Genomic DNA, 243,793 nt, shown 5'->3' on the forward strand with positions numbered 1-243,793 from the left:
CTGACCTTACCTCCTGCAGCAGGCTCCCCAAAGACAACCAATCAACCACTAAAAATCACAAGATTTGTCTTTTTAGAATGTGAATTGAAAAGCAAATTATTTTAAAGAGAAAATTCAAAGCAACAGCGTCAGAACAGAAAAACAAAGTGTACATGGACAATTCTTCCACCCACAGAGCTCCTGCTTGCAGGTATCTCACTGACCTACAGCCCCAGCCCACCAGGCTTCTTTCTTGTGAGTGCTCCTTCTGCCCACCCACTTTCCAAGGGACATGGCTGACCCAGTTTTCCTACAGCCACAATTAAGACCCAAAAGAGTAAAAACACACACTCTTTTGTCTCTGTAGGAAACACAGGAAAAAAGCAAAGACAGAACATATACATTACTCCATTTTGAGACTTGTTCACTTGAGGTTCATCTCGGAGATGCGTTGCTTCTAAGAGAAATTTAACAGTGCTGAAACTAAATCCATCAATTCCTTTGTTGAGCCAAAATTTTATAATATCCTAGACAAAGGTAAAAATTGAGAAGTTCAAGTGAGTCCACCCCATTTGAAACAGTATTAGTCTTAAAAAGAAAGCTAAACCTTCTAGGAAATATTAATATGTAACAATTTATTTTTAAATTGGTACTTCAAATTTTTCAAGAAGTCAAAATGAATTTTGTTGATCTAAGGTCAAATAAGATCTAAATAAAGTAGGTCTTATTATTTCATCCAGTATAAAAAAGAAAACAACTGGTCTGTAACTTCTCCCATAATTCAGGAGACCTAAACCAGGGCATGACTCGCTAAAAGATGCTTCTAATCTCATCCATCAAAACAATTGGGCTCATGCTAAGCGCTGTTGTTGGTGAATACTCCTTCATGGCTGCACACAATTAGAACACATTGATTCAAATATGCAAGAATATGTTGTTCTGCACAGACCTCGTGCCACCAATTTTCTTTCACACAATAGAGCTCTTAAAACATTTGTTCTCTCTTATTTGACTGATGAGGATTTTTTTTCTATTTTATTTTCAGGGTTATTTATTTGCAGGAACACAAAAAATTATTATCCAACAATTACAAATGCTATTGATTTATAATTTCACTATCAAATCGAGAGGTTAGTCACTGTTAGTAAAATTATATCCTCCTTCAATAGCCATTATATTACTACAGTTTCAATTGCTCTAGTTTTAACAAAAGAAGTCTAAAGTTCAGTCCCTCGAGTGGTTTCTGCAAATGTTCTTTTAGATGCAATACTTGTCTTCATCTGAGGAAAAAAATCTTTTTTTATATATATTTTTTAAAGACAGCTATTGAATTGCCTTTTTTAAAATGTATGAAGTACACTTGCCTGAATAGGCTGGACTGGAACTAGTCCACACTCAAGCTTTACAGATTTTTGTTTGGCAAATAAAGACTCTGCCTCACTGAGCTGCACTTTCTGGAGGCACCATTCTGAAAGCAGCAGCTCCAGTATGGTGGCTGTCCAATACTGAATCTACCCAAAAACATCCACACTTATGCCTGTGCTCAGCACAAAAGCAGCACCAGGTATCAGCACTGCAAACATCAAGCACTGACATGGTTCTCACCACAATCAATCTACATCTTTTACATAAGAAAGCTACAACGTGCTGGCTGCTAAGTTTCCCTGTTCTTGCATGCCCTTGCATGGCTAAACCAAAGACAAGCTTCTCTACAAAAGACCATTTGCTTCCTGCTCAGTCCTCCTAACCTTCTGGAACAGGATTTTGAATTAAAATACAAGACAAAGACTCTTCTTCAATGTGACATTCATAAGCATTTACCAAAGGCTGGTGTTACCAGGCCAAACTTACTAGTTTTCATGTCATCTTTTTGCTACTGGAGCCTCAGTAATGTGTCGGGTACCATGAAAAAAAATAGTTAGCCAAGACAATTAAAAAGTGTGATGCTATGGAAAAAAGGTGCAAATGGCAAGACATGGCATTGAGGGAAGTATCAAGGCACAGAGAGGTTACTAGCAGAGTTCCTCAAAGACCCAGTCTCAAAAGCAGTCTTGTTTCATTATTTAGTTAAAAAGTATAACCAGTAGTGATTTGTTTCTTCAAGTGCATGCAGTACTCATGTGGTGAGGGGAGAGGCTTCACAGAGCTTGTGAGACCACCCCAGTAGGGCTGGGCAGCTGTGGAGACTACTGCCCAAGAAATGCACCAAAATTCAACAGTTCAAAGTAGCAAACATTCAAGGATTAAATCGAAACACTTGAAGTAGCTGTACTACCTGATGAGCTACAACTTTAAGGAAGGGGGGAAAAGAAACAGCAATTGTCAGACTCCCCATGTTCAGGCCCACTTCCCCATATTTTAATCAATTCTACATTGTCTTCTGGGAGACATGATGCAGACAGACAGACAGACATGAGATTCCATCTGAGCACCACCACCTTCCCATAGTAAAAGCACTCTCACTGTGAAAACACTCGCATCACTCTTTTTCCTCTGTAAAGTCATCAGACATGTTGACAGATGGAAACTCTCTCCCTTATCCACAAGCCCAGGCACTCCTTGTAATTCAACTCAGCATTGCCTCAGCTTTCTTGAAAATACAAACATTTCTCTGCTAGAACAAGGTGCCATTCCCACATTTGACTGGCTAATTAACAGTCCTTGTATCAAGAGAGATAAAAACTTCTCTCCACTTGAGCACATCAGCTCTGCACAGGCTTCAGTGCAGAAGCAGTTTTTCCTTCCATATCAATCCTTCCATTAATTGTTGCCCTGGATACAACATGAAGTGCCTTCGTCCTCGGCTTTTGATGTAGAGGGGCACACAGTTAACAGCCTCCAGACAGCAGTCATATTGCATTATTTGAGTACTAGCACCAACTTCAAAGCAAGTAAGAGAAATCCTGGGGCCTAGAGGGAGAAGCACCTACTCCAATGTACAGGATTCTGCCCAGACATCTCTTCAGGTCAATTTGTTAAAACTCTGGCCATCTGCATTTGAGAAAAACCTCAGGATGGAAGTGATGCAAGGACTAAGCAGTGGCTAAACAAAGAGATGGAGAGTCCCTCTCCAGGGAAGACTGGAAAATCCCTCCCCATTTAATCTACCTTGACAAGACCTGAAAACCAAATAAGCATAAACAAGCGTGGGAAAAACCCCTTTCAGCTGAAGGACAGGTATGATTCACAAGGAGCCAAGTATGAACAGTTTGCACATAAGTTTAGTCTGAAAAGTAGAGGGGTCCTGAAGCATCAAAGCAAAGATAGACTTTAGTGGGAAGGGACAGGGAAAGGGAACTCCTTTTGAAGTACAATAGCCTGTTCCAAAGAAAAACATCAAGATCTTGCCAGGCTCTTGTGAGAGCAAGGGAGTTAAGTCAGCAAAAAGACGCAGTAGCTGTCTTGTCTTAAAATCCAGAGGACTGCAACATCACTTGTACTACCACTCAAGGATGATTTGATTCAGATTTTTTTGCCGGTTCCTTGTTTGCTTTTAAATTAAAAAGACTGGAGTAAAATAGATACTGGAAGCATTACAGTACAAAGCCTAAATTTTGCTTATAAACTTAATGTTTTTCTAGACAGTTTTTTGTTTCAATTGTTTACATATGCTACAATCCTTGAATTACTTCCACCTAGGCTGCAAATTGGGCATCACAAATAATCAGAGGAATCAAGTGTACAAACAGCTGCTTTGCTGTTGGGTCAGCAGCAGTGGGTTATATACTTACCTGGATTTCTTGTTGGACATCAAGGTTGCGAAAATTCAAGTCTGGCTGTTCTTTCCCAAACTGATGAAAATAACATTGCTTTCTCACATCATCAAACTGCCAGCTGGAATTCCCAAAGACACTCACCTGTTCATGTAAGAGAAGGAGAGAATAAGAACTCCTCATTTACTTCTATGCATACTTTAAAATGTGCAGCATTACAAGCATATAATATAAAGCACAAAATGCCTAATCAATGGACTACCTTGTGAGTAGATTTTGGTATTTACGTTTTTAATTTCTTTTTCCTATTAGGTGCTCTCCCTTTAGTTGTGCTTTGCCACATGTGTTTCTTGTTCTATGTTATGGGGATTTTTTTTTATTAAGTAGACTTTCATTGGGAATTATTTGGAATAGAGGGGGAAAACATGTCTGGGAGCATTTATTTTGGAATTGCTTTCCCTAAAACTTAGTAAAAAAGGCTTTAGTTAACTTAGAGTTTTCTGCAATCTAGTATTATCCCTTTGAAGCGCCAACAACAGTCAGCATGTTAAAAATGTTAACTTTATCATCATCTCTGTAATAGAAGATCCCAAAAGCTAAGGTAGCTCTTAAGACTCTAAGTTTAGAGAGAAATTATATTAACTGGTACAAAGTATTAATTCTACCTTGAGTTTTTAGAATATACAAGTTCTTACACATGCACCTATCAGTTCAAATTTCAAATAAATCTGTTTGAAACAGACAACACACTTTCTGGCCTGATCACCTTCCAGAAAAAAAAAAAAAAAAGAAGCCAAGAACACATTGTTTTGTTTCCTTCCTCACCAACTACGATTTCAGAGGAGCTGACATGAAGTTTCTAGAGCAGAGTACCCAGACACAGAAGGGGGCACATGTGAACAACTCTTGCACAACTACTCTTTTCTGTGTTTGTTTAATGAATGAAGATTAACACTGAGGTAAAGAAACACAAATAATTTTAAAAATTCTGTTTAAATTAGGAACTTCCCCCCCATCTGGTTTACATGTTAATCTGCACTAGCTCATGTAGAAACATCAGTTTGTACCTCTCAGCTGTCACTTATAACCCAGCATACACTGGGACAAGCATGCTACAGCTGCTTTTGCTCTGTGGCAGCCTGCATCCAGCCTGGGATTTGCATGTGTCCCATCCCATATTTACCCAGTTGTTAGGAGGAATGACTGAACCAGCAGCCTCCATGCAGTCCTGCCAGATGTAGTAATCTGTGTACTTCCCAGTCCGGTTGCGACTCAGCTGAAACCATCGGTGTTTGTCACTTGTGTGGTTTGGTATTAAATCCATTATCACCTTCAGCCCTTAAAAATCAAAACAGTTAGACTCCTTAAAGTTTGCTAGTAGCTGGAAGACATCTTGCTGGTACTGTTCCCCCCAGCATGTTGCCTGGGAGGGAAGGAAGGGTGAAGAAAAAAAATCAGAACAGATTTCTGCTGTTATGAACCACTTCCACTAACTCTGACTTCAACATCTGTCTCACACCTCCCAGGTGGGAAAGGCACTTCACCAGTCTAGCAACAGGGAATACATATTCTTCATCACCCTTCCTAAAGGCTAGACATTTTACTGAAATCTCAAATGTTTTTGGACTGGCAAACCATTTTCCCTTCAGCTCAACAGCTGTAAGAAGAAACACCTGAGCAAACATTTTGTCTAAGGCATAAACGCAGCAAACCAAGGATGCAATTACAGGAAGGAAGTGCATGTTCCTGCATGTTCAGTTAGAAACAACTGCACCTCAGCCTTGATCCCCACACTAGATGCCCATAACATATGCACAAGGGAGCAGGGATGGTGTGCCAGCCCACCACCCACGCACACCCTCGGAGGGGACCTTGCCTTGCAGAGGACACTCAGCCACCCAATGCTGCTGCTGCAGCTCCCTGTGCCTTCAGTCCTGCTCCCAGCACCCCCCTGGCACCAAAGGGCAGGACACTGCAATCCCAGAGCTGATGCTGCTGTGGAGTTCACTTGTACCCTTTGCTGGCACCTCCATCTGCTTCTGCTCAATGCCACCAAGGGGGGAACTGCCAGGTGCACAAACTGAAATCTCAGGTTATAACCTTGCACTGTAAGGTACATCTTTTTAATAGAGTTACTTTGCTCAGAGGTGCAGCTTACCTCTGTCATGTATGGCTGCAATCAGATTGTCAAAATCACTCATTGATCCAAAAATGGGATCAACATCATAGAAGTCTTCAGCTCCATATCCAAGGTCTTTTAAAGGGGACTTAAAGAAAGAGGTGATCCAGATGGTTTTTATATTCAAATATGTAATATGGTCCAGTTTTTCTTGGATGCCTATTTAAAAACAAAAAGGCATAATCTGTTTAGAAAAGACAAAAGATTTGTGTTTAAGTTTGGCATGGGCTCTCAGAGATGGTACACAGGTCTCCTCAATACATAACTATCCCTTGTTTTTACTGATCTCAGGTAGCAGGACAGTCTTGACCTTTCTTCAGGGATAGCATGATATCACAGAATAGAAACCATTCAAAGCCCATTTTACATGGAAAATAAAGCAGGAATCAAAAAGGTTAGATCAAAACAAATTTACATTCTATATTATAAAGTATTTACTATTTCATTTAATAAATTTAACACCCGCTTCTGAAAACAAGCTCCTATATTTTGTTAAAAAGCAGTAACAGTATTGCTTTTCCATTTCAAAGAACATCAGTTAATCCTCAGACCACCCAAAGGGAAGCACAATGTTAAGATCCCAGTTTTTTCCTGACTTAGGAAAAGTCTCTTATGGGGTTTTTCTGTTGTGTTTTGTAAGGACACCTCACTGCAACCTCCCCTAGTATTTTTAAACCCAAATATTTTCATCTTCCTAACATGTACTACTGGCGTGCAGCCACAGAAACAGTTTTTGCTCTTCACTTGCCAGTAGAGCATAGTGTGGCTAGTGCTTCTGGTTTAGAAATGTATTGTCCATTTTGGTGTTAAGCCTCTTTCTACAAGGCAGTCTCAGCTAAGCTACCAGTAAGTGGCATTGTCCATGCTTTTTTAAGAGCTAAGAAACAGCTAGACCACGAGCAAAACAAGAAGTAACACATCTTTCTCTCCTCTTTGTCAGTTTTAGTCTTCTGTAGGAAAAGCAGCCAAACAACAAAGTGCTCAGCACCACCCATCCTCCTGACTGACCTCAGTTTTGTGGAGGTATTTTACTCTGATGGCAGCTGTGTTGCTGCTTGCTCTCAGCCCCATCTCTCCATTATAACATCCATTCTAACTCCAGGCTTAGGGTTAACAACTTGAGCAAGCAACCCCTGGATTTATTCATGACAATGTGAGTTACCATTAATGTTGTCAGACTACTTTTCTTTCCCCTCTCCATTAGGGTGGCTATGTCTGTTGGACTGTATTTTTCTATTGGTTATGCTCCTCATACACACACACACAGCTTTGTACATACCAAGAATGAAAACTGACCCACCTTTCAGATCCCCATTCCCATCCATGTTGCTGTCCTTGAAGGAACGAGGATAGATCTGATAAATAGGACCAGCTTGCCACCAGTCAAGGCACTTTGGAGAGAGAGCAATAATTGCAATCGTAGCACACACAAGTGCAGCAGCACCAGCAATTATGAGCCAGAAGAGAATCTCCCTGGTGATTCTGTACCGGGCTTGGCTGGAGAACTTCAGCAAGACCTCCTTTGGCATCCCAGCATAAGGCTTCAGCACTGTGTCTTCCTCAGCCACTGGGTTCACATCAACAGCGCATGGTTTTGGCATTTCTTCTTGGCTACTAGTATCTGTTTCCTTGTCATCAAAAGCCTCATTTTGAACAAATCCATTGTTCTCCACGCCTCCCTTCTCACTCAGCTCCATAGGTAAGCTCTTAGCTTCCTCCTCAACTATTTTATTTCACGGGTCGTGTCCTGGAGACTTGGCCAGAGCAAGAAACCGTTGTCTAACACACCTTTGTTTAGTGAAATGAGAAGCAGTGCAATTAGCATCTGGTTGATAATCAATCCTGACCAACTGGTCAAAGTTCAAAAAGGGACAAAAAGGGCAAAGTGCTCCCAATTTTTCACAGAATCAGCACCTTCAGCAAGATAACAGAATGCTATTGTTCACACCAGCTGAGCACAGTTATGTTTACTGTTGCTCTCTCCAGTACAGCAAACTTCTTTTCCCTTTGACAGCGCGGGGGGGGGGGAGGGGGGGGGGGAGGGGGGGGGGGGAGGGAAGAAAGTTGGATTTTACCAGTAAAAGATCTAGTAAATATGCAGCTTTCCGGACAGGCCACAGTCTCCCCCACCTAAAGCAGTCTGAATGGGTAATTCAAACACAGACAGCAAGAGAATGAGGTGTTGACAACTACTGGCCCAAAAGTAACAATACAAACTAAGAAGAAAAGATACAAGGGCTGGTTGTGCTTCTTTTTCTCAGCTTAGAAAAAGAAAATAACCCAACCCAGCCCACCCAACAACTCTTAAGCACTAACAACTGCTAAGGCACATACCGATCCTGGGATTCGCAGCATGAGACATGAGAGGGATTGCTAAACCCAGAGCTAGCCCCGGGTCAAGACAGGACAGCTCTGCACGGGCACAAGCAAAACCTAAAAGAAAACTGCACAGCCCTCTATTGAAATGCATCCCCCCCCCCCGAATTAAAAAAAAAAAAAAAAAGAAAGAAAAAGTTAAAAGGAACCTTCCCCTTCTCCCTCCTTCTCCCCTTTTTACTACCCTAGGCAGGAAAAAGCATTGCCCAAAGTCTACACAACATGCACATGTGTACATATCTGTATGCCCCAAGCCCCAGCTGCCCTGAAGCCAGCGAGCCCGCTTTTGTCAGGACATTGCGTCCAGCCAGTGCCCCCTGCCCGGCATACCGAAGGACACACAAAGCAATAGGTATTTGCCAAGGATCTGCCTTATCACCTGTAAAAGTAAACACCTGCCCACAACCAAAGGGTCAGGGTCCCAGGGAAACTCTCATGGGCAACTGCAGTGGAGAAAAGGTTGGGTTTTGATTAAAGCAGTGTTTATTTGGTTTGCCTCAGACCATGAAAGTAGTTTATAAACTAAGGACCATAAAAATTCCAGCACCCAATATCTGAATGACTCCAATGTGTTATCTCTTCAGTAGCTGAGCTAAGAAGAGGTGTTTTATGCTGACAGATTTAATCCTTTTCTTTCCCTTCCTCACAGCAGTGCCTGGCAGCAACCTCAGCCTGTGCAGCGTCAGGCAGGTGCCAAAGCACCTGAGATAACGGCAGTAGCTTCAGTGCCTGTAATTCTGTATTGCCAGGAAATTCAGAACTGGGAAATTATTTGAAACAGTCTCACTTCCATCTAATGACTCTACAGACTCAGTTTCATCACACGAGTAAGTTGTTAAAGTTTCCAGGCAGACACGGTACACTCGGGGCATAAACTTGTATTCAGTACAATGCCAACCACTCCACACCCCATTTCAATTGTTTCATTCCAATGACTTAACTTCCAATTAAAATAGGAAATGTGTAAATGCAGAATTTTTTTTAGCTTGCATCACATACACCTCAAGACATAGTACTCCCCATCTTGCTTTCCCCCCCCCTCAAACTCAGAAGTTTAAACATGCCCATAGCTTCCTGCACTACCTAAAAACTCCTTCGAGCACCTAAGCATGTCAGAGGCAAGAGCAAAGGGTGACCAAAATGCAGCTGCCTGCCACAGATGGATTGGTCAGCCAAGCCAATGAGACTCAGGATGGTCAGGTGCAGAGAGGGCTTGGTGCCAGGGCCAGGAATGGCTGAGAACACATTCACAGCACCCCATCATGCTCAGTTTTGACTGCACCAAACAAAACCTGCCACAAGCCATGGTGAGCATCTCTTCTGAGGAATACAGGCCAAATGAGGACCCTGACATTTTACCATTTTGCAGCATGGGCATACAATGACAGAAGGTGGGTGTCAGAGCATTTACATACTTTAGACACAGTTCAGCACTTCTGGAAGTCCCAGAAAGCATCTCTGGTACATCAGTGGGACACAGACATGTAACTCAGTATGACGAATAGCTGCTCAATAGGCAATGCTACATGACTGTGACCAAAGCTACAGTTTTGTGTCTAATTCACCAGCATTTAGTGCTAATTTAAACAACTCTTGACCACTTGGTCTGGCCTTGCATTGCCTCTTGCCTCATGCCAGGTGAAGTATTTCGGCAGATGCAAAGTGAGCCAGACTGGAAAACAGATTTGGCTAAAAAAAAAATTTTATTCTTCAGAAAGTTCTACCCCCAGAAGACCACACCAATGCTTCAGCCAGACATGCACACAGAAGAGGAGGAGGGCAGCAGGCAGGGAGAGGGGCCAGGACACAAAGCCCAACGGCTCAACTGAACAACACTCCAGTCAAATCACAGCCTTCAGGTCCCAACATTTCCTTTAGTACATTCTCATCTGTCCCTCAGAGAAAGTCAAGTAATCACACAGTCCTATCATTTCACTTCTGGGAGTAGAAGGCAGTTAAGTTTCACACCCACCAACACTGCTGGAATCAGAGATAGGGAGAGGGTTTAAATTCCATGAACAGCTTATCCCAAGTCATGCATGAAATCTACAGAGGATCAGGAACCTAACCCCAGTTCACCAAAGTACTACATCACCATTACACAAAACACTATTGAAAGTCTGGTTGCAAGTGAGTATTCCAACTCCCCCCTCACCTCTTTTCTTTAAGCCACTAAACTCTGTGATGATAATTGCCTGCACAGACCCTGTTCGCTTGATCTAAAGATAGAGGGAGATTACCCTTCCCCTGCATGTGTTTTACAACTGATAGAGGCCAATTTAGTATATCAGTAGTCAGAAGCTGCCACTGCTCTCCGTATGCACAGTTTGGAAACCATTACTTTCCCCTTATTTGAACATCTTGCAGGAGCATAAGGGCCAATGCCTGCTCTGAGAATCCCGCTGTGCGAAAGCCATGCCTTCAAAAGAGCCCCTCTTGTCCTAATGTAATCCTCAAGTAATATTAAAGGCTTATTTATACCTTAAGTAGGAGAGATCGTGTCTTAATTGTCAAGCGCCTGGCTGAAAAGAGGAGGATTATACCGCTGTGGTAGATAAACGCAGCAAGCAGGAGGCGGAGGCCATGGATAAGATACACTGACACAATCACTGCAAGGTTAAAACAGAACATAAACCATCCTGGAAACGACCAAGTGGCAGTCTTGGTGAACATGAGAGTTTTTAAGAGTTGGACTGACCGGGCTTACAGTCAGACTTCAGTCGTATTTCAGATCAACTCCACGTTGCTACATAAGAAGAGCAGAAGCACAAGCAGGTACCAGCGGAGCACAGGTACACCTAGGATAGAAATCTGGACCTTGAATACTAAAAATTCTTCTAGAAAACCTGCAGTAAATATATAGCCAAGGAGCTTAAAATAGGAGAACAAACCCAATAATCTGGTATTGTCCTCTATATGTTTCTCCTCATAGACTAAAAATAAAACCACACAGGTATTTTGTTGTTATTACAGACCTTTCTTTTTCTTCTTCTAAACCTGAGGAGTTGCTTGCCTTAAAATTATTTGATAAAGGAAAACTGTAAACTTCATCTTAAGAGAGGTAGATCACCAACAATTCCCACTGAGCCTTAACTTTTTCCTTTTAAAATATATTTTATGTATGCAGGCATTATGTTTCTGGCTTGCTCTCAAGCAATTCTCAAATGGTTCCCCTCCTGAGCGATTTTATAGTTTAGCAGGAGCAACTAGCCAATGCAACTGCGTTAGCAGAATCCACTGAAAAGCATTAAGGAGTAAAGAAAACACTTCATATTCTCTGCCAGTTACTCTGTTTACCTCAGGGTTAGGTAGGGAAACAAAACCAATCGGTATGTGGGCAGTAATAGCTGCTATCTCCACACAGATTGCCATGGTTATTTCTATAAGATGGAGGGGTTAATTTCCACAAGTATTTCTTATATATAATTATTTAGATGCACTGACTGACTTAGCATCTACTGTTTGATGTTCTACAAATGCCAAGTAGCTTGCCAGTTACTCAATACCACACATATTATGCCAAAGACCATGCAGAGGGGTGATTATGCACCCTAATGTGCTAAGTGTAGGAAGACGTTTATTGTTAAAAAGTTCTCTCGCTTAATGCTTTTTCATTAAAAGGTCTGTTGCCACTGGAACTGGTCTGACATAATGCACTTTAGTGCTAAATATAACCTCATTATTTCCAGAATCAGGGCCAGCTTTACACCTATGGAAAAAGGCAGACAGGACGCTTGTCGGTTTTTCCTCAGCGGCCCCCACAAGACTAGAGGATAATCTGACCTTTAAAGTTGCCTTTCACTCAGCACTAAGAAAGTCCTCTCTTGACCCAGAGGGCAGCTGTCAAGAGAGAAATGGTCTCCAGGAACAAGTTTCTGACACAGTATCTTTTACCCTGGGAATCCATGAGCATGTCTGAAGTTTCTGCCACCAGCCTGAAGTCCTGGGGTGGCAAAATGCAATTGCATAGGACACTGTTACATGGTTTGATGGGGGGGTTGTTACTTTTTTTAGTGATCTTAGTCCACTAGTGGACTATGCGATTAAAGGTTAATGTCATTATAAATGCTGTAATTAGCTACTGCTTGGCCCCTGCCCCCCACGGCTGATCACCATGGCTGGCTTCTCCCACTATTTTTAATGAAAACAATTTTCATTAATTAATTAATTCCTGCTGTTATCGTAGCTGCAAGAACAACAGCACGCAGTGTTGACTCCTTCCAGATGCCCTCCCCTGCAGAGGGTCAAACACTGTCACACACCCGTAGGAAATCTTACCTAAACTCCAGGTTTGTTACTTTTCCAGAAGGAAGCTCACTCGCATAACTGCAGCCTTCTCAGCTTACCCTCTTCCCTTTACAGCACTCATCCATTACATTTCTGTCCTAGGAGATGACAACTTCAAAGGATTTTCTTTTCCAGCCTACTCCTTGAAACTTTTCCCAGCAAGAGACACAGACCTCGATTTTACCCTTGTGCGAACTGGGAATGTTCAGCATAGTACTGAACCCTGTCAGACTGTTGCTGAACTTTTGATGGCTATAAACTCAAGAGTGACTTTGTGTTACTGAAACATCCCTGAAATGGGAAATTCTCAATACAGACAGCAGAGCCAGGCAGCCCAACAGGAAGCCAAGCTGAAGCTCAAGAACATAAAATGGCATCACACTGCATCACCGCCTCATCCATCCTTTGGGTTATCAAAAGGCAGCACCCCACAAACTACATCTATCCTTGATGGGGCTTATTTCTGACAAAAATTTACATTCACTCAGTAGTAATCAAGGAGCAAGTTTTGGTCTGTTGAGCACAAAGCATTTCATCACATGGAAGGATGAAAGGACTTATAGGAAAGGGCAGTCAGGCAGGGAATACTGTGTTCTGCACAGCTGTCACTGCATGAGCACTGCTATTGCCATACTATACAAGCTGTGCTGCTTTTCACAGTGCCTGCTTCCCCACCTGCAGGAATTACACACATAGTATCACAGCTATATATGGTGCTCCATATGAATTTACTCCTTTCCATGTCTCTCTAGGTGCATCCAGATAGGCTTTCCTGCAAATAATTTGCTTTTTCACATATATCAAACTGGTGACAAGCATCTCATGATCAAGCCTACTCAGGTTGTGCTCCTGTGAAATAATTTCCTGCCAAAAGAGCTCAGTTCATATAAAAATCTCTAGTCTTTGCACAGAAAGCTTCACTTGCTAGCATTGAATTGCATCCCAAGGTGTTTGCAATGGCTGCTTGGGACCAACAGTTCATGGATTCCACATCAGACCATAACAGTCCAGTAACAGTAATGCAAGTGAGTGTGCAAAAATATCAGTGTGAACACTGGGAGTAAAAACAAAGAACTGGAAGTATATATTTTATTAAAAAGCCCCCAAACCAACAAAAACCCAGTTCTCCAACTCGAGTGGACGGATGTAGCTGTGAAACAACAGCTGGCACATGCAAGGTGATGCATTCAAGGAAGAGGTGCTGTGGTCAGCACAGACTAGACCAGTGCATCAGGTAAACACTCCACAGCTATAAGAAATAATTTCCAAAGATACACATACCATTCACTGCAGACATAAGTAGCAGAACTTAAATTTCACATTCACATGAACATAAAAAGACTGAAATTGAAGACAATCCAAAAGCTTTTATCTAATTCACTTCAAAGCATAAGGGCTACTAGGATCATATGAGAAGTTACATCTACAAGATATAACTTTTTGTTGGTTTTTTTTTTTAAGTTCAGAGAAACAGCGCTTGAAATATAGAAACCACACGTAAAAAATTGCTGCAATCAGTCACACACTTGGATCTCTCTGTTTTCCTCTTTAAAAAATTGAGTGGGAAGTGAAATGCAATAAGTAATCTCTGAAACAGTAGCATGGAACTTGCTACATGTTTTTAAAGTAAGGACAAGTAGGACTGAAGGGATGAATGTAAAATATATTTCACCATTTGAAAATTTCACAGCCAGCATAACACAAAAAACACTACCTAAAAGCAGAGACTAAGAAGTTCTTGTAAAGCACCACACTTCCAAACACGTCACACATTGTTTGTGTTAGCAGAGTATTTCCTACAACAACATCCTTCCAAATTAATGCAGATTTATTGGAGCCACAAAAAGTATTTTGGTTTGATTTCATACATTCTTTGCTCCCAAAGGTGAAATATTATTATTTTAAATATACTAGAAAAACACATCTGCTTTACATATCCAGGCCAAAATCCTTAATGCACAATTAAACTTAGATATGTTTATAAAGATGGATAAAAGATTTTAAAAAAATAAATCTCAGAGTGCATTACCCAGTTTCTCCTAAGAACAACAAATTAAGTACTGTAAATTATTTGTCCAAGATTAAGCAGACATCCACCATTTTGCATGTGGGTAATCTGCCAAACAAACCAAAGAATGAATTTGACAGGGATGGCATTAAGAAGTTTCCTTGTAAAAATAATGGGAAATATATTTTCATTAATGCAACCAGACTTTAACAGGTATCTTACTTCACAGTTAAAAATGCATTTACTTCAGTGTTTCCAACTAACTTCTGAATGTAGAGTATTTGGTAAACTATGTTTAATGTTCACCTCCCAAAGAAGTAGGTAAATACATCAATGTAGAGAGGTGCATTTTCACCACAGCTCTTTTAGCACATTTTTTAAAAAGAAAATTCAGATTTTTCAAGGAAAAAAGTAATACTCTTGCAAACAATATAACATACACAAACGTTTTCGGGTACCCTTTCTAAGTTCTGGATACTTAACTCCTGAAAGTAGTGTTTTATCTCACAAGACAGAATTTTCATTCATAAGACAGAAATTTCATTACGAATTTCTGTCCAATTTCTTTCACTTAAGCTTTGCAGCTATTTCAAAGTGATAAAAGCAGTACTTCTGTGTTTACAGATCTGACAAACTTTCAAGATTTTCATCAGAGGACTCATGAATTTCATTCTTTCCAGCTTTTAAAGGTCAATGGCAGTGTCCTTACCACAAAACGCTATTATACCATAGACTCAACTTTCCCACAACTCACCTTAAATTCTAAAAAGTCCGAGAAAGCAGAAAACCAGGGTAAAAGTAATTTCTTAAACAGACTTGACACAACAGGAAAAATTATGTCGAACAAGACTGTTTCAATTAATTGCCATAAGTCTTCAGAATGTATCTTCCTACTACACAGTGTTTTTCTTCCTTTACTAGGAAGGATAACTGCTTTCAGACAAAGATTACCAAGCTGATGGCGAATGTCCATTTTTTTCTCTCCTATCAGCCCATCCCCTGAACCCTTATCAGTCTTTGTTAAGTTTTAAAAGCCGGTGCTGATGCAATCATTAGTTGACGTTAATTTACAGTCACTAATCGCAGTATCAGCACAACAAAGAGTTTTTCTGTTGGAAATTCCCTCAAGCTGCACATAAATAAATAAGGACAGCCAAGGGCAGAAGCAGGAAGTTACTCATCAATGGAGAAGGAAGATCTCAATACTTCCCGGCAGCCTTTAAATCCAGGCATCACAGCAAAGGTGAGCTTTACAATTTCTGAAGAAATTAAAATAAGGTCTTCGGAAGAACAGGACCTTTCAGATGTACAAAGAGCCAAGCACAGCGGCACTGATTAAGTGTGTAACAGAGTGAATGATGGAACAACAGGTGACCACAAGCAGTGAGCTGAACACAAACAGGAGGCCCAGTCTTGCTAACATGCAAAGGCTGCTCATCGTTTGATCACCAGAGAAAGAGAAAGAGCCAGGTAAGAATATGAGAGGTATGAGCCACGCATAGCTAAGTCAGGTCTGTACAGTAACAGTCCAAATAAACACGAGCAGGACAAGTTCAGATTGGCACACAGAGAAACAGGTTACAAAGACACGAGAACACAGGTGGAGCTTCAACTGCATGAGCTGCATACTTACCTGGATTATTCTGTGTAAATTCAGTGACTTTGGGTACTTTCCTGTGGTTTTGTCAAATTGCCGTCATCTCTGGGAGCATCCTATGCAGTTGCTTACCTGCACGGGTGCAGCTACCTTCCTCTGACTTCATTTTCATTTTAGAGCTAAAAAAGAACTATAAAGAATCAAAAGCAACATGCCTTCAGGAGACAATCCTTAAATCTAAAATTTGTTTTTTAGCCCAACAAAACCCAAATTAGTCAATAGATTAAAATCTGCTTAGCACTGTGGGTTGTTTTTTCTTTTTGCCAGTATAGACCTGATACCTAATCTTCGGTAGCACTGCTTTTTGCTTCATTTTCCAGAGGTAAAAATTGCCCACTACAGTTCAGTTCAATGCTGTAACTAATCTCAAGTTCCTATTGACTCTGATTTTCACTATGAACCTATAAATGCTAAAGAAAAATGACTGGCTTTCTGGGGCTAACTTTACTTTTCAAGATTTAAGCCAGTGATTATGGCTGACAGTGTGCAAAAGCTCAGAGGCTAACTGAACTCCACTTTACACATATTAAGAACCTACCTAGCCACTAATAGCTCACCTGTGATGCGTTAAAAGAACTGACAACAATTTCAAGTGTACAGTTTGTTTGGTTTTGTGATTTTGTTCTTGCTTTTGTATTTTGGTTTGTGGGGTTTTTTTTGTTTTTTTGTTTTTTTTTTTACTCCCCCCACATCAGCATCAGAGTCACATAAGGCCCATGAAAAGTATCTATATTTTGGCCAAGTCTTGCAAAGGTTTGTATGCAGGCTCAAATGACCACATGAAGATCCAGCCTAGTAAGAGGAGACCTTCAGAGTAGTTAACTACCTCTCATAGGAGATTCCTGAGACGGTCAGTGACCCCGCTTACATTTGCATCTGTTTTGTTATTCCCTATTCCATTTAACATGTTAATGAGGGCAATTAAAACAGATCTTTATTTTACTCAAGATTATCAGAGAGCAGTTTTAAGAACTGACATGGATTACTTTGTCTCTGTTACAGCAGAAGTCATAAAAATGAAGTCAAGCTGAATTTTACACATCAGAAAGACCCGAGGTGGAAAAGGTACTAACCACTCTCAGCTTTCTACAGAAGTATCTTTACATTAGTTATCAGGTGGCAACATAATTAACACAACATAATTTTAAACAAATGTTAAAATTGACAAGTTATGGCAAATACACGAACAAATTTTATCAAACATTTAGACTTCTCATACTAAGAATAGAAAGTCAAAAAGGACAGTTTTCTTTTTTCCAGGTTGCTGAAATCTGCACACTGTTTTGATTAAACTACAAACATGGTTAGAAATCGTAACCAAGTGGATGCATGAATGGCAAGTAGTGTTATTTTAGAGGAAAAGAAGCTGTCTGGATTTACATTTTGATGTAGCTGTGCAAGCTACGGTCCTTCACTTTGAAAAACTTGTACTTCTATACACTTCTATACAATGAAAGCATAAACCCTTTTACAGGGAGACTACCCACATAATGCAAAAAATCTAAACAAATGAAAGTTCATAGGATTGGAGGCTATGGAGCACAAGAACTCTCTTCAGTGGAATAAGGCATTAAACTTTCAGCTCATGAGGAAAGCATGCAGGGATTATGCTGTACAAGCAGATCCAACAAAAAAGCTTCAAGAAATTACAGATTTATAGACTCAAAAATCTACAGGTAGTTCAAAAAGACATCAAATCTACAGTAACACTGTTCAAGCACGTTGTTGCAAGTATCAACATCATAGATGATTTCATTCTCCTTTTCCACTCAGCTCAATTACTTCAGTAATAAGTGGGAAAAAAAAAAATCAGTAAAAGTTCTAAAACGAGAGCATTAACGTCAGAAAAATTTCTATCCAAAACACTGCACGATAGTGTAACTTTATAGATCTAACCCTAGATTTTTAAGAAACTTCAAGAAATGAATCAACTAAAAAGTCATGTGTAATCTGAATTTTTAGACTTTAAATGAATGCTCTCCTGTAGCCAGACCAAGACTCATTCCAGTTGAACTTGGGACAGACTTGCCCTAGGAACACCAAATGTTGTTTGCACTCTTCTGTCTCCCACAGAGAAGCCTACTTTGAGACTTCTACAAGGGATCACGTTTGCTACAGAACTAACACAAATCCGTCAACTAAGAGACACCCCATAAATCCTACTGGGTTATCTTTTTGTACAGAACACTTGCATCTTCTTAACAAGTCGTTGTCAAGAAAATGGAAAACATGTCACACTGTTTTAGCAATCCTTTATTGAAGATAACAAGTTGGTTATGTTCACTGTATTGTATGAAACATCACAATATCATACTGGGAAGGTACTATCAGTACAGGGTTGGACCAGAGCGGACAGTCTGAACAATAAACCATTTTGCATTCTTCATTCCCTATCTTTTAACAACCCCAAAAAAACCAGTAAAGGGACAAATACCTGTTAACATCATCATTTAAAACACTTTAACTTACAAGGCTAAAATCTAATGAATAAATAAAATATATTGTGGCAATAATCCTCTCTAGACCAAAAAAAAAAAAAAAAATAAATCAGATACACAGTGAATCAAAATGACTGGGAAAGCTGGCCTTCGGCACCAGTATGAAAGAGCGTGTGGTTTTTACAGACTCACCATGGGGATAAAGTTACAGAAAAATACCATGAATTTCATTTCACACAAAACCAGTTGATGACTGTCATTAGCTTAAAACTACACACAAGGGCAATTACATCCTCGCTGAAACACAGTTTAAACAAATAGGAAAATGTTTACAAGGCATCCACAGCATGTAAATCATGTACAGATGGATACATTCATTGTTTCCCCTCCCCAATAGCTTTTATTTTAGATAAATACTTTACTCTTCCCCATTTTCAGCATTTACTGGACTCATTACATGCACAACTCAAAGAAGTCAGAAAAAAAGTCAAGGTTATTGCAAAAATAGAATTAAACTAAGAATCTTCAAGTACCTTACATGACAGCCACTCTGTACCATGCCCATTGCTTATAAAATGAAAGGTCATCGAACCCATGAAAATATCTCTAATATTTTCTTAATTTAAAATAGATAATTTTAAGTGTATTTATAGTAATCTCAAAGTGATAATTTGAACTTTGAAAATAATGCAAACAATTAAAAATTATACCCATATTACACAAGACTTCTGTATCTTAAGCTGAAAAAAATCAAAAAAACTATAGAAAACCACATACAGAACAAAAAAATAATCACAATTTACATTATAATAAAGGCAAATTTTCAGCATTTTTAAAAAAACCTGCAGCTGTGAGAGATGTCAAAGCAAGTCACTACTAACTATAAATTCACCAGTTTGGTTTTTTTAAAAGATTTTCTCTAGCAAGAGTTTAAGGGTGTGTTGTACACATGCGTAAAATTCTTACTGGTTTTAGATGCCTAGAATCTTCATATATTATTGCCAAATACACTTATCTTCAAGCAAGCAGTAGGCAATGTATCACAATTTGGACACCGCAGGGAAACCCAACGGTCTGGTAATACAGGTAAAATTGGAAAATTAAAAAAAAAAAAAAAAAAAAAAAAAAATACACATCTGATAGCGTATTGCCCAATTAAAATTACTTCCAAGCCACAGAGCTGCAAAGCCTTCCAACTCGGTAAAGTGAAATAAGTAATGTCTCAATTACTTGTACTCTCTCATGCTTGTGTGTTGCACGTTTCATTTGGCCAAAGTGTATCTTCAGAGTACACCTACAATCCCATGCACCTCAGGTACATACACCGGTCTGCTGAGAGACTCCTTCCTTCCTTCCTTCCTTTTTAGGGCCAAAGTTCATTACAGATGTAATCAGTATGCCTGAGGCTGGTAAAAATACTGTAGTACAGGCAATGCTAAGAGTGGCAATATCAGAAAACACAAAAATGAACAAATGATGGAAAATTCTAATATCTTTCTGCCCATTTCACAAAATGTTGGAAATCCACCAGAATTTTTCCCTTGTATTGAAGAAATCAGATTTAAAAGTTTTTTTTCCCCCTTTCAGAATCAAAAGCATTTTAGTAGATTTGTAAGGCTACCACGGATCTTCTAGATCTCCAGCACCCTACAGGAAAAGAAGAGGAGAAATATTACTACTCACCAATACAAACGAAAACATTTTGTTGCACTTTGGATTTCAGTGGCATAATTAAGAACACTAGTGTAAGACAGACAATATTTTCCTTGTTTTCCATACCTGTCCGCTTCCACGCACAAATATTTGCTGTTTGTCAACATCATGAGGGAACTTAATTTTATAAAACATGAATCCACTGAAGCTATTATAGCAAAAAAGACTTAAACCCCAAGATTTATCTAAAATTGTACTAAATCACAACTCTCAATACATACTACCTCTGTGAACTACAAAACAAAAAAAAAAATTCTAGAAAATACTAAGGAGCTCAGCTCTTCAGGTATTCCTGGTCCGCAAGAAATTCCCACAGGCTCATTTTCATTAAGGCGGTGAAATCTGTACCTATTTTGAACAACTATATTTTTTGATAATGTTATATATTATGAACTGACCATTGACACAAGAATTCCAGATTTCACTTATTAGCAAATGAGTTACCACCACTGCAAATTCCCAGTGTTATCACTGGTCTACCAAAATGCATGTACGTATATGTGTTGCACCCCAAAAAACAAGAAACAGATTTGGTAGAAGGCAAGCTTTAGTAGAATAGTGTATTCGTTTACATGGCTGATATGTAACTCGAACATGAGAAACGTTGCCCAAATAGAGGATTATGATGAATGATCCAAACCAAAAACTACTCAAAGATTTGTAGAAACTAATGAATGTCATGAGTTAATGTGAGAAGCTAGGAAAAGTTTCAGAGTCATGTCAGAGCAATAACACTTCAAAGAAAGTTTATTACTTGCTTAAAAGAGTCAATATGCATACAAATATTATTCCACAGCATATGCTTTATTTTCGCTTGAACACAAATTATTATAACTCGACACTAGGTGCTAAATCTAAGTACATTTTCATTTCTGGATATATGTTGTGCTACAACCTGGGATTTAATAACACAATTGTCTAGAAAAATTGGTATTTACGATGAACAGTGGATACAATCTATATTGGGGGGGAAAAAAAAAATCAAACACATAAGTGACAACCTAAAATGTAATCGCTTTTGTAACTTAAGTCGTAAGAGAAACTATACACAATTCAAACACAAACATGCAGTATATGATGCTGGGGGAAAAAAAGACTAAAGAATTTGTATAATTCAATTAAATTGCACGAAAGATACAACTAAGATGTGAATTGCTTTACAACGAACGAACATATACCATCAAAAATATTTAAAAATGTATTTAAAAGAAAAAAATTTAAAATTTATTTTTGCATTGTCATGTTAGATTCCTGTTGTTGGTGTCACAGGATTAAAAAAAAACAAAACCAAAACCAAAATCTCAAATAGCAAGTTAACTGCTTGCTACACAACATAAGATGCAATTACTATATATACCACAGCCGTTGAACTTCTAAGGAAATAAGTGCTCTGTATAAACAATCTGTACAAATAACTAGAGTAAAACCGAGCGGTCTTCTAGGATAGACGTGACAAATGTCGAGATACAAACAAAGGAAAACACGCCAAGTGAAGCGAAGCGTTAAATCCTCTACGTAACAGCTTATGTCTGTTTGTCGCTCATCTCATCGCTCCCCGCATCTTCCTCCGGGCGCTGCGCTGCCGGCGGGCGGTGCCGGTCCCGGTCCCGGTCCCCGGGGGCGGTGCGGGTGTCCGGCCGGGGCGGGGCGGGCTCTGCCGAGCGCTCCGGCCCGAGCCCCTGCGCCAGCCTGAAACTACTGAGCATCTCCTCCAGCAGGTGGCGGTAGTTCCCCCTATGATTAATTCTCATCTGCCTCAGCGCCTCCACCAACTTGCCCTGCGTTCCGCCTTCCTCGGCCGCGCCGGGGTCCTTGTGTTAAGATTCAAGACCCCAAAAAAATCATGTAGTTAAACTGGAATGTTTTCTAACGACATGAAAAAAAAAACAAACAAAAAAAACCCAAACCAAAACAAAACCAAAAACCCACACAACCAAACCCATTTTTTTCCTCATTGAGAAAACATCGGCTTTGCTCTATTTTAATATAAAACCCCTCATTAGGAATATTCATCTTAGAATGATATATTTCATGTTCATCTTTTGATACAACACAGCTTAAGAAACTATAACTATTAAACCAGCATTTTTAATAATTTCACTTCATTGTGAGCCAGTCATGGTATCTCCTCACAATTAACTCAATATTTATTCAAAATGTCTTTTGATGAATGTAGCTGATACTCCCCAAAACTTTATTCATTTGTCAGTGGAAAATTTTGAAAATTTAAGCTTCTTTAGCCACCAGGTCAATATATTTAACTATGAATTTCTGCACAACCAATAGCAACGCAGTTCTGTGAATAACTGAGAGAATAGTTAACCCTACTGATAGCAGTTTAGTTCAAAATAAACGCTCAGTGTTTTAGTAAACAACCTCTGCTTTTCACATGCATGATGCTGCCGGAAAAAAAGCAAGCAGCTACCCATTAGCACCAGGAGTGATGGTATTTGAACAACATAAGACACACCTTTGGCAGATTGTGTATTGCCTAGAAAAATTAGCATGTAGAACAGTTATTTAAAGTCAAACCTAAGAACCTACAGCACAAAATCTGAGAAGCGAGCCCTGGTTAAGGAATGGAAGTCTCCTCAGCACAGGACGTATTTGGTTACAAGCCTTCCATTGAAAAAAATGTTGGTTTTTTGGGTTTTTTTTTGGTTTCTTTGTGATAGACTTGCGCATCTGTTACAGTGCTCTGACACTGACACTAGGTATTTTCACTTTCAAGTGCTAAAGCAGTACTTTTGCTTTAAGGGAATAGTACATTTTAAATTATTAATATCTAGCAACTTATCAAGCTAGACAAATGGAACTGCACCTCTGAAAGCTGGTAGATTTTCCAAGACATTACAGGCACAATTCAAACTGCCCTGTTCTCATGCTGACCTCATTTTACTGTCATGTAGTCCAAAAGCTTCCTAACTACAAGTATTGCTGTCACTCATTTACAAGCCTAATAGCAGTATTAAGAAAATATTTTGGGGTCAGTAAGACTTTGCATGCTGTATGTAATGTTGCTGGAACAGAAGCCCCAAGACTGATTAGCACAGTCCAAGTTAAAAAAGGGACAATTTTAGCACAAAAATTAATATCATTGCATATAATGCTGTCCCTCTAAGTTTAATTTGTTGCATAAATAAGAGACATACTTTCAAGGTGGTTTACTGGTCTTAGTCTGAGATGTTTTGACTCCCATGTACTAGCATTTTCATATTCAAATATGAAAATATTCAAGAGAATATTCAAGAATTCAATATTTTCTTAAAGAGTCCAATGAGGAGGAGCAAGATAGAGGAGGCAGTTTTAATGTATGAAGTGGGACTGGTTTAATGCCTTATCAGCACAAAGTCAGTGAAAACTCATGGCATCAATATCATGAGGATATAGATGCATCCTGTTTCTTAGGTTTTGACAAAGAAAAAAAACTCGAGTTACATATTTATCTAACACTAAACAAGGCAGCACAGCTGAAGACTTCTCATTTTTAAAAATTCAAACCATATCGAAATTCTATATTTCATCTATTCCATCAGTTTTGCTCTGAGGTTGACATTAACAAACACACACACTGAATTTCCACATTTCACAATACCAAGATCTTTAAAAACTCCTTTGGCAGATTGAAGTGAATAATTTTGCTCCCATGCAACACTGAAGAGTAAAAGCAATAAGTAACATAATAGCAGGCCTGAGACTCCTAAACAATTCAAATGCTAGTAGGAGATGAATTAACAGTACTGTTAGTGTTTGATATTCAAGCTCACATCCTGCTTTGCGTTGCACCCTATTCTATGGCAGGCTGTTTTGTTCTTCACTTGTGTCCCCCACTGCTAAGAGACAAGAAACCCCACAGACAACAGTAGGACACAAACTGCCTCCTCTACATATTACACACTATATAGATAGAGATTTCTCTCTAATGATGTGTGGCTAGAACAGGTCCCTGAAAACTCTGGTTATTGTGCAAGGTAGAATTTGTCTTCATTCATGTTTCAATTCAACTTAAGTGTTAATGACCATAAAAACAAGAATAAATTTGTGCTAGCTGTATTCAGCATGAGCATTCACAATTTTTACACAAGTTCTGTTCTATTAAAATATGTGTATAAAAAGGGCTAGCATGTATTAAGGACTGGATTTACAATGTTGTAAGAAAAGTGTAACAATTGTGTCCATTTACATTTTTTAATGTGTAGCAGCTCTTAATGACACATGATTTGGTTCAGCAAAGTGCCAGAGTATATTATTAGTAAAAACAAGAGAGAAACATGATTGATTTCAAACAAGATGCTCAAAGGCAGCTTTAAACAAATACCACTTGGAACTATTAACACAGCCACTCTAATTTTAACATTGTTCCTTGTGTTTAACGATATATATATATATATATACAGTAAAGTAGTCTAATTGGTTAGTATTCTCCTAGTCTTAGGGGCACATCAAAAAATAAAAATGGTCAAAGAAGTGGCCATAGAGAAAAAGTAGTGCTTTTACACATTAGAACAGCTCAGTGGTATTGTAACATTACAGTGGTAACAATTATTTGGCTATGAATAAGTCCTTTTAAATCCCCTTTAAAGAACTGAAAGCACCAGTCCCCAATACATAACAGATTTCTGTACTTTCACTCATATTTGTAAAGACACAAGCCACAACACTTACAGCAGAAGTCCCTCTGCTCAAACACTGGTAAAGCTGTTCTTTGTGACCCCAGTGCAGGGCTCTCTCTCCAGCCCTTGATTTACAAAATACTTGTACTCTGAGATGCCTAGCAGGAAAAGTTTAGGACTGCTATACTCTAAAGCCACACACCAGTGATCTCTGAATACTGCTGTAGTAAGGACCCTTTCACTTTTCAGTATCTTGCTCTATTCAACATCTCTGTATTTAGGCTCTATGTTAAGGATTCTCATAAAAGGCACATGTGAAGAACGGAAAGAAGTTACTCTACAGTCCCTAGCTTGGATGAAAAAAAAAGTTTCTAAGTGCAAAACTACCTGAAATATTTAGTGCTGAGTAAAACAAAGCCAATCTAGAAAGAGATACAAGCTTGGTTTTAATTTATACACTTTCTAAGAATTTACTTGCAAAGCTATTATGATCCAGTTCATCATAGGAACTCAGGTAACTATTTTAAATTGTAAAATGTTAAAAAGTGTACTTTTTAGAAGGAAGTCATATTCTCAACTGCAAAAGTTAATTAATTGTTTGAGGGGGTTGGTTTTGTGTTTGTTTGGGATTTTTAATTGTTACACATGTGCATTAATATTTTAGCAACTAATTACATTATCTTGTCAAGTAATAAAAATAGTTCTAGCCTTATTTACAACCGTAAGATGAAGATGGCTGCTACAGGCAGACTTTCCCTTCCAGTTAGTAACAGCAGTATTCTGCACAACACCCACACTTGACATGTGTGCACTGTTAACTACACATGGGGAAAGATACTCAAGTGCAAGTCAGTGCCCCTCTGTGCTCTGCAGACTCAGCATCCTTGTCTCTAGCTCCTAATTTTTCATAGGAAGATCTGCTCTTGCTTCCTCCTGGTTTAAACAGGGGCATTATTAGCTACATTTCAATCTCACTTGGCAGTGTCATCATTGAGATGTACTATATGTTTCCTTCTTATCTTTGCTTCTTGTTAAATTGTGAGACCTGTAGCAACATTACCATGCGTGGAGACATTCTGAAGAGTTTGATGCTGAGTAACTGAACAACTTCCTCACCTTTTATCCTCCCCAGGCACTAGAGCATTCAGTTCAGAAGGCTACAAGATCACCACCTGAAACTGAGTAAGACCAGCAAGGAAATCATGCTTCCATCACCTCAGAAATGAGGCCCGCTAAATTCATCCACTTCAAGGATGGCAAGATAACTTGTTGGGAAAGTGCAAACAGGACTTGCATCCTTCACCAAGCAGGAGATCATCCTCTCAAACTGCTCTGGGTCAATATCACTTGGGATGGAAAGAAGAAAAGGTGCTGACTGGCAAATGACATCACAAGATCACACTAAAATTTAATCCAGTCTATATAAAACATCATTGTTCAGATTTGCACTTATATATCAACATAAGAAAAATTTACAAAGCAGATTGGAGTGTAGTGTTCACATCTCCTATTAAAGAAGCCAAATTAAATGCCAATCCAACTACCAGGGATCTTAATGGCAAAAAAAGTCAAAGCTGTTAATGGTATATTCTTTTATGAGTAAAATGCATATTTAGGTCAGCTAACTCATTTTACTAAATTAAAATGGATGATGCACAAACATTTTGTGAAAGGAACCAATAGACAAAAGGCTGCTGTACTGCATGTTAGGACTTTCAGCAAGCTTGCATGGCTATTGAAAAGTAAATTTGGACTTGGATGCATCATAAATGTAACCATGGTACATGACATTTCTAAAAAGTAATCACTGAACAAACTTTTAGGTTTTTTTCTTAAAATACCAATCAATTTGTAAAACCTAGACTGTTCTTTTTAAATAAACCACTTAAACCAGTAACTTTTCCCCAAAAAGCAAGAAAAGTTCTGGCTAAATATAAAAAAAAGTAGCAGGCAGATAGAGGTGCAGAGTTTCCTGAAGGACTAAAGAAGGTGAAAAGAGGAAAATTTTGTCTAGCTTGTTTTGGGGTACTGTTGCACAGTTTCTTGAAAGCAAAATGAAAAATGTATACTCTGTCACTTTCAAACTACAAAAAGGAACAAATTCTAGTAAAATTAAGAAGCTAGAGATTTCTTCTCCATTTGTACTCTAACAGAATAGTGGTCCCTTCCACCCACCTGAGCTTTCTAACTGAAGAGAATAATTCAAATATAGGTAGTTAAGAGAAGATGACAATGGGAAAGACACAATAATAATTGTGGTGAGACTGTATTTACAATCTCAAGGTGCACAACTGATAATTCTGAGGTATTTCAAGTAGCAGTTGACATCTCCTCAACACCATTCACTGTAATGACTACCTGACTGAGGGCCTTGTAGCCATCTCAGAAGAAAAAAATATTACAAAGGATTTACTGGAAAATGAATGGTACTTTCACAGATCACTTTGCATAAACTGTACAGGAAATAAAGTGTACAAGCATTGATGGTTTTTATCGGTTCTTCAGTTTTCCACAGTTTTTAAACAAATTTAAACATAATTGATAGGAACACCAGTTATTACTCATTTATACTAAGAGCCACCTAATAACCAGGCTTAAAGGTACAGTAAACCATATTTCAACACACTATTTAAAATTCAACTCAGTAGGAAATCTAAGCCATTTCAGAAATCAGAACTGACGTAAACTAAAATCACTTTACATTTTCCTTGGATCAGTGCATATGGGATATGAAAAGACAGTTAAATGTTAAAAAAAAAAATTGTCAATATTAGTCTCATTATCTATTATATTCAGTGTACCAAGGTCTTCCACACATAGAGAAGACAACAGGAAGTGTGTTTGCTCCCTCTTGTACTAGATTTCTGGACAGTAGATATAGTTAATTAAGTAATGAATTTGCTGACCATAATTTCTTACAATAATGAACTATAATTTAGAAAAACCCTGCACTTTTGTCTCAGAGGTTTGACTGAGAAAACAGTAGTCAATTAGATGTTTAAAAAGCCTTCAGAATAGGGTGTCATTTTTCTGTCTTTTTGAGGATGAACTTCGATATCAAATCCATCCAAAGCAAGGTAAATATTATCAGTATGCTACCATACATATCCTGTGTTTATAACACTTTATTGACAGTGATGTACACTTCTGCTTAAAGTATGACACTACTTTGATGTTCACATTAACAAAGAGATATAGCAATCAAAATGAGAACTTACCCCCTCATTCTCCCTGTGTGGATTCAGCCTACTATACACAGCTTCAATAATATTACGCCTAAAAAAAGAAGTTTAAAAAAAGTTAAGCACAACAAAGGATTTCAAAACAATGAGAAAAGTTTGAGCATGGCAGACGTTTTAAAGTGTTGAAGATATCTTTCTTTTAACCTGCCTTTTAAAAAGATGAAGCCCACTCTCAGTGTCTTTACTCACTTTCAATATGATATTTTAGGATCTAGCAATTGGTCAGGATTTGCAAAGACTAAGCAAAGTAAAACATTTGCTTGCCTTACCCTCCCCATGGTCTATCTCTTCATGTCTTTAGAGCTGCATACTCAGATTTTGCCAAGAGTAACATTTAAGTCTATATTTTGCTAATTTTAACAAAATTCTTCAAGATTGCTGGGTTTCATGCCTTATTTCTGATGTGGAACTTGAAGACAGTTCTGTTTTTCCACATTTTTATTACATATTTTGAAGTGTGGTACCCAGAATATACAGCCTTTGAGATGTGTTGTCTAGTGTCTATTCACACTGTAGAAATTAGAACCCAAAAGCCACTAACTAGACTAATTCTGGCAGTGCCATTTATGGCCAGACCTTCACAGGCAGGCAAAATAAGCACAAAAAGCTTCACAGAAAATAAAACCCAAGGTAAAAACAGACTTCTGAGAAAAAGGTTATGTACCTACATCTTCAAATCAAAGTTAAATCTGGGATACATTCAAACAACTATAATAAATAAGATCAAAGTTACTGACAGTTTCAACAAAAAAGAACGGCTACATGAACTAAGACTCCTAAGTCTGGAAGTGGTCAAGATCTAGAAAAACTGTCGTACAGAATGCAAGTAAGCACCAACTGTTGAACCCTCCAAACAAAGAGCACAAGGGTATCAGATGAAGACAGCAGCAAATGTCTCAACTACATAGTGATGGCTCTTGATGCGACAGAACTTTCTAGCCTAGAATAATGAGGATGCTACAAATCTGATGAGGCTCCTTCTGAACATATTTAACATATTTAAGAAATCTAGATAGGTTGCTTGGCTGAGTTAGTATGGGATCCATCAGCCTTGATGGAAGATCTTCCTAGAGAAAAGAAACTGAATCTTTTCACAGGTGATACAGGAAATGGTTCTCTCCACTTAGTTCCCCATTTAGTGGTGGAGGAATGGCACAATTCTGACCAAATGTCTGTACTACAGATATTTAGCACCTCACACCAATGTAACTGAAAACACCCGGACAGTCCAAGCAAGGCTGCCACAGAAGCAGCAGATAGCCAGAGGGTTTAAATCAGACTTGAAACTCAGCTCCTTGGGACTTATTCAGTCTTTTTAAATAACTTTTCTTTCCTTGAACAGTGTATTTCTCCATGATTTCCTTTGATGGTAAAACTCAGGAGGCAAGATGTTGAGTGGTACTAACACCCAGGTTGCTCAGGACTTTTGTTTACTTCAGCAACAAATGATCATTCTTGAGGCGGCACTTGAAGTTATAAGAAGATCAGAGCCAAGTCAGAAGCCAGTCTTTGGAGAGTAAGATTTTAAAGGATAAAACAGCACCATTGGGTGACCACAGCAGAGCTGACACTTGCAGACCTCTTGTCTCAAAGAATGAGCCAGTAGGGGCTTCTATACAAGTGAGAAGCTTTCAAGAAGCATGTAACACCAACAGAAGTGGGGCTACTTTAGAGGTTCCTAAGGTTTGCAAATATATTCCTGGTCACAGTAACATTGCACTGCATTTCTTCAGCTCCGACATACATCGGGAGCAACTATAACTGGTGCTAAAACCACGGCTGTCAGCCACAGACAAGCTCTTTCTGCAACCTGTTTGAGCCAGGTCTTAGAGTTCAAATGGAAGGACAAAGTGTGAGTTCTTCATGACCTGGTAACATCATAGGATAAAAACCTCAAGACAAAAAACATTCTCTCGTTAGGATAAAAATTTTAAGTTACACAGTATGTAAGTTGGTGTTGTGTAACAGTGTTTTTTTTCAAGACTTCCATTTAGGAGTTCAATCTTGCAAGTAAAGTCAACTTAAATATGTCACTGGCTGTCTTTGTCCTAAGTTTGGAGGCCAAGAACAAGTTACTTAATACTGTATGATATTCTCTTGCAAGAAACTGCAAATACACTCCCTGAAGGCAAGGGACTTTAAATATAAAATGGAGAGAAAGGCATCAAAAGGCAAATTCTCAATCAAGCTCATGAAAAAATGTAATCTGGATGATAACAAATTAAAATAGACTTTATATGCAAAGGTTCTGGAATAATGAAGCAGTACATGATGCAGTTATTAACGAGCAAAACAACAAAACACAGTAGTTGGGAGGCACCAATAAGGAGAGGCACACACATCTTCTCTGAATGCCTGGAATGCACACAAGTGGAGAAAGAGGCCCACAACATATAGATACTTTCAAGGCCAGAAAGATATAGTCATGGCAAACAGTGCTTATTAATAAGTGCATGCAATGAAAACAGATGTATACACAAATGCTCAAAAGATAGGACTTCATGTTTTATAAAATCCAAATATTCCAGAAACAACATGATCTACACCAGGGAACAATAATGAGTCCTACTCTCTGGGGAATTCTAGATTAACAATTGTATATGCAATTCTAAATTATTTTCATTAAAATCCTTACAATATAAATTTCTAGAACAACACCATTAGCCTCTCCAGAAAACCAATGTAATTTCTGAATATTTATTTCAATTAACTTGTAAAATGCATATCCTAGTTCAATATTCTTGGTTATATAACATTCAGTTTCAGACTAAACAAAGAAAAACAATTTTCTTATGAGCATGTTTGTTGAGCAAGTAAGTACTGTCCCAAACTTATAATGGACACTAGATGGCTGGGAGAACATGACATCAGGAAAACTCATCTGGTATTTTGATTTTCCCATTAAGTTATTAATAGCTTTTAACAAATGTAAAGAAGTAAAAAGCCAAGAATACATTTATTTTTATTTTTTAAAATGGAGATACGGAAATAGTTAACTAGTAGGTTATGTACCAGAATATGAACAATGTGTTTCCTCTTATCATTCTGGAATGGGAATAGCGATACAAATGTTTATATACTGCAAAAGGTAAACTAGCTTCAAATATAAAAAAACTTGATTTGAGTGTAGCTATTAGAATAAGAAAGCTTTCAAATATTTAAACAAAAGAGTTTCAGTGAATTCAACAGTTCAAGAACTTCTAGTACTGTACTCACTTGCCAGCTAAACCACCTCCTGGTGGTAAATTAGGGATATTCTCCGCAGTTAAAATACGAATAACATGAGCAAGATCAGGCATTCCTTCTTCACCCGATTTTTCCATAATTTCTAGTTTAAAAACAGAAGAAGTCCTGAATTAATACCACCCATTGGTTAAGACATTGAAACGTAAGATATTACCACTTTTTAATAGAGACATTATGAAAAAGTTACATGTAAACAGGAAAACATTCTTCACATTTTAGGTTAACAGTCTTTGCACGGTGTAACAGGGCAATTCAAATCCATAGTCTGTCTTTCCGGTATGCTTCAAGCCTTCCTCTCTCAGAGAAGCTCAGAAGCAGACTGTGAACTGAATAAAATACCCTGAAGATAGACAGCCTGTTCTCTTTGGAAAAGACAGCAGTTGGGAGTCTGTTTCAGTTACCTACCCATTGCAGTGCAACACATAATCAGAAGTTACGTGCCATAACGCCAATGCTTCCAAGGGATTCTGTCATGCTTTGGTGTGAGTAACACCTTGTATTCTCAAAGGCCTGAATCTCCAGTGCATAAACACTATGCCCATCATGCAAGCAAGGGGATATATAAGGGATATAAAATGTTATCACTTAAGTGGCCAAAACAGAACACAGAAGGGATGAGGAATTATTAAAAATATGGTATTCATTTTCAAAGCAGAAGTATGACACAAGTCAAGTCCAGCGCTAGTAAGTCCTTCTACCTTGGAAAAGAACTGCCTAAGCCAAAGCAAATCTTCCCACGTTCTTTTTCACCAAAAAAGGTTCACCAAGTTATCTGCAAATTGTAGTTGTATGCATGAATCATGTATTTTTAAGAGAGGATTTTTTTTTCTGAAAATCAACTAAGTTAAGGAACAGAGTGCCATTTCCTGTAGACACTGTCCTAGATAAAAACTCTTTCTTTGAGCCAAAACCCAAAAAGACTAAGAATGAATCCTCTCAAACATCATCCTAAAAATAATTTAGTCAGTCTGTATCTTGGCTACTATACAAAGATAAACAAATCCCTTAAATTTCTTACAGTTGATTATATTTTGGGTAACTGATCTGGAGCCTGCAACTTAAGCCAGAAGCAGCTACAATTTGAGTTTCTTAAGTTAGTAGAAAAGCACATCACCTACCTACATTATAGCCTTCATCCCAAGTTTCCTGGTATTTAAACCTCTCTTATGTCTATCACTTATCTAGAAAGCAAGTTATATACAGGCTTCTCTTAGGACTACTAAAATCAACAAAGTGCTTGGCAAGGTACTCACTCTGTATCAGGGAAACCTGTAGGAAAGCCCCCAATAGCAATCACTTGTAGAATGGTTATAATACCCTGTAACAAATAAGGCACTGTGCTTCTAAGTCCCAATTTTAAGCCAGCACCATACAATCTTTGCAATGAATAAGACAGGTACACTACTACTAGAAGTGATTAAGCACTGTTTTGTGAAACTTGATGTATATTATCATCCATCCATAAAGGATGAATCATGGCTACCAAAGGAAATGACAGCTGAATAACTATGCCCGAATCTTAGGATTTTGATGACTTCTTCCAGTCACATTCACACAAATTAGCCACAACTCCTCTTATAAACTGCATCCTTTTGTACAGTTCTACCTAGTTAGAAATAATTGTACTGCTATAACATAATTTTGCTGAGACCCATTTGACAGGAAATATACCTTTTGCATACACTACTTTTTATACACTACTTTTTACATCAAGAGAACAAGAGGAAAAGCAGACAAATAGCAAGAATTAATAAGAAAGGCTACAGAAGTAAGCAATTACTAAATATTAATGGAAGCATAAGTTTTTATATCTTCTTAAAAAGGAAGGAAAGCAATCATAGCTAAGGACTGCTGTTTCTTGGTACTGGAAATTTGTACTTTATATTGTATAACAACTTCTCAGGGAGTGCTGAACTGGACCATGAGCATCTTCTCTCCATTTCTAGAAGGTGGGTGCCAAATCAAAAATTCTGACTGAACTGAACATCATCTTTTTCTTTTCCTGATATTAGAGTAAATAATTTCATCCAGAATCTGTCCCCTCTCTTAAAAAAAAAGAAAAAAAGCAAAAAGCTTCCTAATAGAAAATCGAGAACAAAGCAAATGACCAAGCATAACCTTTATTTCATTACACATCAGTTAGCAGATAGGCACTGTGGATTTGCTTGACAAAGGCCACTAGAGAAAGAAACCACATGTTTTCAGAAACAGATTTATGGGCATTTGCAAGGTTTTCACCTTCATCTCTATGATGTTAAGAATAATCCTGCAATTAACTTTGCATTGCTAATATAATTCCAACACTCAAAGAATAATTTCCTGATATTATTATATATGTAAATCCATGAAAGTCCAGTACTTTAGTCCTAAAATACTTCTCACTGAAAGCCTTAAACACTTAACTCACAGATGGGCATTTTGAAAATTCAGCTAACATTGTATTTCCATTTTATATAACGCAAGTCCCCAACCAGACAGCATAACAAGTTCTCTATGTTGCAGCACCTCCTATCACACCCAGCTATTATGACAAATCAGTTTTATATACAGTATATATTCCACACATGTAAAATGCGTCATCCAACTCACTCTATTAACTGAGTATTTACTAATAAGACTGTTTAAGCCTACATTGATCACATGTCCCTATTTATGATTTGTGGGGTTAGTGTTTATTGGGTTTTGTGGGGTTCTGTTTGTTTGTTATTAACTGCAACTCTGATATACTCTTTCAAATAAACTGAAATATAACAGAGAACTGAACTGACTTTTGTGCCTAGTTTTCTCTTTATGTGACCAAACTTTGGATGTCTGAAAAACAGAGAAAAACAGAGAATGTAGCATTTGCAATTGGCAGTAAGAAAAGACTGACCCAGCATAACTTCACTACTGTTCAACACACCTGTATTACTAGTGGAAGGTGCCCTACCCATGGCAGAGAGGTTGGAACTACATGATCTTTAAGGTTCCTTCCAACCCAAACTATTCTATGGCTCTATGATTCTACTTTGGAGTTTGACCAATTAAATGACTCAAACCAGAAGCAGGGCTGTGCTCACAGTCATAAATGACTCAAGCACAAGCTACTGACTACAACCTCATTAAGTATTTCAGTATACTCTAGAACTGGCAGCTTTGGAATGTAGTTATCCACCTCCTGTCAACCTCAAGACCCAAACTAGCAAAAGAGCATTGGTATATAGTTCTTCCAATAGAAATCTCTTCCACTAGTAAACTCTGACTTGCTGAATATGCTTTTTAATAAATCTGTTACAGTAAAAGATCTCTTCTAGTATTGAAACAATAATTCTCTTTTAATAATTCCAGAAAGATCTCATGGAACTACTAACTCAACTCATTATACAAATATACAGAACCTCAGTATGCTACTTAGGAATGGACAAATACAAAGTAAAAATGCTACATGTGCAAGTATTAAATTGCTTTTCAACTGATATTTTTTTTCCACTTCTTTAAATCAAACAAAAGTATGTCTCAAACACAGCTTTCTTCTCCGAGCCAGAGCTTAAAATGCCCAAGTACAGTAGTGAAAAAAAAACAGTTGCCTAAAAGGTTTGATGGGTTAGTCCAGTCAACTTAAAATTTAAGGTCCACAAAAGAACAGAAACAATAGTCCATGCTGAATAGTGTACCTTCATTAAGGACAAACACCAGTGATCAAACTAAAATTGCTTCAGGAAGTCTCAAAGGATTTTATATTAAGTTCTAATATTGCCCTGATTTATATTAGTCACTTAATGAAAGACAAGAGTATCCAAGAGAACTCATAGCTTCTATTTTTGACATCTATCTTTGCAGCTGAGTAGTTCTAAGACAAGCTTATTTATTCAGAATATTTTTACTACAGGTATAAATAAAATTGTTATTGGCAATCAACCAAGTGGATATAACGTGTGGGCTGTTAACTTTTTAACAGATTAAAGAAAAATGTCTTTCTTGTTAACTTACTGTGTTCAAAGGGCATTATTTCCTTTTTGAAAGGAACAGTCATCGTCTAGAAAGGCATTTTAAACAAATCCATATTATCAACATCATAACATATCTACCAAGCTTTACATTTTTAGAATTAAGTTAGTTTAAACCCTTGAGGCACAGTTCTTTCATGCACTGTTTTCTAGACCATAATTAGTCTAAAGATGAATGCAAAACTGAGTAAGGTAGAAGTCCTCTCCTGATCAAAACAAGTTCCCATCTTCCAAAACTTTTCTTTACTACTCCAACACTTAAAATGACACTCTTCTCCCATTTTTTATTTTGGTTTTTAAATTAAAAAAATCCAACATATTTCTAAACAATTTTCCTCATGCTGCTTAGTGGTTTGAAACATTTTGCTAAAACTTCTCTCTATAATTTCTGAACTACTAATACTCAAGGCACAAGTGTGTAAGGTAAAAACTTCAGTCCAACAACCTTTTTCTTTTTAAATAAGAAGACTGTATCAAAATTACAATTTCATAGAATTTATTAATAATAGAATTTGTTAATAATCCGATAAATATTTCAAGTTCTTCTGAAGTCTGCTTCCTTTACTTTCTCTGGTTGTTGACAGAATTTCCTCAAATATGCTAACTATCATTCCTTGCTAAATACTTGACATTTAAAGGTCTTGCACTCTGTCCAATTAGTAGAACACTGAATGACACAGAGAACTCGTGCAGGAGAAAAAAAATTAAAAAAAAAAAAAAATCAAGAAGAGCTGAAGCAAACAGAAGTTCAAGCTTTGAAGCAATTTATTTCTCTGAAGCACTTAAGCTAAACAATCATTTTGAGTTATATTTGGAATGACTACATATCAGTTTAGACTACACACTCTCCACTGTTGTGGGGTTTTTATTGGAGCACGTAGTATTTAGTTAAATATGACAATGGAGCTAAAATTTTCAGTTAATCCACTCACTGATCACAAGTTATTTGACAGCTTTCCATTAATCTTAACATTCACTTATGAAAGCAATAAAACATACTGCAATTCCATTTATTTTTCACCTATTTGCCAACAGAGACGAGCCACCAAGAAGCTGGGAATAGTAACCTGTAACCACTGTGCACACCTGACTGCTGTCAGAGAAGGTAACTGCTCCTGGCTCTCTCCCAGAGCCCATTAACAGCTCCTGTACTCTACTCTGACACAGAAGGTAACAAGTATTTATCTTAACTAGTGTCATCTAGGAAGCCTGGGATGTAAGCCAAGTTCCAAGAAACATGCCTAGAGTTAGCATTTGAAGTGACCATTAGTGCTCTCTAATCTCAACAGAAATTACAAATAAGCAAACCATTTCAATTTACATCCCATTTAAACAAGAGGAAAAGACACCACACACAACAGCTGTGAGCTTGGAGATTAACTTGTATCTGAAGGCCTTCTTACATATATATCTAAATTTAGGTTTGCTACATCAACTATCTAGATTACTGGGACATTGACACAAAAACCCAGTACAGACTTTTCATTTTGTCAAAAACTTTCACAGGAAAGGGAAGAAATAGTACAAGTACTCCTTTAATATTTTATAAGGAGGACATTAGCAAGATCACCGTTTACTGAGCTGATATAACACTTTGCAAGTTTGGTAGTTGCGTTTTGACCTGTAAAGACAGCAGTAAAAAACCTGAAACTCACATTAAGAAAATGCTTGCAGAATACCAGGATAAACTAAGCACAAGGCCTAAAACACTTTTCCTGACAGACAAAAATTCAGAGTTGTAACCAGGTCTGAATTTGACTCAACGTAAGGCAGGAAAATGGCTTTCAAAGTTTTTGTTTTCATGCTGAAGATAGTTATGACACTATTGTGCTCACTATCACAATCAAATTGTTATTTGTTCACTATCTAGTGAACAAAATGGATTTCTTACCTTCAACCCGTGATTCCAAGTACTTATCCAACTCGGCATCTTTTTTCACTGCCTCATCTGAGACCTTAGGAGCATTTGAAAAACAAACTAATACGATACTCATGTTATCACGACTCCCCTACACGACAAAGAAAAAAAAAGAGAAGTTAGTACCTTTAATCTTATTTTTCATTTTTCTACTCTAATCACATTTTTACTTGTTCCAAATATAGCACTACATATAAACAGGGGAAAAAAAGAAGCCCTGCAAAAAAATTGTATTTTGATTAATAAGAATCTTTAAGTGTCCCAACGACGCTGCTCACTAAAATCCATTTTACTGATATTGATTGTATATTCTTAGTCTTAAAGTTAAGAATAATTAATGGACTTATTTACATGTCAGCCATTTAAAAATTCTATCAGTAAAGCAGGTCAGAAATTAGACAGCTGTGGAATGTTACCCTAAGCCTAATAGAAAAACAGCTCCTGTTGCAAAATGAAATGCAGAACACTCTCCTAGACTATTAGAACAGCTTAGCTCAAGCTACTGGTTTGTTTCAGTTGGAGGGCATTCATGTAAGCCATTACATTCATCACAAGTCCGTTTATCAGAATGCACCTGTCACAGCACCTTGAACCAAGTACAAAATATGAATTCGTTTAGTACAGCCGAGTTGACCCTACAGACTATGATGTGCTCAGAAACATCTGTCAATGGCTCTTTTAGGTACTAATTTTAATGCCAGTTCTTCACTAGTAAACTCTGATACCACTTTCCTGATCATACTTCATTTTCAATATTATAATTCACAGCCAAATTTAAAAACACAGTTCTAATTCTCTTACAAGGAGATCAAGCAGACCTATAAACTACTAGTTTATAGTTATATGCTAGTTTATAGCTTAACTTTTTTTTCTGTGTCACTGCATATTGTTTCTGTGTAAACCAAATCTACCAGATAGTTCTTATCATCTGTGACAACAAATCCTTCTCCTGAGGCAATTAAGTAGGAATGTGACATTAATTCCTTCAGAAATACTCAGGAGTTAGTCTGCATTCCCCTTTGTACGAAGCATATGGGGACACCTATCAGTTACTATTATGTGGTACAATTCACATCCTGAAGACAGAAGACAACATTCTAATATCGTTACAAACTGCAGAGATCTTGGATAGGACTTTGGAAAATAAACATGCAGTCACTGCTCAGTTTTACTGGAGTGACCATCCTTTAGAGTGACCATACTTTAACAAGGTTGGTTGAGTACTTGGTCAGACAAGCCACAGCATTTAAACCAATCATACAGGTATGGTATATGCTGGAAACCAGTAATATTTCTGAAAAAAAACCCAAACCACCTACTTACCCTTTATAGTTACCATTCTGAATTTTAGTATTTTCCTCAAAATTGCATGTTTGGTCTGTGGCCCAACAAAGGAACTCTATTTGCACTAGTAGGAGCTGCACTCTTCAGGAAATGCTGGAAACAGTATACCTGTTTAACATGTGTAGACCAACCCAGACTCGCCCCAAAAAAACTCTAAATTTGAGGAGTTCAAGCAAGCTCGGATGCAAAATAGTGCTTCTCCAACTCAGTTACAACGAGCTAAGGACATCACTTCAGATGACAGACAAACCCTACCTTGAGGAGGAGATGGTGCCAACACTGGTTTTAGGTAAAAGATACAAACACAACCCAACTTTAAAGAAGAAAAATTTCCACAAAATACTTTCCTCAGACTTGATTACTTTTATAAATACTGTATTTAGAATCAAAGTTTAGAGCTGGAACCATATGCAAACCTTTATTTTTGCAAATGCTATCACCTCTCCAAGCATAAAGGATGAGGTTGTATATTCTTCAGCAAGGATATATAGTCAAACTGGTACAGAACTTTGAGGAAAGGAAGATGGAGAAGTGGAACAGTAGGCCAGGAACTGCTGTTAACATCTGTACCCATCTAACCAGAAGATAATTTTAGAACAGCTGCTAGGAGAAAAGTTACATACCTTATGTAAACAAGTGTCCACTACCCAATTGCACACTTTTTCCAGGTCATCTGATACTTCAAGTCTAGACTTTACAAATTCACAGAGCTCTTCATTGCTCATTACATCCCAGATTCCATCACAAGCCAAGATGATAAACTCGTCTTCTTCTGCCCTTAAAATTTCACACACCTCAGGCTCTGGAGAAACAAGTTGTTCTGTAGGGCCTTTACCATCAACACATTTGTAGTCATAGTCCCCCAGAGCTCGAGAAACTGCCAATGAACCATTAACACGCTGAATCATTACACTGCCTCCTGCATTCTGGATTCGCTCTTTCTCCCTCGGGTTGCAAGGTTTGTGATCCTGTGTTGAAAAACAGACTTGTCCATTCCTATAGAGAACAGCACGTGAATCACCACAATTGATAAAGTATACATGCTCAGGTGAAATCATAACTCCCACTGCTGTTGAGCCACTTCTGTCCATCCCATTTCTGAGGTCTGAGAAATTGCGCATATACTCATCAATTTTCAAAAAGCCAGTTCTGATTCCACTCTTGACATTTTCCACTGAAGGTTCAAGAGCAGATCCAGGTTTTTCTGTCGCCCTAAAGTCTTCATTGTTAGTGATGTGTTCTAATAAGTGCGTGGAGCAATAATTTGCAACACGAGATCCTGCGTGACCATCATAGACAGCAAAAAAGGACCAGTCCTCTAAGCCATGGGGAATACCTACAACAGCTGTGTGAGCATCTTCCATTTCCACTCTCCATCCCTGCATACTGCTGAGGCCGTAACGCAAGCCATTCCCTGCACCATGAGCATTATGTTTCTCAGTTTTTGGTTTATCCAAAAATGCACCCATGTTTATGCAATATTGAATCTGGAAAACAGAGAAGAAAAGTCTTATTTATAAAACCACCACTCCATATAAGCTTTGTTCTCCCTTTCCTGTGTTTCTTCTTTATAAAACAAGTGATAAAGCATGTACATGTGCAAAAGTCAACAACTATGTTGGAGGAAAAATGAATTAATACATGACACAAATGAACTGTGAACTTACAACCCCCGTTTGCATTTTTAGTGTGAGTTTTTTGTGTGAGGTGCTGTCTTTTTCAAAGAACCACTTCATAAAATTTAAAGTATCTCCATATGAAGGCAGAATAGTTCACGTACCTTTGCAGCCCTGCCAATTTTGTCATCCTCTGCAGAAACTAATTTATGATGGAAAAATAACAATCATATCACTCCTACTCTTTTTCCAGTTTTATTATCACATGAAGAAAATAAAATTCATGTTCATGAATAAGAACTGACTACTTTGCATGTATTGTGCTACTTCTGTATCCTTGTAAGGAATGCCAAAAGTGACAATAGGGGGAACATAGACCATTTGCTAAAGGAAACAAGGCAGCAATTCCCACTTCAGTACGAGAAAAATTCCCACAGGATTTTCTTAACAAATTATATTTAGTCCTTTGTATAACACCATTTCAATTTTTACTAGAGAATCACAGAATGGTTTGGACTGGAAAAAACCTTACAGATCATCTAGTTCCAACCCCTCTGCCATGGACAGGAAAACCTTCCACAAGACCACATTGTACAAATCCCCATCCAACCTGGTCTTGAACAATTCCAGGGAAGAGGCATCCCCAACTTCCCTGGGCAACCTGTTCCAGTGTATCATCACCCACACAGTAAAGAATTTCTTTCTCATCTCTTATCCAAACCTACCCTCTTTCAGTTTAAAGCCATTACCCCTTGTCCTATCACTATACCTGGTCAATAATCCCTCACCAGTCTTCTTGTATGCCACCTTGAGGTACTGAAAGGCCCCTATAAGGTCTCCCCAAGCTTCTCCAGGCTGAACAACCCCAACCCTGAGCCATCCCTAAAAGACTGTCACATGCGATTTTAAGTTCAAAGATGCAGTGGTCTTGATGTTAAAATTTATTCAATTACAAGAGTTACAAGCTCTCTAAGGGAAGAAAATCATCCACAGAAAGTTATAAGTTTTTCAGAGTTTGAAGACCTATTTCAAAAATGTATGAGAAGAACCATCTCCAGTGAGCAAGTTTGCAGGTAAAATGTGAATAATCTACATTGAAGACTTAGAGAACTTCTTATTTCCTTTTCTGTATTAGACTCAGTTGTCCTATATAGACCTGGAAAACGATCTTGCACTTTACAAAGTTAACAGAGAATACATTCTTTAAGACACAGATCCAGAAACTCAGACACCACAACTTCTGATCATGCTAAAAATGACCACCCCTTTGACGTGAAAATCACAGCAACCTTCATCCAAAAAGAATTGGTGAGAATTCTGCCATGACTGACCCTGTTCTGTCAGTCATTAGGTCTCCGACACAGCAGTACCCACCAAGTCTGCAGAGCCGTGATAATTTAGTTCTAGTTTAAGAGTTTGTTACTAGGCCAGAAAGAGGTTCTGCCATTCCCCTCATCTAAACACCTTTTAAGTATACACAGGACTACACACAGATAATTCAAACTTCACACTACCACTCTACCTCAATGATCTCTGTGAAGTGCTGAGGACCCCCAATATTAGAGGCCTCAACAGCTTATGCCTCTTTAAACTGTCTCCCACTCTTAGTTTAATACAAATTTTGACGAACTTCCCCAAATACTGCAGCAACTCTGTACCTGGTTTACTTTTTAGTCTAGTTTTACTGTCTTAGTCCAGGTTTAATGGCCTTTGATTCAAGTGCTACTAACATTATGCAAAAGGAGCAATGTGGTTCTGTGAGAGACTGAACATCATGTAACTTGATTTACTTTTATTTTGGGAGGAAAAAAAAAAAAGGTAGGGGAAGCACCTGGCTAAGCTAAATCAGCTGTGAAGTGCCAGAATCTAAACAGCTCATGTTTGAGTACTATGCTATGTTCTACTTACTGATCTTCAAGTTATCTATTTTGACATGGAATAAAACACTGATGGGACTCCAGGTTTAGAAAGATTTGCTGGAGAAGATGATTTCTGAAATAGCCACTATGAACTGAGGTTTTACATGGACAGTACAAATGCTAATTAACACTGTGCAACTGCCCTGTCCAGCTGAGTCATGAGTACTACCAAGAGTTCTAGTAGTACCATTTATTAGGGAACTCTACACTTGTGTAATTGTAACTGTCTATGTATTAATCTTCTGCTATCAAGTCTGATGTTACCATACACAAGTCTTGTACTTAGGAAACTGTCTTATGTAGCTATTAAAGGAATTTTGTGACACCCAAGATACTATTCTGAGATTTTTTTGCTCTTGAAATGGGGCATTTTATGTACAAACCCAAATCTAACCTTCCCAAAATACTTTTTGTACTTTTAACAACTTTAAAAGTCATTAAGCCCTGTCAAACACATGCAAGCCATTCTAAACTTCCCTTACCTTCCTCACCATTTCAATTTTATTACATTATCTAAAGAATTCCACACATAAGAAACCACAAATATTTTCTTTATTCCTTATCTCTGTATTTACCATCCACTGGCCTCTAATTATATTACCTAGGAGAGCAAAGATGATGAAATGGCTACACAGTGTATGTTGTTGTAAGCTTCACACTGTATGCAGTTTGCAAGTGAAATTAGTAAGGTACATTCTATTCACAATTATTTTGTATCATTATTTTTCCTTCTTTATTCAAAAAGAGCATTTGCAACACTGTGAATCAGTGGAAGCGACACACAAAGGGTATTTCATCACGGAGATACACAGCCAAAACTATTCACAATCCTTCCTCTAGAAACATCTGATTTTGCTTTGGAAAAGAACCCCAAACAAAAAATAATCTGTGTCAAATGGTGTCATAAAAGCAAAGTAAGGCAGTTCAACATACCAGTACAAGTGTTTTCAGTAAACAAGTGAAAATACAAGTGAATACAAGTGAAAACACTTGTATTGGTATGTTGAGCTGCCTTACTTTGTTCTCAGTTAAGAGCTGAACAAGTTCCACATAGTTTAATAGTTCAAATAACATCAGTAAAGGAGACTCATGCAAGGATTCTAATAGCTCATGATCACCTATTCACAAATTACACACAATATAAAGCTATTTTATAAGCACATAAAAACATTTTTACTAATAAATCTGTAATAAAGGACTGAAATTCTAGACCTCCTCCAATAAATGGTAGACATCCTCCAATACTTCAGACCTTCTATGAAACTCCTCTAATTGAGTAAAGTACATCCTTTTGATCTTGAGTTCTTAAGATCAAAAATGTGGAAGAAATCATATGACTGAGTAAGGAAAAAGATCAAAACCTATCTAGTTGCAGAAGCCTGTGAGTTCACTATTGACTGTTGTGTTTTATATATGTAAAATAAAAAATACTATTTAAAAAAAACACACCAAATGCATTTTTCATACCTTAGAGCTTTACCTATTTCATAAGTAGCTTTGCTTTTTTACAGCTCAGGAGGGAGGAAAAAAAAAATATCATACTATTCAAGATTATGTTCTTAATGTTTGAAATATCCCATTTCCTACTGCAGATCTTTAATAAAGGATGCAGAGATTGACTTGCAATCAGTAAGAAATCCTTGCAATCAGGAATCAACTTGTGTCCTTTGCCTCTTAGGCTTTTATCACACATCTCTGAGAAGAGCATAGCCCTACCTTCTCTGTACCTCCCATTACAGTGTTGGAAGACAGCTTGGCCTTTTCTTCTCCACACTCTAGAAACTCAGCTCTCACCTCTCCTCATACATCACATGTTCCAGCCCCTAAGTAAGAGAGTTGTGCTCTGCTCCACTATGTCTGTGCCTTTCCTGTAATGGCAGGCCAACACTCCACACTGTATTCCAGATGCAGCCTCATGAGTTCCAAAGAGAGGAAAAATAATCACTCCTCCCAAAATGCCGGATACAGCTTTTCTAATATGGCCCAAACTTCCACCACTACAGACACACTGCTCTCTAATGTTCAACTCACCTGCCCTTGTTCTCCACCAGGACACCACGGTTCTTTTCTGCAAAGCTCATTCCTAGATAGTTATCACACAGCCTGTAGAGAGGCACAAGGTTTCTTTATTCCAGCTACATGATTTGATTACCATTCCTGAGGTTACCATCAAACTATTTATCCAGCCTACCAACACCTATCCACTGTTAAGGCCCACCATTGGGTCTATGGACCACTCCCCCAACATGGTATCAAACATTTTAAGAATTAATACCCTCCCGGTATCCAAGTTCTTAATGAAGACTTCATCATGCTTCCACTCAGTCAAAATATCTCAACACTTCGTGAGGAACTCAAGGCATTAAGCCCCAAACATCTTTGTAGAGCAAGATTCAATCTTGAGAGAAAACATAGTCAACAGAAGAACAGATGAAGCGTCCACCTTCAAGCCAGTAATTCAGTTGGTTTAACCAATACATGTAAACTTAAAAATTCAGTACCCTTCAGCTTTGAGATTTAATCTCTAAAGATCTCATTTTTAAACAAAATTTAATTGTATAACACATCAGTTTGAGAAAACAACTTAATTTCCTTGTGGTGAAAATGTTTACCTCACACAAAATCACTAGTTCAGATTTTGAAAATTTGGATGACCCTATCTACTGCAGTTCCCAAACTTTCTCGGAAATGCAGAAGGACTTAGTTCTCATCCATGCTCCACACACTAGTCTTGAAAACTGTATATATTATTCAGATCAAGAATAAAAACCTAGGATTCTCTTCTCCCAACAGTCTTCCCAACTCCAGGAAAAAGGCAAAAGACAAATAATTAAAATTTAAAAAAATCTATTGCCTGGCAAAGACCAATAATCACCAAGGCTCAAAGGATTTTGGAAGGCCTTTATAAAGGAAGAAAATATTGGCCTTTGCCCCTCTCTGGCAATGAATAAACTAAATCTGATCAATACACTGCTAAAGCAGAGGCTCTAACTACTGCTCTAGCTTTACATCAATAGCTAAGCCATTTCCAAGAGAGTTCAGGGCAGCAAGTCCCTAACAAAAGCTGACATCCATTTCCCAGGGCAAAAACCTAACCCTAGGCTTACTTCTCTACAATCCCAATATACATTCTTTGATGTTTCCTACCTGATACAAATCCTACCTGAGGTCCTTATCTCATATACAAGCAACAGAAGCAATAATTCAGGCTCAGGAAACCAAAGATATCTAGCATTTTGAGGTACGGAAGTACAAATACAGAAGTCATGTCCTCTGACATGCAAGAAGAATTCATGACCAATATCCTTTTTGCTCCAGCTACAGTCAAGATTTTCTTTGGTATTAGATCAGCCATATAGTAGAGGGTCTTAAAGTCACATCTGTGTATACACTTGCATTTATGTTTAAGAGACAAACAACTATACCTGCTACTTATAAATTGGCAAATGGTTCTTGCTCAGTTACAGATATTCACGATTTTCTACTATATCATAAGGGGAAATAGGCAGCTATTTTAAATGAAAAGCTTGTTCCTTTCCATTTTGATTTATATTTGACAGGCAGAAATACTTCCTTGATGGCTGTAATGAAGGCAGCTGTCCTGATTCAAGCTAGGATAGAGTTAATTTTCTTTCTAGTAGCTGGTATAAAGTTGTGGTTTGGATACAGTATGAGAATAATGTTGATAACACACTGATGTTTTTAGTTGTTGCTAAGTACTGTTAGCTATACTAAGTCAAGGACTTGTCAGCTTCTCATACCCTGCCAGCAAGAAGGCTAGAGGGGCACAAGAACTCAGGAAGGAACACAGACAGGACAGCTGGTCCAAACTGGTCAAAGGGATATTCCATATCACATGACATCATAGTCAATATATAAACTGGGAGGAAAGTTGGCCAGGGGCTACTGCTCAGAAACTGGCTGGGCCTTGGTCAGCAAGTGGTGAGCAATTGCATTGTGCATCACTTGTTTTGCATATTTTAATTCTTTTATTATTAAAATTTTCTTCCTTTTCTGTCCCATTAAACGGTCTTTAACTCAACCCACAAGTTTTCTCACTTTTATTCTTCTGATTCTCTCTCCCATCTGACTGGAGCTGGGGTAGTGAGTGAGCAGCTGTGTGGTGAGTAGTTGCCAGATGGGGTTAAACCACAACAATCATTTTTGGTGCCCAACACAGGGCACAGCAGGTTGAAATAATAATAAATCTGACTAGAACGCATCAGAAGAAATTTGTTATAAGCATTCATTATATTAGTTTAGTCACTGGTCACAATGGTGATGTATTTGCTCTCAAAGTTGGTGTGCTTGTTTGTAAAGTTGCAGTACATAATACTTTACTTTACTTGTATATATTGCCCCATGTGCTGTTTATCACCCATGGGAACTGGCCTCAGGTTATCATGTTGTTGTATTCCATAACACTGTCTAATAATACGACAAAATTGTTGGTCATGAAACTAATCTGGTATTTGTACTCAGCACTGCCGACATCTCCAGACTTCGGGAGCCATCTATAGGAAACTATTACTAATTACAACTTTTACCTTTTCTCCTCAGAAACCCAATCCATGGGGGAGACTGGTACCATCTTCCCCTTCTCCTCCAGGCTAATTAAAACAGTACTTGAGAATTTTTAATATCCTTGGGATGTTGAAGCTAGCATTCCTATTGCTATGTCTTCTGGACATGTTCAAGACGTTGTTTAGGGGTAAATGACTATTTCAGAGCCATACAGAGATCCGCCCTGAGGCTGGACAGTAATAAGTGGGAGGGTGTATGGGCAAATGCCTAGGACAGGGGGCACCTTCAGTGCTTTGGAACTTCAGCACTAAACAAGCACAAAATCTGGAAAAACTATGCTGTCACCCAGATAATACCAGAGACAATAAAAGTCAGGCAATGTGCTAGGGCTTGGCCCAGGCCTCCTGAGCCCTGTTCAACACTACACAGTACCTCTGAGGGCAAAAAAAGCCTCTGGATCTGATGGCAAAATGACTGGCACAGCAGCTACTCCAACGCCAGTGACAGACATTGTGGCTAAACCAAAGCACCAACTTCTGTCTGTACCATACTACTATAGACAAGGAAAGCGAGCTCATTTAGAAGGGATGAAGAAGCAGGGTCATCACAAGAAGAGGCAGTGGAAGAGGTAGAACTCATAAAAGAGACAGTAGCCATCTCATGTTTTGGTTAACAGCACACCCCTGAGTGAGTTGTTAAAGATTTCAGCCATCAGCCAGGTAAGGACATGATCACCTGGCTGCTCCAATGCTGGAATAACAGGGCCAGTAGCCTGGAATTAGAGGGTAGGGAGGCTAAGCATCTGTGATCCTGTTCTACAGAAGAGGGCACTAACGGAACAATTGGAAAAGGGGTACCAGCCCTCAGCCCCAGGAAGCAACTCCTGCCAGGTATGAAGGAAAGGTATCCCTTCACTGAAGATGTTATGCTACCCAGGCAAGTGGACTCACTTCAGCAGAGCTCACTGCCATATGGTCAGTGCAGACTAACAGTAGACTATCCCAGCCTGAATGAAGTCATGCCCCCTCCGAGCCCAGCCGTGCCAGACACGCTGGAACTTCAATATCAAGAGGAGTCAGAGGCAGCCAAGTGGCATGTCAACTGATAGCACTAATGCAGTTCTCAACCCCTTTGGCAGCAGAGTGCAGGCCATCCAGTATACCTGGAATTGACAGGTGGAAACACAGACCTACCATTTGCCATGGACTGATCCAGACTGTACTCAAACAAGGCAAAGCTCTAGAACACCTAATACATTGATGACAACATTGTGTGGGGTGATACAGCAACAGAAGTTTCTGAGATAGTGAAAAAATAGTTTGAATCCTTCTGAAAGCTGGTTTTGCCATAAAACAAAGAAAGGTCAAGAGACCTGCACAGGAGATCCAGTAATCACCCACAGAATTGCACTTGCTCAAGGATCTGGGTGCACATGGTGGGTAATGCAGAAGGACAAGGAAGTCCAATGTGTACCTCAAGGGGATTTGATTCTGGGTAAGGACAGGCAATGATGTGAATCATAGTATGTTATTTGCTATATAATATTGTAAGTCATCGCTATTACAGCGATAATAATCAAACATAATAATATTAAATAATGTTAAATAATAATCAAGCATATTATAGCAGAATTACTCAGATTAATGAAGAACAAATTTTGATGACAGAACTAGACAAGTGCAGCAGTGATGGTTTTAGCATGAAACAATCCAACACTACACATAATCTCTCCTACCATGACAGATGAAGCCCAAAGTCATGGACTAAATAAACTCAACAGACATTGTGGAGGGATGGCCCACAGACTGATAGAAAAGAGTATCATGGAATGATATCTGTGTGAATTTATCAAAAGAAAGGAAAGGTGACAGTGATTACTTGGGATGTACTGGAAAGTGTGGGACCTGGGTATGATGCAAATGGTATAGAATCCAACCTGTTTTCAGATCGGATAGAGTCAATTAATTTTCTACTAGTTGGTACAGAATTGTGTTTGGATACAGTATGAGAATAATGTAGATAAACACACTGATGTTTTTAGTTGTTGCTATGTAGTGTTTATACTAATTCAAGGACTTTTCTGCTTCTCATACCCTGCCAGCAAGAAGGCTGAAGGGGCACAAGAAGTTGGGAGGATACACAGGCAGGACATTATTTTTTTCCTTCCTTTTCTTCCCCATTAAAAAGTCAGTATCTCAACCCATGAATTTTCTGACTTTTATGATTTGTTTTCCCATCCCCCCTTGGAGAGTGAGGAGGGGGAGCAAGCAAGCAGCTGTGTGGTGCTTGGTTGCTGGCTAGGGTTAAACCATAACAGCAACCAACACATAATTAGATTACAAAGGTCTAAAAGCCATAATCAAAGTTCTTATAGATACTATAAAGTAATTTTCAGATCACATGTCAGCTTCAAAGAGAACATCAGAACTAAACTAATACCTTGATGGTCAACAGTCCCAAAGGCAATAATGTATCTTTTCATAATATGAGAATGGTCCAACATCAATCTTTTGGGCTTAGGTCATAAAAGTGTACTGTAAAATGTCTTTTCCTCAGAAGGATTCACTCAACAGGCTAGTCATTTTTAATAAGTCAGTGCTGTGGAAAACAAACAGCGTCAGAGTTTCCTGTTACAAAACACATGTGCTCCTGCTATAAAAAAAGAATGACGTTTCAACAAAAAAAATGCTGCACTAGATATTAAAGATGTAAATGACAAATAAATAATCAAAGCATCTATGACAAACATTTTCAAAACCCATTGAAAGTGCAGGAAGAAATAACTTCTCTGGCTTAAGTTAAAAAAACAAATTTAGTCTTGGTAGAAAGCTCATCTGCCTCCATCTTCAGTCCCTCACTAGTGTGTATTACGTGCACATGCAGACTTCTATGCCGTACATGTGTCTACACACTGTAGACAGTTTTGAAATTCATAAAGATCCTCTTGTCCTGGTTTGTGCCTCTTCAATTTACAGAAGAAATACTGATATTTTACTCATCTTGTGTTCACTTACAATATACTATTACTATACTATTACTATACTCATAGTATAAATAGATAGCATAATGTATGTATACTATATGCAAATTCATTTGATGAGTGAAATCAGCTTTAAGGATCTTGATTTTTGATCCCAGAAAACTTGGTCTCACTTCTTATTTACTGGCATTAAAAATGCTGGCATTATACAAATTTACATTAGGCAAACTGTTACTGAAGCTCTGAGCAAGAGCTCTACTTGAAGCTTGGCTGTAACAACTACTCTACGTAGCCACAAATACTGGCAAAGTCAAACAGAAATGATTGTAATCTAACAATAAGATGTGAATATTTTGCTTCCAAGTAAAAATGAACTACATAAAAGAACAGTGATTACCCCATTCATATGAGGTTTATTTTTTTGGGGGGGTGGGTGGGTGGATTGTTTTTAAATAATCTGTGGCCATAGGAGTTGTGTTTAGGAAGGATCTCAGCTGACCAAAGATATTGACAGAAAGAAATTAAGCACCACTATAAAACTTAAATATAGAGCCTATTACCAAAAAACTTTTCCTGCCAGGGTATCATGAAAGAAGCCCAAAAGGCTTTTAAACCAGGAATTTCAAAAAATTTTTCAAGTTATCCCCATCATCAGGTAGCATACATGCTTAGGAGCTACAGTTGTAGTTTTGAAATGAATTTCAGCATCTCCATTGTTACAACAGTTGAGGAAAAAGAAACAGTAACAAAGACAAACAAAACACAACTTTCCCTACCACTACTTTTCAACCAGCAAGTTACAAAGAATGTACATTACTTTGAGAATGTACTTGAGCTACTTTAAAAACTGGCCTGGAGCTACAAAACCACCACAGGCACAATTTAGCACTGTAGATTCACATCTGTAATCAATGTCAGTAGCACCACCTGAAAACATTATCACTTCTGCTCTGCCTCAGCTACTCACCACCACATTGTGCCAGCAATTTCTTTTCTTTCAGAACTGCTGGCTGAGATGTTTTTGCCCTTACTCTTTGAACTGTTTCACTGAAGAAGTGCAAAGTTAGCTTTAGTATTTTGAAACTTTGTGACTTTGACTGCAGTGGGTTTGGAAGCCAGAGCTTAGACAGCAGATCCAAGGGGGCTGTAACCTTCAACAGAAAAGATTGAAAATATAGAAAGGAGCACCAGGAGTGCACCTTTTGAGCTATGCTGTTAACACCAGAAAAACACATATGCTTGTGGCCTTTTCAGAGGTTTATTTTATATTCTGTTTTCTTGCATCTTACTAGAACATGGGTGAAGCTACCTAACTGCAGATCTTCAAGCTCAGCTTATGCAGCAACTATGTGTCTCTCATGGATGAATTGCACACTTCTATGCTGAAGCTTCTTATTTTTCTGGAATGCAGCTTGGTACATACAAAGTTAGAGATCATACCTCAGATACTCAAGATGAACTTCACAAAAAACCTGGAAGGGGACTCTGAATCTGCCTTTCTAATCACAGCATATAGTACAAAGTCACCAGTGTCCAGGTTGATGTCTTTTTAGTCAGGAAACCTTTATCAGGCAGGTTCCCTTTTATTCACATTGCAGAAGTCAAATTCACATAGTTTTGGGGTCAAATAAAAACTTTAAAAAACATGCAGTGCTTTTCCTAGTTAACTACCCAGAATTTTGTGCTTGCTAGTGTGACTTCTGATAACAGCCCTTAGTTCACATTGTACCACTGCCAGAGACTTAACCAAAGAAATCTGCAGTGTCATTCTCAGTAAGAAAGACTCTACTGTAGTCAGTGTCTTAATTAGTGTCACTCATCTTGGGTCTTCAGGTAACAACTTCAGTTTCTTTACCAAGACTTCCTCCAAACACTACAAAGTCTGGGAAATTCAATCCCCTTTGTAATCTGCAAACAGTTTATCTGAGTTACAGAGTTACAAAAAGTGATACATAAGATACGTAAACACCCAGGTTGTTTCACCAAATACAACAAGGCTGGGCCTAGACAATGCAAAGCAGACTACTGCTGCCAGCACCTGCATGGGACCAGAATGAAGGCTAAAGTCTTTAAGAGTCAAGGTAGCTCTGCATAAGCCACCATTCATGCTCTTCTACCATTTTCTTGGAGTAGAAATTTGGTGCATTGCCATTTCAGTGAAATGGGCCTACCTGGTTAATTCAGATATTACCTGTCCAGGCTTATTAATCCTGGAGTCACATTTTGTCCTTAACTCAAACCCTGCAGCTCAGTATGGCTTTATTATACCACCCAAAGACTACACGGTACTGTTGCTTATCTCTCCTGACTATATTGTCACAAGATTTACATCCTATGATATTAACTGAAATTCTTTCTGTTTGCCCATATCTGCTCATATTTCCTTAGCCAATAAGAATGTTCTCACTTCTTTACTGGGCTGTTCAGAACAGATGCACATGTGGCCCTTGGATACTACAAAGCACTGACCAAGTATAAAAGTGATCCTACACTACCAAAGTTTATAATTATTTCTATGCAGAATCACTGTTTTGGTTCTCTAAATTCAGTAAGAGACCAATTATTTTGAGTGTAAATTTAGCTTGGTCCTTCTTAATCATCAATACAACAAACAGCAGCCAGGTTTTTGTTAAAGAAATAGCACCTCAGATTTTAAGAAAGAGAACCAAAGTTTATCCGATACACTACTGATATTAAAACTGAAGAATTTTACTCATTAACATGAAGAGCATGTCACTAGGCATGAGTTCTCTCTTATTCTAAATTTAGGCTTTTCAGATAATTTTTCTTACCTCCTTCAATTTGTTTACAGAAAGTTTCAGACAACCTTTGGTGATAATAAGGCAGCAATGAATCATCAATTCATATAATCAATAAATTGTTCCCAAACAGGTCTGAAAGACCAGAATAAGGATTCTGCAACAGGTCTGCAAAACCACAGTAAAGCAATACACCTTTATTAACATAATTGAGGGATGACTTCTTGATTCACACAGAAATCTGAGGAAGCTGGACACAAGGGTTGGGCTACATGAATACTAGAGGTCCACTCAAATTAAGTCTGACTGGCACAGTATAAGAAGAGTTGTGCCTTTTTTCAACATGTTACATCACTGCAAAATAAGTATGAGCATTCGATCAACACGACACTAACAAAGAAACCCTCAAAACAAACCACGTTTGAACCCTTCTTTCATTGTAGCAGAACAATCAATGCCACCTCCTTGGCACAAACCTGTCACTGACTTATGACCCTATGCATTATTGAACTTCAGAGTAGGACACATTAGACTGCTTCATAACAACAGTCCAGACTCTTGCCTGCCACTATTGACAAGTGGCAAGCCACTCTATCAAAGACACCCAAATGCAAAATCAAGATTGAAAGACCTTCACTTGATCATGATTCTGCAGATTGGGCACATGCAATAAAGCCATTTCACAGACAGTCTTCAAAACACATAGTCCCTGTTTAAAAACCGAAATAAATCTTTCAGAAACATAAAAACCAAAATATGCAATCTCTATCACAGGTATTTGTGGAGGATGTGGGGTTTCTTTCCATTACTATAGTTTTATACCACTGAATTTATAATTTTTTTTAAAGTAGTCAGAGTAAAAGAACATTGACTTTTAGTTCCCTACACACAGGTTCAGAAGAAGGTGACAGAGTACGACCAGTTATCTCCACCATTGTCAGACAAAGTTAATGATAGAAAACCAGCAGTCAAAACATTTTCACTGACCTGGAAAAAAGACATCAACCTTTACCCTTGAAAAGGTGATTCAAGAGCTGAAGCTACAGGGGACCTTGTCAAGAAATTTAGAGATTTTCTGTAACTGATTAAAACAGGTAATTTAAGCAGTACTGCTGCTATCAGTGCTCTTACAGAAATGCAGACCTTGTGGGGAAAAAAGCCACACGCAGACAGTAAGCTGATCCCAACACAGCGGCAAAACATAACTTTTTTACTGACACTGTACAGTCTTCTGTGTGAGAACATACCTTCCCCAAAATCTGGGTCAGCACACATTTTAGGTGGTGAAAAATTACATTTCTTCCCTCAATTAATTAACAGTGCTTTGTATAACAGAAAGAAGTTATACCTGAAATTATATTTCCTCCTATTAAAAAATAGCATTAAACAAAATTCAAATACATCTAGAGAAGAAAAAACACATAATTTTATCCAATATGCTCTGAAATTTCTGTTAATCCACGGTCAATTACAAATTGCAAATTAAAACACAGTCAAAGTAAAAGCAACTATATGTTCTCACAAATTTCAAAGTGGCATAATTTGTTCTTACCTGTAATTGTAACCTTGTCAAGGTTCTAGTTCAGTGCTGTAAGAATTAGTTTACATTCCTGCTGCCAAGAAGCACATAACAGAATGACTTGCAAAACCTTGAGATAACAGTACAGGACACAACATCTGCTTTATTTTGATATTTCCTAGAAAGAAACAAAGGAAGCAGTTAGCTACTCCAGATGGTGCACAACAGATTTATACATTAATTTTTTCGTGAATATAACTTTTTCCTAAATAGAAGTGCTTGAACTAAAGCTACACCTGGATGTCAGAAGACCTTTCAACACACTCTCTAAATGTCACATTCAAGATTCATGCTAACAAAGTATCAGATTAAATTCTTCCCTATTTCCTTCACCAACACTGACAAGCACTTAAAAAGTCTTCAGCCAACTACCTGCCATTCAAATCCCTAAATTCAGTAACAGAAGGAATAGCTTTTGCATGCCTCCTAACATCACTCTGCTATTTCTTAATTTTATTCACCTACTCAAATGACAGAGTACACTCCTTGAGTGCTTGATAAGACTTAAACCCACCATGTAATTTCTAAGCTTTTTATTCTGCATGGTTAGATGTAAAAATGCACAAAAGTTTAAAACAAAAATAATAAGCTTCAATTGCAAATGTATTTCAGGTCCTCTGAAATAAGAATCATTATATTTCTTTAAAAATAGTTTCTATAAAATTAACCATAAATTCAGCTTGAAATGTAAAAGTAGCAAATAACTAAGAATTCAGATGTGTGGATGTACAAAAGCATCTATCCATTGTTTTGAACAGGATGCAAATGCCCAAACTCCTTCATGGATCAGGGACTACATATTTAATCTTATAAACCACTGCATTTTACAAAAGTTACCATGACAGTACACTACCAGTAAAAGGAATTATTGCAGGAAGAATTCTGCATAACAGCCAGCTCTGTCTGGGGCACGAGGGAAATACAAGCCTTATTGTGACACTGAAGATTTTAAACTGATTACAGCACTCTGATGAGCTGAATGAGTGATAAAGAGGATCTACTGCAGGTCTTGACTTTAAGCCCACTGATCGAAGAATGGAGCTGTGACATTTCATTATGGCTTGTCTCTTTCAAACACTAAATAGTGCTTTTCAACTACCAAAAAGTGTCATAAGCACAAAATTGCTAAAAAGGACTGCTTTGCTACGTTTGAAGAACTGTAAGGGTTCAGTAAGTTTTATGCTCATAACTTTTACACTGCTGTAAGCCCTGTATTTTCACCAACATTCTCTCAGGCACTACAACAGGATGGATGGTTCGAGGAACCAAACTAATTCAGAAAAATTCAATTATTTTCTGCCACTTGAGGTCTCCGAACCAGCTTAGGAAATGCAGGATCAGACAAATGCCAATGACAGAAATGCAGAACCAGGAGATGCTGCCAATTCAGATTTGTTCAGAGTACTGTGAAACTAGACCTTAAGAAGCATCCACTAAATCATTAATGAACACTAAAAAAGTTCTAAAAAAAAAAAAAAAATCTACTAAATCACTATATTGGACTACACGGCAAAAACCCTCCCCAAGAAGTTAAAAAGTTTCAGTAAAAATGTTGTTTCCAGATCCAAGAACTCTGGAGAAAAAAACAAAACATAGAAAGTACGGACTCACAAAGTTGCACAAAATAGTTGAACTCCCTCCTCCTAAATACAGGTTGTTCTAGGGCACAGACACAAAACATGTGACAAGAACGCAGCTCCCTCCATGCACTGTCTCCCACCTTCAGAAGATCCCCCCAACTAGGAGAGTACAGGGTGTTTGCACAATGAAGTGTTCAGGAGCCTCAGTGCTTCTGATGTTACTCCAGTGGCCTTCAGAAGAGAAGAACTCACAAAAGCAGCCCAGAAGATAAGCATTGTGCTTTTCAGAAGCAAGAGACTTGACCCCTCCCAAATGCTACTCTACAGAGGATGTGAGAGAGAGCATTCCTTAGACAGGGATGACTTTTAGCCAGGAGACAGGTTGCTTACAGTAGGGCAGATTCAAAACAGGTATTTTGGGCTAAGAGCATTTTTCTCCAGGATATGCTTCTATTTATACAAATTCTATCTATACATATAGCTATAAACAAGTGAGAAATACAGTATTCAGTGTCCCAAAAGACAAAAGCAGTTTAAGATACATACTCCACTCCACCCCTGAACATAGCACAAAGAGGGGACATTACTTCTACTTAATTCTGCACAGTGGTGACTCTTATCTCTCCAAATAAGCTCCACACTTTTTTCCTTCATATGACATTTAAACTCATGATATAGCTTTGGGATAACAAGCTATCCAGCCCCTAATAATTTTTGTGCAAAAAACAGTCACATGCACAAATGCAAATGTTTTGTCGAGATTGCTCATCATAAACTATATCACAAGAATAAAGTCGAATGTTTCTTATTAAAGGCTTAACAAAATTACAAGATGTATTAAGCATTTTATTTGAGCTACTTAAATCTTTGGAGTATGTAAACATAAATACAATAAAAATAATTGAGTAGGACTAGGTCAGTTCAGTAAACTTTTTTGCTACTAAGACACCAGCACCCTATAGTAGAATAGTTTTTAATTAAGCAAAACTTAAATATTCCTTGGCTAATAAAGAATTTGAATTTCACCACATTTACAGTATTTGCTTCAGAAGGTAAAGACCATACAGCTAAAGTCAACATAAGTAATTCATTGCTAAAGAACTAAACCAAATATTCCAAAATAAGCACATGAAAAAAAAAATCCAGAGAGATTTGAAAAACCCTACCATATTATTTTACAGAAGGGTAGGCATCAAATGCTGCTATTCCTGATGATTAAATATGCACTTAATAATCCTGATAGCAAACCACTAATGATCCTCAAGCTGAATCCTAATGTTTAAACAAACAAAACCCACTACAACATCCAGTCCTTTGCAAGTTTCCAGACTCTGGTCAGAGGAGCACCAGATAAACACTGGATTTATTCTGCCTCACAACCAGCTATGACTCTGACCTTTCATGGACAACCAAATCACTGCTGCTCTAAAACAAGTAAACAAACAAAGTACCTCACTGACTGAACATGAACAGAAAGAGCTATGATCTAATGGCCATGATTGACCTTATGACAGCACAATACCACCACCACCTATATCATCCTCCAGAACTATGAACTCTGTGTATCTGTGTGGGTCACACAGATACTAAAAGATTTTGCAGAAGACAGCAGGAGGGAGAAGGAAAAGAGCACCAGTGTGTGCCACAGGTTAGCTAATAAACTGCAACCTCCCAGCTGCATGTTCCCAGCATATGGTAAAGGTAAGATAACATCCCTCTCCTAAGAGAGGCACTCATTAGGCTACCTGATTTTTCTGGGAAGGCAGGAGCACAGACCAAGGGAACGCACTAGTGCTCCAAGTTCATGCAGGAGTTCTTCCTACCTATATGACAAATCCCAAACCAAACCAGGAGTTAATATCTACCTAATTACTTGAGAAAAGGTACAACTTTTACCCTAAAGAGAGAGTTGTTCATCCTCTGTAATAGAAGGGTAATTAATTCTCTCTATATATGCTAAGTGATCCTTGGTTCTACATAAAAACATTGTGAATCAACCAAGACTGGACAAGGTCTTGATTTGTGTTTCTGTGGGTGTGGGGTTTTTTGTTGTTCCCCCCCCCCCCTTCAACATGGAAGTTGCACTAAAATATTCATATTAAACAGTTAAAGGAAGCAGAAAGAACTCAAGTTCAAAATTAAAAACTCTATGAAGCAAGTTTAATCCTATTTGAAGCAGGTAATACAATAATATGGTTTTGTAAAAAGTGCAACAGTATCTTTCTATGCTATTTTAGAATTAACACCCAGGACTTCTTAAAAAAATCTAAATGTCTTGAAACATTTACTTGGGGTTCCAGTGAAAGTTTAGTTTAGCAGGTTGAAGTTTGCAGCTCAAACTTCTATTGCCAGTTAGTTGTTTGAACTATTAAATGCTGAATTTCCAACAGGAAGCCACTATTATACCAATATTGATAATATCATGGGCTTAGCATTCTAATTAGGTCCATACTTTAAAATATCACCTCAGTAATGGTGGACTTTTTGATACATATCACAAAAGCTATTCTGAACTTTCTTCCTGCAGACCTGTCTTTAAAATGCATTTGTAAGGCACCTTCTTAACTCCTAAACTCTCTGTGACTCACTTTTAGGTAAGCTTTAGATGAGTAAATTCGCACTACAGCTGTGTGGATGTCATGGCAGCAGTGGCAGCTTAAGTGGTATTTGCTCCCAGCAGCTCATTCCCGTTTCCATGCGTGTGGCTGAGCAGACGTACAGACAGTTACGCTGGTACAAGTGAATGCCTGAAGCACAGACTGCTCATCCAGCTCACGAGTAAATCAAACTTTGTTGAATTACACAAGCATAAGATGAAGGAATACCAAAAGCCAGCCTTACTGGAATTCAGAATGCACGTACGCAATCTGTATTTGCCTACTGGGAGATTACTGGCAAGCACTTACTCCTCTGTTCCTCTGTCACAGATCAGAGCTATGCTTAGCATAACTTGAGCAGAGAAATGTGGAATCATCTCTCCATCAGTTATGCTGGACAGCTTTTCAAACAGCCAGCTTTAGGAAGAGATGAGGCTGAAGAGAGAGGCCATCTAACATGCTTCAGTAAAAACATCCAAGTACAAAATGCTTTCATTTTAAGTGATCTGATCTTTAGCTGAACTAAAGAGAAGGAATTATCTTCAAGAGTTAAAATGTATTCCATTTATATGTCAGTTTTCTTTAAAAAAAACCCCTCAATTAAAACAACAAAGGATTGTAAGCAGAGGACTTTGAACAAACATGTTTATTGGGGCTGCTAGGACTTTCTAGCAGCTAGGACTTTCTAGGGAAAAGCTGGCAAAAGTTTCTAGCTAGTTTTTATCTTACTGTACATAATCACTGCAATGTAAGTAAAGTTCTAGATACACATTTTGTTTCCACAGCAATCCAGGAGTTGCAGATTGAAGAAGATGCATCTGTATTATTCTGTATGAGTTTGTGTTTTTTCTTAAAGCAAAGGGCAGAGTTGCAAACCTTCATCTTCCTGATAGGCATTCAAAATTCCAGCTCAGACACAGAGTGATATGCACGGGCAACCTAAGATGTTCACTGTTACTGCAGTGCCTATCATTTCAGCACATTTCTATAGTGTTTCCCCATGAGGTAAATTCATTATCACATTACTAGCTAGAATACCTGGGTAGCAATAGCTACTTAATCAGTTTGAAACCATCTGTCCATTTGCTGTCTTTGTTAACACCTGGCCTTCAAATCGATGTTTTTAAAAAATCCAGTCACTACAGGTGGATTACTTAGACTTTGTAAATGTCCACATGCATAAAACCAGCAGAAATCTCAGCCTGAGCACCAATTAAATGTTCTGAGAAAGAAACCACCACACCTGTCAGCTGATAACATTACAAGGCACATCTCTTCTGAAGTCCTCTGGGCCAAAACAGCATGTCCCTAAATCACATTTCACTTCAGTCTCACTCACTCTACCTCCTATAGCAGTACTAAAGGGCATCCAGAGTCTGTCACTCCTTTCCCCCAAAGAGTGAAATGTTAGCAAAATATGGTATTAATCAAATTCAGAAGTAATCTTGCAAATAAAAACTTTCTCTGTTGATCATGCAGTAGAAAAGGCTTAGCCCTTTCTAGTTAAGCCTTTCAAAGAAAGGCTTTAGCATAAAATCATAAAAAAAACTCCTACTGAATCAGTTGTCAGAAAAAAAATTAAAAAATCCTACAGGATCGGTTGTCAGGAAAATCAGAGGAAGTACCATATTTCAGATCAGCTAATTCAGTAGCAAGTATGTGCATTTGAACAATAAAGAAACTTCACTGTCACAAACTTCATTACACTGTAGGTAAGAAACCTGACATAACTGAACACTTTGATTGCTAAGATAGCAAAGGGGACAGCTACAAAAATTTAAGATGCTTTAGTTGTAGGATACAGTTAAAGTCTGACAGTTTTCAAAAGATTAATATTGTTTTAATATTGTCTCATATGAAATGGTCACAAAGGGGAGGAACAGATTATCTGCAGATGGTTATCTTGACTAATTCTTCTCTGAACAGTATTCAGTGATTTTTAAGCCAGCTAAGAGCCGGAGCCCAAAATTATTCTTTATCTGGGTAGAGAACTTCATCCTAGTTCCTAGTGGCCAGCAATGCATTTAGAACAAGTCAGCTTTTGAATTAAGTCTCGCTACTATCACTGAAGCCAATAAGGAATTCTTTATCCTTAATATCCCAATCATATTTCTGCTGTTTCTGAAAGAAAAAAAACCTTAAACCTGGTTTATATGTGTCTTTTTGTAAAGATTTTGTATTTAAAACAAATATCCCACACAGGATTCTCAAAGGCACAATAGCATCCCATTTTGTCTATTAGAGGAATTAAACCATTACAATATATGCATGCCAACTCATCACACCTTTCCATATCTTACACATATAACACATACATCCCTAAGTGAGACCCCAAGTACATACAAAATTTAGAAGGCACTTAAACACCACCAACTGGGGTGAAAAATAAGCAAAACCATCAAAATTACAGTATTTCACTTAGCACCGAGTACAGAAAATTCAGCAGCAATTCCCTAATATTAATATGTTTGACAATGACAGAAATCAAGCTATATCAAATTTATAAGGGATAGCAAGAGTGGTTTTTTATTTCTTTATATATGATACTAGTGATTAGAGGAAGGACTTTGCCTCTCTCCAAGAAGGTTCTTCCCTCATCTTGTAAGAGTAAGTCTTCAGGTATAAAGGCACTAAAACTGAGCCATCACAGTACTAAAAAAAAAAAAATCTTGGCCACTGCTGATGTGCAGACAGTTACAGAAGGCATAAATTCTCTGCCACACTAGTTAGCCACTTGGATCTATTTGCGGCTTTTTTTAGCCATGTTACCACTTGCTAAATTTATACACAACAGGAGTTAAATTAAATGTAAAAGAGGTCGTTCAACACCACAATAAAATCACCATCACGTTCAAATTGGTAACATAAGAACACCAGTAGTACCAGCAGCCAATTATTAACACTTATGATGCTACAGGCATTTTAATGTTTACTGCAAAGCACATGACTTGGAAAGAGAGAATTCAAGCATCTGTTATGTCAACTCACAGCCTACACACACACAGTCTTCCAAAAGAACTAACTTTCTGTAAAATACAGGAACTGAAGGCTCCAAATAGGAATTGTTAAAATACAGTTATTTTTATACCTCAACTACAGTTTTAGAACATTTTTTTCCTTTGTCTCCTCCATGTTAAGACAATTTTTCTAATTACTAGTAAAGTTACTTCAGTAACAGCACGGTATTAGTACTAAGAGAATTAGCGCTTATAAACATAAAGGCAATTAAAAATTTTTAAGAGGATTCATCTGTTTATAAAGTCACTCCCTTATTACTAAAACAGATTTATCATCTTCCTAAATCAACCTGGTTGAACTGATTTGATTCATGTCAAATAAGGCATATCGCAAAGCATTTTTAAGGCAGTTATAAACAAATGCTGAAGAGAAGCAGCTGATCCTACGTGATATGTAATTATATACTCCCATACCATAACAGAATCAATACACCTGTAATCACATGATATTCAATCCACAGTACCGTCTAGAAAGTTAGGTTTTGGATCACAGATGACTTCTCAGACTACATCAGAAAACACCCTACTCCCCCCCTGCTCTTTTATAGCATGCTCTACTTTTCCATCAGGCTAGAGAAACTTTTCAAGAAAAACCCTGAAGTCTAATCAAAAAAATTACTATGTCTAGGAACTGCAGAGTGAAGCAAATTTCCATTACCTTTTTTTCTGGCAGCAGGCTCCAGTATCGTTGCCTGGACACATGGTATCTTTTTCAGGTGTCTGCATTGAGGCTATCTGAACTGCTTCACTTGTCATCTAAACAGAGGAGTACTTGGCACAGAGTAGCCATTTGGCAACTTTCAAGCCTAAATACTCAAAAGTTTTGTCCAATTCATACTGCACCTTCAGTTCCACAACAAATTACTTGGATTCACTTTTGATCAATACAGTTTAAACTCTCAGTTTGCAACATATATTTCAACGCTGAACTTTCGGATATTTCTATTGAGTAAAAACTGTATTAGTTTTGCCACTATGCAAGTATCACAATACGTGTCGAACTACACCTGTAAAAATTCAAAGGGCAATTTTGTCAATAAGAATGTTAAAAGTAACATGCAAGAAGACCATGCCGATTTTCAAGAAATCACTATTAGAGAGGGTGCTTAAGGACATGACAGGCAGTCAATGCAGTAACGATACATCTACACAGACTTGACAGCAAAAAGGATTCCGGGAAAGCAAGCATGTTAATAATTCAACATTCACTTTATACGACTCATCATTTCAGACATCAGCTGCAGGCAAATTTGGATAACACAGATTAAGACACCATCACCAGCTCCACCAAAGGTTACTACTGCTCCTGGACACGGCTGGCTGCAAGACATGCCCTTGCTGGACTGAATGGTGATGGGAACATCTTAGCACAAAGATGTATTAAAAAACTACATTAACTGTAGCAAGGGGGCAAACACCCTACTCTGTCATCCCATTTATAGACAACATGTCGAGACATTTTAAAATGATTTCTATATTCCAAAACTCACATCTCAGTCTTACCACTTAACTACATATAAAGCTTATCCTGCATGTATTCTATACTAGTTTAACAAACTATCTGGATTAAACTATGTATCCATAAAATAATCATGGCACACAAAGGAATACTCTTAAGTATTCATGCTTTTGCAGAACAACAACTGAAAGAATCAGATGAATTTAGCAGTTTAAAAAGAAAAAGTAAGACATTTAGCTTGGGGATTACACAAATAGTTCAGTAAAACCTGCTACATAAAAAACAAAACCACAGTCACAAAAAAAATCAGAAATAGGTACATGAATAGAAGACTGCTGATCCAAGCCTTCAAATAGGTGCTGAATGTAGTATAATGAGTGCCAATTTCAGTAGGTTTCCACCTCCCCAAAACTGCTAGCATTAGGCAACCAGCTGCCTATATTAAGTGCTACTTCTATATTAGTCCCCAAAATAACTCTTAGGTCCTTCTGAGTGACTACATGTGAATGTCTCCAACATCCCTTCTACAACCAGATACCACAGCCTTGTATTCCCCCTCTTACACAAGTACTATCTCTGCAATGGACAGCTCTGTGCCTCTCCATTCTTCATAGAATGGTGTGGGTTGGAAAGAACCTTAAAGATCACCTAGTTCCAACCCACCTGCCATTGGCAGTGACACCTTTCACTAGACCAGGTTGCTCAAAGCCCCATCCAACCTGGCCTGGAACACTGACAGGGAGAGGGCAGCCACAATTTCTCTTCCTACTATCTTATCTAAACCCAGCCTCTTGCAGTTTAAAGCAATTACCCTTTGTCCTGTCACAACACACCCTGGTCAAAAGTCCCTCTCCAGCTTTCTTGTAAGCCCCCTTTAGGTAATGGAAGGCTGCTACAAGGTCTCCCCAGAGCCTTCTCTTCCACAGGCTGAACGACTCCAACTCTATCAGCCCATCATCACACGAGAGGTGCTCCAGCCCTCTGATCATCTTCATGGTCTCATATATATATATATCCTCCACTCTTCCCTGGGAGTGGTGTGAGAATGACACAACAAACATTAATAACATTTTGTCAAACTGTGCATGTAAGCTGAAGTCAATGGCATCACTGCTGAATGATGTTAATGGCTCCTACCACTTGACCAGTGTTTTAACTTGCAGACAGGTGCTGCCTGTGCATGTGCTTGAAGCTATGGTTTTATTGAAAGAAATGCATCTACCATTTCCTCCAAAACGCAGCAAACTTGCCCTCTGACTCCCAATTATTTCCCAATGTTTTGAAAGTGACCAAATTATCACTCGAATGCATCCACTGCATTCAGTCTCTGCATTCACAGAGAATTACAATAAGCTCAGCACAGGAATAAAAAGTAAACAAAAAAGTTACTAAGACACTGCCAATTTAGTAAGACATTCCATATTGTATCATGCAACTTAGTATATCAGTTTTAGAATTAGAAACACCTATGCTACCCAAAAGACAGCTCTGCATAGTAAACACTAGCTACAAGTAGCAACTCACTTGACCATTTTAGTTAAGGAACACAGCCACTGCCAGCTTATATGCCTCTGACCATTAGTGCATTTCAACAAAGTATTTAGTACTTAGTAAACAGTCATTAATAGTCTGCAGGAATAGTATAATGTGCAAGAAGCCAAGAACTCAGAAACAGTCCCATTTTGCAAGTCTCACTGTTCATGCTTTTTGTCATCTGATCACGGACAATTTTGAAAGTCTTACCTTGAATGTAGCACAAAAGCAAAACTTCTTTCAGATCTTTGTCTTTCCAATAGAGATTCACTTTAGAGACTCTTCCATGTATATTAAGGGTGAATAAAGCAGAAGAGCCTTTGAGTCTGAAAGCAGTAAGATGGAAGAATTGACCAATTTCTCTCCTAGTTCAACACAATTTTCAATACAATCTGTAACTCAATAGCTACTACTAAACTGAAACTGATAAACTCCATGAGCCACTGGAAGAGGTCAAGTTAGTCAAGAAGTTCCTATTTGTCTACGTAGTGCAGCAAAACATCACATGAATGCTTTTAACTCGTTAGAGATGTAAGTATGAAGCGATTTAAGATATCAACAATTCAGTGGCCACTACTTGCCAAAAAACTCCCACTGTCAATCCATACCACCTTCACAGATATTGTGTAACCAAATCCATTTCCAAACCAGTAATACGTAAAGCACGTGACAGAGAGCGCCTGAATACAATTATGTGTATGCATGCATGTCTGAGTGCAGAGATAATGGAAAAATCTGATACACTAATGCAATAGTTTACAACAATGTATCCAGACCCTGCATGCCAAGGAAAAGAAAGACTAAAAGCTGAGACAGCAACTTATTCAAAAGCAGAGAAACCATGACAAAGAAGCCTGTTACTGGCCACTACAGATTTCTTTAAAAGCACAAGCAGAAACACACAAGTATTCACTACACTCTCTTGGTTACAAAAAAAACTAATGAAGTTACACTTTCCACAAACCCATGAGAAGGGCTATCACACTTAAACCCACCCAGTATGTAATTTCTGCAGTAAGAATCTAACCAAAGCCTTGTCCATTTTGGAGATGTTTATATGTAGCATCTAAGATAATAGTTTTTTTCACAGGCCTGGGCAAAGAGGGAAGGGAACCAATACCAGAAAAACGGAGATTTAGTTCCACTATCCAGCATCTTGCTTCCTCCTCCCTCCCCAATAAATTCAAATGCTCTACAAATTGCTTTGTTTTACCACAAGGTTCAGAATAACAAAGGCAAGACATATGGTTAACTATAATATAGTTATATTATAACCAAAATATATTTTTGACATTGAAAAAGAGTACTTTTCCTTTCTTTCTTAAATTAAATGAGTTTATTCAATGAATGTAACTTGCTTATTCCATGCTTACTCAGTAGATGGATTCCAAGTAACTAATGTTTAATATCAAAAATAGTCAACACAAGTAAGTGATTATGGTAAGGCTATTTTACTTAGGAGCACTAGAAATAAACACCATTCACACAAGGAATGAAGTTTCCAAATAAACAGTATTGGTTAGTTTTGCTACTAAGTCCCACCCATGGGTGATTCTTCACAGAACGATTCAGAGCGGAGCGGACCCAGCAAGTCATCCATTTCCTCCTCAAAGCTCAGTCAACACTGACTGCAGTCCCAGGTGCTTAGGGCTTTATCTACTCAAGTCTTGAAAACTTCTACAGAGGCTTACAGGTTATCACTTAAAATCTCTTAATCCTCTTTACAGTAAAAACTTTTCAACATATATCCCCGAATTTCAATTTATGGCTACTGTCTCTTGTTTTCCCACTGTGTACTTCAGTAAAGAGACTGGTTTCATCTTCCTGGTATCCATCCCTGCCTATACCAGGATGGTTGCTACTACATCCTTCCTAAGCATCTCTTCTTCAGGGTAAACAGTCACAAAAGGCTCTCAGCATCCCCTCACAGGTCACATACAACAGCTCCCTGATCATATTGAACTTGCTTGAAGTTTATCAGTGTTGCTCTTCTTGAGGGTAGGGAGCACAGGAGCAAAACTGCAGACAGTACTGCAGATGCACTCTGGGACCATGTGAAACAAATGCCAACTAAAAGGCAATAAAGCTGTTTTCATGACTAGCAGGGTGAACTGCTGACTTGTATTTAACCTGTTGTTCACCAGAACCAAAGTCCTTCTCAGTAAAGCTACAACACAACCATTCTGCAGCACCGTTACCAGTCCTGGAAGAAGGCCTTGGTATGAGTCCTTGATGAACATTTTAAGACTCTGACAGGTCCCTTCCTCCAGCCTGAGTACTTCAGGATGGCCACCCTGCCCTTGAGCCACCCACTTCTGTGTCTACCACAAACTGATGAAGGTGCACTCCATCTCCCTCTCTGGGCCACCAATAAAGACATTAAATAAAAAAAAGTAAGTAAGAGTAGGTCACAGTAGACCCTTGAGAAGCTCTAGTTTAACTGCTGTCCAGGCAGAGTATGAACCATGGGCCACCCTCTAAAACCAGTTTTCACTTGTCTAGTCATCCTCCCATTCAGACTGTAAATAGGAGTATGTTGTGGGACACTAAAAAGTCTTGTTAAGGTCAAAGTAAAAAAAACAAAACATCCAAACTGCTCTACCCTCAGTGGAAGACCTAGTCATCTGACAGAAGGCAGTCAGGTTGGTCAAGCATGACCGACCCTTAGTAAAGCCAGGCAGACTGTTCCAGCCGCCTTTTTCAGGGGCTCAAAAATGTTGTGCTACAGGTTGATATAAACTACTTACCGATAGGGCTATCCAAATAGAGCAGTATTTAATGCCTTTATCAAGTGAAACAGAAGGTTTTCTTTATTATATAATATAGCAAGGATGCCTTAAACAGTGAACAGGAACCAGCTCTATGCTTCAACAATTTGCAGAATTCAAATGTTCTGAAGCCTAAATACAAGAACTTTGTGCATTAAAAAAAAAGCAGGTCTCAACACGTGAAACGCAGCAATAAAGCAATTGAGTTTCTGGATAATTTTCAAGGTATCTGGCAACTACACAGTAATAGCAGAGGTTATAAAAGGGAAAACTTGGTCTTTGTAACTCTACCTAAAACTTATTACAGAAACAAGTGGCTAAGAAAGGGAAAAGAAAGAAGTGAAAAATAACAGCAGATGACCAAGAAAACTCAAACATGTTTCATTATGGACATTATAAAGAATTTCTGGAATTCATATTGCTTCCACCTTTTCCACTAGTCTGAATTTCTCCCCAGCTGTATTGCAAGAAAATGCATTTTACTGAGACCTCTGAAACTGAAAAAATACAGGAACTCCTGGACACAGAATCAGTCAGTGCCTGACAAACAACTGCAAACTCTATTCTTTGCTAGTGATGACATTACTCATGTTTCACCCAAAATAGTTCAGTCCCTTTGCAGTTCATCAAAACTTATGCTTGAAACAGGCAGTGGATAAGATACTGTAGCTGCACATTAAGCAGTGAACACCACCACAGTGGATGAGCTTAGGCAGTCCTCTTATCCCTTAACCAAATTTGCAAATGTGACAAAAAGCACAGAAAAACAGCTTGACTTGCTCAGGAGCTTTCTGGCAAACTCCTTACCATGACCTTCACTATGCAAAGTTTTGGTTTCTGTTGTATTCTCGTGCCTACAGATATTCTTGTCAGCAACCGCTGGTGTTTAATTAAACCGGAATGACTACTGTGAAGGGAGTCATATAAACATCTGTAGCAGGCTATGCATTTGGGGAAAATCCAAATGAGGGGATGGACCTTTTCAATTTAGTTATAATAGATGTTTTAATGTCAACATTTAGTTGCACGCCCTTTTTTCTTTAGGATTGCTTTAGGATTTTCTTTAGGATCATTGTCACAGTTATATGACTTCTCTATGGTCTTCTCTTCAGTAACATTTCAAGTAAATATAGTACTTCCATTTACAAGACAGGTCACCAGGTACCCCAGAACCCACGTTAACAACTGCACAAGAACATCCTTTGAAACATCTCAAGGTGCAATCTTAGAATAAGTTATGATAAGCTAAACTGGTAACTGCTGTAAGCCCACCTCCTGCCCCATGTATTTTCACTCCAACTTTTGCATCATCTCATATCCTCATATAGCAAGGTGATTCAAGAAGCTAAACTAAAAGAAAATTAATCTCAGCAATATATACCCAACATATGCACATGACTTAACTTTCACCACAAAATGAGACACAGCTGAGTAGCAGCATGACAAGGAAGAGGATCCTGCACATGGTTAGAAGCAGAAAATTGCAGAAATACAGCAGCACTAACATACTCAGGTAATCATATGAAAACCTCTTCCTCAATGAAAAATCAGGATTATGAGTGAGTTCCAGAAGCAAATGCCTGAGTGCATGCAGAGGCCTAACAAAAACTCTCTTTTCTGTACTGTATCAACATTGAAAAGTGGTAAGAAACCAAACTATTCTAAGGACCTTTAACTAAACAGAGGGATACCAGATGCTCACCAACTAGGCAGCATGTAGCAGAAATCTGTTTGCGTAGAGAGAACAAACTTCTCATAATGAGAGACAAAACCAAAGCCATATTATGTGCAATGAGTCAGCTTCCAAGAAGATGCTATATCCATTCTTTTTAAACAGCTGCAAAGAACTAGTATCAGATATGCCTAGTCCCCAGCACTCTCACCAAGATAACATAAGAGTTAATGACTAGAAACCAACACAGAAGAAATTCGGAATTAAAAACTCATCTTCAACTGAATTACTTGAACTGTCCTTTCTCCAAGATTTTGAAGGCACTACCTTTGCTGGTTGAACCAATTAAGTCTTATTGCTTTTCCCCCTTTTAATTTAAAAATCATTCTGAATCACATCAGCTCTAACTTTGCTTTCTAAATGGAAGTTTAGTCCCAGTACATACTTTCAGTCATCCAAAGACCTTAGAAAAATCTTTGCTTTCTCAGCAACAGTCACGGAAGTCTACTAATTCCATAACACCTTACATCCAAAATACGAACAGATGCATTAAGTTTTCCACTATCTGCAGGACTTTCTTACACAATTTGGGACAAAAAAACCCAGCAACATGCACAGTTCAGGAAAAAGCACTATAGACTAAATCTTCTCTCATTCCACCCAGCCCTTATCAAGATACAACATGAGAAAGAGCTCAAAGAAACCACGCATAAACAAAAAGGACAGAAAATGAAGACTAATACCAAGAAGCTCCTCCCCATCTCACCCAGCAATGTCAGTGGTCAACTCACACTTGTTGTGTTTTACCCATGCTAGTATCAAAGAGTCAAGATACCTCTGAAAGGCAAACAGTTCCAGGAGGCAGTGGCAGGCAGCAGCACTTGGTAATAAAAGGCTGCATATCTGCTGATAAAAATCTTTCACATGACGAACAGACAAATGAACAGAAAACAGAACCCCATGAGGAGAATAAGAAAGAATATCCCTTGATGAATAGTGTGCTCTACCTACTCAAGTATTAGCTGAAGTTAATGAATTTATCACATAAGTTCTTTAGAAAGCATTGTAGTTTTCTTCCTTACTAAGAACACTACCTTTCATGTCCTCTCCTGCCTTATTTTAGTTTCTCTCTTGGAGTAAAAGTAGCAGACTTTGACCCAAGGAAAGGACAGGATAAACACTAACTGGGAAGTGTTCTGAAATCAGAACAAAATGAACTGTACAGAAGCAAGTTTGCTCACAGAAGTTCACCACTTCTTTTTGCCCTAATGGTAGCTTAAGATGACTACTAAAAAGAAGAGAAACAGCAGAAAAGGATGATGAACATTGCAGTCCAGTGTTCTAGGACCATTACTTTACTTCAGAAAGGTTTCAAGCACAAATCTGACAATTCACAACAGATCTAAGCTGTCATGCCTACTTTGTATGCACCAGCTTCTGTTTTAATCAGTGCTTCAATAAACAAACAAACAAGATCTATGAAGGAAGAGACAAAATGGAGTTTTCCACATTAGCTTCATATTCCTTGTGCAACCAACAACATAACCAGGTTTCAAGTCTGGATGAACCTGGAGAAACCTTTCCAAAAAATTAGTTACTTCAGTTACTTCAGTTATAGCATTGCTACTCCAAGTTTTTATTTATACAAAACACATCTGAATCTGCTAAGCCTGAACAAAACAAATCACTTCCAGTAGTAGCTGACTAGTACTTTTCCTAGATGAGAGCCCTATATTTGTTCTGTACAGATTAAGAAATACGTAAAATTTCAGACTGAAAATAGTATGGTCATTAAATACAACTGAGAATATATGGTATTTTTCAAGGAAATTTTTTTCCAAATATGAATTAATAAAATACAGTTGCAGAGTACCTTCCACAGTGACATTTTTCTGACCATGTTAAATTCTGTTTCCTGACACTGGCAACAGCAGTACACAAGCTAATTTCAAGAATCCTGAACTATGTTGGAATTTTATTTCTTCACCTCCAACTCCAGAAGTAAGGTACCATTTTCACTTCATGTTAAAAAAATCAGAAATTGTTTTGACTGTTTGTAACCTTATCCTCTTCCCTCCAGAAGTCAGATATGCTAAGTCAACAGCATTCCTTTTTTTCTTTAGATTAAAATAAAACTGCAACAATAGTCAAAACCACAAAATAAGCTGTTTTGGTTAACAACAGCTGCTATTTTGAGTTCATTAAACATTTTAGAGAATTTCTTCTCTGGTACAGAATTTTTTTTGGTGCATTTTAGTTAAGAAAGTGAGAAGTCATCCTACTGTATGTAATATTACAAGCCAGATACTAATCTTCAACAGCTCTTAACCTCCATCACTTTCATGCTCAAATACCATAAGAAAACACAGAAGCATAGACATGGTTCAGCATAAGACAAACCAAACGGAAACCAGAAGTAAAATAAATTTATTGTTTACTGTGATATAAAAGCAGGATACAAAACATCAGCATCATTATGGCAGAGTCCTAACAATCCTTTCCTTCCACATCACATACAAACTTAATTATTATTTCCATTTTAAAACACAGGAAAAAGTTAAACTATAGTTTTTACCACTTATGAAAACACAAATGAGCTCTCAAGGCCTGCCTGCAGAGGACACTGAATAGCTACTGACTCCAGCAAACACTAAGAAACATCTCTTTCTAATGTAACCATCCACAAAGTGGTATGCTTGTCTTTTCCTTGATCCCACAAATTACTTGTAAGAGACAGACACATTAAACTGCTTCCAATTTCTTTACATTGCAAGAGATGCACAGAATCTAAAAGAGGCCTGGTTGGAAACCCTCAGAGAAAACAAACAATTGCTATTATCAATGCATTTTTTAAACGACTGAATGCTTATGAACTTGAGGTTATCTTTTGAACAGCAGTTTGAATTGTGGTGCACTTATGGAGCATTTATAGAACAGGTTTCACACTCCCCTCTTCCCCCAGTTCTAACTATTGTTTTCACAACAGTGTTCTCATCTTGTTTATGTATAAAACCTCTATTATTTGAAGTCTTACGCACAACCTTCTACTAGCTTAGATAAAGTACTCCTCAGAGTAACACAATCAGATACAACCCAGACTTTGCATGATTCCATCCACCAATCTAAGCAATCAGCAATGAAAAGAGCAGGAAAGACATCATCTCAGAGAAAAGGAAAAGTGAAACAAAAAAATCTCTTGCTGTAATATGTCTCCTGGAAAAGTAATAAAGGCACAGAAAACATGACAAGCTAGTAAATGGATAAACACCCCATCTGAGGAGTCGATTTGATACATCTATAGGCAGTAGTCCTACAATTACTGAATAACACTGACTGGGTATAAATCCTACCTGTAATTAGACACTGTTAATAACCTCCTTAGGGGCATCACTTCAGTTCCTGATGACAACACCCAAAGTGAGACATCCATGAGTCTTAACAGACTGTCCTGTGCACTGGGACTCTATGGAGCTAGATGGAGCTGCTTTACCTTTTAAGATGAGGGACTGAACACTACCTGGGGGAGTCAGTGGACTACCTCTGTCAGGTCTGGATTCAAGTTTTACAACAGCTGAAGTAAGAAAAGAACTTCATGTTTCTTCTGACGATGCACACTAAAAATAAGTAGCCTTTTCCTGAAAAGTCAACTATAAACAATTTTTATCAAATGTCCCACAGAGAACCAAACTTAACCTCAAACACTAGAAACAAGTGGCTGCAACTAGTACCACATCTGAAGTGAGGTCTTATGCACAAGCTGGTATTTAGAGTACTTTTTGACCAGGATAAGATTTTCCTGTCAGGAACTAGAACAAACAGTACAGACACATATTTTATTACTATACTAGGGAAACAGAGAGCAGGAGCAGACAGGACACAGAAAAAAAACCTGATAATATCTGTGCTAGATTCACCTTTCATACCTTTAGAGAAGCTCTCTGAAGTCAATGCTTTGAGTATAGGCACACTTCAAACAGAAGCAAAAGGAACAATTTCTTTAGCTTTATACACTGAAGACAGAACGCTCAAAACAGCCTGCAGTACCACACAGTTTCAGTACAGTACTTCTCATCTGAAAAGTTTCAAAGCACATTACAGTTTCAGCAGTTTTTCAAGGTCACAAGGGTAATCACAAACACAAGTCCCCGCCCCCTCCAGTTGCTAATCCACCACCCTCAAAATCCAGCCTAGCAGTACTCCAGAGACTTGAGCACATACATTTTCAAAACCCTCATTCACTTCTCTCCTAGAATCATGGTCCCAAACTACTATATGTGGTACTTTCCATACATCTGCAATATACAAAGGTAACTTCACACCTGTCTATATTTATTTGGACATGGTTTAATAAGCGTGCTGGATACTCTCAAGAATTTTATCTATCCTGCGAAGAAGAGATTTTTAGCATCCCTTAAGAAGTTGCTGTAAGGAACATCATTTCCTATTTCTAGATATGTTACCTGAAACGTTGGGGGGGATACACTTTTAACTGTTCTGAAAGATATTTTGAATAGTGTTAATTATAAAAAAAAAACCAAACAAACATAACAACAAAAACCACAACAGTGAAACAAGAGATAGTGGAAAATAAAACAGCAGCAAGCCAAGCTATATGTGTTGTGTTTCCCCACAGTTTCACTGAAACTGGCCAGAACTCAGAAGTTAACACAAGAGTAAATATTTTGCAAATAATCAGGTCCTGTGAGTTTTGTGGAAATAAACAGTCAGGTCAAGGAGAGACATCCAAACTAGTGCCCCTTGAGGACAAGTGCAGTAGAAGCTCAAGCTGTTACTAAAACCAACTTCCCATACAGGACAGCAGGACAGATAATGCCCCACACACATGAAAATACTTTCAGAGCTCACGATACAGCATACCCAGAAAAATCCAACCACAAGACAAAAAGTCACAGGAAGTCAGGCCTTGTAACCTGCTGCTCACACAGCTAGTTATGTTCTTGATTAACTAAAGTAAAACCATGAAAAAACTACTTTCCACAATTTACAGTAGTTTTAACACCAGTCATTTTCACACAAAATTTCAAAACTAGGGACAATAATTTGGGAACAGACATTCAGTTACCAGTCAAGATAAACAAGCAATCCTTAGTCAGAGAGCAGCAAGACAATTTCTGCAGTCCTGACAACAGCACTTAGGAGGCAGCAGAAGGCAGAACCCACTCCCCTGCACAGCTCAACACCCTCTGCAATGTTCTAAGATCTAGAGACCCAGTTGGGACATCTATGCTGCCACTTCAGTTTGAATCAGTATCGTGCTTTTGAAGCAAATCTGTCACCCCACTTTCTGTACTTTGGTTCACATCTCATAGAAGTTCCTGAACACAGTATCTGGACATCTCCAAGATTAACCTAAACCAAAAATCCGGGAAAGCACCTAATACCCACCAATGTTTGGAGCATACACAGTCCACAGAACCAGACTACAATAAAGAGCAACGAAGTACACACACTATGGACACTGATTCTGCCTAAGTTCGAGCTTCACTCTACAACTTTCTTCAACTGCAGCATACTGCTTGCTAATGTAAATATAATCAGTGCAGCAGATACTGTCCATTCATTTATGACAGCTTCAAGCTGCAGTGACTAAACCCACAGACTTAAACTGCCAACACACATCTAAAAAGCCCTAAAAAGGAGGGCTGCACTGCAAATTTGAGCATTCCTCTCCCTAAAATAACAATAGCAGCAATGTATCACCACTCACCCACTTTTGCTTCCACCCCTTTACAGGTTAGGAGTTTCAAAAGCTAATGGTATACTTCTAGAAAACTTCTCTGAATACAGTTTAAAAAAAACCCAAATCCCAAGATCTACACACTTCATGCATCACCTATATTTACTGGTTTATAAAACTTTTTAAATAACACTGAAAATGCAACCCAATAATTCACATCAATGGCTTCACTGCAGGTGGGGATAGGAAAGGAAGAGCAGCATGTGCTCAATAATGTTTTTTTTACTTACACATCAGCTTAACCAACAAAGCTGCCAGAAAAGAGCTTTTTTTCCTTTTTGAATAAGCTGACCAACATCATAGTCATTGTTTCACTTGAATCAAAACATCAGTTCTTTACCAACAGTTTCATCATTGAGATTTTCTCTCCCATCACCAATTTTTCTTTTTGTATACCAAATTTTAAATACAAGATCATGAGTTTTGAACACATAATACCTGACTTTATCAGGACAAACAAGCTGGTGAGAATAAACCAAAGCAGTATTGTATTAACAAATTACAAAAAGGTGTTACCTTCTCTGCTCAAAAAGTCATCATCTTACTTCATTACCTCCTCGATAAAAACAATTAATTCACATGCTAACAATGCAGAGCCATGTTTGCTCTACATTCAGTAAAGGTCAACTTCCTACACTGGGGTGCAGACGCAAAAGTAGGATTATTGACGACGACATTTTCTGTTAACACACTAATCCCATGAAAACTGCCAAGAACAAATGATGCTTTCCTTTGTGATTTAACTGGAAGTTTGTGGTTATTGACTTGTCATTACCATACACACTGAAGAGCCATCTTAAGCTTTCCAGTAGCCTAGTCTGAAACGTGATGTTTTTCTGACCTGTTTCCTGTTAACTCTTGTGAAAATAGACTTAAGCACCTACTTGTGCTATTTATTTGAAAGATAACTCAATGAAAAAGTTATTTCCCACCAGAGACGAAGAGAACTTATGGCATGGGATAGTAGTGGCATAATAGTAACATTAATGAGGAAATAATGGTTCATGAGAAAAGGAGTTGTAGATGACATTTTTCCTAGCAGAACAATAATCCCTGAGCCTGAGTAATTTCCTTCAAAACTGTAAGAAGGTCTGTTTTCTGCTGAGATATGTAGTTTTCTCTTCTATCATTTTCTACATTAAAACATCTTTGTGCCTTCTCTCCCAAAATAGGATTTTCTAAGAAACAGAAGACTAATTTAACCGACACTCATTGGCAACCCTTATGTTTCAAGATGCCAATAATGTCTCAAGAAACTGAGATGCACTGAACTGCTCATCTCAGGAAACTGGAGATGAGCTACGCCAGCTCACTGAATTTCCTACCATCTCATGTGAAGATTTTCAGACCAGTTTTTTTTTGGAGTGACATTCATTGATACTTCAGATTTTTATTTGACTTTAGCCCATAATACAAACATGAATCTGCACAGGATTGGCAAATTTTAAGGAGTTTGACCAAAGTTTCCCATATTAGATATCTGCCCAAGGCTCAAAGACATCATCCAAATAGCTAGTGAGTTTGCAAAGTTGTCTGTTAAAGAAAAACAGTTTTGATTATCTTTTTGGAAATTCAGCATCCTTATTCTTACTTCAGGGACACATCTTTCAATTTCTCTTTTCTGGGCTTCTATAGTCAGATATCATTTTATTTGGGTGGCTTTTTTATTTTTTTTTTCTTATTAATAAGCTGCAATACCTGGTGCAGATTTTGACATTAAATTCCCTGATTATATGCCTCCCAGATATGTTGGAGACCAGGGCTAAACCAGACCCCTCTTGAAGTTTCATAAAACATTCATCCTGCATTCATACTGCTAACAGCCAGTGAGAAGGAAGAAGTGACCATTCACACCCTGTACAGCTATAAGCCAGATCTTGCAGACCATCAAGCACAGATCTTGAAGACCACAACTGAAGCAAGAATGAAAAAAGTAATAAATAGGGAAGGACCCAAGACAGAAAAAATTTTTACTTCAACAGTTTTCTAAAGAAATCAACATTGCTCTCCTTCAATTTACTGATAAAAACAATATTCAGATCAAACCACTTGGATTTCTAAAAGGTCCAAGATCTGAAGGATGTGTCTTCATTTTCACAGAGAAGTGAAGCGAAACACTAGTGCAGCACTGAATTCAGAGAGATCAGAAAACTTTTTGGACAAGGTGTCAAGAACCTAAAAAAACAAAAGCCAAACAAACTAGAGCATATTTGATTCAATTAAGTGGTGGGTAGAATGAACCAATACTAGAGAAAAAAACAACTATGGGCACAAAGATAGGCATGGCCTATTACAATCATCACTCTCCACAATCCACACATGGAGTCTAAAGATTGGATTCTTTCACCAAGGCTTTCCCATTCACTTGGAGGAGACTGGCAAAACCCAACAGTTAGCTAGTTATCTTCCAGTGCTGACTGGAAAAGAAGCCATTTACCACTTCCTGAGCTATAGCAGTAGGCCTTCGTGGCAGATTTAAGCATTCCTACTGGAGTGATGATCCAAGACACTACCAAATGATCAATTTTCATTTTTAGTGATTTTTGTCAAGTAAAAACCAAACAAAACAATAGAAACCACACTGACAAGAAAACCCCATCCCTGCCCCCTTGAACGCTGTTCAAGGTATGAACATACATTCATCCAGGTATGCTGCAGTTTGCTCCATTCCAAATGGACAGTACTGGCTGAACACCATTCTACCTCATCCCTTGCTGCAGTCTAAATAAACCCTGCTCCACAGAGTAATACAAATACTTCACAAACATAAGTTTTTAAATCCACTACTAAGAGTGGTGCTAAAAATCCAGTGGTACTAGGATTTTTAGTGCCTTTCCCTTTTGTAATATGAAGGCAACACATTCATGTAAGAAATACTCCCTACTCTCCATCAGCCCCCCCGAGAGCAGTAGTTCTTGACACTGAGCACCTCAAACACACAGATTTCACAAGCCGTAATTTCAGTTGTGATAAGTTTATATTTCTTGGGACAGAGTCTCAAGTTTAGTAAGTCAGAAGCACACATTAGTTGATCATCATTGGAAAAGTATAAGTGAGCAATGACAAACGCACAGCAGAGACAAGAAGAGAACTGGATTGTCCAGGATAATTACAAGACTACTCTTCTCTTTCTCTAGGTCCCTGCCTCACTAACTGATCACCTCATGGCTATCACAGTAAAAGAAAAATGGGTTCTCTGCACCCTCTATATAGCCCTCTCCATACTACATTAATTACACTTCCCTCATCTGATGTTATGTGCCGTAATTAGATCACTCTTCTGTGTAACAGCCTCCTCTAAATATCTGTGCAGAACAAGAGATGAGTGGCTACGTAAACAAATAATACGTACTGTCTCCAACTTGCAGAACGTGGGATACACACATGCAATTATTCCTCATTTGCACCTGTGCCAAGCAGCTTTCTATTCTAAATGGATTGTCTCTTCACAAATCTCCAACTCCCAAATGTTTATGCACTAACCCTCTCTCAAACACAAGCACGTGTCCAGCACAAAAGACTCCACACCTTCTACAGACACGCACTCAGTTGAGTGTTAAGGTCTAGAAAACGCATGTAATAAATACATATAACAGACACATTGGAGCCCCTGAGCCCACACATACGTGGGGGCTTGTCTGCACCATATTAAGTGCTTTTAGTTAGCTGCTGACCTGTCAACACCATTATGAGTGCTAGTTTCAGCAAAAGCTTACCCTTAAAGTTAATGGAAAATTTACCCAGTGAAACAAACAGAACAAAATAAACAAACAAAAAAAAAAAGGTACACTTTACCAGAAACCCCTTGACTGTTCTGTAGCCTCCTTTAATTTGATAATATTCATAATGGTGACAAATTGCCTTATATTTATTCATTTTTTTTACTTTCACTAGATGTCACAACTGTAAAATACTTCTCTCCATAGCATGAGCAGCAAAGAATCCCCATAGCCTCCAACCTGCTCAGGACCCACCTGAGACCCTGGACCCAGTCCATCATCCCTCCCCCACACCATTTCAACTTTTCATAGCCTCAGCCAAAAACGCCTGCACCCTCTCTCTATACACAGACTAACTAACTCAGCAATACGAAAACTCCAGTTTCCCTTTTGCACAAATACCATTCCCCTGATACACATATGTATACATAGCCTAACATAATTTTCACCTTATATATGCATAATGCACACAAATTCATCCTTCCCCCCTTTTTCAAATGTACCCAAATACCAAATCAAGCCCCCTCACTTTCTTATAATTCACAATAATCCTTGGAACCCACAAGAAGACTGCATTGATGCCCTCACAGACAGAATTTTAGACTGCCTGGCATCTGTCACAAATATATATACACCTACAGTTCTACAGCTCACCAGGACATGCACAAACTTTTCACTGAACAACACTATCATGACCTCAACACGTGGCATTTGCTACACATCTTCCCATTTGTATTCCATGGACCAAACCACAAATACCCAGCCTTTCCATTTCATCACAGGTGAGACACCAACTCACAGCCCCTCTTACGTTCCCAGGACACAGACCACGCTGGTTGCTGCCCTATCCCATCTCCACACACAGGACACAAAGCTCACTGTGCTGGTGACAGCCAGGCATCTCCCTCAGCTCCCAATGTGAGCAGCAGACAAACCAATGCACAGCAGTAGGAACACGCATGCCCTGCTGTCCACATACCAGCTCATATTACACACGAAGGTCTCGCACATTAAGTCTAACCACACCGGCCACCAAACAAAACAAGTCCAGAACCTTGTAGCAACCTGTTACCACTGTGCCTGTAAGCTGTACACAGCCTTACCTACCACCCAAAGACTCCCTCCTCCACAGCCTTTAGAAGCCAGCCAACTTACCACCTTACTTCTCACAACACACATAAGCCTGTTTACCTATCGCTCCTAAATTTATAGGCCTTCATGTACCACTACTCCCAAATACATGTCGTTCCACCCATCACATGTACCCCCACGGTATAAACACATCCCTCAACCTACCGCAGCACATAAAACAAGACGGGTACCGATTTTTCCAGCTGCCTCCAGCCCACCAAAACGACTCCCTCCTTTCGAAGAAAGCACTGTTGTAGATTACAGCACAAGTATATCCACAGGGTTCGCAGAGCCAGCAAGCTCCAAACTACGAGAAAGAACTGCCTTCAACTCCTTTTCCCCAAAGGCTCCCAGCCACTGTCCATCTGCCCATGACTTCATGCCGTCAGAAGCACCCAGGCCTCACGGTAGGTTCTCCCCTCGACACCGGGGCCATGCCCGCCGCCCGCACCCTCCCACCCCCCGCACCCCCAGTCGGTCACACCGGCACGTGCGCGGGCCGGGCCCCCGGCCCAGCTCCCCCGGCAGCCGCCGGCACACGCCGGACACCCCCGGCGCCCTGCCCGACGCCACCCCCGCGGGGCCCGGCCTGCCGGCTCCTCCGCCGCGCGGGGCCTGGCCCGTGTCAGCGCGGCCCTCTCCGCTCCCCCGCCGGGAGGGCCCGCCGGTGCCCGCTCGCTGCCTGGAGCGCACCCGCCGACCCGCCGCGGGCCTCGCTCGCTGCTGCTCGCGGGCGCCGCAGCCCCGGCCCCGGTCCGCCCGCTCAGCCCCTTCCCCCTCTCCGCCCCGGCCCCTCTCTGTGTACCTGCGGGCCCGGCGTCCCCCGGCGCCCCCCGGCGCCCCCCGGCGCTGCGGGGCCCGGCGCGGGTGCGGGGGGTGCTGGCTGGGGCTCAGGCGCGCGCCGCCCCGCGCTGGCCGCCGCCGGCCGCCGCCGCCGCCCGGTCGCGCACTCGGAGCGCCGCCAGCAGCGCGGACATGTTGGAGCCGCCGTGCCCCCGCCCGCGTCACCGCGCTCCGCACGGGCGGCACCGCCGAGTCCGCCCCGGCCCGCCCCCCGCCGCTGCCCATTGGCCGTCCGCCCCGCCGGCACCTCCCCTCCTCGCTGCCATTGGTGATCCGTGAGCCGCTCACCCGACGGCCCCGCCCAAACGCCTTTCCCTGATTGGGTCTCCCCGCTTTGTTTTGGTAACTATTGGCTGCGACCCTTGTCAATCAAGACGCCAGCGAACGGACTCGGTCTTTCTTCGCACTTTTTTTTTCATAACCGGCCTCGCAGCCTCGGGGTAGAGCTGACGGAACCGTCTGTCAGCGAGCGTCCTCGCCCCTCCCTGCCTCCCTCCCGCCGCCACATCCCCTTCCTCCCGGCGGCGCGGTTTGCCTGCAGGCCATTGGCTCCCACCGCCGCCACTCCTGGACCCTCTCTCGCCCCCGCCGCCGCTCGCCAAGTGGGCGGGAACCGGCCCGCGGGTACCTTCTTCTGATTGGCCGCCGCCCCTGCCAGTCAGGCGGAGCCGGCGGAGCCGCAGAGCGCAGCCCGGCCCGCGCGCGGCGCCGCTCCGCACTCCGATTGGTCGCGGGGCGGGCGAGAGGCGCGCGACCTCCCCCGTGCCCCACGGAGGGCGGTGGCGAGTACCCGTATGTGCGCGCGATGACATCACCGCCAGCCAATCAGCGCGCGCGGGGGTCGGGCTCCCGCCCGCGCTCGCGGGAGCCGCTGCGCCTCGCGCGCCCCGGGGGATTGGAAGCTGGAAGCGGGATCGCCGCCGGCCCCGGGACGGTGTGCGGGGCTGCCGGTGCTACCGCAGCAAAGAGCAAGGCTGGAGGTGTCTCGGCCCTTCGTGTTCCCGTCCGCCGGCGGGGCTCGAGCGACGGCCCCGCGCGAGTGCCCATCGGAGGCGTCTCGTGGCCGCCCCGGGTGCCCCACCGAGCCCCACCTGAAGAGTAGAATCACGGAATCACTTGGCTTGGAAAAGACCTTTGAGATCAAGTGCAACGTATGTCCGAACACCGCCCTGTCAACTAGACCATGGCACTGAGTGTCGCGTTCAGTCCTTCCTTAAACACCTCCAGGGACGGTGACTCCACCACCTCCCTGGGCAGCCCATTCCAATGCCTAAACCCGCCTCTACGAAGAAATTTTTCCTGACGTCCAACCTAAATCTCCCCTGCCGCAGCTTGAGACTATGTCGCTGGTTGCCTGGGAGAAGAGACCGACCCCCACCTGACTACACCCTCCTTTCAGGCAGTTGTAGAGGGTGATGAGGTCAACCCTGAGCTTCCTCTCACCCCTGATCCCGGCAGGTGGGGGAGCGCAGGAAAAGAAGCTGTAGAAATGGCATACCAATTCCCACACCATCGTCTACTGATGCCCTTGTCCCCTTCCTGAGCAGTTTCCTCTCCACGCGCTGGGGATCAGCGTGGATGAACACTGGACTTGAGATCACAGGCCAAAACACAGTTTGTATAGCATTTTTATTTACTCATCTGTCTTTTCTGAAGTGTTTACAAAGGAACTGACCCTGACAAAGATTGGAGCTTTCACTTCTGGAGTTGGCATTCTCTCCCAGTCTTCCACATAGGCACACAATGGGTTTATTTTCCCAAGGTCTCCAGAGTTATGTCCGCAGTGCAGAAAATACTACACAGCTTTTACCTTTAAGGTCGTCAGCACCACCACTCACATTAGAAAATCCTTGCACACAGAGCTCTGGAGGCACATTTTCACTCAGGTAACTGATGCAACTGCACTTCAAAGAGCTGAAACTTTGCTTTCTCTGGGATCAAACGGATCGACTCCATACCAAGAAGATAGGAAAGTTCGCTCCAGTGTGACAGTGCTGCTTCCCACAACTCCCTACCAGTTGATAGAGTTGAATGAGAACGAAACCTTGATTGCCTCAGCACGGGCACTCGTGAGCCAGTTCAGAAACAGCCAGAATGCTGAGACTGCGGTTACCCTTCTGTCATAGAAAACTTGCTCATAGACAAGCTAATTTGAGTGCCCAGACCCAGCTGCCAATCAACCTAGTTAACTTTGCAGTGTCCACATGATCTGGGACTCAAGATACTTTTATATATCTAGCTAGGGATCTTTTTTTTTTTTTGCCTATCCTCAAACTTATATCTCATAGTAATTTGAATATAATTCATGTATTATTAAAGCAATGACAAATCTGGCTAGAAATTACTATATCTTGGGGTTCATGGATGTAAAATTCATTTAGCCTAGATATTTTTTTGACTTTTGAAACAGTTTTTATTTCAAGAGATTCACCAAGAATTTTTTGAGAGCCTGTCACTCTTTAAAGTAATGGTATATCCTGCACAGATTTCAGCAGGTTTGGAACTGGGCTGTAATTTTATCAGGTACCTGTTTACACCCTCTACTTTGCTTCTTGGCTATCTGCCAGAGAGATACCCTAGGTAGCATTAGATAATTTTGCTCAGTATGAACATTGTATACTCAGCTGCTACTGATTCTTCCATCTAATTTACTGTAGCAGCCACTCTTCCCATAGAGACAGCTAAAACAAAACTGTATAGAAATACTGAAAGAAATCACAAGTTAGTCTTTCTACTGTCATTCAAACCTCCTGACCCTGCCTTTCTCCTTGCTTCTAGATTTTACAGCGGTGTTCTGATCCCTTTCATTTAACCTTCTAACTGTATATATAATTTTATAACAAATTTAGAAAAAATAAAATACTTCCTTATCATTTCACCTCACTACCAGTACAACATTTACAGAATTGACTTCCCAAAATAATAAATATTAACCTGTGCTATCTCTAAAGTAATTAATTATATCCCCTATTGCTTCTCAAACATGACCTGCTTAAATGTTAGAGATTAACTAAAAACCTACACCGTGCACACGAATCCTTAACTGAGTGTAAACAGCATATTCCTAATCACTAGAAAATGTGCATATCTGGCTGGTTTCTGTGGACGAAAACTAAACGCTGGCATTGCTCAAGAGGTGTGTGTGGCAAGAGGCAAGTGGCACAGTGACAGGCAGCAGGGGCGGTGGGTGAAGTAATAAGTAGGTGAAATAATGGTTGTATGTGGCAATGTGGAGTTAATAGCTAATCTAGAGATTTTGTGCCTTTTCATGGCTGGCCCCAGTTAAGCTTCGTTTAAAATTACCAAGGCAAGATACTTGTGAGAATACGTGTGTGTTGGATAAACCGGGACGTGTGCATGCCTTATTTATTTAATACGTGCAATGTCCATCTGATTCTAAGTGATGATGAAAATAACTATGAATTATGGAAATGTTAATAAATAGCAAATAGATAGTATGGGTTAAAATTACTTTGCAAACAACTTTATTTGATACTGCACTAAAGAGGAATGAAGGTGAGTTCTTATAATACAGAGCTTTTAAAATTCCCATTTTTTAATGTTCTATTGTTATTGGTGAGGAGATTTGTCTTTTTAGAAATAGCTGTTGATGAATCTCAATAATTAAATTTGTTTGATGTTCAAATGAATGAGCTGTAAAACAGGACTTGACAAAATAACCGTACCTTTGGGAAGCTACTTGATCTGACAGCGTTTTCATGTCGTTTTCTCAAGTTTTAGCTCTGTTTTCAAAAAAGTTAGCTTTTCATCCAAAGCATCTAGTGTTTTAACTGGCTGGCCTTCATACTGGTTTGACAAGTGGCGACTGATCTAGTTTCACAAGAAGGCATTCTCAAACACTGAGAATGTTCATGGTAAATGGATATTTTTTTTATCTGTAAAGCAAACAAGCTCTTTCATTTTCAGCTGAGTAACTTCCCATGGAAGTTAATTCACTAAACAACAGCAGTTAGTTCTTTACCACTTCCCTGCATACCCCTTCTAGATTACACCATCTATGAAGAAAGGAAGGAAATCACCACAGATAATAAGGTCATCTTCAGATTAAGAAATGAACAGAAAAAATTTTGAAAGATTCACGTAATAGTTTGCCTTGGTTTTGCCTAGCAAGAGGAAGATTAAGTGCTAACACAGCAATGGAGACTAGGAAGAACATAGGATGGGTAGCAAAAAAAAAAAGGATAGATATAGACAAAGGCAAAACAGTAATGTTACTGTGTCAAAATGAAATAACTGAAACATGGATATACTATTTCTAGCACTTTGGGGAAAAAAAAGAGGGAATTTCATAAAACAGTTAGTGCACCCTCCTTGTGATGAAAGAAAACTCAGTGTTCCTAATGAGAACATGTGGATTAGAGGGAATTTACAGTTGAGGAAAAAGAGAAATAAAAATAAAGATATGTAATAATATTCTGTGTTAAGGAAGCGATGTTCTGCAAATAAAACATAAGTAATAAAACAACTCATAATTTAGTCCTAATTTATTTTTGGAAAAGCTGGCTACAGATTGTACTGGGAGGAGAGTGCTCAGAGATCATTACAGACCCTGGATGGAAGTTTTGGAGGTAGCTAGAAAACTCCATGTTATTGAAGAGATGGTGCTGCTTGGTTACAAAGAAAGTCAGTGAGATTTCAAATTCTCAGTTATTAGTTTGGGGAATACATGCTTCTCCTAGTTGGGGCTAGACATTCTGGGCTGTGTTAGCCAGTTAAATCCTCCTCCAAATTGTCACTGAGCCTGTAAAAAGTAAAGCTTTTGGATGGTTCAGGAATATGCCCTCAAAGGCCTGACAGTAAATAATAGCCCTGGATTAGGCGATCACAATTTGTGTGATGAAAGGTAGGGGTGAGAGAAAATAGAACATTCTCCACTTCAGAAAGGGAAACTGTGATAAATGAAGGAAACTGGCAATAAAGTCAGCTTGTATAATGAAAACAGAAATTTGAATGTGGAAGAAGCCTTAGGTATCTTAAAACCAAAAGACTGGGAACCTGTATCTCACAGAAGGCAGAACAGTTTACAGATAGAGGCTTCAAGGCATAAGAGGAAGAGAAGTGGCATTAAGAGGTGAGAATTATAAGCACAGAGCATATAACAATATAGAAAAAAAGGTCTGGTTTGGGAAGGATCTCAAATGTCAATAAATCTAAGAATGAAGGGAGAATTTATCTGGAAAATCAGGTTGCATTATGGTATCTGAAAAAACAGCCAGATGTTATCCAGCTGTGGCATAATATTGTAAGAAGGAAGAGATGTTGCTTTCCAGTGAAGAAGAAGTGGGGGTTAGAGATAGTCTACATCTGATTCTAAAACTAAATACATATTTTTGCCACAATTTTCAGTAAAGATGGTGATCTTGAACATGGGGTTAGAAGGCAGAATGGCTAATAGCTAAGAGGGAAAGGAAATTGCTAGTATTACATATAAGATGAAAATAAAACACAGGCTACAACCTCTGGGCAGAAAGAACAGATAATGCCCATTCCAGAAGTCAGAAAATCACATCAAATGAAATCACTTGTCTGGCAGTAAGCTTTTTAAAGTAAGTATATCAGGAAATGAGAAAGTGTAATGTTTGTTTACATAAGATGGACCTTACCAGATTAACCTAATGTCTTTCTTTGATAATATCATTCAACTTCTAGATAAAGGAGGAGATGACAGGAATTAGCACAGCAATATCAGAGACTAATGGAGGTGATGGATTATCCATACAGGATAAAGCAAAATCTGATGATCAGTGGTGAGGTAGTGGTGAGGTATCTGAGTAAAGGTTGTTCTCTTCTCTTCCCACTATCACAACCTCTCCTCCCCCAGCCTCCCTGCCCAAGATAAGTTTTGGGCTTAAACCTATTAGATATTTTCCTTAATGATACTGACACAAGAAAGTGGTAGAAAATACATTTGTAAATGACCCAGTGCTCAGGGGTACTGACAGTAAGGAAAGCTAGAAAACCATACACATTTAAACTGATGAAGAAATAGAAAGGCAGTTAAGTTCAAGAGTATAAAAGCAAGACCTTTGGGGATTAGCATCAGGAATTTCCTCTAGCTGCTGGGAGCTCTTCACTTCAAAAAGATGACAAAGAAGGACAGAATATTCTAGTTTATCACAGCATGATATAAAATGCCATTCAGCTTCAGCACTAGAATGACAGATACAATCTTAAATGTGGCTGGGCAACAGGTTAAGTGCCTTCACACAGGCACTTAATTGGCAGTGTGGAAGTACTTATTCAGAGTTGCACACAGGCAGCCATGAGCTGGCTTTTAGATGTAACCAACTGGAGGGATTGATGTGCCATGATTATTTCTGTTGTCTGCATTTGAGCTTTGTTCATGTTGTTAAATTGGGTAGGGACAGACAGCCACAAGCTGTCAAGCTAGTTTGTAATTAAGCCATGACTTAGCATAGCTTAATAAGTTACTGCTCCACAGACAATGTAATAACTGCCTGTGTGCATGCTCCCAGCCCATCCAGCTGCTGAAGTAAAATGTGTTCGTTTAAGCTACTGTATGCTGCCATAGCATCCTAGCTGATAAGCAAAAATTCGCCTTGGTAACCCAATACCTTGTGAGCATGTGTTCACACTTTTCCTCTCTGCCACTCAGAATTGTACATAGCATGGGAGACAGATCAGAAGTGCTAGTTTTGTTAACTTCTTGTTGAGATGTCTCCTAGTCTAAAATCTTGCTGAACATTTTACTTTCATGTTAGAATACCACTTTTTGTTTAGACTACTCTCATTCACCATCCCCAGTGTATCTTCATCATTATTACTACCCTGGTTTGTTCTTCACTAGCTATCTGGACTTCAGATTGTCTTTTCTACCCTTTGACTGAAGTATTTTAAGAGAGTTCAAAAGCTTAAGCATATTGACTGTAAAATACTTATGTCCTTATCATCTTTTAAGCTTACGTTATTGAAGAAGTCAATCAAGTTTGCCTAACAAGTTTGCTTTTAGATTCCATAAAATAAATTACTTTGGTAACAATATTCTCTCACTTTTCAAACATCTTTCAAATGCTATATAGGCACAATGTTATATAGCAGAGACCATTCTAATGAAAATTTAAAAGTAAGCATGAGAGTAAGAAAAAAAAAGTCTGAAGAGATTATCATTTAAATACACAGCTATTAACTGAGATCTATTACTGTCAATGCAATTCCATTGCTACCTTTTGCTGCCCACTTACACTTCTTTCCTAAGCATGTCTCTAATAGTAATCTAATGACAAGTTAACAGCTTCCTACTTAATCTTTGTGATATTTTCATAATTCATTGGGAATTATCATTACTGTTAATTCACTATTTTACTCTTCCTTACTGTAACTATGAGAAGTAATTACCTGGGATAGTGGCAAAGGTTGCTTCATAAAATCAGTGACACTTTAAAAATACCTTCCCACATAAAACCAGTAGCACTTCAAAAATACCTTCCCATGTTTCCATTCACCACCACCTCTCTTTCTCCCCACTGCTGAGGAAGCACAACAGCTTGAAAACCCAAGTGAGAGCGGGGGCTTGTAGCACACACTGTTCTCATCTACCCATGGATAAGTGAAGGTAACCTAGAATGGGGCAACAAAGCAGGCAGAAGCAATCTGATCTGTGTGAGTGGTCTGCATTTATACAAGGATGTTTCTGGTGAGGGCATTCTGTTAAGATCAGACGAGCTGTTAAACTGGAATAGATGTGACTCATCATTCTTCTGAGGGGAAAAACACCAGCAACCAAACTGCACAGTGTGAAGGGTTGCCCTAACACACATTTTAAACATTAACAATGAGCAAAGCAGGTCTTGAGAAGACTTTTTTTTTTCAAGACTGAGGGGGAAAAATGTCTTCTGACAGAAACTTCATGCATATCCAGTAGGTCACTGAACCTTTTCCTAAAGAGCTGAACTGCAGCAGAGGCTGTTGAGTAATTTATACATGCATGTAACTTAATGAATACCAGTTTAAGTAGAAAGGAAAGGTGGTAAGAAATCAATCAAACTAAGATGTGTAAGCTCACGGCAAGGAAAGGGCCTCTGTTTCTCTAAAATCTTGTAATGTCTAAGCAGTGCAGCCTGGTATCTATCCCAGTGGTGCACAACCCCAGAAGTGGCCCAGAAGGCCAGAGCTGCAGATGTGACTGGTTGTGAACTTGCTAATGGAAAATCTTGGTGGTGACTCAGTTAAAGACCGTCACCAATAGCCAATCCATCCAGTAGGATCAACATGCTGCACAGCAGCTTGCTGGGAGGTAAAGATAATAAGCATGATTGACAGGAGTGATAACACTGATACCAAATGAAGCCCCTCACAAAAAAACCCCCAACACTTAATTATTCCTTTTCTGTATTTTTGTAGGATGGTTTGATAGGTGCTATCCCTGACCATCAAATGTCAGACACTTTGTCACATTACAGCCATTTCAATTTTGAGCTCTGAGCAAAGAGCTCAGTCTTCTGTATGCAAAATCCAGATAGGTCCCCTGCGTTTTCTTGCAGTATCTGCAGTTCAAAAATTAACATTTTTAGTATTAAAACATATAAGCATATAATGACTCTTCACAAAGCAAAGCAAAGCAGAATGTAGGCCACGTTCCATATTGTTGTTGATTAACAATTTTTTCAATTAACTGTGGGGGGCTTTTCCCAACTACATACTAACAGATGAAACAACAGTTTTAAGTTTTTGCAAGTATTGCTAAATCCTTTGTCTAGTTATTAAATCCCTCCAAAAAAAGAAAATGTGTGTATTTCTTACTAGCATATCTACATGAAGACTATTTATGACAAGGATATTAATTTATAAAAGCTATTCTTCTGGATTCTAGAAATTATATTAGTGTCTGGACAGGAAAAAAACCCCAACAATCAGATACATTCTCACCATGGTGACCTAGGAGAGAACTGTCACAACAGAAGCTGCTGTTGCCACTACAATTTCCAGAGCTCCTGCTGTTCGTGTTGCCGCTGAAGAGAAAATCCACTGCCCTTCACTGCACTTAAAGCTCAGTAAGATCAGATTGCAGCTTAAAGATAATGTTCACATATTACTCTACATCAGTATCAAAGAGAAAAAGACATGATCAAAATATGCCAACCATAATAACAGTGACAACATTAGGTATGCTGTGTACTTCCTTTGAGGTACCGAGCTCTCTGACTCCCTCCTGTTATAGCAAAGGAAAACTAGCATCATGATCACAGCCTTTGGATTCAGCTCTGCTCAAGCCAGAGGGCCACTAGTCTTGGTGGGAATACAAGCCAGGTAAGGAGTAGAGGATTGATTCCCCTTAAAGGAAAAATAAAATCTTGTGTAGTTTTTGAAAAACAAATATAAATTAGTAGTTACAGTCATCAGAAAGATAATATAAAATAAAAATTGTCGTGTTGTCTCTCCACACGATGAATGTTATGAACTCTGTTCCCATATTCCAACAACAAATAAGTTAAAATAACCATATTGGAAAGGTTCTTTTTGCCTTTCCAAAAGGCAAACTACTACTTTCCAAAACGAGAACTACTAAGTCAGTTGCACAACGCATATCTTTTTAACAGGCTACCTGCTATCCAACTAAATAAGTGTATTTCAAATTATTAGAAAATATTTTCTAATTTTGAAGATAATCTAAAGTTAATGACAAGAGGACATTGCATTTTAAATGTGTCCCACTTTGCAGAAATGAGCAGTTTCATGAATTTTACACTGAGCAGTACAAAAATGAAACAAAACCAACAAAGTCTGGATGATAGGACTTGACACTTTAAAAGCAGTATTTCTGAAAATGAAAGGACCCCCAGAAGACCTCTGATTAGCCTGCTCATGATCAAGAAACTCTGGAATAAATAACTCTGAAGCTGTTGGAATATCTATAATTAACTATGGCTAAGGGAATTAGAATTGGAAGTTAAAATAATACTTATAAAGCCTCTGATATGATAAAGTGAGGAAGTAAGAGGAATGAAAATTATTTGAGAAAATGCTCCAAACCCCAAACTGATCATCATTATTAATGGCATCTCATGTCTGAACGCTAAGAATAAAGTAATCCATTATTCAGAAGCTGCAAGGTTAGGGTCTGATGTACAGTTGATAGTTTTATTATATATATTATATATATATGATATATGTAATTTATGAGTTCTTAAAAAGGCATGAAAAAAAGATTCATAAGGGAAGTTACACTGTCTTGGAAATGGAGACTCAAATCAAGTTACAATTCAACCAAGGCATTTCATAACAAATAGCTGGAGTCCACATTGCACTATAGGAGAAGTCCTTCCAGTGGGGTGTTTATTGAACACATGGGATTGCACAATCGAAGGTGCTCAACCGAGATTAAATCTTTTGGAGGTTACACAGTACTCCAGCTCTACCGTGGATGCAACAAATCCCAGGGAAGGAGGGGCAAGGCAGAAGAACAGGTGGAACTCTAAGACAGTCAAGTGAGAGTGCCACAAGGTATACGACTGCCAGGATAAGCCAAGTGAGTATCTTATATCTATAAAAAGATTGAAGAAATGTAAATATTACATTCCCTTTCAAAAGGGTGTAAGAACAATAAAATTCTGAAAGCTGAAAAAGAAAGAATAACAACATAATAACTGGAGAGCACTACTGCACAAAGCTCTTAGATGGCAATAAACTCAGCTTTTTCATAAAATGTTCAAAATAAAAATAATCAAGAAAGGCTCCACAGCTGAACTGTAATAAGCACAGAGGTAAGTACATGGTGAACACTGCCAAACACACTGTTGGCACTGCCATATCACAGAATGGTACTTAAAACTTGATGTCAGAAGTGTATAAGCTACAGAGATGCAGAAAACTTCAGTGCCAGTTTATTCAGCTAGAGATAGACCTTTGAATATAGGCTTTGCAATCACGTATGTTTGTCTGATATAGGCCAATATTAGCTTAAACACTATAAACTGCTTATTTGCATTGGTAGATGGGGCTTGGGAATTTTCACTCCTTGAAAAAAATGTTGCTTTTTCAACTACTAGCACATCACTTTTACATTGTCATTATATTTTTTTGCAAATCAGGAGTAAAAGAAAGGAAGATACAGTATTTGCAGAGACATCGAATAGAGCTGGGGCATTCAGTCTCCATTGGCTCTGACCTCTAGGTTTATTTATGCAGTCTGTAGCCCTCTGGAATAGGCTGTAGGCAAGATGACTTGCTCAGGTAGTGGCAGTAGCCTATTTCTTACAACCGTTTTTTCCAGAGGCCCTTTCCTTGCCCAGCAATAAAACATAGGAAGGACCAGAGTCCCTTGAGAAAGAGGGCTTTTAGAAATGAATTACTGTCAGAACAATTAATCCAGTAATCACTCTTTTCTCCTCACAGGTCTGTAGCACTGCTTGGAAAGAGGGAGACCAGCAGTGAGCTGTCTGAATTACTTGGCAATACTAATCTACTCTTAGCTGTATTTCTTGAGCACTCATCCTCTTAGCATGAGAAACTTGCTGCAAGCAACCTGTTGTGTATATTCAGTAATCATGGCACTTCCAGGAAATTGCCATGTCCTGCAGCAAAGGATGGACTGCAGTATATGGTCCTCTCTTGTCTTTAGAGAAAGGCACAGCATGTCAAAAGTGCATATCTCTACTACAGAGCATCCATCTCCCAGGAGTTCAGCAGAGCAGAGTCCTTCACATGTGCTTGTTTGATAGAAATCGTGGATGGTCTCAGATCAAAGGTAGACTGTGATTGGCAGTGCAACAGCAAGAGGAGGAACATTAATCGGCAGAACATGTGGGAACTGAGGTAGAAACACCTATTTCAGTTTCTATTCAAACCTTGTCATACAGCTGTGTGGTTCTCCTTGTACCATGCTCCATTACATACAGAGTCTTAATGACCACTGAGGGTTGAAATAACAAAAGAAGTTATATTCTATTTTCAAGCACATTTAACTCAATCATTAAACCCAACAACTCCTGAATTCTAGTGACAGAATTACAAGAAAGCCCTGTGTGAACAATCATACGGGCAGGAAGATGTGACTAAAGACTTAAAGTCTGGGATTTCTGTTTTCCAAAAGCAAAACAAAGGACTGTATACTCAAAGTACAAGGAAATCAGGGAAGCAGAAACCACAGGGGATGAAGTGTCCACTCATCCAGCACTTTCAGATTTAGAGGACAGCACAATTTAGTGAATCCCAGAGATGAGAAGACAGAATCCTAGACAAGTTCTTACAGATTAGGAATCATGCCTGACTGAGTGCAGGAGCAAGAGAAGTAAAACACACAGCCCCAAAACACGGACAAAGGTGACATACTTTTGAGAAATGACATAAAAACCCAGAGAAAGAGGGAAATCTATGTGGCTTGGGGGCATCAACTGTTCTTTCAGAATATTGGAAAGGTGGAGAAAAGTCTAGAGAGCTCGATCAATTTACTGAAGCATTTGATCATTTTTATTTTGGGGTAAGATATATGCATCTCATTTTCTGTTGTGGGAACATTCATTAGTCATTTGTCAGAAGAGTTTAAAGAGCAAATCATGCAGAAGTAGTCCAAACAAATATTTTTTTCTGTCCCTTAGTCTGTGTGGTGGGTAAAGAATCCTGGAGTGAGGAATGGACTATCATAAATCCTGATGTAACAAATATATGAGTCTATATCAAAAAGTACAAGATTGAAGAGAAGCTTTTATTTGGTTCCAAGAGAGAATCTCACTGGTATTCATCTCTTCAGTCACTGCAGCTTGTACTGTAACAACAGAAATTACTTTTCAGGCTGCTGTATCATATCAGATTTTGACCGGAACTTGGAGAGAGATGAATAGTTGGACTGATCATATTCCCATTAAAGTCTGCCATATAATTCCTGTTTATTTCAGAAAAAGCAAAATCACTCTGAAGACATTTGTAGTATCATTTAAAGAATTGCTTTCACACCTAGTTTTATACAATTCAATTCTGTTGACTCCCTTTGGGTAATATACGATTTCCAGTCTTAAAAATAAAAACAGAATCAGGTCAATTCGTCTTTTTATTAATTATTCATTGCCTAAGCCTGGGGACTTATCATAGTTGAGGCCCACAAGCACTGCTGCTAAAGCCAGAGCAGAGAGGCAGTGATTATGTATTAGGCCTTTAGGTCCATTGCATCAGTAGATTATCACTGCTTCTATATACCTGCAGTGTTTTCAGACAGACCTTCATATTTGAAAAGTACAGTTGCACTTATCCACATTATTTTCAAAATTGATTTCAAAGGATTCTGCAAAATATAATCTGAACACACATTCAGTGAGACATAAGAACAAATTAAGGCAACCGTTAAAGAAGCATATCTGTCTCTGTAGTTAAAGCCTACTAAATTAAATTTTAAAGAATTCACTCAGACTGGAAATCATATCACTGTGTGTGGGCATAGAAGTCTTAGTAAATTCTGGCTCGGTGGGTGAGTCAGCATGAGTCATCAGCAGACATACCATCCTATGGTTATGTGAATCCGCAAGGTACATTTAGAAACATGTCAGAGTAACAGAATAATGCCATCCTCCTGCTTTTTGTCTAGATGACATTAATGACAGCCCAAACTTTCCTAAAATATTGTAGGAGTTCTCAGCTCAACATGTGAGGTCAGAAAAAAAAAAATCCCTCTATTTTGATATTTTCACTAAGCAAAACTAACACAAATATGAAAAGCTGTTAGGAAAGCCGTAGGTTATAAATAAAATCATTTACTTAGTTGCATTACACTGACAGGCAACTGAGCAACATCTGCTTATCAGGTGGATTTCTGATTACTTGATTGAAACGGGAGGAGCTTCTTTTTTTTCTCTTCCAATTTTACTAGTTTCCATCACTCAAAATTTCAAGTGGGTAATAAGATGCTATGACAAATGAAGTTATGTAGCTGACATCACCAACTGTGTAATAAGCAAAATAGTGTCAATTTTGTTCTGAAGGAGTTTTTAATTGTGGCATCTTACTGAAAGACTTTGAATGCAAAGTAAATGAGCATTTGTAAGGCTGAAACTATTCCTGTTTTCTTCCCTTCCACTTTTCTTAATTTCCATGGAAAAGTTAAATTTCATTTTCCTCTGAAACAGATTTCATTTTCTTCCAGCCTGTCATTCCATATAGGATATCTAATTACTCAACATACCCCATTTTGTACAGCAATGCAGGAAAAGCATTTTTCACTCCTTCTCATGTTAAATTTGGGAGCTCTAATATTTACTTTTTCTTTAGTTTTGCTAAAGATTAGGGAAGTTTCACAAGTAGTGTATCTGCTCTTACAATGCAGTGAATGGACTGGGATTGCTCATGGGCATATACTTCCACAGTTATTTGGCTGACTGACCACCTCACAGCCCAGCCTGAAAACCAAATCCACTGCCACGATTAGTCATCCACTTGGATCCCACTTATTACAGTGATGCCATACAGATGCAGCCAGATTCACATCAGCTAATCTAGTTACAAAACAGAGGCCCTGGTTCTATCAGATGTTAAAATCTGTGTAAATAGAAATGGTTTAACCTCTTAGTTTAGGCTGCAGACTCTTGTTTTCCACTCTCCTAAAAGCTTGACAAATGCATTCTGAATTTGTTCTTTCATTATTCTTAAGGGGAGGATGTTTCCTGGATTTACTCATAACTATTATGTTTTGGTTTACTAATGAACTCCTTTCTCGGGTTACAGTTGTCTCTCTATCATATACCTAGTATTCCAGACAATTAATACTGCTCTTCATCTGCTATTGCTATGTGCTAGTAGGCTTAGTAAAAAACTTGGGTTTTGTTTGTTTGGTTGTTTTTTTTTTAATTCTGTGAATTATATATTAACTCCTATACACTACGTAAAGGAGGGTACCCTTGGCAGTGCTGCCTCTGCCTATTTTTGTAAGGCTTTCACCATAGTTGGAACTTGTTTATTGGCTTGGGCCCTGTTGAATGGAGGAGAGAACTAGAGTAATTAGGATAGGCAACCTTATGCACACCTTGCAGAATAATGTAAGCCCTTCGAAGGTTTTGCAAGAAGCTCTGAGGGCAAAGTGTTTTGTGAGTGTCAGAGGCACCTTAATGCTGGACTTGAGCTTCCAGGCTTCAAGTACAACCACAAGGACAAACTCAAAGCCACGTTTAACAAATATCAGTGCTGTTTACTCACTGGGCAATTAGGGTTGCCAACTCCCCCTCCCAGCTCAAAGATTTCAGCATATAACTAAGTTGTAAATAAGATCTGTTAGCAACATATCTGTTAATAATGGCTAGCATGTTGTAAAAAAAGCACACGAAGAAAATCAGAAATAGTTTTCTTCAAACATGGTCACTCAATAATACTACTCAGTAATAGCTTTACCACAAACATTTTACTCAAAATCAAATATTGTGGGACATTGCTCTTTTCTGACTGCAAACAGGGGAGAGTGGAAAATATTTTCTGCAGAAAAACTCATCATTGTAGATAGATAGATATATACATGCAATATACACTTACGTGCATACAATAAATACAATTTTGGAATATATTCTCAACATGTAGTCTTTCCACAGAAAGTCAAGATTCAATATGCTTTGCATATTTTAAGCTGTATGTTATACAGAAATGTAAAGTTGTGTCTATGTTAGTAAACTCGTTATCAAATGTTGCTGGAAGCAACACTCAGTCTTCTGATAGATTGCTCTTTCTTCACTTTTACTTATGGTTGAAATGGGTTGATGAACACTAGTTTAAATTATTAAAAATGAGGCAGATTCCTCATTTCCTTATGCTTTCTATGAGATATGAACATTTTCTGTAATTTTGGAGGAGCATATTTCCAAATTTGCTATGAATAGGAGAAATCCACTCTGGCAACCATACAACAGGTTCAGAACAAAGGATTTTTCAAAGACAATTTAATACTTGGCTGCAGCAGATGATATAAGAATAATTCTTGAGTTACCTTTGAGGAAGGATCTCTCTGCCCGCACAGGCCATCAGACCCTGGAGAAGGTGCATGGAATTTCCTTTTCTTTCACCACAAGCTTTCCCAGGAGAAACCTCAAAACTGAGGTTCACAGACTCACACCTAAACACTTCCCATCATACCTACAGAGAAGAGAGCTTGTGAGTGAGTAATCCAGTGAATAGGCCTACAAGAGGGAAAATCACGGGTGTATTTACCTCCTTTCTGCCCTAAAATGCTTTCTGGTGTATTTAAGAGCAAATCCCTGGGCCACATGGAAGGCCACTGTCCCTGCTCAGCATGTCGCTTGCTTCCACTTGGGCAGTGGAAGCCCCCAAGTGCTCTGGCAACCTCTGTTCACTCCCATTCAGGCTTCCTGGAAAGGTGGGATGGGTGCACGTCCAGATCTTTGTTATATCTTGGGGTAAGAGTTGCTTCTGACTTCAGCTACGCGTCCATCTGAAAAAGTGTTTTGGTACCTCAGTCCCTTTGAGACCTCATATAGGTCTCTGAGCAGGGAAATTCCAGCTGCTGTCACTGACTGAGCAACAGGATGATACTGGAAGTGTTCAGCATGCCTTACTCCAAGGGTTTGGCATGCTTTTTCTGAAAATTCTGTATAGCCCTTCTACTGTTTTTCTGATAAGGTAACTCCTGAATGCACTTATGATATCAACCTCTGTCTAAATAGACAGTGGATGAATTCAGCTAAGGAAATATATGGTCATTCTGCATTTCTATTTTAGTAAGAGGTGGACTTGCTAAAATGAAATTGCTGAATAATCTTTGTCATTTTCCAGTATATGCTGCTTCATTTAATGTAATTTAGGGCATCTTTTTCCATGGCTGTAGCATTTAGGTAACCATTAGCTAAGAGTTGCTGATAGCATCAAACATTGAGCGGTGCCATGCAGACCTACTGCTACATTTTCCAGCTTTGATAAACTGGATGTCAAGATCAGGCACAAGTGCTGACATTTAAATAAAAAAGAAAGAGAGAATGAATAGAAAAAGGAAAGGAAAGAATGAAGCAAGCAAGCTCCAGAGAAAATTATTGGGGTAAAATTTTTCATTAATTAATTTGTTATGTATAATAACTTAAAGAGTACACAATTATGTTAAATTATTTTCCAGCATTCTTTAGTTTTCCTCCTTCATTGAGAAAAGTCAAATAAAATTTCTAAAAATAAAACTCAAGCATGACAGACTCAAACTAAGCTTGTGACACATGCTTCAGCAATGTTCAATACTACTTCAAGGTTTTTGCACAAATATAATGAGAATGTGACTATTTTATAGGTGTATATGTGATTTGTTGACTATATGAATATACATATATTTATGAAATTCTGATAAAAAATAAATATAATAAATTTGACTTAAACCCAGTCAATGCAACCTGAGTTAATTTGTATGTATAAATTTCCCCCTTAAACCTATGAAAGTAGCCACTGCTTAGCTCAGGCCACTGCAGCTACAGGTAGAGAGAGTGGAGGGCTGGAGTTGTCAGGGCAGCAGAGATTCAGACATGAGAGACAGAAAGGCTAGAGACATGTGGGTGATGACAAGATCCATAGACCAGAGCTGTAAATCAAAAATAACTAAATAAATGCCAGTTGTTTAATTTTCTTTTTCTGCACAGCAATATATAGACTAACTGTGGGCAGTGCTAGTATCTGAAAAAAACCCTATGCAAGTGGCTGAGCTAGCTTTTATTTGGTGGGAAAGTGGGAGGCAGTGAAGAGGCAGCGGCAGAAATTGTGGATTTTACATGCTTCGGAAAAAATCACATCAAATGTGCATGTAAAAGCTGCTGGGTGTCACAGTGCATAGTGCTAACATTGTTCTGCTCTCTGAACTGACTGATGAGCAGATTTGACATCTAGCAATGACAGCCATGGAACATGGTGAGCAATTTTGGAGCAAAAATAAATCCAGCAGGGGCAGGGAAAGGGGGAATACTGGCTACTCAGCATGGTCAGGATAAGGCTAGCTGTGGCTTAGTCAAAGCCACATCTCTGTTCTTTTGTGAGAGTCTGACAGGGAATTACTCTGTGGTATAAGCACCATCCTTCCTCAGATGTTACTAATGACTCAAACTAGGTAATGAAAGGCTAGAGTGTGCTGCAATTTTTGCTTGGAAAGTGCAAGGGCACAGGAAAACAGAGTGAGAAGATGTCCGTGCTGCTTTTGGGCAATGGTCAAATTGGGACAATGAGGTGTGTAGGATGGCAGAACTGCTTACAGGATTGTCCTGCACCACCCTACTGGAGCTGAGCAACCCTGAGGCTCCCACTGAGTGTGCAGATGCAAAGGCTCTCCTGCCGACAGCTGCTTTGCTTGGAGGCCAGGACAGGGTGGGCAACCATGGAGCAGACCTGGGGATAAGGACTCTTAAAGAAGTGCTGCCAAAAGACAGTGCAGTGGAAATCAGTGCATGTAAAACTGCTTAATTATACAGTGCTTAATTATATATATTATATCTAAATGTAGAGAACAATGAGTAGGAGTAGCCCATATAAGTTGGTTGCTTGCAAAGTAAAAAATTCCCTAGGTACTGCAGTTGGGTAAGAGAATTTCATCTTACATGTTTGTTTTTTCTTTTTCTTTTTTTGGAAACCTGAAAAGCTTCTCTTGTGAATTTGCATAGCCGTCAACTTGCTGAGGGTAATGCTACTAACTATGTTGCCGAGAGAAGTCCTCCCAAAAGACTAAAACCTGTGGGCTTTATTTCTTTTCACATTACTGATTCATCGCTTGCTCTCCTCCCTGAAGACTTACAGTACGTCATAACCTGACTGGAGGAGCTGCCTGTCATACTTCCAGTTAATCAATGACCTACTTTATTATTACAGTTAAAGCATGGGCTCAAAGAGAGGCTTTTTGCATCGAGTGAAGATCTGATCAATAACTGACATGAAGGACAGGGCGGGGAACAGGGCTGTGGAAGAGTGCATAGCTTTTGCTAAATGTCATTTCATGGCACCTCCCCTTGGTAGTCCTGTCTATTTTAGGTACTATTTTAGGATGTCATCATTCCAGTTACTCTTTCAAATACAGATGTGCAGATTGTGGAAATATACTGATCACTGAACTGGAAGCCTTTCATACAAATATTAGCATGTCAGGAGGAAACACAAAAGTTTTGTTTTCGTTCCATGACATTTAATTTTATGCATCTTCTTTGATATATTGGCAAGGACAATCCAACTCAGCTGGCCTCAGAAACTTGAGTGGAATAGTGTGTTGAAAAAAAAATATATTCTACTGGGCAACTCTGTTATAAAACTTATTTTGTAGGACTGCTATTGTATTTGGGGACAGACCTGTTCATTCATGTCTTCTGTATCAGAAACACTTCATTTCATTACAAAAATAACCTGTTACCTTTTTAAGCACCTCTGCAAAATTGCCAACCATAGGAGGGAAATGAATTGGGTTCTTCTTTGTCTAATGTATCGCCAAGAGGATTACTATTATGTTTCTATTACTTATAGTATATATACACAGTCATGCTTCTGACACCTCATTTAGCCAGTGGAGTCAGTGGATTTATATTGGTCTCACTGAAGACCGAAACCACCCATGCACAGGCACAGATGAAGAATGATTTGACATTTGTGTTGTCACTGCCAGGACAAGAGCTGAAAAGGTCTTGAGTTTGAAATCTGGACTGAGTTTGCATGTTTCATAACTGAATAATGTCTTAGGTCTCGATTCATCTCACCTGGATGTAGGCAAGTGTTTGAGTGATCAGAAGAGTAAGTACTAACGTTCAAGTCTGCATAGGGTTAGTCACGACTGACGGACTAAGTCAGGGCACCTAAAACGAAGTCTTGAAGTCTTTCTCCTCGTATCATCTGTCTTTCTCCTAATATCAATATTTAGGCAGGGTAACATGCAGTCCTATCACAGGTGACAGAAAAAAACAAGTAATACCTTTAAAACAGAGCTCTAATAAGATAAAGGTCACGACTGCTTTCTCTGGTCTTTGGATTTGTTATATGGAGAGAAGAATTGCTGTCATGATGTCAAAAGCTTTGTATATTAAGACAAATGCCAATACCTTAGGTCAGATCCTAAACAAGCATCTCAATTTCAAATTCTTGCCAGTGATGGGGCATTTTGCAAAATAATATTTCAGAAGAAGTGTATTGGTGTATAAGCAAACTATGGTTTAAAAATGCACATTAAGCTAAGTGATAACAGGAAAACATAGGACTACAATGTTGGAGTGGTTAAAATGGGTTGCTAGGATGTTATAAGGGTGACTGAGATTGTTCAAAAGTGTCTCCTTCCAAAACTGTCAACATGCAGTTGGGCTGAAGAGTCAAAAGCAGATAGATGTTAGCTACATGGCTCTCTGGCGTGGCAGAAGTTGGTATATCTTAACTGTTATAGCTCAAAGGGCTCCAAAGATCAGACAGGCCAAGAATGCTATTACAATTAAATTTATAGGATAAGATTATGCAGAAAGAAAGACTATTTATTTAGTTGCACACTGAATAATTAGATATGGAAATTAGTAGCCATGGGTCACATACTACCATCATTTTGAGAATAAACTCATTGTAAGAGCTGATCTAAACTGAAAAACACAAGGAACTGCGGAACGGAGCATAACATATTTCACAAAGAAATAAAATTATATTGAAATGATCACATTCCAGGGAAATGAAAATCTGCTCCTAAAATCTTTTTGTTCAGACTCTCATATGATAAATCTCCCTGAAGGGTGATTTTTTCCTGGATGTTTAAGATAGATGAACTTCCATATTGCAAGCTCCTCTCCTATCACTGCTGCACAGAATAGAGCTCCTGACAGCCTGCTTCACCCTAAGTGAGGAGAGACTTGCTAGAAATACAGAGTTGCTTCCAAAGAAAGCAAACTTACTAGTTGGTTCCTTAATTAAGTGTAACCTAATGGGTCTTTTGGCCCTCTTGTTGTTATTTCTTAAAAAAACTGTCCTGTTCTGTGAATGAGATGTTTTGCACTGAAGCCATGCAAGCAGTAAAGAGTGATGTGTTGTTTCCTGTTCCTATTCCCTGTCTCAGTGTGACACAGGCCCTGCAACCCCAAGCACTTCTGAAGCCTTTCAGTCTGATGTTGGTAGAGCATGGCCTCCAGCAGGCTGTCCCTGAATCTCAGCCTCCTCCTTCTTCCACTTCTTACTCTTTAAATGATTCTCATTTCTGCAAGCAAATGAAGAGAATGTGCCTGAAATGTCTTGTATTAGCAACCAAACATTAAGTTTTTAACAGCACCTAAAGCTGAGCACTCACTGGAAATTGAAGCCCCTCTGCATTTCCCCAGCCAGCACCTGCTGTGGGCACCGTAGGGAACTGAGATCTACAACTCACCTTCCATGTGGAAGAGGGAAGAATGGAACTGCCTTCTGCACTGATGGTGGCTGAGGACAGGATTTTTTAGCTTTCTCAGACCCAAGCTGCCTTCCGTATACAAAAATCCTCCATGACCAGTTCAGAACATGGATTGTGCGGCCGGTGGATAATTCACTTGTGCACAAAGAACAGCAAGAACTGTAAGAGTGAGGAGTATGAAGCGCTTCTGGCACTGCCGTTCACATGCTTGGGATATCTCATGGCACTTGCCAGTGCTTTTCCGGACCATGGCATCCAGAATCCCACACCAGGGATGTGTCCACAACTGCCCTAGTCCAAGCTGAAACCCTGTCAAAAATTTAGAAAAGACAATACCTTATCCTGGTGCTTGTGTCAGATTCCGCATGAGCCAAGGGCTGAATCTCCACCCTGAGGATTTGCCTCCATTTTCTGTGCCAGTGGTGTTAAAACAAATGGTTACTTTGGTTCACACAAAGCTGCAGAGTTACTCTGTCGTAATGAAGCAAAAAGATCCACTGGAAACGCACCAATGAAAATTACAACAAAGGCCAATTAGGTTCTTTTTTTCTCTTATTCACACAAAGAACATTTTAAAAGGTGAATCGCTAACTGAGGCGCCACTCCAGCTGGGATGAGGGTAATTTGGGATTGGTAGCTATAATAGCTTCCAAGTGAAATTCATTTGCTGCCAGTAGTGCAGCTCTAACTGATTTTCATCTGCACTTTTAATAAGGCAATTACAAAACAGCATTGTCTCTGGCATGTGAAAGTGTCCAAAGCTGGGACAGGAATTAATAATGTAATAGGGTAAGGTACCTAGGGTCTGGATAAAGTGTCCCGGAATTAGAAGTGCTAATGGATTGTCTCACAGATAACCGGGTTGGTATAACAGTGGCCTGCCACAAAGTCCATTCTTCACTTTAGGTCACTCCAGAGCCTGAGAGCCAGCCCTACCACATGTCCAGGTCTTCCCAGCATCATCCACACTGTTACAGAAATGCCAGAAGTAGGACTGCTGCAGCCAGTTCCCAGTGCCATCACTGCTGATGTATCTCACCAAAAGGACCAGGGTTGTGATAAGGAAAATCTTTCTGTCCGCTTTTGACGGGATTTGGTGACCTACCATTTGAGCTGAGACTTCCAGTGTCTCAGAAAGGCTGAAAAATCTGATTACAGCTGAGGTGAATGCAGAAAGATGTCCAAAAGCTTTGCAAATTTCAGGAGTGTTTTGTTGATCAGAAAGAGCTATTTCAGCCATCCACAATTCCATACAAGATAGTAACTTATAAGGAGGAAGAATAGGTCAGAAGGAAGGCATAAATGAATTGTCACTTAGGAAGTTTTTGCTGTGACTAAACATTTCTGGAGAGACCTTTAATTTTACTTCTAGTAAACTTAAGGTCTTGGAATACCCTTGCACTGTCATAATATACATTCACTTATGCACAGCATTATAGAATGGTTTGGGTTGGAAGGGACCTTAAAGATCACCTTTTTCCAGCACCCCTTCCACTAGACCAGGCTGCCCAAAGCCCCATCCAACCTGGCCGTGAACATTCTCTTGTAGCCCCCTTTCAGTACTGGAAGGCTACTATAAGGTCTCCCTGGAGCCTTCTCTTCTGCAGGCTGAACAACACCAACTCTCTCAGCCTGTCTTCATTAGAGATGTTCTCCAGTATTGAGAAACTTTGCTGTGCTATAGAGTACTTATTTGTACAAGCATCCTACTTGTGTTACATGAAGTTTGCAAGTAAAAGCACCAATAGTTGCAGAGCATTTAAAATACTTGGATGCCAGTGAATCAGAAAGACCATCGGTGTTAGTTACATCTTATGTTCTTTCTCTACATATTTTAGTCGTATAATATACATGTAAGTAAAAGAAAAAAGTAACTAGCATTGCTTTCCTTAAGACAAGTAAGTCTTCTTTCCAGCAGCTCACAATCTAGCCCTGCAGCTTTGGCTGTCTGCCAGACAAGTTAGTGCTGGTATCATGTAGGCTAATGTAACTCTTGAATCACTTGACTATATTTAGATGCTTCTCTCAGAATTGCCTCCGAACATTTAAATAGACCTCACAAAGATGCTTTTCAGGTTTTGTGGCATTTTGTTCTTTAAATCAGACATACACTTTTAATTAGGCTTTTCAAATTTCTTCAGTAAAAATAAATTAGTATTCATGGTTACTTATTCAAAAATATTAATTCTAAATAGTGTAGAGGTGCCTTCCTAGCATGGTGTGCATTCAGCAACATGGATGCTTGAGTGGCTAGGTGCAGGACCAACATGCAGAGCAACTGGTTTGTTTTCTCCTCTGGCAGCCCCTGGGAGAAACACACACAGCAAAAACTGTGCAACTCAGCATTATATAACCCCTAACACAATGGCTGCGGCGGTATTGTCTCTGCAGGGCACGTGAAAGGGACTTCAGACCCTAAGGGAAATGAAAGGGACCCATCTCTGTTATCTTCTCTCTATCTTTCCCTCCCTGAAGGTGCAGGAGGTGTGGGAAGGGGGAAGAGTCCAGCAAAGCAGATTTGGAGTCACATCTCACCATCCTCTTTGAGTGACCCCACACTTGGCCTTTGATTTGCCTTTCTGAGTAGTTGATGGTATGGTTGTGTTATTGTGAACTATAACCATGGGCAAGTAATCTATTATGAGTGGATCTCTGGCAGAAATGTGCCAATTCACTTTCAGGTGGCAGTCAGGTCCAGTGGCACATCTGACGAGCAGAGATTGAAGCTTGGTTGGCAAGACCCACTTGCTGTTGCGAAACTGTAAGCTCACAGAAAGTCCAATAGTCTCACATGAACCACCGGGGAAAGGACACAACCGAGGCATTTCTGAGCCTCTGGGAAGGAAATCCCATTTTCTGAGCTGAGCCCCATACAAGTAATTTATCTTTAAGGGATATCAAAACAAAGCTGTCCAACAGAGGGTAAGCTCATGGATGTTTTGGAGTCCATTATACACTGTACATATTGGTATCTGGTTGTCAGTGTATAGAAACTTTCCTGCTGCAGAGCTTCAGCAACTGAAAGCAAAGGCTATAACTGGTGTGTTTGAGAAACACCACAGAGAAGAATTGTGTAAGCAACCCGTCGAACAAGATATATGGGAATATATATGAATACTTCAGTTGTAAACAGCCGAGACAAACAACTCTGCAGTTTAATTAGTGACAGGGATGTGCAGTTTCTGCTGCCGTATTGAGGCAAACGAGATGTTTCTGTGAGAAGCAGAAGCAGAAAATTTGGAGTGAGCTGGAGGCTGTGTTGACCTCCTCACACTCCATACATCACTCAGGGTAGTAACAGCTGACTCCACTCATGTTTTGTCTTCTTACAATGGATGGTTAATATTTACTCACTAAGTGTGGCAGCTACATTGGTTTATTCTATATAATTAACGAGTTTATTCCAGAAATACATACTTTAGCATCCCTTAAATTTTTCTCTGAAGCATCTGATATTGCCCAGGGTCAGATCCTAGATTTTTTTGGACCAGCTTGGAAATTCCTCCTTGTTTTATTAAACAAAGTCATAACATTTTCCTTGCATATGGCAAATAGCCACACTTGAAGCTTAGAAAATAGTATGTTAGCAGAATTTACCCCAAAAGATTCTGAACGAGCTGGAACATATATTTCTACATATACATACAGATGCATATGTACATAAGTATATATATATATATGTATGTACATAAATATATATATCTATGTCTGAAATACTGCGTGAGATCGCTAAGGAAAAGCATAGCAATCAGCTGGTGCTGAACTCATCCCATGGCAGCAGAAGGAAGGGGAATTTTGATGAACTCCTATATAAACAGGGTTTACATCAGTAGCTTCCACACACAGCATCTCCACTGCGTCAGGCCTCACCTTAGAGTGTGTGGCATTCTGTACAGCAGCACTCCTAAGTGAGTGCCTTGGAGTTGAGAAGGACTGAATTTGCACCAGAAGACCGAAGTGTTCATTCATAGGCAGAAGCCACAGAAAGCTTGCAATTAAAGGCATGCAGTGGAAGGTGCAACTAGAGAAGCAAGGAATTAGTGACTCCGAAAGGACAAGACTAAGCCCAGAGCTGTCTGAGAAACTGATCTCTCAAATCTGCCGAGTTCCATCAGTGTAGCACCTGGGCTTTCTGGGTAGTGACGAAGTCTCAGCGACATAGTGTGTTTGGGAAAAGAGAGGTGAAATGGATTACCTAGGATAAAGCACTGGGTTTGTCAGTGACCAAAGCATCTCCTGTGAAAACAGCCAGAACCCCAAAGACAGTCATTGGCTGTCTCTGTTTTATTAATTCTTTAATTTTGTGATTCACTATCTTCCTCCTTTCAAGAAGAGAAGGTTCATTATTTAGCTAGAGATGAATGTGAACTTGGACATCCTTTTGAACACACATGTTTTACTGAAAAATGTTAATTTCAATTTGGATCTGAATTTTACTTCTGATCACTTTAGCATGTAAAAATACTGAGCTGGATGAAAGACCTTTGCAACTGGCAATGTTTATCTGTGCATCTGAATTTAAAACTATAGTTGACATGAATCCATAGTCTATGTACACACCGTGCAATTACACTTTTAGAGATGTAGACCTCCATTTCCCCCTGTGGCCTGTGGCCCAGACTACAACATAATGTTTTCCACATGCCAGAACTGAATTGTCAGCTTTAATAGTAATTTCAGCATCAAAACCATCAAAATGGCCAATGTCATTCATGGTTACTTTTTACCATGACATTTTGTCTCAGATTGAATTTGATTACTTTAAGCTTTATTGACAAAGCAAAAAAACCTCACTCTTAATTAATACTTCAAGCTGAAGCATGGTCATTTTTTGTTCTGTCTGTAAAGGCCATTTCTTTCAGTACCATAATATCCTTATAGCATGGTTTGAGATTATTTGTATCTGTCACTATAGAAATTATCCTTTATTCAGTCAGTTTCAGGGGGCATTCAATTCTGATTTTAATACCCTTCATCTTTATGCCACAGAGACAGACAAAAGAGTCCGAAGGGACACCTAAAAATCCTTATTCCAGAGGTGAGAAGGATTCCTGCTGAGCAAGAAGTGGAGAGACAACTGTAGGGTGTTATTTGATGACTTTTGACAAAGTTAGCTATAGAGGGCATAGAAAGGCATTGCTGATGATTGCAGACAGGTATATTGGGCTAATTAAGCACTGCTAGCAGCAGCACAAAGTTAAGAGGGCATAAAGTTGGAATTCCTGCAAGAAAAGGTAGAAATGAGGCAAAAAATCCTTTATGATGTATCTACCCTTTAAGAACAATTGCAATTAACTAAAGATGAGAGCAAAGGACTAAATATAATCTTTAAATTTGAGTTAATTTTCTCACAGTATTTTTTCTATTGAACTTCATTCTCCGTTATTCGTAAGTCGGGAGGCACCATTCTCCTTACAGTTCTTTCTTAGTATCGGTTTCCAGGTAGTGGCTCAGCATATGAGCTATTATTCACCTCTGCACTGCCATTTGCTGCCCTTTCCTTGAAGATTAGTCAAAACATCTGCCCTAGCAGCTTGAATTACCTGACTGTGGAAGACACTGCTGTGTATACAGAATCAAGTATGCCCATACCCTTTACAGAGCACATCGAGAATGAACAACTCACTATCTCGCTTGCAGAATATGATGCACAAGCCAGTTATTGTTGGTGAAGAGATCTCACAATTTTTCTTTTCAATGGCAGAGTGTTTTAAGGGAAGATTGAAAGAAATGAATGGTCCTTATAATCTGCAAAGTAGTGGCCTGTTCTCAGAAGAAGTGTGATATGAAAAGAAGTGCAAGTCACAAGTGGGAGAGGATGACAAAAGAAGTAGAAAATGCATGGAACAGATCAGGATTGACTCATACAGCTTTCAAGTCTGTGTATTTATTTGGAGGACTACTAGAAATCTATTTGCCTCATGGACAATTGACTGCTGCACATAGCCTTGCTTTCTGTTTTTCTGCCATTCTCTAGGCATAGACCTCCTTTCTCCTACACAGACCCTATAAACAATCTGGGAATGTGCAAAGAAGGAGGAGGGTATTTTGTTACTTTCCTGATCTGGAGGAAATTGGAACTAACCACTCCATCCTTGTGTTTCTCTATCCTTTAACCATATTGATGATCTCCTTGCCTTTACAATATTTCTTTGCTACTGAGAATGAAATCCCTAGAGCACCCAGTGCTGGCCAGATCCATGTACAAGAAGCAGGGAAATGATAATCCTCTGCATTTCATAGCCTTTCAGGGACAATTCCTCATCAACCACATACTGGGAAACCAGACAATTCAGATGCCTTTAAGATATCACATGGAGAGAGCGTGGGTAGAGTTCAGGACTTAGGTAGCCAAAAACAAAAAGAGCTTTCAGGAGAGCACTCAGACTAAACTTTTTACAGCCTGGAAACTTTGACATCTGCAGAATGCAATGCTTAGTTATTCAGCCTCTGTTTACATCTCCTTCAGATCTAGCCATCTGCTACACTTCAGCTGTTGTGTTTTGATGCCAACCTTCCTGTAAGTAGGCTTGCATTGATTAGATTCCATCTAGCAGTGTAGCTGCTTCTCTGAGAGAGCCAGGCTTAGTAGTTCCTTTCTTACTTCTGCTTGGACATGAGAATATTGCTTTCTCATCAGAATCAAACTGACATATCATACATCTACTAGTTGCCCACATCCATTCTTGTAAGTCCGTTCATTCACTAGAAATTCCTACTGTGTTACTTCACGTTGCACTGATGCAGAGTATGAAAGTAGAAGCATTCCATACATGACTGGATATGACAGATTTAGCAATCAAAAGTACACTTTCTTGCACCTTTCGCTGGCATCTATTATATTCTAAGCAAAAGGAACTGTTTAATATATTAAGAGTGGGTCATTTTTAGAGGCTGTCCCCATGGGCCTGTGTTGGCTGAGATGCAAAGATTTAGTTAGACTTTATTTTTTTCTCTGCTTTTTTACTTCTTGTTACCCTTAAATCTGGGAATAATTTTAAGTAATATTTACCAAGTGCATGGATAGTTCAGGAACCATTCAGGAAGCTACTAAATCGTAGCCGTGCAATGAAGGTTGAGGAGTGGGAAGAGGAAGGGTAGAAAACCTGAAAAAAATGCAGATAAGTATAATAGATACAAATCAGTGGGAGTAAAAATTTTGTCATTCTAAGATAGTAATAATGTCTTCAGAAAGTAATTTTTTAAGCTAAGGTTTTGAGTTTCTTATTGCATACCTTGAAATTGTAATTTGTTCATACAGTCAGAAACGTTCTGCAATAGATTCCCTGTTTGCCCGAGCAAAAGGAACAGCAGGTATTGAAAGACTGGAATTGTGTCTAGCTTTATTTTCACATTTTATCTGCCTCCCTCCCTTACCCTTCGTCCCTTATTTCATACTTTTTCCAACCATTATACTTTGTAGGAGTGGCTATGCCTTCTAAGGACAACACTTAGTGCATTGTGAGCACATCAATAACATAAGCAATCAATAATAATTCTACCATTGAGCAGTTAATCAGCAAAGTATGTCCTGCAGCTCATCCACAGTAGATGTAGGATCTTAATTCTGAAAACATTTCCACAAAGGTGTTTTACATAAATCAGTAAGAAGGACCACGTTGTGAAGTGTAGCACATGCAAATGTGCTTTTGGGACTAAGGCCCAGTAAGCAACAGTTTATTTTAAGCCTGCTCATTGCATTCAGCAAGTAGCAAGACACCATGATTTTGCTTTGCTTTGCTTTTATCATTGCAGCAGCTTTCAAGAGTTCTGGAGCAAACTGCTGGTGCTTTAAATAAACTGCAAGCTTTTATTGACTTCAGTTAGACCTTTTAATCGTAGTGTTTCTTACCATTATTGTTCAGAAATACTGAAATTTTCAACAGAAGGAAGAAGACAAAAGGGTTTATTTAGGTAAATTCCTTTACCAAAAAAATGCTCAGGTATCACAATGTGTATTTTTAACACTGTGATTGGAGTCTAGGCTTTTGTTATAAAGCAAATGCACTTCAGTATGCACTTCTTCCTCTATCCTCCAAAAGCTGGTTAGATGTACTGATCAACCTTTCTGTTGAACATACAATGGATAATACTCACTTGTTCACAAATAACCTCATCAGATTCTGAAAATACCATTTTTTTTTACATGGAGAGTGAAAACCATAATATTAATTTGGTGATTGGTAGTATATAGTCAGTGATTCTTGGTGATTACAGAACTTTACCCACCAGCATCCTGGGGAGCAGTCCCTTGTCATGGATTCCCTCAGGTATCATTGTTCAAGGCACAGGTCCCACATGCTATCTTTGTATTGCCTCCTTCAACTGTTCTGTCACAGCTCATGCTAAATTATTATTTTCCAGCATGACATCATTTGCAAATATACCCAGGGTTGTTGAAGGAACTTTTATTTACCTTGGCCATTCCAGCTGAGGGTATGCTAGGCAAAATTGGCCCCTATTTAACTGCACTGAAGAGTTTTGGCCATCTCTAGTTGCAACATTGCATGCAGACATGAAGCTCCTTTCACAGTAATTTGAGATCTCTGCAATTGCACCTATGGGAAGGCAATATTTTTGAGGGGGAGGTGATATACCTTATCAAATCAGACAAGGTTTTGGTTCCACAGAGTCCGATCCCAGAAGTCTCATACAGATAGAATAAACGTTGTGCTAAGCATAGACTGACCTGTGTCAGTGCCACATAAAGGGAGGGCTCACACAAGTCTGTACATTTCTTGCAGATTGCTACAGCTTAAAAAAAAGTAAAAACCTAATAATCTTTCTTAAGCATAAAAATCTAGATTTCAGCTGTCCTTAAAGCATAGAGGAGACATTTAACAGTTACAAAACATTAGATATTTTGAACAGAATATGTGCTTATGATGCTACACATCTTTCACAGTGTAAAACCTTTCTCCCAGTCCTGTGTTATTCAGGTTGTTTCACATTATTCATAGGTACACAGATGAGTTTTTGCTGTGATGAATCAGTTACCCAAGGCATAGCATAGTTTTGGCATAGCACAGCAAGGTTCTTTAGTCCTGTGATGAGGATAATTTCATTTAATCACTTGAATGAAGTATAACCAGATTCTTTCCAGTGGTTTATAAAATGATTGCTAATGCAAATGATATTATCTCAGTTTCTTCCTACAGTTCATTGATATTCTCAGTTTCTTTCTACAGTTCATTGATATAGATCAGCAAGGTGTTCCTTGATGTCTTATCCCAAACTATGAAGAAATTCCTTAGAGAACTCCCTGCAGAAACATATTGCTTTACAACATTATCAAGAATAGCTGCCTCTCAGAGAGAAGGATTTTGAGGATGAATGTGGAAAGTCAGAAGAGGAAACACCAAAAAAGACATTTGTTTTCTAAGGACTGCCTCTGCTGATCATAGTCCAGATTTTCTCTACAATGAAGCTTCCAGTCTGGAAGTCTGTGTGCAAGTGCAAAGGTCAGGACAGCATGAGGAAGGTTTGGAGTGCATTTCTTGCAGAGCTTATGATGAGAGAAGAAGTAATGACGTTGCTCCACACCTTTCACCTCTAGCTGCTGTATGACTTCTGATTTCTATACTTTCAGGAGACTGTAGGAGTGTGGTAGAAAGGCAAGCTTTCTACCTTAAAAGTGGAGCTAGACAGCTGCATGCAGGGACTCCCTCTATTTGCAGCTTCTGGAAAAAGAAATCCTTCCATTCTCACCCTTACTTTTTACCATCCTCCTCAATTCACACGTTAAGGCAAAGATCCAGAGCCTCAAACAGGAAAAGAGGCCTGTAAATCTCATATAGACAAATCTGTGTAGCAGATTCCAGAGGGGTTCATGGTTTCTAAGGCAAATCGGAAAGTATAAACCTGGCTATTTTTTACCAAGTGTTCCCTGACTACAAGTCTATTGACAGAGCCTGCACAAAAATACTGCCTTTAAATGTCTGTGCCTAGACATAAAGAAGGCATTTTGTCAAAATGAAAATGAAAATCATTGGCCAAATTAGCATCGTGTGATCTTAGCTTTAAAATGCCCCTGATGCTGTATAAACAAGATTACATAAGGGTTCAGAGGTACGTGAAGCAGTTCAGTAGTGCCATCTTGAGGGAAGCTCCTAGATGTTATGTACAGTTCCAGATTTCAGATCACCAGCATTTGCCTGTTTTATTAGTTGGAAATAAGCCAATGAACTACTCCAGAAGAACGAGGTACAGTAGATTTAGAAATGCATTTAAACATGCCCTTATTAGCAAAAGAGAAGTCAAAGCCAGGATTAATGCATTTCTATTGCTGCAGAAAATTATAGTCTGGGAAATAAAGTTGCAATGTTTTCCACTTTTAGCTGTTTATTGCAAAGCCACTTAGTAACACAAATTAAGCTGTGCAAAACATTAACACTAATTTAGATGACAAATACCTTTGTGTCAGAAGGGAACCAGTGGAAGCAAAGTGATGCCTGAGTCTCACAGAACTCTGTTTGTTTTTTGTATTCTTTATTTTCACCTGGGATGCAGACCAGAATCTGTTTATCCTAGTCTGACTTTCAGTAGAATTATAACCATACATCGGAAATCAAATTGATTAATTTATGAAGTGGCAAATGGTCAGAATTATAAAACAGGATGCTTACAATTACGATCTGCTTTGTTTTCCATCCATTCCTATCTTCCCCATCATGTTGGTCTGGAAGTGCCATGCACCATCTGGTAGACTAAAATCAGTAAATGTCAAAAGTGGTTTTCATTTTTCAGATCTGTCATCTGGTGACAAGTAGGGCAGTTTAGAGATCATGCAGATCTTTCTTTTTTGTTTACTTGGGAGGGCTCTGCCCTTATCCATGAATATTTTTTCGTTTCCTGACCAGAGTCAGAAATGGCAGCAAATGATGGCTCACGGAATTTCTTTTTTTCCCCCTTCTGTTTCCTTCTTTTAGCGAGAACAGGTTTACACCACAAAAATAGCACACCATCTTTAATAGCTTAGATGCTGATGACTTGTCACTTGACATGCACCATCACCAGAGCTGACGTATGATTTATTGATTATCTATGAAAGGACAGACAGCTGTGAACTTTGATGCTTCTGTAAATATCACCATCACCCTTGTGTGAATGCATGTGGTGTGTGATCTTACAGCCACACACAATTCCTCTGGGCCCTCCGGGTGGAACTACACACATAAATTCAAGTCTCCTCTTCACAAGATCCAAGCACGTTCATTTATTGCTGAGTTTACCAGGATCAAGGGTATTTCGTGCCTTTAGGAAGCTCTGATGAGTCCAAGACTGTCACTGGAAGAAGCAGGAATGGAGAGGGAAAGAAAACACCTTTCCTTTCAAGGAAAAGTTAAAGGGAGAAGTGAACATCCCCTTGAATGTAAGTGTAGATGACTTCAGAGCAACTGCAGACTGAGATCCTGGTATACTACTGTGATATTCATTTCACAAAAAAGGCTGTTTGAATAAAGAATAAAAGTTGTGGTAAATACCATCATACTGTACTGATAAGATGCCATGCTGTGACTTTTTGGTATCTCTTCATTCTTCAGGGCTGGCAGAGTGCTCAGTCCCTGTATGATACCATATGCAATGATAACCCACGTTATGATGTTAAGTATGTAAAATACTGATGTTGAGCAGTGTGGTCAGTGGGACCAGGGAAGTGATTGTCCCTCTGTACTCAACACTGATGAGGCTGCACCTTGAATCCGGTGTTCAGTTTGGGCCCCTCACTACAGAAAAGTTGCTGAGGTGCTGGAGCGTGTCCAGAAAAGGGCAACAAAGCTGAGGAATGGTCTAGAGAGTAGTTTATATGACAAGTGGCTGAGGAAACTGGGGTTGTTTGGCCTGGAGAAAAGGAAGCTCAGGTGAGACCTTATTGCTCCCTACAACTACCTGAAAGGAGATTGTACTAAGGTGGGGGTCTGCCTCTTCTCCCAAGCAACTTGTGACAGGACAAAGTGACACAGCCTCCAGCTGTGCCAGGGGAGGTTCAGGTTGGACATCAGGAGGAATTTCTTCACAGAAATGGTCATTAAGCATTGGAATGGGCTGCCCAGGGAGCTGATGGAATCACCATACCTGGAGGTGTTCGAGAAATGACTGGACATGGTACTTAGGCCATGGTCTAGTTGAAATAGTAGTGATTGGTCAAAGGCTGTACTTGATGATCTTAGAGGTATTTTCCAACCTAAACAATTTTGTTATTCTGTGAGCAAATTGTTAATCAGCTTAAAAAATAGCTGTTTGTAAGTCTCCTTGAATCAATTCCTGAAAAAGTGCTGAAGAATACTTGTGCTTGTATCCTTTTGGAGTGTAATTTGCTTGAAAGATATGCAGAAAATGCATACTTTTTATTAAATGCAAACTAAATATTGACTGTGCCCAGGGTATCAGTACATGGCTTCCTTTTTTTTTTTTCCCCTCTTTCTCCTGTCTTACATCCTTTTCACTCTTCACCCTGAGTCAGATTCCTAGAAATAAAATTAAATTGGTAGCCTCTGAACTACAGCCATTTATGAAGGTGAGTGCCTGTCTTCTGTCTTCATTGTCTTTTATACCTTATTGTTAATCATTCTAGTGTTTGAGGTTAAATTTTCAAATCAATATTAATACAAGTGTGAAACTGAAACTTCAGTGAAAGAAATAAAAGTGCTAGTGCTTCTTAGAAGTAGATAAATTTTTCATTGAGAAATATTTTTCCCATTTTCTGAATTAATTAATAAATCTCATTTTCTTTACTCCCTGTTTCTCTGGGAAACTGTCAGAAAATGTGAAAGGACTCTGACTGTGAAAAATATCTAGGATTATGTTTCTAAGCACGTGGTATGTGACGATTGCATAGATGTATCAAATCATTATGAACTAAATAGGTAATAACATTTTTGCTAGGTTTGAAATAATACTTGACTATTTTTCTCCTTGGAATTAAAAATTATTTCTCTTCTCCATCAGTACAGGATGCAGATAAACAATTACCAAAATTATGATGTAATGTTGCTCTTTCACATGGTCCTCACTATAATTAAAAGCTCTACTTAATTCTGCTCTAGGAGGAAGGCTTAAGAACATATATCCACACACATACGAAAGGAGGAAACTTATGAGAAGGCTGCCTTGAAAATATGTGAAAATTTCTATTTTTGATTTATCCTTTCCACAGAAATTACCATCAAAAAGCGAAGCTTGGACAGTGGAAATGGCACTAAATGCAACAAAAACACTTTTAAGAAAAATACACAGAAAAAAGAAGGAGATTTTCTTCAGTTAAGTGTTTTTATGGGTATCCCTCGCTGCACTTCCTATTATATGCTATCCAAATAGACTGTTACAAAATGGATATCGACAAAATATTTGTATCATCTGAGTTTCCTTTAGAGTATTCTTTCTCTTCTGTTTCCAAATAATTGATTTGCAGTTTGGCAGTTTCATTTAACTATAGTTCTTAATCTCGTCAGCCAAGTTAGTATGGGAAATGATTTTTCTAAAGCATAAAACACAAAGTCCCAGTTGCTGGGAGTTCCCTTGATGCTTCTCTTGCCATTATTTTTAATCCTAAATGTCCACCCTCAAAGGAATTGCATGAAGGATGAATGTGCCAATGTGTTGCCCTGACCCACAGTCCACTGCCTGAAAACTGAGAATCACCTGTTTTACAATGTTAGTTGCTCCTACCAGAGCACTGTTTCCCAAAAGCAAATTCTGTTCACAGGTTTACTGTTGCAGGCACAGTAGGTGTGGTATTGCATGAGTAAAATGTCTGAACAAAAATTAAGCCTGCACTGATTCCCGAGAAAATCGTTCTGCAATAGTGCATAAACGGAGAAAAAACTTTTCTTGATTAATCTGTCCTACTAAATGTGAAAGTTTGCACTCTCCTTCTACAGGGTTCCTGTAAAACTCAAGGCATGGTCCATGAGAAAAAAAATCCTTGAAACCTTCTTTCAATTTTTACTTTAACTTCCAGGACTTACTCTCCCCCCGAAAGAAAAAAAAAACCACAAGAGGTTGCCATTTTATCTTACTCATATTTTTATGCTATAATCAGAAATTCATATAATTGGTGGTGATATCTATTTTGTTGGTATCTAGGTATGACTTTCCCTTGCAGTGAAGAAGCTATTTCCCCTAGAAAGGAACCTATTCCCTATTCCAGCAAATTTACTATACCAGTATGGAGCTTTGCAGCCATTCAGAAAAGCTGCTGAACAATGGAAGAAGGGAGAGAGAAAACTCATGGACAAGAAAATACTGAGACCACATTTTAAAAGTACAAAATGATAAACACTCAGTTTTTCTCAGTGAGATACACAGATTTTGAATAATTCAGAAAACTTAGAACTTTGTTTATATTTGACTATATCTGCAAAACATAAAATTCAAGATTTCCTTTACCAAATGGCAAGATACAAGCAGGCACCATGATTCACTGCAGGGAACAGTCTACAAAGCTGTACATAATTCTGAACAACAAAATTACACACATGTTTAAATGAAGACTTAATTAGACATAATGTTTTAACTGTCTCCACGAAATACTGTATTTGATTTGCAATTGCATTTTAACATCAGCTATTTCTGACTCTACGTATATTAAAGCCTTATTCATTCATGACTGGTTGCAAATAATAATCTGATAAATATCGGCTTTAACCCCTTGCATGACAGCCTAAGAAAATAAGACCCCAATCTTGACTAAGGTCTTAGTAGGCTATAATAAGACAAAATGATACAAGTTTCTCCTATAATTTCTGTCAGAGGTCATCAATCTGTATTCAACAAAACCATTATTGATATTTGATGCCTATGAGTTCCTAGTTCACTGTCTGAAAAAAGTCATATGACACATTAGGCCTATTCTTTTTCTTACATGAGACCCATAATTAATAGGGCCAAATCATTCTCCACAGATAATTAATTCTCATATAATTCCACGGGGTGACTGACATTTCATGTAAATACTTCTTTGGATAGGAAGATGCAAAGAAAAAGGGCTTAACCACCGAACACAGTATATTTTGAATCCAGCTGAAGCTCTACATCAGTGTGCTGGTGCAGAGCTGCATCAACACAGGTTTCCCTACTGCATCCTCCTCCTGTCCCTTTGAAAATGGTTGGAGAAACAGTCTGTAATTTGAAAGGGGAAAAGGATTAACAATGCTGAAATAATCAGAATGACCAAAAGCTACGATTATTGCAGTTTTGAAACCATGTCACAAAGTGTAATGTCTGTGTAACCCTCCTGCTGTGATAACATCTCAGTGCAGTCTGTTGGTGTTTTTAAGCAAGATGGCTGAGCCAGCCTTATACGCCAGAGCTACCAAAATGTGCAATCCCATTCCCTCTTCCTCTTCTCTGGAGAGCAGCTCTTCACTGAGCTTCCTTCATCCACCAAAACTGTAAAAATATCAAAACCCGCACAAAATGCATGATAATCCATTAGAACAGTGCACTGCAGGGGGAGCACCAGAGTTTGCCACAGCCATGGTAAGTGTGAGGAGGGGATGAGGGCTTCCCCTACTGCCAGCTGTGACATGGCTGCAGAGACTGCCTCCTCCAAACCTGTCCATTGGAGTCTAATACCTGCAAAACACCCTGACAACATTGTTTCCCAGCCAAGGACTGAAAAAAGAAGGGCACAGAGAAAAAAAAGCACTCACATGCTTTCTTGTCCCATCTATCTTCAGAAGCAGATGGCAGCACTTTGCAAGCCCTTGCAGAGCAGGCAGCTGTGCAATTAGGCATCTGCTTTTTCCTCACAGCAGCTTCAAGATGAAGCCCTAAAAAACTTCAGGAACATCCCCTGTGAGGCAGTTTGTATTGGCTACTCTTGCAGGGAGAGAAAGATACCTTGCCTTATTTCCTAGTCATGTGGGACAGACACCTTGCAGGTGAAAATTGCTTTTACTACAGGACCAGAAATGAAACCAGCACATAAAAGCTAAGAATCCAAACCCATTTTGCCCTGTTCTCCTGAAGAAACAATGCTGGTGACATCACACTGTATATGTACCTGCACACCTACCTGTATTTTTAATTACTTTTTTAACCACTTCCAACCACGTTTAGACAAGGGACGGAGGTCTCAAGGATGTTAAGTTCCCATGACCTCTGGCTAGCAAGAAGAGACTGTTGCTATAGTCCAAAGGAAGGGCTGGAGTGAACTAACTGTTTGGCTGAGGCTGAGTGAAAGCTCAATCTCAACATAGACATGTAAAATCAAGGTTTTTTCAGTTCTACTGACCCCCCAGAACCGTCATCAGTATGTTTTGATAGAGGCTGGTTATATAAGGCTGAGTGCAATATAAGTCAGCTTTTCAGCTCTATAGACCAAGAACATTACTTCCCTGCTTACAGAAAGACAGGAAAACAAAGAAATAAATTATAATATTTTGCAACTTTGCAGACAGGCTCTTTCTTGTCCCATAAGATATATGAATAAAATATCTCACAGACAGAATAAAAAAGCTTTATCTCAATTGTATTTTTATAGAGAACCCAGGATTCATGCAAGATTATAGCAAAACTGAAGCATAAATCACACTTTTTGTGACAATGTTACCTGATACTTAACATGAGGATTTTTGGGAACAAAGAATGCTGGATTTAGCATCATGCTATTCAATATAGAGCTCTGCAGTTTTACAGTAAGTTTTACTCGATGCCTTTTGGAAACCATTTAAAAATTGATGTGAAGTCATGGGAATAAAAACGTGAAAATACAACAGATCTGTTAGGTCACCAAATCCATCTACATGCCAGACCAGAACAGTTCTCTGTGACAAATTCACCCAGCTGAATTTAGCAGTCTTAGGCAACTGGACAACTAGCACTTTCTCTTACATTATAATTTTTTCAGACCGTATGTTGTGTGCTCCATTTCATTAATTCAACCATATTTTTTCCTCTTCCTTTTAAATAAAGATTGCAGCACTCACATGTCAAGCTGAAGAAGACATTATTCTAACAGTAACATCTAACATCTGTTTTTGGCAGGCACTATGGGCAGTTGGCAGCAGCTCTGCAGTTCCCTCCTTATGTAAATGATCATGTGCTTGTGGCTGTCTAAGCTAACATCGCTGGAAGACAAAGGAAGAAAAAGTCCTTTTCCTTTTACTTGATGCTTACTGTTAGCTAGAACATAAGGAGTTTTGCATGTTGAGCAGACAGCCTCATTTTCACTGTATGTGGGCCAGATCTGGCTTCAGGGGAACCAAAGAGAGCCCTGTACAAGCAGGAATATTCACTAAAATATTTATCAAAGAGAAATGATTTTTAGGGTCTTATTTATGCACAGAGTTATTTACTGTAAAAAAAAAAGGAATGCTAGGGAATGCTGCCTGACACAGAGGCAGCAAAGAAACCATGATTTGCACCCTCCAGTCCACACAGGAAAGGTATAAACCTTTCCAAGACTGGAATACATTTGTAAAAGTCAGATTCATTGAATGTAAGTGATTTTTCAGACCTTTTCAATGTGCTTGTAAAAGACAGCAAATACAGAGTCTCACTGAGGAAATCTGGGCATCACACAGGAAGTACGTTATGTAAAATTCTCCCTCTCATTTTGTGGGTTGGCTGTTCGATGTATGGAATAAAACTAGGATCACTGGAGAAATTCTGCTCTGTGTTTTAAAAGAAGACAAACCAGAGGGTCCTTTAGCTTGCCTGTATAGATCGCTGATGCACAGCTTGTGAGATCTCAGCATTTTTAGCTCCTGCAGAGACAGTTTCTAAAGATATCACTGCTCTGAGGTGTTTTGGAGATTCTCACAATACCTCTACTCCCAGACTTTGGGCCAGTACTGCCCAGCCTTAATTCAACTGAAATACTATTGGTGGCTCCAGTGAGAGCATGAGCAGACCTAAGGGACTATCTATCAGGACTGCATAATGAAGCTGTAAATGAGGTCTTCAGCTCCAAGGAGCAGGTATTGGCCTGAGAAAAGTTTCATATTAATTAGCCCAAGGTGTTCTGAGATGATATTTCCATCATCCTGACTTCCCCTCTGTCTGGTTGCATCCTACCACCTTGTATTTTTGTACCTGCACTGGCACTTCAGGTGCTTTTTAAACTGGGGCAGGTAGCTCAGATGGCCAAACATTGATTCTACAAGAAACATGGGCTCTTAAGTCAGGGCAAAGCTCTGTGCTAATGTACTGCTGGTCCTTAAGCCATTTTAGCAGCTCACACTTCTTGCCTCAGAACTGCCATGCTGATACTCCTCACATGTACTGAGGAATACACTTTGCAGCTTCAGACTCTGGCTGAATACCTCTAATCAAGACTGCACTGCCAGCTACGAATGTTTTTCCCCAGCTCTCAGCATACAGCCTTGCTGTCACGAAAAGACCTCAAAACTGTTAGAATCGTGGCTATGGGTAGCTACATTTAAGTGCTGCCATGCAACTCAGACAGTGGTTTTAAACAAGATCAAATAATCCTAGTGTTTGACATATGAGTGACGTAAATGTCAGTATGAGAGTCCCAAAAGAAAGAGGAAATCATGGAGCTTGAAGTAGTGGAAGAAGATCAGTTTAGACTTGAGCCTTCCTATGACGCTGCTCTTGGTAAAAAACTAATCAAATTATTTTACAATCTGCAAAATGCAAAGTTCATGCTTCACCATGCTCATATGTGGAAATTTAATCATTGAAAAGATAAATTTGATGTAGATTTGGAGTTGAGGTCTGGGTTTTGTTTTGGCCCAATTCTAATCTTCAAGTTAATTTTCAACCCCAATATTCTACATAGCAGGAAACAGCTTCTTTGGTTAAATAGTCAAATTTAAGACATAGAGCTGCTGAGTATACTCTGTTCCCTCAAACTTCACTGGTACAGTAAGAATGCCCAGCCTCTTGCAGGACTGGCCTTCAACCTGCTTGCAGCAACTAGTTCGCCTCTTCAGTAAAATGCTGATAATTTCTCCATTTTCTTCAGGGACATTGGGAAGCTGTTGCTGTGTGTGCACTGGAGAAGCCTAGAAATTTCACTGGGAGCTTTTTCCACATGTTTACATCAATCTTTCTATCTTAATGCCATCTTAAACTATGCTGAACAATGGTGGGGACCTGCTGAGCATAATGCTGCGAGAAGAGAGAAAAGAATGAGCAGAAGGACAGTAGGAAGCTGAACGGTGTGTGAAAACGAGAATATGACTAAGTGACTTACCATTCAAATTGCCTTTCACCAAATGTGTGTAATCAATTCCAGCGCAGTAGGGATGGTTAACATTACAAAGGCTCTAATCATGGATTTGTCCAATATCATCTTTTCCAAGAAGCAGCCTCAGATGCCTGAAAAGCATATTCATGAGGTCAGTAACAAAGACTTGAAGTTGGACCACTTCACTTTTACAAAATTATTTGTATTGCGGATTTTAAATGTCCCTGCTGCAGTGATTTTATTCTCCGCAAGCAACTTCTTAGTACTTGCAAAACTACTCCTACAAATTTGACTGATTTGACTGTACTTTGCAATAACTGAAATAACAGTACTAAAAGGATTTTATGGATTTTATTGCATTTGAGTTTTATGCAGAATGTAAAGCAATAACACTCACAAGTATGCCTCACAAGGAAATAAAACTGTACTTGGAAAAATCACCAAGAAAATTATCTATTGCTTTCCAAATTAATTAATATCCTCTGAAAGAACAGAAAACAATAACTTTAGATATTTTAGTAAAGAAGTAAATCTCTATATTCCAGGTTGCACTAAAACAATTGTGGCTTTTATGTTCAATTTAACAGGTCCAGAAGAACTGTGAGATTCTCATCAGAAGTACTCTAAAATACATTAAATTTGTAACTTTTATTCATTTATAATTTTACAACTATGCATTCTCCCTTCTATGGAGTTTTGTACTCCTTCAGAAATCTAATTCTCCATTATTTGTTTCAGAAGAAAAATTCCCACCAGCTCTAATTCACATCCAGGAATTGCAAACCAGTTATGAATCTCTAAAATAGGAAGCCTTCTCATTAAATGGATTTGCATTTCTATCTTGAACTGAAATACCAGAGAAAAAAGCCTCAGGGACATTTGATCTGTCCTAGCTTGTTCCAAGCAAGTGGAAGATCTATATAAGCCTTTGGCTTGCATATAAAATAGTCTGTAAAAATGAAAGATGCTTAGAAAATATGCTAGTTTTCTGAGAACCTGAAATACAGAGGCTCTCAACATTGACCAGCAATAGGTATTTTATAACAATATAGAACAATTCCTTTGATATTAATTGAGTTTCTGTTTATTACACTACAAAGTAACAGCACAACTTGGCCTAATTTCTGAAGTTACTTCCAGTACTCATTGCAGAGGGAAAAATCTGTCATTAGAATTCCGGTAAATGAGTTCAATACAATTACATCACAACCTTAACAGCATGTGTCTCAATAATTTTCAAGATTAATGAAAAACACGAGATACAAAAAAAACAAACCTGAGCTTCCTTACATAACTTTTCTATTGCCATTTTTTCTATTGTCATAGGGAGCTGCTTTTCCTTGGTGCACTACAAAAGAAACCTCTTCAGATAGTTTTCTGCTGACTACTTCTTTTATCTGTAAATGCTTTCAGTGACGAGTTCAGATATCTATTTTTTTTCTCCAAGCAAAATAATCTTCTATAGCCTCAATGAACTTGACAGTGAAAAGCACTAAAGTTGGACTACACGGGGTCATATCCCAGCTTACTGAGACACATGGGGCCACCGAAAGGAGATAACAGTAGACAGCACAAGGGTCCAGAATGGCTCCTTCTTCAATCCTGCCTCAGTCCTGCCTCAAGGTAGCATCTCATGAGTACCCACTTTCCATTTCAGTAATCCATCTTTGTATAATATACTTATTGTTTATGGCCATCAAGTAAGGCAGGCAGCCCTCATCCCATTACTATTTTAGCTCCAGGGTAAGGCTTATTTTTCTTATCTACAAAGGGGATATTAAGGAGTGGAATACATACACATAGTTCTCCATAGGCTTATTGTGTTCAGCCTACTACCCTGTCAATCATGCCATTTTTGCTTTGTTATCACTTTTCTTAGTTTAGTGCCATAACCTCAGGCTCTGATCTCATCAGATCTCACAAGCTAAATAGGGTCAGGCCAGGTCAGTATTCAGGCAGAGAACTTCCAAGAAAACTCAGAGGTTTGCAGGAAGGAGTACTTTTCCACCCATGATGTATTTTTCAGTCTCAGTCAGTACCCAGCAGTACTGAATCAACACCAGTGAACGAAGTCAGAAAGTTACAATAAAAGAATTCAAGACATTTTCAACGTTGGCAGGTTTCATGCCTGGAATGAAACCCAGCTTGAGTACATTCTGTCTAAAACAACAACCATTATTTTGGTGAGATCATTCATTTTTCACCTGCCCTACAAGTCTATGGTTGCCCTTAATACTTGTCTGAAGATCTTTCTGCCAGTACTGTATTTTTCCCTTAATTGACAAATGGTCAGAGAGCTCCTAGTTCGGACCTAGTATTGTCCCTTTTTCTTCTGTAGGCCTACCACAACTCATAGTGCCACAGGATCAGGTTTCAACTGCCCTATCAATGACTGCCTGCCTCACAACACTGGCATTTCACTGTATTTATTATTCACACTCTTATTAAAATAGCATATTTTAGTTCTCATTTTATGTCATTAACCAGTGTGGTGTTACTCTGAACAGCTAGAAGCTTTCTGTCCCATTTCGGAGTCAAGTAGATTTACGTGGCAAATAAAATAATTTCCACATAAGTAATTGTTAAACTAAATTGAGACCATTCTGAATGGAAGTAAACTACTTTAGTTATTAGTTTAACTGCAGATCTTCTTATTGTTAATAGTTGTTTAACCAGCTTCATGTTTTATTAGATTAGGCCATCATCCCATAACAATCTATGGTCAGTAAAATCACTACAAGATAGAATATATGAAGTGATGTCATCTGTCTTTGTGTCACTCATTGTCTTTCATTGCCATTCTGTATATTAATCCCTACATTTTGTGATCCTGGTTATAATCTTTCCAGCTCATCAGCACTAATGTTTATCTTATTATCACATAAGATTTTAAATTTTTTCCCCACTAAATGAGAACTGTAAGTCAGGAACAAGAAGTCAAACTCCTTATGACTTGTTGAGGAAACTTGTACATCTTAGTGTGTTTCTCCCACCTTTATTCACAAGAGGTAGCACTTGTCTTCCACATGGGAGTTGTGGGAATATTCAGTACAATACATTTAACCAAGTAAGAGTAGTAGAACCTGTGCTTCTGATACCATGTCATTACACTAGTTACAAACATTATTCTTGGCTTGTATTTTCAAAGGAAAAATAGATGCATGAGAACTTTATTTTTATTGTTAAAATGTTGTTTTCACTATAGTTAAAAGGCAGGAGGCAACATGATCTCAATAATCAGAACAGGAAACAGAGAATCAGGATATTTGGGTAATCTTATCTTGATTTTGCCACAGCTGTCATTGTTATCTTGAACAAATCACTGTTTCAGGCTGTGACTTCCAGCTTCCAGAGCTTCAATTACTCACAAATAGATAGTCATAGAGTTGGGGAAACAAACAGGTTCACAGGCACATCAGCCTCAGCCAACATCTTCACAACCTTCCTTTGATTACATTTAGACCACCACAAGAGAAGAAGTTACGTAGTGACATTGCCTGCCCCCATTTTTTATGTCACTCAGCGCCCCATCTATTGAATGAGGTTAAATATACTAGACATATACACTTTTGAAAATTCTTTTCATACCTTAAATCAACAATTCTGTGTAATGCCATTCGCAAGCACACAACGTGACATGTACTTATTAGCATCTTCCTCTTTGGAAAACATTGCTGACCAAAAATAGGAGAGTAGAGATGCATACAGAGAAAAGCCCTTCTTAAATAGCTCTGAATTTGGATCATAGAGGTTAAACAACATTCCAAGAACTGAAATAATTTTTAGAAAGGAAACAGGACTGTGTTAACTTCTTTTAAAGTTCATTCTTCGCTTGATTCAGATTCTTTCTCTTAGGTACACAGTAAAACCACAATATCGAAATGTTACACAAATTTAGAATTTTCTGGAATTATAAACAATGAATTGTGAGCTTATTATTTGAAAACAAAGAGGAAAAATGAACAAAGTACGAAAGGCTTTGTAAAATTTTTGCAGAGACACTATGCAACATGTGCCTAAAAGAAGCTGTGTGTGATTTGTTTTCTTAATTCAAGTTGTCTCAGTATATAAATCCTGCTAGAGAGCTTATTGCTTGTTTACATCAAACTTTTGACCCACTAATGGAACTTTACAAAATGCCACAAACAGAAATAGTACTGAAAGGCATGAAAAGAATGAGTCCATTGGGATTTCTATTTATTCTAAAGAGTTTTATATGTCAACATCAGTCTAAAGTTACCAGTTTTTATCCATTAATAACCACTGACTGTTCAAATGTGTTACAGATTCTGTTAGCTTCCACACTACAAACATGCTGCCTTCTTTGTCAAGAACCACTTTTAGATAAGGGCATGTGGCAGATTACTGTTTCTACTGTTCCTTCCTTGCCATTATGAATCTCAGCATGTTGTCCTCATGCTTTACAGAATTTCACAAGACCCTCTATGTGATGCAAAATTTTCACTTTACATGGACTAAAGTACCCCACAACAATTCCCAAGGGACAAACCCTCATCAACTGACAACACTTAAATGTGAGATACAGAATGGAGAAAACTAATACAGCTCCCATCTTATTTTCACAGCTGGACTCGTATGAATTTTTGACCCCAGCATGTTAGACATTAACAGGACTGATTTTTGATTCAGCGTTTAAGCTTCTCTTTGACTTTTTATTCCCACTGCCAGATGATTACTATCTCTGATCCCACTATGAAAGTTTACCAGGCACAAATCCCTATAATGTATAACCTTTATAGTGCCTTGATTTACGTTAATCTGATCTACCAACAAATGGACTCATCTGTTTCATTCTGACAAAGTTGATTTATGTTGACATGTTGACTTTTGTACTTTCCAGTGCTGCATTCCCTTTATTAGGTTTGTGAGTTTGTGTCAGTTAGACAGGGCTGTCTTTCCTGCATTTTTTTATCCAGCTGGCAGTTATTTCAGTGCTTCTAAAAATTAGGATGCTGAACTACGAAAATCAATGCATTTGTTACTAGTGTGGACAGTAAAATAAGGTTCTTTTTCACTTCTTAAGGTTTCCATGGTTTGATTTCCTTCTCACTTTGGTTGATATAAGTAATTAACAATGCAGGTAAAATTTAAATTATAGTGGTGGAACAGTTTAGAAGTAATTGATGCCTAATTATTTTTAAACATTTAGGGCAAATGCTGGTACCAAGAGGTACCAGAGTGCAAAAACTACCTCCACACTCTGTTCAATGCCTGCATTTGCCAGGCCAGTGCTCCCAGCTTCTGACAGAAAGCCATGCTTTGTGTCTTGTTTCCACTCTTTCAGCAAGAAAGGGCAGTATGTGTTTTTCAGGCATAACCAAAACATGGTTTGAAGGAGATTTTGTAATACCATGGAAAGCTCTCTCTCAAGAGATCATAGAAGCATAGAATTGTTTGGGTTGAAAAAGACCTTTAAGATCATCGAGTCCAACCATTAATCCAACACTGCCAAGTCCACCACTGAACCACGTCCCTGAGTGCCACATCTACATGGCTTTTAAATACCTCCAGGGATGGGTACTCCACTGCTGCCCAGGGTAGTCTGTTCTAGTCCTTGATAACCTATTCCATGAAGAAATTTTTCCTAATATCCAATCTAAAACTTCTCTGGCAGAACTTGAGACCGTTTTTTCTCATCCTATTGTTTGCTACCTGGGAGAAGAGGAAGACCCACACCTGGATACAACCTCCTTTTGAGTAGTTTTATAGAGCAATAAAGTCCTCCCTGACCCTCCTTTTCTCCAGATTGAACAATTCCAGCTCCCTCAGTTGCTCCTTATAAGACTTATGCTCCAGACCCTTCACCAGCTCCACTGCCCTTCTCTGAACGTGTTCCAGCATCCCAATGTCTTTCTTGTGGTGAGGGGCCCAGAACTGGACACAGGATTCGAGGTGTGGCCTCACCAGTGCTGAGTACAGGGGGACAATCACTGCCCTGGTCCTACTGGCCACACTATTTCTGATACAAGCCAGGATGCCACTGGCCTTCTTGGCCACCTGGGCACACTGCTGGCTCATGTTCAGTCAGCTGTCAATCAGCATCCCCAGGCCCTTTTCCACTGGGCCGCTTTCCAGCTAGACTGTCCCTAGCCTGTGTGGTGTTGTTGTGACCCAAGGGCAGGACCCAGCACTTGGCCTTGTTGAACCATTGATCTAGCCTGTCCAGATCCCTCTGCAGAGCCTTCCTACTCTCCAGTAGATCAACACTCACACCCAGCTTGGTGTCAGCTGCAAACTGACTGAGGGGGCACTTGATCATCTTGCCCAGGTCATCAGTGAAGATATTAAACAGGACCTATGCCAATTCTGAGCCTAGGGGAACCCTACTTGTGACCAGCTGCCAACTGGATGTAAACACATTGACCACCACTCCCTGGGCCTGGCTATCCAGCCAGTTTTTAATACAGCAAACAGTGCACCTGTCCAAACCATAAGCAGCCAGTTTCTCCATGAGAATGCTGTGAGGAATGGTGTCAAAGACTTTACTGATGACAACATCCACAACCTTTTCCTCATCTGCTACATGGGTTACCTTGTCATAGAAGGAGATCAAGTTACTCAGGGAGGACCTGCCTTTCACAAACCCGTGCTGGCAGTGTTTCGCCCCACATCTAATAAAGGATGGAGATTCTCCTTATCCCTCCTTTTGGGGATAATGTATTTATAGAAACATTTTGTATTGTCCTTTACAACAGCAGCAAGATTAAATTCTAGCTGGGCTTTGGCCATCATCAAGGCCAGTGCAATTAAACCAGAAACTGAGCTCCAAGACCTCACTTGATGTATGGGCATTCAGCTCACAGGACCAGATTAGAGCTAGAGTAATATTTCTGAATGTCATTTTGTGTGCGCATTAGATTGTCAGCTCCATTCACTTCGCTATTTAATCCCAATCCCATTATTTCCTACTATTTCCTGACATAGGCAGAGGCAGTTCTTGACACATTTGAAAATGTCCCTAAAGCAAAGTGATACACTTAGCCTCTGCCTAGAGGCAAAGTGTATCACTTTGCTTTAGGGATCTTGAAAATGTGGATTTTTGGTTCAATGATCAAATCAAGAACTGTAATAAAATAAAGTAAAATTTTGACTTGGATCAAACTGAAATGAAGCAATTTATTTTTAGTTTATGTAATCATTTTTAATCTGCAAGTATAAGAATAATAGATGATGGAGATGGAACAGAGGAGGAGGAAAATGTTGAAAATAGTTTTGTAACCCCCTTCTTATTTTCGTATGAATTGCTGTTTGCTTAAAAAACTAACATTTGCACTCCAATTTCTCCTATTTCCTTTCTATTCAGTGATTTTTAAATGTTTGTTTCAAAATCTGCAGAAAGAAGCAGCTTAGGGAAGATCACAGAAGTTTCAAAATTAGTATACTAGGTAAGGCGCTTGGGCAACGGAAGGGCAAGCACAAGTGGTTGTGATCCCGAGGCCAAGTGTGCCATCTAGTGTTGGATATAGTTTGTCAAAGGGAAAGTATCAGTTAATCTCTGCAATGTTTATAATACCCGTAATATATCCTTCAATCACTTTTTGGACAGGCTATTGATACCACGCTTGGGTATTAAATGTAAGGCTTAACAATAGGAATAACTTTTCACATCCATGACATTTGGGTGGTACGTGTGAATAATTTGTGAATGTGTTTTATTTGAAAGCTGCTGATCAACATCCAACAAGCACATTCAAAAAGTAATGAGTCTTCTGCAGAAGAGCTGCACAACATTATGATAAAATACCTTGAATATATTGTGGCCATTTCAATGGTCACTTACTTCAGTAAACTGTTAGAACCGATAGACCAGTGTGATGTGCAACAGATTGTAACAACATACTTTTCCTGAATCTCCAGTAAGGAGGACAATATAACCCAATTACCACCCTCATATGACAGAAAAACAAGTAATGAAAGTTGAAGACATGCAGACTGGAATGTTTTGTTCTTTTGGTTCTTTTCAGCTACTCCATATTCAGATATCAACCGTCAAATCCACAGCACCACTGTCATTCCAGCAGTTCTCTAAGCAGAAATACTCTGTTATCACTGAGGAGCATAGACTTCTAAAATACACTACCATAGAGTCCAAAACAATTGCTAAAACCTCTCATGGCACAATAAAGACAAGTATGAACACCTGAAATTTGCTGCATTCTCACAAATATCAAAGTGTAAATTCCTTGGGGCATCGTTGTTTCTTCAGTTGTTCCATTTCAGGCCTCTCAAATACAGATGCCAGAAAGCATTGTGTGTGAGCAGAGTTCTTGACAAGAAGTTGTATTTCAGTCAGAGAGATGTGGAAAAGACTGTGACAATCTATGAAAACACTTAAGCAACTCTTGTCTTCTTGATGTACTTCTAAAATAAAGGCTGATGTGAATGCAGGTGGTCAGAGTAAGGGGAGAAAAAGCAGGGTCATTGAGAGGTATTGAGTCACAATTTCCCTGTTTGTTTAGTGTAATAAAACAGCACTGTTATCAACTCCAAAGTGACTTTATGATATTTCTTATTCTGTGTAACTAAGACTGATGCAAAAATGTCACTCAGATTGTCCTTCTGTAGTGTTGTGCTCCTACCACTTGCCTCATGTCAGGTCTAGCGATCCCATAGCATCAGGTTTTGCCAGATCAGTGAGTTGATCCAACTGAAAACCAACTGGGAGTGGAAAAAGTTTTCTATCAGATAGCCACCAAAAATTATGCTGAAGTTAAAATGTGTGTTTCTTCTCAACACACAGTTTTTAACATCATTATATGCCTAAAGGTTTCCTTGATTGCAAAAATGCATAGAATATTGAAAAGATGGACAATCAGAGATTTCTTCAGTGAGAGTGATTACATTTATCTTCAGTTCAATGTTGTTCATAAATAATCATTCAAGACTCTGAGTCTGAAGCTGAAAGCAAGCAGAAACACTGGGAGACACTGAATTAGTAGCAAACTTCCCTGATTAAAAAAACCATTCCTCCATATAGCTAGGAAAGCACCCACACTAACAACAGCCTTATTCTCCTTCAGGAGTAGGCTGCAAGTCCAAATTCCTCCCTGAGTAGGTTGGAAGTTTCTGTGTACCTTTGTCCAGCAGCAAACCAGTTTGGAGTTACTACTTGCAGGGAGCCTGCATGCCAAGATCAAGTAGGTAATGCACAGCAATTTGTAATGTTCCCCCTAGCAACTATTTTTGAAGCATGTTACAGCAGGATAACTCTTTAGAGCAGCACATCTCCTGCAGGATGTACTATTTCAGACTTCGATGTGCAGCAAAGATATAGCAGAAATATTATATCCTTTCTCAATTTCAGCACCGATGATCACAGTAGTAATTCAAAGACCAAACCGAGGACTCATTTGCACTGAATATTAATGCAGGTGTAACAGATAAAAAAACTGGCAGGAGTAGTTTTCAGAACAATGCATCTGTCAGCCACAATCTTTGAAACAAATCCAAGTCTAACAGAGCAGATTCTTTCCCTTTCTTGAAAAAGGGACTTAACATGATCAGCTACATCTTCTCAAAAGAAAACATTTGGACTCTTTTCTTTTATAGACTTTGATCCAACATCAGAATGGCAGTGAATTCAGTGGAGGTAAGATCTTAAATAAGGTTTGGGCATTTAGCTGTCTTTGAAGCTAGGTGTTCGCTTTTGTCAAGGGACTTACTTGACAGCCTGAAGACGAAAGCCTCTTTTCATGCCAAAAATAGAATAATCACGCCATTTTGGAAAACTGCTCTGCTGGCTTGCCTTGACATTTTGTTGCAGGAATCACCATGAGTGTCACAAAAAAGCTATTTCCCATGTTGTTTGTCTCCTCATCTCTGCTCAAAAGGCTAGTGCAGATGCTTAACTTATAGTGGGGGTGGGGGCTGCTTCAGATCTAAGTGTTTGCTGCACAGAAAACAGATGAACCATTTGTTAAATACCACTGGTCCCTATTGGTTTATAACCAGATCCTGCACAGCAGTAACTCAACTGAAGTAAAGAGAGTTCTGCAAGAAGAACACCTCACCTGAGGACTGATTTCATCAACAATTATAAAGTAGTCTAGTACTAGTCTTGTTAGTTATTCAATCCACCTGCAAAAAACTGCTTTTAACTGAACAAAACTGTGGAACTAAAGCTGCTTACAACTTCAATTTTCATGTGAACATATATTTCAAAAGCTACAAGGTTAAAATGTGAGATTTCAATTGTAAAATAGTGAGAATTAAATGGCCGCTTTTATGCATGGATACTTTAAGATGATCATTTTAGCAAAACAAGACACCTTTCCTGTCAATATCCTGAAGCACCCTTTCTCTCTCCTGCTATACTTTGGTGAAAGAATACTTCATGTCATCTCCATTACTTTCATGTTTAATGGCATTGCAATGAAAGAAATGACACCTTACAGAATTAAGACCCAGACTAGCATCCCTTGGAGGCTGAGTTTCAGATCATTATTTCTGCTGACACTGTGCAGCTGTTGCAGAGGGTTTTTTTTCTAGGAGCAACTTCAAGTGTTTTTTCATCTTTTTTTCTTTCTTTCTTTCTTTTTTTTTTCTTTTTGCCACAGAAATCTTTAGCGGGAAGAGGAAGGCACGGCTTGTTGGATCAGTGATGTAACACCAGCTGACAGGTGGGTTTCAGGGAACTCTCTGGGGCCATGGCCTCTTTAGTGGTTTTACCACTCTAAACTCAATTACAGTGGAGTTTCACGCTCCACAGCAAACTCCAGTCCTTTTTTGATAAAAACTCTACAAAGTAAATAAGTCATGATGATGATATGGGTCTACCATTTAATATTCATTGAAGTACATATGTTTGAAAATTGGAAGCAGAGTTTAATCCATTTTCATATTTATATCAACATGAAGCTTTAAAAAGGATATCTTTCCTTTTCTCAGAGATTCTTGACAATTTGTGGTACGACAAGAAAAATAAAGATGTAAAAAAAGCACTTTGAATATAAGAAGACCCAAGGAGATTTAAAATGCAAATCTTAAAATATATATCCTGAATCTACTCACTTTCAAGGGGGAGCATGTCTTCCTCCTGTGTGATTTTCAGTTTGATTGAAATAATATAAAATACTTTAAAGGATCCATAATTCCTGATGATATATGCATAATTTGATCACAGTCTATTTATACCTTATTGTAAAGTGCACTGATAGTATAACAGGTAATATATTTTATAAAGGGACTTTTATATTTATGAGCAATTTCTTCCCTTATTTAGCTCCATTAGCTTGATTAACTTTTCTGTCTTTGATATATTTAAAGCCACAGCAAACATCAGAATTTGGTTGCACATAGGTATGACCATTAAATCTAAACATACAGAGTAGTCTCTATGAGAACTACACATAAAACTAGAAAATAAACAATACATTGGTCTCAAATAACTTAAAAATTGTAATTTGCAAAATCCTATCTCATATAGCATTGTTTAATCATTATTTTGTAACATCAGAGGTTTTACTGCCCACATTTACACACTTTCAAGAGAAATTAAAAGAAAGATGTAGCAAACTTTTCTTTGTCTTAGTGTTTCCTTTTAGATCACTGAAAGATCTGGTGAAAAAAGAGTTAACCTAATGATGTCGTCTTTTATTTGACTGAATGTTTAAGCATGGTGCTACGGCTGATGGCACCTTGTTTAATAATGCAGTATGTAGCTTCCTAAGGGGACAGGGCTTGATCTGAAAACTGAATATGGTGCACTCTAAATTCTCTTCCCTGAGGAAGGCTGACTAACTGATAAGTGCCATGAGCTAGCGCAGGGACTGATTCTGTCAAATCAAGCTCAAATGGAAGGCACAATGTAGACTCTTCTCAAGTCTTAGTGAAGTAATTTGAGCAGACATTTGTGACATTAGACAGTGCATCAACTATGGAATGCTGTAAAAGTTCACTGTCTTACTACAAGGTGGTCTTTAGATGACAGGATAAAGAAATCAGTGCAAATTTGTTAATGTAACAACTTGGAAAAGCATGCTAAAAATGTCACTCTATTGGGATATGTGATAAAATGTATAGGGAAGTGACTGCCAGTTGGGTTTCCTCGTGAATCCTCCATTAGAACTCGTGTAGAAGGCATAAAAATAGGGAAAGGCAATAAATACAAAATTTGTATTAGGTACTATCAGCTAAACTTCTGTTTTTCCTGAGCTAAAAAATTCCAATTAACAGCTGAAGCAAGAAAATCCATTGTTCAGCTGTTTGTTTCTCACTTTGGGATTAGTCATTCAATTCAAACTTCCCATACTGAAGTCCTTGAACATCTTTTCTAAATGGGGACTGAAGAACAATAGTCTTTAAAGTCAGGAAGAAAATTGTACAGGTTGAGAAGGAGATAAAACCTGTTAATCACACATAAATAATATACTTGTATAAAAGGAATAACTTTGAGAGAATCAGCAAGAAAGACTGGAAACTAGAGGAAATTCCTCAATAAATAGAATGGAAAATAGCAGAAAAAAAGGATTTTTCCACTAGTAATTCATGTTTGTCTAACCTCATTTTTTTCTTCAATAGTTTGTGATTATAAGAAATGAGGAAAATCTCTGCCAGGTTTCCAACGAAAAATTTGACAAATTGTTACCTGTGAAAATCAGAGATGAAATTAATAAAGGAAAACATGGTACATAAGGAACTGATCTAAGAGCATAGAATAATAAGTAATGTTGAAAATAAGCATTTCAAGTCTGAGACAGTTATTAGTGGAAATATTCCAGGATAATTTTAAAAACAAACTGTCAAAAGTTCTGTGTCCTTTACAGAAAAATGATGAGATGGGTCGACAGTGCTCAGCATATCTCAGAGAAAGACCTGATGACTGGAATAATAAAACTACGAAGGAATGGTTTATCATACAACACAAGATTGTGCATTTGGAGACTAATAACAAAATCTATGTTGCAAGCTGGGAATCCAACAGCTGGATAAGGAGTGAGATTCTGGTGTAATGAGTGATGACAGAAGGGGTTGCAGATGACAATCTGATGACAGTGTGAGAAAGGCAAATGATACCAAACTGGTACCAGATGAGACTTTTATGTTGAGGATCTACTGATATGAATGTACAACACAGCTGGGAAGACCCTTTAGGTGACACCTTACGATGAAGCTTTCAGGTCACCTAGTTCAGGAAAGAATTCCTCAAACTGGAATGATCCTGCAAGAAGATGCTATCTGATGGCATAATATGAGAAGAGAGCGATCTGTTGAGGCTGATGATTTCTTTTAAGAAATATAAGAAATAAGAATTTCCATTTAGCCATCATGACAGGCAGATGAATGACTGTCTGTATGTGGGCCAAAAGGCTGCTAAAGGAAGCTCCCGTGGAGCTTCTGGAAAGCAGCTTCTCATCTGAGTGACGAAAGCAAAAAGGCTGCTCCCCAGCACAATGATTTTTGATAAAGTTAGGGAGTTATGAGATGTGCTATGTGTGGTCATATTTGGTGTGAAGACCTAGGAGGTCCTCTGCTTACATTATCTTGAGCTGTATGAAGTTCTCTGACTCCATTTTTATCAGTGGTATGCTCAAAGGTACAATTTAGGTCAGTGTCTGAGAAGTGTCCTCAGTCCAAAGTACTATACAAGTAAAAACATTAATAATCTCGTTTTAATGGACCACGGGGAGAATTTTCAAAGGCATTTAGAGCCTGCAGAACTTTACAACCAGTGATGTTAATGACATTAAATAGAAAAAAATTGGAAGAGGGATCCTCAGCCACCTTGTTCTGCAGAGATGAAGTAAAGATCCAAGCACATTTCCAGTTCAGGTGACACTGAGAACTGAGTAGCAAACTCATATTCAAACTTCAAATCTTGTAATTCTACATCTCTGGTGTGCAAAAATGTCTGGCTTTCACAGGATTTCCATAGATTCACCAGGTAGTACAACCAGATTAGTCTGACTAATCTTTTGAAGGGTGTCGTCTTACAAAAACTTTAAATCATTATTTTCAGAATAAGCATTTATATTAAAATTGATCAAGTTTCCAATTGCACTCAAAGCGTTCCCATCACTGAGTCTTAAGAACAAATATTGAAACAAAATAGCCTTTTAAAAAACCCACCAAAACTCTTTTATCAAGTATTTCTGTGAACAGGTGAAAAACAATTTGATTAAATAACTTTACTATAGGGCTCAACTCTGCTGCTCAGCTTTTACTTTAATGCCTTCCCCTTCTTATACTGTCAGCCCAGAGGAACTGAGTCCCATCCAGCTAAAATGGAGGATATTCAGCAATAGCTTACTTAGGAAACTAAGGGAGAAAAACCCACAAGGATATTTCCAGTTTAGTAGGAAAAAACGAGAATATCACAATACTCTCTAATCAGAGGAACAAGGGTGGAAAAAGACATTCTGATTTTTCAGAGACTGAGGTGGTCTGTCTGTGAAGCATGATGAACCAGCTGTTATTCTACATCTTGAGGTTCTAAAGCAGGATTCACTGATTTCAATGTTTCATGAGTAACATCTATCCTGCAAGCCCCACATTACAGGACTTTCTCAATATGGAAAGAAAAAATAGTCCTTAGAGACCCAATATTTAAGTTAGCAAGATTTCCTTCCCTGAAAAGCTGCCAGAGCAACTAATTACGTTGACACAGAGCTACTTTTAAGAACACTGATAGAGACGAGATTCAAATAAATCAGAATTGGTTGTACACAGACTCCTGCTTTCTATTCTCTTTAACTCATTTACTTACTTAATTGTGTTAATTCCTTGAGACGCAGCATATCAGTGCTAATGCTCAACTCAAAAGTAAATGCTCAGTTTCAGGTAGAGCATTCTGACATACCTGCAGGAAGGAGCTCTAGAGTCCTGCAAAATTAGATGTAAGTTACCCTGCTTCCTGTGTCAGGATTTCCAAGGTAATTACATTTGGAAGCAGCTACATAGCAATTGGTATTAGATAGAGTCCCATTTTGGAATTTGATGTGTGATCATTCTAATGCCAATTAATTTATTTGACTAACTTAGAAATAAATTGTGAAGTAACTGAAATAAGGAGCATATTATAAATAATGAAACAACACAAATTACTAGATGCTAAAATAAGTACATGAGGACAAGAGTGATACATTTATAAATAACGGTTTCTCAAGTTTGAAATAATTTATGAATAACTTATACATGTAATTTTCCTTTGTTATTTTGCTGCAAAGGAGGTTGTGAATCACAGGCAAAATTCTAAAGATGCAAGTCTATAAATGCTAAGTGATGCTATATATGAGAAACTTGAAGTTTTCTACAGTAAGGACATAAGGCAGAGTACTTTTTACAAATAGTGTAAATTTTACACTGATGTGTAACTATGCCACAGATACTTTCACTAAGGGTTGCCTTCAGCCCTGACTGATTTTGATATCCATTCTGACACTTTCTATAGCTTGTCCTCAGATCTCTCAGTACAAAGATTTGCAGAGGCTTTGTAGTATTGTCAATAAACTCCATCAAAAATTTCTTCCATAGCTAATTGAAGCAGAAGACAAAAAACTCAAGACAGCTAGTATAATCAATTTATAAATATAACAACTGTGTTTAAAGCCAAAGGAACTTTACATTATTGTAAAGATCCATCAGTTTTGATTACCTTTCTCATATCCATGGAGCAGAGTGTAGATTAAATACTGGATGCACCTATGGGCTACAGTCATAATGGTGTCTACTGTGTGAATAGTAAGCTTATTGCGTACTATAAATCTGCAAAATCTTTTAACACGTTATGCAATATCTCTCCCTTGGCTTTTTAAGACTTCCTGTTGCACTAGCAAGACTGAATATCTGCAAAAATGAAGAGAATTTTTCTATATCTTTCTGTTTGTAATACTATGTTGGAATACTACAGTATAATACTATAAGAATATTGACAATTTAAAATATTTCTCTGCCCATTTAAGAGAAATGTTTTTAAATGCACGTCTAGAAAATCTGGAATGGGTTTATTATCAAAACATAAAATGTTCACAATTTATTTTAGAAAGTCATTTAAAAGTCACGTTCACATACAATTGTACATTATTACAAATTATAAGAGTCACAATATTTAATGCACTGCCTTATGCAAAAGGTCTGATGACATTCACAACAGACCTTTCCAGCTAATCTGAAGTGATTCTCTTTAAAATCATGAACATCCTCCTAGATTATCACTCATTTTCCTGGGACAAACAGTGCAGAAGGGATGACAGCATCATAAAACTTTTTCCTTACACTTTCATCAATTTGATAATGTATTGTTTGATAATGTAGTGTCATTTTCTTTCACTGACAGAAAATGGAAGCATCCCAAAGTAATGCCAGTGGCTACCTTGGAGGCATTTTGCTTTAATATCTCTATGCCTCAGTTTTCCTATTTTAAAAAAATGTTCACAATATTCATTCACACCAGCAGGGTGTTGTAAAGTTAAATTTATTATTGCTTGTAAGATGCTTTTAGAGCATCCAACTGGAAGAATGATAGATATGCAAAACAGAACCTCTTGTAGCTATTATTCTCAGACAATTTCTGTTGAATTTATATAAAAGGAATACTGACTATTCTCAGACAATTATTCTCAAACAATTTGTGTTGAATTTATATAAAATGGAATGCTATTTTTTTGAACAATATAAAGAAAACTTGGCCATTATTCATAAGAATATGTTTTTGCAAATAAACAATAATAAATTAAATTGAAAATACATCAGATCACTCAGCCTGATAAGATAACCTGTTAGGATGCAGATGCACTGGACATCTACATCCTACAGACGTGTTACATGAACACAGGGCCACATTCATCCTTGTCTCTTCTTGTCAGCAGAACATGTACAAAACTTTCTAAGTGTATGTTTGCTTTTGATGTGCAACTTTCAGGTAAGGAGAAATACAAGACATGGCTTACTAGTTTTTGCTTCTGGTACTTGTTTGTGAACCCTGCCAAATTCGCACTTTTAAAGAAGCACCTTAACATAGTTTTCAGAGCATGAGAAGAGGGTAACTTGCTCATTCCAGTCAGGTCCAAATCAAATAAAAGCAGGCAAGATGTGCTCTGGTATACAGGGCTGGAAGTCAAACCAGCACAAGTCTGTGCTTAGCACTGCCACCTCCTTTGCAGTTTTAGTCTGAATTTTCATTCCCATGACCATAAATTGACTGCTGTAGTTCCCATAAGACAGCTTGATCTTCTTCCACACGAAAAAGAATCCATCCCTCTCCTCAGATGTTGCCATTGAAGTTACTGTGAATTAGCCAACACCTGAGTTCTGCTTTTAATCTCTTTCACTGTCTATCCTTACCACTTCCAGTTCTGCACAGGCCCAGAATGGCTACAATTTAATCAAAATTGAAATTTATATTGAAGATTTAGTTCCTTGTAGGCCAATGTGTAAGCAGGTCAGACCAGCATACAACAAAAAATATTGTCAACATTCAGAGTAACACATGAGTTTCTGTAAGGTTTTACCTGGACCAGACCTACTTGCTACTAGAACACATCAACCCAAGGAAGTGGCCAGAATGAATATACACACTTCCAATAGTATGAATAAAAGTTAGTGAGACAAAGGAAGATGTATTACTCAGGACCAGAAAAAGGCGTTGTGCCATTTTCAAGAAATCTGATTTTAGAAACATCTGAAAAGCCTTATATTTATCCACAAATGTAATAATTAATGTAAAACTAAATAGGAGAACCGAACAGGGATTTTTTTTTTTTACTGATACACCACCATCTCACTACCTGCATCTCTGAAGATCTGCATTGTCTTTGTCCAAACCACAACCCTTTTGGGACTCTTTGTGTATTTCATGAGCCAGGAATTCAGTTCTGTAAAGCACCAAATCCACTGAGAAGCAGTAATTATAACGTGATCCAGGATTATCCCTTCCATTCAAGCTCTCACACTAAGCCCTCACCCTGCTGGGTACAAGGTGGCAGAGACATGTGGGTGGGCACACGTGCGCAGGTGACCCTTCCCACTCTTCCCTAACAGACCTGTGCCTGGTGCAGGTGGCAGGAATGGGCAGGAGCCCACCTATGCCAGAGAGACCCACTCTGCTTGCAGCTAAGAGAATAATCCCCTGCAGAGTTCTTCCCAAATTTAAAGATGTTAAAGGGGAAACAAATAATGAATCAGAAGAAAACTAAGAGAGAAACTGTATTTCTTCATCCCCAGTCCTTTTATATATTTACATGGTGGGGACAGGCAATGCAGGCTGTGAAACCTTGTGATCTGACCCCAGGCAGTTTGGCTTGGCACCATGGCACTTCATTTTCCCCAGGACCAAATGCAAAATGCCTAAAACTGGCAAGGCTTGCCAAAACATTTATGTTTTTAGCTTCACACGGTTGTCTTCACATTCAGACCTCTTTTATTCTTCTGCCCTATCCCTCTGATTAGATTACATTCCTCTTAGTTGTGGGAGCTGGGATTACGCCTGAGCTGGGAACTGGAGGGAATACAGTAAAGCAATCTAAAAGGGAAGGGGGAATATTTCTGACATTCCTCCCAGTGAAAGCAAGCAGCAATTGACCAAACACGCTGTACATCTACACTCGGCACTTACACACTGGGTGAAAGGGTCAGCCCTTGATCTCCGTGTTGCCTTACTGCATTTCCCGCAAGGCATTACCTTTGTTGACAGGTTCCATCCTTCTCATCAATGAGGACTGTCATCTGGTCCCTCAGGCTATGCTCTTGACTGCTTCAATTGATCCTTTAGTTTGCCTTTACTTCTGGATGCCATTGTTATCACTGTTGCTGGGAATTTTTTATGGGCAACTGAGTATTATTGTAAGCCTAAATCATAGCTCCTCAATTTTAAAAATATAAATAATTAAAAAAAATAAGGTTGTCCCAAATCCTCTAGCTTTTCTTTTGATTGTTTTTAAGGTCTCTAAACATTACATCCTCCTTTCTCTTCATTCCCCCCACGTTAAGGGGGGAATGCAAGACTTTCAACCTCACTGCCAACTACTGCAAAAAAGAATAAATCAGGTAGCAACTGGTTTCAGACAAAGTCTACAGTGATTCTTACTGGCATTGCAAAGCTTACTTGAATTCACAAGGGGCTTAAAAAGCACTGAGATGGCAGAGATTGTTGTGGCAGAAGCAACTGGAAAATGTCCTGAGATTGAAACACAGACATATTAACATCACCCTTGTGGACGCTAATGACTTGCGCTTTGAAATGCCAGCGGCTCATACTGCCAGCTAAAACAAAGGAAAAACCACATTTTTAGTCTCCAAAGACTTTAGATCTTTCCAAACTCTGAGGGCAAATTCAGCCATAATGTATTTTTGCAGTAGAGCAGGGCAGCTCATGCATGCCACTGGGGGAATCATTGCCTGGAGTTGCTGTAGGCAGTGTAGTCGGTATAGCTAAATAAAACAGCAGCTGAAAACCTCTGAGAGGTTAAACTAGTAATGAAGCATTCTATAATGCAATGCAATCAAACCTAAACAGTCTGAAGGCATATCTTGCTGATGCTCACAACCTTTGCCTTTCCCACAGAAATGTATTTAAGGAAACAACCACCAAACACAAGAATTTCTACAAAAGTGTTACAATTTAAATTGGCGCATAGATAGAAAAAATATTTTAATCTTTTGATTAAGTAACAATGTCCTACTTAGACATTTCTAGATGAGGAGTTCTTTTAAAAGCTTACTAGTAATGGCAGATTGGAAACTTTCTGAAACTGTAAATGTTTAAAGAGCTCTACTTGAAGAAATGGAAAGGTACGAGGAAAGGAAGAAAAATGGATGGTGACAATCACGAGAAGGCTAGGAAAAGGCTTAGAAGGAAATATTTGGAACAAAAGTAAAAAAAAAAAAGAACTGGTTTGAGTGGGAAAATATCTGTAGGATAGGAAAAATATAGAGGCCAAATTCATCCCCAGTATAAATCTAATGATGAGCCAAGCCCAAGAAACTTTAAATGGACTGGGAAAAAAAATATTTTGTTCTTTTTGATACTTTTCAATACGGAAAAGTAAAGAATTCCAAGTTTTACTTGCTTACATTAGAAATGTGAGCCACATGTACTTTTTCTTCATAGATTCCATGGAAGGCTAAACAATGGGCAGGATAAGATTTTTGTGCTATATGAATTGCATTAAACCTGAGTAACTGAGAAAGTAATTTATACTTTGCCCCATTGAAAACGTATCTTCTTCTAAAGGATAAAAAATACTAACTAATGTTACAGTGTTTTCTCTTCTGCTACCACAAAAATTTAACACAACATCTTCCTTTAAAAATTTTATAATAAATCAAAAGAAATAAAGTAAAAGGGCTTTCTTTTTCTATTTTCAAATTACATTTAAGGTAATTCTTAGAACAAATCTGAAAAAAAAGAATGTTTTGTTAAAGTCAAGGGAGAAATTATTGTAAAAGAGGTGGAAATACAAAAAGATATAGAAGAAAAACTTTGTGTGTTCACCCATGTATCAAATATTCATGGCAGAGTTTGGTGTTCTCAAAGAAAACATATTTGCTCAAGGAACTTTTGGGTCTTCACCCCACAATTGTTTAGGCACATCTGTATCCTCACATACATCTTAGTAAAGATATGCCTTAGGTACACTTAAGCCAGTGGCTGGAGTTATCAAGCGAGTAGATAAAAAGATGACAGTAAATGTGAAATTGTGAAGTTTATAGGCAGAAATTAAAACTAAATCAAAACACAGACAAAAGTGAATAAATTCCTCCCAAAAATGAGGAAATAAAGGTAACACATAAGCACAACTGGAAAACAGAAGAAAACAGTTAAATTCTGAAGGCTAATATTGGGAAAAAATGTAAGATACTAACTTCCCATGATCCTCAATGTAAGAGATGCACTCCATTCTTCTTTTGACCTATCCTGCTCTTGCAAAAATCTTTTCTAAAAGTTTGAGCTTGAATTTTGTCATGTACAAATAACTTTTACTAAAACTCTGGGAAGATGGAGAGTCTTGACCAGATAGTGAGAGTTAAACGTAGATGAACCTACATGAAAGCGGGTACTTTTAAGCTAGGAATGAGCAAAGTATCAGAGATTCAAACATAACCTGGCCAGAAAAAGTGTGCAGTAGTACTGAATTGCAGCAAGTGAAGCAATTTAAACTAATATAATTGTTATTAAGCTTATACATAAGTCCTTGCACACCCTAAAACACTATTGATGAAATCCTTACATTGAAGTTCTACACAACATTGGGATGTGACTGTACAGATTTCTCTGGACATTCAACTTTTTGGGGGGGAATGCAGAATGTAAATTTAAAGCATCACTGATTAAATCTTTGTGGTGCCTATCTTATTCTGTATCAGGCATGTTTTCACTCTTAGTTTTTCTATATATACTTCAAGAAATTCTTATGTTACGATAAAAGTTCAAACTTGTTGATAAATTATATCAAGCTTACCTCCAGAAGTGCATTCAATGCTGAAAGAAGCTAAGTAATACCATTAATGAAGATCATACCTAGTATATGAATAGCTAACAATTGTCACCAGCATCCTTCTGTTTGCTTCCACTTCTACTCCCTAGCTAAGACACAGGAAAATATGCTACTTGGCCTGACTTCAGTTAGAGCATTATAAACCATAAGAACCTGTCAGCAGTATTAGAATCAATTTAGTAGTATTCTACTAAAATCTTCACTTAAATGAGGACTAAAAACTCACTAGATCACATTTTAAAAACTGAAAAGATACTGACAGGTTACAATAGCATCAATGCTAAAACAACAGAGGCACCATCAGTCTCTTAGCTTTCCATTCCTTCACAATCCCCCTCCTTGTAATCACCTTGTGTTGGCACACACAGAGGAGGGACATAAAGATGATCAGAAGAGTGGAGCACCTCTCTCAGCAGACAGGCTGAGAGAGTTGGGGTCATTCACCTGTGGAAGAGAAGACTCCAGGGAGACCCTATAGAAGCATTCCAGTACCTAAAAGTGGCCTATAAGAAAGCTGGAGAGGGACTTTTAAGTGACAGGACAAGAGGTAATGGCTTTAAATGGAAAGAGAGTAGGTTAGATTAGACATTAGGAAGAAAGTCTTCACTGTGAGAGTGGTGAGGCACTGGAACGGGTTGCCCAGTGAACATGCGGCTGCCCTATCCCTGGAAGTGTTCAAGGACAGGCTGGATGTGGCTTTGAGCAGCCTAGTCTAGTGGAAAGTATCCCTGCCCATGGCAGATGGGTTGAATCTAGATGATTTTCCCTTCCAACACAAACTATTCTGATTTGTGTGGTTCTGCAGTGTATAGGGCTGGGAAGATGATCTGTCTTAAAACTAATCCAGACTAATCGCAGTCTACAACTTCCTCATGAGAAGAAGAGGAGGGACAAGCACTGATTTCTTCTCTGTGGTCACCAGTGACAGAACCCAAGGGGATGTCCTGAAGTTGTGTCAGGGGAGGTTTAGGTTGGATTTTAGAAAGAGGTTCTTCACCCAGAGAGTGGTTGAGCACTGGAACAGGCTCCCCAGGGAAGCGCTCACAGCACCAAGTCTGACAGAGTTCAAGAAACCACTCTCAGGTACGTGGTGTGACTCCTGGGGATAAGTAAGCACTAGGAGTTGAACTCAATGATTCTTGTGAGTTCCTTCCAACTTGGCATATTCTGTGATTCTGTGATCCATCTGGTTCATCAAACGACTATATAAACACTTGTGCCAACACAAAAGCATGGCACAAGTGAGGACTCAGAAGCAAAATACAGTTTGAGGGAAATATTTTTAATATATCCTCCTTGCTACCTATCTCAGAGTGTTTCTCAGCTCCTGGTGGCAGATTGATTCCCCCATAGACATCAAATTGTGTTCACACAACAGCCTCACACTTTGATACATAGTCCATTGCTTCCAACAGAACAACAAGGTTAAGCTTATTTACTTGATAAATCAAATTTTTTTAAACTTTTATATATAAAATCCCTTGACTCATGTTCTGCCCTTTTCTTTCCTCTGTGAATTTTTCAGGATACACAGTAAAACTGGATGATAATGTTCATTAATTAGAAGCATGTGGAAGGATTTAAACAGAGAAGTGGGGATGGGTACAGCATAGCATTGGTCTAACACACTAAAGAAAGATACAGGACCTCATAGAAGCACACATCAAGCTGATCACAGCACTTGATGGTGTTCTCATTACCAGCAACATCTCCCTCCCATCACCTAGTGCTGCCCTGACCCACACAAAGGACATTCACGGGCAGGCCCCACGGAGGTAATATTACATCTCCATGGAGGTTTCCTTTCTAATAAAGTCCTCTTGAGCAGTGACCACTCACTCCAACACACCTGAATTTACATGTGGTGAAACAACTTGGTTATTGTTCATTCTGTACCAGCTGACAACATTATCCAAACAATTGGGTGCAAGTGAACCATTTCCATCACTTTCTGCTCCATGACTATTCTCACTAATTCCAACAGTGACTTTTCCTTTAGGTTTAAAGTAAAGTACTAAGCTAAGAACTCTCTCTATATAACCTTACTAGACTATAATTTATTTTGCTAACTATTCCTAGCAAATACAGTTTGTTTTTTAGTAGTTAACCCATTCTGAATTTACTGTTGTTGAAGAGCAATCATTTTTAATTGGTGTCATTAAGTCAAATGCTTAATAAAAGTGTACCAATACAGTTGTTACCTGTATCAAGACCAGTAGTCCTTCAGAACAATAACATTTTCATTTGACAAGACCTTATTTCTATGAAATCATGCTAGCTAACATTAACTGTATTCTCAGCATTTAATTCTCTGTTGAAGTCCATTATCAGTTGGCCTGTTACTTTCTTGAGGTTCTGTGCCTAAATAGCTGTCTTATATTACATTGCCCAAATCACATCTTATTTGCTACAACAGTAGCAGATCATACTCCAGATTCTCTGGAACTTCTCCGATTTTCATTTAAAATCAACATCTTGGTCCAGACAGATTTGTTAAGAATCTCTTGTGATGACTCATCTCAACTTCCTTACATTAAAATCATAGAATCATTGGGTTGGAAGGGACCATAAAGATAACCTAGCTCCAATCCCCCTGCCATGGACAGGGTCACATTCCACTAGACCAGGCTGCTTAGGGCCCAATCCAACCCAGCCTCAAGCACTTTCAGGGATGGGGCATCCACCACATCTGGGCAACCTGTTCCAGTGCCTTACTACTCTCACAGTAAAGAATTTCTTCCTACTATCTCTTTCTTCCTTGCTTTTTCTTTGCAATATTGACTACCGAGTACCTGCATAACAATGAGTCATTATATCAGGTATTGGGGCACCAAGAAATTCTGAATAACTGAAGATTATTGATTGCCTAAACTTCAAACAGGATTCAAGCCAACACAGCATGATTTTCACCAAACCTAGTACAGTGCATGCTGGAGAGACACCTGGTCTCTTGGATGAAAGTGAAATTTTCCAGGAATCAGATGCAGCCAGAAGCTCCTTTACATAAAGCAGAAGAGAAGGAAGAATCCCTCAATCTCAGTTTGTCCTGCAAGTTTCTAAATCTACCCATACTATTTAAGAATTGGTTATTTCATTTTTTTCCTTGCTGACATTTATTCAGCTCAAATATTACAAATATGTGGGAAGAAATTCTCACTAGGAAAGATGCAATATGCTCTTCCTTCTGAAATTAAGCAGCTCTTACTGGTACTTTCCAAAGAACAGTAGCATCCAAGAAACAAAATGAATGGGGACAAAGATGTTCTTTAAATTTCATTTTAAGTCAATATTCAAAATCAGACTTAGTGGAGCACGAAATTCTTGTCTGAGTCACTGATTTAGTAAAATAATCAAAAAGTGTTCCATGGCTTCATCAGAACATATATTTTCCAATAATAAGCAGAGGATTTTGCAGAGTGAATCCATGTTTGAAATATTTCTTCCCACACTGCTAAAAATACCACCTTTTTTGCATGTTTTTGATTAATGCCTTTAAAACGTGAGTTTACAGAAAAACACAATTACTTTTATGCCACAAACTCACATATTTAAAGTAATTTATTAGGCAAACTACGGAAAAGTAAAGCTGTTTTTTTCATAGGCGATATGTTTAAAATGCTAATAATTTTTTCTTCCTTTGCAGAGATCATTTGTGCTGCACCTTGGATAGCTCAATATATTTGACTGTTATTTAATCTTAATTTATCCAGACAGTATGTGCCCCAAGGGAAATATTCGAACTTTCCAGCCTTCACACATTGCAGCAATGGGAAAATATCAGCAATAGAACCCATGTTGCTGAAACAGGTTACTCTCTCCCGTTACATGATACCCTTTCCAGTAATCCTAACTGAAGTTTATGAAAACAAATGTTTGATAGAGTTTGCAGTATTTAATGACAAATGTTTATTTTTACTAGTATAAAAGCTAAGTAGTGAGGAAAATATAAAGTACTCTCAAACCACAAAGGAATTGAAGCTGTTTGTTAAGCAAATTTGGAATTCACCCTTGGACCTGACTTTCATTAACTGAAAATTTTATTTCAGTTGAGCTGATATTTTGTCCTCAGCTCAGTGTGTGCATGCACAGGTCTAGCTAGAAAAATGTTTCACCATAAATGTGCACTTCTTCAGGGGAAAAAAAACCCTCAAATTTTTTTTATATGATGCAACATGAAAAAACCATAAAACCCATTCAAGGGCCTAAAGCAACATGGAAAAGGCCACCACTGAACACTACTTATGGTAAGTATATCTGTTTGGATTTAAAACTTTTTAAACTCTAGAGTTCAGAAGGAAACACTTTCAGAAAAAAAATTAAAGCCAGGGAAAAAATATAAATTTTCTACATGAAATTGTAATTGACACTTGAATTCAAAGTTTTGTTTTGTAACAGAATCAGTATTGGCACTTTAAAAAAAGATAAAAAATAATTGTTTCTGCCCTGCCTTCACAATTGGAAATACTATTCCTCAGTTAGAGCACAGCCATACAAACATTTGATTTGGCATTTGACTTAATCAGTGGGGCAGGGATGATGGAAAAATTAGCAAGATAATAAAAACTCTCAAAACAGATCAGCTGCCAAAAAAATTTAAAAATTTAAAAAAACTTTTTCTAGCAGGGATGGATATGTTTTAAGAGATTCTTGGTCTTTGCCCTTCAAAATGCTATTTTACACTTCCCCAGATATTTCTGTCTTAGTCAGTCAGGCTTGTGGACATACTCTGAGGAAAGAGAAATAAACAGATAAATGAAAGTTCTTAATACAATAAAAGCTATTTTGATTATTGTTCATAAAGATAACAATCCAACTACCATTTTAGACAGCCGTATCGTATTTGAAGGATCTGAATGAAACTAACTTGTTATTCAGGCAAATGAGCCATACAAATGTATAGCAGTGTGCTGTATCTGTCCCTGGCATGTAAACCAGAGAGGCAGACGTGTGTGAGGTATACAGATACTGTATGTATACACCAAGAGATTTAACATTTGTTTTAATGTTAGTCTAACTGGCCTTTGGATTAACCCTTCTAGATCCCATATGACTAAAAAAATATTCGGTAACTATAAAGATAAATGAGAATCCGTGTAAGAAAACCTCAAATATTTTGAACTAAAGCAGGTATCTAGAGTTTAGATGCTCTTTACTTCATCTGTTTTATATCCAGAATGATTAATATTTTTCATTGTTTGGGATAGGAGATTTACAGAGACTCAGCCAGTGTGCCCATTGATATAATGTCCTAGTTAGGACAGCTGAGATCAATTCATCATGGTGGGTGTAACCCAAAACTGTATTCTATAGCCTTCCATGTCATTTCCCAGAAACTAGACTATTGTTGTCAATAGACTATTCGCACCCTCTGCCCATAGAGCCTGACTCCTCAGGCTATAAACTAGGTGTTAAGAGGCCTGTGAGATAGGAAGATGTTTCTGTCCTCACACCCTTTGTGGAACTCCCCGCCCTGAGGGGAGCACTGAACATTCCTGCCTGAACTGGAGGATATATAATCTTGGAGTTTTGGAACATTTTTCAACCCACTCGTGGGATCCAGAGGACGGCTGCATCTCATCGCTCTCAACCAGACTTAGACCACCACTGGACTGCGATCACCAGTTCTGGCCAGACTGCAGCAGCTCTCCCACCAGCAGGTTCTTCCCCTCTCCCTTTACTTTGGACTCAAACAGGGCCCAAGGAACACCACTTTGTTCAGGCCCCAGGGTACTGGGTTATACATTTGGGTTTTTGTGGGTTGAGACCAATTGTTTGTTTGTATTATTGTACTTACTGTATTATTTTAATAAATTGTTATTCTGACTTATAATCTCTCCTTTGAGTTGAGTTCATTCCCCCTGCTGGTTAACTTTTAAACCAGCACATATAGAAACAGCATCAGGATTCTTATATGAAGTAAAATCTGTAATCTTATTAATCGTGTTTTATTATAATTTCCCAGTCCAGCCACCAATCTGTATGATTTTCTAATCATTTCACATCTGCTTTCTACCAAAAGTTAAAGTATGCATAAAAATCTGAAAAAGGTGTATTACATACTGGAGCTACAGGCAGCTGAAATACAGTTTTACCATTCCTGAAACTTTTTTACTATTTTCTCCAACTATTTCCTCTCCAATACTCATAGTAGCCAAACCTCAGGACATGGTATTCTTTGTAGTACAGCATGCCCGCAACCAAACATGTAAAACAAAGGCAGTGACAGGAAACATACGGTGTGTGAAGCTTATATATCTATATATCTATATATATCTATATCTTAATTCTTACTTTGCTATCATTTAAATGCAATAGATTGAAGATACTGAAGGACTACTAATTGGTTACAGATTCATGACTGGTTTGCAGTTTTCAGTAACAGTAGAATATGCAAATCTCTGAGCTGTATGATTCACTGCAGCTCGAAGAATATACCTTCTGACAAAAGCAGCTACCTCAACTTCTCATTTTATGCAGCTTATAGAAAAATTTCAGATGTGACCCAGTTATGTCACAACCATTTTCAAACTGTGATCTTCTGAAAAGTAACTATATAAAAAAAGCACCTTCTTACTCATCAGATCTACTCCCCGTAGATAGCCAGGATAAGATCTGCTGACTTGGTTACAAAAATAAAGGCACTACTACTTATTAAAATTTCTACTAACCTTGCAAAACTAACATAGCTGAGGAGCACAGGGAGATAAATTCTTTTGCGTTTTCAGTGGAAATAACTATTTTACAGTGCAATACAGCTCTAAAAGAGCTCGTCAAAGATTTTGAGTTAGATCAAACAAGAGCAAAGGCATAGTTTTGCCTGCAGAAACATTTTATCTAACAGATACATACAATAAGGAAAAAAATGCAGCATTTTATTAGGGATTAAGTCACCATTGGCCATTGGAAAGGAATTGTTTTACATGAAAACTGAGCATTCTTTATATGCAAATCAATAGGACTCTGAAGCAGCAATTTTCCATTCAAATTTCCTATTATCCATCTTCCTCCAGTTCTTGGGTTTGCCTTCTTGCTTGTAATTTCAACAAAACACTTAGATATTATTCTACAGATCCTAAGACCTGGCTCTTTGATTTTTTACTTGCTACTGCTAGTTCCTGTTCCAGTTTCTCAGTTGGATTTTATCACACTCAGGGCACAGCAAACCGATATGCCAAACCAATATGCCAGACCATCAAAGCTGTCCAGCCAGGTTTCCATAAAATCTGAGATTGGCTTAAACTTAAACAAACTTACAGTATGGATAGCGGAACTTTTTTTGCTAGGGGGAAGAGGGGAAGCAATTGACCCTTGAGAGATAAACAGCCCCCTGTGGTGGGTTGACCTTGGCTGGACACCAAGTGCCCACCCAGCCGCTCTATCACTCCCCTTCCCAGCTGGACAGGGGAGAGAGTAAAGTGGAAAATAACTCATGGGTTGGAATGAGGTAGTTTATTAAAGCAGAAGCCAGACAAAAGCTTGCACATGCAAAAGTGAAGTGAAGTGGAAGATAGTGGAGTTTGTTCTCCACTTCCCATGCGCAGCAATGGTCGGCCTGCATTCCTGAGAAGCATGAGACAGTCCCTCAGCAGGCAGCCACTGGAGACAATGAATGCCTGCCTTCCTGCTCCTTGCCTTAGCTTTTATATCTGAGTTGATGTCATATGGTCTGGAATATCCCTTTGGTTAGTTTGGGTCAGCTGGCTGTGTCCCCACCCAGGATCTTGCCCTCGATTGAGGAAGGAATGTTACAATGCTGATGCTGTGCTCAGCAGTAGCCAAAATACCAGTGTGCTATCAACACCCTTCCAGCTACCAACCCAAAGCACAGCACTGTGAGGGCTACTATGGGGAAATGAGCTCAACTAGACCCAATACACCTCCAAAGGCATCTGAGTAACAAAGTGTAATCTTAAAACTCCAGGAAAAAGAAAAAAATCTAAAAAAAAAGAATCTTCTCACTACCTTCCTGAAAATGAGCTGTGCTTACTTTGATCTTGTTTCTGAATGTGAACAGCAATCCCTTTTTATCATGGTGTAATCTCAGCCAGCAATTAAGCATCATACAGTTGCAAGCTTCCCTTGCCCTCAGCACGGTATGGGAAATAGATTTGGAAGAGTAAATGTGAGAAAACTCATGAATTGAGAAAAATAACAGAGAGAAATAAAGCCCACAAAAGACAAGCGATGTAAATTAAAACAATTGTTCAACACCAACCGACCAGACAGTCCCCGAGCAGTGGCCCTTCAGCCAACCTTCTCCCTAGTTTTATTGCTGAGCATGACACCATATGGTATGGTGTGTCCCTTTGGTAAGTTGGGGTCAGCTGTCCTGGCTGTGTCCCCTCCCAGCTCCTTGGGCAACCCCAACCTCCTGGTTGGTGTGGCAGTGTGAGGAGCAGAAAAGACCTTGACTGTGTGTCAGTGCTGCTCATCAGTAGTGAATACATCCCTGTATTATCAATAGTGTTTCCTGCACAAATCCAAAACAGGAACCTTGTGAGTTACTCAGTTACTTCCATCTCGGACTTCTCCTTCCTTTCTCTCAAACTATTCTGTGTCACGTTTCTCCACTTTCCTTCTGAACAACATTTATGTTTGTACCATCTCCCCCCTCACTTATGTAGCTCTTAATATCTTACTTCATTTTCATCCTCCCAAAATAAAACCTGACTAGTTCAAAAAACTTGTTGACTTCAAACTTATTTGCAACTAGAGATTTTTTATGGAGCACCTGCTTTGCTATATGTAACACTGGCCAAACTACAAGACCCGAAAGACACTGATGTAGTAATAGCTGGAGGCAACTTGGGAATCTGGAAAATGTCCCAAACAAGGAAATCACATCATTGCTAGCATTAAGCAACGCAGGCTCTAAAAATCACACTTTGGTTTTAAAAAAAACCCACTCTTTTAACTTATTTTTTCTCTAAATTCAGCAGACATTCTCAGGTCATGTTTTTAATTTTTTTTCTTTTCAAATGAACCTGAAATATGTGTTTTCACAAGATCTGAGGAATATTTAGAGATTCAACAGAAAAATGTGAGAGTTCGCAATAACAAGAGTGCGAGTAGTTTAAGCTGATCCAACTTTCTCCTAGAACAAAACGAAAATGAGATATTAAAAGTGTACAAAAACCTTCGCAAGCATGAATTTAGAATTAGATTTTCTTTGCTGTCATGAGAGTATCTGTATACAGATTTATCCATATCTATATATAAACATACAGAGTACCACAGAGAGCCACGTTCCTCTTCATCCTTCAGTCTTTTACTACCTTGAGAGTCACCTCTTTCAGGAGTGAACTGCATGCCTGAGAATAGGCAAGAGGCCTCACCCAAAACTTCCAGTCAGGTTTAGGTCACTTTTTAGTTCCTTTGTCACATTCCCTCAAGACATATTAAGGATGGATATTCTCCACACTGGCACCTCTTCTGTACCACATTGTCTGAAATCTAAGGTTATCCTTAATCAGTCATCAGAAATAAAAACAATATAGATATTAACAATACATATATGTAAGTACCTTGCCATCTTCTCAATTCCATGGCCTACCTTCCCCCAGAGTCTCAAGTAAATGCCCCAAATTATTCTCTCCATGGCAAACCTTCCTGATAGTCCATTTCTCAAGACAAATTAAGCCAATAAATGAATGCTGGGAACTATATTCTCTCACCCCATTGTGTAACATAGATCATACACTACCTTGACAGTGGAAAGATGGATGTCCTACTGCACTGGTGTCATCTGCACAGAGTTGCCTCTAGATGAGGCCATCTTAATCTAGGGAATGGGAAGAACAGGCAAAGCTATCAGGAGGTTAGAGGCAAGACTAACCTACACACTACAGCATGCTTTGTGCTCACCTTAAAACATCCTGCCTTGAAATCTCTAGAGAGGAACCCCACCTTTCCAATAGGGACTTGATGGCTCCATTAGTCAGCAGAAGTGCCAGCAGAGGACACCTCTGAGACCCCCAGAGGACCCCTAGAATTCACCCAGGCCCCACTACAAGCACAGACCACAACTTCTTCAAAGGTTAACATCTCATAAACCTCCTATATGACATAAATAGCTGTGATTCCTGCTACCATTTTGCCCCCTGACATGTAGCAGCCACATCCAAACTGCCTAAATGCAATAGTCCTAGGCCAATGCTGATTCTCTTCTGCATGTTCTCTTATGTTTCCTTCACTGTTGCCAAGGCTTTTTGACACAACTTGGATCATTTACTCCAAAAGTTTTTACACTGAGATCCTGGGGATGCACTTATAGCATAATTTAAACTTTGGATTCTCTGATTTTCCAGAGCCAACTGTAGCATAAGCTACTTTAGCTGTTTTATACATATGGGGGTTTATTTGAAAGAAGGAGAGTGAGTGAAGAAAGCTCTAATTACCACGTTATTTTAACTCTTGCTTTGGAAATTCCCATTACACATTTCAATTAAATTTTAGAAGTTAATATTAAGAATTTATGATAAACTCTCAATGCAACTAAGCAGACACGCTATCAGAACTTAAAAGTTCCAGGAGAGGCAGTATGCAGGTAGGCAGTGCCCATCTATTACCTTAAATAACCAGAGCCATCCTGTGGCCTGTGAGCCAATTGGAAGAGTTTGGCCGGAGTTCTGGTTTATAAATCCTCCCCCTCTCCAGTACAGTGTGGCCATCACCAAACTGCCTACTGGAAACAGTTCCAAGCTGATTGATGCTAATTCCTCAACCTATGTCAGGCAATTGTCTGGCGTAGGCTGAAACTATTGTAGAGAAAGGAATCAATACCAGAGACCAGTTCCAGATCTCAGAAACAGAACCTGGTCCTATTAATTGTTATCTCCAGGGATAACAAGGGATTCTGGGGATTCTTAATGGAATTCCCTGTGCAGAGTGAATCAGGCCAAGACTTTTGGAGTATGTGGTCTGCCTAGAGAGGGGAAAAAACTCCATAAACATTATATGTCAATTCACTGATTAAAGTTCTCCTCTTTTTGAAATCTTGATAAACGTGATCTAGATTCTCTCATCCATTCAGAGAACTCCAGCAAATATAATTTCCTAATTCTACTGCTTCATCTATACGACATTTTGAATTAATTCCCCAGGACTTTGCTTCCTTTTCACATCAAGGAAATAGCTGTCTTTACCTCTAAACCAGAATCATGTCTATGACTTCTCAACTGGGCAGTGAAAAGGTAGCTCCTCTCTGAGCAGCCTTCATTTCACATCGAGTTATCCACCAGCTGGATTGTCAAACAAGCACCTTTGTGTTTTCTATGTCCTTTGGAGGAATTCTTGGTCAGCATCTGTCCCACTGTTTTCTTTCTAAACACTTCTTGATGTGTTCTTTATTGATTCAGCAGCAGTGAAGTCTTAGCAATGAGAACTTATTATTTATTATGCTGACCAGTGTAATTTAACTATTTTCCCTTTATCTTCCAGTCCTTCACTTTACCATTTCTCATCCTTATTGTAAGCAATGTAGACATTTTTTTTATTGTGTCACTAGAGCAAGCTCCCAGGGGCTTTAGTCCATAATCAAGTTTGGAGATCACATATCTAATCCAGCGTAATAACCAGCATTAGGTTTGTACTTGGGTTAAAAAGTTTTGCTCTTCCTCATTACGACTGAAGCCTGTATTCCATGAAATATTGACATTGTGATACAGCAGAAGCCATAAGCAGTAACATCACAAATATTGTCTTACTAGCTGTAACTCATGACTTAGGGCTTGATAGTAAAAACTGTTGAGTATCCAGAATTTTCTAAATAACAAAAACCGGTATCCATATGTATATATAGATAACTTTTAAACTGGGCTCTTCGCATCTTGATGATGAGGCTTTACAAATCTTTTCAAGTAAAGCGCAGTTGAAAGTGGCTGGTTGTAGTTGATTTAATAAAAATCAACCTGCCCCTTGGAGTAATTATTTGCCAGTTACCGCAAAAACAGTGACATGGGTTTTGCATGAAAACATGCACTTAATTTGTAAGTACCTTGCTTAATGTTTTACGTTACAGCAACCAGCTCTGACCTGGATGCTAAAACGAAGCTCAGATGCGGGCGGCAGCTCAGTAAACATAAGCAAGCTCAGGAAGAGATTTACTGTTTACATTTGGTTTCATTAAGGTTCTTCCCTCTGCCAGTCGCTCCCAGGGGATGACAAGCGCTGCTTCCCAAGCACTGCTTCCCTGGAGCGCGGCGCACACGCCGGCCAACACGGAGTGGAGGACCTGCTTCTTCCCACTAACAGGCTGGAACCGGCCGAGGGATTTTCCTTGGCGCGCCTGCGCGCCAGCGGCCACGCTTTGGCGGGGCCTGGAACGCGGGACGGGCAGTGCGGGAGCGGCGGCTCTGTCGCGCCCCGAGCCACCGCCGGACTCCCGGGGGAGCAGAACTTGGGCAGCTGGGCCGGGAAAGCCAGGCGGGCAGGGACGGCGCGTCCCGCGGAACGCCACGGAAGAGCTCCTGGGAGCGCCCGCAGGGAAAGGCGGCACTCCACAGCGCTGCTTCCCCCTCCCTCCCCCAGGATCCCGCGCTCCCGGCGCGCGCCCGCCCGCCTCCCGCCGGAGCCGCTCCGGGTTGGCTGCCGGGCCGCCCAACCCGGGCTCTCTTGGGACGGCCCATCAGCCGCGCGGGGGGGGAATTGGCGGCGCGCCGGTGCCCGAACGAGCTCACTCCGGGGCCGGAGCTGGCGGCTCCCCCTGCAGGGAATGGTTGGCCCCCATCACGTGGGGGCGGTGGCGGTGCGGCGCCGGCGCGCGGCTCACGTGCTGCGGGCGGTCATGGCCGCGCTGCTGAGCTCCGCCGGCTGCCTCCGGGCGCTGCGCCCGCGACTCCCAGCGCTGCTCCCGGCCCCGCTCCTACCGCTCCGCCGCCCGCCCGCCACCCGCCCGCCGGGCCCCGACAGGTGAGACCCCGCGCCGCCCGGCGGGGCCGGCGGAGGCAGCGCCCCGCACGACAAGGACACTGCCGGCCGTGCCGCCGGGCCCTGCGGCGCCGCTCGCAGGGACTGCCCCGGGGGCTCCGCGGCACCACCCGGCCCGGCGGCCTCGCCGGCGTGTGCCCGGCCTCGGGCTGAGCGCGGGGCAAAGGCCACGCCGTGGCCCCGCTTCCCACCGGCTGGGTCACCAGGCCGGACCGCGCCTCCCGCCACCGCATCCTGCTGGGCTCGGAGCGAAGCAGAGCCCCGAGCGCCCGGGGATGCGGCTGTGGTGGGACACACAGTCCGGAGGGGGAGTGGAGGAGGAGGGGGAGACCAGAGGGTGGAGTGGAGTCACTATCCCTGGAGGTGTTCAGGGAACGACTGGACGTGGCACTTTGTGCTCTGGTCTAGTTGACATGGTGACGATCGGTCGCAGGTTGGACTCGGTGATCTTGGAGGTCTTTTCCAGTCTAAATGACTGTGATTGACTGTGGGTAACTGCCGAGTTGGAATCTGGGCTTCCTCCCCGTGCCCTCTGACTCTCTTATCAGGAGGAACGTTCTAATTCGTTTGCCGCGGTTCCCTCTCCCATCGCGAAGGTAGGGTGGGAAAACTCAGCCTGCCCCACCTGTGTACATCCAGACTGCGGTTTTGACCATATTAATATGTGGTTGGTGCCCTACAGGAAGCCTGGAGAGACAACTATTCATTAACACAACTACAGACACGCAGTGCTTTGTGAGCTGATAAAATAACTTAGTGCTGCCAAAGGGAGAAAGTTGCTCTGTCCTGACTTTCTTGTGCTGTGTTACAGTTCTGCTGCTCCCTCTAAGTCGATGTAACTTAACTGTTCTGGTTTTCTGCCAAGACTTTTCTGCTATTCTAGATAGATAGATGCATTCAGCAGATGACTTGGTGAGTTCTAGCGCTGGTTCAGAAGGAGGCTTGGGAACAGACAAGAGTGAGCATTGGGAACTCCTAAGGGAAGTCTCAACACCAAAATAAAGTTGTTGTTGCTACCTGCACTAGGTTTAGTACTTATCAGGTTTACTCTGGGGCTGTTTTTATTTGGTAACCTGATGAAAATCTTACGTAAAAAAGAATAGTTTTCTGCTGGCTTTAGTCACTGAAGTGTATCACATGCTATCAAATGTTATAGTTGGTGTGAAGGATGGAGTAGAGTGGTTCAGGAAGGACCAGGGAACTGGGAGGATGTCTGCTCAACAGTTGGCAACAGAACCACACATTTAGTTGTCTGCAAATCATGAATAAACCTTTCTACTTTCTAGTAATTAAATTAAGTTTGCCTCAGTGTGAAGCTTAATTCCCTAAACTAATTTGTTGCAAGAAGTGCTTTTCACTGAAATTCACATATGACTGATGAAGGACTAAGTGCTGTTTTTCTCTAGTTTTTTTCCATTTTTTCCGTTTCTGAAACAGCTTCAAAATGCTTTCTGCAATGATATTTTGGCTCAAACAGCTGGGTTTTGGTTTTCTGGCTGTTTCCCCCCCCCAATGCTTTTTTCTTGCAGCAAGAAACTTTTTGTGCATTCCTTCTGTTGAGTAATTTCATTCCTAAAATAAGATTTCACCTAAAATGTTTGTCTCATTGTCACGTTATGGGATGGGCTAGAGCACAAGTGATGCTCTAGACCACAAACTGTAAAGCAAAGGTAACACTTATGAACTGAAATTGCAGGTATTAAGTATATGATCTCATTTCGCTTTTTTTACCTTAAGTAACTATTCATTGTTGTTTCTTTTTCTACTCAAGCCTTAATTTCTGCAAATGGACTTCCTTTGAAGAATTAGAATGACACATGGACTACACTTAAGCTTACTGTACCTGCTGTTTAGGTCTCAAGATTTTGAGAGTGAAATGCAGTCCACTGCAGTAAATTCCAGAGACTTCATAAAGTTCTAATTGGAATAGTAAGGGTACACACACCTGTTTTAAGATTAAATAAATAAAAAGGAATGATTAGCATTTTGCAGGAGGACTGTATATATATGCTTGCATATGCTTGATATAGTTGCTTTAGCACTGAACATAATGAAGTCAGTTCAGAGGTGAGTCTGTGACTCTGATAACAATAAAAGTTGCAGAAAAATTGCAGATCCGTTGACTGGGCTAAAGATGTGAAGGAGCAACCATCACATTCAAGCTGAGGTTTTATCAAAGCATTGTTACTGCTCTGGTTTTTAATCTAAACTTCTTCTGCAAATGGGTTAGGATAGCAGGTGGATAACCAGTTGCATTGGGTGCTTGAGAAGTGTTTCATAGCAATTCAGATCTAAGGCAGATTTTTCACTTGACCACCTCTAGTACGGAATGTGAAATATACTGAGCTATATGTTGTAACTCTCATGCCATGCAATTTTATTAAGATAAACTGTGACAGACCAATGCAACAAACTTCAGAGTTACAGCAGCAAACTTCAGCACTGTGCTGATTTATGTGATACAAACTATTTACTGGAACTTTGTTCACAGAAGGTTCACTTAAGTGAATAGTGCCTAAATTTGTTGCTGGGTCTGACTGTCAAGAATGTGACAAACCTGCTCCATTGGCGAGTGTTTAGAGTAGATTGTGCATTAACATCAGAATGTCTTGGGGGACTTTCTTCTAAATAATGTAGGTGATTATGTTATGGTTTGATGTTACAGCTTGCTGCTGTGGAGAAGTTAGTGCTTGGAGAAGGGGTATTGGCTTCATTCTTTCCACACTGACCACCCTCCTGTTGCTGGCCAGCTTGTCTGGCTCTAAATCAGGGAAGGAGAACAGTTAGGCTCCTAAAGCATAGATCATGAAAGTATAGCTTTCATGATAGGAGGAAAATCAAGGAGAATCAATACAATAACAAAAAGAAATCAAACCACCAAACCTGCTCCAGCATGGGCCCCTCTCTGGAGCCCACAGGTCCTGCCAGAATGCTGCTGCTCCTGCACAAGCTTTTCTCTGTGTTATCTGTTTTCAGCACAAGTGCAAAACTCAGCCCCATACTTGGTACTTTAAAGAAAATTAGCTCCAACCCAGCCAAAACCAGCGCAGAAGGCACATGTGCGATGCTGTTCAAGTTGTCCTTGTAAAGACTCTTGCCTTTTGATATGTTGTGGTGTGTTTGAAGCATGTTGGTGAGCTGGGAGAGAAAATATCCTTTTAAAAAAGGTCTTGTTTCAGATCAAGGAGTGGAGGGGGATTCGATTTGAGCTTAGAGTAACCATAAGTTAAAATCCCAAATGATTCATGGTTGAATGCATGGTACATTTAATTTTTTTTTTTTTAATTAGCTGCAAACAAGTTGCTTTTGACTGTTTACTATCATACTCAGCAATCCATCACCACTGAACAAAAACGTAGAACTGAATGCTTAATTACATTAGCAAAATGGTAGAATTAATGGTCTTTAAAAACAGGAGACATACAGTAGACTCACTTTTGGTAATACTCTGTTGTAATGAAGTTTCACAGAGTTTTTGTGTTTTACTGATGGATATAAAATGCATAGATACTTCCCAAGAAATCACAGAAATGTAAAGTTGGAAAAGACTTCCAAGATCAAGTCCAGCTGTTAACCTAATGCTGCTATCTTTGCCACTAAACCATGTCCCCAAGTGCCACATGTTTTTTGAACACTTCCAGGGATGGTGACCACCACTTCCTCAGGCAGCCTGTACCAATGCCTGACCACCTTTTCAGTGAAGGAATTTTTCCTAATATCCTCAGTGCAGTACACAGCAAAGTTTTTCTGTTCTACTTGTGATGAACCACTTAGGCAAAATTTTTAGATATTCTCTAAGAAACTTGAGATTTCTCAGCCTATGTAAAGGAACTTTAATTTTTCTCTATTACAAGATTCCACTCTATCTCAGTGAAACAGGTATACAGCAGCCTGAATATTGTGGCCTTTTTTTATAGGTGATCATAGCTAAGTCAGGGGAAATACTGTTTAAAAGTCTTGTTAATTACGCTGGGATCTCAGGTGGTATATTTAGCCTTATGTTTAGGAAGTTCAACTAAGTCTGTAGTGCTTTTATGTACACTAATGAATTTTAACTCTCTTAAGTTTACCATTATTCTACTTGGAGCATGCCTTTATTTTGAGAACTATTTCATACACCTTTTGCCTTGCATATTCAATACTTTTCTTAGAAAAAGCATAGCAACTACCTTATTGTGGCTCTGATAAACAGGGAGGCAAATATCCATCTGGTGACTTTGTAATTCTTTTTCAAATATTTGGAATTGGTCAAGTTTTACAGAAAGTAAACTTTCTGCTGCAAGGGAGAACACTGGCATCACCTACTTTTTGAGTTTTGAGAAAGATCGGATGTTTTTATTTGGGCTACTGTGGAAGATATGTTCCTTTAGGAAATTCAAGGCACTGCCTTTAGTCTGCTTTAAAAATGTGGAAAATATGTTAAGTATGTGAGTAGGCACTGGGATTCTCACTAAACACTTGGAAACAGAAAAATTTTACGAGCTGACTTCGTATAAATTTCTCTATGCACACTTCATCTGTGCATAAGTTTTTCTGTGAGTTTATCTTCAACTATTTTCCCAATGTTATAAGCTAAATTGGAGGTGAAGAATTGCCACTTGTGTTGGGATTACAAATGCATGATTGGTTAACCTTTCCTGTGAAGGTGAGGTCTACAGTTGCAGAGGCAAAGCTGAAGATAGTGTAAAGACTCCGGTATCAGAAGGATACTTCTAATCCTGTGATTGTGGCAATAGGAGAGAGATCACTCTATAGAGCTTAGGATGTCCTTTTGAGCTTCTCTTAGTTCTGAAGGATAGTAAAGAGAAATTACACATTTTGGGGAAAAATCAGATTGCTCATTGAAACTCCAGATCTGAAGTATATTGTGCAGCTTCATGCGCTTGCGAATATCATGTTTCACATAGAGAAAATCTTAAAATGCCATTTAAAGGTAATTGATGAAAGTAAATGCTAGCACTTGTTGCAGCCTTTGCAGAAGTATCATGCGTTCTGCTGTGTAGCACAGCATTTAATTCTGAACACAGTTCATTAAAATAATTGAAAAACGGGGTTACATCATAAGACCATATAATCTAACATCTAGTACTGAGGCAGGATCAGAAATGTCAAGGTGATGTGTGATAGGTTTTTTCCACCCTCCTAATCTCACTTTAATACTCCTACTTACAAAGTTTGACTGAAGTATCCTGTTCAAATATTTCATTAAAATTAATATTACAGCCATTAATATTAACCATGTGGTGCTTAATGGATTAGGTCCAGTTGTTTCTCTTCTGGAGAGTGGGATGGGATAGATGAGTCCTTTGAGTCTTTTAAACTTGGGGATTTTTTTATGGAGTAAACACATCATGACAAGCTGATCATTATCTGCATTTAATCTATGTTTGTTTTTTAAGATTTGAGAAACTGAAGTTGTCTTTTTTTGCTGCGTAACATTTCATGTTTAGCGGTGGATCATTTTCAGTATTTTTTGGCTGTACTGTTGCAAACTCCATCTTAAGTTTCTGCATTTGTATTTTGTCCAAAACATACAACTTTTTGTGGTCTGTATTGAGTTTCCTTTTCGTTGATTTCAGACCATTACATCAAGTAATCAAGATTACTGAAGTCTGAGACTCTCCTTGTTGGAGTTTGCCACCATTACAGTGTCATCCACAAGTTTGATAAGTTTGTTAACTTTTCTATCATCCAAATTGTTACTGAAGCGATTGAATGGACATAGGTTGTACCAGTCTTTTCCTAGCTGAGTCAGGAGATAGCTTCATTTAGACTCCCACACAATATTTCTAATTTTGCAACAAACCACATTTTAATTTTATATATATATTTAAATTTTTTGTTTAGATGGCTACTGTACCCATATTTTCTAACTAGAAGTACATTGTATCTCCTTGGTTTGCTTATGAGGTTGTCAGGTGAGGTGTTACCAAAAGCCTGTACCTCAGTGTGTATTTTTTATTATGCTTCTGTTTTTCCCACAACTTCCATAAATTTTTCAAGGTAATTCCAAAGGACTGGAGTTTGAGTAAGTTCTATTAATGTGTCTTTAGTGTAATTTATCTTAAATGTTTTCAGAAATTACTTAAGTCATTCTTCCTTATTCTCACCTACACCCCATCTCCTTGTTAAATTAGTAATGATATGATAGTTAAAATTTACATTAAATGGTTGCAATTAACATTTCTTGAAAGCTGAACAGTGTATGATCTGGAATTTTTTTCCCTTTGAAGAAGTATGTATAATTTCTAAAATTATCTTTCTTGCATTTAGAAACCTTTCTTACTGCACTTTTAGGTGACTTCCTGACTGGAAAGGTTAACATGACCTTGATTTTTATCCTTACTTTTTTTCTATTCCCCTTAATCATGTGCTGTTTTTCAACTTCTAAAAATTAGAGATTCCTGATGCATGGATAACTGCCTTGTTTTGTTAACTTCTTCTGTTTCATGGGGAAGTTGTGCCATTAGTATAAATTTTCAGTATGTCATCTACTGCGTTCTTCTGTGCTTCACTCGGTTGCCTGAAATCAAACTGATATTACGTCCCTTAATTTGTTAAGTTTGCATCTTTTTTGGAAGCTGACTTTCTGGTCTACTCAATCTTTCATCTTATTCAATAGTGACCTCTTAGGGTTTTTTTTTCATCTTAAGTTTTGTGTTCTTAGTTGATTTGTAGTGCTAAGTACCAGACTGAATACAGTAGATCCCTGCAGCTTCATCCAGCTTTTGAAGCCACAGTTATTTTTAACAAAGTCTTACTATGGGATTGGCTTAACATTACACAGTGCCTTAAATAGTGCTAAAAGTGTAATTTATTCAGATGCTGAAGGCCTCCATATGAGGAGGTATACCTGAGTGTTACACTAAACTATCAATATTTCAGATTGATAATTATAATTTAGTTGAATGCTAGTGAAAGTTCCTGAGGTTTATACTCTCATACTGTTTTCATCTGTCTGTCTCAGACTGAAACTTGGACTCCTATGTTGCCATTCCTTAAAATGTCTTCAATCAGTATAAATTAAGAGAAGCACCAGTAGCATATTTGATAATATTGGGGTGCGTGTTTGTGTGTAAATACAAATGCCCAATTCTGCTCATCTTTCAGAAGGTCGAGTGTACAAAAATAACACTTCATATAAGTAATATTTTACAGTGTGCAACTGTAGTCATAGATATACTATAATATTCTAAACTTTGGTTATAAATAGCATCATACTAAATGTTAAGCAGGAGAGTTTAGTTACAAATGAAACTTTAGAGTCCTCTCATGCTGCTAACCAGCATATGTTGAGCATGCACATATTGTATTTATTGTTATACTTAATCTGATGGAGCTGTGCAAGTGCTTTAAGATATTTGTGACTTGACCATGGAGAATCTTACAAAGCACAGGACTTAAAAGCCATACATAACAATTTGTTTATGGTTACAAGTGTGCTACATGTCATAAGATATAGTTTAATAATTTGAAAGATACTATAAAACAATAGTAGGTTTTTATAGAAAAAGACATTGCAATTTTAATCTGAAGCTCAAGCATTTTGTCCACTTGTGCTTAGATTGTTCATGGAAATCAAAGTATAAATTTCTGTATTACAAAGACAGTAAGCCCTCTGTTGATGCTGGCTTCCTAAGCATTTTTTCCAACCTTTCCGGAGTATTCTGAAAAGCTTTCAAGTAGCTTTTTAATGGGTACATAAGAGTAGATGATACCATTTTCTTTTTTATCTATATCTTTAAGAAAAAACAAAGAACTTGCAATCATTGCAGTTTCATTCTTACAGCGATCTACTGGCTAGCTAAAAGTTGAGTATTGCTGTTTATGTGTTATTAAAGAGTTATTTAAGTTATAGACATCTCATTTGGTTGTTAAACCCAAGAGGAGTTAAAATTTACTATCTTACTGTTATTTTTACCTTGTACTACTGAATTTTATTCTATTTAGTGTAATGATTTCTGTTTTACGGCAAGTACCCTGTGTCTCCTTACTTGATGCAGTAGAAGGAGAAGAGGAGAAGGAAGGAAAGAAAATTACTCCCTTGGGAATACTATTAGGGAGAGATGGCATTAACTAGTAACAATAAAAAAAAGTTTGATGGTGTTAATCTGTCAAACTGCTTACCACCAGAAGTGGTGTTTCAGTTTTGGTGTCACTCCCCCCTTTTTTTTTTTTATTCTTTCGATTTTCTCTGATTTTAAGCACCTATTCCTTCTCAATTTCTTTTTTTTTCTGGATAATTCTAGTGGGGTTTGGACATCATGAGCTGTTCTTGCTCTAACCTGATGGAACAGTAATTTAATTTTTTGTAAAAGTGGATGAATTGCTGTTGTACCAAATTAGTGAGTTAAATAAGCTTGCAGAGGGATCTGACTAAAATGAGAGCTAGCCCAAAGGAATCAGTAGGAACTTATATCAGAAGGAGCTAAAACGAACTGAAGGAGGGGATCTGTCCTTTTTCAGCAGTCTTTTTTCCCTTCTTCCATTCTTTCTTCCTTATCCTTTCCCTAGTGAAATACTATGCAGATAATTTGCTGATCTCTGGAATATTCTTCAGGAGGAAACTTGAGGAGATTGAGCAATGTAAAAAAATGGCATGCTTGAAAAAGGTAATGCCAAATAATAGTGATGTTCCTCATTATTAAAGGATATTTTGAAATACCTTCAGGAATCAAATATCATCTAATAAACTTTTCATGGCTCCATTAGGAAAGAGATTCTGCTTCAGGCTACTTATAGAACTTAGGGCCTGCTCAGTTATCAAGTCAAGACTTCAAAGAGCGAAGAAAAAATTGTGTTTGGGCTACTTCCTGCTCACAAGAGGCAACCACGTGGTAAAACCAGTCTGTTTTTTCTACCCCAGTGATGATTTTTCTGCCATTTAGCAGTTTGCTGCCAATGCTTCTGAAACGCTGACTTGCCACCAGCAAGCTTTTTCCCCTCCACTGGACTTCCTCTCCTCTGGTCCTAAATGAGCACTGGTTGATGAGAAACAACCAGCAGATACACCTGTGAAAAAGCTTTAGGTCTGGAAGATTGTTTTGTAGAGAATGCCAGCACTCCTGACTTTTAGGCTACCATTTCAACAAAATGTGCACCTGTTACTGCATAGCACTCCTGGAGCATCTGCAACAGCAGGGAGTACAACTATTTTTTTTTTTTAAATTAGTCTAGAGAGCTTAGAGAAATTTAGCTGAAAAGCTATCTAGAGAGCCAGAGATGAGAGAGGGCAATTTCAGAAGCTGCTGAATCTTCTTTTTGCCACCCAGCAAGTATTACTTTCTTTGTATAGGATTCTGGAGGAGGATAGTCTGGTTTATTTTATGCAGTTGTAAAGACAACTGAGAACAGACTTCCAAAATGCTTGTGAGAAATGATAATTTCACCTGCACAAGCTGTTCACAATCTTGCTGTGGCACAAATACCATTTTTGTATTCTGATGTACATCAACTTATTCTCAAAAAAAAAGGCAAGCTTGCTTTGCTTTGCTAGAAATAATAACGCTTTCTCATTATGCTTATTGTTGTCTTAATTTATTTTGAGAAAATAAATATTTGAACAAATCCAGTGTTGATGTTTGGTTTACATGGCAGAATGAAAGGATGCTTCATGCAGGCTATTGTAAATTCGGCAGGATGGAGAATGATCCTATTATTCTTTAAGCTATTGTTGTCTAAAATACTGACCTCTGCATTAGTTTTTGTGTATTTGAATTGAAAAGAAAGATGCGATTTGCTGCTTTGATTTGCTGTGTTCTGGAAGATCTGTCTGTGACTGTTCTTGAAGTGATTTTCAAAAGTGTGAGAGCTTTTGTGAGAAGCTGTAACAGGACAATAAGATTTTTATAGCACTTGGATGACTTAAAAATTTTAATTTTTGTAGGAATAGTATTTGAACCATTTAATTAACGAGGTGAATCTAACTGCAAATCTCAGAGAAACAGTTGTCACTGTGAGAAAATGTACATGACTATATCTTAAGTAGAAAGACACTGAAACGAATCACCTATATTTCTTTGTTTGTATCAGTATGGAATGTTTTTGAGACACTGTTCAGTAGCAAGAAGTGCGTTATCTTCTTGACACTGTGTGACTGGCGTGGTTGCAAAATGACTCACAGAAGTGTAATCTCTGTTTTTGTGTTTGTTTTTATTTAAGCAGAAATATTATGAACCAAATAAGGTTCTTTACACTTGCACATCAAGAGGAAGGAAGTGTTAAAGAAGAACCAGTTTCAGAAATTCGAACCAGACCAACCTATCAGTTTGACTGGGCATTAAATAGAGTGGATAACTCTGTCAGAAAAACTGGCCGCATTCCTAAATCTCTTCTACTAAAAATCTTCCAGGAAATAAGCAAAGCAGGTAAGTTTAAAGCTGCTGTATAATGACTCAACAAACCAAGGAAATGAACTGAAGGAGTTCTAATTTATTTTTTGTCTTCAAGCGTTGTTTAATCTGCTGCATTTGTTGATGGACAGTCTTTAAATACTTAAGAGATGTATTTGGCTTTGAATGCATGTTTGCTTTTCCAAGATTTTTTTTTTCTTTTGTAAAAATGCAGTGTACTTTTAATAAATGTTAACATATTGCCTTGCTTATTGTGGATTTTTTTATCTGGTAATGTTGCATCTTCCTCATATAACTGTATTGTGCTCTCTGAACAGGGATCATATCTATCTGGTTTACACAGTATATTTTTTAAGTGACTGTAGTGAACCATGCTGTCCTTAACACATTATGTGTTTTAAAACAGAACTACGGCAGGGAAATATGTAGGTGATCCCCAAGTTTCCACACTACCAGGTAACTGTGGTTATTCATGACAAGAAAGCTCTTTTTTTTTTAATTAAACAAAAACAGGTAGCTGAGGCATTGTTCATTCTGACAGATTCCAAACCTCTTTGGCTAAAGTAGCCAGACCACATTAGTATTTTGCAAACCAGCTGCCACAATTGATGAGGTTTGGTACCAGTTAGGATGAGTCAATGGAGATACTTGCTGAAGATACTCACTAAGTACTACTGTCAATATTTATCAATGACAGCATGTATTTTTTTTAAGTTTAAACTTTGCTGTGTATTGCTCTGGACTGTAATGGCTTGTATAGCCGGGATTGTGCTTTTAAAAGCTTTGCATTTCACTGTTTAAAAAGCAGAGTCTTTAATTCACACTCTTTCTGTTGAACTTTTTAGTTTTTCTTTTTGCGTGTGATATCCTTTCTGATCTTGACTGCTTTGGTTTTTTAGATATAAACTTTTAAGTTTTGCTTCTGGGTTTGCAAGAATTTTATGTCTCTAAACTTCTCTGCAAATAGTTCTTCATGAACCTTGACTCGTTACACAGTTTTTAGGAAGTCATATCAACAGAAACATTAATTGTTCATAGTGATTTCCTTTGGCTTTTTAACAGTATTTAAAAATAGAAGCATAGAACCTCACAAGAGATTTAACTAGGATGCTGTTAGAATAAATGGCAAATATTTCCATATGAGAATTTAGTCCTTTTTTATGAACAATAATGAAACTAATTTAGCAGAAGTGTGGGAGGTTAGTGTTGATTTCTGCCTGTGTTTGTATTGTTCTTCCATTTCTAATTACAACTCAAAAAATGCCTGAAGAAGGTGCTTGCAGTGAATCTCTTGTCCTGCATCTTTCCATACGCATACTGCCAAACCTTTTCTGTCTTCTTTTGTCTTCAAGGTACTCAGTCACTAGTTGTAACACTGGCATTATGAAACTGGAGATGTGTTGGCATTTTCGTTGCAGGAAGTAATTGTATGCAGGGATTTAAAAGTTAGTCAAGTATGACTTGGTGATCATACTTTACAGTATGCTGCTTTCTAAAGAAACTCTCATTTTTATTAGAAATTGCTGAGTTTAGATGTAAAGATGTGATTAGAATAAAAATGTGTCTCCAGCTTATTGAGTAAACTGTGATAGATTCTGAGGTTCTGCCTAATTTGCCTCAGGAGCAGTAGTGAAGTCCAAGAAAGAGATGAGGTTATAGTTACTTTTTCAACATCTGGTACTAGTGCAGGAATCAGAAAAGGTGCATAATCTTGCATTTTCCTTCACTATTCTCTAGATGTAAATGATCTCATTTATTTTATATTGAGCATGGACAGAAGTGGAAATGGAGGTTTATATTTACTCCGACTACCAGTTTTGGAATAGTATTGAATTGGTCTGAAGTATTTTGACAGTTCAGAAATTTATGAGAAAGTTACACCCCTGTTAGGATGAAACGATCTAAGGATCTTGAGTTGGGAAATTGAAAGTACTAGGTAATCTGAGTTTAGGGCTTTGTGTTGTACTTTTTAAAATTTCTGCTCAGCTGAACTCATTATTGTACTAAATGACATGTTTTATCACAAATCTTTTTCTTGATAGTGCACAGTAGTGTCATTGTTTAATCATTTGGGTATCCTGTTCAGTAAAAACCTTCAGTCTGGAGAAAATTGCGTTCTGTAGAAAATGCTTAAATATTTCAGTAGGTCGGTCTCAAATCTTCTTTCTGATATTGAATGTATAGTTATTCATGAAGAAATTCGTGGTTTTGTTCCACTTGCAGGATCTCCAGGAAGTAACCAGACCCTGCTTTTGTTGCGAAGTTGTGGTGCTCTCTTACCAGAGGTGTCGTCACCTGAAAGAACAGAACTAGCCCATATGATATGGGACAAGATGAAAGAACTGGGTATGTTGGGTTTGTTAGTCCTGCTTGCAAGAACAGCAAGGACTTTTTCTGTAATAAAGACAATGTATTTTAATAGTGTTTAAATGTTAGGTTTTAACAAGTTAGGTTCTACTTATTACGGAATAAGCAGTAGATTTTATTATTCAGGTGAGTTTCTAATTCTGGGGGTTATACTGACATCTAGGGGTGTTAATAAAAAAATCTAAAGTTTTGGGTTTTTTTTTTGCAAGATGCTTAAATTGGACTTTTGCTTGATTTGCATTATTGTATTTTACTTTTCTGTTAGATGTTACCTTGATGATGGGCTGAGTATTCTTAGTGTTCCCACGTATTTTGTCAGATGATGTTTTTATTATAAACAAGTCATTTATCTATAGATAATGCATAGATGAACTGCTTTGTGATAGTTATGCTGAATCTGTGAAATAAATACAGATGTAGAGACTATGGGATGGCATGCACATGAGCATGGGCAGTGCTCTTGTTATGGTTTGTCCTTTTATAAACACGTGTGCTGTTAAATAGATGTCTGATATTTGAAAGGTGAATAAAAGGAAGCAGTCTGATAAGTTCATACAGAGTAAAATTGGCATGAAATTAATTACCTGAGAAAGCTAAAAAAACATGTTGAATTTAGAGAACCTACATTCACTGACTGTGGTTGAAACATTTCCTTAGGTGCTGTGTATGATACAAGCCATTACAATGCCTTACTTAAGGTCTACCTTCAGAATGAGCACAAATTTTCTCCGACAGAATTCTTGGCCAGAATGGAGGAAGCAAATGTGCAGCCCAATCGAGTAGGTACCCTTTTGTAATATCTTCATTCTTAATAGTAGTATCCACTTCTTTGTTGGAAATCATTAACTTCACCTTTTTGTTTTCTGTAGGTTACATACCAAAGGTTGATTGCTGCTTATTGCAATGAGGGTGACATTGAAGGAGCAAGGTATTCTTTTAGATTTATGTTTAAAGGGATTTCCACAAAATCTGTTTCTCATATTCCCTGCCAATAATGTTAAAACTAATTTCTGTGTAATTCATAGAAATTGAGCCAAGTGAAGAAGAGGTTTAAGTATATTTTAACCAAGTAATGAGGAGCAATTTCCTGTAGTCTGCTGAAATCTACGCAGAGCAAAATAAAAATGAGTGGTAGACCAGTGTGTTCAAGTTGTATTCACCTCGCTCAGAACTTGTTTTGTCATTTCTAAAGCCACCATGAAAAAGTATGAGGCTATGAAGGGTTACTCCCTTTGTAAGAAAATGGCTACTGGGAAAGGCATTTGAGAACAAAGTGGACTGAGGAGCAAACAGTAGTAATTCTGTCTATTGTTGTTACACAGGGGTTGCTGGACGTCTGTCTAACATTTTAATTTTAGCAAGGTTAAGTTGCAACAGTGTAATTCTGGGGTGTGAGAAATGAGTAAAAGGAAGATAAAAATACAGGCAAGATAAAAAAAGATACCCTTCTGTCTGCATATTTAAAAGTGGCAAATACAAATACATATTAAAAAAATTAAAATTACCTAATTATAAGCATATTGTGCAGCATCCCAAAATTTAATTGCTCACTAACATCAGGATTTGGGGTTTTTTAATGAGTTTTTTTTTAGTGGGTTTTTTTGTCCAGCAGAGCAGCAGTGTTTATCTTTTCAAAACAAAAATACCCATTGATTGTCTTATATTTTGCAGTAAGATTCTTGGATTTATGAAGAACAAAGATCTTCCAATCACTGAGGCAGTATTCAGTAGCCTTGTGAAAGGTCATGCAAGAGCAGGGTAATGTTTAATACCTTTTTTTCTTTCGATTACTTTAGCTTTACTAAAATATAGAGTGATACTGTACAGAAAAATTACATGCTGCAGAATAGGGTGATGGTTTTGAATAATAATATATAGAAGACTGTCTCTTTATACATTTTTGAAGCAAAACAGAGCTATTTAACAAAGTAGTTTTTTTTCTTGTGTCTGAAAATCTTGAATTTCAAGATAAATTACTGTACTTTTGTAGTGTTTGAAAAAAAATTGCTGCACTTAGTTCTGAACTTTATCATCTATTAAAGTTAAAAGAGTATTTTAAGTAATACAATAATTAAAAGACTTTCACTTTCACCTTTTGGGATTTGCTTAGTTAAAATAAGTTTCTCTAAGCTTGTTGCAGTCTTTGTTTCCAGTTCTAATTAATTAAATGGGTAAATGTGGAAGTTGCAATAAATATTTTGATTAAATATACTGAGGGTCTTTCTTTGAATTCTTCTAGAGATATGAAGAGTGCAGAAAACATCCTTTCAGTGATGAGGATGGCTGGTGTTGAACCAGGTGCAGATACCTATTTATCACTGCTGAATGTGTATGCTGAAAAGGGTGATGCTGATAGCATCAAAAAGGTATGGCAAGTTCAAGTTTAAATACAACTTGTTTGATCTTTTGTTCAGTATAGCTTTGGAATGCTTTCTATTCATGCAGGAGGAATAATAAAAAATTATTGCAGTAATTAACTATTTTTTTAATTGCATCTGAATAGCTGGTTAACTGAAAGCAAACTCATGATTTGTTTAAAATACTTGTCTTTTGATAGTGGTGCTTCATTCTGAGAAGATAGATTTGTCAGTGAATGATTTAAAATTTAGGGATTTTTTTAAAGGCAAATAGTGCATGTGAGGTATTTATGTGTTTATTTATGAAAATAAAAACTAAACCTCCGTTATTTTGTTTCCATTGAGCCATTCTTTGGCTGCCATTGAAGCCACAGGATCTTTCTGGTAAAAAATAATTTTTTTTGAGAGTTCATACCAACAACTTAGATATTAATAACATGAGGCCGCTTTGCAGTCCTTTATGTAACTGCAAGCTGATTTTTTCAAGTATTCTCTCTTACATTTTTTAAATCAAAGAAATATTGGGAAAAAATGAGAAAAGAAAATTGGTTTGATCTTAATTAGTAGTATCACGAGTTTAATAAGTAGTATCAGATGTAGAGGACCAAATCAAGGAAGAGGATGTGGGAAACATAATTTTGTTCTGTGAGTTAAAAATTAAACAAATCTTTATCAACCATCATTCTTTCAAAAAAGATTTGACTAGTTATTCTTCCCTTTACAAAGTAATTTCTTTTGAAAATCATCTCACAATGGGAATACCTATGCTGTTTTCATATATTATTAGATATTAGAGAGAAACTATCTATTATATCCCTTTTAGCTGTCCCTCTTTCTTTTTACAGTCTAAAGGTGTTTGGGACTCTCTCAGTACTTCTTGGGTGTTCTTTCTTTCTCTCTTTATGCCATGTTCTGCTTATCTAAACCTGTATTTTTAAAAAAAAAAGAAAAAACACAGCTTTTTGTTTGGTTGGTTTTTTTATTTAATTTTATTTTTGTTCTTAAATGTGTTCTGTTTGGAGTCACTTTGGAGTTGATTGAAGTTAAGTTTACTTTGGTTTACAGACTCTGGAAGAGGTTGAGAAGACTGAAGGGTACCTTATGGATAGAATTTTGATGCAGGTGATTTTTAGCCTTGCCAAAGCTGGATATCCACAGTACATCGAGGAGATTAAACAACGCATAAAATTTGAAAGGGAATTAATTCCAGGTATGTCCTTGGTTCCTGTAGCAGGCTGGAGGGGGAAAGCTGTTTTTGGGTTTTTTTTGTTCAAAAATAGGTAATTTTGCACTTTTCTCTTGAATACTGAGGCAAAAAAATATTTTTTCTGTTAGTTTGTGGATTCATTTGTGCTGTTTAAGATTACGTTTTATAAAATTTAAATATAAACCAGCATTAATCATTTAATTAATCATAAAAATTAATCTATGGATTTTTTTAAATTTCTAAAATTCATTAGGATTTTATAGGAAAGCAGCAAGTGTGGAGTCCTTTCTTCAACCACCACTGTTAAAATTCCTGTTGTGAGAGCCCTTTGTGACTGACACAAAAAAGGGATACTAAATACTGAATATAGTTTTTTATTACCTACATTGGAAATCACTTTTCTATCACAGTATGTGTGATCTGATTGATAACTGTTAATTATAGTTCATCCATTTTTTCTTTTTTTTTGACGTGTCTAGAAATGTGTTTCTCTTACTTAGTTTCTTTCTGTCATGCTGCAGTGGTGATACTTCTGTACTTTTCCTTATAGTCTTCTAATGAGAAAGGTGAATTTAATTAACAAATCCGAAGAATTCTGGAAAAGGTAGTCTCAAATTTGATTGTTTAATCATGTTTAAAAGTATGTTAATGGTACTTGCCAAACATTTGCTTTACTAGCTTTCACTAATTTTAGTAGTTTGATGAGAAATTGTTATGTGCGCTTTTTAAATTTTGTTGTTCTGTTTTTCAATTGCTAGATGCAATGAACCTGTGTTTGACTCTGATAACTCATGGCTTTGAAGATATAAGCTTCAGTATTTTGAAGTCTTTTAGTCATTTATCACGTGATAATATGGACCAGGGTAGCTTCTTCTTGCAACATTGTGTAAATAGAGATATGGTAAGCAGAATAGTAATACTTTTTTTTAATCTACTAATAACAGTGTATTTATTTAATTTAATGCAACTGCAAAGATTTTTTGCACAGTTCTTCAAGAGCAAAAGAATAATTTTATTATTTCATATCAACTTGCATAGTAAATTGATTTTTACGAAGGAATTACATTTGGCGTGTGCAATATCCATTTTCTAAACATTAGAAGAATCTGATGTTCTTAGCAATTTGAGAAATTGAAAAATATATGAAATAAATTTTTGAAATTCTTTGCAGCCTGTGAAAAAGCTGAAGCAATTCTGTAGTGAGTTAAAAGAAGCGAAAATGCACTCGGCACCATTACCATTTATTTTGCGTTGTGCTTTGGAGGCCAACAAATCAGGTACTCTGCTTATTTAGTTTATTTTACATATGCTTATGTAGACTACTTGGACACTGTTTAATTATTTTGTGAATGTTTTCAGCCTTGGCCATTGATGTGATGAAGATGATGAAAGCGGAAGGCTTGCCACTCAGACCTCACTATTCCTGGCCACTGCTAGTTCGGCATCAGAAAGAGAAGAATCTTAAAGGTGAGTTGTCTGATAAATGCTCCTGTAGCATTATTGCAAACCTAGTGCACAAATCTTTATTACAACACTTGCATGAGATTCATCAGACTCTTGAAATTAAACGAAGACTTTGCTGCACCTATCCTTGTTACAAACATTTTGTCCTTCAGAAAGACCTATTTTAAAACCTCTTTCTTAATCTTGATACAGTTCTACAAATTTCAAGTCTACCTTTGCACAGAAAGATGTGAGAGAGTGTTTAGTTATCTTTTTAACTCTTCACATTCTTTCTGCTTCCCACCAGTTCTTTTTGCTGCTTGTTACCTTTTAGAGTTTACTCTTGAAGAAACTGAAATCCAAGTGAAGAATTTAAAAGAAAGGTTAGTTTATAGTAGCTCTCTTGGACTGCAAACCCAGTCCATTTTTCAAGCCAGCTTCTTATTATCTGCCTGCTAAACCAAACATGAGCTTCGTTACAATCATAAAAACTGCAGGAGAAAACTTCCATCGCTGAATGTGTGAGCCTGACCTGACAGCATACTGATTGAAGGACAAAAATGCTCAATCTTTGGGATTCTTAAGTAGGTTTAAGCATTTAGCATACTTTCCCCTGTTACACATGGGGATGTCTACAGGATATGAATAAGAATTGAACAAATATTAAATTTTAGAGTACAGTATCTAATTCTTTGGTTTGCGTTATTGGTAATTCAGAAAGAATGGTATTGTAAAAAGATGCTTTTAACAGAAGTACTTCCCCCTTGGGGAAACAAAAAACTGTCTTTTTCATCTTATCTCACAGTATAATGTGCTTTAGAATGAGATGCAGAGTTGTTAGTGTGACACTGGGTGACAAACAAAATGCACAAACAAAAAAAAAGTGCTTTTAGCAGACTCTTCATATCGCAATTTTATCTTAAATATACAGTCACATTCCAGTTTGGAAGAAATGCTGAAACAAGTATTCCCTAATTGTTTCTGGCTATAAAAATGTCTCAAGTCTTTTTCAAAAAGCCTTTGTGAAAACAATATTCAGTTTTTATTAACTCCTTAGGCTCTGTTCCTGCTAGACTACTTCCCAGGTTTATATTCTCCCAGGTTTTCAAATCCTTGAAAGTTCTGTGATATTTTAAAAGTGTGGCAATGTCGTTTTAGTTGAGTCTTTTGTGACTTACTTGAAGTACAACGTTGCCAAAAATAAGTAAATTGAAATTGGTGTTATACTTCTCTGTGTGGATGCTGCCTACTGAAAAAATGTACTTTCTGTTACTCCATGGTAAATTTCAACTCACTAACACAATTCTAAAAGACATTGGAAGTGTTTTTAGATTTAAACTTAGCTCCCAAAATTGAAGCAATATGTGAGTGTCAAGAGAAACTTAGGTTTTCTATTTCTTTTAGTCTTTGTCAAGATCAGAAGTTGCCTTAATTTGGACTCCTAGTGTAGATATCAACTATGCTTTGGGTAGTAGTTCCTGCTGGAAGTCATGTAAGCAAATTGAGAAGAAAACTGATGAAGGAACCCTCAATTCTAGCATTTTTAGCCATTTTCTCTAGAGCCTTTTTTTTCTGTCTGCAAAGGCATTGCATACATATACTTCTGTTTAGCTGTAGGATAATACTGTGGATTTGCAAACTCATTTTTGTATCCTGGTGCTTAGTGTCCAAGTTTATAATGTCAAGTGGAAGCATTACTGCTTTGTGCATACCTACACAAGTGATTTTTCGATTTTTAAAATACATTAGGTAAGAACATATCGAGTCAATTGCTTCTGTAATGAAAGATCAGCATAACTCTTCTTGCTCAACAGTGAAACAAGTTGTCTTCTTTCCCATGTGGAAGCTTGCATTCAGTTTTTTAAAGTTAATAATAAAAAAAAGAATGAGATCCAATATCTAAAAATAGAAGCAATACACTTGAAGAAAAGTAAATAGGGAAAAAAGAAGGTATCCATCCTGAAATTGTGTCATAGAAATAATAGACCAAGCAATAATACTGCAGTGAGAACCTAAAGGTGACAGTACATAGTAAATTACAGAATGGTGCTTTCTAGCAGCAGTAATAGAGCTGAGTGAACAGAAGTATGGACACTGTATCACATCTCATACCACAAGTGAGGTAATAATTAATTTCTCAACAAAGTAGTAATGCCCAGCCTATTGTGTTTGATTTTGTGTCTTGCTATAGGTAAGGCTGGAAATGGAAAATAACTTTGAGGAAAAACTGTTAAAAATCTGATAGGATGTAGACAGTGGACTAAATAATCATTAAAGAACACAGAATATAAACAAAAACCTATTTAGAACTGCAGTGTACGAATGTCTGAATTGGTCACACATATAGTGTGACCCAAACAACTGTACAATCAGTAGCAATGTTTAATTACACGCTTCTCTAACGTTTGTTATAGAAAAACCTGACACTCAATATCAAGTGAAATTCTGCAATTTCTTTATTCTGGAATCATGTTTGAATGAAAGTTAGCAATGAAGCGGTGGTTAAGAGGAATGAAACTAAACAGGGCCATTTTTACATGAACCTTAGAGAACCTAACTACCCTAAACAGCAAACAGTTCTTTTCAGTCATTTTGCCAGGCAAATAATTTCAGGTGGGGCATTTCCTTTATTGTGCATCCATTATATAAGTTAAAAAATACTTATTTCCTTAGTATTTATTAGACATTTAGGAGTGGAAAGAGCTTGCAGGGTTTCAAACAACATGTGGTGAATGTGAAACTGTTACTGGCACTGAAGGTGATCTCGTATCAAGTTATGCACTAAGGAGGGCCTAGTGTAAATAAGCAGAAATATTTGACTTATGCTTGTTACTGAATATTTTATACCTCTCCTTCATCTTTGAATGATCATGTTATGTGTAAAGACAGTTTTTAAAAGTCAGTTGTGTATTTTACTTTTGGGTTCTACTAAACTATTGTTATATACAAACAGCACGGTTAGTGAATGGTAATTTACTTTGGAAAATAAGACTCTGCGTCCAGAGGGGAATAAGGATAGCAGTTGCTCAAAGTAACTGCTTGAAATACTGTTTTATAGACAGATTTTTCTGGCAAAGAACATTCTGAGTGCATCTGAAATTACCAGCACAGCAAAAGTGTATGAAATACTATGTTTTCCTGAATGTGACATAACTTTTCGAACTGGAGTTTTGTTTTTTTGTTTCTTTAGAAAAATGCTTAAAGCCAAATTTTACTACCCTTGCACATGTAGGACTGTACATAACTGCCTTAGAAATTCCTCCTGTTCTTATGGGACTGCTTTAGGGAGAAGGCATGACTTAACTGTGAAAAATTTAGGAAATGAAAGTTGGACTAAAATGCAAGCCTCACTTTTCAGTTTTGGAAACATTGTGACAATCTCATAACTTGTCTCCTATATTTGTTCTCCATTATACTGATTTGAGGTTGGAATCTGTTCTGTTGGGGTGTTTGAGTGCTTTAATTATTGACAAAAAGAAGAACAGAAGTTTGGCTGTGTTTGGTTCCCTATTTCTGTCTTTCTACCTATTCATTTATTTGATTCTGTATACTCAGCTCCTGTGTCCTTTCATGCATCAGCTCAAGATCTCAAAAAACCTGTTCTTGATCAAGCAGGAGAGTTGACTGTGGGTTTTAGTCATGTCCAGTCTTCTGGATCAGTAGTCTCTGAAGTGGGGTGTGCACGATAATCCATTGGGCTGTTAGCAGGCTGTTAATAAATAAATATTTTATCCTTTTTTTTATGTTCTAGTTTTGTGTATGTTTTATAATGCCCATAATATAGCAGTACAGTGGTACATGTGTATAATTTCTAAATCAATATGCACGTTTTTGGTGATGCTCTCAAAAACATTTGTGAGACCAGTGTTCTAGATGAACATGACTACACTTCTGTGTCTGTCTTTTCTAGTCTGTTCTTTGGCTTAAAGAGAGAGAAGAGGTTAGTGTATTTTCCAGCATGAGAAGCAAAGAATTTCTAAAAGTCCACACACAATGCTCAAATCCTTCTTCATGCATGCATTTGAGAATTTTATAGAATTTTAATTGAAATGAGAGTGCTTCGTTGCTTTGTATTGTGGAAGGTATTTATTTGAATTTAAAGTAGTTCTGCTCTCAGTGAGGTAGAAAATGCATGCAAAATTGTGTTGGTTTTCATTAATCTTCTGTCCCCTCAAAATCGTACATCAGCCATCTTAAAAAAAAAAAAGGCTGTCACACATACCTTCATTTTAAGTTTGCAATTAGTTTGGTTATGTGCATTATTGTTATGGTATTCCTCCTTAATCTGCTGCTCGCTGTTGTGCTGGTGTTCCATTCCTCATACATGCTCTTTCCTGTTCAGGAGCTGTGCTTTACTCTATCTACTAGGGAATGAGGATGCTTAACAAGTCTGTTTTCTATTCTTGGTCTGGATACATGTTTGAACTCAAACCTTCCTAGTTTACCACACCTTATTCTCTATGGGGTGTAGTTCTTGGTCTCCAAACTACTCTTTAGTGATACAGATACAGTTATTTTTGCAAAGGTTTGAGCATAAGAGGACTTGATGTATTTTTTGGGAAGTTGAAAACATGAAATAGAAACCAGCTGTCAACATTAGAAAGGTACCAAGAAGTACTGAGTGTAATTATTTCTTTATTCATATTTTTGCAGATTCTGGTCCAAAATCAGAGTTTTGTTTAAGGCAAACTTGAACAGATGATGCGACTTTAATCTAGTGTGACTTGCCTGCATGTATTTTCAAGTGCTCAAAGGGAATTCACATTTGATTATTTGCACCATAGTGCACTCCATAAAATATTCATGGAAGTGTCACTTTTCCATAGGTGGCACTCCAGGGCAAAGACAGGGACTTTGGACCTCTTTAAAGTAATAAGTATGAAATGCAAGTTGAAAAAAACATATGCTGTTTGGTACTGGTGTCCTGCAGCAACTGACAAATCATTTTTAGACCAGCAAAAAATGATTATACCTGTATTGGTTTTGACAGGGGTGCAGAGTTTGCTAACTAAGGTTACTGTAAGAAGTTTCTGCAAATCAGAAGAGTGTGAGCATTTAAAAAGAATGACACATACTCTAAAACCACACTCTAGTTGCTGGACTATTACTATTTGGTATCTGTTCTCTTCAAATACATATCTAGAGAAGTGATATACAGTCCAGTTGTGCAAAATGACCTGAACCCTGTAAAAGTTACGATGTAACTTCACCTGGGAGACTCCAGCCTTTTTCTGAATTTCCAGTTTGAAGTTGATGTGTTGATAGAGTAATCAACCTATTTGATTACAAACATGTTATTAATTTTAAACAAATCCAGAGACAAATCTTAAATGCTTGCCTTGCTAATCAGGGTTGGATATTGGGAACAAAGCTAAGAATATATGATGTATTGAAGAATGTGTTTGTATCTTGAATTTGATTGTGTACTTTACATCGTATTTCAGATTTGTTTTTTATGCACAGTATTATGGACATTTTGATATATAGCTCTAAAAGGTGTTTTGTGAACATGAATAACTCATATATTCACTGTGTTAGAAAACAACTTTGTATACTAGCAATTTCCAAACTGAACTTTCATGTTTTTTATAGTACAGCACTAAACAGGAAGTTTAGTAAATCTATTTTAAATTTCACAATTAAGAATTCTGTTAACATCTAAAATAAAAATGTAGGATTTTTCATGGCAATTTCAAGGAGGAAAATTGAGGAGACAGTTCCTTTTTTTTGTAAAGCAGCATTTATTTTTAAATGTTGATTCTTAAGTTTTCATTTTTCTGAAGTGCTTAACCTTACCAATTTTGCCTTCATAGGTGTCTTTGAGGTCCTCAAACTGATGCACGAGTTGGGTGTGGAACTTGATGCAGAAACATACACAGACTATGTTTTTAAAAATTTTGCTGATAGTGAAACTGCTCGTGCCCAACTGAAGGTGAGTTTACATTTAAAAATTGTAAAAGTGACTATTGCATGGCTTATTATTCTGTGTTCTCTGTGGAGGCTTTAGGTCACAGTAGCACTCTAAACATGAACCTGGTATGATGAAGCCTGGTCAGAATATTTACTTTTCAAACAGTTGTTGCACTGATTCGGTTTGTTTACCATGTCTTTCTCCTACTGCTTTTCTTTTTTTTCTTTAGAGCTAACCAAAATATTTTGCTCCAGACCTAGTAGCTTTCTGTTTCCTGAAGTGGAAAGCTAAATAAATGATAATGCCCTTTTTTTTAAACTGGGGATTGGAAGTATTACAATTGTTTCTGGTGGATGTTTTTTTTTTATTTGCTGAAGAATTGAGAATTGCAGACATAGTTTAAGTGTCCCAGTCTTTCTGCCTTTGATAACTTTGTCTCTTGCAGTTGATTTTAATACAAAATATTGATCAGTAGCAACTTATTTGGCCAGCCATGTAGACTTCTGTAGAGCACCTTCTCAACAGCTATCAGTACAAGAATGCCAATGTCCTTCGGGAAGAAAGCATTTAAAATGCAAAGTATGAAAACGTCTTATCTGTGTGAAGTTCCAATGATTGATTACTTTTTCTCTAGAAAAATGGCTGCCTATTTGAAGGTGTTGGACTCCATGTAGCAGAAATAAGATGTGAAGCAGCAAATGGAAGATTGGACAATGTTCTTTCTATATGTAAGTATTTCTCATGTTGCATGTTACTTTGTACTCAGCAGCAGTGTTGATTGGTTGTAGGCTAAGAGATTTACTTGCATTAGTATATGAGGTTTAAAGATACGTGGGAAATGAGCAAAGTTTCCCTCTATGATGACATGTCAGACCGTTTAAAACTACCACTTCTGAACAATGTATCGTGGTTAAAATCTTCTGTGGTATTGAACCTGACCACAAGACTTACCTGTAGGTTATTTGCAAATATCTTTGCTGTGCTTGTGATAGGAGCATCACACTCTTGTACTTGGAGAGGTTAAGGAAATGGTTTGTTTTGCACAATGACTGTCAAGTGGTCAGTGCTGGGATTGCATTTGTTTGCTGCATCAATTACAACAGAATGCTGGTCTAACGATATGGCTCTGAAGTACTACAGAATTATAATGAAAGAACCAGCTTTAAAGAACGGATTGGCACTGACACTAACCCAGGGGTGTTCTGCTGATCTGCTGGTCATGGAAGTTATTGTGTGTAAATGTGATTGGTTAATTAGGCGTTGAAGTTGTAGCAGCATGTTTAAGACTGTTGCGATTCTCAGTGCTTGCAAAAGTTAATTTATGTCATCAACTGAATGTGTGGCATGGGATAATTTACTTGGTTAAGTAGGAATATATGATTCACTTCAAAATTTAAATAATACAGTTTTTATTTGCCTTGTGTACTGAGATGTTAATAAAACATCTAAATTTGGGCTAAATTCTGATACAGAAGGATCTCTTTGTAAACAACAGTTTTATGTGTCAAGGATCAGGAAAAAGCTTAAGCAGTCTTTTGCTGCAGTTGACATGAACTGTTATATTTAACAAATATAGAAATAAGTAGTCTATACACCATGATTCTGCGAAGTCGTGTTGCAAATGAAAAAGTTGAGTAGTTACTAATGAGTGATTTAATTTTGATATTGGAGATTTATTGATTAGTGAATCTTTAACATTCACCTTACATTTTGCCACTATTTTTTTTAATTACAAACCAAAAAGCATAAACCCAACCGTTGACCATAAAAAAATTGAGCACCTAAAAATAACTTGGAATTTTATTTTAAAGGACAACTTTATTAAGAGCAATGAAATTTCTTCCGGAAGCTGAAATAGTTTGAGATTTGTTTTTTTTTTTTCCTGAAAAAGTAGACCCACCACTGCACACTCATTTTGGTTTACTGAAATAGTCAGGTTTTGATGTGTTCTAAGACAAATACCTGGTATAGGGTAAATATATATGATATCAAAAGTACAATACAGGCTACTGTGCTACTACTACATATAGTAGTGTGCATTCTGCCTTACTGTCATGAAGTTTGTATCACATAATATGTTGTTTAGCTATTGTCTGTGAGTTGAATTTAAATCTTGTAGTGGTATTTCTGTTTACAAAGACTAGGGTTAATAATTCATGAAGACGTATCAAATTTCTTTGAACTTGAGCTTTAAAGGAAGGTACTCCGTAAATAGTTTACCAAGCTGAAATGAATGCTAGTAAATCTAATTAGCACCTATGTGATGATAAGGCACAGATATTAAACAGCTGATTTTTTTGTTTTGTGTGGTTTGTTGTTTTTTGTTTTTTTTTTACTTCTCTCCTTTTGCAGTATTACAAAGAGGGAAAAATAGATGCAGCATGGAAAATAGTTTGAGATGGTCTCACCAGTGTAGTCAGAAGACGAAGGCTGGTTATTAATGCTGGCTGCTATCTAGGTGTATTGATTCAGCTTCTCATGCCCTATAATGTATAGATTTCTGCTACTGACAAGATGAAAACTGTGAAGCATCAGCTGAGGAATCTGGACGCATAAGGCAGCGTACATGAGAGCCGCTTTTTCCCTTTATCATGCCATTCCATTCCACTTCATTGTCAGCCCCTTGATTTTCTCAGACTTGTTTGTTGCTAAGGAAACCAGGTTGCCGATTGTCAGCAGCAGCTGAGCATACTAAGATGCTTTTCTGCTTGTCTTTTTAGAGCAAAAAGTTTAATATACTAGATGGGAATTTCTGCTGAAGGTGTCTTGAAACCAACTTTACCTGAGATTTTCAAACAAAAGAAATGTTCCAATGTTTAAAACTTTTGATTTTCTACATGTCTGGAGTTAGACTGAGGAAGTGGTTTTAGCATGTCGTTCCTGCCTTTTACTTTCCGTGTTTCTTTAGAGCTGGTGCTTTTATTTTGGTTCTCTCCTACCGTGGACGATATTGCAGCCCTTGCTGAAATGGCCCTGTGCATTCAGGTTTTTACAGCAGTTAATTCCATTGTGATGCTGAAGTGAGATGATAATAACTTCATAGAGGACATAAATGCACCTACTACTGTATTTTTTTTCTTAGCTTGTCTAAAGTGCTGGAAAGAGAGACAGCAATTCTAGAGGAAGAAGATAGAATGATTTGGAATATTTAGCCAAGAAGTGATGTAAAGATGAGGACATAAGGCATAACTGTAAATGACCTCTCAGGGACATCTAATTTTAGTTGATTTTGCAGTTTCCTATGTGTTCAAATATTACTGTAAATATTAACATTTAGAACTGTGTATTTTTCTCTTTTTATCCCCTTAGGTGTAATTTATTTCAGTGGATAGCACTATAAATGGAATTACTTTTTCTTTCTTGTCAGGCCATTTACACTAGCAGAAGCAAACATCTAAGAAAGTGTTGTGCCATTGTTTTTGGTTTGGTGGTTTGGTTTTTTTGTTATTGTTTTTTTGGTGGTATTTTATTATTTAAAAAAAATAGAAGGCAAAATTGTGAAACCTATGTTAAGGCAGGTATTCAGTCTGAAACAATTAACAAACCATTTACCTCCAATGGATCTTTTTTTGTTCCAGCACTAATATCCCAAGTTTTCTTTGTTAGGATTTTTTGAGGTTTGTTTTGCTTTTTGGAATTGGTCTTCTCGTTTTTTGCAGATAAAGACGCTTAGCTCAGTAAATAATTCATATAAAACATAATGTATTAACTATGGACATTAAAGGCAATGAAGAGGGAAAAAAATCTCTCTCTGAATATTTGATCCCTTTTGAAATGGAGCAGATTTAGAGCTGATAAAACCAGGACAGTTTCAAATACCTTGGTATTTTAAATTTTGGTTTATAAATGTTTGTCAGCATTTACTAAACTAACAAAAATAGTTTTTCTAATGACAGACTGTTTACATGACCTACTGAGTTGTTGCAGTTCAGGGATTTTTTTTACGATGACTGTTAAGAAACATTTCTTTCATTTGCAGTGTCTTCAGCAAGCACACCTCCTGTTGATTGTCGTCTGTTTAGAAACAGTCTCATCTTGGGTTTCAAAAGGTAAGGTTGCTATGTGAATACCTTTTTTTTTGTTGTTGTTGTTGTCTCCCTGTAACAAAATTCCCTCTCTTTTTTGTCTAGTTGAGCACAAGTCTGTTCGGTCTTTTGGCCCCCACTCCATGTTTGAAAATTTATAAGTGGCATTCCAGAAGTAGCTGGGGATATTGTTGTTTCTCCCTGCTTTCCTCATTTTCCTCGCCTCTGCTATATATGAGCATACATTTAAAGCATTATCTATAGTAGATTGAAAAGAACTTCACTTTTCTTGTTTGTTCTGTGATATTTGCCAGTATATAAACATTTGGGAGTTTATTCACTTTTTTGTTTATAAACAGCTATGCTAATCTGAGATTTCCCTAAAGATTATCACTATTAAGCAGTAAAGTAATGGGTCGCTTAATGAAGGCTAAATACCAGTAGAAGCCTAGCATATTCTGCTACATCAGCTATCTTTCTGTGCCCTCTGGGTTAATATGACTCATGAATGCTCACATGTAACACCTGGTCTTGTGCTACATTGCCAGGACTTCATATTCACAGCCATATGGTCCCATTTTGCAAGGAGGGTTCCTTGCTAACTTGCAAGGTTGTCTTAAGCTTATGCAAGTACCTGTGAATTAGCAGGCATTTCTATCATGCACTGGGGCATTTGCCCCAGTCAGACATTTAGGACTGTGAATAAGAGTTTTTTTCAGCATACCTACACCATGGGGAACCAGGGAGGTAACTTATTAATACTCAGGACCAGGGTTTGAAGGCTGATTTTGTTCACTAAGTTATTTTCTAAAAGTTTGCGATCAGTATGAGTTAGAACTATGTTTAGGTTGGATAATAGTGAAACATAATAGGTGAACATGATCAAAATAATTTCCTAGTAAATTGTGTCTTCTATCTAGCTGATCCTGCTCTACTGTGGGAAAAGGAGAGGAAAAAGCAAACCAGTGTTGAAATTTGGTTTGTTAACTAGGCTCTAGCTGACTTTGACATCTGAGGGATAAGTAAAAAAATGTGTTAGGTGCAACAGGGGTATTTTGCTATTCCTTCTAGCAGTCAGTCCCAGAATCATCCGTTTCAGATGTATTAATTAAAGTAACAGATATTTGTAACACGTTTTCTTTCTGTAAGAGTAGGTATACAGTTGAAGCAGTTTTTGCACTGGAAAGGAAACCGTGGCAATATTTACCACACACAGCCAACCCTAGCGTGAAATACCCCTTCCACTGGGGAACTGTACAGGTGTTCAGAATCTTGGAAATGTTACCATCTTGCTAGGAAAATAGTTGCTAAAAGTCACAGTCTTCTCAAGTGAAACATTTATTCCCCTCATCATGGACACAGTTCCTACTAGTGTGATTTCAATAGTTATTTGGCATCTGGGCTAAAATCTCAGAATTCTGACAGAAATAGAGGTTGAGGGTGTTTTGGTGGGATTTTTTTTTTTTGGGGGGTAGTTTTTTCCTTTTTACTCAAGCTTTCCTTGCCACTTGTAAGTGTGGCATAAGTTTTGGTTTATTTCTGTAATATTCCTCTTTTGTGAGCCTTTATTGCTGCCTAGCTTCAGAAGCTATGTACAAAGTTGACTCTCCCCAAATTTCACCCATACACTCTTTCTGAAAGCATGGCAACTCATGTTTCATTTCATGTTTTAAACCTAATGCTGCTTTTAAACTAGAACAACCTGAACATGAAACCTGAGGGTATGATAGGATAGAAGAGAAGTGTATTTGTACCTTTTGTAAAAGCCACAGCAAAATGTTATGGCTAAACACAGGTTTTGAGTGTTCAAATGAGCAGAGTTTAGGACTGGCGTACCAAAGTACAGGGTAGCGACACCAAGGACACATGAACAATGTCTGTGGCAGACTAGTTTATGGATTTCTGTTGAAACTGTTCTTCTCTAGTAACTGCTTCAAAGTATTCCCATTCTATTTGCCTGATGTACCATTACTATTTCAGAGTCAAGTACTTTAGGAAATTGATGCATTTGATATCTGCAGTTCATTGTCATGCTGTCAGTGGTGGAGTGAGTTCATCCAACAAAGCTTAACTAACCTCACAGATGACATTTTCTTCTCTCTGTCTCTGTTGGACCTACATTTGACTCATTTTCAAATACAAGTAGCAGTTGCACAAAAGGAATATACGTTTCAAAGGCTTGAACCTCCTAACTAAAATCCTAAACTTCTATGAATACTTTCAAATTTCTGTGCCTCTGTTCAGACTGACATCTTATTTTCCTCTTATGAGAATTATAGGAAGATAAAATCAGGTCATAAGGTTTTGTTCTCTTGTCTGTGTTAATGCTGTTTTATAGTTGCCAAAAAGTTATAGTTCTTGAAAAGTTACAGCTTCTAGTGAGAATTTTGATGTTCTACAAATTATAGGAATATGTCAGGATTTTTATACTTCAGAGAATTGGTTTTACATTAAGATGTCAGGGTTCTATACTTTCGTGAACTGGTTGATGTATGATTTTTGGTTGTAAGTTCATGATGTACAGAGAAGTGTTCTTCACCAAGTTCTTTTCTATGAAGGGAAAATTTTGTTTGGTTTTCTACTTTTAAAAATATTATCTGTTTATCTCAACTATAATGAATATTATATATTCAGAGATTTTATTATTTTCTTTTTTTTGCGTAGTATAAATGCATTAATAGCTGCTTGGAGTTATTTTTGTTTATTAAAAAAATCTAATGCATGGGAGCCTAGATTTTTGCTCTAGCAAGTTCCACATATTGAGCGTTTGCTATGTAAAGTGCAATTTGTTTGAGTAAAGTTTATTTTCTTGAAATGCTGCATAGAATGAAGTATAAAATAAAAAAAGTATAAGTAGGATATGTTAAGAAATGGACTAAAAATAAAACTAAACCATATTCTTTCTAGTCTTAAGTGGTCTGTTCAGAATGTTGCATTATTTTAAGTTTTTTAGCAGAAATTATGACCATATGCAATATAGTAAAAAGTCCAATACTCTGTACAAAATTAGTTTAAATGGAATGTGGCCACTACTGTATTTCAATTTTATCTAAATAATAAAATCCTCAGTGTTAATGTTCTATGTTGTTTTAAAGAAAGATACAAGCATAAAATCATTTTGATGCTTTTAATTTGTTATCCTTTGCTGCCCTCTTCAGCTCAGATGATGTACATCTTTGGAGTAAGGTAAGTGGAGATAAAACTGTAAATAAAATCCAGATTCTTTAGGCACTGCATGTTTATGGTGCATTACTGTAAATCTGAATTCTGAGCCTGATAATTGTAGACCTGATTAATTTGAGCAAGACTTCTGTTAGTGGCAGATTGTACAAGTGTATGAAATTGAGGTTTCAACTTGGACAGTTAAGTATAATTGTGAAAAATCAAATGTGGTGTTACCATGTCAAGTAGCTTATGCTACTGCAATTTTTAGATCAATGTTGTTACAGCTGAAGATAGTTGTAGCTTCTGGAACAAGGTCTGCCATGGTTGTGCTGTCTGACATTAATTCACTTTCCTGCCCTCCCTAAACTTACTTCCTATTCCCCCCCCAGTACTAATAAAATAGGAAGGCACAATTAGCTTTTAAAGTTTCGGTCATATAACCTAAAACACTGAAATCAACTGAATGAAATCAAGGGGAAATTACTAATCATCTTGCCATCCCTGGTATGGGCTACATTAGAAAAATGCTGCAACATAACTTGGTCAATAAATTTTGCAGAACGTTAGAATAGATGTTGGCACATACTGACTGGAATGTGGTTACAGAGGTTGGGAAGGGACGCATTGTGCTTTTTGTTTTTATTCTTCAGTACTGTTACTGCTGACTAATGAAAGTATATTTTAGATTTTACAAAGAAATCTTGGAGTAAAATGGAACTTGGCATTTGGAATGTCACTGATTACTGATTTATATAAAATCAGTGCAGGGTTTTTTACATTTTTCTGCCGTTTACTGTTGTGTGATGATTCTGGTGAGAGGGTGTTTTTGTCCTCTGCCTCTCTCCTTTTGTTTTTTGCATAAAAAAACCCCCAAAGAAACAGAGGGCAGGGAAAATAAAAAAGGGGATCTCTCTTGCTCCCATTACGAAAATAATTTTGAAGGACAGTCAGAGAACTGAATAATGTTGGTCTGCATATGAAATAATAACTAGAGTTACTTCCTCTTCTTCTCAATGGAAGAAAGATAAATTTTGTTGTCTTCACTAAATTTAAGAGTTAAAATGTGCATTGAACTTCTAAAATAAGAAATGCTAACTTGGGAAATAATAGATACTTAGCATTAGAAATAATATCACGCATTAATTTTTTTCTATATTCCATCCCTTTTAGTATTCTGAGATTTGATTCAAAAGAACTGTGTTATGACTTCCTTGGATTTTATTGTAGTGTGTGTTCATTTGTCATAGGAAGATGAGGGCAAAAGGGCAGATGAAAGCTGTAGTTTAACAGTGCACTGTGTCCATGTTGTTGATAGAATGAAAAGTAATAGATAAGTTATTCAGTAGCATGTTTGGTACTTTATGGCTTTATTTATCCGTTTTCATCAACAATTGAAGTTGAGAATTCCTTTTCTTTTGTAATTACTTAAAACACAGCACTTTGGCAGTGAGAGTACATCTCCCTCTAACTTCTTTGAGATTGCATTCTAGAATTATGGCAGATAAAACGAATATTCTTGAAACACAATTTCACTTTCTAACTGAAGATTTAAATAATTAAAATGATTTAATTTCCTTAAGAACAGTCAAATGGATTTTTAAAGGGATGTTGTTTAGGTTAAAGTATTTGGAGGTAGGATGTGGGGGCTTTTAAGTAAATGCTTCTTTTTCTTCAGAGGAAGTAAAATCTGTGTATTTCTTTAGTTTGTATGAAGGATAAAATGTGCGCTAAATGTAACTGAATGCAATTAATTTTTATAGCTGCATATTTTGTCATGCAAAATTGCACTTATTTACAACAGCTGTACTAGTTACCTTAATTCTAGCAGAGCATGATAAATGGTGTTCCTTTGTTTTTTATGTATTTGCTTCTTTCAAATTTTAAAAAAGCTTTATGGGCCAGTTTCAGCCTTTCAATAAATTGAAACATAATTGTAGCATCTCCAGGAGTGACACTGGTTAATATTTTCTTTAAGCAGTGTCTTATGATAGGTAACTTTCTGTAGAATGATATATAAACAGAATACTAGAGTGTCTCTGTCTTAATGCCATACCACAGAAAGCATTTCTCTTTGCAATATTTTTTCAAGAAAAACCTATTATTTACAAAAAAACCCTTTGTATTTCTTAGGGAATGACTATGATGTGGTAAAGAATAATACTTTAACAGAGAAATGCTTTATTATTTTGAGAATTCAATTTCAGATACTATTTGTCCTTGCTTGCTTCTTTTGGCTGCAATGTACGATTATTCTGTCTCACCAGATAACAGAACTGTTGTACAAGGATGAACGTTATTGCCTGACGCCTCCAGGACCTACTGGTAGAGTTTCAATTTCTATGATTGTAACTTATCCACAAATCCGTTCTTCTGTGTAATGATGGGTTTGAGGGATTACAACAGTAAACACTGATTGCTTCTTTTTGAAAGTGAAATTTGAAAACATGTTGGGTAAAATCCTGATTCAAATAATCAGAGCATATTTTGTGAGATCCGTGAGATATATATATTTTTTTTTTTAGAATTATAAACAAATCTTGCTGATAACAATTTATTTTTCTAAATGTATAGTCCAAAATGGAGATTTAGAATGAATACAGTATCAATGCTTAAATACTTTTAAAAAAAGATTAGAAAATGCAGTCTTTCAATCTGGTTTTACTTTTAGTAGCTCTTTTGATTTTGTGAAACAAAATGTTACTTAATATCCCAGTTCTTCTACTTTGAAATAAGTATACCTTTTTTGGTATGATGTGGGGTTTTTTTTTCAGAAAAACTAGGGTTTTCCACCCCCCCCTTTCAGAGCCAGAGGGGCACGGGGGTGTGGGGACAGCTAACCTTTGAGAAGGCAATACTTGATGTTCTTCCTGTTCTTGGCTACAGGACCCCATATATTTTTTCACTTGCTAGACAAGTAACTTACCACTATTTGCTGAAATCTGTTCGTCTAGATTTTCGTTGGCCAATAGGCCATTTCTTCAGTATTAGTTTATCTAATGTTAAAGTGTTTTTGTATGTTATTATATTAATATTACGATATTTAATGTATCTTGGTAATGGAATATAATGGATAAAATGTACAGAATAAATATGCAAAGTATTAGAAATCTGTTTTTTCTTTTGAGCGATGACAAAATATTTGTGGCAACTATTTGGGGTAGCAGGCAGGAAAGGGGGGGAAGGCCTTGGGCAGTACCACTTCTGTCACACAGTAGTGGAAAAAAATAGATTGAAGTAAGATTCTGTACTGAAAAGCTGTCACTAGGTCTGAAAATAATTAATATTCCTTTCACTCACCAGTTAGATATGTGCTCCCAAACCACATAATCTCTATGCCTCAGTGATCATTGTTGCCATTTCAGAGCCTCTCATCAGGGTGACATCTCACACCAAAATGATTTCTTATAAATTAATCTTGATAACATGACAGTCTCGGTAATTTTAGTGGAATGCTTTCTCTTGTTTTTTTCCACAGAAGCTGTTGGCTATTTTCTTTATCACTTGATTGACAGCATGAGTGACTCAGAGGTACAGGCCAAGGAGGAGCGTTTGAGACAATACTTCCATCAGCTGAAGGAGATGGTACCATTTCATTTTTTGCTACATAATGCCTGTCCTGCCTGACATGTATCTATTAGGTTTGAAATTGCTGCTTTTAAGTACAACCAGACCACTTCTCAATGACATGCAAGAGCTGGAGACTTGAATTACGTCTGAGATAATTTCTGTTAGACAAATTTCAGTTTGGTTGTGTTTCAAAACTCATATAATTTTTTTCCCCACCTCTTGGTACAGAATATAGTTATCCCTACAAGCCACTACAGCGGCATTTGCAGACTGCTGGACTCCTCTCAAGTTCCTGAATTAATTAAGGTCTGTGGTTCTATAGCAATTGCTTTGAATCTAAAAAATCTGTGAATATATTCTCCTTTGCAAAATAAATAGCTTCATGCAGTGATTATATGTAAGCCTCTTTACCTTTCCGTGATTTTTTTCACTGTTGAAGCTGATTTCATTTCATATGTGAAAGGGATACATTTAATAAGTGCTTTTTCAAGTCAGTGTAATAATGCTGCAGAATACAGCTTTTTTAACATTGCTATTATATAATGATCTTGAATGTTTTTAGTACTATATACTTACTTAGAGATTGAACTTTTGGGGGAGATTAGTGATATTTTTGTTTTACTGCATTTTAGGATGCAAGGTTACTGTGTCATAAAAAATCCCTGTCTACCGATGACATTCCAGAAGTAAGTAAATTCGCAGATAGCTATACTTGTTCTTACTGTAATAATACTGTTTGGATATGGGGTTTAGATGAAGTGTAATCGCTAGCTTTCAGATCATGGAAGTATATTAACGTTATTTAAATCTACCATTTGAAGTTCAGAGGTTACTTTCCAGAGTAGGAGTAAAGGCTGTCCAGATTTTCACATAGACCCAATACTTGACCTTGGAGTTGGCTGAGGTTTCGTGCCTCAGTTTCCCTGTCTGGTAAATATTTTTTGAAAGTTCTAGTTAGTTAAGGGTAGTGGTGTGAGGCTTAATTCATGCTTGTAAATTACAGTGATCCGCTTGAGTGGCAGGAACCATATAAATCCATACTGCTTCTAATGGTGGAGTGCCAGGTCTTTACATCCCTGATCTGAGCAAAGTGGAGACGGAAAAAGAAACAGGCTTCTATTCCCTACTTCCCTGAACACAAAGAACTGAGTACGAGAGAAAGAGTAGTGTTGACCTTTGTAGATATGCGACTTAATGCTTTTTTTTTTTTTAGTGTATTCTGACTCAAATCTTCAATTAGTATGTACTATTTAAACAGATAAAAGCACCTTAAATGATTAAAAAATTTCTTCGAGTATGAAAGAAGAGGATTATTTTGTCTGTCTTTTATTAAAGTGATCCGACAAGTTGTTCAGGGAGGGTGTTTTTGCAACTGACATTCTTTCTGTTACCTCCATTTAGAGTGCTAAATCTGACGTGTCTGCTTTGGAGAAGAAACTAGAAAAGCGAAAAGCTGAAAACCAGCCTATTACAGATGTCTTGAAACAACTCATACATGCTCTTTGTGAAGAAGAGGTATCTTAAGCAATGCAGAGATAATTGGAAACACATAGCTATATTTTTAAAGGGACATAAATGACTGTATTATGGAAAGACATAGTTAAGCAAAGACAAGTGCAGTGCTTGAGGTTTCATGGTTTGATGCTTATAAATCAAACATAAGTGCAAAAAGCAATTAAATCAAAAGGTTAACTAATTTCAGCAACACCTTGAATGGCATGTTTTGGGGTTGCTGAAGTTTGTTTACAATAATCTGCAAAGTGAATGATAGTAACAGCTGTGATAGGTTTATCATACATGCCAAATGTCCTTTCAAGCCATGGCTCCGGTCTCTTATATCTAGATTGTCAAGCAACTGATACATGCACTAGTCATTTGCAATTCAAATATTACTAGGTTGTTAATGCAGGGATTGAAATTCCATTTTCCTGCAGGAGGAAAGCTCTTCTGAGATAAAGGGTCCCTTGCCTTCATTCGGCAGGCGTCCAGCTGTAGTTTACATTCATTTAGTGTGTGTCTGTAATTTGTGGGGTATCACCGCACTTTTGTTCAGTTTCTTGTTCAGTATGATCCTGCCTATAAAGCTGTGGATATAGGAACAGTAACAGTCATGCAGATGATAGCACAATATTCTGTGTTGCTAAGAATGCAATTTAGAAAGAGTGATTCTCAGCTGTGTGTCTCTACCATTTTGCATATGAAATAAGTCTAGATGCAAACACCATTGGAAGTTCAAAGTGGTCAAATGTATGAATAGGAATTTATAGAAAAATAAGCTTTCAATGGGATTATTAAGTAGTTTCTTATTCTTTAGAAAGTAGTTCTGTTATGTGTTTGACAGTGTACCAGGTGAAAGTTGTTATGAATTTCAAGTAAATAAGAACTATTTTAGAATTTGGGTTGATAATTTTTATGGTCTCTGGATTAAAAAAAGTCTTACATTAAAACATACCAGAAATATAAATGTAAAGCAAGAAAAATTGTAATCTCAAGCTTGTGTAAGAGGTGTCCTACAAAAATATTAATTTCTGCAAAATAACTTTCAATCTCAAAATTTGCTAAAGCATTACAGCACTGTGTTTTCATATGTGATCTTATACTACTAAAAGCACTAAAGCAGTCATGTAACTGTACACTGAATATATAAGAATCTTAATGTCAGATTGACTTTTCCTCTAGTTCACATCTTTGCTTTGTTCCTTTTTTAGAATATGCAAAAAGCCCTTGAAGTGAAAGCCAAATACGAACCGGACATGGTTGTCGGTGGCTATGCAGCCTTAATAAATTTGTGCTGTCGACATGATAATGTAGAAGAGGCAATGAACCTGAAAGAAAAAGTGTAAGTACACCGGCACTGAAACATGTCACAGAGATTTATGCTGATACACAGACCTTGTTGAATTAAGTAGGTTGAGTATTAACCCCCTCATCCATTTTTAATTAGTTTTCCCCACCAATGTATGTGCATTTAAAACAGTCATGGGTGTGGTTTTTTGAAACAAAAAATTTGCTTTGTATAATTGAACATTAGAAGCAGCTACTTTGTGTGGTCAGTAATTTTTTTTTAATTTATTTTGAAAAAGGAAGATCGCTACGTAGGATGTGTTTTGTTTTTATTGTAAACATACATCATGTCTGAATTGAAGTTTGGCTTCATTTAAGGGGGAAAAAGGTACCTGTATTGTGTGTTTGAAAGCACCAGGAATGTGTTTAGAATGCGCTACACCTATGTTGTTTTTAGAATAGCAGAGTTTGGGTAATGCCATTTTAAGACTGTCAGCAAGCATTCTGCTTTAAATTTTTATATTCTGAGCTTTGTATCTTGGCTGTAAAAGTTAGCTCCCAGCTAAAACATGCTATGCATGACTTTTCCTGGAGCAAATTTTTACAGATGATCCTTCTATTTGCTTCTATCCTTTTTCCCGTGAAAGGCTCCTTTTGGTCTGATGCTACAGCGAATATAAAAAAAGTTACGTGCTACTTTCAGGTTCTCTCATCTGTGCCCACAAAATACTTGCTTTGGTTTTACGGTAGGTTAGCAGGCAGGTGCTATTACACCTTGCTAGTGTTTGAAATTATGTGAAATGATTGAGCTGTGAATGTCAAGAAATTTGCCACTCTGCAAATAACAGTAGTTTATTGATTTTGCCTGCACTACTGCTCTCACACAGTCACCGTAGTGAAACAACAGTGGAGGAATTAACTTTTAATACTTACAGAGAAAAGAAAACAAACACGTAGCAGAAACTTCAAAATAGTGACCTTTAACTTGTTACCATAGGTGAATAGTTTCGTTTTCTTTATAAATATTTCTTTATATAGAATGTAGCCTTGTTGCAGCCACATGGACTATGTTTTCTTCCCAGGCTTCTGAGAAATACCCTACTTTATGCAATAACTTCCAATTAATTAATTAAACAGTCTCTCTCCCTCTCAGAAACATAACCTTTGGCTTTTGAGCATGGGAAGGTGTGTAGATAATTTTTGAGTCATGTTTTAATTGTGCATTTTTTAAATTCAATCAGATTTTTCCATTAAGTTTTATTATAATTTTAGCTCTCGGTGCTGTTGTCATGTTATATAGTTTTAAAAATAAATCATTAAGCTGAATCCATAAAATGTGAACCTCTTTTGATCCGATTCTTAATGTTTTAATTTCTAGCTTCCCTAAGAATTCACCTGTTGCTCTTGACACTGGAAAGTACATAGCACTGGTAGAAGTCTTAGAAAAACATGGTAGAGTGGAAGGTAATCCATTTGCTTTCATTGTGTGTTTCTGCTATATAATAAAGGTATCTTGGCTCAAGAATAAAAATATGAGTTGATATTAATGGTATATCATGTCCTGAAAAGTGCTTGAACATTTTGCATACAAATTTGCATGTGAATTCAACCAGAGATGCTTGGACAGTGCAGGCCATTAGTTTTAATGGATTGGCAAGCTTGTCATTTACATTTGCACAGCTCAGTGCTTTTTGCATTTCTGCAGCTAGTTTTTATTAGCATTGCTGTTTGGATTGAGTTTGAAGATCATGACTTATGGCACAAATTGCGTATGTGCCTAGACTAATGGCTTTGTTTTTGCTTAAGAAGGTCTGAAGGCTGAACATAAAACCTATAAACATAACCTTCTCATAAGAGCCAAGTACTGCAACAAATCATTTAACTTTTTATAAAGTATATATTTTTCTGTTACTATTCTTTTATGTGTTTGTTATTGAATTTTAGATTTAATCTACAAACTGCCTGGAAATTTTGGCTTTTAATGAGTCTTTTGCAAACTGCCTATTTTGTATTTCTAGATGTTTGCATTAAGCTGTTAGCTCTTTAATTTCTGTCATGTAGTCTAATATAATTCTGTAGTTTACATGATTTGGTTGATCTTGAAAAGAACTGTAGACTGTCATCAACTTTAAAAGGTAATTCTGAATATTGAGTTCTATGATTTTGTAGAGGGCTTAACACCATAAAAGTGTGGTCCAAGCCTAGATACAAAATGTTATGGTTTTATGTAAAACACTATACAATAAAATAAACAAGCTAATGTAATTTTTTTCATGTAAGATCTTCCTTTGAAATTTGTCTTGGCCTCTTATTAAGCTTATTGTTAAAAAAAAAATAAATGAAACTGATGTTTTCCATATCATAATAAATCAGATCATGACCACCTCTACATTAAGCAGTTTGAAAAGATGAGCTTGCTTTTAGGAGCATAAATGTCCCTCAGAAAATAAAATAATTCATAAGTGTAGCCAAATGTAAAGTGGTCAAAACATTCTGTCTATTCGATAATTAAGAACATTATAAAACATGATAAAAATGCATTATTCCGTATACCAAAATGTTTGTTTCTGCCTTACTAATGAAGCTTAATGAACCTAATGTTTTAACATGCAGTCTGTTAGAAAGCTTTCATTGGCTCTCCTTGGCTAATTAGTATCGACACAGCAAACAGGCCCTATCGGTATCAGACCATTAGTCTGGCTGTATATACAGTGTAAACATATCTTTATTATCTGGCCTCGTGACAAGCCATCTGCTGAAGAAACAATGGAGTGATTTAGCAGATGTTAGCATTGAACGATAAAAGCATCCATTTAGTAGAATCTTGCAGCTATAGGGCAGACTGTACGGGGTTATGTGGTGCAGAGTGGGCACACAGTTCCTATCTATAATTTGTAGTCAAAGTTGCAGCAAAATGATAAAACCATGCTATTGTGGATTTATAATTGTAGTCTCGTTTAGAAATGCAAGTAGTAATTAACTTGAAATCGGCATTATACACCAGAATTTACATTCCTGCTGGGTTTGAAATGCTGTTTTAATAGCAGTTTGTTTTCCCTACATGAAATTACCTAAGGGTCTTTTGTGTTGTTTCATTGTAGATGCTATTAACATTCTCAGGGAGATGAAAGAGAAGGATGTTCCTATCTCAGGCAGAACAGTTGCATCTTTTTCCCGCATTCTTAATGCCGCTGCCATGCGAGGTGAAGTTGAAACAGTGAATCGGTTACACGAGACCATTGTGAACCTGGGCTTGGCAGAAAGTCCTGTCCTTCATTCCCCCCTGATTACCGTTCACCTCGAAAAGTAAGCTATGTTTGGGCTTCAGATGAAACGAGTGATGATATTTATTTGTGTTATATGACCTGTGTGTGCTGCTCACATGCCTGTTTGGAAGTGCTCACGTGCGTAAACGTGTACACGTGCACACACAACGCTAAGAACAGTAGTGAATGAACATGTTTTCCTAATTTAGCTACGTCTGTTTTCATCAGGCAGACATCATGTGTGGGAACAACAGCTGTATTTTATGGTCATATCAGAGATCAAGTGGCTATATGTTGGAATATGCTTATGAATTAGTTTGTTCTAAAATCTGTTTGACAAGATAGCTATTCAGAGCATGATAGGTGTAGTCTCAGCTCTCGTGGTTAAGTGGTGTGTGTTTTCCCATCAAAACAGCATTATTTTGCTGTGCCTTCCAATATATCTCAGGTGGGTTGAAGGGTAGTTGTTGAACACTGAAATATTTTTAATTCACATAATTCAAATAATTTGATATTATTGCCAATAGACTGCTATGTTGATGAATTTAAAATTCAAAGAACAAGCTGTCTGGCTTGTCTGTTATGCTTGGGAGGGTCTTGCCTATATATACTCTTAATACTATTTCTTAGAGAAAAGGAATTTTATACAGTCATTCTGTCAGGAAGTATCTGTAATTCCATGTGTTATGTTCCTTCACATAAATTTTCAGTATGAGGTGTAGAATATTTGAATTAATGTACATATAAACTATATAACAATTTCTTATTAAAATTAAGCAAAGGGTCTCTTTTCACTTCCTTTACTGTATGTACAATCCTTTTATTATTCTTTTCTGTGTCACTTATGTAGTTCCTGGATTTTAAACTCTAGCAGCTGGAGTTGATTAATCAGTTTCTTGAGATTTGGTTCATGTAAATGAAATGTTATTTTTTTAAATATAATGCCTATGAAATGAGTGATTTTTTCATAATATCATGTAAGTCAGCCATGTAGAGGTTTCTTAGTTCTTGTAAGTACTCTGGGTATGCAAGGTCTGTGTAACATTTTCTATATTGAAAATTCTTGTCAAGAAGATGTAACTCTTGGTAGATGTATGTGCATTCTCTTCTAAAATTTGTATTTTAGTATAGTGGTCAACAATTAAGAATATAGTGTACATCTTTTCAGCCAGCAACTCTACCTTGGTTACATCACAAGAAAAGGCAGATGTTTATGAAAATAATTTAACTGCAATCATATGTAACTAATGTGTCACAGAAATATCTGATATGCTTTGCAGTGTGCAGTAAGAGCAGCTGCATTTTCCATAATTGCTTTATGTGCGTTGACATGCAAGCTGTACCTGGTGCTGCTTAGGTTCTTTGCACTTGAGGGGTAGTGTAGGATGATGTAGATAAAGATGTGATCATCTGTGGATGAAAAGCAGGACGACAATAAGTGTTATTTTAATTTAATTCTATGTTCTTTTGGATTATAAATGTTTGGTAAAACATTCTGAAAAGTTTCTTTTTTAACAAAGGAAGAGACTTTTGATGAGACTAGATTAATAAAGGAGGAAGTAGTTCCAGACTGTGGAATTCTGTGACTGCAAGTCATTGGCACTCGCCTGTATAACTCTTACTAAATTTCATATATACAAATCCAGTGCAAAATAAGCTCATTTCCTGTGGGGTTTTTACTACCTTTTGGGTGGAGAGACTGATTCCTCTTCAATGGTAGACAAAAATGGGAAGTTTTTTTCTGCATAATTTGCTTGGAAGGAATAACTGCATTTCACTGGGATTTTGTTCCTGTGTTTTTTTGTTTTGTTTTGTTTTGAAAGTTATGAGTGACTGAAATACGTGTAATACGTGTTAGTCGTTTCTTTCAGCAGTAGTGCTTACTGTTTACCATCCTACAGCTCAAGTATCATGCTGAAATGCTGTCATTTAGCTGCAGGTCATCAGCATACCTCTGAAATTAGCTCTGGGATATTTTTTAATGTTCCACAGCAGTGGTTTTGCTAGTGTTTTGTGTTCTTAATTTATTTCAAACTTTTTAGTTGCTTGTAAAGTAATCTATGATTTGCTTTTGAAGATTACAACAATCGTAGGTGTAAAATGTTTTCATCTACTCCTTTTCTCCAGTCCTGAATATTCTGAAATTTTTAAGTCCTAGTCCATGTTAAACATGACAATTTGCAGCAGAACACGGAAAAGAAAATAATGTTGATGATGGACACGTAACTTGACAAAAGCTAACAAAATCTAGTATTGTACATTTTGCCTTTAATATTTTGAGAAATATTTAACTGAAGTAACTAGAGAGAGAACTCAGACTTACCTTGGGGTTTTTTTGACCCTGAGAAAGGGAAACTACCCCCTGCTTTAAATTGTGTTGATTTTTATTTATGACCTTGACCAGTTTCTCAAGACGGGACAAAGCACAATCTTGGTCTGTCATTCAAGGTGATAAACCTCCCCTGGACCATATGACAAAAATCCTATTTTCTAAAATCTGCAAGGATGTAAAGAGCTTGTTCTTTTTCTTAAAATACATCTTACTTTTGAACTGGTTCTTCCAGCTGCTAATAATTAGAAAAGCTTGTGTTACCTTCACCATGTAAAAGTTCTTAAGATTTTAAGGTTTGTACTTTTGGCTTACATCCTCTAACAGCTCTCAGGGAAAACCTACTTGAACATGAACAGTTTTGCTGAAGAGGTTTTTGCAGCTGTTCCTGTCCTATACAATATGGGATAATACCTATTTACAGGATGATAAATTGACAGATGAACTACTGTTGCTTTTTTTTCTTTCCTCCAAGAAAAATGCACGAGCCAACTTTTTGTACAACTAAAACCAGGAATACATAACTTAAAACCTTGATATGGTTCCTGTTTTTTCATTAACATAGGTTTGTTTCTGTTCTCCTTGAATAATATCACCTTTGAGAAAAGAAACAAAACATTTTCAAATTTAAAATTTACTAATTCCCTATATCAGAAATGTTCTTAACCAGAGGGAAGAAAATTTGCAGGTAAACTGTGAAAACATTGTTCCAGACCATATGAACAAAGTATTTTGTAGTTTTAAGTCAGGAAACACAAACAGTTAATATCTGTATATTAAATGATCAAAATGCTATAGTTGGATTGTTTTTCTTTAAAATAGGTTAGTGTATTTTAATACAGTGTTGTCTGGTAAAGCATTGTTGGCTTGTTTGTCATTAATCTTATATAAATCCATTTTGATTAGTTTCTTATGTAGTAGATAGAGCATGAATGCAGTGCCTTGACAATTTTTCTTCTGCTGTTTTCATGGAGTTAAATTCAGTTACGGTTTTGGTTGAGATCATTCAGTGGCACAAGTTATTTGACTTTTAAATGCACTTTTTAAAATAGGCATATTTTTAAACTAAGTGGTATTTTTAGTGGGGGAAAAATATCTCTAGTGGGGAGAGGTTTTTTTTCTAATTTTTAGCGGCTTTATTTCAAATATTTGTATTAAAACCCTTTACGTGTTGCAACGAAATTAGGGATGTTTGGCTCTCTTACTCCATTATTGCAATTAGGAATTTAGCATCATCAGTGCCAAAGGACAAAAGTGTCTCATTTGCCCTATGGGGACAGGACAGTGATAAGATGATTTTTCGTCAAGGATCATTGGGTCGTAATTAAGTTACATTCATGGCTATTGCTTTTTGAAGGATGATTGGTAAATGACAGGCTTCATGTGCTTGCTATGGACAGTGTTCACTAGGGTTTTTTCTCCTTCTGTCAGAAAATCCTGTTGAGTCTGATAATGTAAATGTGGCATTTTATTCTGAACAAAAGAGCAGGGAAATGAGCTATCTTGTCTAATCATTCAGTTGTTTAACACCGACTTCCAGTTTAGACTCAATTGGCTGGAAAGCACTTGACATGTGAAGTTAGTGCTGTTCCGAACGCATGTTTGAGTAAATTTTAAAGTAAGTGACAGCTAAATTGTACCTAGGGAAATTACAAAGCCTTCAACACAGTTAATTTTTTGGGGAGGATTAGTTGTAATTGCAACACCAGTCTCCTTGAAGATTCCTTAGTATAGCAGATGAACAGAAACACATTTAGCTCTATCAAGAGCCTGTTCTCTTTTAACAGAATAATTTTTGTAAAGCTGATTGCACCTTGCTGAATTGACTTCCCTCTACACTAACATCTGCTTCAGATTTGTAGAGAGGGATTTGTTTTACCAGGCTACCCTCCACCCCCACCCCAGAGAGTCCCTTTTTTCTTTCTACCTCTCTAGTGATTTCAGGTTTGAGAGCTTTTCAATCAGTAAACCCCTTAGGTAAATTGCCACTTCACTAAAGCTTTATGCATAATGTTGCAGCACTTCATTCCAATTAAAATCAATATTTGGAGTCTTATTTTTATCAGGCAGACTCTCTGGTTGGGAAAGTTGTTTATTACAAGTAAAAGGGTTAGTATTAGTGCTACATTCTTGAAGCAAGAGGAGAGTGTGGCTTGTGGAAATTAAAGGGGACTGACATATCCATGCACATTATAGCCAGTCCTGCTACAGTGCGTTCTACAGAAACTCTTGACATCTGAGTAACTTTGGCTCTTCAGATAGTTTTGTGTGATTAAAATTGCCCCCACAAATATTTTGTAAAATTGGACCCATGATATCTTGGGACTTTATAAACCTCCTGAACAGAAACCAAAAGAATCAAATAACTTGATATCTTAACCTGAACATCAATTTAGCTGACAAATAGCCAAAGTAGGACTCTTCTGGGACTGCATAAGGGCCAAGCATAATGTAGTGATGGCTGAGGCTCCTTCTGTCATTCAAAAATAACAGTATATGGTCTTTTTTAAAAGAACGAGTTTCAATGTGCCGGAAAAAATACACCTAATCTTTAAGTGGAACAGGTATTAGTCCTGAACAGATAGTATTTGTGAGTGACTTAAAGCTGTAGTAATCTGGCCAACTCAAAATGAAGTGTGGATCATCTATGTTCACATTTTAAATACTGTTTATTCCAAACCGACACCAGAAATCAGATTTTTCCAACATGTCTATGAGTGTATGGGCTTTATTACCTTTTTGACTTGATCCATATTAATTGAATAGTAATTTTGGACCAGGCTTTTAATGCAGTTTTTTGTGCAGTTCTATTTTTTTAAAGTTAACCATAACAAGAAACTCACTAAAATGTTACCTCTACTTGAAATTTGAAGCCTACAGTGAGTTCCTGATTTTCGTTTTCTAACAGGACTGTAAAAACTGCTTACAAAAGTAGCTGCTGGTACTTGGAATTAAATGCAGTTTGTGACAATTAAAAAATACTGCACGTTGTTGAACAAATTGTACAAATTCAAGTACTAACATAAGCTTGATCATTTTTCCTTTGCAGTGGTGGTACAAACAATTTGTTTGTAGAGTCTGAACTTCTCTGTCATTTATTGTTTTATATTTGTCTCTTGCCAGTTTTAGCAGTGTATCTGTTTTATAAACCCTGTCTTCTAGTAAGCTGTGGGTGACTGGTTGGTTGATGAAATACAACTAAACAAATATATCTGATTTTGATAGATTCAAAACAATTGTGTGTAAATCAGTGTGTATGATACTGACCTCCTTAAATGCAGACTTATTCAGCCTCTCTGAGCAGTAAGTACCAGTAACAAGGACAATATTTCCATTTTTGTTGTCTCAGTTCTTCGCTGACCTTTTTTCTCTGTATGTGCAGTATTATTGCCTTCAGAAGTATACATTTAGAGACTAGAAAACTGTTAGTATTACTGTTTGAATGACATTCCAATTAGTTATTCATTTATTGATAGCTTTGACCTAAAAACAGTCACTTTGATCCTCTAGGAATAACAGCCGAGACAATACTATGACTGTTTAAGCATCAGTTTGAAAAGCTAGATTTATCACTGAAAACTTTAATTTAAATGTGTAAATGTTGTTGTGCCTCCCTAGAAATTGAGGAGTTTTCTGTAAAACTGGTTTTTTTTAGATGTTAACTGAACTTGCATCTAAAGCAGAAGAAAAATACTGATTACATAAATCTTTATATCTGACTATGGTAACTACCATAGTATTTCTCTTTTATGACAGTAATCTAGCCTGAAACATCTACTTGCAGTTTTGAAATTAACCTGTAATTTAGTCTTCACCCCAAATGACAAAAATTCAAATGACTCCATGGGGTGCCAGAAGATGCACTGTAAACAGGGCTCAGTAAGGGGGATAAGGTAGAAATTCATCATCTTAGGTTCTTTTTAAGAATGCCAGTATTTCTGAACAAAATTAATTCTTCCTGTGTTTTACTCTTAAAAATTTTTGAAATACTAGCCTAGATTATGGAAGTAGTACGTAGTAGTCTAGATAGTTCATTCTTTGGAAAAAGCAAAATCTGTGCTGCACAAGAAATGTAATGTCAGGAGAGGACATCTGAATTGGGCTTGTTTAACAATAATATCTTATTTCAATAAGGTTCTGTTGATCAAAAATAAAGTTGCTTCAGGAATGTTAAATCATTATTTAGTTTTATTATAGCCTTCAGTTGCTGCTGTAAAGTGATATTTAAAAAAAAGATTTCTTTTTTTCCTTTTAAGACTCTTGAAATCTAAAATGCAGTCTTTTACTGACTGTTTGGCTACTTACTACATTTTTGTGTGTGTGATTTTAGTTTGTTTCAGTTTAAACCTTCCCCTTCAAAGAATAACTTCACATGTTTTTACCAGTGGTTGTCCTCTGTTGTTTTAGGTGGATTTTTTTATTTTGTTTTGGTTTTGACTGGGTTGTAATCCTTTCAGTTGCACAGTATAGAACATTAATTCATATTTGTTGTTAAAAGTTCCAGATGTGATTGTTTCTATGACTTTTCAGTTTTGCATTTTAACTGTGTACACTTCTGAAGGAGTTAATAATGTATACAGACGGTAAAATTCAGCGAAGGTTTGGGGTATCAAAAATGGAACTATTACGTGTTACTTGCACTTGCTGCTCAAAGGCTCCTGAGTAAGTGCATTTAAGGAAGTCAGCATGTTCTGCACTAATTTACTAGTACATAGATATATACTGTGACGTGGTTAGGCCAGCATAAAATACATTTTGATATCTTAATATATTGTTGAATTAATTGCAAAAATTATACTTTTAGCAGAAAATATCCACTGCACTCTGACCTTCATATAGAATGGAAAAATGCTAACCCTTCCATTGTGTTGAAGTGGAAGTCAACAGATGATTTATATCCAGTCTGTTAAGGCATAGAACAAGTATAAAGCGATCTAAAGAACTGTAGTTATCTTAGTTAATTCTGGAGATCTGTATTGAAACAATGATGCTGTGGAAAAATTGTAAAGAACTTAGAAATTGAAAATGTCTAAACAGAGATATTTGGATGTAATATAGTGTGCACAGTATTACAAGCAAGAAAAATAGAACTCTGAAACAAAAAGTGAAATTTCCATGAAATTTAGGTTTAGTCAAGATAGTACCTAGCAGAGCTTAAGAATATTACTTCAAAAATAAAGTGTGTCTAATGATGAGGACCATTTACACCTTTGTAGTGGACAGTGGTCATGCAATCAAAAATTATCTAGTCAAGGGGGAAAATACACACTTGAATTATATATAGACTGCTAAATGAATTTTCTATGAAATTTTAAAGATTAAAATGGCTTCAGCATGTGTTACTTCTGCTCAGAATGTTTGTTTTTATTCTTGTTTTGTTTTATTCCACAAGGGATGACATGCCTGCAGCTCTGGAAGCTTTAATCAACTGTTATAAGAAGTATGGTAAAATTCTTCAACTTCATAACATCTACTGTAGACTGGTAGAAAAAGGAGATGCTGATCTTCTACAAAAGGGTTAGTGTCATGTAGTCAAATGCTGTCTGGTTGTATGAAGTGTTTTCTGGAGGCTTTTCTTCCAGGACTTGTGCATAATTTCTTTCAACTGAAAGAAAAAAATTGTTTGCATTTTCATGTATAACTTTAAAGCACTTAAATGATGCCTACGTTCTTCAGATTAAGAAATTGATTATAATTTTAAATGTAGAACAACTCTGATGTTTGTATAATACAGCATTGAAGCAACGTATCTGTTTTTCAAAGAGTTCTGCATTTCAGAAACCTAATATCCTCATTTTCTATGAGCAGAGGGTGCCAGTATATAGTCTTGTCTGTTTTGTTGAATGTAGTTCAAAATGTAGTGCAGGTAAACAAAACCATTTTTAATATGCTCAAGCACAAAGCTTCAACAAATTGTGTCATATGTTGTAATCATTCCGTATGTTTCAAAATTTGTCTTCCTATAGCTTATTCTTGGAGTTTTTTTAGGCTTGGAAAATATTGGTATTAGGAATGTCTGACATAAATATTAAAATGCATCAATATGTTTAGTAAATTAACGAGGTTTATTTTCTCTTTAGTTTCAGATTTTATAAGCAGAGAACATGGTGACATGATGGCTCTTTATGATCTCTTCTTTGCCTTCTTGCAAACAGGAAAATACAAAGAGGCCAGGAAGGTCATTGAGGTGGGATTTTAACTATAGTACTCTAATCGTGCAGCTATTTAGACTCTTAATTAGAAACATTTAAAGTTTTTAACCTTTAATTAGACTTGTTCTGATTCATGTTAATAGAATTCAATTCCAATAATAAAAAATCCTCGGCCAGCTTTATTTTGTATAATTACAGTTCAGAAGAGAGACAGTCGTCTTGTATGTTGAAATTGTTTCCTCACTTTTTCAAATTTGCTCTTATATATCAAAATGATATTTGCATATTAAATATCGGATTGTGGAACAATTAAATTAAACCGGCATTCCTGGGTGTAAAGTTGCTAATCCTCTTTCCGAAGGAATTCTTTGTTCTTAAAAGCACTGGAATTTAATTTGCTGCAGACCATGCTCAGATTTATTTGTAATGCTTGTCTACAAGTTAATCAGCCAAACAAGTGCTGTCTGCTACTGTTTGGCATTTAATTTAGCATTTCTTCTCTCTCTCCCTTTTTCAGGATAGTAAGCAGCTTATAGGAAGTGGTAGGTGACAAACTTAGTCTATTTAGGATTAGTATATTTTATCTAGACTTGATTGAAATTGTGCTTACTGAAATTGATAAGTCAAAGGGGCAGCTGCAGAGTCTGCCCAGATTATGATTATTTTTATTCTTAGCACAGTTGTATGTTTTTAAAATGCTGCATAAGTTTTCCAGCTAATGTATGGGAGGAGGCATCTTGCAGAATAAGTAATACTTTGTCCCCAACATTTTTGTATTTTGTGCATACACAACTCTTTTTGTCTTTTCTTTCCTAAGGCAAAGAATGCTTGTTCTCCTAATTCCCCTTAGAGTATTTGAAATACCAGTTATCCCTACTTGAATTGTCTAATAGAATTCTAGCATTTGAAAAATCTTAACTGAAGATCTACTTGTTTGTCTGTGGTGGAACAATACTGTCCTGCTGTGGCTGAAGGGAAACTGCTAAGCACAGTGCTGAAGCATTGATATTTCTCTTCTGAGAGGGTTTTTTGGAGCACAAAATCTCATAATACACAAGAAGAAAAAAAATATCAGTATCTGACAGTAGATGATACTGAGGAGTTGAGTACTTTTTGCAGTGATTAAAGCATATAGGAGGTAAAAGGATAAAATCTGAGATTTGGAAGTAAAATTAAAGCTAAATGAGTAAAACTGTAACTTCATGTGATTTAGCAGCTCTTTCTTTGATACTGGCATTTAATTTCTCAAAATTTATATTGGTGTCTGGAGCTCAGTAGTCATGAATAGGAAAGTAAGGAAGTTATAAAATTTGTGGGGCTTTGAAACTTTTGTCATTTTCTTAATAGCTACCAAAATATCTTTGCAGATATTCAGTATTTGGTAATGGATCATAAGTTTTAGTAACCACAGATGCTTAAGTATCAAATACCTGGAGATTAAATGGAAGTTTTCCTGCCTTTTAAGCTATTTAAAGTAGGTTTTCTTACTTTTACCGAACTTCTATTAAGCATGAATTATAGCTTTGTATATGCTGTTGAGGAAAAGCTGTTTTAAAATCTGGAATTATTAGTAGTATAGGAATTTAGCTAGGAATAGTATGAATGTATTTTACCAGTGGATAAAGTGGCACAAAATCGATTACTATATCATGCGTTGTATTTTCAATATGGTTGTGTTACATAACAATATGTTAAGTATTTTCAAAGCAGTTTTTTTTCACAAGGGGAGGGTAGAAATCTTAGAATTGATATTTGCCGAAGAAGGAAATTTTATTGTTTTAAACCTTAGGGAAGTTCCTATTTGCTTTTTTTTTCGTTGGGAAGTCAAAGCCCTAATCAGTGTATAGTGGAAGATGGAGTACAGGGTGTATGTGTATCCTTTTCTCTAGTCCAGTGGGGTTTGTGACTAAATTGCTTCTCTTGATGGTCATCTCAGATAGTTTTTCTATTTTCTTTGCTTATGAAATAAGCTTTTCAGATGCTGTTGCGTGGATTACCTTTTAGCATGTACTTTGATCAAATATTGCTGATTATGGCGGTCACTTGGTTTTAATGATATTGTTTGGTTTGAAAGTGTCTGCGGAATTAATGAAGAGTATCTACAAGGGTAGTAATGAAGCTGGAAAAAATTTCCTTAGGAGCTAAGGATATGAAAACCTTAAAGGATATGGTTGCTTAAATGGAGTGTTACTCGCTGGAGACCACTGCCTCTGCTTGCTCTGACTATTTTTAGAAATCAGAGGTACTTGAGGCGGTTATGTGGAATTTAGTGACAAGTGCTGCTTTGAAAAACTTGAAACTCAAAGCCCTAGCAATGAGAAAATGACTCTTAAATCTCAAATCTTTGGTAAAATGTGAGCGGGTGGCAATACTGGGAAAGAAAGAAGGGTAAGATTTGAGTGAGATTATAAAAATCAGATCAGAGTTGTGTATGTTCCGTTATCTGGCCACAAACGTATTGTGAATGCTTATATATAAACTTGTGTTTCGGGATATAGCAAGAAAGCTGAAAGCTTTGGGGCTCATCTCCTTGCTGGAAGAACAGCAAGACTAAGCGGAGAATGATAGTATAAAAGAAGGAAGGGGGAATAGAAAGGAGATGAGGCAAAGAATGCATCTGACCAGTGCTAGAACAACCAGACTGAAGCATGTAGTAGTTTGGCAGTGCAAGTCTCTTCTGAAGCAATGCTAACTGGAAGAGAAGCTGTGATTGAGAAGACTGTGGGGGGAAATGCAGTTTCTGAGGCATCACAGAGTTTGTATGATAGTGCTGCTGGACTGCCTTGTTAAGCTTTTGAAAGTCTGTGCTCTCAGAGGCGATGGCTCCAAATAAGGTAACCTTGACTGCTCTGTGAAATGTAAGTCTATTTTATTCTAGTTGTGCCTGGAGATTCCTGAGCCCTCGAAGTCATGCTGTGGTAGATGGATGTGCTGGTAGATGCTATTTTGCTTTACACTGGAAACAAGTTCTACCACTGGGTGCTGTAGTACATCAGTGCATGATTTAGTCTTAAGTGCAGTTCAACTGATAAGTAAGCTTTTGTCTTGAGTCTGTCAAAGATGATCCTGTCAAAACAAAGTTGGCACATCTATCTGTCTTACCACAAGGTCACATACTAACTTGCTTTCTCTTGGATTGGCATAGTATGACTTCTGTGTCATCAAATCTAGCCCTGGCTACTTAGGATTTTTCCCTTGCTTGGAAAGGCAGCTTAATTGTCTTTTGTCCTTGAATTTTATTTTTTTTTTCATTAAAAAAAAAAGAAAAAGAGGAAAAACCCAAGTCAATATGTTTTGAGTTTAACTAAAATAAACTACATTAAAACTAATGTAGGCTAAAAGAAAGGGATATGGATTTTCAATGAATGGGATTAAGGGAAAAGTACCTTCTAGAAAAATATTTGCTTTGCCTGAATGTTGTCTTACTTCAAAAGTATTTAATCAAATTTCCTCCTGGAGAGAGATCTTGTGTAATTATTTTTTGCTCCAGGTAGTAGATCAGAGAATCTAGAATTGCTTGGCCTAGTATCCTTTATGTCTGCTGTATAAATGATAAGAGAATTTTCTAGAGCCTAGTCCCCCAGATCTCTCCAATCTTACCTGTTGGCAGTACTGGACAACTGAAAATCCCTTGTGGTTACTCAGTTATTGACTGTCACTTTATTAACCTAATAGAGCTTGTGGTTAAGAGCTGTACTAATTTGAAGGTCATCCAGGCAAGTAGGAATGAAGAAGTAAATGTTACACCACCTTAGGGGAATTTGTTTACTCTCCTTGTCACCTGTTACTTTGTTCTATTGTTTTCATGCTGCAGGGAGGTTTAAAGATTTCACTGCCTGAAGTAGTTAAAGTACACTTGATGTCCGTCATTTTCATTCAATTTTAATTTTTTTTTTAATCTCTCATTTTCATTCAATTTTAATTTTTTTTTTAATCTCCGAGTTTTGCACCAAGATCTCGTATTTGCAGCTGTGTTACATGCATGATGGTTGAATACATTTCGATTTGACCTTTTTTCTTCATTTATTCATGCTGGTTGCAGCTATTAAAATACTTGCTTAATCTACGTGTAATGAAGCCCATGTCCACTCTTGGCCCTTTCTGGTAGAGTTAGAAAATTTATATATCATTCACTGCTGTAACAGTCTTGCAGCAGAGGTTCAAGCAAGCTCATCTATAAATCTGCTTAGCAGAAGTCTAAACCATGTTTTCATGGAGTAGAAATGAACACTGCACACCTGTGACTAAATATGCAAGGTTTAAAACTGGTGTTAAATCCATTTCTGCACTGTATTGATAAAATCATTGCACTTTATATGAAGTTTCATTGCACAGCAAAATACTTCACCAAATAAGGCCCACATTCAGAAAAATAACACGTTACTTGCATTTTTAGTTGAGTGCTTATAGGCTCCTCCGATAGGAACTGTGGGTTGGTAGCAGTGTTGGACTGTCTTTGTGTTATCTGAGAGATAACTTCTTGAAATCTTTCTAGATCAAATCACATCAGCTGTTAAATTAACGGCTGTTAATTTGTTACTTCAATGAAAGAGTAAAAGCTCTCGTTTCTGCTCTGGTTTTGGTTTTACTGCAAATGAAGGCTAAGAGGATTACTGTATTTGGAATATAGGGAAAGATCTCAGAACTGTATGGCAAAATTTTTCAGATCAACCTGTACAGTTTGCTACCACTAGAGGAACCTGCCTTGAAAATGAGAAGGGATAGTGCATGACTTCAGAATTCTTTTAACCAGATTTTAATTAAGTGTGATACTTATCTTCATCTTCTGCTCTCATATTAAATATGTCATTTATATTTAATAGTTAAATATATCATACCATATCCCACATATCTCAAGACATTTATGTGAAGAATTGAGGGACAAATGTGAAATAGTTCAATGAAATGTGTTCCGATGTGAATAAATGCAGGAAAAGGCATTTGCTGCTGAAATCTGAGACCTGACAAAAGGACTGGTTTGGGTGAGTATAGTGTACAGGAATATATCTATCAACAGATGTCAGGTTAATTTAGGAGGTAAATAGATTTAAGCAAAGAATTGTGACATCCACTGTCAGCAGACCTCAAGATACCAGTTGCCATTGGATTTAATCTACCATAAAAACAATGAGAATATTTCTACTTGATATTGAGAGATTACAACCTTCTTTCATCCAGATTGCTTTTTTTAAGAGTCTACATCATAAAATTGAGTCTTGCTGATTTTATGCTGGAGATAAACTATCAGTAGAAGATGCTTTCTTGATTTGTGACAGCAGGATTTAGGGGGGGGTGTTTATGTGTAATTTAATGATGGTTATATCTAGTGTCTGAATTTACCTACAAAGACTTATTTTTGGTCCTGTTGAGAAAAGAGTGGAGATGATTAAAACAAAATTTAAATGTTTGTGTAACAGTGGTCTGAGATTTAGGGATAGTTTGTAGGGGGTGTAATAGCTTTTATTAGAGTAACTGTATACAACTGAGAGGGAGGGGAAAGGCTGAAGAGCTTTTAGGCATACAAGCCCTATAATTATAAGAAAAAAAAAATTTTCTTATTACTGAGTCCAAGAAAAACATTACTTCTCCTTCTGAAACTAGACTCCAATAGAGTTAGTCATTAGTGAACTTGGATTTTGTGTCCATGCACGTATGTGGGTTAATTAAAAAAAAGGGTGCTTACTAGTTCAGTGCACGTTATTTAGAAGTTCTTAAGTATTGCTCTCTTCAAGAAAAGGAATATGTTTCAAATAAAGTAAATTTGGTAAAGGAAATGACTACTGAAAAAATTCCTTCCAAAAAGAGAGAGAGTAATATCTTCAGAATGTGGGATCATGGCAAGAGCTGTGCTTCTTTTCTTAGCTCCAGGGACTTTCTGTTAGAAGGAAGAGGTTTATAATGCTTTTTTCGTTCATCATACAACATAAAACCACATTTCAAGGCCAAGTGCAAATTTTTGCTATGTTTTGAGTCTAGGATATTCTTCATGATTTTGTTTTGAGCAGGGTTTTTGCATGTTTTTTATGTCACCTTTTCTTCCAGTGTGATTATTGTTGTGAAGATCTCTTATTGTCTAATAATAATACTTCACTGCCTAATTTATCTTGGAAATCTTACTGGCAAATGTAGAACATTCCAGTAGTGATTAAACATACATCAATCCCAGTTGTCATGAGTAATGAATAAGTTGTAAAACTCTTTCCTATTTTTATTTTACTAGTTTTGGAAAATAATCGAGTTGCCTTACTTTTTTCTTAAGGTTTGCCTAACATAAAGTAGCACATAGGTCTCTTTCAAGTGAAGTAAATTAAGTCATGAGTATTTACTCAACAGATACTAATTGTATTGGTAAAGTCAATGAACTGTGAAGCTGACAGAAGTTTCGAGGCAAATACATACTTCAGGAAAAAAAACCACAAACAAACAGTAAAAACTTTCCCAGTGGAGACTGTAAGCTTGGTATTTTCTTTTTGTGAACTGCTGCTTTTTATGTAAAAATTAACCTAATAGAACTAGACTGGTTGCTATCTTGGGTAATTGTAGGATAGGTGGAAAGGGGCATGAGCCTGAAATCTAATCACTCATAACAGGAGAGTTAGGGAGGGTAGGTATGTAGACATGTGTCCCTTTGTCTTTCATTAGATATCTGGTAGTGCAAATAAAATATCAAATACATGCATGACTTGCAGTGGAGCAACTCATAAGTTTTAATACTTCAGTACTGCATTAAAGTACTTACCCTCATCAAATGTGAAAAGTAGTTATATTGAAGGTATATTTATAATTGTATTCAGGCTTTCATACAGTTAGCCCTTGCCCAGAAAGTTGAACAAGTGTCCAGATATTTCAGATGAGTTTCTTGTTAAAGACATCAGTATTACAGGGATTGTGGTGTGTTTAGTCATATTGGTTTCTGGTCAAAATTGCTTACAAGGAACAAAAGGAATAATTAATTTTTTAGAGAAATCCCATTTTGGCTATGAGCAGTTTGCAAGGTTGGTTTTTTTTAGAGAGTAAAGTGAGTGAGGGATCTTTCTATGCCATCATAGAAGAAACCATTTTTTAAATCCATGACAACTAAACTTCTTTCAAAGTGGGAAATGAAATTCTAGAAAAAGTACTGCTTCCATTGCCAACCATATGCAGTGTAGCTCTTGTCATCCTGATAGTACAAAACTTAAAGAAAAGCTGAGCTAGAAGAGAACTAAAATAGTTTATTAGACAGCTGATATGATTGCAACCGGAAAGTTGCTTCGATGCATAGATTATAATTAGATCCCTCCATCTCCAAAGGTGGATCTTTGGTAAACTTTTGGACTATTGCGTATTATTTGGTATGTTCAGAGCTGATAACCAGCTTTCTTTTTTTTCTGTGTATCCCACTATGATACTTCACTTATATTTTGCTATAAATTTTATAATGTGAGAAATAGAAAAAGCAGTATACTTTCATGCGTATGAACTCTATTTTTGAAAAAAGTAAATGTTTTAATGTGTATTTTTTGAAAACTAATGCATTGCTATTTGAAGGTGAAGGAGTGTTTAATAAGAGGAAAAAACATAATAGAAGAGTGGCATAATTCCATCTTATCTAGCAACTAGGCTAAGATGGCTACATAAGGTACAGGAATTTTGTACCTGTGTGTTCTTCTGACTTCTGATTAAGAAGTACACATACTGCTTAGTAGAAGTGAAGACTTTTGCTGAGAGTTTTAACAAAGGGGAAGATTCAAGCAAAACACATACAGTGTTTATGTTGTAAAAAACTGTGTTCAAGTAAGCTGCCATGCAAAAATATCCCCGGCTTTGTTGAAGCTGCCTGGAATTTTTGAGATTTTCATAGGCATTTTTGTGGAATCAGGGAAAAATCTGCCTTTAAATTAAGAACTTCCCATCAGATGTTCTGTTTTCACTGATGCTTATGTTAGGGAGAGCTGTTAGAAATGACATACATCAGTTCTTATAGCTGTCTGTTCAAGGCTGTCTGTTCCAAGAAGTAATGCATTTTCTTGCAAGACATTGCTTTGGCATTTAAATCTCAGTAACTGGTTCTGGTACTGGTAGCATAAGTCTGTTATGGCTGTTGATGTAACTCTTCATGAAATGTTCTTCTTCCTTCAGCAGTATTAGCTGTCTCTTAGTATTACTGACTTTTTCAGCTGCAAAGAGAGGAATGAATGGATCTAGCCTTCCAAAGAATATCATTAAAAAGTGCAACATGAATGTTTATAAAATTTGGCTGTTTGCTTCCAATATGTTTGAATTGGTGATAATAGTAGAACTGTTTCCCTAAGAAAAGAATGAACTTTGCAGAGAAAATACAGGGATTTTGAAGAAAACATAAACCAGTTAAGGAGGTCAGAGTTAAACTCTAATGGTTGGAGTTGGTGTGTTATTCACAGTGAAGTTACATCAAGAAGGGCCAGAGTAAGTTGACCAGTATATGTAAGAATTATTTTGCCAAACAGTGCACAGTAGTAATTTGTGAAAGTGCAGTGTTGGAATGTTAAAAAAGAAGTCCTCTATCTCGTGTCATGTGTATGCCAAATGAAAAATGCTTCTGCTGGCTTTCAAATAATTATGCAACCTAAGCCAACTAGAGCAAAAGTGGCACTGTTAGGGGATGGATTCAGCTCCTAGTTTCCCAAAAGTCGTCTTTTTGAGCAAGATAGGGTTTCTGGTCTGTAAGTTGTCTCTTGTGGTTTTTCTCTCTCAGTAAGTTTTGTGTTTAAAGAGGAAAAAGTTTGGTTTAGGCAAGTAGAGAGAAGTAAATAAATATTTCTGTGTGTCTTCTGTAAATTATTTAACTTTTTTGTTAGAAGAGTTTTTTTGAAAGTAAAAAAGTACTGTTGCTCTATTGGCTGTAATAGTTACAGAATGCTAATGTAAACAGAATTTGAATGTTTCTATCATTATCTAAAAATCTAGAAAAACATCTAATAGATTCCTCTCTGACAGGTCAGTATTTTCGCAGACAGTCTGTTTTCTTTCAGCTATAAGAGGTAGAAATTACCTCAAATAAAAATGTTAGTACAGAAAATCTGGCAATTGGACTCCTTCAATCACCTGTCTGAAGCAACTGGTTCTAGGAAGGAGGAGAACAAATCAAATGCTTTTAAAGCATTGGGATCATTGCATTTCCATGATTTTTGAGTGCTGCTTGACAAGAGCTCTTCCAAAGATGCAGCATATTTTTTCCCTTTCTGGCTAGTTTTCCTTTCTGTGTGTGAAGGTACAGAATCAGTAAATAAATTGGTGTAGGTATAAGTGTAGTATAATTATTGTAGAAACATGGAATATGCTGAGTTGGAAGGGACCCATCAGGATCATTGAGTCCAACTCCTGGCCCTGCACAGGACGCCCCAAGAATCACACCACGTTTAAGTTGAACCTCAGAAAGATAGTAACAAAGTTGATAAGAGTATGGACTGGTTTCTATAGGAGATATGATGAAGTAGGTGAGTTCTGCTTAGCCTAGAGAAGGAACAGTGAAACTGGGAATTATTTAAATACTACCATTAAATTATATGAAATTGAGAAGATAAAGAAAAATCAATTGTGGATCATCTTCTAATGCAAAATCTAGAGGTTTCCAATGAAGCTAGTAGAAATTAGACTGAAAACAAACAAAAAGTGGTAGCATTTTGGTTGTTTTCAGCAGAAAGTAGTAGAGGCAACCCTTTGCCAAAAGATCTATGGTGTTCCAGGGGCATCCAGAAAAATTCATGGAAAAGAAACCACTTATTAGAAACACTGTGATCCACTAAACCTCAGGTAGTTGGAGAGTGGAAGAGCACTGAAGGGAGAGTATTGCTGTGTTTTCTGACATTTTATATTCTCCTATATTCAGTGTGTTAGGGAGAGGATAACAGGCTTTGCTTTGGTACAGTAAAACTGTTCTATATTCTGAGAGAATGTAAAAGCCAGAAAACCTCCATGTTTAGTTTAGATGCTGTATGAATTGCTTGAGAATCTCAAAAGGAAAAAACAAAAAGCAAAACCCACAAAAATACTTTAAGACTCAGTAACAGTTGTTTTTTGTTTTTTTTTTGTCCATCGAAACAAGCAAGATCAAAATTGTAAATGGGAATTTGGAAGAGTAATTAGAGTAACAGTTTTTCCTATTTTTTTTTTTTATTCTGTGCATTTTTTTTTGTTCTGTATTTTAGTCTGCTGTATTGTAGAAAGACTGCTTGTTGCTAAATGCAATGTTTAAAATTCCCTAAGATTGTAAGGGATAAGCTACAAATATGGACTATCAGGCAAGCCCTGGAGATTTAGTTAATCTGACCTAGATGTTCTTTTGATGATTGAGACCTGCAGTATGTGAAAACACTTCTCAATTTCAAAATGAAACACAAGGATATCTGTTGTATAACTCAGCTGTCCTTGTAGTGACAGACGCATCAATCATTTCTGAACAGAAAAGGATTTACTATAAAAAGTTTGTAGGTTTGGAGCTGTTGAGTTCATTGGCATTCGGATCAGCAGTGATATTGGAAGTTGTAAGTGAATTCAGCATTTGAATTTTACCATGTCCTAAAGAGGATTAGCTACAAATGCAGGCAACATACTTTTTTCTTTTTCATTTTCAAGAGCCTGTTGTGTATCAAGAGCCTGTTGTGTAAGATGTTAATTCTTTACTTAGTTTTAAGCATATTTTATGTGAAACTGCTTGTATCTCTTACAAAACACTGAACAGGTACCTATAAATATAAATAACTGTAGGGAGGACAAAACTGAACAAACAATTAATTGGGATAAAAGCATGTACCTGGAAAGCAAAACTGTGTTTATATATACCACTTTTAAATACTTGAGAAGCTAGTATTTTTCTGTAACCTCTTGGGTGGAGACTATTTTTTAGTACAGCTAAACTCATAGAGATGCTCCATGTTGAGGATCTGTGGAGTTAGTGTCCTATTTTTTGCAAAACCTTACAATGACTGCATAAAATGGTTTGGGTGATTGGTAGGATTATATGGCCTAAGATTTACCCTGCAGAACACTGTTTCCTGTGTATTTAGCAAATTTTAACAGTTTTGATTGAAGTTTTGTATGCTGGTTTTCTGGTGTATGCTGAATTATTTCAGAAAGATGCAATGGTAATAATTCTGCAGTTGGAGAATATGGGAAAAGGAAATTATTTGTATTTAAGGGTGTTGGTAAATTGACTTTTTCAATGGTAATGTTTCCACTGTTTTTGAACTAAGACTTAATATTTCTCAGAGCTTTTTGTTCAAATTGCCGCTTCTATGCAAAGTAGCATTAAAATTTTGGAAGTTGCACTTCACATTTAAACAGTAGAGATTTCTTACAATAAAAGCTAAAAGCAAGCTAAAAGCCTTCAAGAGTCAAAACATGTTTCTCTGTAGGGGTGAACAGAAATTTCCTTGGAATTACTTTGAGCTATATTAATGTGAATCTAGACACCTGAAATGAAAGCCAAGTCCTCTCTGTAAATGATCCTTTGCTAAAACAAGGTAGTTTAAAGCAAATAAATCCATGTACTCTGTGGGAGGAAAGGGTAAGATGTAAAAATGATGGATGCTTTGCACACTTTTTTTTTCTCTAACTTGTTTTATATATGTTGGACATGAGTCCTGGGGTGCTTGTAACATGTTTCTTTAAGAATTTTGACTTTTCCTGTCTTTTTTTAAGAGTTTATTTAAGTGGAAGAACTACTTCTCAGTGGTGCCAAGAAGGTACAATGTGGTAGTCTGTACCAAATGGAGTTCAAACAAAAGCCATGAACTTTTATTATGAATACATGTATTATGTTTACTTTTCCTTAGAATGTTCTATGTGAAGTAATGTGTTTCTTCTTGTGGGAATATCTTACAGACTCCTGGCTTGAGAGCACACTCCGGAAGATTGCAGTGGTTTGCAAAAAAGTGTATATCAAATAATCAGGTATGTGACTCATATGATGTGTTCTGTGGAACTGTCATTATATTCCAGGAAAAATTGTTTTGAAATATTTCCTCGCTTGACTTTTATGTTTGTGAAAGGACATGTGACAGGCTGATGAGGTGAACTTAATGTTTGGTGTAAATGCTGGTGTGTACTTAAACAGAAATATTATTTTAGCTGAATGCACACATGCTATCTATGTATTTCTGTTTGTGCACATAGAAAAATAATTGTTTGGCTGAGGTATAACTATGTTCTTCCTTCTTTCTTTTGAAAGATGGAAACTTTGGAGCATTTGGTAGAATTAACTCAAAATCTATTTGAATGTGATCGAGATGAGATGTACTACTACCTGCTTGAACTGTGTGGTAAGTGAGCTTGAGATCTCTTTCGTGTTGTAATCTGTTTTCTTTTGTGGATGGGGATAGGAATTAACCTTGGGTAGAAGTTATATATTGATATGCAATTAGCCTGGGTGCCATTTCTGAGGCATCTTGCAAGTGAGGGGAGGTCAGGTTTTTGTTTTTACCTGCAGACCTGAAGACTTATGTAGCACTTATATAGTACAAGTCTTCCAATCCGTGCTATTGTCTTGTGTTGTAATTTGAAAGTTAATTCTGTTTTGCTTCTCAATATGCTTAAAGAAGAAAACCTACTCATATGTTCTCTTCATAGCTAATAAAAATCTGAGGTCTCCTGATTCAGAAAGGTGCATATATTTATTTTATTTACCAGTTCTTCACCAGCCACAACCTAACTTTTGCATCATTTATAGTAATGGAACAGTTTTTAAAACTGAAAGTTCATTGCTGTATTATAGACACATACGATGTGTCTGTAGTGGTTTTCATTCCTCTTTTCTGTATTTTTCAGTCTGTGCTCTTTTTGTTATTCAGTGTATCATAATAAAATTTTTGAAACCTTTACTTATTTTAAAGTCTTGAAAAAATGTATTGTTTTAAAATTGGATATGGAGCACTAAATAGTAAATCAGGACATAAAGCTTTATAGTGATTGCTATGTACTTGGGTAATATATGTGTATATATGTATTAATGAGCCATTATAGCAACTTGATATATTTGGTGACGGGAAAGCTTTCTTTTGAGCTTGAACTAATTTTAGGCTGTTCCTCATGTATATTTTGGGTTGACTAAGACTAGTGATGCTGTAATGCTAAATAAAATACTACTCGAACTGTCTTTTTTCTTTCTATATGGTAATGAAAGAGACCTCTTCCCCACTGCACTAAGCTCAAGCTAGAGAGATGAGTACTTCCACAGAAAAAGTGACCAGAGACCCCTTGAGAATTTTCCTGCCTTTCATTTCCTGAAGCCTTGGAAAGCTTCAGATGAAACTGTCGCATTACCTAATTCTGGCTTTGCACATACTGGTTCACCATCAAAAATCAAGTAGGCCTGAAAATCAATCTTGTCTCAACAGGGAGGGAGCCTTCCTATTTCTCTGCTCATCCTGTTCACCTCTGGCAGTGACTAAGTCTGACAGTGTGCCTGCTAGGAAGAGAATCTAAGAAGATACAGTTTATCAAATTCTGTCATGCAAAATCTTCAGTCTTCTTTCAGAAGACAGAACCAATTCCATCTATTCAAAGAAGTGGAAAACATTTGTAGGTTTCTGTCACCACGAAAGACAAAACCCATTCACAATCCTGCTTTCAACCATTTTAGATTACCTATCAAAGCTGCCCCGTGCACAAGTATAGTAGAGCCGTCATTGTGTACCTAAGCCATAACTTCAGATCTATTTTAGGCATATAAAAAAAGAACCTACCATCCAGTCCAAGCAGTGATCAAAAATGTTGAAAACAAGGCATTTGATTTTTTAGAATCACAGAATAATTTGTGCTGGAGAGAACCTCAGGAATTTTTAGCTTGGCCATTTCCTGGAGCTAGGACAGCTCCAAAGTCAGATCACATCATGGCCTTATTTAGTAAAGTTCTGAGTGCCTCTAATGGTGGAAATCAAACAGCCTCTCTGGACAATCTGTTCCAGGGTTGGATCATTCTCAGATATTCCATTGCTGCAGCTTTTAACCATCACCTGTCATCCTTTACTGTGCACTTGCAAGGAGAGATTGACTCGCTCTTCTCTGTAGCTGTTAGTTAGGTAATTGAAGGCAGCAATTGCATTCCCTGTTAGCCTATTTTCTCCAGGCTGCCCAGAACTCATCTTCTTTGACTTCCTCTTCTTGCTGATCTACTCCAGCCCCACAGAAGCACAGAATATCCTGAGCTGGAAGGGACCCACAAGGATCATGTCTGTCTCCATGGCTGAATTTGCTCCAGTTGCTGGGATCTCTTACAGTTGTGGAACTCAAAACTGTGGCAGAAGCAACAGTGAAGAATTTACGAAATTTGCATGTATAGCAGGAGAATTAAATCTGATTTAAATAAAATGCCAAGGCAGCTCACTGGGAAGGACATTTCTGCTTTAGAGAGCTCAGTTTTACCAGGATGTAGATCAGTAGTGTCTGATAGTCAAAAATGCTTCACAACTGGTGACTACAAAGCTAGAAAACGTAAAGGCAACATGAGAGCACCTGCTTAGGTAGTCAAATAGTAGTTAACTGTTTGCTTGAAGTCCAGCTTTCTATTTACTTGCAGTTACGTACAGTGATGCATATATAAATTTCAATTAACAATCAAGAACAATAGAACTGATGAGTGGGGAAGATCACTTCTGTAATACTTTCTAGCTAATTGCTCGTTCATCTGAAAATTCATGTAATCTTTGGGGTTTTTCTCTATTTACATCTTCTAACATCCTCTATGTATTAAAGTAGTTCAGAACTTTTCAAATTGCTGATCATATGAAGCAGAAGTATGTGACTAATTGATTAATTATTTTCCAGAGGCACCTTTTTTGAATCACTTTAGATAAGTGTGTACATTCTCAATTGCTTTTATTTGAAGATTTTAATCTTGTTTCAGAGAACAATGATGACTGGGGGAAGGCTGAAGCTGTTTGGACTAAAATTCAAGAAGAAAATATTGTTCCTCGTGAGAAAACGCTAACTTTACTTGCTGATATATTTGAGAAAAATGGCCAGGTTGTTCCATTTGAGGTACCTAAGGTAATTGGAGTTTAACTTTCCTGGTTAACATCACTTTTGAATGTATTTCTTCTCATAAAAAAAAACATTAAACAGATAGCATTAACTTAAATGTTTGTATGTTTTAAAGGTTAGGCATGAAGATACCAGAAGTTTAAGTGCTACTATTGAGGAAGAAAGAAAAATAAGGATGCTTTGCAGAAAAAATAAAGCAAAAGGTAAACTGAAATCCACTGGATTTTCTTCCCCTTCCACATCCATTTTAAGGTTTCAATTAACTGCAGTGCTCTTTGGTGCAAACTTCCCTGTCTCCAATAAAAACAGAATTGATTTACTCATTTATGTTTGACTTTTGTATAGAAGAGAGGAGTGTGCTTCAGTGCAGTTCCTTTGATTTAGTCTGTGTTTAATCACTGGAAATCCATTCGTATACATCTCATCCTGAGCAGGGGGACAGAGTTAGAAATAGCTTTACTGGACCTTACAAAGCAGGGTCAGAATCAATCACAGAATGGGTCGGAAGGGACCACAGTGGGTTGTATGGTCCAACTTCCCTGCTCAAGCTTGGTCATTCTAGAGCACATGGCGCAGGATTCTTGAATATTTCCGGTGGGAGCGACTCCACAACCTCTCTGGCCAATCCGTTCCAGTGCTGGGTCACCTGCACAGTAAAAGAGTTCTTCCTTATGTTCAGGTGGAACTTCCTGTGCATCAATTTCTACCTGTTGCCTCTTGTCCTTCTGCTCAGCACCCCTGAGAAGAGCCTGGCTCCAAATCAGTCTATTTCTAGTATTTGCCAAGGAGCAAAGCATTTGAATATTCTGGGAATCCATATTTTCTTCATCTGTACTACAGTAACTAAATACCTCACTTGAAAGTAGTTTAGAAAATAGAATTCGGTAGGTTTAAAGAATTTAATTTTGCTGAATGAGGAAAATTTATAAAGCAAGACACCTCGTAATTCTCTGAGTGTAATCAGTATATTTTACAGGTTGGACACACAGATTTTTTAAGCTTTGAGTTTTTAAAAGGAGAATATATCAGTCATTGACACATTTAACTTAAGTTGTGAATAAAATCACTCCATAGAGTTATTCAGTCTAAATATTCAGTCTGTACAGATTAGGAGTCTGAAATTGAGTCAAGACATTCTGTATATAGCAAGTGCAATATCACATTAAGAATCATGAGTGTTATGGCACAAATAAAGTTAATGTTTTCAGGAGATTCTGCTTGTTGGTAAATTTTGGGAATCATAAGTAAATGAGAAATGCAGAAACATTTTCACTTAAAATCAGGCAAAATTAATGAAATGTACTTTAAAACATTATCACTAGAAAAATGTCCTGTGCCTTTGGTGTCCTAAATCAGGTTGAGAGCAGGAGGAAACTAAATATGCCTTGGACTTTGCAAGAAGGCTAGTTTAAAACAAAAATATAAAATCACAGTCTGTGATGACACTGGATATTGAATTTATCTGTAAACCCTTTCTGCATCTTCTTTTATTTAAAGATGCAGTATTTGAGAGGAGTTAGTCTAGAGCTATTGGGAAGGAAGGAAAAAAAAAGACAGTGTTGGAAAACAGTTCTTCTCTTCTTGGAAACCATTATCTTGGCCTTAAAGAAAACCTAAAAAGACTAAGCTGTTGCTTTTTTTTATATAACAGTATCATGTAATTTTGGTGTGAATGTAATAGAGCAGCTTTTTGATGGGAAAAAGATTAACTCAATCTAGTTATGTAACTATTTCATGAACTTACCAGCTCTGACATGTGTTTTGGTAGTCTATTCTCTGGAGTTTTTGATTTATGCAAAGTCATATTTTCATTTTTATCTTGATTTCTCAGTGAGAGAATACATATCCCAAGCAGTCACAATTTCTGAAACAGATTTGACTGTTTTGAGAGCTGAGACTTTCTTGGCAAGTTGTCACTTTTCTAACAAATCTTTCTACTTGAAACAGCTAGTATAACAGAATATTATTTTAAAACCAAGAAATTTCTCTTTTGAATGCTAATATACTTTAGTAATTTTAGATTCCACCTGAAGAAGACATAAGCTGATAATACTTCAAACACACTACTTGCACTGATGCAAAATAAAGTTAAGAAAATAATCTAAATAGTGTTATCATTCTGAGGTTCAGACTAACATACACAGTAAAACATCCTAGAAGAGGAAAACAAAACCGACACAAAGATTTTTTAGTTCTTCACTGAACAAGTCATTAAAAAAAAATTAAATACATTTCCTTGTAGAAAGAGATCTTGCATTTTAAGGACTGTGATAATTAATGGTATGATGTGCTTGACATTCATGTAGCAAGTCCATTTCTGTACCCAACCAGTACAAAGCAATTCTTAAACACAGGGTGAAATTGTAGTTAAGTCTGAAGACAGCAGAGCTTTTGTAGGAGTCTCTAAACATAAGGAATTTTTTACCTTGAAAAAATAGAATTTAAACAGGCATTTATGAGCAGAAAGAACAAACCTATCACCAGTCAGCTACATTTTTGTAAATCATTAGTTGCATTTGTAGCACATGATACCAACCAAAGGTTTATTGATACTGTTGAATGTGATTGCTAGTCTGCTGGTACCTCAGATTTCAGAACCACGGAAAGAAAAAAATGTCTTTCTCTCTGAATTTAAATGTGAAGAGTCTGTGAATGCTGGTGATCAGCATCTGAGCAGGCAAGAAAGTTCAGCACATCGCTGCAGGCCAAGCTTAACTTCAGACCTATAAGTAAAGGTGATGAAGGATTTAAAGACCTTTCCTGTGTGATCCTGTTGTTGTTTCATTGGTCTTTTGATCCACAGTGCAATCACTATTGTAATGTCAATACTGTTATGAGTCATATACTCTTATGTCTATCTTGTGTACGTGAAACTCACATGCACAGAAGTGAATTTAATTTTTCCTGTGATATTCTTATCCTTTATCTCCATTCATATATATTTTTAATGTAGTTCCAAGCATCCAAGTAGATCGTGAATAGCCATGTTAATTCTATTAACTTGGTGCTATGTAAATAACACATTTTACGTATAGTCATTTCTGTGCTTACATTTCAGGAAGTTTTTATGTATAATCTTTGGTTGAAGAAGTTTAGGATTCAAACCAAAAGGCATACCAACAGCTTTGGTTAAAAGTCCACAACACACAAATAACTGTGGTTAGTGTGATGCTTCTTGTGTCAGTAAGATTAAAATGAGTTGCCCTCATCTTTACTTTTAAAGTATAAGAAAAAAAACTTGATGCGTAGCTGTGAAATTTGTAGTGATAGTCCAGCTATTTCTGGACTAAATTGTAAAGGTTGTTGTGACTGTGATTTGAATTAGCAAATGGATTATTTTATGAATCATTAAATGAAACATGCAGTCTCAGTTTAGACATAAAAGAACATTTATGGTTCTTAACACAGCTTTCTAGTGTATGTTACAGTGTGGATGGCAGTTTTAGCTGCATGTTTATAACTGTATAATCTTGTTTCAGAAAAATAAATGACTGAAAAGTGTGCTTATCATTTTTTCCCCCTTTTTGGTAACATCTTTTCATACACTGACAGTTATTGTGAATGCATGAAATAAAACTGTTAATCAGTCAAACAAATGCAGTGTAGTTTACTTGTTAAATATCTGTATATTTGTAAATTGTATGTTTTGTATAAATCTTGTCGTAGCCAAATAATTTGATCTCCCCATATTGGAGTCACCTCCTATATTATTTGTTAAATGCTGTTGTGATCACGCACCAGATGCTGTAACTATATACCCCAGAATTAGGTGTTGCTTTAAGAATCCCAAGTCTTCCCCTTCTAACCAGCTATGTTGGTATTGAAGCAACAGCCACGTGTAAAGAAAGAGCAGTAGCAAACTTATTTTTCTGTGGAAGTATGTGTCGATTGTTGTATACAAGCAGTTTTGAACAAGCTGTGATCAGCAGCTTTGGGCTTAAAGATGTAAGCAAAGGATAAATAAATTTAAGATGGACCTTTTGCAATGTGATTTCTTTCTGTGATCAACATTGTTGCAATCTGACATTTCTTTTTGACTTTCTTTTTCTTCTTTAGAGGCCTACGATATTTTCATGAAAACAAAAGGGAAGGATGAGTTTCAGTATAATTTTTATGACACCCTTATAAGAGCACTGTTAGCGCAGAATTGTCTTCAAGAAGCCATTGAAGTGAAACGCATGTAAGGCTTTTCTTTGTTTGGCGGATTTTTGTTGGTTTGGAGAGGGTGGTTAAACAATTTCTGGATCATTTTCAGGCAAGTCCTTGTCTTCTAATGGGAAAACAGGTCATGACTAGTCATTAGGAGCTGCGGTAAGAAATACACTAGCCTTTCATAGGGCGATATATCATATTTTTAAAAGGTACTAGAGTGTCAGTATGTATTGCTAATAACTTATTTGAACTAACAATGTGAACAAATGTACTTGGCATCAGAGCTGAAAGTCTACCCTTCTGGCAGTCTGCCTTTTCCTCTTTGGAGCAGTATCCAAACAGACAAGATTCCTTCACTTAGCTGCCCGTGAGCCTTCCCCTCAATGCCTGTCTTACCCTGCCCACACTTCCTGGCAGCTGGCTGCCTGCCAAATGCAAAATGGTACGTTTGACTGTGATGCCAGTGGCTAGGAGATGACCATAAACCTTAGATCCAACTCTTACACTTCTGAAATAAATCCAACCTGCTGTCATGAACTATTAGAATCAACAGAGTTGAATTAACCTTTAGTGAGTTATATGGTACACCACTTGCTTTAATTATTGCCTGTAATGTGTGTTCTGGTCAGGTTATAGGCTTCAAATTACAAGTGTTGTGACTTGTCGGTGTAGAGTTAAGAACAAAAATTTAAGTTTAAGGATTTTAAGTCTTTTGGTTTCTTCAGCAAAAACAAGACTAGTTGTTGTCAAGTGTACTCACTGACTGAATACAGTGAATTTGAAAGTGCCTGTAGGTAACTTATCTAAAGCATAGAACACTGTAAAAAAACCTAGTAATTTTTAGACTTAGCTTAGTTTTTGATGACCAGGAACAGTGTAGTATAAAATTATATTTATTATTTTCATGTTTTCTTTAAAAGTGTTTAGACTGGAGAAATGTCTTTCATTGAAAAAGTGTTTGAGTTCTGCATTCAGAAGAACAAATAATATTTTTTCAAATAGGTCACAGTAACTAGGCTTTATGATAAGGAATGTTTGTGCTTGCTGGATATATGGCTTACATCAAGGGAAAACTAAAACAGCTTATCAAATTAAGCTCCCTGTAATGGAGGCAACTGATAAATCTTTACAAATAGAAAAAGATGGAGAGGAGATGTTTTAGGATTACAAAGAATGTTGATGAAATTTAGCTAGTTTGTTTCACAGAAAATACTCAGGTATCTAAAGATGTATTGAAACGTTCTTCAGGGAAGAAGTTTGAAACATTTTACTGAAGATTTGTACATGGATGGACTTCTTCCCTGCTCTGCGGCTTTAAACACTTGTAAAGAAAATGCAAAAGTAATGCATGTTACCAGCAGGAATTTGCAGATTGGAAGAGCAGAAAGAAAGTGGTTTCTTGTTGCTAGTATTTAAGTTATTCAGAATTCCCACTTTACATAAGTGTTGTAGGAAAAAAGTAATTTGAAATACTAAAAAAGTTGGAAATGTGTTTTAAAGGACTAAGCCTCTGAACCTTGAGATATTTAAGAGCAAAGTAAATAGAATTTTATAAGAGGTTCTATTCTTGGTCACTGGTCAGCCATCATCATAACCCCTGTGCTTTTCAGAACTCTCATACTCCATGTTGTAGCATAGAAATGCCAAATAATGACATTCCAAGAAGCCTGTAACAGGTCACTGTTGCATTAAGACAGAACATGCTTAGTCTTGGCAGTGTTTATGATGTATCTGTGTATCTTTTTTTCTAGTAACACAATCATGCTTATATTAAGCATTTTCAAAAGTCTGTAAGTTTTAAATTATTCACTGAAATGGAGAAAATGATTGTGTGTGTGCCTGTGGTTGAAAAATAACAAATGTCTGTGTTTTGCACACATTTCTGCGTGCTTCACAATTTTTCCAAACTCATACTACAAAGAGATTACTCTTACAAAGTCTAAATGTGACCTGAAACCTGTGCAGCTCCTAATATTTTCATAAAATACTCTTTTTACTGTTTGAAGCCACATCTGAAATGTAAATAATATTTACACAGTCTTACTGTGAGCATTAGCATAGGCAACAAAATAACAATTTTTTATTTAAAAAGGTACAATAATTTTAAAACTTCCCTCCTGTTATAAGAACTGAGAAACTTCCGTGAGAAAGGGATGTGGGAGAAGAAGGAAATAACATTCCTACTCTGCATTTGGAAAAAAACAAACACTAAACAACTCAGATTACTGATCTATTGGTTAGTCCAAGTGTAGTTGCTTTCACATTCTAGAGCTGTTTTGAGGAATATTTACTGCATGTAGTCCAAGAAGTTTTAAATAGAAATTTAGGAGTATTGGAATGATGGATTAGTTCTGTAATAGTAGCTAACATCTATTTAATCACACTAAAGATTGGAAGATTGGAGAAAGTAAATCCTTTGTTATATGTAATTTACAGTCTCATGCATGAATTGTTGACTTAAGGGCTTTGACAGATGGGACAAAGGAAAAAAAAAAAGGCGGAACTGAGCAGTGGGTGCTTAGGCAGGGATTAAGGGGATTGGTTGGGAGAGTAAGAAAATCCTGAGTCCAGTGACTGCATTTGTGAGCCTGGGAGGCTGAAAGTGACTGAGAGGATAGTCATATTGTGTGCAATGTGAAGGATTTTCTTGGGATTGAGGAGAACAATTTAGCAATGACCCTGCTTACCTCCCAATCCGCTCAGCCCCTAAGTTCAAGTAGGTAGGCTGCTCAGTTGTTTGCCACAAGATGATCAGTGAGGTTTATCTTGATTGCTGATATGGTAAATGGCAATGCCCCCCTTTGCTCTATAGAGATTTTGTAATCTAGAAATGAACATTTGTAAAGTTATCCTTATATATTAAAAATGGGTCTTGGCTGTATGTCATTTAGGAACAGGAACATTTTGTACTATAAGACCAATGTAATTGCTGGTTGGTCTCTCTTTACTAATTTCCAGAATGTTAGAAAAGCTTTAGCAAGGTCATTAAAGATTGTTTTTGTTATATACATACGTGAAGTTTTGTATTAGAGGAGATAAAGAATTGATAAGCAAAATACAATTTTAACGTGGCTAAGGCAGCAAATGTAGGATGTTCACTTTAAAACCTGTATACATCTAGATGACAGAAATTTGAAAATTAATCAACCAAATGACATGGTGTTAGTTCATAATATGCTTTAGTTTATGTTTAAAATATACAGTGCTGAAAATAAATGTTTCATTTTTTTATTGCTGAAAGAATAGTTTTATATTTTATAATTATGGTGACTATTGAAAAAAGAAGAAAAAGTATCCAGCTTGGGATATAACAGAACAATGCAGGGCATGCAGTTATTTTAGTCATCTAATATGTCAGCATTCAAGAATCTGAACCGATTGTTTAAAAAAAATCTTGTACTTTGTTTCTTTTGTTGCTCACTTCCAACTTTGTCATCTGTCAGAATGCAAAAAAAAATTATCCTTCTATAACCATTGACAGGATAACACAAAAGCTGTCTCCAGGTCGATATTTTGCAGCAATATTTTTAACATACGAACAGTAGTTTTTATAATTTCACCTTGGTGCTCAACCATTTATTATCGTATCAGAAGCATGTCAGTAATTCCTTTCTAAATGTCTGCTTCTTTTAGTGCTGAGACCCACATCAAGGGCTTCACACTGAACAGTGCTGCCAGCAGCCTCCTCATCATATCGCAAGTTAGGCGGGATTATTTGAAAGGTATGTCACAATGCTTGACCTTTACGTCACATTAATGCCTCTGCAGATTTTTCTTGTAACGCCCTTCGAATACTTGGATAAAGGAGTCCATTTAGCAAATTACCTGCTTATCAAGAGCCTTTTGTGGTAGCTGAGAGACGTAAATTACTGTACATGCATTTATAATACAGCTTGAATATGAATGTACTTGTCATTTGACCACTTAGTCCAGTTTCCATTCCATTTAACACAAGATGGGTTTTCTTAAGATGAATCACAGCTCTTCAGACATGCAAAATTTGTGCTCCAGAACGAGAGAAAGTACAGGCTTTCAAGTGTGTTAAAATTCACAGCACAAGTCATTTTGCTTTGGAAATTAACATACTTTAGAGCATCTGAAACAATTCCCAGCAGTTGTTTCTTGCATATTGTGTTGGTTGTGTGAGATACCAGATGAGTTAAATTGACTGTTAAATGTGCATGATTGTGCACTAAATGATTATAATATTGATTTAAAAACTTAATCAAATACTTTTTAATAGTTCTCAATACCAACAGTAACAAAATATTCGGCTTGGTTTTCTTTTTAATGTAACAATGATGATAGGAAAAAAAAATGGTGGCTGAAAAGTACGTAAGAGTAGCCAGCAAGATGGTGGATAAAGTTTACAGTTGTTTTGTTTTAGTTGTTGGCATTGATTGCTTTGCAGCCTAGAGGTCGCCTCTGCAGCGTTACACTTTACTTATTTAGTTGTACTGTAGAACTCTTGCAAGAGAGGAAAACTCTGCAGGCACATAATTTTAGGTGGAGTGCAATGCTGTGCAAGTCTTAAGTACAGTGTTGATACATACTTTTGTCAGTACCTTTAAGCATTAAAGCAGCTGTGTACAACTTAAATGTATTATTTGAGTTGGGTATTTATTACAAGGCATACCAGAAAATCCATTTTTGATTTTGCCATCATTTTATTTCATTCCATTTTGTATAGCTGTAGTAGCCCATACCCATGTAACATCAGCTACATTAAAACACTCAAGATGAGCATTTAGACACATCTTCTCACTTGTACTCTTTCTTTCCTGTAGCTGATAAATACCTTTCTCATTCAGTCTCCAGTTTTACATCATTGCCAGTTGTCATCGACTGAAGTGTTTTGGTGAATGCAGTTGCTTCTCTCGCTCTTGGTGGATCTTTTTTTTTCAGCTTTCACAGCTGACTTTCTGTCTGATTTTATTCTAATTTCTCCTTTTTCTTCTCCAGTATACCGTAAAGTTTTGCCAGTTCTTCCTTACTACTGCACACCAAAATTCTTCCCTTCTTCAGAATATCACTGATGTTTCTATATTCTGCCAGTCTGTTGCACTAACTATATGGGATTTTTTTAGCTAGCATATTAAATTTTCTGCCATATCAACTCTCTTCCTTGCTGTACTCTAAAAAGCTTTCTTTTTGCACAGTACAAAGTTTCTCAAGAAGTTTACATCCCTTTGCAAAATTTTATTTTCCTTTATCTTGTGCATAGAACAAGCTTTACTCTGGTAATTTCATTGAATAGTCAGACTTGATCCTTGTTTCTGTTTTAATTTGAAAGATACTGCCTCTCTTTTTCTAAGTGAAGCCTTTAAAATGCAAGCTACTAAATATTTCAACCATATTGGTCATTTTCTGAGGCTCATAGATTACCCAGAATATTTTTGGGCACAGTGCTTTTGTCATCTTTGTTGGTGAGCTCCATTTGACCTGCATCCTGTGATTGCTTTAACACTTCCTAATATAGTTCACCACATTATTTGCTGTGTAATGGGGTATAGTTCAAAGGTTTTTATGTAGGCCCCTAAGTATACTAACAAGAACTCTAATACCTTCTAGTTTTTTGGTAAAAACCAGGTTACTTTAAAGAGTCACAACTTCAGATTCACAGTAGGAAATTTGCAGAGTTTGTAGGAGAAAGCATTTTGAAAGATGAGTGGCTGGTTTTCACAAGCAGAATTACCCAATATGCTACTAGTACGTAATTTCTTGAAGTAGTCTTGCACATATGCAGCTTTCAAATCTTTCTCTTTCCTTGTTCTTGAGAAGGCTGGTCGTGCTCCATGCTAGAGGGAGGTCCACAGTTACAGTCAGGAGACAACTTGAACATTGGCATGTGGTCTAAGATTGGGTTTTAAGTATTGCGAATCTTGCCCCTGATGTGTTTGCTCCTTTTCTTTTCCCTAACAAGAAGGAGAGGGGGGGCAGAAAGAAAATTTCCTCTGAAGGAAGGCTAGGCATACAGGATGTTTTTTCTTATTGTCTTGTAAAAGGTAATACTTGGTTTCTGCAGTACCTGCATATTGAATTGGAATGCTAATGCTGTGGAGTTCATGTGGGTGTATATTATGTTAGAAGTGTTATCCCTTGGTATTATAATTATCATCTGTGACTAATCCTGCCTATGCTGGTAGGGAGCAAGAGATTTTTACCAGAGGGGCATGTCTTTCTGCGTGTGTTTGCTCATGTATAACATAAATTGACAAGAATTCTGCTTAGAGAAATAAGGGTGACTTCATCTGCTGTGGGTTTGGAGAATTTGTGCCAGATGGACAGGAGATTGACTTTGTGGTTTTAACATAGGTAATTGCTATAATCTTTGGAGTTTTTGAGGTAATTGCTGAGTTCTGAGTTTTTGGTCTTGTATGGAGGCTTGTGTCCCATACTTTTAGTTAAAAATTAAATTTTGGGAAACAAAAGTTTTGGTGCACACTTAAAAAGACCAATCTCAATATAATACTTCAGTTTCAATAATGAACTACATTTTTAAACTATATTTGTTCTTAAGTATTCAACAGTTTTGGTTTTTAGTAAAGAAAACTGATTATAGTTTGGAGAAAAAAACAAGGTAAAAAGGTCAGGACTTTGAAGTCATAAGGGAGGGACATGTATGGCACAGCTGATTTCATTAGGCTGGTTACTAAAAAAATATTGAAATCTTAAAAGTAGCTTAATGCCTTTTATTTCTGAAATATTATGGGATTTTAACCTAAGTTATTGTTGGAAGTTTTTATTTGTATTTGTATATATTCAAGTTGGAATTCACTATAGCGATTTTGAGGCTGAAGTTTGCCAAAATAATTTTTTTCTGTACATGTTTTTAAGCGGGTAGGATTAATGATACCAGCAGCATGGTTGCCTTCTGAGCTAAAGTCTGATTTCTGCTTGCCTTGTTTCTTTACCATTGTTAGATGCCTTGGCTGTTTTAAAAGGAATGCTTGACAGTGGCATGTTGCCTTCCAGACCAGCAGTTACTGCTCTCGTTCAGGCTCTGGCAGAAAAAGGAGATCTAAAGAACCTGCAAGCACTTAAAAACATGGTGGAAGACATCACAAAATCAATTGGTCTTTCTGCCTCACTAATGGCTAATGCTATTGCATTGGCTCATATGAAAACGTAAGTATTTCTAGGACTAGTGCATGTAATTCTTTTCTGCAGAGTGGTGGGAAATCTCTTGTATTATCCGTTTAGTTCTATTTCCATTCTTACAGTGTCCTAGATGTTAAAATTCTGGTCAACTTGAGTGTACCGTGCAGTTCTCTTCTGGTATTGTTTCCCAAACACATTTGGGGCTGCAAATAATTTAATGAAATACAGGGATAACTGTGAAGCATTTAGGAGAGTATAAAGTCTTCTCTGGTGCTGTAAGTTAGCTGTGACACCTTTGTTCTAATGTACCTGTAAAGAGTGTCCTTGGGGTTAGATCAAAAGCAGCATCTATGAAATCTGAATGTAAAATTGAATGTAAAACTGAATCCTGTGCTGATTTAGGCCACAGTTTCAACTATGATAATTATCCCCACATTTCGAGTATCCTGTGACTCAACTGTTTAATTCCATATCGTGCTCTGCCTGGCATTTCTGGTTTAGTTGATACATTGGTACTGTGCAGCATGTGCATGGGTGAAGCACCTGTAGGAGAAAGGGCACACTATCAACTTCTCAAATATACTTTGCAGGAACCAATCTTCAAGGATCCTACATATTCTGTTATTTTATTTCAAACTAGTTTCATCAGGTAGACCACCCCCCCCCAGTCTGACTCTGCAGGAAAGCTGTAGAACTCTGTAGTACATCACAGATACCCAATTGCCTCAGTCATGCCACACCAGAGAGAATAGTCACTGGAGCGTGTGGAACAACAAGAGGACTTAAATTGAAGGAGAGCCACTCAAACCTGTTTCAGTAGTGATCTTACTATATTACAAACACTGAAAAAACAATCTGTGTACAAAGGACTGATCTTGTAAATTTTTAGATCTGGGTGGTCCTTGGCACACAGTCCTAGTGCATGGACCTAAGTTAAACACTTCAGATAGGAGAGATACTTCAATATTTGTCTTGTAAGCTATATTTTCCTGTATTTCCATGTCGTAAAAGTGTTGCAAAGTCAGGTTGTATTCTTAAAATGTAGATTGGTGACAAGAATAAATAAATTGCTGTATGCAAGCAGATGTTATTTAAGCGGCATCAACTTTTCCCATACTGAAACTCACTTGGATGTATGAAAAGACTTAGCAGCATAAAATACACACCCTATATATTCTTAAATACCTTGCAATCTGTACCTTGAGAACTCTGAAAAACAGGTTCTTACAGATATTTTTAATACATGTTCAGCTATTGGTAGGTTCATGTTTCTGATAAAGTTTTCAAAGGGTTTTTCATAGCTCTCAAATGTGCTGTGTTTCTGCTTCACCTAAAAGCATTCATCGTGCTCAGATTTCTTTTTCAATTGAATTAGTTTTTAGAGTGGACTGATAAGAGATGTTGTCATTTGAATATTTTAGAATGCTGGAAGTAGAGGTTACACTTTGGTGAATACTTCCTGCATGATTTTATTAACATTTGCTGTACTTAAGTTTTAAGATTAAAAGCATTTAGATTAATGTAATGACCAAATGACATTTAGGATTGTCTTTTGCATCCAAAAAAGCAGGCATTGGAAAAATCAGGTAAATAATTAATTGAATAGCGTAAAAAAAATACTTATGTATTAAATTGTACTTATGTGCATTAATTATTCAGATACCCTCCATTAATGTTTGGATTTTGCTTTCTAGATTTGCAGGACACATTTTCCTAAAGCAGCAAGCTGAACTCCTCTTTCTTAAGGAGGAAAAAAATACTTGAACTTTCTACAGGTCAAAGGCCATTTAAACTTTTGTGTATGGCCTATTCATTCAGTCATAAATGGTTTCAGTTTTACAATATCTGAATGAAGTAATTTTTTTTCATTAATATTTTGCTATCAACTATTTCTAGGAAATATAAACTTGATATAGAAAACAAAAACTTTAATATAATTGTTTCTTTAGGTTTAGAAATCTTGATTTCAGAAACTGAGCCAGTTCAATCTCTTTTCCTAGCAATGACCTTGATGCTGCTGTGGAATACCTTGAGCCTCTGCTTATCTCTGGTGCACAGAATCCTGATCAAGCTGTCAAAAGTATTTCCTATTTGTTAAGAAAAGTGTCTGAGGAAGGATTAGAACCAGCTTTGGAAAAATGTAAGTTAATTGCAATGATATTTAAATATTCTGACTAGACAGAGGTGTTATGAAAGAGCTATTACATGTAAAACCTGCTCAGTCAGCATAAATCATGCCTGCGAAGTTTACAAAAGTGGCTTTTCAATCAAAGATTTTCCTTGTGTACCCATCATTTTGCAGTTGGTGTGATGGCAGAACGACTGGCCAGTCAGTTTGGAATTTACAGACCTGTCACGGATCTTTTCCTTCAGTATGTCAGTGCAGACAGAGTGGATGATGCCAGATCGTTGATAAAGGTAATGACATAACAAGAGAGGTACAGAAATGCTTAGAGCTCTTCAAAGGTTAACTGAGAAATTGTCAAAAAGAGGTGTTGTATAGCACAGACTAGTACTGGTATGCATTTGAATTACAGTGTGAGTAGCAGTGCACTGTTTAGACTACTCCAAACCATGAGCTACTATCAGTAGCCAGAGTCAAAGGGGATTTTGTCTTCCAATACCCTGAAGGAAATAAAGGAAGTATTTGTATATTGCAAATACTATTAAGTTTTCTGCTAGACATCACTTGTTTCCTGCAAACCATTTCCTTGCAACTTCTCACCTGATTTCTTAAGTGCTGTAAACATAATATCTTACAGCTGTACAGTTTGCAAAACAGAAGCAGGCAGTTTGTGCTTTTCATGGACCTTATTTCACTTGGCTGCTATAACATTGTAAATGCTGTATTCAAAGTTTATTAAGAGCTCGTTTTGCTTTCTGTTCATTTGACTGTCACAGATGCATTAAAACCCAAATGTTGGTTTCTGGGTCACAGTCTCAGCTGAATTAGGAATTGAAACAGCTGCGTTCATGCCATTTGTACAGAGCTAAAGGCAAAGACAAGCAGAGGTGGGATGAACTGTGGGTGCTGGGACCTGCTCTGGCAGCATGCACAAATAGACCCTGTCAGAGAGTATGATCCAAGCAGGTGACAGTCCAGCAGTCATGCTGATGTGTGTGCAGCGTCCTGCCTCAAATTGAGGCCTCTTATCATCTCCTGGTAGTGCATGCTACTCATTTACCAGTTCCTAAGTATTTTAAACTGTTAAAGAAAAAGCTCCATCCATCAGATATTTCATGATATTCCGAGACCGTTTTTTGAGCAGAATGCATACCAACAAATGTATTCAGTTACTTCTGCTACAGCAGGAGCTTGGATTATTTGTATGTTCCCTTACTTTGCTTATTGCTTTGCCTAGATGGTCATCTGAGTATTAAATTAAAAGGAGACTCAACAATTTTGATATAAAACCCTCTTGCTGTATAGTTGGGAACATCAAAATGAAAAAAAAGTCTCAAGTTATTTTACCCTTCCTGATTTTTTGATTGAAATAAATGAAATGGAATGAGTGAATGAAAATTGGTCACAGTTTCTTGCCTTTGTGAAGATACAGGTTTTTGCATTTTTAAGTAAAATCTGTATGTTCTTAAAATTTTCAAAAACGTGGGATATTCGTTCATATATTCCTAAAACTTACTACAACAGCATCCAAATATTGGAATTACATTCATGGCTACAGTATACTTGAAATAAGATTGTATCCACTATATCCTGGGGGAGAATTTCTTCATGTTAAGAGTACTTCGTGCTTAGTGGATATTCACAGATAAGCTTGAGTTGGAACTTCTTGTATATGAGAAAATTTGAGTTTTATACAGTGCAGGAAAAACTTTGAGCTGTGTTAAACATTTGTGACTGCTGTGTGGATCAAGTATTCTACTAATAGCTAACTAGAAATAGGGATAATCACTCTCCATTGTTATTTTTTTGAAAAGTAAACCACAATCTAAATTAACTGTTTTTCTTGTAATAATCTGAAATATTATTGTATACATGGAGACTCCTTGCTTTCAAAAATGCATATAGGAATCTATTGAAAAGTTCATGAAACAGCAGCAGCGTCTTTTGTACTGTCTGGAGGGAGAATGCTTTTGCTGCTGAAAGTCAAAAGTGGTTTGATATTTTCAACATGAAAGGGGACTGTGGAAAACGTTTCTCCAACTAGACTCTTTCCTCTCAGAGCATCTACTGGCAGTAGATGAGAATGGCAATAAAATGCTGCAAGTTTCTCCCGTCAATATTTTGCCTCTATTTAGCACCATAAAGCCGTTTTTTGTCAGAACACTACGAGTACATTTTTGTCTGTTTGGAATGAGGCTTCACATCTTCTCACCTGGACCTGAAAGACCTTGTTGAACCATATTTCACATACAGAACATTCATAATGACATAACCGAAAATTTCCTGTTTGCATATGTCTGCAACACTAATTGATTGTAGGAAATTCATGATATGTGTATTTTTATGTGCACAATATTCTCTTTTTGCTGTGCATTTTGGTACTGATATATTGCAGCTGGTAAAAAAAAAAGAAAAGCACCGTGCATTGTAGGAGTTTTAAGACTGACATCTTTGAGAAACATACACTAAATATTGTCTTGTATATTTTATTTTGACCTTGTTTTTATAGTAAGATAGATTTTTGATTTTTATCTAGTCTGTCTCAAACTTTTCTAAGTTCAACTTCTCTCTCAAACACTGTCTATTGCAGTTAAAGCCTTTTATAAAATAGAGAGATTGAAATCAGTCCTTTGTATGCATAAGTGTAGGTAATTATACTTTAAAGAGAACTTGCTTTGTACATTTTAATTTTTATAAAGAAACGAGCAGTTATCTCCCTGACACCTTATTAAATGTATAATTAACCTTATGATCCCTAGCTCACTTGTGAATGCTTGGCAGTATAATTGGAGAGGAATAGTGTTTCTCTTTTTCATTCTTTTGCAGTCCTAAATCTCATTTTTGTGGTATGTTGAAGTATTAGTTTAATTCTTTCCCTTATTGTTTTAAACAAACTATAGCTACCATTTTAAAAATGTTTACCAAAGAGGTGCATGACATGAACTTGTTTTGTGATTGGTTTTTTGCTTTTCTTTTTCAATCTAATGGTCAATTACTTACCTCGTAAATAGCTAATATATTAGGATATTATTTTAAGCATCTGTAATTGGAAATTTTCACCTTGTTGTTTATCACTAACCTACTCACGTCTGCTACATTAATCATTTCTTTTTCTTCAGAGGTGTGGTGCAATAGCTCAGGAGAAGAGAACTTTAGGGAGTTTTATGTCTAGAGCAGCAACTAAACCTGGACAGGTATATATTTTTTTTTTCATGTATTTAAATTTATATGTAGCAGAATACAATTTCATCAACCTTTGTTAAAGTGTTTTGGATTTTGAACTTCACAGTTGACAGTTTTATTGGGTTTCTCAGGGAGGGGGGAGGTTCATTTGCAGAACTGGTTACATTTAAAGGACCAGTTTACATTGTGGATCATGATGGAAAGGAGGGTGCACTTAATATTTTCTATTGTTTCAGTAATTTCCTACATTTCTGATGTTACACTGTATATCCTACAAACATTGTGCTTTAAATGTTTTACTGCATTATCCAGTTCAGTATCACAACCTGAAAGTACTTGTTTTATTGGCTATGTTGTATGAATACAAATGCAAGTTAAAACCTCAGTCTCTCTCTAATGATAAAATGCTTCTATGTTTACATTAAAAGACACATTTCATATCACTTTTTGTGGTGGTTTGGACATCTGTTTGGATTCCTGGCTTTGTGCTCATTCCCTATAATTTGAAATGCTCTCGTTGATGTTCTTGTTCTACTCATATCCCTCCCTCCTCACGTGGCCCCTCAAAGTAAACAAAAAAAAACAACCAACCAACCAAAAAAAAGACAAATCCAACACCCCTCCAACAAACAAACAAAAACCCTAAGAACCAAACAAAAAAGTCCTGGATACCCCCCAAATCCAATATTGAACAACAACAATAAAACCAAACAAAAATACGGAAAAACTGCCCCAAAACCCACACATGCATGCAAAACCACATTGATTTTTCTTTCATAGATCAGCAGCATCGGGAGACAACCAACACACAAACTAGAATAAGTATTTTTCAAATGAGGAAAATGCACATTTACATTTTGTGGAAATTAACATTAAATACTCAGAGATTAAAAGTTCTTCTGTTGAAGTGGTGATGATAAATATGATTATGATAAACACTGTCATTTGGTGTCTGTAGAAGGAGCTAAAAACCTTGAATGTTTTTAGTTTGTCAAGCAGAAATTTTAGTAACACATTTAAGTTAATAGTATGTGATAAAGATGTTAATAATTTCAATAAACTGTTTTTAATTCAAAACTGAGAGTTTTTGAAACTGGAATCAGAGGTTAAGGGAGGGAGGCCCCAAATTTAAACACATTAGTTAGTGATCTAATGCTTTTTAAGCATTGATCATAGCTACCATTGACCTCTAGGTCAATGAAGGCTGCTGAGTGTTTTGCAGTTTTTTTAAATTGGTTGAAATCCTTACGTATTCTCGTTAATACATTAATTGCTTACTTGAAAAAAAAAGAGACAGTAATATTTAGGCTTCTTGAGTATGGATTTTACTCCCTTATTATATTAGTTACACTTTTTGTAACATTTCTTTTACTGTTTTGTTTCTGCATACAGAATTTTGGGAAGGAAATTATGATGTCCTCTCTCAGGCGCACAGGTCCATTCCTTGTTATCAGTACACTTCATTTCACTTCAAAGCTGTGAAGTCATTGTTCTAAGTCATTGTTCTAACTTTGGTGATTCTGTTTTGTTCTTTAAGATTTCAAGTTAACGCTCTTTTTGTCTGTGCATTAAATTTCACAGGCAAAGGTGATTGAAAGACTTCTAGAACTGATTCCTGAGCATCTAGATCCAGAAGTGGCATACCGTTACCTCTTGAGATGTTATGGTAATTTACTCTCCTTGGAATAGTTTCTTATAGTAAGAACTCTTGAGACATTCAGAAAGGTCATGGAAACCATTATAAAGGGGAATAGGGTCTACAGTGTGTAAGTGGCTTTACAATTTGAATCATAAGGATATACTGGGGTATCTGAGGTTTTTGTTGTTTAAGTCTGTTGGGTGTGTGCGCTATCCTGGCTATTAGGATGGAAGAGCAACCAACTGACACATAGAGGATAAGCAGGGGCTTCATGGAATAAAAAGGAATCCATCCTAACCCATGGAGAAAAATACTGTAGAAATGAATGGCTTTTAAAATGAATCTAGCTTTTTTCCCAAAAAACATGGAGAAAGTATATTGGGTCCTTTTTGTGTGTGTGTGTGTGTGTGTGTGTGTGTGTGTTCAAAAATTGTAAGTGATCAGTTCTATCACTAAGGTGAAAGGATCTTACTGTTATTAGTGTAGATTTTTATACATGTTGTAATTTAGCCAAAGTTAATATTGCAGATGCCTTCATTTGAATTTACACAAATAGTTGATTTGAAGTGCTCATCAGTTCTCTTTAAAGTCAAAATGAGCACCTCTAAAAAAATCAAATTTTGTTTATTTGCAAGACTCACTCTTCAAAAACCAGGACATACAGCCCCTATGGCAACACTCAGCTGGAAGCTTGCACCTCTGCTGTAGAGTCCTTTGCTTTGGGTACTCTATCATCTTCCAGTTTTATTACAGGGAGTAAATACTTCCCACATGTGTGTTAGAAGCAAAAAAATACAATGACAGAAGTCCTTGTGCTCCAGTCTATCACAGAGGAGATAAATAGGAATAATTAGGTAAAATACTTCAAACTTAAATCCAAGGTATGGTGTTAAAGGAATATATCCTTATTGAATCAAGTTGTAGAAATTCCCATGATGTGGTATCTAACTTATGAAGTTTACTTGCTTATAAACATTCCAAACAGCAATCACTACCAAAATCGTTTAGCCTTGTGGCTTCATTCACTGCAGGATAAGTTTTCTAACATGTTTTTATAAGACAAACAATGCCTTTCTGTCACCAACACTGTACTTGCTGCTTTACACTATCATTACCTCTTCGCTGCTTTTACCTCAGTACAAATTCCGTAAGTGAACTAATCAGCTTTCTCAGTATCCTTCCCAACTACATCATAGTACAGCAGTTTCATAGATTGCAGAGAATCAGTCACTTGCTCTTTTATACCTGAAAGAGTGATTGGAGTGTATTCAACATATGAAGCCACACTGTTATGTGAACAGATGGTTGCCGTGCTCTCTTTAGGCAGAGATGTAGGTGGCTCATAGCGAGTTCTAGAGGAGACATTCAGTATCAGCATGGAGAGTTTTAAAAGCTGTTCCCAGGTTATTCTGTGCAAACACCTCACCTGTATGAGACATTGATCATTTGACTGTTAAAGTGATCATCAGCAAAATATTTAGCGCAATTGAAAATCAGAAGGCTGTGCTTAGGTTGTTTTCTAGCCACGAGAGGTAGAAATAAGGTATTTTAAATAAAAGAATTTTTTTAGTATATATTTTAAAACTAATGAGCTTTCAAACATGATTTCTTATTTTGGGCCAATTCCAACCTTGTATTATCATAATTTTCAAGAGAACAAATGATTCTCCTTTCAGGCCATTGTTATTTTTAGTTAATTAGAAAGGGGAATGAAACATAAGAGTGTAGTATTACTACAGGTTCTTACTGTTGCTAGCTATCAAAATAAATGGACAAATAAAATTATAATTGTTTATATGTTTAGCAGAGATATAGTAGAGTATAGATCACAGCTGAAAGAAGTCTGATCATATATCAAACATCTGTGACAGAACAAATAAAAGGACATTTACTTCTTTCCTTGTCTTGTGATGTGATCCACTACCAGGACTAGCTTTCCTTTATCTGGTGAGATGCATAATCCTTTGCTGTATACTTTCTAGAAAAAAAGAAATATGTAAAATCACATTTGTGTGGTCCATTAAATGCAATCTAAGTATTAGCTCTTTTTGTTGGTGTTTCCCATACAATAAATCTATTTTAAAGAAATAGAAAGTGAACTATTTCTATTACGCTTTCATTAAACCGTCATTTCCTGCAGTTTTTACAGTAGCCTCCCACGTTCAAAAAGGAGCTCAACCATTTCCCAGATGTGAGTGGGAAGCTTTTTCTCACGAGAAAGGGACACAAGCTATCCATTTCTGCATAATTACAGCTTTTTTCTTTTCTTTATGAACCATTGTTTTTGTAGGCCCTGTGGTTGCGAAGGTGGTGTTTCCAAATGTGAACAACTAAAAGCTAAGACAGCTCTCATGCTGCAGGTGTTTGCGTTTTCCCAAGCAGCAGAATGAATTCAACTGGACATGATGGCTTTCTTGTTGTTCACAAGGTGCTAGGAACAGTTGTACTGTTTCTAGGACCCTGAGGGCAGCAGTGAAACTGTCAGGGGTCACTTCAGTTTCATCCTGATGCTTCTCAAGGAAGTGTCTGAGCAGCAGAGAAGTCGATGGTTAAGCATGAGTCAATGTAGTAGGAGGAGTTCCTCCCCTCTCCCACTTTAGAGGAAGGAGAAATACATTCCATTCCAGCTAGAAGTTAATAATGTTTTAAATAAATGAAGAATGGATTAGTTAGAACCTGTTGTAGGGGGTGGTGCCTTTCATGGAATATCCTGAAAAATGTTATTGGTTGCCTAAGTATTTAAGGTTTATAATGAGTTAGTGGGTCAGCAAAACTTTTTTCCTGCTCAATAGGATGAAATGGTTTTCAATTTGGGTTCTAAAATGATCGTATGACCTTTGTTTTGTTTGTTCCTTTAGGTTCAGGTAGCCAGCACCTGCAACCATAACAATCAATATTCTGCCCTTACTTAAGGGAATAACATTCTGTTCTAGAGTCCTCTAGGCTGAATTTGGGTGGCTTATGTTTTAGCTTTTGTTTTTATTTTTTATCATTTGTGTGTTTACACTGTGCGACTCCTCCTCCTTTGTGGTTCCAGCACATGCTTGAAGGAACTGATTATCTAGCCTCAGGTGAAAAGGAATGACTGTATGTAAATTGTCTGATGTAAATTGTCAGTAGGATACAAAGAATATCCAGAATATTTAGAATATTGTATATTAAAATATATAGATTATTAATATATAGAATACAAAGAATATCCAGAATATTTAGAATATTGTATATTAAAATATATAGAATGTGTTTTGGCAAGTAGTAGGAATGCATGACATCATGGAAGCAGGTGAAAAGAGAAACAAGTAACCACTGGGATTTTTTGGGTTTTATTTTTTTCCTCAGAATTGGATGGGGATGTTGCATCTGCAAAGGCTGTGTATGAGAGAACAAAAGCAAAGAATATACAGCTGCATGAGCTATCTCTGAAGTCTTTAGCAAATTTTCTGAAGAAAGTAGGAGAGCCTGTCCCTTTCACGGAACCCCCTGTGAGTATTTCCTAATTAAGAAATAGATCTGCAGAGTTGCGTATGTTCAATGTTAGCAAAACAAATTGCATGAATAATTAAATAGGGATTAGGTCTCTGCAGAGACTCCTCAAAGGAGGTAGTGTATGAAGTCCTGAGCGTTGTAGGAGCTATAGTAATCTTGCACAGGATTTGACTTCAGGAAATAAAACCTCTTGGGGCTTACGATATTTGAACTACCTCATTGTTATCAGGCACTCATCTACAGGTGTACCTTTATCAAATTTCCTTGGGGCATTTATCTAAGCAATTGAACTTGAAAAGGCTTACAGAATGGGTATTTCATTAGCAATTAATGGCTTTTAGTTTTCATTAATTACCTGTTTTGTGTCTAGTACAAGTTGCTGCACTAGTAGGGTGGGATTTTAGAACTGTAGGAATTACATTCCTATTGCAGTGTTGCTTCTTGCTGCCTGGCCAGCAAATGTATGCAAATGTGCAAATATATGTTACTTGAGGGTGGCAAGTGGCATGATGCTAAATCTGTCAAGACTGCAAATAGTTGTACATCTTTGGCTAAAAGTCTATTAGTACCATTTTTGCTAAGCAGATTTTAAAGACTTGTTATATTTTGCCTGTCAAAGCAAACTTCCTATTTTCTCACCACTTTTTATATTCTAAAACAAATATTTTTCTATAGTTCTGTAAAGATCTGATTATATACTGTTTCTCCACATTGCTTCATGATAAATATGATTTTCTTTTCTAATTTTGTAAAGAATTGGAAAAAATTTTGGCATAAAATATGTGGTTTACCCTTTCAACAGCTATGGTGTGTTTTTCTGCAGCTTTGACATAATTTAGAATCTACTTATTTTTTTGATGGTGAATTTAAAACCTAGAATGTCTGTTTCTTGTATGTAGCTAGTGAAAATAAGAGTGTTTTTTCCAGGTCACTGAGATGATTCATTTTCTGATTTCCCTGTTCAATTTTTCTCTAATGCAGCTTGGTCTTTAAAAGCATCTCAATTTTTTTGACAGAATTGCAGATTGCAGTTAAGAAGTATTTTCATTTAAAAAATGAAATTGATTATATTATTGCATTTAGTAAGAGAAGCTTCATTATGCATTTTTGGCAAGGTTTTCCTTTTCCTTTTATTCACTCTCTCTGGTATTTCTCTTAATTATACAGACTTCAATACAGATCTAGTTTTGCATGACAGAGAATAACAGATTTTGTCAGGACATAAGACTTCGTTCAGAATTAGTAACTTTACAGTTGAAACAATGTTGAACTTGTTTATTCTACTCTATTTATAGGAGACATTCAAGTTTTATGTGGAAAAATGGAGGAACAGAAGACTGGAAGCATCATGAACAGACGGTTTTATGATTTAGTTGTTTATGAAATTGTTTAAACATTACATTCAATAAAAAATTTAAAAAGCATGTTGTCATGTGTAATTTTTAATTTAAATCTGTGACTAACAGCACTTTCCGTAACTGCAGTTGATAGAAACATTCATTAATAGAAATGCTGTTAAAATTGCTGATGTAATACAAGATGCAACCTTCTAGGATATTCCGTTTTGGTGTATGATCTGCTATAACTTCTTCTGTCTGTCTGCTTGTGTTGATTTGCCAGATATGTGTATATCAAGAGGGTTGCTGGAGGGGTGTGTAACTGTAACTTAAGCAGACTGTCCTATCCTTTGTTGTTCTTTGCCCGGTCAATGTACTTTGGGGTGAAAGTGTAAGGGTAAGGAACGTCATCTTCAACATTCAGCTGTATCTACATAAAAAATAAACACATTTTTATAAGTTTTCTCCCAGTTGTACTTTCTTGTGTTAAGTATCTCATTTGGGTGTTTGATATTACATGGAAGGAGACAAAATACTTCCACCTCTTACACTGGCTTGTGTGTTGTAGTTCTGTACATCTTCAATTCATTCTCATAACTCTAGGTCCAGTTAATTTTATGGGTACAAGAACTGCATATCCATGAAAACATGCCCTTTAAACAACCCAGTGCCCATTATTTGCAGGGTAGCAGTTTTTACTTGCTGGGAGACTGGTAGGCACACTTTGTTTGTACGAATGTGGGAGTGAAGTTATTCTGATGTGATGTTTTACAGTCTGAAGTTGTGTGGCCATGAAAATAAGATGCATATAAATTACAAAGGTGAAACAGTAAATAGAAAATACAGCCATTATCTCTGTGAATAATGATGGAAACTCTCATATGTGCACATTGGTATAACTAATGGAACACATTGCCTATGCAGTTCGAAAGCTTGTTTCTGTGCATTTCATAACTTTGTTTATTAATCTTTATATTTTCAACCTTATCTTAACCTTGTCTTTTTTAGGTTTTCCCATGTAGGCAAAACTAAAAATTCTTGTGTGCATACAAGGTTTCGGCAAAATGTTACAAGACTCATAGTTTTGCAAGTAACCTGAATGTATCAAAGTTAAAAAAGAAATTAATACCTAATATTTTTAAAGTGAAATTTACAATTTAATCAACTATTTTATTGAAAAACACACAGAAAAAATCCTGCTGTACTTTAAAAATGAGATTTCACTAATCAGGAGCGGGGAGAATGGTAAATTTTGTGTTCCAGGCAACCAGGATGAATGCTAGCAGTGCCTGCTCCATCGGTGGTGTGGTTTTACAGTGACCTTCATCACTTCACAGGCATAGCTCAACAACATACGGCAGCTACGTGGCTCTAACCGTCTGGCACCCTTTGTTCCTGGGTTGTCAGGATAAGGCATTAACATTTGAAATTTCATTCATAGCCTAATGGTTGTGTGCCCTATCTGAAAGCAAGCCTAGCCAGGACTCAGTTTATTTCATTTCACAAATGGAGATGGTTCTTTTTTCTAAAGCTGCAGTTACATTACATGTGTTTCAGTGTAATAGCAGCATAATTGAAGACTGTGTCAACTAGTTGGCAACCCTTTCTCTAGTGCCACAGCTCTTGTTTTTAGAGGTCATCTCGTGAATCTCTCCATTTCACATGTTCCTGTAAATGGAGTCACAGCTGACTGTAACTGGAGGTAATGGGCATGTGTGCTGCTGGAGCTGAACTAGCACAAGGGATAAGGAAGAGAATATTACTTGGAGCAAACACCAGGTCATCACAGAGGAAGTTAACAGCAGACCTGTGGATCCTGACTCCTTTTTTGACAA

General features: G+C 37.6%; 3 protein-coding genes and 1 long non-coding RNA gene across 13 annotated transcripts in view; 1 reads left to right on the plus strand and 3 right to left on the minus strand.

Annotated features, from left to right (window-relative positions):
- The window catches only part of SLC3A1 (solute carrier family 3 member 1), a 15,308-nt gene extending 7,536 nt beyond the window's left edge, over nucleotides 1-7,772 (minus strand). Inside the window, exons 1-5 of the mRNA XM_051783755.1 lie at nucleotides 7,172-7,772; nucleotides 5,851-6,030; nucleotides 4,876-5,030; nucleotides 3,711-3,836; nucleotides 387-506 (exon numbers count right to left, since the gene is read on the minus strand). Coding sequence (XP_051639715.1) covers nucleotides 387-506; nucleotides 3,711-3,836; nucleotides 4,876-5,030; nucleotides 5,851-6,030; nucleotides 7,172-7,568 — 978 coding nt within the window. The 5' untranslated portion in view covers nucleotides 7,569-7,772. The remainder of the gene's footprint in view (nucleotides 1-386; nucleotides 507-3,710; nucleotides 3,837-4,875; nucleotides 5,031-5,850; nucleotides 6,031-7,171) is intronic.
- Nucleotides 7,773-18,434: 10,662 nt separating this feature from the next.
- On the minus strand, nucleotides 18,435-80,758 carry PPM1B (protein phosphatase, Mg2+/Mn2+ dependent 1B). 9 transcript variants are annotated; one of them, XM_051783762.1, is made up of 9 exons: nucleotides 79,476-79,684; nucleotides 64,473-64,588; nucleotides 61,929-62,026; nucleotides 54,050-54,194; nucleotides 39,323-40,186; nucleotides 37,329-37,446; nucleotides 31,422-31,533; nucleotides 28,182-28,239; nucleotides 18,435-20,284 (listed from the first exon to the last, which is right to left on the minus strand). In XM_051783762.1, exons 5-9 carry the CDS (start codon nucleotides 40,166-40,168, stop codon nucleotides 20,255-20,257), a joined length of 1,164 nt encoding a protein of 387 aa, XP_051639722.1. In that variant the 5' UTR covers nucleotides 40,169-40,186; nucleotides 54,050-54,194; nucleotides 61,929-62,026; nucleotides 64,473-64,588; nucleotides 79,476-79,684; the 3' UTR covers nucleotides 18,435-20,254. The 9 variants fall into 9 exon arrangements, with proteins under 9 accessions (XP_051639722.1, XP_051639720.1, XP_051639724.1 ...); XM_051783760.1 differs by having other exon boundaries at nucleotides 61,929-62,277; XM_051783757.1 differs by lacking the exons at nucleotides 18,435-20,284; nucleotides 79,476-79,684 and adding exons at nucleotides 21,134-22,161; nucleotides 80,116-80,230 and having other exon boundaries at nucleotides 61,929-62,277.
- Nucleotides 80,759-112,684: 31,926 nt separating this feature from the next.
- Nucleotides 112,685-152,084, minus strand: LOC127469450 (uncharacterized). The gene is made up of 3 exons (XR_007903982.1): nucleotides 151,787-152,084; nucleotides 120,638-120,762; nucleotides 112,685-112,758 (listed from the first exon to the last, which is right to left on the minus strand). It is a non-coding gene; the product is annotated as an uncharacterized LOC127469450 (long non-coding RNA).
- A 2,696-nt stretch (nucleotides 152,085-154,780) lies between these two features.
- LRPPRC (leucine rich pentatricopeptide repeat containing) lies at nucleotides 154,781-242,045 on the plus strand. 2 transcript variants are annotated; one of them, XM_051783746.1, is made up of 38 exons: nucleotides 154,781-154,992; nucleotides 165,172-165,377; nucleotides 167,586-167,708; nucleotides 168,387-168,508; nucleotides 168,599-168,657; nucleotides 169,401-169,487; nucleotides 169,969-170,095; nucleotides 171,152-171,296; nucleotides 172,052-172,194; nucleotides 172,465-172,570; nucleotides 172,653-172,760; nucleotides 178,550-178,668; nucleotides 179,282-179,375; nucleotides 182,627-182,696; nucleotides 185,831-185,858; nucleotides 188,102-188,159; nucleotides 189,313-189,419; nucleotides 189,633-189,710; nucleotides 190,037-190,090; nucleotides 190,806-190,919; nucleotides 192,113-192,243; nucleotides 193,567-193,652; nucleotides 195,290-195,494; nucleotides 203,176-203,300; nucleotides 203,864-203,970; nucleotides 215,780-215,848; nucleotides 216,126-216,216; nucleotides 218,799-218,941; nucleotides 219,051-219,138; nucleotides 222,992-223,115; nucleotides 226,721-226,809; nucleotides 230,011-230,215; nucleotides 232,189-232,328; nucleotides 232,491-232,606; nucleotides 235,433-235,507; nucleotides 237,078-237,162; nucleotides 240,475-240,617; nucleotides 241,917-242,045. In XM_051783746.1, the coding sequence occupies exons 1-38, from the start codon at nucleotides 154,796-154,798 to the stop codon at nucleotides 241,971-241,973; spliced, it is 4,224 nt and encodes a 1,407-aa protein (XP_051639706.1). In that variant the 5' UTR covers nucleotides 154,781-154,795; the 3' UTR covers nucleotides 241,974-242,045. The 2 variants fall into 2 exon arrangements, with proteins under 2 accessions (XP_051639706.1, XP_051639708.1); XM_051783748.1 differs by having other exon boundaries at nucleotides 165,175-165,377.
- The last annotated feature ends 1,748 nt before the right edge of the window (nucleotides 242,046-243,793 follow it).

The sequence above is a fragment of the Manacus candei genome, unplaced genomic scaffold, assembly GCF_025592945.1.
Source record: "Manacus candei isolate 608988 ecotype Guabito, Panama unplaced genomic scaffold, ASM2559294v1 h1tg000017l, whole genome shotgun sequence".
NCBI classification, from domain to species: Eukaryota; Metazoa; Chordata; class Aves; order Passeriformes; family Pipridae; genus Manacus; species Manacus candei.

Coding starts and splice junctions, on each gene's coding strand:
- LRPPRC (XM_051783746.1), top strand. CDS start 154,796: ATGGTTGGCCCCCATCACGTGGGGGCGGTGGCGGTGCGGCGCCGGCGC. Junction 179,376..182,626: donor GGACAATGTTCTTTCTATAT/GTAAGTATTTCT, acceptor TTTCATTTGCAG/TGTCTTCAGCAAGCACACCT. Junction 235,508..237,077: donor CAGCAACTAAACCTGGACAG/GTATATATTTTT, acceptor TAAATTTCACAG/GCAAAGGTGATTGAAAGACT.
- PPM1B (XM_051783757.1), bottom strand. CDS start 40,168: ATGGGTGCATTTTTGGATAAACCAAAAACTGAGAAACATAATGCTCAT. Junction 37,447..39,322: donor TGGACACTTGTTTACATAAG/GTATGTAACTTT, acceptor TTTGTCGTGTAG/GGGAGTCGTGATAACATGAG. Junction 28,240..31,421: donor GGAGGTGGTTTAGCTGGCAA/GTGAGTACAGTA, acceptor TTCTTTTTTTAG/GCGTAATATTATTGAAGCTG.